Source organism: Garra rufa, chromosome 22 (genome assembly GCF_049309525.1).
Source record: "Garra rufa chromosome 22, GarRuf1.0, whole genome shotgun sequence".
Taxonomy (NCBI): Eukaryota; Metazoa; Chordata; class Actinopteri; order Cypriniformes; family Cyprinidae; genus Garra; species Garra rufa.
This window is the reverse complement of record NC_133382.1, coordinates 17,527,404-17,733,069: the sequence shown is the minus strand read 5'-3', so window position 1 is coordinate 17,733,069 and position 205,666 is coordinate 17,527,404. Positions and strand designations below refer to the sequence as shown.

The window sequence follows — 205,666 nt, the reverse complement described above, 5'->3', positions numbered from 1 at the left end:
GGTCGGTATCTATTTCTGGGAGAGGAAGGCTTTGGCTTATGGCATTGCCATGTCTGGGAGTGGCATTGGGACCTTCATTTTGGCCCCGGTAGTGCAGTTGCTAATCGAACACTATTCATGGAGGGGGGCCCTCCTTATTTTAGGGGGCTTTGTGTCTAACCTGTGTGTATGTGGAGCTCTGTTACGGCCCATCGTTCTAAAGGAAGAGGAGGCCTGTCCTCTTCCAGTGGACTTAGAGTGCGAGTATAGTCTTAAGCCGCAGGCGGTGAACGACGTTCCTACGGAGAAGGCTGTGGTCGAGAAATTAGAAGTGGGTGCTAAACAACGCTGTCTTCAGTCCATGCAGGAATACCACTTTTTGCTCATGCCTGACTTCGTGGTGCTGGCAGGCTCCTTCCTGCTGCTGGCCACTGGGTGCAGTCTGCCGTTTGTATACCTAGTGCCGTACGCGCTGGATGTAGGTATCGGTCATCAGCATGCTGCCTTCTTGATGTCCATACTAGGAGTCATTGACATTGTTGGCAACATCACATTTGGCTGGCTAACTGACAGAAGGTATGTTGTTTTGTGCTGTTAGTTCTGCATTATAGTCAAAAACAAGTATAGGTAATTTATTGACTGTGTTTGTTTCTTCTTTTCCTAAGATCTAATGATCAATTTTTTTTCCAAGTAAAGATTTTGGTTTTCAATAAAAAGCTGTGTCAATGACATGGCACTTTTTTGTTCAGATCTTAATACACATGCAATGACTTTTGCATGAATTTACCTATTCTCTGGTAAGCATATTTTTTATTTGTTTATTAAAATTCATTTAGATATTTTTGGAAGGCATCAAGTCAAAAAAAATGACAGGGTGAACTGTCCTGATATCATGAATTCATTAAAAGTATGAATTTGAAAATTGAAGAAAATAATATTAATGACAAATAAAGTAAATATTGAAATGTGAATACTAACTTGTATTAAAGGTGTAAGGAAAACATGGGGACATTGTGACACATTTAAATGGAAGCATTTTTTAATGATGTTAAAACATTTTCTAAAACAAGATTATACCTTAGAACATGTTTTTAGATTTAAAAAAAAATGTGGTTACACTTTTCAACAAGGTTCATTAATTAACAGTAGTTAACATTAGTTAAAATGAACATTAGTTAAGAATGAATAATACTTATCTTAGTTAATGTTAATTTTAACATTTACTAATGCATTATTAAAATCACAAGTTGTGTTTGTTAATGTTAGTTAACCCACTGTAAACTAAGTTCACTTCCAGAACAAAGATTTACAGATAATTTACTCAACCCCTTGTCATCCAAGATGTCAATGTCTTTCTTTCTTCACTCATAAAGATATTATGTATTTTGAGGAAAACATTTTAGGATTTCTCTCCATATAGTGGATTTAAATGGTGCCCGCGAGTTTGAACTTCCAAAATGCAGTTTAAAAGCAGCTTCAAAGGGCTCTAATGTATTCGGGTTCAAGACAGTTATGGTAGGCTGAAAAACTCCCATCTCATTTTCTTTTCCAACTTCAAAATTGTCCTACATCGCTTTTTTACCTTTTTTTGTAAAAGGCATTTGATCTTCTTTGCACCTTCACTTTGTAAACACTGGGTCGGTACTTCTGCAACGATGTAGGATGATTATAAAGTTGGAGGAGAAAATTAAATGGGAGTTTTTCAACCTTCCCTAACTCTCTTGAACCGGAATACACAATATCATTATATATATATATATATATATATATATATATATATATATATATATATATATATATATAGGGCTGGGCGATTTGGCCTAAAATCAAAATCTCGATTAATTGAATATTTTAACCCGATTACGATTAATGAACGGTTATTTTATTTATTAATAAAATTATATTTAATTTTATATATATACAATATTTATTATTTTTTGCCCTCACAGTTCACTGAAAAGTTTTGTACAGTAAATATGCGCACATATTACAAGTGAGAGATTTTCGAATGAAGGGTGCACACACTATCTACTATCTACGATTATTTATTGAACATCAGTGTTGAACAACTGAAATAAAAGCACACATTGCTTAAAACGAAAAGTCACATTTTTCTTAAATTAGTGAAAATAAATAACTTGCACTTTTGGAAACAAAATGTCTTATTTTCAATGTTTTTCAAATTAAAAGTAGAAAATAAGCAGTATCTCTTCTAAATAAAATTACTCTTGTATATCCTGTAAATACTTCTTTCTGTATACATACTGCTTAAGCTCTCCATCGACATGTCGGCGGAATAACGTAACGTAACGGAGCGGGGTCACGTGACTCCAGACATGGTAGTGTTTTTAAAGGGAAAGTAATTGAAATAATTGACCTGGAAAAATTTGATCGATTATAGGTTCTGAATGTCGATTCCGATTACTTTTCGATTAATCGCCCAGCGATTATATATAATCATTATATAAATTGATATATAAAAAGATATATAAATTGTCAATTATTTTAGAAAATAACTGATCGTTTCACTAGATAAGACCGTTCTTCCTCGACTGGAATCATTTAGAGCCCTTTGAAGCTGCATTTAAACTGCATTTGGGATGTTCAAACTCACAGGAACCTTTAAAGTCCACTATATGGAGCATCTTGGATGACAAGGGAGTGAGTAAATTATCTGAAAATTTTTGTTCTGGAAGTGAACTTCTATTACAATAATTAATAAATAGTATAATAAATGTATTGTCCATTGTTTATTCATGTTAGTTTATATATTAACTAATGTTAACGAATGACATTTCCCAAATGTTGACATTTTCTTAATTTATCATTGACCCAACTCAGTTTAGAGTTAACATTTACAAGAGTATGGATCATGGTTTCTTATCTGACGAATGATTCATAGAGGTTACAAAACTAAAAAATGCTCAGGTTTTAGAAAAACAGACAAAGATTGTTGATTGTTTGCTTCTGATCATGCTGACTAACACGTTCTGTATCTCTCCCAGGTGTCTGAAGAAGTACAGGAATATATGCTACATGTTTGCTGTGGGAATGGAGGGACTATGTTGTTTTTTTATTCCCCTTTTACGCACATTTGCCTTGCTGGTACCTTTCTCTGTACTCTATGGGTACTTTGATGGCGCCTATGTTGCCCTCATTCCTGTAGTAACATCAGATGTTGTAGGGACAACATACCTCTCTTCAGCTCTTGGGGTTGTGTATTTCCTCCACGCTGTTCCCTATTTGGTCAGCCCACCCATTGGAGGTAAGAGCCTCAAATTATTTTATTTTGATTATGTTTCCCATTCATTTGTCACTGTGATGGGTGAGGAGTTGTTATTTATTATTTTGTCTGGTAATCAACACCATGACCTAGATCCAGTACATAAAAAACTGTTAAAAAATGACTGGAATGTTATTTAAAGAAAAGAAGAAAAAAACATTAACCTCAGCTGTCACTATGATTTTTTTATTTTTATTTTTTTAGGTTGGTTGGTGGACACCACTGGGACTTACACGGCGACATTCTTTCTGAGCGGGTTTGCCCTGATCTCCAGTTCTCTATTGCTGTTCTCAGTCGCCTTCATTCGTCGTTGTCAAAGAAACCAAAAGAACAGACTGAGTAAAGACTCAAAATTGGTGTCATGTGAAGGCAAACAAGTAGACTATTATACTTCTAAAAAAGACTTGATGGTTATTATACCCGCCACTTCATAGCATTTTTTTTTTATTATTTGTCTAGTTATTTGTTTAATTAAATTTTGTTAGCATAGGTAGAGTCAGTAATAATGTTTAATTGACAGAGGAGTTGTATGTTTATAAAAATTCTCATGTGCCTTTTATTGACTTTGTTTGAAAAAAAGTTATTGTCTACACTAGCAGCCTTTAAAAAAACACACATCATGCTGTTCATTGTATATATTTTTAAATATATTTTCTCTATCTCTTAAATTTCATAGTTATGTGTAAGCAGTCTGTGAGTTTTTCAACGATTCTTCTAGTTTCTAGAATATACAAAATCCTAGATATAGGCTTACACTCACCTGTTTCATCTGTTACACTCTTAAAAATAAAGGTGCTTCATGATGCCATACAAGAACCTTTTTTGTCTAAATGGTTCCATAAAGAACTTTTGACAACTGAAGAACCTTTTTGTTTCACAAAAGGTTCTTTGTAGTGAAAGAAGTTTCTTCAGATTATAAAAAGGTAAGAGATGATTCTTTAAAGAATCTTTGACTGAATGGTTCTTTGTGGAACCAAAAATGGTTCTTCTATGGCATCGCTGTGAAAAACCTTTTAAAGCACCTTTATTTTTAAGAGTGAATGTTTGCATGCATGCTACTAATCATATCAACCAGCAGATACTCATAAATAACTACCACCAGAAGAATTTGTAAACTTGTCAAAAGGTAAGAAAACTGTGAAAAAAACAACTACAAAAAAAAAAAAATAAGTAACTTAAAAAAAAGTTAAAAATACAACTGCAATATCATCTATAAATGAACCACTGGTAAAAGCCATATCCCTGTTTTAAGCCACTGTAATCAGCAACTTTTAAATAATACCCTAGTGGTATAATAAATATCTATAAACAATATATATAACAATATCAGATTTGATGGACACATATATTTCTCTGTACCTCCTTTAAATCTCATGCTTTCATAAAAATGTTTGGAATAGAAAGGTTTAAATATTTGACGTCTATTATACAATAAAGATACAACAATAACAAACTACTCAATATAGCTAAATATATAATGAAATGCTTACAAATATTCTCACATACAAATAATTGCATATTTACTTCTGAAATATTAAGCAACATAGTTGGTAAAAAACACATGAGGTCTATAGTGTTTTCCTGCAACCACGGTTTATTTATTACAAGTTTCATTTTATTAAGTATTACAAGTTTTATGTTATAAAAAGTAAGGTTCACATGCAAACAGCCAAACATGTTCCCTATACAATGACACATTATGAAACTGGTCATTACTTAACACCATATGCATTAAAATGACATTGAAATAAAACAGAATAATGACCGTAGTAAGGAGCAGCTTGTTAAGATGTAAGGAAACTGAAATCCCAGTACACAGAAAAGATGATTAAAATATACATCAGAAGACTTAACACTTGACATACAAATTAAGTACATCTGCACAATCAATATAAATCAAATGAACCACAACTGGAAAAAATCAATTTGAATTAAATGAAGTAGAACTGCTAAATCAATTTGAATCAGTTTTCATTTTTAGTTTTGCTTTTGTCAAAGCAATACAAGTTTACAAGTAATGCAACTGTAATTGCACTTAAAGCAACAGTTCACCCAAAAAAGAAATTCTGTTATCCCAATATATATTAATTTTTTTCTTCTGTGGAACATATTGTGAAACACAAACACAACCAGCAGAGACTCAATAATAATTATAACATCATGAGAATTTGTCAAAAGGTAAATAAACAGAAAAATACCAAAATACAACTATAACAGAGGACAAACATACAAGTAAAATATACATCCAAAGACATAATACTGGACATTCAGTTCACACTGCCTTCATTTCATTAAACTATAAAAAAGATGCTCCGTTTTGTACAAAGATCTGGTAACCGATATTTTTGAAAGATTTTAATTCTGTTATTTGTGTTATTTCTGTTATCTGTCATTGGTGTTCACACAAACAAAAGCAGGAAATGTAAAGTTGTATGAGAAATCTCTTAATTAAATAGACAAAGCTTAGGGTGTTAATGCAAATTACCAACTGAAGGAACTCACTCCGTCATTTAGAATAGTCCAGATTCACAAACATTTATGATGTTAAGGACAAGTTTATGTGCGTACACACCTGTTATTTATATATCCTCTTAGAGAGCATATATTTTACTGAGACAAAAGCTCACCAAGATTATTGAGGAATTCACCATTTTCATCATTGGCTAAAGTGTCTGCATAACCCTCTGAGTCATTGAATATGTTACCCTTTATATTGTAAAGTAATCCCAATATCTCATGTCCCTTCCAATCATTTGGGTCACACTTGATACGTCCTTTGGCAATTTTCACCAGTTTCCAAGCACTTCTAGTTCCCTCCTTGGTATTTGGACCCATTGTCAAACAGGTTTTGTAGTGCTCAATAGCTGAATCCTCACATCTATTACAGTACTGCTGGAACTGAGCATAGTTTAAATGCACTACCTGCAGATGTTCATTCTTCTCTGTAGCTGTCTTAAATGTTAAATCAAACAGCTCCTCAGCCTTTTGCAGATATCTTTTCTCTCCATACTGAAGTGCAAGCTCACTCATAGCAATAATAAAAGACGCTTTCTGGGAAGTTGCCATTTCTAGATGATAAATGCTTTTATCGCGGGCCTTATCTATCTCAATTTTGTTCCGATTTTCTCGTGTTAAATTTATTTTCTTGGTCTTATAGCACATTGCTAATTGATGATGGATGAAGCATGAATTTGGTGATATTTCAGATGCTTTATTAAGCATTTCAATGGCACTGTCTACAGATCCTTGATCCCTGAAGAAAATTCCAACATATCTCATGACGTGTGGATGTTCTGGAGACCCATTCAAGGCTGTCTCAACCAACTTCTCAGACTCATTCTTCAGCATCTTGGAACATAACATTAGTTTGAGCCCAAGAAGAACTCTCAGAACATCATCATCTGGGTTTATCTCAATTGCCCGTCTAAGCTGCTTGATTGCAGGTGAATCCACAGTGCCATCTTCAGTCCGATACAGAGTTATGGCATAACCAGCGTTCCACTCGCTATTTTCTGGATCCAGTTCTACAGCCTTCTGAAAAACTTCTGCGGCCTTTGCATAATATTTGCGAGAGAATTTAAGATAGGCCCATCCCTTCTCCCCAAGCACCTCTGGAATAGATGAAGACTCAGTTGGATATGTTTCAGTTATCTTCTGAAGCTTCATCAGGTAACTTTCACACTTTGTGTAGTTCTTCATGTGGTAGTTTATCCAGGCTAAATTTCCATAGGTGACAATAAGAGTCTTCTCACAATTCTCGCTGAGGTTTTCTTTAATGAGTGTCTCAGATCTTAGTAGGTGTTCAAGTGCTTCATCTTCAAGGCCAAGAAGGAATTTGACATATCCCAAAGAGCATTGTGCTCGTGCAGCCCCTTCCTCCCTCCCTAGATCCAGCTCATCTTGTTCCTTTAGTCTGCTGAGCAGGTTAGGTAAGTCTACGTCATCTTTTTTAATGTCCCAAGTGAAGTGACACTCCAGCTGATCCAGTTTCATTTGTAAACTGTCCTGAATTGAACTGACAAGATTAAATTAATTAGCTAAATGTAAAAAAAAAAAAAAAAAAAAAAAACATAATATGACATTATATTGCTAGTTATAAGAATGCCTTCATGGTTTGCTTCAGATATATTATTAGATAAATTATTATTATTATCAATGTTATTATTGTTGTTTACTATATAGATTAATCATATTTATAAATTTACCACAATCTTTCATGGTAAAGTTGTTAAATATGAAATAGCCGTAGGCAATTCAAATTGGAAAAAATGAACAAAGCAAATCTATATACTTTTTCCTACGAAGCCTCTGGTATAATTGAGTTTGAAATCTGTAGTTCAGAATAAGTTTAGATTTTTGTACAGCTTTTAACAAAACACATTGTTCCAAAGCAGCATTACAGAATTAGTTTCATAAATATAATATGAGCATAATATAATCAATTAAACACTGCCACTTTACAAACTTGACGACCGAGAATATAGCTTATGTGTTTGAACTGCAAGTCGCCATTAGTTGGTTTCAAACTCCTTTGCTATAGCTTGTCATTGAATTCTAAAAAAGGACACATTTTTAGATCTAAATTTAGAAAAAACAACACTCACCTCATCTCGGACATCTCTTTTCTTTTACCTTGGGGGGGGGGAAATGATATGCAAAGTGATTTTCACAAGCGCAGTACTTTCAGTTTTTATTCTCCGTCTCCAGTTCTCACTCACTGTTGTTATTGTTCGCCGTTGTCAGTGAAACCAAAAGAACAACCTGAGCAATGACCCAGAATGTGAAGGCAATCAAGCAGAATATTATAGGCTACTCCAAAAAACCCTGAATAATTATAATAATTTCTTGTTTAATCAAGTTGTGTTATATAGTTAGTAATAATGTTAGTAATGTGTATATAATTGTATAGAAATTCTTGTTCCTTTTATTGACATGCTCAAAAGAACATTCTCATCTACACTTAAAAAAAAAGAAGTAAAAAACACATATTAAGATTTTTGTATGTATTTTTTATATCTCTCAAATTTCATAGTAATGTGTATGCGTTCACTGTCCTCTATATAATTACAAATGCAAGTCATAACTGAAGCTCCAGTTGTTATTTCAGTCAGTACAGTGCTGATCCCTGGTTATTACACGGCTCTTTGGAATGCTTGATTCTGTTTGGTCAGTTGAGACATTTGCAGGTTCGTTCTTTTCAAATAATCACCGCTCCAAAGTAATAACGCATAGCCGGTACTACTTGTATGTTTAAAATCCCTCCGTGCCAACAAAGATTACCGTTTGGCGCCATCTTGTGACAAACACTGGACAACCACAATTAACAATGGAAAATTTCGACATTAATCTATTTAAATTGTCTTACTAACGTACATAGTTTGAATGTTAGTCACGTGGTACTATATCGTTTCGGGGAAGGATAAAAATGTAAATTTAAAACAAATATGCCAATAAAAGGTTTCAAATTCATATTCATGTCCAGTTTTTTTCCTTATGTGGCAAGTAGCCGTGTAATAAGCGGGATAATGTACAGGCAGCCTGTAGTTATCGCGAAATAAGCCCCTTCAATGTGATACAAGACCCTCCTGATCACACTGTCGGGGCTTATTTCTGCGATAACTACCGGCTGCCTGTACATTATCCCTCACATAATCTGGACAGTTGGAAATCAGATATACAGTATATGTGTACATGTCATGGTCTAACAACAAGGTATGTATTTTGTTATGATCATGAGTTTGCAACAACTAAGCAGTTCTTCAACGATTCTTCAGATAACAACTAGTTTCTCGAGTTTACAAAACCCTCAAGATACAGGCTTATATTAATTTGTAAGCATGCTACTAATCAAATCAACCAGCAGATACTCATAAATAATTAGGCTACACTCTTAAAAATAAAGGTGCTTTAAAAGGTTCTTCACAGCGATGCCATAGAAGAACCATTTTGGTTCCACAAAGAACCCCTCAGTCAAAGGTTCTTTAAAGAACCATTTCTTTCCTTTTATAATCTGAAGAACCTTCTTTCGCCACAAAGTAACTTTTGTGAGACAGAAAGGTTCTTCAGATGTTAAAGTTTCTTATTAAAGCTTCTAAAAAGTACAAATTACTGCAATATCATCTACAGTATATGAACCACTGGTAAAAAGCCATAGCGCTGCTTTAAGCCACTGTAATCAGCAACTTTTAAATAATATCGCAGTAGTAGGACAAAATATCTAACAATATAACAATATCAGATATGATAGACACATACATTTCTCCGTATCTTCAGCTCCTTTAAATCTCATGCTTTCAAAAACATTTTTTGAATATAAAAGTTTAAATATTCAGCATATATTATACAATAAAGATACAACAATAACAAACTACTCAATATATCTCAATATATAATGATATACCTACAAACAATCTCACATACAAATACTTGTACACAACATCTACTTCTGCAATTTTAAGCAACATTAGTTGCTTAGTAAAAAAAAAAAAACACAACACAAGATTTACTTTCATGAGGTCTAGTGTTAACTGCAACCAAAGTTTATTTGTTAAAGTGTTACAAGTTTAAAGTTATAAAAAGTAAATCTCACATGCTAACACAAATTATATTTGTACTTAAACATTCAAAAGTGTTCCCTATACAATGACACATTACGAAACTGATCACCACTCAACACCATATGCATTAAAATTACATTCAAATGAAACAGAATAATGTCATTAAGAAGCAACTTGTTAAAAGGTAAGGAAACTGATATCCCAGTACAGAAAAATTATGAGTAAAATATACATCAGAAGATGTAACACTTGACATACAAATGAAGTACATCTGCAAAATCAATATACTGTAAATCAAACAAACCACATCTGGAAAATTAATTGAATTAAATGAAATACAACTGCAAAATCAATTTGAATCAACAAGGCTGCATTAGTTTTTTTTATATATATATATATATATATAGTTTTTTTTTTTTTATAGTTTTGTTTTTTATGAAAATAAATATTTTCTAGACCCCCAATCACCTTAATTTCATTTTAGTTAAAAGGAGAAGCTACTTTTTTTATTCGGCACAGTAGTATTAATAGATTTTAATACATTCTACTATTTTGAAAGACTGTATCACACCAGGTATTTATTTTATATTTACAGTATTTGTTTATTTATTTTGCCTTGCAGCACAATACATTGTAATTAAGACAACTGACATCAAACACATCTTTAAGGTCAAAATGAACATTTCTTTCACATTAAGCCTTGTTTACTATCCACACAAAAATTGTTTTTGAACATCATCCCACAGAATTTGTGAATCAAAATATAGGCCTAATTCTAGAGCTACATCAAAACTGATTTTGAGAATGCCACACTAAAAGATCTTGAGCATGCACTCTGGAAGTGAGTGTGAGAAGGAGAGCAAACTAGCAAGAAAAGGAAGGATGTGGGACTGTACAGAAAGGCCCTATATTTACATAGTTTGGGCATGTTTTATGCAAATTACTAACTTGGCATAACCCAGATTCATCAGCATTAGAACAAGGGTAACAAACTTATGTGCATGTTTTCTGTACACATAAATACACAAGTAAGGCCCATTGTGTTTTTTGTTTGTTTTTTACTGCTAATTATACATCCTTGTAACGTTTATATTTTGCAATTAATCTCACAAAGATTACTGAGGGATTCATCATCCTCTTCATTGCCTGAAGTGGCTGCATAGCTCTTGGTGTCCCCAAACATTTCCCCTTTCATTTGGTAAATTAATCCCAGTATTTCATTGGCCTTCCAATCATCTGGGTCATCGTTCAAATATCTCTGGGCAATGTTCTTCAGTTTCGTTGCGCTTCTCTCACCCTCACTAGTATGTGGACTCACTTTCAAACACTCTGTGTAGTGGATGATTGCTAAGTCCTCACGCCTGTTACAATACTGCTGGAACTCAGCATAGTAATAATGTACTACATGCACACTATCATTTTTCTCTCTAGCTGTTTTAAATGTTCTGTCAAACAGTTTCTCTGCCTTGGGCAGATCACGTTTCTCTCCATATTGAAGTGCAAGCTCACTCATGGCAAAGACAAAGGAATCTTTTATAGAAGTTGCCTTTTCTAAATAGTAAATGCACTGATTTCGTGCATTATTTACCTCAGGCCAATTTCCTTTCCGTTTTTCTTTCAGTAAATTTATTTTCTTGGTCTTGTAGCACATTGCCAACTGATGATGTATGAAACCTGACTTTGGCGACTTTTCAACTGCTTTCTTCAGCAGTTCAATTGACCTGTCTACAAATCCTTGATTCCTGAAGTATTTCCCAACATATCTTATAACATGTGGATGTTCTGGAGAGCCATTCAGAGCTGTCTCTATCATTTTCTCAGACTCATTCATCAACTTTTTGGAACAGAACAAAAGTTTAACTCCTAGAAGAACTCTAGTGGCATCATCATCTGGATCAATCTCAATGGCCCGTTCCAGCTGTTTGATTGCAGGTGAATCTACAGTGCACAATGTACCAGTTTCAGTGCGAAACAGAGCTTTTGCACAACCAGCGTTCCACTCGCTATTTTCTGGATCCAGTTCCACAGCCTTCTGAAAAACCTCTACAGCTTTGTCATAATATTTGCGAGAGAATTTAAGATAGGCCCATCCCTTTTCACCAAGCACCTCTGAGTCTAAAACAGTCGAAGGCTCAATTGAAAATCTTTCATGTATCTTCTGAAGCTTCATCAGGTAACTTTCACACTCTGTGTAGTTCTTCATATGGTAGTTTATCCAGGCAAAATTTCCATAGGTGACAATGAGATTCTTGTCACAGTTGACACCAAGCTTTTCTTTAATGAGAGTCTCAGATTTCAACAGGTCAGTAAGGGCCTCTTCTTTGCGCCCAAGCAGAAATTTCACATATCCTAAAGAGCAGTGAGTTCGTGCAACTCCCTGCTCCCCCCCTAGACCCATCTTGGCCTGCTCCTCAAGCCTATTGAGGATATCGTTCAGGCCTAGATCCTCTTTTTTAATGTCCCAAGTGAAGTGACACTCCAGCTGATCCAGTTTCGATTGTAAACTGTCCTGGATTGAACTAACAAGAAAACAAAAAGATTTAGTTAAAATAATAAAAAATAACTGATTTTTACTCACTTAACTATTTAGTTTTAAATAATAAATGTGACCATGGACAACAAAAACAGTCCTAAGTAGAATGGGTATATTTGTAGCAATAGCCAAAAATACATTGTATGGGTGAAAATTATTTTATTAAGTAAGGATCGTGTTTCATGAAGATATTTTGTAATTTTTTTACCGTAAATAAATCAAAACTTAATTATTGATTTAGTAATATGCATTGCCAAGAACTTAATTTAAATAGTTAGAGCAAATATTGTTGTATCCTAACAAATCATGCATTATTGGAAATCTTATTTATTCAGCATTCAGATGATTCAGGTTAAATGATTCATTTTTTTAAAAATTACCCTTATGACTGGTTTTGTGGTCCAAGATCACAAATAACAAAAATACTGTATATTAAATATTGTTTATTAAAGAATAATGACAACACCAGCACATACAAAAACATCTTAAAACAGCTTTCCACAGTAATTAATTACATACACACACATATATAAAATTATACATTATATGACTCAAAGTGCTTTAGAGTCTCTCAAGTATAGGTCTCTGCAGGAAAACAATGGGAGTAAGTGTGTGCATGTGAAATCATCCAGTATTTATCACATTTCATGAACTGGATGTGACTGATAAGAGATTGCATTTATTGCTGATGAAACTTGTGCAGCAGCTCAGTCATACTGACCAGTGTGTTTGAAACAACTGCATTCATGCATTTAACAAGTACACTCATGTTTCCTAATCTGGCCAAGGCCAGTTGCTACATCTGAAGTAAAACACGCACCCTTCATTACCATATGAACAAAGGAATGAGGAAATAAATAAGTGTGAAAATACTGTTGATATAAATATATGTGGAAAATATTTGTGTAGCCTACTTGTTTATTATTTTGGCAGCTTTGTCATTTCTCATTTTTTCAAGTCTCTAAATTAATAAACTATAAACTACTACACATTTTATATATTAAATTATAGAAATGTTAGTTGTCAAATTTATTCTGAACCACAATCATTACAATTAATTTCTCAATGAAAACATTAATATATATCCGTGCAAAATGCAATTATTATTATTATTATTATTATTAGCTCTTCGCTACAACAGGAAATGTGCTTCTTATTTCTTACCAAATTACTCTTTTTATGGCAACTGAGACTGAAGTAGCCTGTAATCTGAACAGTTACTTTGGTGACAAATTTAACTTTAAACTCGACAGCGAGCCGATTAGCTGCTTTTCTATTCAGACATTACCATTCGTCAGGTCTTTCCGGACAGATTTTAAAACTTCCTTTGTTATCATTGCCGTTTCATTTAGTTTCAAATAACCAAGACAGACATAACTTTAGCTCAGATTTAGAAACGGCACTCACCTCATCTCTGACATCCTTTCACTTGTAGCTTGTGGAGAAGTATACGGGACAGCGATGTTTTACTAGCTTAGCAGTGTAGTACTTTCAGTTCCCGAAAGATGCGTCATGCCCGTTCAGCTTCATGCCAGTTTCTGTTTCCGAGATGATGCACAAAAGGCGATAGCCTATAGCGTCCGGAAACATTCGGCTTTCTAGGAGCTTAATTCTCATGACATCCTAAAAAATTGCAGACATAATAAATTGTACGTTGCTTGTGCAACTTAGTTTATTTACTCCACTTGAGTGAATTTCTAAAAAAAAAAAAAAAAAAAAAACTGTATTCTACTCACCCAAAAAAGTCTCATGACAACATTACAACAACCCAGGCCATCTCACCAAGCACTTAGTAATGAAGAACATGTGGCTACAAAAAGTGCACATCTATTTGTCCTGCCTTTGGGCCTAATCACAGTTGTGCTCAAGTCTGGCCAAATTACCATTTTATTTTTGTCTTACTTTTTTATATTCCATTGAGATGTTTGTTTTCAGCTGCATTAAATAAGATATTTAAAGAGACAGTTCACCCAAAAATGAAAATGCTGTCACCATGTACTCACTATCAAGCTGTTCCAAACCTCTGACTCTCCATTTACACTATCAACTATTTTGATAACATGGTAGGACCCTTATATCAGGGTTCAGACAGCTCTTGGATTTCATCAAAAATATCTTAATTTGTGTTCCAAAAACGAACGAAGGTTTGGAATGACATGAGAGTGAGTAATTAGAGCTGAAGAAGAGCTGTAAATCTTGCCATCACGATGCTAATATACATAAAGATTGTTAGAACGAACAATGGTAAATGAAATAGAATTATAGGACCATAGCTGCAGAAATTTTACCACAAGGAAAATGAACATGTTGCTTGTCTCTATAGGAAAAAAAAACCTTTAATGCAGTGCAGACTTGTGCCAGAATGAAAGATGATCCATTCATTCCACACCTCAAAATGTAATCAAATACACACTTGTGTTACGCTCTAAAGCTGGCAAATTAAATATTAAGGATATTAAGGACAAACGTCGTTGGATTGTATTGATGTCTAATAATTGATGTGGCTGGATGAATAATATAAAGGTAAATGTTTTATTTTTCCTGTGTTTTATATTTCTTATATATTTGTCTTTCATGGAGGAAATTTCATTTGTTTGCTCCAAGGAGTTCTCATGTAGGCCTATGGAAGAAAACATTACCACATTACCTGTACAAACAACTGCTTGAGAAAAAAAAAAACAGACAATCAAGCATCATATACATTATGAGTTTTATTTAAACTTTTAAGCTCTTAGTGTAAAGTGCCTGTTGGATAATTACATGTAGTAATACTGGAGTATATTTTTAGCCAACTAGATGTTAGGCCTATATTAGTTTAATCTTAGAACATAAACATAAAGATACAATATATTATATATTTTCTGATAATTTATTCTGACTTAATCTCCATTATACAGAATAAATAGCCATAAAATGTCAGTACATTAAGCACAATCAAATTCATATTACATAATGTAGATGTACATAGCATAGGCGCATTATAGGTAATGACTTCACTTCAAGGACAGTCTGAGTGCACTAAGGTTACTGAGGAACTCATCATTGTCTTCGTAACTCAGAGCTTTCTCATAGCATTCAATGGCTTGAAGTGTCTCCCCTTTTACCTTATGAAGGAACCCTAGTATCCCATAAGCCTCTCCTTCAAGCAAGTTTCTCTGAATCCGTTTGTCGGCGATCTTCTTTAAATTGTAGGCACTTCTCCTCCCTTCGACTGAATCCGGGCTCATCTTCAGACATTCCATGAAGTGTTTGATAGCTAACGGCTCACATCTGTGGCAGTGCAGCTGGAATTCAGCATAATAAAAATTGACCACATGTAGATTGTCGTTTTTCTCTTCGGCTGTTTTGAAAGTGACCTGAAACAGCTCCTCAGCCCGCGATATGTCCTGGTTCTCTCCGTACAGCAACGCTAGATCACTCATTGCAGAAATAAAGAAGGACGACAGGCTGGTGGCCTTCTCTAAATGATAAATGCATTGATCGCGAATCTGTTGAACTCTTGACTCTTTGGCATGGTGATTTCGCTCCTGCAGCAGTTGGATTTTCTTCAGTTTATAGCAAAGAGCTAACTGATGATGTATGAAACTTGAATTGGGTGAGTGTTCAAGAGCTCGCTTCAAAAGAGCAACTGACCTGTCCACACTTCCTTGATTCCTGAAGAATTTTCCAACATATCGTATAACATGTGGGTGATCTGGAGATCTTTCTAAAGCCTTCTCTACCAAGCTTTCAGCCTCTCTGTACCTCTTGTAAACAATCAGTCGCATGCTTAAGAGGACTTTGAGAACATCATCATCTGGATTTGTGTCAATGGCCCGTCTTAGTTGTTTTATTGTAAGTGAATCCTCCAAACTACAACTCTCAAATTCGGTGCGGTACAGTGCAATGGCATAACCAGCATTCCATTCCCCTTCCTCTGGTTCCTTTTCTAAAGCCTTCCTGAAACATTCTTTGGCTCCTTCATAATATTTGCGTGAGAATTTAAGAAAAGTCCATCCTTTCTCACCAAGCACCTCTGGAACAGATGAAAACTCAGTTGGAAAGGTTTCATTTATCTTCTGAAGCTTTTTTAGGTAACTTTCACATTCTGTGTAGTTCTTTATGTGGTAGTTTAACCAGGCAAGGTTTCCATAAGTGACAATGAGAGTCTTGTGAAATTCATCCCCGTGGCAATCCATGTGTAGCTTCACGGATGTCATGAGGTTGTTATGTGCCTCCTCGTGAAACTCCAGAAGGAACTGGATATATGCCAAAGCACTGTAAGTTCGGGCCAGTCCGTCTTTCTTTATGGGGTCCAGTTTAATCTGCTCTTGCAGCCTATTGACAACATCATTTAGATCTATATCATCTTTCAGCAGAGCCCAGGTGAAATGGCATTCCTGCTGGTGAAGTTTTGTTCTCAGAGTTCTGTCAGGATCCATACCTAGAAAAAAATGAAAGAATAAGTCATTCTCATATATATCTATGCGAAATATGCAAAAACTGTCTAATACATTATTAATATAGATTTTAAGTGATATTTACATACATATATTTAGTTACTCTAATTATTTTTGGCCATTTTTATTAATATAATCTATGTTTTATTTAAATGTATTTATTCTGGCTAAAATATATTTTAAAAAGTACATTTATTCAAAATTTAATTATAAAATGGAAATGTATTTTCTTGCCTCTTGTACTACATTTTATATTAAATATGATATCTATCAGATTATTGTAACATATGTAGCTTTACTAAAACCACTGTAGACCAACTGAAAAAACCTGTGTAACTGTAAGCATGCGCTCACCTTATCTGGACGTCTGTACAATAAAGGTTTCAGAAGCAAAATGTTTCAGATGAGGAAGGTTGTGCAGGCTTTATTGACGTCTCCTAGAGATGGGAGTGTCAAAATCAGAATAGAAACTAAAACCTTGGCTGAAGAGAGAGGGAAAGAGAGATAGCAAAAGACAGAGAGTTAATGGCTGCCTCAAATGAAGTGTAATATTTGGTAGTTAAATGAAGGCTGTCTAAACCATTGCCAGCTATCTGAAGTCTGGTTGTCATGCTTCTTTTGCATATTTATTGATTAATTGATTGATTGTCTTTTACTGTCACTTTCAGCTAAGAGACAATGACAAAATAAAAAAGTAAAATGTCCATACAAATCTTTTTTTTATATTGTATATATGTATAACAGTAACATGTATATATATATATATATATATATACACACACACACACACACACACACACACACACACACACACACATTCAAGAACACTAAAGTCAAAATCACCATCACTTACACCCACAATGTTTCTCAATTTCAAATATTATTATTAAAAACTATTATTATTTATATAAACATTATTTATTGAACAGTAATATTTAATAAACAATAATAGCCCTCATAAATGTATAAGACGTTTGTACAACAGGAAATAAACACAAGCAAGCAATTCAATCAAAAGTAAAACATCAGAGCTCTGATACAGCCACTGAGAATATATAAATGTACTTTTATGCATTTTATTTATGCTTTTTTGTACTATTCTACAGTAGCTTATACACTACTTTGAGTACTCCAAATATTATTAGCTCTTATTATGAAATGTCTTCTTAATTTGTTCCTTTGGATAAAAATGTCTGATAAATGAATTAATGCAAACAAATAAGGATTTTGATAAATGCATGTACAAGAAATTAGTTACAATTTTAGTCCTTTAGCAAAGCTTTCTGACAGCTCATCAGTATGTGAGCAGTGCTGATGGGCTCTCTGCAGATACTCATTTGCTTGTGTCTCCTGATTGTCTTCAGAAGATATAAAAGCCAGAATCTCGAATGCCTCTCTGACTTTCTGCTTGGTGTTAAGATTCCTCTCTGCGATTAGTTTGAGCTTCTTGCCAGCTTGTTTCCTTTTGTAGCTGTTGATAGGAATCATGTATGCTGACTTGAACTGACCAGCTGCTTCATCTTCATCCTTTTTCTTGTAGAGCAGGAATAAACCATAGGATGTGTAGCAGTGCTGCTTCTCAGACTCACTGAGACCCCTGTCATCTATTAGGCTGGTGAAGATCTTCTCTGCCTGTTCAAGTTGCCTGTTCTCCCCATAGGCCTCTGCTAAATTCACTAAGGCATAAGTATTGTTAGGCTTTATCTCTACAGCCTTTGAGAAGTGCTGGATACATTCAGCCACCTTAGCATATTTCTGAGCAGCAGGAACACGTCTTCCGGGCCTCCTCTCCTCCAACATCTGAATAAGGAGCTGTTTATGGCAAAGGCCGATTTGATGGTGCAGGAAGGAGGAGTTTGGGGCCTGATCCACTGCCCTGGTGAGGACAGACAGCGATTCTTCAATGGAGCCCTCTGCCCTGAAATATTTAGCCACATATCTGGTTACTTGTGGGATGTCAGGAGTCAATCTGAGGGCCTCTTTTATAAGGTTCTGGGCTTCTTTTCTACTTGACCTCTGGAGTTTCAGAGCCAAAAGTACCATGATCTCAGTGTTTGTAGGCTCCAGGCTAAGAGCCTTTCTAAGCTGTTCAGTGACTGTTTCATGTTTGTCTGCTTTGTTAATGTTATTTATTCTGTAAAGCACTATTGCATAGCCTACATTAAACAACATGTTGTCTGGTTCTGCCTCAAGAGCCTTAGAGAAACTCTCTTTTGCTTGCTCATAGAATGTTCCTCCAAGTTTCAGAAAGCTCCAGGCTTTCTCACCATGTACTACTGGCAAGCTGCAGGAATAATCTGATGAACCTGGTATGTCCTTGCATATGCTTTTCACCTTGTTCAAGTAATCTTCCACATCATTTAGCCTGTGCAATAGATAGTGTATCCATGCAAAGCTGGAGAATGTCACAAGGAACTCAGCTTTCTTTCGCTGGTCTTCTTTTAATGCCAATTCAGCCTTTTGAAGGTAGTTCAGGGAATTCTCAGTTTTACCCTCCAAGTGGCTGATAAAAGCCAGCAGGTTGAAATATGTGGCACAATTCTTTTGTGGATAAAATCTGATCCTATCATGGAGTCTGTCAGGTAAACTGTTAAAATCCCTTATGTCTGATTTTTCCACTCCCCATGTAAATAGACATTCCAGCTGACTGAGCTTAGCTTCCATGTCTTTGTTGCTGGAGACATGAGGAAAAGAAATTATATGTTTTGTGTAACACACCCCTGAGAATTTGCAAGTTATGATCAACACTTTATTTTTATAAATAACCACAGCACTGCACATTATTTTGTGAAACAAATTTAGATTAAAAGATTAGTTAGCCTACCAATGTTCTGAAAAAATATGACTGCTACGAGATATAGGCCTACATCAACTGAAGAACATGCAAATGACTTTCTGCTACGCATTGGGCTATTAAATTACACGTTTGGTTGATAAATGTGTTAGTTACAGTAGGTTTTATTCACTCCTACCTCATTTTATGTTTCTCAGGAACCGTTCTTCTCTTCGGTTTACGTGTTGAAAGATTCGATGTCACGAAAACGAAACTAAAAAGGCAAAGGGAAAGGTTTCGCTTTCGTGATAAGCTGTGAAAGGAGACGTGTTGATCTAAATTCAAATTACTTTTTATTTTTATTCGTCATAAACCTTTGATAACTCTTGTAACATTATACTTATAAAAAGAAACGTGAAATGCAATCTTAAAGGAAGGTTTTTAAAAAAAAAAACAAAGTTATAGTTCCCTTTATTCAGTGCGGTTGTAAACCACTCGGAGAATGAGCTCGATTGTAAATGAATAACCTAACGTTATTAGCTGTTTGTTCGCTAGCAGTAATAAAGTAAATAAAAATTAACAGAAAGACTAGTGAAACTGTTTTAGAGATGTATTACAATAACCTAACGTTAATAATGTGTGGCGAAGTTTAGCTACTGAAATCACCATCTACCACTACTAAAGGTTTAAATTGTTGGCGTTATTATTTAGGCTACATCTAAAAGAGGGTTCCACACCTATTCTGTCTACAGCTTGTTTGGTCGCACAAGTGATTGTCACATTTACATATAAAACTACATTTTTAATGTTGTTTTAATTGTGTTTATACTTATGTTTAGACATTGGATCTTCAGTGAAGGAAAAAATACAACAGTGGAATTCCTGCCAATTAATTGAAACATTTCAATGTAAGTAAACTATTTAAATTAGTGATCCATATACACTACCAGTCAAAAGTTTTGGACAGTAAGATTTTTAATGTTTTATAAAGAATTATTTTTTGCTCACCAAGCCTGCATTTATTTGATCCAAAATACAGCAAAAGCAGTAATATTGTGAAATATTATTACTATTTAAAATAACTGCTTTCTATTTAAATACAATTTAGCATGTAATTTCCTGTGATTTCAAAGCTGAATTTTCAGCATTACTCTAGATTTCAGTGTCACATGATCCTTCAGAAATCATTCTAATATTCTGATTTGCTGCTCAAAAACTCTCCTAGGTTACTAATGTAACTCTAGTTCCCCTAGGGAACGAGAGCTGCGTCCGAAAATGCTATGGGAACGTCTTCAGCAAGACACGCTCTGAAACACGTGTGTAATCCAACCAACAGGAAAGAGGAACGTCACCAGCGGTGACATCAGACCAGGAAGCTTATAAAAGCACATGGGCACAAGCGATCGGCAGCTTCTGATTGGCTAAAGCAGTACGACGCAGGGCGCAGGAAGTATGGCTTCAAGAGCTCTCATTCCCTAGGGGAACTAGGGTTACATTAGTAACCTAGGAGAGTTCCCCAGCGGGAACTCAAGCTGCGTCCGAAAACACTATGGGAACGGAATACCCATGCCACCAGACTTGCAAGCCCCTGCTTAGTGTGTCTGCAGCACAGCTAGAGCGAGAGGACGGCGGAGCCTGGGGTGGCCCGGATGTCGAGGCCATAGTATCTTACGAAAGTAAGAGACGTGGACCAGCCCGCAGCATTGCAAATGTCAGACAGGGAAACGCCTGACAGAAAAGCCTAGGAGGCAGCCATACTTCTAGTGGAGTGAGCCTTGATCCCCAAAGGAGTGGGGAGGTCAGAGAACTCATAGGGCAAGGAAATGGCCTCCACTATCCAACGACTAAGGGTTTGCTTAGAGGTCGCACTGGACACATACGATTAAGCTTCTTTTGGTCTGACTCCCTAAAAAGGGGAAGACCAGTGTTGGGCACGTACCTTTAAAAAAGTAATTAGTTATAGTTACTAGTTACTTCTCACAAATAGTAACTGAGTTAGTAACTGAGTTACATCATTATAAAAGTAACTAATTACCAGGCAAAGTAACTATTGCGTTACTTAAAAAATCTAATTTAATATAACTGTAAAATAAATATAAAACATTGTACACTAATCTACACTATTTTAATGTTGTTGTAGGACAACGTGAGAGACAACAATCAAATTCAACATATTATAAATATTATCATTACTATAGTGGAACAATAAAGCACAATAGATGGTTTAGAACTTTAAATTTCGTTATCACCTGCGTTCTAAGCCACTATTTTTGTGTGTGAAAACAGCTTCAGTGTTCTCAGTTATAGTAACACAAATTTTTTAGTAACGGTAACGGCGTTGTAAGGGGGGAAACAGTAATTCATTTGATTACTCGTTACTGAAAAAAGTATTGCCGTTAGTAACGCCGTTTATTTATAGCGCCATTATTCCCATCACTGGGGAAGACAGAAGGCTTCTAGCACGACCGGCCGTGGTGTTTACATATCTGAATAAGGATAAACATCTATTTTCAATATGTAATAATATATATCAAATATGCCTCGAAGAAACTTTCCAACAGTTGAATCATTGCTTATTTAACTTTTCCAGAATTCACCTCCATGGTAAATAACATTGACCAGAACTAAACAACATTTATAATATTACTGTTATTAAGAAAAACTTACAGACAATGCCTTTTCAAGTGTAAATGAAGATTAGCTGGAGATGGATGTCATCCGTGTGCTTTCTCAAGTGCTATGTGACCAAAATGGCTGAACAGCACATACTTTTTGGGAACAATGAAGTACCGGCTGTAGAACCCGGACTCCCTGTCGAGAGGAGGGACCACCTCGATGGAATCCTTCCTCAAGAGAGCTTTTACTTCTTGTTCTAATACCGATGCCTGCTCGGACCCCACCACGGTGGGAAGGACCCCGCAAAATCGGGGTGGTACAGCACCAAACTGGATGCTGTAGCCTTTTTCTACAGTACGCAGGACCCACTTTGAGACCCCTGGCAGAAGCTTCCAGCTAGATAGTCTACTAAGGGAATCAGTCTTTTGAGACTGACCTCCATTGTTCCTGGAGTGGCTGGAACGGCGCCCTAAAGCAGATGACCGGTAGGGGTGGACCGTACCAGGGCTCTGCAGCCCCCCAATGGAAGAGGAGGGTACTGCATGGTGAACCCACTAGAAACTGCCGTGCTCTGAAGCACCAATGGTGGCAGAGGTGACAGCTGAGGAGAGATGGGCACCGTGTAATGAGGTGACCACCGCTCTACCCCAGAGGGGTGTGCCCCAAGAAGTCCTGACTTGTCAGGACTTCTTAGCCACGACCTTCTTAGCCTGAAGGACGGCCCGCAGGTCCATCTTCGGCTTCGAAGCCTGAGACTTAGAGCGGTGGCCACCGTGTCTCCCTCTTTGCAGGGGGAGCGTGAGCAGCCACGCTCTGTTTTTGTGTGTCCCTGTATGAAGAGCTGGGATGCAGCTGGGGCTGCTCCCATCCAGCAGCCCCATAAGATCGGCGAGGGAGATGCTGGAATGCCTTGACCTGCTTACGAGCCTCCTGAAACCTTTCGATGACCAAATTAACAGCGTCGCCAAATAGGCCAGAAGGCTCTAGCGGGGCGTCCAGCAGGAAGACCCTGTCACATTCACGTATCTCTGACAGGGTCAACCATAAGTGCCTGTCTGCGGCCACCATCGCTGACATGGACCGCCCGGTTGCTCCGGTCCCCTTGGTAGCTCGCAGAGCCAGGTCAGAGACACGACGAAGCTTGTTGATCTTCTGCTTTGATCTGGTCCCCCTTATCCAAATCTTTTAGCAGGTCAGCCTGGTAGGCCTGGAACACCGCCATGATGTGCAGGCAAGAGCCAGCCTGACCTGCCGCCGCATAACCAACTAAAAGCTGATGTAGTTCGAAGTAGCTTGGAAGGCAATGCCGGGGCCTTTAAGGACGATGCCGCTGCGGGGGACAGATAGCTCGCGAGTGACTGTTCTACCCGGGGCAATGTTCTATAACCGTGCTCCCCCATCCCCACTACATTACTATAAATGCCAGTGGAGGGTGAAAGAACACGGACCGAATATGGTCTCTTCCACGATCTCGACACCTCAGTGTGGAGATGGGGGAAGAAAGGCAGACCCCGGCGTGGAGGTGGTGGGTTGGGCTTAAGGAAGCGCTCGTCCAGCTTACTTTTAGCTGGCTCATGAACCTTCTCAACGGGCCAGTCCAGAGGAAGAGAGATGAAGCGCTGAGCCTTCTCCCCGGGGGGAAGAAACCGCAGAGCGGGCTTCCGACCCAGATCATAGGCTGGATCTAGAGGCTGAGGAAGGAGAAAGGGACAAGCCCATCTCCATTCCCCCCTCTAGATCCATCTGCGAACCCCATGATCGCAGCCGCCGCCCTGCCTCAGCAGAAGCGGGAACAGAACCATGGGGCACGGTGGCGAGGGCTCCCTCTGCAAAAAGGGAGCCCTCCGGGAGTGAAACGAGCAGATAGACATCCGCTCACAATGCGGGCAATCAGCCCCCTCGAGGGCTGACTCCGCATGCTTCGCCCCTAAGCATGCAACACACATCTTGTGTGTGTGTCCCCACCCGTAATAAAACGCGGGCAGGATGGCACACACAATCTGTATTGTTGCTTATCAACTTTATCCCCCTTTACAGACATGTCTCTCTCAAAATAAAGCTGTGTGAACTAGCACCAAAAAACAGAGAGACAAAGACACACATAGAGCGCTGCTGAAAGACAGAAGCTGCCGATCGCTTGTGCCCATGTGCTTTTATATGCTTCCTGATCTGACGTCACCGCCGCTGATGTTCCGCTTTCTCGTTGGTTGGTTCACACGTGTTTCAGAGCATGTCACGCTGAAGATGTTCCTATAGCGTTATCAGATGCAGCTTGAGTTCTCGCTGGGGAACATTTAATTAAAATCTTTTGATTGGTAGTATAGGTTTTCAACTTCAATTATGACTTCCAACAGTTATGAAAAAAGTTTACCAGTTTATCTGTAAAATGTTCTGCTTCATCCTATCATAGAGAAAGGAGTGAATGAAGGAAGTACACTACTGGATGACACCAGCATTGCTGCACTAATTCTGAGAGCTCCTCCCAAGTTTTTAGCATTTTCAACGGGGAGGCAATGGAACAGAAGACCTTAATACAAGCAGTGGACCTGTGTTTCAAACATTTCTACAGGTATGACATCAACTACCCAAAGCCAAACCCATCTGCACCCATTTGCAGCACACAGTCTTTTAACACACTACCTCTTTCTTAAAAACTTTGTATTTAGTGATCAGTAAAACCTTTTTATGTTACTGATCAACAGTAAGTCCAGCAGCCAGCATTATTATTACTTGTGTTTATGATGTTTGTTTTTGTTTTATTGATAAAGATCTATATGTTATGTTTGTCTTATTTGTGTACTGTATGTGCACATTTGTGTTTTGATGTTTTGATATGAATGAATATGAATTGATACACATTTGTGATCCTGGACCACAAAACCAAAAGTAGCATGGGCATATTTGTAGCAATAGCCAAAAATCATTAGGATATTAAGTAAAGATCAATCAATCAATCAATCAACTTTTATTCAAGACACATCGAGGTCCATAGAGACAGAACAATACAAAAAAATAGAGCTAAAATTAAAATAACAATACAAAACATTTAAAAAGATGTAAGAGTCATCATTTTTAAAACACATACAAGCTTCGGGTCCAATGTTTCCAGTAGCAAGATGAATACCTTGTGTCACTCTTCGAAACATCAGTTAGAGACACAACAATCATGTTCTTAGACTCAGTCAATCTGCACATAAAACTATACATAAGATTTCTCAGAACAGCCTTAAAAGTAGGCACATTGTTAGTCACAAACATTTCACTGGCACTACTCCACCTGGGAATTTTAAGCACAATTCTTAAAGCATCATTATAAGCCACTTGAAGTTTTTTCATTTTTGCAATGCTAAAATTACACCACAGTTGAGCAGTATACAGTGGAGTGCAATACGTTTTGAAGAGTGATATTTTAACGTCTTTAGTACACATGTAAAATTTGCGTGCCAGCATGTTTGCCTGCCCATACAGTTTACCACACTGACGCTGCACATCATCATCATCATCAAGGAGGTCATCTCTTATCACATGTCCCAGGTATTTAACTTTCTTCACAACCAATAGTGTTCCACCTGCCAATGAGAAAGAAGGATAGACAAGCTTCATATCCTCCTTAGTCCTAGCAATTAGTACCACATTCTTCATTGGGTTGAATCTAATATCATGCATTACTCCATACTGAGAGCAAATTCTAAGAAGCTGCTGCAGTCCAGCACTGGAGGGAGACAGAACCACCAAATCATCAGCATAAAGCATGTGGTTAATAAGGTTATCGCCCACCAAGCATCCAGTTCTACATTGATTTAGTTCTTTAGATAGATCATCCATGTATAGATTGAATAGAAGTGGAGAAAGAATTCCACCCTGCCGCACTCCATTGGAGACATAGAAGGGTGTGGACATACTCATCCCCCACCTAACTTGCATAGTTTGGTGAGAGTACCAGAACTGCAGTATCCTAATTAGAAAAAAGGGGACACCACGCTCCTGTAGTTTACGAAATAGTTTCCCATGATTTATGCGGTCAAAGGCCTTTGACGCATCCAGGAAACACATAAACACTGTGCTATTACGTGATCTGTACCTGTGAATAATTTCTTTAAGTGCATAAATACATAGATCAGTACCAAGCTTGTTCTTAAAACCAAACTGATTATCAGTTGATGCTGTGTATTCTGCAAGCCTGTCCATAAGGATCCTTTCTAGAACCTTGGAAAGTATACTTGCAAGTGCAATAGGTCTATAGTTATCTATAGTTAACTTACCAGTCTTATTTTTAACTACAGGAACCAACAAGACAGATAACATGGATTCAGGAAGTATGCCATGCTTCAATAACCCAGAAAAACATAAAGCAAGTAACACTGAAATACATTGGCTAGCGTATTTCAGATGTTCTGCTGTTATTCTATCCTGCCCACAGGTTTTATTCATTTTAAGTTTCTCAATAGCACAACATACTTCATTTGGCCATATGACCACCCCATCACTGTGGGGTATTTCACCCATGTTAAACACCTCACTCTTCACACAGTTTAAAATGTTTTCATAGTGTCTCCTCCATAGCTCTACAATGTTATCAGGTTCAGAAATGCCATCAATACTAGAAGGCAGTGCCATCTTACTGTTGTTGACTACCTTCACTTCCTTCCAGAACTCATAAATATTATTAGTTTGTAACTTTTTTTGCCATGGAGTTTGCCCTCATGGCCTGCTCATTTCTTTTTATAAAACGCACAGCATATTTGTATCTAGCATTAGTCCGTATCTTATCCTCACAGACTAGGCCATGCCTTGGTTTGCCTGCTAAAACCCATCTTTTAAACGCATCTTTAGCCTCCATATGAACATCATGGACATAGTCATTCCACCCTGGTTTCACAATATGTTGTTTCACCACCTTTCTCCTCAAAGGTTCACTTCCATCAACTAAACAGTTCACAATTTTATCATACATTGCATATAGGTCATTATTGTGACTTGCATTTTTACAGTTGATATTCACACACATAATTGCATCAAAGGGTAACTCAATATTTCTCAAATGCACATCAGTCAGTAACTTGTAATATTGCAGGTCATCTTCTGTGAGCCTTGACCAGTCCAGCATCTCATTTAGTTTATGGCTGTCATTACTTACAAGCTCAGGTAGACCCTTGATATTTATGAACATAGAGACAGGGATGTGATCAGCTGTGGTCAGATCATATAAGATCTCAGCCTCCTCTATACATTCATGTGCATCAGTTGTAGATATACAGTGGTCCAACCACGATGTAGTATGCCAGGCTTCACTCACATGTGTATAGCTATCGGCTGGCAATAGGTCCTTAGTGGACAGAATGACCTTATTATCTTCAAAGAATCGTGTTAGATGTTGACCAAAAAGTGAGTTAGTATCTGAAATATCAGCATTCAAATCCCCCAAGACAAATATGGATGTATATTCACTCTCCCCTATATAAGACCCTAAAAAAGCAAGCTTATTCAAGTACTCATCTTCATTGTTGTGACATTCATATGGAGTATATACATTTAAGATTATAAAAACATTCTTATCATGCACCACCTTGATTCCAATGCACCAGTCCACATCTAACCTGATCACAGTGACAAATGGATCAAATTTCTTGTGCCAGAATATGGCCACACCTCCTGGGATCCTGCCACGCAGAATTCTGGTGTTTAGGTCAGTCGTAGATTCACCTGCCCCATGGAAATTATCATGCACATTGTTCAGTTTGTCCAGATCTTGCATAGCTAAAAAAGTCTCTTGCAAACACACCACATCTGCATTCTCAAACAGTTTGTCAATAACAATGCGTTGGGCTCTCGCTCCAGCACCCTGTCCAAGCTGCAGACCACGGGAGTTATAAGACACAACTCTCATCATAGTTTATCATTGTTTATCGTGCATGGGAGACCCTTGGCTCAGGTGCATTCATCCCTGTGCCAGGCTGTGCTTTAACACCTGCCCCTACCACAGCCCTAGGCATGCGATTCTCATAGAAGCGCCTCACATAGGCACCTTCTGGCCATAACTGCGGCATATACATCTCGCCCACTTCCTTGCACACATATCTTATGTTCCATGAAGATATTTTGTACATTTCCTATCATAGATATATCAAAACCTAATTTCTGATTAGTAATATGCATTGCTAATAACCTAATTTGGACAACTTTAAAGGCAGTTTTCTCAATATTTAGATTTTTTTGCACCCTCAGGTTACAGATTTTCAAATAGTTGTTCTATCCTAACAAACCACACATTAATGGAAAGCTTATTTATTCAGACTCACAATTATTATGTTGAGTCACATTTGTTGGTTTTGAATTCAGTGTACATCTTGAAAATGCACATTTGTGTGTTTTGAAAGTAATATTTTTACACATTCTTTTTTTAACACATTCTTACTTATTTTGTAAACAGTATGAATTTGCTGTACTTACTAAAACTTTTACATTTAAAAAAATATTTGTTAAAAATGTATTATTTGCATATTTAAATAAAATATGTATTCGAAAACAAGTAGTAGTTTTAATAATGTAGTTTTATTAAGCAATTTTATAAGAAAATACTGATATAAATTAATATAAATAGTTAACACAACTCTTGGGTAACTTTTAATCCAACATTTTTTAGTGTGTAATAACAAACCAAAAAAAAAAAAATATATATATATATATATATATATATATAGTTTGTTTGGTATTGTAATTATTCATCACATTTATCAAATAAACCTCTTCTGCTCACCAAGCCTGCATTTATTTGGTAAATACAATACAATTTGGATATTTTTACTATTTAAAATAACTGTTTTCTATTTAAATATATTTTTAATGTATTCCTTTGATTTCAAAGCTGATTTTTAGCCTCTTTACTCCAGTCACATAATCTTCTAATATTCTGGTTTGCTGCTCAAAAAACATGTATTATTATTGTGTTTTTCTTTCTTTGGTAAATAGAAAGTTCAGATATCAACATTTTTTTGACAGTTACTTTTTTTTCTATAATTTGAAATTGTGTGTGTTACCAAATTCCAAATGTTTTTATTTAAGTGTTGGTAGTGAAAATGAAGGCTATCTAAACCATTACCAGCTATCTGAAGTCTGGTTGTCATGCTTCTTTTGCATATTTATTTATTTATTTATTTATTTATTTGTCTTTTACTGTCACTTTCAGCTAAGAGACAATGACAAAATAAAATATGGACATATAAATCTTTTTTTATATTATATATTGTATTTATATACAGTAACATGTGGTCTATATATACACAAACACATACATACAAGATGGTGTTTAAAATAAATTGCTACTGAATCATAAAGACAGTCTTGTCGCCATCTAATGGTGTAACAATGTAACCTACACTATAGTCAAAATCACCATCACTAACACCCAGAATGTTTCTCAATTTCAAGTATTATTAAGTACTACTATTATTTATATAAACATTATTTATAGAACAGTAATAAACAATAATAGCCCTCATAAAAGTATAAGACGTTTTTACAACAGGAAATAAACACAAGCAAGCAATTCAATCAAAAGTAAAACAGCAGAGCTCTGATACAGCCACTGCTATAAATGTACCTTTCTGCATTTTATCTCTGTTTTTTTTTGTACTATTCTAGCTTATACACTACATTGTGTTCTCCAAATATTGTTAGCTCTTATTATGAAATGTCTTATTAATTTGTTGCTTTTGATAAAACCGTCTGATAAATGAATTAACGTAAACGAATAAGTGAACAAGACATTTGATAAATGTATGTATAAAAAAATAGTTAAAATTTCAGTCCCTCAGCAAAGCTTTCTGACAGCTCATCAGTATGTGAGCAGTGCTGATGGGCTCTCTGCAGATACTCATTTGCTTGTGTCTCCTGCTTGTCTTCAGAAGATATAAAAGCCAAAATCTCGAATGCCTCTCTGACTTTCTGCTTGCTGTTGAGATTCCTCTCTGCGATTAGTTTGAGCTTCTGGCCAGCTTGTTTCCTTTCGTAGCTGTCGATAGGAATCATGTATGCTGACTTGAACTGACTAACTGCTTCGTCTACATCCTTTTTCTTGTACAGCAGGAATAAACCATAGGATGTGCAGCACTGCTGCTTGTCAGACTCACTGAGACCCCTGTCATCTATTAGGCTGGTGAAGATCTTCTCTGCCTGTTCAAGTTGCCGGTTCTCCCCATAGGCCTCTGCTAAATTCACTTTGGCATAAATATTGTTAGGCTTCAGCTCTACAGCCTTTGAGAAGTGCTTGATACATTCAGCAACCTTAGCGAATTTCTGAGCAGCAGGAACATGTCTTCCGGTCCTCCCCTCCTCCAACATCTGAATAAGGAGCTGTTTATGGCAAAGGCCGATTTGTTGGTGCAGGAAGGAGGAGTTTGGAGCCTGATCCACTGCTATAGTGAGGACAGACAGCGATTCTTCAATGGAGCCCTCTGCCCTAAAATATTTAGCCACATATCTGGTTACTTGTGGGATGTCAGGAGACAACCTGAGAGCCTCTTTTATAAGGTTCTGGGCTTCTTGTCTCCTTGACCTCTGGAGTTTCAGAGCCAAAAGTACCATGATCTCAGTGTTTGTAGGCTCCAGGCTAAGAGCCTTTCTAAGCTGTTCAGTGACTGTTTCAGCGTTGTCTGCGTTGTTAATGCGATCTATTCTGTGAAGCACTATTGCGTAGCCTACATTAAACAACATGTTGTCTGGTTCTGCCTCAAGAGCCTTAGAGAAACTCTCTTTTGCTTGCTTATAGAACGTTCTTCCAAGTTTCAGAAAGCTCCAGGCTTTCTCACCATGTACTACTGGCAAGCTGCAGGAGTAATCTGATGAACCTGGTATGTCCTTGCATATGCTTTTTACCTTGTTCAAGTAATCTTCCACATCATTTAGCCTCTGCAAGTGATAGTGTATCCATGCAAAGCTTGAAAATGTCACAAGGAACTCAGTATTCTTTCGCTGGTCTTCTTTTAATGCAGATTCAGCCTTTTGAAGGAAGTCCAGCGCACTCTCAGTTTTACCCTCCAAGTGGCTGATAAAAGCCAACAGGTTGAAATATGTGGCATGATACCTTTGTGGACAAAATGTAATCCTATCGTGGAGTCTGTCAGGTAAGCTGTTAAAATCCCTTATGTCTGATTTTTCCACTCCCCATGTAAACAGACATTCCAGCTGCCTGAGCTTAGCTTCCATGTCTTTGTTGCTGGAGACATGAGGAAAAGAAAATATATGTTTGGTGTAACACACCCCTGAGAATTTTCAAGTTACGATTAACAGTTTATTCTTATAAATAACCACAGTACTGCACAGTATTCTGCAAAACTAATTTAGATAAAAAGATCAGTTACCAATGTTACCAATTTGACTGATAGCCTATACATCAACTGAAGAACATGCAAATGACTTTCTGCTACGCGGTAATTTAGGCTTGGACATGTTTGTTTAAGATTAGCACATGCGGAGTCAGTAGGCTACATTTAAGTTACATGTTTGGTTGATAAATGTGTGTTAGTTGTAGGTTCTATTCAGTCCTACCTCATTTTATGTTCCTCGGGAGTCGGGAAGCGTTCTTCCCTGGTTTACGTATTCGATGTCAGGAAAACGAAACTTAAAAAGGCAAATGGATAGGTTTCGCTTTCGTGAGGTGTTTCGAGACGTGTTGATCTATAGTCAAATAACATTTTATTTGAATATTTTTAAATTATTGACAGGCCGGGTTTCATATTTGATAAATAATTATAACAACAAACAAATAAATAATGTTTTTAAAGAAATCTCTTCTGCTCACCAAGCCTGCATTTATTTGGCCAAAGTACAGCAAATTTTTACTAAATTAAATTTTTAAAGATATTATTACGCCTACTATTTAATTTGTTTTTTATTCCTGTGATTTCAAAGGTCATTTTTAGCATCTTTACTCCAGTCACATGATCCTTCAGAAATCATTCTAATATTCTGATTTGCTGCTTTTTTCAAGGTTTCTTTGATGAATAGAAAGTTCAGTTATCATCACTTTTGATCAATTAAAATCATCCTTGCTAAATAAAAAGTATTATTATTATTTTTTTTTTTTATCATTTAAAATTGTGTTACAGATTCCATATGTTTTTATTTTTCATTTATTTCGCTACCAAACATCCGTGTAAGGCAATTATTCATTTTAATATAAATAAGTTTCGAGCCATATGTAGGCCTATTTATTCTCGCTTTTCGTATAGTGTTTCTATGAAATGTATTTTTAATGCAGTGTTGTGTAGTTTTAGTTAAAATGTTGTTTGCTAGCTTGTTTGTTTATCCTTCCTTCACACATTACTCTAGCAGAGAAACTGTCTTAGAAGTTTGACAACTCAATCAAAAACAGTAATGTGAAAAACAAACAAATATTGATAACTCCTTGGAGTGTCGCAGCAGTAGGCTACTTGCCTGTTATAAACAGCAGACGGCGGTGTTTACTTGATAATACTGGCAGAACTGTTGCTATAACTCAGGCATACAATATCCGATCTGTCCTAAACTTCACATGTGTGATAACACTCCTGACCTGAAGACAACTACATGTCCATATTCAGTTATAGTAAAAGTCAAAGTCGAAGTCAACTTTATTGTCAATTCTGCTATATGTACCGGACATACAGAGAGTTGAAATTGCGTTACTCTCAGACCCTATAGGTGCATACAAGTAACATTAAAAGGTAGGAATTTAAAAATACAAAAAAATACAATTATACATATAATATATATTTAAAAAAAAACAATATACAAGTAAGGGCACATGGCACAGTGCAAACAGTGCAAACCGGACAGAGTAGTGCAAATGCAAAAAGAATAAGGTGCAAAAGCAGCTTATAAGTGTAATAAAGTGACAGTTATAGCAGTTAAAGTTAAAGTCTTTAGAGGTAGTCTGAGTGTAGTAAGGTAGTTAGCAGAGCACCAAACTACACAAGTGACTGGCGCAGGTCGTGGGTGACTGTGTTTGAGTATGTGTGTTTGAGTATGTGTGTGTGTGTGTGTGTGTGTGTGTGTGTGTGTGTGTGTGTGTGTGTGTGTGTGTGTGTGTGTGTGTGTGTGTGTGTGTGTGTGTGTGTGTGTGTGTGTGTGTGTGTCGCAGTTCAGGAAGTTTGTGGGGCAGAAGGGAGTGGGGGGAGAGCCGGCAAAGAGTTAAGCTTCCTGACAGCCTGATGGATGAAGCTGTCCTTCAGTCTGCTGGTCCTGGCCTGGAGACTCCGCAGTCTCCTCCCTGATGGCAGCAGGCTGAAGAAGCTTTGCATAGGGTGGGATGGATCTGCTGCTATGCAGAGGGCTTTTTTGGTGAGACGGGTGCTATAGATGTCCTGGAGAGAGGGGAGAGGGACACCAATGATCCTCTCGGCTGCTCTGACTATGCGTTGGAGGGTTTTTTGGCAGGATGCATTGCAGGCTCCAAACCACACAGTGATGCAGCTCGACAGGATGCTCTCGATGGTTCCTCGGTAGAATGTGTACATGATGGGGGCCGGTGCTTTTGCTCTTCTCAGTTTGCGGAGGAAGTAGAGACGCTGCTGTGATTTCTTAGCCAGTGCAGTGGTGTTGTTTGTCCAGGAGAGATCCTGAGTGATGTGCACACCCAGGAACTTGGTGCTGCTCACGCTCTCCACAGACGCACCGTTGATGGTCAGAGGAGAATGCTGAGTGTTCGCTCTCCTGAAGTCAACAACAATCTCCTTTGTTTTCTCCACATTCAGAGAGAGGTTGTTGTCTCTGCACCATGCAGCCAGGCGGCTCACCTCACTTCTGTAGATAGTCTCATCCCTGTTACTAATGAGACCCACCACAGTTGTGTCGTCCGCAAACTTAATGAAGAGGTTGGAGCTGTGTGACGGAGTGCAGTCGTGGTTCAGCAGAGTGAAGAGGAGGGGGCTCAGCACACATCCCTGAGGGGCCCCCGTGTTAAGAATGATGGTGCTGGATATGTTACTGCCGACCCGTACTGCTTGTGGTCTTCCTGTGAGGAAATCCAACAGCCAGTTACACAGTGAGGTGTTGAGCCCCAGCTGGACCAGATTTTGTGTGAGCTGTTGTGGTATAATAGTGTTAAATGCTGAACTGAAGTCAATGAACAGCATTCGGTCATATGAATTTTTTTTTGTCAAGATGTGTGAGTGCAGAGTGGAGTGCAGTGGAGATGGCGTCATCGGTCGAGCGGTTTGGCCGATACGCAAACTGGAAGGGGTCTAGGGAGGAGGGTAGGACAGTTTTAATGTGCTGCATGACTAGCCGTTCAAAGCACTTCATGAGGATGGGAGTAAGTGCGACTAAAGCAGGAGTAAGCAGGAGGGAGGTGACTTTTTTGGCACCGGCATGATCGTGGTTGCTTTGAAACAGGTGGGGACGACAGCCTGGGAGAGTGAGATGTTAAAGATGTCTGTGAAGACATCAGTGAGTTCCACTGCACAGTCTCGAAGTACACGAACAGGAATGTTGTCAGGGCCCGGAGCTTTGTGTACGTTGATCCTGCTGAGGGATCTCCTCACACTGTCCGGGGACAAAGTCATCACCTGGTCACCAGGAGGGGGTGGGGTCTTTAGTGCAGTGGTGCTGTTTTGCACTTCAAAGCGAGCGAAGAAGGTGTTCAGCTCGTTCAGCAGGGAGATGGTGCTGTCACAGGTCTGTCGAGGGGGCTTGTAATCTGTGATGGTCTGTATGCCCCGCCACAGGCTCTGTGTGTCTCTGCTGTCATTGAAGCGACGAGATATTCCTCTGGAGTACTGTCTCTTAGCCTCTCGGATGCCACGGGACAGGTTGGCCCTAGCTGTCTTCAGGCTCGCCTCGTCTCCAGCTCTGAAGGCAGCGTTCCGAGCTTTCAGCAGCCTGTAGACCTCCCCTGTCATCCATGGCTTTTGGTTGGCACGGACCATGATGGTTTTTGTGACTGTTACATCCTCAGTGCATTTGTTGATGTAGGCTGTAACAGTCTCTGTGTTCTCCTTGGGGTCAGTGGTGTTATTGTAAGTGGCAGCCTGCTTAAACATATTCCAGTCTGTGGTGTCAAAGCAGTCCTGTAAAGCCTCTGAAGACCCCTCTGGCCACACTTGTATCTGCTTACAAACAGGTTTGGTGACTTTAACGAGCGGTCTGTAAGATGGCATTAGTATAACAGTGATATGGTCAGAGGCGCCGAGGTGGGGGAGGGGGAAGCTTTGTAAGCTCTTACCTGAACACATCTGAAGGCCAATATTCTATTATAATCACAGCGACACCTGTTGGCAACAGGAAATGACTTGTAGCAAACTCCTCCTAGAGATTTAATGATATCAACATTATATTTGGTCAGTCTAATCTAAAGGCCTTAGAGATGTTAAATTGTGAAGATCTTGAGTTTTCGTTAAAGGGCGTGTCTGTGGGGGCCTGAAAAAGTTTGACGTTTCGCCATGGACATAGAAGTTGTTATAACTCAGCCATAAAATGTCCGATCTGCCTCAAACTTCACAGGTTTGGTAAGAGTCCTGGCCTGAAGACACCTAAAGGCCAATATTCAGATATTATCATAGCGCCACCTGTTGGCAGTAGGATATATCATATCTTTCACTAACTCAAACATGCCAAGGTCAATCTGCACCAAACTTCATATGTTTGACAAAAGTGCTGGCCTGAACACATCTACATGCCAATAATCAGTTATAGACATAGCACCACCAGCTGGCAGCAGGAAGTTTGGCAAATATAAATGACTTTGACATATTTCTCCATATTTACTGTATTAAAAGCATACTGCCCACCGTTCGCTGTTTTCCTAAAGCCACCGGTCGGCGGTGAGCCGGGTTGCGAGGGCCCTATAATCGCTGCTTGCAGCTTTAATATTACAATATATTTGTAGGCTAATAAACCATTTTCAGTCTCTCCAGTATTGAAAGATTTAAATTTTATATAGATTTATATAGTTATCTATCTGATTGCCATGACACCTGAGATCTCACTCTATGGAAAAATTTACTCGAAATTCCAACAGGAAGAGCCATTTAGGGGAGTTGCAGCGTGAGTAAAAAAAAAGGGGAGGCGGGGTTCTATACTTTATAAGCGCTACAATGGCCATGTGCTGCCATTCAGAAACAGAACTGAAAAGAAATTAAAATGTTTCCATTTCCAGTACTTTGTGTGGAATCTTCTGCATCACAAAGTACCTTGGCTCTACCGCACTTTCCATAAGGTGCATGACAAATACACATTACCTTCGCTCAGGGGCTTGGGAGATTCTGACGTTGGGTTTCTTTGCTGCGGTGAATCCCATGTTACTGGGGGTTCATCCTATGATAGAGATGCTTTTCCATATGCTGAACATGTGGCTGTCAGTTGAGGACCACTGTGGCTATGACCTGCCATGGGCGACACACAGACTGGTGGCTTTTGGTCTGTATGGAGGAGCTCCGCACCATGATGTCATCAATACATTACTAATATAGCACCATGATGTCACCAATACATTACTGATATAGATTTAAAATTATATTTACATAAATATATTTTCAATCATTTTAGTTATTTTTGGCCATTTGGTATTAATATACTCAATGTTTTATTTAAATGTATTTATTCTGGCTAAAATATATTATAAAAAGTAAATTTATTTAAAATTTAATTATAAAATGGAACTGTATTTTCTTGCCTCTTGAAGTACATTTTATATTAAATATTATATCTGTCAGATTATTGTAACATGTAAATATATAGCTTTACTGAAACCACTGTAGACCAACTGCAAAAACCTGTGTAACTGTAAGCATGCACTTACCTTATCTGGACGTCTGTACAATAAATGTTTCAGAAGCAAAATGTTTCAGATAAGGAAGGCTGTGCAGGCTTTATTGACGTCTCCCAGAGATAAGAGTGTCAAAATCAGAATGGAAACTAAAACCTTGGCTGAAGAGAGAGAGAAAGAGAGATAGCAAAAGACAGAGAGTTAATGCCTGCCTCAAATGAAGTGTTATATTTGGTAGTTAAATGAAGGCTGTCTAAACCATTGCCAGTTATCTGAAGTCTGGTTGTCATGCTTCTTTTGCATATTTTTTATTTTTACTGTCACTTTCAGCTAAGAGACAATGACAAAATAAAAAAATGGACATATAAATCTTTTTTTGTTTGTTTATTTATATTATATATTGTATTCATATACAGTAACATGTGGTCTATATATACACAAACACATACATACAAGATGGTGTTTAAAATAAATTGCTACTGACTCATAAAGACAGTCTTGTCGCCATCTAATGGTGTAACAATGTAACCTACACTATAGTCTAAATCTCCATCACTAGCACCCAGAACCTGGGTTGAATGTTTCTCAATTTCAAATGTTATTAAGTACTGCTATTATTTATACAAACATTATTTATTGAACAGTAATATTCAATAAACAATAATAGCCCTCATAAAAGTATAAGACGTTTGTACAACAGGAAATAAACACAAGCAAGCAATTCAATCCAAAGTAAAACAGCAGCGCTCTGATACAGCCACTGACAATACATAAATCTACTTTTCTGTATTTTATTTCTGCTTTTTTTGTACTATTCTAGCTTATACACTACACTGTGTACTCCACAAATTGTTAGCTCTTATTATTAAATGTCTTCTTAATTTGTTGCTTTGGATAAAACCATCTGATAAATGAATTATTGTAAACGAATAAGTGAACAAGACATTTGATAAATGTATGTATAAAGAAATTAGTTACAATTTGAGTCCTTTAGCAAAGCTTTCTGACAGCTCATCAGTATGTGAGCAGTGCTGATGGGCTCTCTGCAGATACTCATTTGCTTGTGTCTCCTGCTTGTCTTCAGAAGATATAAAAGCCAGAATCTCGAATGCCTCTCTGACTTTCTGCTTGCTGTTGAGATTCCTCTCTGCGATTAGTTTGAGCTTCTTGCCAGCTTGTTTCCTTTCGTAGGTGTCGTTAGGAATCATGTATGCTGACTTGAACTGACAAACTGCTTTGTCTACATCCTTTTTCTTGTAGTGCAGGAATAAACCATAGGATGTGTAGCAGTGCTGCTTGTCAGACTCACTGAGACCCCTGTCATCTATTAGGCTGGTGAAGATCTTCTCTGCCTGTTCAAGTTGCCGGTTCTCCCCATAGGCCTCTGCTAAATTCACTTTGGCATAAATATTGTTAGGCTTCAGCTCTACAGCCTTTGAAAAGTGCTGGATACATTCAGCCACCTTAGCAAATTTCTGAGCAGCAGGAACATGTCTTCCGGTCCTCCCCTCCTCCAACATCTGAATAAGGAGCTGTTTATGGCAAAGGCCGATTTGATGGTGCAGGAAGGAGGAGTTTGGGGCCTGATCCACTGCCCTGGTGAGGACAAACAGCGATTCTTCAATGGAGCCCTCTGCCCTGAAATATTTAGCCACATATCTGTTTACTTGTGGGATGTCAGGAGACAACATGAGGGCCTCTTTTATAAGGTTCTGGGCTTTTTGTCTCCTTGACTTCTGGAGTTTCAGAGCCAAAAGTACCATGATCTCAGTGTTTGTAGGCTCCAGGCTAAGAGCCTTTCTAAGTTGTTCAGTGACTGTTTCATGTTTGTCTGCTTTGTTCATACCATATATTCTGTAAAGCAATATTGCGTATCCTACATTAAATAACATGTTGTCTGGTTCTGCCTCAAGAGCCTTAGAGAAACTCTCTTTTGCTTGCTCATAGAACATTCCTCCAAGTTTCAGAAAGCTCCAGGCTTTCTCACCATGTACTACTGGCAAGCTGCAGGAATAATCTGATGAACCTGGTATGTCCTTGCATATGCTTTTCACCTTGTTCAAGTAATCTTCCACATCATTTAGCCTCTGCAAGTGATAGTGTATCCATGCAAAGCTGGAGAATGTCACAAGGAACTCAGCTTTCTTTCGCTGCTCTTCTTTTAATGCAGATTCAGCCTTTTGAAGGTAGTCCAGCGAATTCTCAGTTTTACCCTTCAAGTGGCTGATAAAAGCCAGCAGGTTGAAATATGTGGCATGATACTTTTGTGGACTGAATCTGATCCTATCATGGAGTCTGTCAGTTAAGCTGTTCAATTCCCTTATGTCTGATTTTTCCACTCCCCATGTAAAAAGACATTCCAGCTGCCTGAGCTTAGCTTCCATGTCTTTGTTGCTGGAGACATGAGGAAAAGAAATTTTGTGTAACACATCCTTGAGAATTTTCAAGTTACGATTAACAGTTTATTCTTATAAATAACCAAAGTACTGCACAGTATTCTGCGAAACTAATTTAGATGAAAAGAATAGTTACCAATGTTATGAAAAAATCTGACTGATATACATCAACTGAAGAACATGCAAATGACTTTCTGCTAGGTAATTTAGGCTTGGACATGTTTGCTTAAGATTAGCACATGCGGAGTCAGTATACATTTAAATTACACGTTTGGTTGATAAATGTGTTAGTTACAGTAGGTTCTATTCACTCCTACCTCATTTTGTTTCTCAGGAAGCGTTCTTCCCTTCGGTTTACGTATTGAAAGATTCGATGTCAGGAAAACGAAAATAAAAAGGCAAATGGATAGGTTTCGCTTTCGTGACGTGTTTCGAGACGTGTTCTGCCTGCATTTATTTGGTCAGAAGTACAGCAAATTTTTACTAAATTAAAATTTTTACAGATATTTTTTTATTATTTAAAAAAACTGTTTTCTATTTAAATATATTTTAATTTATTCCTGTGATTTCAAAGCTAATTTTAATTACAGATTTTACTACAGTCACATATTATATCTTCTGATTTACTGCTTTTTTCAAGGTTTCTTTGATGAATAGAAAGTTCAGTTATCACTTTTGATCAATTTAAAGCATCCTTGCTAAATAAAAGTATTATTATTATTAATTTCTATAATTTAAAATTGTGTTACAGGTTCCATATGTTTTCATTTTTCATTTATTTCGCTACCAAACGTCCGTGTAAGGCAATTATTCATTTTAATATAAATAAGTTTCGAGCCATATGTAGGCCTAATTATTCTCGCATTTCGTATAGTGTTTCTATTAAATGTAGCCTATTTTTTTTTTGCAGTGCTGTGTCGTTTTAGTTAAAATGTTTTTGTTAGCTTATCCTTCCTTCACAAATTACATTAGTCTAGCAGAGAAACTGTCTTAGAAGTTTGACAACTCAAAAACAGTGAAAAACAAATAACAAATCTTGATAACTCCTTGGAGTGTCGCAGCAGTAGGCTACTTGCCTGTTATAAACAGCAGACGGCGGTGTTTACTTGATAATACTGGCAGAACTGTTGCAGTGTCAGTCTCATTGCTGTTTCTCGAGATACTCTCACAGAAGTTACATAGATGCACGGAAATGTAATATTAACTGTCATATTTTATAGGATTAATAGATAAGGTCAAGTTTAAAAACTCGTAATGTTGAATATCAATATCAAGTGGGACTGGGCGAGATTAACTACTTGAGCTGCTCTCTAAAAAGGATGGTAGGCTACAATGCCATTTCCTGAAGGTAAGTTCGTTTACAGGTTCTGAATGTTACCTTACTCTTTTGTGTTATTTGTTTAGTTAATCTTTCCGCGCTGTTTTTTAATACACTGTCTTTCCATCATCGTTTAAATTACAATATATGTGTAGGCTAATAAACAATTTTAGTTTCTACAATATTGCAAGATTTAAATTTTTATAGATTTATACAGTTATCTATCTGATTACCATGACACCTGAGATCTCACTCTACCGAAAAATTTACTGGAAATTCCAACAGGAAGAGCCATTTAGGGGAGTTGCAGCGTGAGTAAAAAAAGGGAGGCGGGGTTCTGATGCTTTATAAGCGCTACAATGGCCATGTGTTACCATTCAGAAACAGAACTGAAAAGAAATTAAAATGTTTGGACTACAGTACATCTGGGACGGTGTTCTGCAGTACGAGGCCCTGCTAAGGTCTCCATATTTCCCAGTTCTCTTCTCTATTACAGTCTACCTGAGCTTCTGCCTGCCTTTTGTGGCTCTGGATGCCCTGTCTCCTAGGGTAGCACTGATAAGGAGATACAAGATTCAACAGAAAACCAGCGTGTCTTGGACGATGATGTGGAACTGCCTCGCACTCTCCCTCTACAACCATGCCATGTACATCTTCCCGCTGAGTGTCCTGCACTGGTACTGGAGACCTGTCAGCTACCCAGCGATGGCACCTGGAGTCCTGCGAGTTATCTGGGACCTTGTCGCCTGCCTGCTTCTCTTTGACTTCCAGTACTTTGTGTGGCATCTTCTGCATCACAAAGTACCTTGGCTCTACCGCACTTTCCATAAGGTGCATCATAAATACACATCTACCTTCGCTCTGGCCACTGAGTACTCGGGGGCTTGGGAGACTTTGTCGTTGGGTTTCTTCGCTGCAGTGAATCCCATGTTACTGGGGGTTCATCCTATGACAGAGATGCTTTTCCACATGCTGAACATGTGGCTGTCAGTTGAGGACCACTGTGGCTATGACCTGCCATGGGCGACACACAGACTGGTGCCTTTTGGTCTGTATGGAGGAGCTCCGCACCATGATGTCCACCATCAGAAGTTCAAGTCCAACTATGCGCCATACTTCACTCACTGGGACAAGCTCTTTGGGACACTGCACTCTGATTGAACTGGAAAAAATTAACTGGAACAAATGGAAAAAACTACATGAACTAACTTTTTTGTAAAAAGTGCATTACCATTCTATGAATGAATACCTTTGACTCTAAACCTTTTTTTTTTTTAAAAGTTGCATTGTAATTCATGTGTGTTAAATTAATGTGTTTGATTATTTATTTAATGTCTGTATTTAAGTGTGACTGTAAGAAAAAATGATCAGAGATATGATCATGCTATGTCTAAGGACTATGTGAAGTACATTTGTTAACCTTAACCTAATATATTTGTATTTATTTATTAAGCCTGTTTTGATACTGAATGTTTTCAAAATGAAGGAACAAATCTAACAAAACTACTGGCAATAAAGCTATGAAGTAAATAATAATTTTGTGTTTGTGTTTTTACATATTAACTGAAGAATACTTCAGTGAAAAAAATGGTACAATTGTGCCATGGCATTATTTATGGTACAATATATTCTCAGAATAAAGTTGGAATAAAGTGATTTGGGGACGTTTGCTAAAATAGCTCAAAATAACCAAATATTAATGACACATAATTCAAGTTTGGGGATAATTCATTCTCATTATGTATTGTATTAATTCAAGTATTTAACCAACAAATAATGACTAATGTAAGATGATGAAATTACATATGCGTATATTATTTACCTTATTCATGTAAATAGTTAATGAACCACATACAGTATGTGCAGATACATTATGAAAGCATGCCAAATAACGGGCAAAAATAATGAAATATGATTAATGTTGTGGGCTCAGGTCTACCAATTGTGGCCCTGGAACTGTTTCTTGTAACAGAAATAAGAAAATGATCAGATTCAGATTTTAATTTTGCTACAAAAATTTCCCATTGAGGAAAAGGTCTTAAAACAAAACCGAAACAATCTAAAATAATAAACATCACTGATTGAGTGGTCATTTGGTATTATTAACCCCAGTTCCAGTAGCTCACGCCTCTAGAGAGAAAGTGTGCATGTGTTATTTGAACAGACATCCTGAAAAAGACAATGGAGAATTTCCCCAAGTCATGTGAGAATTCCCAGAATTGCCAACATTCCCGTCATACACTAATTGAAATCCAAGTATTATTTGCCTCTGATCATGAGGGAGATTGAGTTCAGTATCTCAGTATTTAATATCTGACCCAATATTCTGTGGATGACCTGAAACAGTATTTGAAAACCTTTACACACTTAACCCTGATATTTAGACTTTATGTCTAAAGTTTTCAAATACCTTTTGGGGTCACTGTATATAGGCATATTATTATTGTGAAGTCTTTTGTAGTCCATATTTACTTCAGACTACTATAATGTTCACTATTTATTTATTTATTTACATTCTTTTTTGCTTTTGTGTGAGACAGCTTATACAGCTTACGTGTAGCTGTCAAATTTATGATAATGAAAATCTGCAGAATTTTCAATCATCCTTGTGGAATCTGTTCATCTGCATACATGCTTTTCTGCCATTACCACTTCTAGCAGTCTGTGAAGTAATCTTAATAGTTGGCTACCTTAATGTACTCCTTAGTTTGAGTTTCGTGTGTGGGAAGAAGACTTTGTATGCTTTAATGATTGTCACTCCCCAGGAATTTTAGAGGAAATAACAGATTCAAATACACAGCTGTCAATTATCATTACTATAAAAACATTTGAGTTCAGCATTCTTAAACAGATCTCAAACACACATGTACATATTTTTATTTATCATACAAAAATCACAACAGCAGCTGCCAGAACTTTGCTATAACAATACATGCACTAAGGGATTTTAGGTGGGCCTGTATATGTCATTTAATGATTTAATGTTAATATGCTAACATTTATTAGTTGTTTTGCTGTAAAATGTGTTGTTAATAACATAATGGAAGGACTAAAGTTAATCAGATTAAGGCCTTCATCATTGGTGGCCAATAATAACAAAAAAAGTACAGGGTTACTCACAAAAATACATGTATCACACAAAATTAAAGTCTGCATGAACCGGAAGTTGCTGCCAACTTTATTTCAACGTAATGACGTATTTCCAGATGAAACGGTATAATGAATAGAGGGCGGGGTTTTATTTTAACGCTCCTCCTCTCCCGTCTCTCTCTAACGGCTGGAGGGGCGTGGTTTCCCCCAAGCCGTCAAGCTAAGATATGATTCCTGTGATTATATAGATATGATTAGATATTATTAAGATATAAATACGTAGATGCCTCATTAGCGCATGTTTCTATGGACCATCCGCCATATTGCAGCGGTCAACTTGACGTCATTCACTCATAGATCTACAGGTGCATCTCAATAAATGTCGTGGAAAAGTTCATTTATTTTAGTAATTCAACTCAAATTGTGAAACTCGTGTATTAAATAAATTCAAAGCACACAGACTGAAGCCTTTGGTTCTTTTAATTGGCTCACATTCAACAAAAACCCACCAATTCACAACCAATTAGAATACTTCATAAGACCAATAAAAAACATTTTTAATGAATTGTTGGCCTTTTGGAAAGCATGTTAATTTACTCTATATGTACTCAATACTTGGTAGGGGCTCCTTTTGCTTTAATTACTGCCTCAATTCGGCATGGCATGGAGGTGATCAGTCTGTTGGACTGCTGAGGTGGTATTGAAGCCCAGGTTTCTTTGACAGTGGCCGTCAGCTCATCTGCATTTTTTGGTCTCTTGTTTCTCATTTTCCTCTTGACAATACCCCATAGATTCTCTATGGGGTTCAGGTCTGGTGAGTTTGCTGGCCAACGTTTTTTAACGTTTAATTTAACCAACGTTTGGTGCTTTTGGCAGTGTGGGCAGGTGCCAAATCCTGCTGGAAAATGAAATCAGCATCTTTAAAAAGCTGGTCAGCAGAAGGAAGCATGAAGTGCTCTAAAATTTCTTGGTAAACGGGTGCAGTGACTTTGGTTTTCAAAAAAAAACACAGTGGACCAACCCCAGCAGATGACATTGCACTCCAAATCATCACAGACTGTGGAAACTTAACACTGGACTTCAAACAACTTGGGCTATGAGCTTCTCCACCCTTCCTCCAGACTCTAGGACCTTGGTTTCCAAATGAAATATAAAACTTGCTCTCATCTGAAAAGAGGACTTTGGACCACTGGGCAACAGTCCATTTCTTTTTCTCCTTGGCCCAGGTAAGATGCCTCTGACGTTGTCTGTACTTCAGGAGTGGCTTAACAAGAGGAATACGACAACAGCAATATAACTTTTGAAATTCTTTATCAGTTTAAATTACTAACAAATACAGTGTAGTTTGTGGCCACATTTACTATATACAACATTTAAAAATACGTAAAATAGCATGCATTGTTCAGAATTGTATTTTTTAAATGAGTTTGCTGCAGTAAATTATGAATTATGTAACAGCAAAGAGATAAGTGGTTGTACACCTTGTCTGTTATCTGTATATACCAGGTGTGGTTTCCAGACGTATGGGGGACTCCGAGGTCACACATCCTTTTTAGCCGACAAAACCCAAAGCTTGAAAAAAGATAAAATCAGTTCTGACGAAAATAGTCACTTATCAGAAACTAAAACTGATTTGACTTGAAGAGTGTGTGAAAAGTTTTTAAGCACCAACAATCTGAATCTCAACTGTTTGTCTACAGCAGACATTTTAAAAGTCAGACAAACAAGGACAACTATTCTTAACCACATAAGATGATAAAAAGTGAAAGAGGAAAAAGAACAAGAAGAACAGCAAAAGTGAGAGTATGCTAAAAATGCTTTTCCTCTAAGCAAAAAAAAAAAAAAACTAGCTACACACATCCTCCTTAATCATGAAGCTTGTGTAATACTCAGAGAACAAGAAGTTGGACTTTGATCTTGCCTTTGGGGATACTGACAAAACGACATATTGTGCAACTTCCTGTGCAAGTTCAGACAGACAGAATTTTGTAAAAGGAGAACTGGCTCGTACACGATTCTGATGGTTCCAATCTGAGGACACAAAGAGATGCATTATAAAGACTTTTTTAATTTTTTTTAGACTTTTGACATTTTAAAACTGCGTTGTATTTCCAAGTGCATGTACAAGCAATGTTGATGCTAACCAAGATCAGTCAGACAGATGGTCTGCAACATTAGGTTTCAATATTAGGTTTAAGGTAATGCTAAGAAGTAATGATACAGTACCTATAGAAAATCATCATATTCATTTGAAATAGTTACTTTATTAGTCATATAGCCTGAAATCAAACCCCATTCCAAATAACAGTTCTGCAAATTAATAAAAATACATAAATAAAAAAAAAAAACCCAGAATAACAGGGTTGGAAAAGCCATCAGTCTCAGAGCCACCGCTTGCTTTACTTTACAGCTTTCAGTCTTTTTTAATATGTCTGTACTAGCTTTGCACACCTTGTTTGGGGAATATTTGCCCATTGTTCCTTGCAGAATTGCTCAAGTTCAATCAAATTCTGTGGTGAGTGGCAATGGACTGCTCTCTTCAAATCCATCCACACTTTTTCGATTGGATTTAAGTCAGGCCTCTGACTTGGCCACTCAAGGACATTCACCTTTTTATCCTTAAGCCATTTAATTGTTTTGGCAGTATGTTTAGGGTCATTGTTGTGTTGAAAGGTGAATGACCTTCCCATCTTAATCTGTCTAGCAGAGGATGTATTTGACAGCATCCATTTACTCTATCCTAGCATCCATACTCTAAGGGGCTGATCACTTTACCAAACCACACTGTAAAAAGTTTTCACCAGATTCAACTTAAAAACGTTCAGCAGCTGCCTTAAGTTTTTAAGTTAAATCAGCTTAAAACTACAAGTCATTTTTAACTTATTACAATAAAAATTTGTTGATTTAACTTGTGATTTTAAATGACTTAAGTTGATTTAACTTAACATTTTAAGGCAGCTGCTAAACTTAAGTTTTTAAGTTGAAACTGGTGAAAACTTTTTACAGTGCAGGCATTTCACTGATTCATTTTTAGGTTGTCACAGGCTATAATGATTTTCTATATAGGCACTGTAAATACATGAATATAAAACTAAATATGTTAATATAGGCCAGGCTTAAAATGTAGCACAGTATGTTTTGAGGGGGGGTACTGCTCTATCACTACCAGGAGGTCTTATACTGTACTTGATACAAATTTGGTGACCACTGATCTAATGTGTACAGTGATGCTGAAAGAGCAAACATCTCTCACACTTTCCACTGCATGATAGTGATCAATGGGTAATGGGTAAATAGTCCCCTATAACCAACTATGTGACTTTCAACAAATGTCATTGCAGAATTCTTGAGTATATTGGGGTTTTGTTGTGGGCAGGAAACATAACTTAAAGACCTCAGGGGAAAAACACTGGTGCTCAACCAAACTCCAACTAAACGGTTGTATGTTCTGACAAGAATATGGTAAATAGTAAGCACTTGAGAATAATAAAGACAGAATTATAACAGCAGTTTTCAGTTTTAATTTCATAACAAAAATAGGGTATTTGTTCTCAGACAAGTAATAATCCACAGAGAATGTGTAATGTGTGTGTGTAATATCCATGCGCAAGGGGGTTTCTAGAGTCAGGACCAACTCGCCTCAGGCATTTAATGGGTTCTAAAGTCTAGAAATTTTCTATAAAAACACAAGCATTATGGCATTTTGGTCGACCTGCCTAAATGTCATTTAATGATTTAATGTTAATGACAACATATTTGTGCTGTTGCAATCTGCTTTGCTGTAAAAATGAGCTATTAATAACATAATGGAAGGACTAAAGTTCATCAGATCAAGGTCTCCATCATTGGTGGCCAATAATAACAAAAAAGTGCAGGGTTTCTCACACAAATACAAACGCCATTATGGTAACACGTATCACACTAAATTAGTGCAATGAACAGTAACTGAATAACATATTACAAACTTCATAATAAAAAAACCAAAATTTGTTTATTAAATACTGGTATATAGTAAATATTTGAGGAAAATTAAAACAGAATTACAGAAGCAGTTTTCAGTTTTAATATTATAACAAAAATGGGGCATTTGTCCTCAGACAAGTAATAATCAACAGAAAATGTTTAATGTGTGTGTAATATCCATGCGCAAGGGGCTTTCCAGAGTCAGGACCAATTCGCCTCAGGCATTTAATCGGTTATAAAGTAGGCCCCAATGTCCTATTCACCATATATTTCAACACTGATGTAGCTATTTCCTATGAATTTGTGAGAGATCCTGATTCATTATCCAGTTACTCATACAAGTTTGCAATATCATTCAGCATCAAAGGCTGTTTTTTTTTACAAATAACGTAACTGGAAGTGGCTGACTTTGAAGTGGAAGCCTTGCACATTGTTACAATGCTTATAAAAGTTACAATGCTTATAAAAAAATCCGGGTTAATCCGGGTTTAGTCCTCCAAAGGAAGTACAAGTGAGGAAACAATTATCACCTCCCTGTGCTGACATCAGTTTCTTATTATGAAATGAGGAACTTGTGACGTGAGCAAAGACAATGATCATGCTTCTACTAAAAATATGAACCTGCCAAAAGACATATCGTAATCAAAAGTGCTCTAGCACACAAAAATGTTCTACTCATTTCCAGGCCCAAGAACATTTCACTTGCTTTATTGGCAGCATATCAGCAACAGCGAAACAAGTTTCTACAGGCATTCTACAGTTTAATTACTGACAAAAAAGTGATTTGTGGCTTGCCTACAGATCACATCACCTGTAAAATGTTTAAACTTGTCAAATTGTGTATTATGAAAAATTCACAGGAAACTTTCTTGAGAAATATTTGACCCATTAAATAACTTTGAGTATTGTAGAAAGGATGCTTTGAGCCGTATCAAAACAACATGCCTTGAACATGCACATACAGATTCACCGGATAAAGAAGTATTCAGATTACACCTCTGATGAAATTGGATGATGGCAGACTAATCCTAAGATATTTAATATATAACTGAGCCACCTGTGTGCATTTTTCATGCTTAGTGAACACTTACAGACCATGATTCCATGATTCTTTGGTAAGCATGGGCCTACTACAAAGATATATCATTACTAGACAGGTCCTTAATGAAATCCATGCAGCAGATGAATGCTGTTTGGAGTTTCTCTATGCCAACATTTATGCGTCACAGATCTTAACACTATAAAGCAAGGGGATGTGGGGAATCAGGGTATTTCAATGACTGTGTCTGAAATTGCCCCATCCACTTTTTTTCTAGGACAACTGAATTTTAAATGGTGGGAGGCATTTTTTTGGGGGAAAAAAAACACCTTTCCGTGAAAGCAACTTAGTTTCTACTGCCCAGGCACAATATAAAATATAACACCACTGTCCAGTCAAATCAAATATGTTAATTGGTAAAGGGACCTGTGGGGTGCTGGCCCATAAAAGGTCTGAGAACAAAGCAGGCTTCAAAACTTTGCTGTACACAATCTACTAAGTGCCTTCTTACCTCTCTCTGATATTCTTACTTTATTTAGCAAGTAAACGACTGTTTAGTTTAATTCTAAACATTCAGGTCATGGTATACTTTGCCGCAGTCATGCCTGTTTAGTTTTGTAGTTTCATTGTCATGTTCTGTTTAGTTTCTTGGTCATGGTTGTCTTTGTGTCTGTCTTTGTCTGAGTTCTTGTTCATTTGTTACCAAGGTTTACAATTAGTTGCTTACCTATTGTCACAGGACCAACAGAGAGAGTGAGAGGAGGTTAGGAAGCAAAACGAGGTTTTAATAAAAACCAACAGAGTTACAACAAAACACAGTTCAGCGAACTTCTCAATAGATCATTACAAAAAGAACAGAAGATAAATAAACAAATAAACAAAACTTATCTTGACGGGTAGGCGTTGAACAGAAATAAACCAAACAAACGGAATGTTTGCTAAATAAGGAAAAGAAACAGGTTCAGATTGTCAAACTGGCAGACTGATAACAGGCTTGTAACAGAGGAACGGGGATGAGTCTGGTAGCTAGCGTGTAGAACAGACAATGAGGGAATGAAAGTCCAGAGCTTTTATGCAGGGAGTATGATGATGAACGGCAGGTGCAGGTGGTTAGAAGGCTGGTGATTGGGATCGTGCAGGTGCAGATGATGAATCTGACGGTCCTAGTGGTTGTGTGAAACCTATTCCCTGTTCCTTACCAATAGCCACTCGCATAGTTGTATAATACATCTACGATGCTAATATACACCCATTTCTAATGGATGAAGCTTTGGCCTGGAAGAGAGGTCGTCAGGTGGTCTCCAGCCTTCACTGGGTGTTTCGACCCTTAACCACAACACCCTCCAGTTGGCGGGTCAGCAGTGACTGGCCAGGTCACTGCCCCTCTCCTCCAGGCTTCCAGCTTGTACCCTCTCTCTTGTGCCAGAGCCAACAGGAGGCTCTCTCTGCCATTTCTCCCAGCCTACGAAAGGCTGCTTTCCTCAAGTGGCCTCTCAGTCCAACCTTTGTCATCAGATTCCACGCAGATTGAGCTGGGAATCCTCGACAACCAACTTCCACCGTCATCAGCCATGTTGTCCACCCCTTGTCCCTGCAGTCTTGGAAAAGTTGCTGGTATTTGCAATTTTTTTCTCTCTGCAGCTTCCTCACAGCCCTCCTCCCATGGTACCGTCAGCTCCACCAAGATGATCTTCTTTCCCTCTAAAGACCACATAATAATGTCGGGCCTTAGAGTTGTGGATAGTACCGCCTCAGAGAAGTGGAGTCTCCTCCCGAGGTCAACCTCCATTTCCCATCCCTGGGCTGACTGCAGGAGATTCTGCCTGGCTTGGCTGTGGACGACAGGTCTTTGGCCCTCTTTCACAAAGGAGATGGTGCTCAGCAGTGGTCTTGCTTTGGCTGGTTGTCTCTTCCCCCTTCCCTTCTCCAGGATGTCTGCGAGCACTGCCAACACCTTGTCATGGCGCCACCTGTACCTCCCCTGTGTCAATGCGATCTTACACCCGGACAGAATGTGCACCATTGTTCCTTTCCCGCCACATAACTTGCACATTGGGTCCTCCCTCCTCCCCCACCTGTGCAAATTAAGTGGGGTTGGTAAGGTATCATACACTGCTCTGAGTAGAAAGGATATACAGAAGGGCTCCAGCCGCCACAGTTCGCTCCATGCGATTGTTCTCTTGGGGAGGTTCCACCTTGTCCAGGCGCCTTGAGTTATGAGCTCAATGGATTTTGCTCTTCTCTCTTCTTCTTCAAGGTTTCGGACTTCATCCAGAATCATATTTCTCTTCTCCCTAGGGCTGGACTTTGACCACTGTTGGAAATGGGCTGTTCCTAGACCCTGTCTTCCAGTACAAGGGTTTCCAATGATTTTGTTGGTCCTAAGAGAACATTCTGCCAGGTTAATATATAAAATTCATAGCATTGATGTATTCCTACAAAACAACCACTGGCTCTGGATCCCTTTACCTAAATTCACTACTTCTGTGCCATTGAACCATCTTCAAGAGACAGCTAAAGAAACATCTCTTTCATCTACTTGACCCTTTAACACAAGCACTCTCTATTTCTATTTCTGCTTATTTTTTCTTTTTATTTATCATTCCAAAAAAAACCTTGCTACTTGTACTGTGTTATTATTACTCCTTTTGTTGTCCTCATTTCTAAGTCTCTGTATCAATCATCTTGTATCTAAACTCTTGGATCTAAACTATACATACCTGTGACATGCACACCCGTATTTTTGTTGTGTAATCTTTCATGATTTTTATCAAATAAAAGTAAGAATACATTTTTATAGTGTTAATATATCAAAATATATCAAGACATTTACTGAACTGAAAAAACGTCTCAAGGTTACGTATGTAACCTCAGTTCCCTGAGAATAGGGAACGAGACACTGCGTCCTCTAGAGGGCGCTTTGGGGAACGCTGCAGTGTGACTCGTGTCTGAAGAATGCATAGAAAAACTACATGAAATGGCCGGCGCCAGCGTATGACGTCACCGCGGCGCGCAAGTCGCTGCCGCTGCGTCACTACCGGGCGACCATAACATAAAAGAGGCTCCCGTGCAACACAATACATCTTCATTGTCTGAAGTTTTATCGTCCGAAGCATGGCGAAGAAGTCTAGAGGACGCAGTGTCTCGTTCCCTATTCTCAGGGAACTGAGGTTACATACGTAACCTTGAGACGTTCCCTTCCGAAGGGAACTCTCACTGCGTCCTCTAGAGGGCGCTTTGGGGAACGGGTATACCAACTCTGCCATGCTGAGGGGAGTGCATGCTATGCCAGCGAGCACTAAGCAACAATTCTGAGAGGAATTGCCCCTACTAGGATGTGGGGACGGCTGTCAAAACGTTATCCCTCACGGCCAGAGGCCTGAACTGTTACCCACTTACCAGGACTGGGTAGAACCCAGGGCACAGCTCAGGCTTGGAATTAGAGTAATTCCTTCTGAGGGAAACGGCTAAGTTTCGATGGAAACTTAGACTTGTCAGAACCAGGGACTACCGCAACATAGGGCCTAGTTCCCTCAGGAACTGGCTCCCATATGAGGGCAGAAACCTGTCCTGGGCCCGTTCAAAGGGCCACTAGTAGTGGCACGCCTTGATAGTGGATGGTCGGCAGACATCAGCAGTGATATCTAAAGAGTTGAACCCAGGGAACCGGGGTTGTAAGCCAACTCCAATAAATGGGAACGAGGCAAGACGTGTAACCCATACCATAAAGGGTTAAAGGAAGAACCCAAGACTTGGTGGGAACTTACCACATACGTGGATTTTATAGAAGTGCCCCAGGTGAATGTGCACTTACCACTCTTGTGGATTTTAGGAAAGATGTCCAGGCATAGCGTGGAACACTTACCGAAATGATCGGATTTAAGGAGAGTGTTTTCCCAGGGGGTTTCACTACCAGCTCCATGCCGTCTAAAGAGACGGAAGAAGGGGATAACCTTCACGATGAAGGGATTACCATGCTGCACCCTACTCTGGACAGAAGCTCGCAAGCTATCTGTCAACAGAAATAACATCGAGCTGAGACCATCTTTTTTTTTTTTTTTTTTAAAGGGCCACTAGTAGTGGTACGCCCTGATAGTGGATGGCCGGTAGACATCAACAGTGATATCTAAAGAGTTGAATCCAGGGGACCGGGGTTGTGAGCCAACTCCAATAAATGGGAACGAAGCGAGACGCATGACCCATACCATAAAGGGTTTAAAAGAGGAACCCAAAACTTGGTGGGAACCTACCAACACGTGGATTTATTAGAAGTGCCCCAGGTCTATGTGCACTTACCACTCTTGTGGATTTTAAGAAAGACGCCCAGGCATAGCGTGGGACGCTTACCGAAATGATCGGGTTTAAGGAGAGTGTTTTCCCAGGGGGTTTCACTATCAGATCCATGCCGTCTGAAGAGACAGAAAAGGGAATAACCCTGACGGTGAGGGGATTGCCATGCTGACCCTACTCTGGACAGAGGCTCGCAAGCTATCTGTCAACAGGGATAAACATGGAGCTGAGACCATCCTGTAATAGTGGACGATAGTAGAGGACAAATTCCTAACCCTGATCCACAGGGAGGATCGCTCTCCAGAAGGGGGCACTGCTCTCAGGGAACCCTTAATGAGAAGGGGGAGCGTGCACAGCCCGGTCCACACGACCTGTATAAAGGTCCGGCAATCTCACGAAGGTGGGTTGGCGCTCATAGAGGACCCTTCCAAAGAAGGGGAGCTGCGTAACCCAACAGGAGCGAATACTCTCACTGTTACCCTTCATAGAGGGGAGCATACATCCAGAATACAAGGCTGGAGAGTAAAAACCTGAAGCATGAAGGTCAAGCTCCTAACCCTGAAGCACAGGGAGGAAAACTTGGTCATCAAGGAGTGGTGCTCTTATTTAGTGAACCCTTGAGAAAGGGGGCACGCCAACATCCTTGTAGAAGGTCAGTAACTCTCAATAGTCTACTCGGGGTAGACTCCCACCCTAAGAAGGGAGGAAGACTTTCCGTCCTGGGATGGTGCTCTGAAGGAAACCCTAAACTTAGGGGAGCTATAAGGTCAGTTCCAACAACCCTGCGCACAGGGAGGAACGTGAGTTCTTAAGCTCTAAAAGACCCTTTCCTCAGAAAGGGGAGCACTGTTTGGTTTGCCTTAAAGAATTCTGGGTAGCTCCGGAATTAAATATAAGGACAGCTTCCTAACCCTGAGGTCAGGGGGAAAAAACATCCTATGGTTTAACACTTCGTAAAACCTTTCCTCGGAAAGGGAAGTGAAATGAGGCCTGAGGAGCGAGAATCGATCCTAAAGTGACGGCTTTCTAAGGTGTTTAAACACCGAAGGATGCTCAAACCCTCTCACATAGAGGGAGGCATTCGTCAGCCCGGGTGTAGATTCTACATCAAGAACTGCCTCAGCCCTCAGGCTAGAATGAGGTGGCTTGAAGAGAGTCACAGAGTGACGCTCAGACACATAAAAACCCTTTCCGCAGAAAGGGGAGCGTTCACCAAAGTAAACCGGAATCATGACCCAAAGCTGGAAAGCGTATCATCAGGTGGTGCTCAAATAAAATCTTTTCCGCAGAAAAGGGAGCATCCAAAGCTGCTCCGAGTCCGCAGCGAGCACTTCGGCCTGCTGGCACTCCTATTTAAGCGAACTCCTGTCTCAACGGGTGGAGATACTCAGTTTCCATGGAAACCGTTCACTTAGGAGAGGACACGAAGCGGATCCTCGCACGCAGGCCATCTGCAACAGAATTAAACATGCTAGTGCAATCCTAAAAATGCATATCTTTAAGATGCTTACCTAGGAGAAAGGAAAAATTTTCCTTTGCTCGTTTAACCACTGAAGAGGGGAAACCTGATCTGTAGGCTGCCCTGCTGGAACAAGTGTTGTGCAGACGGACACCACCATGCAACCGGAAGGGAGGGGTGCTCCGTCAAGATATTTCCATATTCCTTTTCCTAAGGAAAAACACAACACGCAACCTAACTCCGCAGGCCAAACGCCTATACAGCCGTAGGGGGGCGTCATTAGGGAGTTATGCTCCTGTCTCAACAGGACATAAAGTCTAAACTAGGCCTGCAAAGGACAGCATTAAACATACCAAGGGCAAACCTAAGAGAAAGACTTAGGGAGCTTACTTTGAAGAGGACAGAAGTCCTATGTCTAATATATGCTGTAAGGGTTGGTTTACCGCACAGCCTGTGGCGTGGAGAGGGCAAACACTGCCGTAACCTTAATCCATAGGATCAGAGGGGGAGCATCCGCCGTAGACTCATCGTATTTCTTCTGTGAAGAAAGAAAACGTACACAGGCCTGAGACAGTATGAAGTTCCTTCAAAAAATAAAAAATGGATCGTACTCACCCATTTAAGAGCATCCTGCTTCATTGAAAAGGCGGGTTTTCCCTCAGAAACCGCATAAATAATTCCAGACCATCAGTAAATTAGGGTTCCATACAGGTAGAACCACCAAAGAACATCATGGGTCCGGGGAGTGCAGGAAGCTTTAATGGAGACAGGGGGATTAATATGGCGACCCGACTGGACCGAGGGAAGGTGAGGTTTTATTTCTTACTGCTCTGATCCTTGCGAGAATTTTGTCTCGCTTGGATCACTTCCCTCAAATCCTGTCTGCCACCCTTTGATCCGCGTCACCTCCTAGACCTGCCCGCCGGCGGAGGAGGAGCACGGGATGCAACACTAGCCTTCTGCACTCGCCTCTGTCCCTCAGGAGACGGAGCAGGACCCCTGTGGTGTTCGGGCTGAAACCTGGACCTTCGAGGGATAGGCCCCATAGCCCTACCCATATGGGTAGCGGCCTGCTTGGTGGCACGAAGAGCAAGATCTGTGGTGCGATGGAGCTCAGCCACCTGGTCAGGGGAGAGACCCTGACCATTGTCCAGGTCTTTCAGCAGATCGGCTTGGTAGGCTTGGAGCACTGCCATGGTGTGCAATGCACCCACCGCCTGACCTGCTGCTGCATACGCTCTGCCGTTCAACCGAGATGTTACTTGCAGGGCCGGAGAAGGCAGAGAGGGAGTCTTGAGAGAGGATGCCCGCCCCGTGGAGAGATAGCAGGCTAGCATCTCTTCAACAGGGGGCATCCTCTCATAGCCGTGGTCGCGCAATCCCTCAACGTTAGCATAGCTCGCCACGGAAGAACTATGAATGCGGGCCGAGTACGGCTTCTTCCAGACCTTCTCGATCTCTGCATGAAGATCGGGAAGGAATGGAAGGCTCACCGGAGCTGGGTGGTTATGGCCTGAAAGATAGCGCTCGTCGAGGCGACCTCGCGATGCTACCTTTCTAGCCCACTTCCACGGTAGGTCAAGCCTGGCCGTGGCGCGGTCCATAACCTCCAGCAGCTCTTCGTATGCAGGGCAGGAAGGTTGAGAGGATTCAGCCTCAGCCTCTTCATCCATCTCTAGCACTTCCTGTTCTTCTTGGGTGGAACCCAAAAGAGCACTCGCTCCCGGATCTGATGATGGCAGAGATAACGCATCATCATCAGCTAGGAGCCTGTCATCGTCTCTGGCTGGCGAGTAAGAGAGAGAAAGACCCCTCTCAAGCTCGTCAGCCAGTTCCACTTGCGAGCCCCACGAGCTCAGTTTCCTCCGTGCCTCGGCAGTCGCGAGGAGCAAGTGGGCGCTCATCTTTCCTCAGTAAAAAAGAGACAGACGAGACCGGAGCTTTCTCATAGAGAAGCGCTCGCAATGAACACACGATGCCCCCTCAAGGACATCGCGTGCGTGCTCTTCGCCCAAACAGAATACGCAAAGATCATGTGTGTCATCAGGTGTCAAATAACGAGGACACGGATCAACACACCGCTTAAACGATTTGCTAGTGCTCGTCATGATAGTAGTTAAAGAAATGATTCTTACCGTTTCTTCCAATGCACTTCCAAACAGAGAAAGCTGAAGACAGCGAAGATGTATTGTGTTGCACGGGCGCCTCTTTTATGTTATGGTCGCCCGGTAGTGACGCAGCGGCAGCGACTTGCGCGCCGCGGTGACGTCATACGCTGGCGCCGGTCATTTCATGTAGTTTTTCTATGCATTCTTCAGACACGAGTCACGCTGCAGCGTTCCCCAAAGTGCCCTCTAGAGGACGCAGTGAGAGTTCCCTTCGGAAGGGAACTTTTTATTTTGTATTATAATACTTTAAACATCAATGCACAAAAAACATACAGTAACATACAGACACACAAACCACATGATGCCAGTTTTGCAATTTACATAATAATACAGAAGTTACATAGATTAACTCCCTGGGGTCGACGGTTGCGCCAGCCTGACCAGCTCTTTTTTTTAAGATCAGTGTGAAAGACACCAACAATAGTCTCTCTTGGTTTTGGTCACACAAGTAAGTGTTATACATCATTCGAAACTATTAAAGGGGGTAAAACACACACAGTTTCACCCAATCTTATGTTAATCTTGAGTACCTATAGAGTACTGCATCCTTTATATCTCCAAAAAGTCTTTAGTTTGATCATATTTACAAAAGAAATGTACAGCTTTATGATTCTTGAAAACAGTCAACTCCTGGAGGCGCGTATTCGTAGAAGTGTGTATTCTGCACAGAAATACTCTGTTATACATACAAATCGTTTTTTGAAACTTTGGTCATATTTAGCATGAGAATCCAACTCTTTAACAGTGTAAATAACTATAAGTGTATACTTTTATTTGTGTACACTCACAATAACAATAGAACATTGTGCATTTGTAAAATGAAGAAAACAAACAGGGTGCTGTCTCTGTATTCTCTTTCTCCGCAAACTGCTTTTAGAAATGCGTTACTAAAATGAACTGAAACTGCGCGAATACTTGACACACAGCCATGAGAGATATATCTATAGAAAGCTTGACGTGTCTACGTTTAAATGAAGTAAGTCTTATCGACAACAAATATTCTGTGTTAAAGTAATCCATATGAAACCAACGCGATGTGCAGTTGAAATGAGTGCAAATGTCAGGGCATGTCAAAACATCTCAAGGGCCCCAAAATCACTTCAGATCCCTGAGGGTTAAAAAGAGTTCATAATCGCTGTTTTACCTTTTATTTGACCTTCTTTGCATGTTCACTTTGTAAACACTTCAAGTTTTTCGACATACCCTAACTTTCATGAACCAGAATACATATGCAGAGCTAGATGTGATGTAATTTATTTTTTGAAAATAATTGATCAGTTTGCTGAAATTTGGAAGTTCAAAAACATAATTTCTTTACGACTGAAGAAAGAAAGACATGAACATCTTGGAAGACAAGTGGGTGAGTACATTATCTGTATATTTTTGTTCTGGAAGAGATCTACTCTCTTAAGCAACATAAAATCCTGCCTTCAACAGATTTGTCTAAATACCTAATATAATTTTGACACATGAGGGGAAAAAATCGTATACATAACCATTTTATATTTTCAGGCGGAGAAAAATTGTAATCTCTGTAATGACACAACTTTATCTGCGATAAAGAAAGTAAATGCTTTTCTTACCGCATTTAAAGTAATAAATCATAAACTTGTTTGCTAATTAGATTAGAAGCTCCTATTAAATAAAGAAATGGCAGGGTGAGTATAGTAGGAAATTCAAATTGAGGAACCTAATGACTAAAGAAACCACAAATGAAAATGGAAAACAATGAGTGTTTGAGGTGGAACAGCCTTAAGGTTCAAACCACAATGGAATCTATAAATATGTTGTGGGTGACACCGAGAGATTACTCCCAGTTTTATTATAGGAGCGTTATTTTGATCGGTGAGAAATCAAATCAGATTAATACAAACACATGATGCAACAACAAAAGACTAACCCAAAATTTCTGAAACACACCCTAACTGACATGTATTAGGTTCTGCCTTTGTCAGATTATTAGGTAATTTTTAAACTTTCAAAGAAAATGTAAAAAACCATAAGAAAAAAATTAAAAATAATTTCAGGGTTGGATCATGACATGTTCCAAATTATATATCAGGGTCCCATCGTGTTCATACTCCAAGGGCTGTAATCAAACATTTCTGTCATTGGTGATGGGCCCTCTATACCACTCTTTTGTTGCTAAATAATGTTTTCACTGGTAGTCTGTGACTGACATATGTATGAGTTTGACATGTGTAATGACATAAACCATGATAATTCCCTATAACCGGTTATGTGACCTGTCACGAATGTGGTGCATACCAAGTCTTGATTATCTAGGTTTTTTTGTAGACACATAAACTTAAGACCTCAGGGGAAACATGTAATGCTTAGAATGAGTTTTACTTCTGCTTTTTTCAGTCAGCCTCTAGGACAACTTGAATTGTGGAAAACCAGAACCAGCTGAATCATATATTGTACGGTTGTGAAAGATATTAGTCATTTATACAAACAACTTATTTGTCATGTTTCTAATTATCAGTTTAAAAAATTCCACTACTTATAGGGGATTAATTATAACCAAATTAACACTCTAGATTTTACAATACAGTAATTTTAATTATAAAGACTTCAACATATTGAGTCTTGTAAGTAATAGTTTTTTTTTTTTTTACCAAATCAGAAAAAGAATGGCTCGAAATGAAGCAGACTTTCCAATACTATGTTAGTTAGCTGATTTCCATGGAAGATATGGAATAAATGTCTGCTAACCAGTAACCCACTGCTATTCCAACCATACTCTCTCCGCCAACTCAGTCTGACTTTCTGTCTGGTAGCAATAAATTATTTGTAATTCATTGATTCTCCCTACTTTCTCTTTTTCATCTTTTAAATTCTTCTTTCTAAAATAGCCTGCTGATTATATACATTCAGAAAGTCCAGTTTTGTGGACATTCACACCTAGTCTAGCCATTAATCCATTGGCCATTATACAAAAATCATTTCAGGTTTAAGAAGGGTTTCAACATTGCATCAACTACTAATGAACACATTCATTTTTATTTTAATTGTCACTCTTTTTTAACCATGTATTATGTCTTTGAAAGGCTTTTGTCTTTTAAACTGCAAATGCATATATTCACATTATTTCTTATTTACATGTAATGCAGGCATTCCAAAACTTTTTATCATCTAAACCTTATTCACCGAAATATACTTTAAGTAAAATACTTTACTTTAAGTACCCCTGAGATTTTAAAATAAATATTTCAGTAATTAAGTATCACATTTGCGTGTTCACAGTTTCTTTGATGTTGATTAATAGTCACATGGCATGTAGGTAAATAAAAATATTTAATCTTTTTTAGTAAGTGTTTTATTTTAATTGTTATTTTAAAATAAAAACTATAGAAATACCCTGAAAAAAGGGACTTTGTTTTAAATTATTTATTTAAATTTAAATTTTTAATGATTTAGTTCATTGTTAGCTTTTAATTTAACTCACAAACCCCCTGCAGTTCCTTTACGAATCCTAGTTTGGGAAACCTTGATGTAATATAATGTTTAATGCACTTCATGCTGTATACTACAATGAATGGAACATATTTTCTTACTCATTGTGAATGATCAATGTGATAAACGAGTTAAAGGCATAGTTCACCCAAAAATGAAAATTTGATGTTTATCTGCTTACCCCCAGGGCATCCAAGATGTAGGTGACTTTGTTTCTTCAGTAGAACACAAACAAAGATTTTTAACTCAAACCGGTGCAGTCTGTCTGCCATATAATGGCAGTGGATGGGCAACAAACCTGTTGGATGTGGCTGTGTATCAAAGGTAAAAAAAAAAAAATTATATAACTACTATTCAGTTTCTCGCAAAAAAAAAAAAAGATTGTTTCGTGTCTTAGGACATCAGTGTATTGTCACGAGCCACAGGGTGTAATTTGGATTTGTCTGTGTATGTTTTTTTTTTTACTTTTAAAGGTTTGATGCCCATCCACTGCCATTATATGGCTAACAGACTGCACCAGTTTGAGTTAAAAATCTTCATTTGTGTTTTGCTGAAGAAACAAAGTCATCTACATCTTGGATGGCCTGGGGGTAAGCAGATAAACATCAAATTTTTATTTTTGGGTAAACTATCCCTTTAAGTCAAAAGCAATCTAAAAGTAATCCAAAAGTAATCTGATTATATTACCTAAAATGTGTAATGTAACGGATTACTTTACTGACTACAATTTTTGTCATGTAATCTGGAATCAGTAACGGATTACAATTTGTAAGTAATCTACCCAGCTCTGTTTACTAATACATTTATTTATAATTATTATTATTTCCCTGTTTGATTTATGTTATCGCACACTTTATATTACTCATGTACAAATGACAAGTGACAAGTTCACATTTCATTTCAGCTAAATGAAGGTAAAATGTGGTCACATGAACAAACTGTGAGAAACGTTTTGACCAACTCTCACCTTATCCTATATATATATGGATAATTCCTGGGATTTCTGGGACTAGTTTGAACAATGCATCATTTAGTATTTGAGAATAAGGTTTCATGAACTGGAAACTTGTTTTACAGTGAGTACTGAATGTTATCAGTGTGTTTGCTATACATTGTCAATTTGAGTTGTAGAAATGTGCTATGTTAATAATATATTTATGATAAAACAAGAGACCAAAAAAGACATGCAGAAAGCTGTATGATTCATAGAGTGTGATATCGATATAAATTGAAGCAGCCTAGTACAAACTTGTTCTTAAGACTTGCATTCTGATGGCAAAAGGAGATATCAAGTTTATCACACATATTGTGATTCACACTGCTTACTTGCGTCAGGTCAAGGCAATTCACTGGAATTTAACAATAAGAAATGTTATAGGTGAGTTATATGGTATTGAGCAATCTAATATTTGGCCATGGAGATTACAGTACACAGGAAAGAGAGTTATAGCAAGACAAACAGATCTGATGTGTTAAACACCATTTATTTCTAAGAAACAAGTTATATTGTTAACAATAAGTTACCATATTATTTTTGATAGGGGTGCACAATCTTTACAACATTTTTTGTTTTTATAGAATTTTAAATGTATTGGTTTTAATTACAATGAATATCCATTAAATTAAGTAAAATAAATATAAGATCCATAAAATTACATTATAATGTACAACATGTAATGGTGTGATGCATTGTAGCATTTAAAACGGGTGAATTTAGCATTGTTGTTGTTTATTGACAAAATAGTATAACTTTTTAATATTTGCCATTCATCATTTGGCAAAAATTATAACATCTGTTCAGGATTACTTTATCCTTTCACAGGAATGTTGTTCTTTTAATTTATTTATTTGTTTTAATCTATAGAGCAGTAGGCCAACGTGGATTAATACATCTATTAGGGACTTCACAGTTGAAACTGTGGCATGTGGTCTGCTTAAAATGTGCCACTGGACACAGTTTCGTAATGGCCTAAATTTAAATACAACTGAAATACCCTTCAAGACTTTTTCCAGATGTAGGAAGCCACAGTGTAAGGCAGAAACAGAGAGGAAATCAAGTAGATGTACATGATGACCACAGAATATGTAGATGAATACACAAATATCTTCCGCCCTGCCTCTAATTTTTTCCTTCCGATGTGTGACGTAAGAGCTCTGTTTTTTTTATACAAAGTTTAAAGAGAAAAAAAACTGTTAAAATAACATCATGTGCCCCCAAGCATAATAAATTTCATTTTATGGACCGGTGTAAAATTATGTAGGCCTCTGTATTCCGTGAGTGCGTTTCTACTTGTTCTGGCATAACCTATTTTTCACGGGTAGTTTGTGGTGTCTTTAAACATGTCACAACCACATTTATGCATTTCCTGCTGGTTTAAACCACACCGATCATCTAGGTCAAAGGATTATTAGCTACAAATGGCAGATTTGTAATATTTATAAATGTTTAAGAATTATTAATAATTAAGGTTTGGAATTAAAAATTCCAGATCTACCTGAGTACATAAAAACCAAAAGGAAGGTGGTGAATAAACCACATTTCATTATGATTATTAGATTAAATGCTCTCAAAAACACGCATTAAAGTTGTAGACTTTGACAAATTTATTTTCAACATTTTTTAACAGGCCTGTATTTAAAATAGTGTACATACTATGAGAAAGTTAAGTATTTTAAAACAAAATTGTATAGAAAAAATCTGTCCGATTTACGAAAATCTGGAAATCCCAAACCATGTTATAGATTAGTGGTCTTCCCTCTGAGTGTCACGTTAAAGGTAAATGGTACGGTGGCCGAGAGAGGCCAACGCGCTGCAAACAAGAAAACACATGCAAACAGAAAAAACGACAACAAATTAAGAAAACATCTTCATCAGTTTGACAACACAGGAGCTGCAAATCCTCGCAACGCAAACACAAATACGGAAACGCGCTGCAAATTCTCACAACACAACCAAACTCAGAAACGCGCTGCGAACACACGGAGGCGCTGCATATAGAACGGTCCACAACGGAAATGTTTCAGGGGGACCTCAAAAAGTGACGAACTCATCTGGGACCTGATTATTTATATCACTATTTTACCTGATTATTTATATCACTATCACCTTTAAGTGATACTATACTATCACTAAAAGGCGATAGTTCACCGATAACACCTCTGCTCTGACCAACAGCCACTGAAAAAATAATCAGGTCCCAGATGGGTTCGTCACTTTTTGAGGTCCCCCTGAAACATTTCCGTTGTGGACCGTTCTATATGCAGCGCGTTCGTTAGTTTGCAGCGCCTCCGTGTGTTCGCAGCGCGTTTCTGAGTTTGGTTGTGTTGTGAGAATTTGCAGCGCGTTTCCGTATTTGTGTTTGCGTTGCGAGGATTTGCAGCGCCTGTGTTGTCAAACTGATGAAGATGTTTTCTTAATTTGTTGTCGTTTTTTCTGTTTGCATGTGTTTTCTTGTTTGCAGCGCGTTGGCCTCTCTCGGCCACCGTAAAATGGGGCGCCCCGTGAGGATCTTTGTTTAGATGCAGCGTGAAGATTCACGTTATAAAGTGAAACTGCTTTTTCAAGTCAGGGTAGTAATCGCCTTTCATCATCGTTTAACCTTGAGGGAAAGTCCGTGACGCGTACGCTTTCTATTGACGGTTTCCTTTTCACATCGTGATGAAATACTTGGAAAGGAAACAACATGACATGAGTAAGTCAGACAAGCATCGGCACAAAAAAAAGTGCGGTTTTGTTCATTAATAAATGGTGGGAATCATTTTTTAATTAAATCGGAGAGACAAAAGTTATACAGTAGAAGTTATAGAAGGCTATATAACTAAGTAAATGTGCAACACAAAATACAATAAAATAAAAGTTATTTATGATTTTATTTTTCAAACTAAAACTTCAGCATCGTTATATTTAGTTTTTTTTATAGTTTATATAGTAAACAAGTGATTACTTGTTAACATTTATAAACCTTAAAGGAGAAGGCTTTTTTTTTCATGTCTGGTCAGAGCAAGTTGTCACATTTTAAATGTTTTAAATGAATAGCCAACACTTTATTAATTATAGAACTCACTGACTAAAGTATATGGTTTGATATATATTATATTTCTTTATAGATACAAGCAAAAAGTATCAATAAAGAAACAGCTTGAGTGCCTTTACAGTGATTTCTGTCTTAAAATAACTGCCACAAGGGGGCAAAATGAATGCAGTTAGTGGACATGAGTAGCCTATTTGGTAGTTTATAAGTAATTGAAATGTGGTTAAAGACTAGGAGAGGCAATAGACAGGCAAGTAGTTTGTAATGTCATATGCTTGTTTAATTTATTGAATGTTTCCAAGAAGAAAAAAACTTTTTTTTGCCTCCTTCCCTTTAGGCTCTTATCTCTCACACATTTTTAAAGTTTTGAAGGGTTAAATCATCAGTGGGGAGATTTTAAATAAGAAATAGCATAACGAGGATTGTGAGATTGAGGAACAGTGATAGTGCACAGCATTGCACACAGCTGTCATAAGACATTCCAGAGCTGCTTGTGAGGAGATGCATGTTGATGCTAGGTGTCCAATAAGACACAGGCTGGACTCCATTAAGAGCACAGCTGCTTTGCCATTTTCGGTCAAAGCACATTCCAAACAAGCAGAGGTTTTGTCCACCGCCCAGTAGCAAACTCTTCTACATGTTGCTACTGATAATAGTTTAGCTTAGTATATTAAATGTGTAAAAAGTATAGCCCAAAAATTAAAAAGAATTTAACACTCATGTTGTTGCAAATCTCTATGACTTTCTTTTTTCTTAGTAAACATTTTAAGCACCGTTTCAAGTGTTCTTGTCTATGTTTAATTTTATTAACATAAAAAAGAGATCTTTTTTTTTTTTTTTAAATATGTACTTTGATGTTCCACATAAGACAGAAAGTCATACAACTTTGGAAAAACATGAGGGTGGATTTAATTTTTGGGTAAATTACAGTCTTGGCTTGAAATGCCGGTTAATTTTGTACTGACAAGGTGTGGTTGACTTAGGGGAAAAACATAATTCAAAGCATTTAAGAAACATACTTGGCCCAGCCTATGTTGTAAGTATGTGATATCAAACATAAAAAATAATAATAATAAATTATTATAATTAGCCAGACAATGTGGATAAAGTTGTGTGATGTAAATGTCTTCCTGGCAAATAAGTGTCAAATAAGATTGTGTTCAGGCCTCCAAATAGTATATTCACATACTATTCCTTATACTTTGAGTCTGAATCATACTGAACTGTAATAAGGCAGTGAGATGGGAGTCGGAAATACACCTAAACATGGCAATGAAGCGCAAAGTCTCATTAAGGATATCTACAAATAATTTTTTTTCAGGGTGTGCAAACAATTCTCTTCCTCTGGCCTTTCCCCCATCCAAGGGGTCTTCCTCCATACACACAAGGACAGAGGCATTTGTGTACAACATACACTGTATTTCTCTGCAGCAGACTGTGTTTTGTGTGATTTCCCAGACCACACCTTCAGAGGGGTCGTTTCTTGCCTTACATGCCTCTGAGAGCAGTGGACTGCCAAGACTTTTCTTATTTACAGAACAGTTCCTTTTTTGGTGCGACAAGGCTGCACGTACTTCTAAAGGGGAAGGGAAAAGCGAGCTCTTGCCTTGAATGAGGACAGCTGAGCAGAAAATGGCCTAAAATGAGACAGACGCATTCTGCCAGTTTGTTTACTCGAGAATAATCCCAAACTCTTCCCAGGAATGTGTCCAAAAAGAAAAAAATAAAGGCCAAACCTACCTACAGTGAACTGGTGCGACTTGTTGGGTGTGTGTTACATCACACACTGCTTTCCTTTCACAAAGCTATTATTTAATTATGTATTCTATGCATTTGTGTGAACTTTCCATTTAAATGGAATTTGCTGTTGGTTAATCAGAAGCATTCCATGGAGTTTTTCCATTGTAGGCTTGAGCTAGAATGTCACGTGATCCAAAGACAGATAATAGAAACGTGGAAAGAAAGTAGGTAACTGAAACTGTGGTAATAATTAGCGTCTTTGAAATGAAACTCCCTTAAATCCCTAATGATTTGTTACTTCCTGGGTGTATTTTTAACATTTCAGGAGTCAATAGGCAAGGTAACCGGTTGGTTGATTATGCAAGATGTTATACCTCATCTTAGATTTATAATATTTGTCGGTCTACTTCCTTCATTCTTTATTTTCTTTTTCTTTTTCTCCACCTTAAAATATGGTTCAGCACACACAATAACTTTTTAAAGTTGTAAATAAAAAAAAAGATTTTTGGAAGATTATCAGAATTTCATGTTGAATTCAATGTATTACTTGCCATTTATTTTGGAATTAATTGTGTGTGTTTTTAGTGTAGTGGTGAAATAAATACTGTAGGTCCAAACAGGACTTCTCAGGTTAAAGATTTTGTCAGCATTCATTTTTTTCCAAATAAAAACAGACCATAAAAGAGCAGCTATCATTCTTCACATTAAACTGCAGTAATGCATTTCCTGTGAATTCTTAGTCTGTCATTAGACACTACATCTTTAAGGAAAAAATCAGATTTCCTCTAGATAGCACTTTTTAGCACTGATTGTCATGCTTTAGTTTACTATAATATGCTCTCTTTGTTGTTTTCCCTCAAAATGGGTTTTGCACAACCCCACAGAAAATCTTTCCGAAGACCTGTTTTCACAGCTGAAGCTTGTCAGCTGGTGCCACACAGGAAATTCATGTTACCCTTTGTAAATCTAGCTATTCTAGCCTTATGTAGTGTTTCAAAATGTGCTCCAGTGGACCAAAACGTTTACACAAATGCTGTTCAATAGTATGGCATTACTTTAAAAAAAGAAAGAAAGAAATGATTACTTTTATTCAGTAAGGATGCATTAAATTGATCAAAAGTGACAGCAGAGACATTAGATGTTATAATATAATATAATGTTACAAAAGATTTCTTAAAAAAAAGCTTTATTTTGAACTTTCTATTTATCAAAGAATCCTATAAAAAAGCGTATCATGGTTTCTACAAAATTATTAATCAGCAGCTGTTTTCAACATTAATAATATTGGAAATGTCAGCTTTGCCATCAAATTAACTAATTATATTTTAAAATATATTAAAATAGTTCTCAACTGAAAAGTAACCCACAATCTGCCACAATATGTCAAACATATTATTTTATCATCACTGAAACAACACAAGTACATAAAAAACAAAACAACGAACTAAATAAATTAGTATTAAGTTTTTATTAATTAATTACTAGATGTTTTAGCGCATATAATAATTATTACTAATTAATTAATTAGTAATAATTATTAGATGCATAAAACAGCTATTCATTAAGGTAATCATCGCAGGTTACCACTTTTCATAGTGTTTTTACTACATGATAATCTGAACTTTCCCACTGCCAAGTGCTTTGAGTGTGTGACCTAACCCTCTAGTAACGTGACCTCACTGTTCTTTCTCTGTTTCAGGTGCGGGCCATGATATGTGTCCGTGTAGTAGAGCCGGGCCCAGCTCTGTGTTTATGTTCCTGCATGGTGAGGTCCCCAAAATTTCCGAGGAGAAAAAAAGGCATTGGAATGCCCTGAGTGATGAGGCAGGAGGCCGCCCTGCTGCCGCCCGGATTGGAGTGTTTTCTCCCAGTCATCCCTATAAGGCTTTAGTGGAGTGAGGCTACCGATCTGAGTGCAGCCCAGGCTCCTTGTTTGGGATGTGGGAGGGTGTGGTGAGCAGGGATGGGAACTACATAAGTACACCACAAGCCAGTGAGTGGTACACCATCACCAAGTGGCTAAATCCCCCCCCCCGGCCCAGCACTGTCAGGGTAAGTGTCATTCATCTCGCCTCACACCACTCACATCCTATCTCTTTTTGTCTTCTCTCGATCTCCATCTCTTTCTGTCCATCCAGCTTTGTGCTTTGCAAGCGTTACCTGATGCTGATAAACTCAAATGAGGTTTTGTCAAACTTTAAGCACTTTAACTTGAAACATGCTGTTGTTTAGAGAAATGGATTCTGCACAGGTGTAAGCTGCTTTTACAATGTTCTGGTTGGTTAGAGATTAAAGATTAAAGTAAATATTATTGTGTGATGTTTAGAAGAGTTTAATAGTGTTTCTAAGAATTTGTCTTCTAAAAGTACAGTAGATTTTCTTCTTGCAGATTTACCAAAGGATATTACTGAAAGCATTTATGTTACATGTCTGAGGCATCTTTTTTAACATCTGCAGTGTGATTGTATGATGATGCTGATTGTTAAAGGCTCTGAGTTTGTAAATGAATGTGAAGGCTTAGAAATTAGGGTGGCTGTGGAAGCCAATTTGATTTGTGAGGTTTATGACTAAATATGGTTCTTCTGGACCACTGACCCATCCCCTCTTTTCTTCACCCACTCTCTTTTTTCATAAAGTAACGTAGACAGGCAGAGAAAGAGGGGGGGGGGAGTCCAAAGACAGACATGCTTCCCCATCATTTCCAAATTAGGAAGTTTTCCCATGGTGCACTTAGTAAGGGCTGCAGAACGGACTTAAAGAAGATGTGTGTGTGTGTGTGTGTGTGTGTGTGTGTGTGTGTGTGTGTGTGTGTGTGTGTGTGTGTGTGTGTGTGTGTGTGTGTGTGTGTGTGTGTGTCTATGTATATATACATACATACATATATACATACATACATTAATGTATGTACGTATGTATATATTACACACGCATGAGTTTCCACATTTTATGGAGACATTCCATAGACTGCTATTTTACATTTTCATAAAACTTCATTCTGTATGATTTATTAGCTTGTTCTCTTATGGGGACCAAAAATGTCCCCACAAGGACATGGATATTTGGATATTGTGGTCTATATGTCCCCATTAAGTAGGGTATACCTGAACCACACACACAAGAGCATGAATTAGTTTATGAATGGACTTACCCGGTACACCTTACATTGTTTGTAGTATTATTTTCATTGTTCAGTGGGTGTGCACACAAACTTCCACGTGCACACGTACGTGGTTATTTCCCATGACATGCATACCTTTTTTAACTTTTTTATAATAAGCTAATAATATTGACTATTGACGAAAACTTTAACTCTAAGCATTTTTAGAATAACTTTTATTTAGGTCTAAATGTGTTCAAAAAGGAATTTAACTTACTCCTAGGATCCATTTTTTATTCAAACTGTAGCTGAACATCACACATGCTTGACATGAGTTATTACAGCTCCAAAAAACTGCTTTAAAGTAAATATACACCATTAATAATGAACTTTCTTGCAGTGATTGTCTCCTCTAGGAGTAAGGAAGGAAATCCGAGCTGAAAATGTGTGACGACGAGGAAAGCACTGCCCTTGTGTGTGACAATGGATCAGGACTGTGTAAGGCAGGCTTCGCCGGGGATGATGCTCCCAGAGCAGTGTTCCCCTCCATAGTGGGCCGTCCCAGACACCAGGTGAGTGTCCCTCCACTCACCACTAGGGGACAATAAGCACTGCAGTCACTCGCAGCCAACATTAATGAGTACATTTAAATAAACAACAATATAAAATGCTGTATTTCAGTTTGTATTTGAGGTTGTAGTTGCAGTTGAAGTGGATGACAACATTCATGTTATAACTGGCACATTTTACTTATTTGCCTTGATCTGATTCCAAATGCTTTGTGGAAAGTTGGACTACAGCCCAGAGTGTCTGCATTGTACAAGATTGTAAAGATAGAATGAACTAGAGCTCTTTCTTACTTATCTAGGGGCGGCCTATTGTGTTTGACTGTGTATGACATAATAGATGACCAGTTTTACTTTTTCCTTAGGGAGTGATGGTGGGAATGGGCCAGAAAGATAGTTACGTTGGTGATGAGGCACAAAGCAAAAGGGGAATCCTGACTCTGAAGTACCCTATCGAGCATGGCATCATCACAAACTGGGACGACATGGAAAAAGTAAGTAGATGCTATCAAACAAGCCACAGAGAACAAACCAAAACAATATGATTGCAAAGGAGGAGGAACTCTAAACAGTCTACCAAAAATATCTCTTATCCTTCCATGCTTCTTTCAGGCTTAAATTTATCCTCTGTGTTCTTTCCATAATACTGTACTACATTTCCATATTACATAAAATCGACAGCCTTTGTTGTAATGGCCCTCAAGGAGATTTCGTCAGATCACACCTACATCACCTCTAGTCTCGTCACAGATTCTCTACACCTACGTCCATCAAAAGCATTTTTCCAATTAACTCCAGCCATTCCAACTGATGACTCACTGACAATATCTCTCACGTCCCGCATTTCACACCACACGGTGTCAGCACATGTGCACAACAGATGGTATTATTCACTAATCTGTCTCTGCCCACACGATACCTCCTGATTGTGATCTGTTTGTTAAACTGTAATTATGCGAATCAGCTTTCACTTTTTACACAAAAACACAAAGTGATTAATTTGGCCATCTATTATACTAATAGTGCATTTCATGTGACAGTTGTTTGTGCATTAATGTCTATTGTTTATATTCACCAGATTTGGCATCACTCTTTCTACAATGAGCTTCGTGTGGCTCCAGAGGAGCACCCCACTCTGCTGACAGAAGCCCCTCTCAATCCTAAAGCCAACAGGGAAAAGATGACCCAGGTTAGAACAGAATTCAAGGGTGATAATGCTGGTAATATAACAATCTGTAGTATATAAAACAAACAAGCATTTGCTTCAATTCAAGCGTACCTCCTTTAAGCCCTCAGGGCCTTGAGAAGTTATCAGATACGCCTACAGTAGTATCAACAGACAAAGGGTGAATTCACTTGAGTGCGGTACTTTTGAACAAAAGCTTTTGACAGTGCTAAGTTATGCAGATAGCACATAAAAATAAACTGTAGAGTTGTGATTAACATTATTTTGCTTGACATAAATTACACACTGTCAACCCACAAACGTTGAACGCAAGTGATTATTTTAACTGCTACGATTCTCAGTAGTGAACATAAAAACCCACAGCAGCTTTGGTAGTCGAAGAAAATTCCCCCGGTTGCTTCATGCGTGTTTGAGGTATATCTACGTGTAATTTATGTTGTAGAACAAAATATGAAAGTCAAGTCCACAGACTTTATCTGATTTTAAATCAAAAATGACTATTCTAAAAAAAAACCTAGACAATTTCAAAGGGCAGAAAAATGTAAATGTTACATGATTCTTTAAAAATCATAATAATACACTGATAGATGCTCAAGAAATTTTGTAACACTTTAAATGTCTCTACTTTCATTTTTTAATAATTTAATGCATCATGGTGAATAGTATTAATCTCTTTAAACAATAATTACCAGAGGGCATTAGTTATGTGTTTACACTGCTTCAAACTGGCAACTTGTCTATTCAAAGTGATCATCAACATTCATAAGAGTCATTTGTTTATAGAAACAGCTAAACCGGTTGTGTATGTTTTAGATGAACTAAAAATAACAGCTAATTTGTTTGTAAGTCACGTTGTATGTTTGTTTTTGTGTGCAGCCAGTGATGACAATTCTATAAAAAGACAGGTTGATCTACAGATTTTAAGAGTCAATTGCCATTGTAAAAGAGAATATTATTCAGAAAATCAATATTGTTAACCTGCTGTTCAGTAAAACCAAAAGCACTTGGTTGTTTGTTGTTTCTTTTTATAAACACAGTGCTGGTCTCACTTTGCAGATAATGTTTGAGACCTTCAATGTTCCAGCCATGTATGTAGCTATCCAAGCGGTGCTATCCCTCTATGCTTCTGGTCGTACAACAGGTCAGTTCACCTGTCAAACAGGTCATAGCTCACAACTTACGTTGCTGATCATTACCAAGAACTTTATTTTTGTTGAACAGGCATTGTCCTCGACTCTGGTGATGGTGTCACCCACAATGTGCCCATTTATGAGGGCTACGCTCTTCCGCATGCCATTATGCGTTTGGACTTGGCCGGTCGTGATCTCACTGACTACCTCATGAAGATCCTAACTGAACGAGGCTACTCATTCGTCACCACTGGTAAGTCTGGACACGTACAGTACCAGCGTAATGATATAAAAAAATATATATTTTTTGTTTTAACCTAAAATATTGTTTTTAGATGTATGGCTAAAACAAGAAACAATTGCAATTTGTCTTGTATAGCTGAAAGAGAAATTGTTCGAGACATCAAGGAGAAGTTGTGCTATGTGGCGCTGGATTTTGAGAATGAGATGGCCACTGCAGCCTCTTCCTCCTCTCTGGAGAAGAGCTATGAGCTTCCCGATGGGCAGGTCATCACCATTGGCAATGAGAGGTTCCGCTGCCCTGAGACACTCTTCCAGCCATCCTTCATTGGTAATCTCTCGTTTCCCTTTCTTCCTTTCTTGTTACAAATCAGTGGAATCAGAGAATGTATGATATATTTAAATGCATTGATTTGCACTTTGTTAGGAATGGAATCTGCTGGCATCCATGAAACCACTTACAACAGCATCATGAAATGCGACATTGACATCCGTAAGGACCTGTACGCCAACAATGTGCTGTCTGGTGGAACCACCATGTACCCTGGTATTGCAGACAGAATGCAGAAGGAGATCACTGCTTTGGCCCCCAGCACCATGAAGATCAAGGTCAGTAGGCAGATTATGAATGTCTGATTGGATCAGTAATAAAGTACTATCACAGTTTCTCGTCTAACCAAGGTTATTGTTAACTAAACTAAAAGTCAAGTCACCCTTATTTATATAGTGCTTTATACAATAAGTATTTTTAGCGTTACAGTAAACGGGAAAATAACAGAAACAATACAAACTGTTTTAAAAATGAGACAAAATCAAATTCTGCTGCAAAGCAGCTCTAAAAAGGCATTATTCAGTTCAAATCGGTAACTGTAAAGTATGTTGTTTATGAAACAAGTTCATTTCAGCTATAAGCAGCTTTGCAGAAGGCCACAATGTTGTTATTCAACTCAAGTCACTTGAGTTTTGAATTAATTCAGTTTATGCGACTATTAAAACTGTTTTTTAAAACATTAAAAAAATTAACTGAAATAAAATATATAAAAAAACAAACTTATTTCAGCTAGTTGCCAGAGAAATGTTACTAAAGTACTAAAATGACTAAAAAATTGAAAATAATATATAGAAATAAAAAATAAAAAACAACAAAATCACTAAAATATTACCTAAAATGAAAAAAAGAAAATACAAAGTAAAAACTCTTGTAACTTTTAAAATATTTACTATATCAAAATACTAAAATGCTTCTACCTTGTATGTACTCAGATCATCGCCCCACCTGAGCGCAAGTACTCAGTATGGATTGGCGGCTCCATACTGGCCTCCCTCTCCACCTTCCAGCAGATGTGGATAAGCAAGCAGGAGTATGATGAGGCCGGGCCATCCATTGTGCATCGCAAGTGCTTCTAAACAACACCTCCAACTCCCTCCTGTTCCCCTAATTCTGCTATTGCTTCATAGCCTGTAAACTGTGAACGTACCCTTTACTTCCCTCTATTGTTTTGTCTTTGCACTGCCCACATCTGTTTGAATGTTTTGATTTAATTATGTCATGACAATATAGTGTTGTTTCCAATGGGTTAAAAGCTTGATTCTGCTGCCAATATGAAAGATGAGGGAGATTCCTTGGGGTAGTGAGACTCCAGAGATGAGGAGAGGGCATGAGGAACAGGGCTCGTTCTCCCTTTTGTGTTAAAATGCTACGAGGTAACACAACTGCATGTCGGCTTTCAGGCAGTCTGTATGGATATCATATGATAACCCCATGAAGGAATAAAAGCTCTGCAATAATAATCTGTATTTGGCCTCTTTTGTTTCTGCAACAAATTACACAACTCAGGATTAATATTTGCACAAATACAAATTAAAACTGCTCTAAATTCTATTCTTAAAATTAATCATTTTGATAAGTAGAAATAAGTCTGTTATACTCATATTATGTAATTTTGTTAAGATTTCTGTTTCTAGGATTATGGAAAATTTCAGGCCTCAAAAACTGCTGGAAATGAATAAAATCTTAAAAGGTTTTATAGTCTTTTCAGTTCTGGAAGTTCACAAAAATTTACAGATAATTTATATTCAGCCCTTTGTCATCCAAGACAAAGTGTGTCTTTTTTGTGTCTTTTTTACTTCAGTCGTAAATAAATTATGTTTTTGAGGAAAACATTTCAGGATTTCTCTCCATGGACTTCTATGGACTTCCAAAATGCAGTTTAAATGCAGCTTTAAAGGGCTTTAAAAACGTATCTAGCGAATGATTGGTTATTTTCTAAATAACAAAAATACAATTTATATACTTTTTAACCTCAAATGCTCATCCTGTCTAGTAGATCCCTTTGAAGCTGCATTTAAACTGCATTTTGGAAGTTCAAACTAGGGGGCACCGTAGAAGTCCACTATAGAGAGAAATCCTGAAATGTTTTCTCTCAAAAACAATTTGGTAACACTTTCTATGAAGCCTGTATTTATAATACATTATAATGGTATTCTTAAGGCATTATAATGAATGCATAATGCATTATAAAAAAAAACTTATAATATGTTATAGCATCTCATCAGTAAGAACAGTTTTAATGTACTATAATTTTTATTTATTTGTGGTTCTAGCTTTTAAGAGTATGATTACCTCCTCCATAGGTATAACGTATTATAAGTCTCATATCTTGCCATGTTACTCATGTCATTTTACTTAAAACATACAAAGACCATTAATAAGTAATTATAATAATATTTCCCAAAGAACCCTAAGATCATGCATCAGATCAGATGAATGTGTAATATGACACATTTGTATTATCAGTTTGATTATTTTGATGGTACCCTTTAGACAGCTTTTAATAAGTAACTCTGCAACTCCATGTCAACAAGCAGTAATTTTTATTAGTAGTATGCTGAATATATGCTAACATTAAATTTTGATGTTTCCCCAAAAGACAAACTATTATATTATAAGTAACTTTGCAAGTACATGTACTTCCTACCTAGCCTAACCCTAACCTAAGTCTAAGCAGTGTTAGTTGACGTAGGTGGAAAGTATAAAGTTTATAGTAAATAGACTAAGTAGACCATCAAAATAAAATGTAATATGATGTAGTCCATTATAAATTAAGTAGATTTAATATGGCATCCATTGTGTTATAAATAATCTGAAAAGTTATAACCTCAAATATTCAAGTATTATAATGTAGAATAATTGTTATGATTATTCATGAGATGATATAACATATTATAAAAAATTTTTATAATGCATTATGCATTCATTATAATGCCTTAGAAATACCCTTATAATGTATTATAAATAGGGGCTTCATAGAAAGTGTTACCAACAAGTTCTTTATGACTGAATATACTATATTATTTTTGTTCAAGAAGTGGACTTCTCTAAAAGATACTACAATAATGTTTTTTTTTTTTAATAATTATTGATTTATAGTAATCATAAAAGGATAAGTTATGAAAAATCACAGGTCAAAAAATTAGGAAGATTTAACTAAATGTTAGATTAAATCCCATTTTTGACCAAAAAAATGAAAGGAAAATTAATCAAATGCCCAGCATGATATTTTAAAGCATGTTTGAGCAATCAATAACCTTTAAAGAATCAAGCTAAATGTTTGCTTCATCATACTATATGCAACAGTTTGCTTGAGAAAATGACAAAGATAAGTTTCTTCACTCTAAATCAGTTACAGATTACAAACACAGTGTCACACCATTTCAAAGTACAGTTTGTTTGCTTTTATTAGGAAATGTGCTAAGGAAACATTTTACAGATAATTTACTCAGCCCCTTGTCATCCAAGATGTTCATGTCTTTTTCTCTTCAGTCGTAAAGAAATTATGTCTTTTAGGACAACATTTCAGGATTTCTCTCCATATACTGGACTTCTATGGTGCCCGCGAGTATGAACTTCCAAAATGCAGTTTAAATGCAGCTTCAAATGGCTCTAAATTATCCCCAGCCTTCTTATTTAGTGAAACGATGGTTTATTTTCTAAACAAATTTACAATTTATATATTTTTATATACTTTTTAACCTCAAATACTCATCTTGTCTAGCTCTGTTTGAACTGTGTATTCCGGTTCAAGACAATTTGGGTATGTCAAAAAATCTCATTTTCTCCTCCAACTTAAAAATCATCCTACATCACTGTTTTACCTTTTTTTTTTTTGTAAAGGGCATTTATTCTTCTTTACACATTCACTTAAACACTGGGATGATACTTCTGCAGTGATATATGAAGATTTTGAAGTTGGAAGAGAAAATGAGATGGCAGTTTTTTTTACCTACCTTAACTGTCTTGAACCAGAATCCTACAGAGTTCACGCAGAGCTAGACAAGACAAATATTTGGGGTTAAAAAGTATATAGATTGTCAATTTTTTTTTTAAAATAACCGATCGTTTCACTAGATAAGACCCTTCTTACTTGGCTGAGATCATTTAGAGCCCTTTAAACTGATAGTTCAAACTCACAGGCATCATAGTAGTCCCCAATGTGGAAAAAATACTGATACGTTTTCCTCAAAAAAAACAATTTCTTTACGACTAAAAAAAGAAAGACATGAACATCTTGGATGACAAGGGGGTGAAATTATCTGTAAATGTTTGTTCTAGATGTGGACTTCTTTAAAAGATACTACAATAATGATATTTTTATAAATAATTATTGATTTCTAGTAATCACAAAAGGAGAAGTCATGAAAAATCACAGGTCAAAAAATAGGAAGATGTTGTCAATTTGACTAAATGTTAGATTAAATGGTTCCCATTTTAACAAAAAAATGAAAGGAAAATTAATCAAATGCACAGCATGATATGTTGAAGCATGTATGAGCAATCAATGACGTGATGAATCAGGCTAAATGCTTCTGATTTCATCATACTATACGCATCAGTTTGCTTGGGAAGATGACAAAGATAAGTTTCCCCACTCTAAATCAGTTACAGATTAAAAACACAGTGTTACGCCGTTTCAAAGCAGAGGTTTTTTGCTTTTATTAGGAAATGCGCTGAGGAAAGAATGGTGCTTGTACAGACACATAAGCCTCCTTGTACTCTCTTAAGCACAAAGCACAAAACATCTCAGTGGAGCCACTGGCACACAGCCACACTGAAGAAACGATCCAATGCCACATTGTACAAGAAATACATGATATAGTGAACACTCTCATAACTGCTCAGATGAGTTCACAACTTATACATTGAATTTCATGTTCCACTGGTGACAAAAATTATTTTCAAACCATAAAAATAGCGGAGACAAAGATCAAGTTGTCAAAATGAGGGAATGTAACCCTGAGATCAGTGCATTCAAGGCCCTCTGGTAATGTCTCTTAGGTTTCTTTGCTTATTCTGTTACGGGAACTTTGGTGTGGTCTAAGAGATCCCAATCTTGTTTATACTTTAAGAGTCACTTCCCTTGTAATCAGATCCACATTGGAAAAACGCTGAACTTGGACATCTAAACAGTCAGCTAACTGGCCAACTTTATATTGCGTCATTAGGCGGAAGTTGGAAAAGAGAGAAATCCTTTTCAAACTTTCAAGAGTCACTTCCCTTGTAATCAGATCCACAGAGAGAAAAATCTGAACTTGGAAATCAAAACAGCCAGCTCACTGGCCAACTTCATATTGCATCATTAGGCTGAAGCTGGAAAAGAAATCCTTTAGCTTGAAATTAAGTGAATGGACTGTATATACAAAGTATAATTATCAACCATTTAATCACAAAAATGATAGTAATATGTAGTAAGGCCTAGAAAGGACTCTCATAGCAATTCATTTTATTTTTGTACTGGCAGCATAAACAAAACTAGAAAATCCAGTCAGGTTTAAAAATTAAATTTCACTTCTTCAGTGTATTATTGTGTTAGAGTGAGAACTGCAAGTGATATCACTGGATACACACATACAACTTCCTTTTAAAAAGTCCTGAACTCAATTCACATTGTAGCAGCCTCAAAGTATTCCTTGATAAAGGACGCCACCTTGAGGACAAAGACCCAAAACAGCAGTCAGATCATAAGAGAGATGGTACAATCTTGACCACAACTTTTTTGAAAAACACCTGGCCACGAACAAAAAGCGCATGATGACTTAAAAAACATAAAACACCATTTGAACAATAACTCAATAACTTCACTAAACCTGCTCACAGCAAACTGTGTAGCTGAGGGATTCTGTTTCACAGTACCTTTTTGTAAAATAAATAAATACAAAAAAGCCTTCAAGTAAAGAAAGATATAAATATTCTCAATGGTTTGCTGATACTGAAATATTTTTTCCCTTCATCTGTCACCTGAGGTCCAGAACTGTCGTTTTCGAGTCCTTCACCACAATGTGCTTGCAAATCTGTAAACAGAAAAAATGGTGTTTCACTTCTCTAAAGGCATTTTAATTTTGAGGTCAACATTTGTAACAGAAGGCACATATAGCTGCTAATTTTCATATTCACAGCAGGATTCTTACAGTGAACAGAGGAGGGTCTTTAGAGTGGGGGTGAAAACCTTTCAATCTGCATCCGGCCACTTCTCCCATTCCAGCACTGGTCAGTCGAAACACTCCCGTGCTGAAGAAGCAAAAATAACACACATCTTAATAATCTCAATGTTTGTTTACGTATCTATTTTTTTAAGTACGCATAGGTATAGCATATTTATACGTGTATCTACATACTTTTAATTTCTTTACTTTTTTATTTTCAGAAATCTATCCATTACAAAAAAAAAGAACAATCAAGAATTTGGACAAATTATAAAATATAGTATATATTTACACTACCAGTCAAAAGTTTTTGATTGTTTTTGAAGTTTTTGAAATGAAAAGTTCAAGCAAAAACAGTAACATTACGAAATATTTTTACTATTTTAAAATAACAGTTTTCTATTGTAAATTTATTTTACATTTAATTTATTCCTGTGATCAAAGCTACATTTTCTGCATCATTACTCCAGTGTTCACAGAAATCATTCTAATATGCTGATTTGCTGTTCAAGAAACATTTTTATTACAATCATTATCAATATTTAGTAATACACATTTTTCTCGGGAATCTTTAATAAATAGAAATATCCAAAAATTAGCATTTATCTGAAATAAAATGCTTTTGTAACATTATACACTATAATATTCAAAAGAGAGCTTGGAAGCAGTATATTTTATTTATTTAATTATTTTTGGGAAAGAAATTATAAAAGTTAATACTTGTTTTTAGCAAGGACACTTTAAAATCATTATAATGACATTTTTTAATGTTACAAATGATTTCTATTTCAGATAAATGCAGTTCCCTTCCGGGAACTCGAGCTGCGTCATCAAACGCTATGGGGAACGCCATTGGCGAGCCGCACTCTGAACATAGTCTGTAAACCAATCAGAAGACGGGAGTGATGTCACAGGCGTGGTGACGTAAGCGACCAGGAAGTATAAAGCATGTGCGTTTCAAACTGGCGTCAGCTTTTGTCATTCAGCGAGAGCGCTCTGTGTATGTGTCTGTCTTGCATAGTTTGCTGTTTTTCTGTGCCAGTTTGCACAACTTTTATTTGAGCAAACTATGTCTACCAAGAAAGAGAACAGTCACACTGTCTGCCCACAGTGCGATCATGACCACTGCGGGTGCTCCGTTCCCGGAAGGCTCTCTTGGAGGAGTGAGCCTTTCTCCAGCAATCCTCGCGGGTCTGGCCCCGCTTCCGCCGAGGCAGCTGCACTCGTGGGGTTCGCAGCTTGATTTACTAGAGGGAATGGAAACGGGTGATCCCCTATCTCACCTAGTGAATCATTTGACCTCCTACTGGATGAGGAAGCCCGCACTGCGGTTCCTTCCCTCCAGGAAGAGGAGTCTGTGCTTCTCCTGTCTTCCTCCGAGGAGGTTGATGTGGAGGGCGCGGACGAAAGTATTCAACCGCCCCCCTTGACAGAAAAACCTTGGTTTCTGTCTCAGGGTCTCACGGTCTGTGGAGCAACCAACATCTCTCCTGGCATATAAACTGCCTAGAGACGCTTGCTGTGTTTCAGGCTCTGAAGCACTTCCTCCCAGACCTGAGACACCGTCACGTGCTGGTAGTAGCCCCGTACTGGCTGGCCCGAGTATAGTTCTCGGACATAATTGCCCTCCTCGATGGCTCTCCATGGGAGATTCCCGTCAGGAGGGACCTCCTCTCCCAGGCCGGGGGCTCAATTCTTCACCCCCGCCCGGAGATGTGAAAACTATGGGTGTGGCCCCTGAGGGGGCACATCTCATAGAGGCTGGTCTCTCAACCGAGGTTGCTGAGACCATCCTTCATTCCAGAGCTCCCTCTACGAGGAAACTCTATGGCCTTAAGTGGAAACTGTTTACTGCATGGTGTAACCAGCACCAAGTAGACCCAGTTCACTGCCCAATAGGTACAGTACTGGAGTTTCTGCAGTCTTGCTTTGCCGCAGGGCTAACCCACTCCACCCTGAAGGTGTACGTGGCGGCGTTATCGGCCTACCACGCCCCTCTCGGTGGCCTGTCAGTGGGTAGAAACCCCTTGGTCATACGTTTCCTCCGCGGTGCACTCAGGTTGAGGCCTCGAGTGAGACTGAAGGTCCCCACGTGGGATCTCGCTGTGGTGCTCGAGACTCTCTGTAGGCCTCCATTCGAGCCTATAGAGGAGATTTCGGACCGCAATCTTACCATTAAGACTGCGTTGCTGCTCGCACTTACTTCTCTGAGGAGAGTAGGTGACCTTCAGGCCTTTTCAGTGGCCCCCCTCTTATACTGACTTTGTGCCCGGTCTGGCCAAAGCCTTTCTCTACCCTAGAGCCGGGTATGTCCCGAAGGTCCCGACAGCAGTACCACAGCTGGTCACACTCCAGGCCTTTTACCCTCCTCCATTCGTGGAGCGCAACCATCGGAAGTATAACTGTATGTGTCCAGTGCTACGTCCACAGAGCTGCCCTGTGGCGAAAGTCAGACCAACTGTTGGTTTGTCACGGTCCTCCTAAGAGGGGGCACCCTGCGTCAAAACCAGCCATTAGTAGATGGATCGTTGATGCCATTACTACTGCTTATGAGTCCTCTGGCCTGCCATCACCCTTGGGGTCAAGGCTCACTCTACTAGAGGCGTTGCTGCCTCTAAAGCTCTGGCAGCAGGTGTCCCCATACAGGACATCTGCAGTGCGGCGGGTTGGTCCTCACCCTTAACATTTGTCAGGTTCTATGAGCTAGACCTGAGAGCCACTCCAGTCCTCCTCTGTCCTTGAGTGACAGATATTTTGTCCCTCGTGTGCCTGCGGGCCGAGATATATTCTCTCCCTCTTGTTCTGGCAGTTCCCCAGGCAGAGGTGTAATACTACTCGCGTCCTGGCAATTTCCCCAGGCGGAGACATTCCAGTGTCCTGGCAGGTTCACCAGGCACTACTTGTGTCCCTCTTGCTCTGGCTGTTTCCCAGACAGAGATGTACTACCTTCTCCTCGTGTGCCTGAGGGCCGAGGTGGATTCTCTCCCTCTTGTTCTGGCGGTTCCCCAGACAGAGGTGTATTACTCTCCCTCCGGGTCCTGGCAGTTTCCCAGGCGGAGGTGTATTATCTCCCTCGTGTGTCCTGGCGGTTCCCCAGGCCGAGGTGTATTTGTTCCCTCTTGTTCTGGCGGTTCCCCAGACAGAGGTGTATTACTCCCCCTCCGGGTCCTGGCAGTTTCCCAGGCGGAGGTGTATTATCACTCGTGTCCTGGCAATTTCCCCAGGCCGAGACTTCCTGTGTTCTGGCATGATTCACCAGACACAACGCTTTCCACTCTTGTCCTAGCACATACACTAGGCAGGGACTTGGAATTATGGGGGCGTGGATATCTTGTTCCCCATAGCGTTTGATGACGCAGCTCGAATTCCCGGAAGGGAACGTCTCAGGTTACGTATGTAACCCTGGTTCCCTGAGGGAATGAGACGCTGCGTCATGGACCATAATTCCCGCATCCCTGCCGCGCATCGCTTCATTCCTGGAAGCTGACGCCGGTTTGAAACGCACGTGCTTTATACTTCCTGGTCGCTTACATCACCACGCCTGTGACGCCACTCCCGTCTTCTGATTGGTTTACAGACTATGATGATATCACTGAATTCATTGATGAACTGCCTTTAACTGAAAATTGATTATTTACAATAATGCGTTACTTACACACTACTGTTCTGTTTAAATACTGTGCAGTTGCTTTGACACAATCTGTATTGTTAAATGCGCTATATAAATAAAGGTGACTTGACTTGACTTGACTATGTTCAGAGTGCGGCTCGCCAATGGCGTTCCCCACAGCGTTTGATGACGCAGCGTCTCGTTCTCTCAGGGAACCAGGGTTACATAAGTAACCTGACACGTTTTTTCTGAACTTTTTATTCATCAAAAAAACTGAAAAAAAATCCACTCAGACGTTTTTAACATAATAATAATAAAAAAATATATATGTTTTTTGAGCAGCAAATCAGAATATTAGAATGATTTCTGAAGGATCGTGTGACTGGAGTAATAATGCTAAAAATTTAGCTTTGAAATCACAGGAATAAATTACATTTTAAAATATATTCAAATAGAAAACAGTTATAAAAAAAAAGAAATCTTTTGACTGCTAGAGTATATATATATATAATTAGTAATTTATTTGCATTAATTCAATGTTTTTTAACAACCAAGACACTGCAATGATTCATGGATGTTTAAATGATAAACAATTGTTAAACAATCAAACATCTATTGTTAAAAAAAAAATTAATTAATCTGCATTCATTCATTTGATGTAGCACTTTAGAGGCTGCAGATGAAAAAAGCAGAGGGTGTGGGAGTTCTGTAAGCGTTATACTCACTCATTGTGTTTAGGTGCGCAAACAATAGCGATGGCCTCAGGTAGCATGAGCTGATAAGAGCTGTGTGTGTGCAGATCCACGCTAGAGAGGAAGGCCGTCTGTGTTGGGTGCGTCTATGAGCCAAAAAAGCAAATATTCAAATTAACACCATTTAGTAGACCCTTTTTCTTATGCAGCCATGAAATAATTCACCATGCAAAATGAGCAGGTGACCTGAAGAAGTAAGAATGAAAGTTCAGTAAGTACAGTAGTTTCCATGGTGATCCTTAAACTGATGCCCCATTATATTTCATTATTCAATTAATAAATTAATACAGTTGGGTACAGAATCAGTTTTTAAGTACATGGTCTGCCACTTATATAAGTAGCTTATTTCTATACACTACTGTTAAAAAGTCTGAAGAGCTCACCAATTGATTTGAAAATAAATAAAGTTAATACAATAAAATTGTGAAATATTATCCAAAATATAAAAATAACAAATAAAATTTAACATAAATTTAAAATTTAATAAATAATGTTTTCTGTTTGTATGTGTTTATTATTCAGAAATGCTGATTTGGTGCTAAAGAAACATTTCTTATTAATATTAGTTCAAAATAACATTTTTTGGTGCAAAAATCTTACTAACCTCAAAACCTACTTGATTTCATTTAAAAATGACTATGCATTATTTTTTCTATCGCATTTTTCTACTGATATTTGAGTATGGGTTCAATGGATCATAAATTTATGGTTTGGATTATATTGTGGTTTTTGAGTTTTCGGAAAAAATTACAATACCACAACAAAAACTAGTAGCATAACTAAAAAGTTCAAACATTATTTATTACAAGTGAACAGTAAGAAATAAATTAAGTGTAAAATAACACTGCATAGTGTTCACTGTATAAATTAAATAGAGATTAATCCTTGTTAATGCTGTGCTTTGTTGTTTGATTAATATTAATGAGACAGGGAGCAGCAGGTATAATAGTGTGCTGTCACATTAAGACTGAATGCAAGGATCCAATATAATGATACACATCCAATTTCTGTTTACATTCACTACACTTCAGATATAACTGACTACATTTACTTGAATTTACTTGCTGAGATGGATATTTTGAGATTTGAGTGTAAACACAAGTACCGAATGATTTTTTTTTTGCCACTTTTTGTACTTTATGGTTTAAAATTGCATGAATGTTTAAACGGGCAAGAATTAGAAACACTTGTATCACTCTATGATGGTTAATCTTTGCAACTAATCAGCAAATCACAGGCATGCTGAACTATGGGACCTTGTGTACATGAATCACAAATCATCTATGATCCCCTATTTTCAAGGATACAGAAGGTACACTATTATTGCTAGTTAAAAGGATATAAATATTATTACTAAATAAACACAAGTGGAATGGAATGTGAATGATGGCTGCTTAAAATCTGTAAAAAAAATATGTGGTGCTTTCAGCAGACTCAGATTCTGTTAGGGTTTAAAAATTTGTCACCAGCTTTTCACCTGCCAAAGGTGTGAAAAAAAAGAGGTGCATAGCTCTAATTTTAGTATTCAGAGAATACGTCATAGTCTGAAAAAGAGAAACACCCACGTGGATCCAGCCCAGGGTCAGAAGGTTATGATGATCCTGATAGCTGAACAGCTCTTCCACATTCTCCATGTCACAGTAATCAGGGCCAGCGGACTGCTTGGGGACGATCACATGGGTCAGCACAAACTCATTGTGTGTCTGTGGGACAACAAAACAGATTTTAGTTAATCTATTAACCAGGGCTGCTCCCTGGTTAGTCGACGAAAAAAAAAAATCCAAAGGAAAAAAAATCCAAAGGAAGTGGCGAAGTCACGCAGTCTGTGACGGAGAGATCGTTAATGGCTGGTCTATGTGGTAATATAGTACATCGGGCAGGACTTTCCATTGCTCACATATCATTCATCAAACTCAATTATGGCTTTTCATCTAAACAATGTATGTAGTAGCAACTTTACATGGCAGCACATTCTAATGTTAACCTAGAAAAATGTGCACTATTGAAGTGTCTGTGCAGAGTGTGGAAGCTGAATAGTAGCGCACTTACTGCATGAGTAAGCCGGTGCGATCACTTAAAATACTCTGTCATTTTGGTCATACAGATAAAAGTAATACATCTTTTGAATCTTTTAAATCTTTTAAAGACTGTGTTTATTTGTGTGCACTCACAATAACAATGAAACGTTGTGCTTTTGTAAAATAATTAAAGCAAACAGGATGCGCTTTCTGCCGTCTCAGTCTCTTTGAACTTGAGTGTGAAACTTCGAAACTCCATGTATACTTGCCTTACAGACATGACAACTATATCTATAGAGAGTGAAATTTCTATTTTAAATGAACCAATACAAATGGAAAACAAATATTATGTAATCCATATAAAACATGCATACAGGTGCATCACTACTGCAGAGATGACGAGTCTGTGTTGCCAACTTCATCTCTTAAGCCGAAAACAAAGAAAGCACTAGTTTATCAATATATTATTAAAACATTTATGCAGTTTCCTTGCTGTTTTTCCCTGGCACATTTGGAATTATTATATCTACCAGTATGCTGTGACTTTGTTGCATGCACTTGAGCACTTATTAGGTTATGTAGGCAATTAACGGCTCATTATTACGATTTATATGGTTTATTAATAAACATGCGACTAATAGTTGACTAATGCTAAAAATGAACGACTACTAGTCGACCAGAAAAATCTTTAGTCGAGGGCAGCCCTACTATTAACAGCTTCCCACCATTGCATTGTGCATCACTGGACACAAGTTAACCAATTCATTCTTTATAGGAGCTGAGGATTTTGGGACTAACAGGTAAAGCAAGTGATAAAAGTGTACAAAGGGGAATGAGAAATAAAAAGTGCTGGGAGGAACTTATTTGCTGCAAGACTAAGATGGAAGCAGGTGGCTGGTGAATAAGAAACTGAAATTCTGTGTAATGCTCATAAATAGTGTCATGATTCTATTTGTGGTGAAAGTATGAGGAAGTCCAGATCCACACCTAGTATTTACACTGATTGTGCAACACCAAAGCTGTTAGTTTTACAGTGAATGAGAAGGACTGCATATAGCCAAAAAAAGATGACTGGCATTTAACACTTCCCAAACCATATTCACACTCACTTCAAAAAATCAGCTATTTCAAGAATAAAAGTTTCTAATGTGCACAAAAGAGGAGGTACAGTATGCTTCAGCTGAGTACTTACCAGTTTTCCACAGAGAACTCCACATGTCTCAATTCCTCTCGCCGTGTTACTGTCAGCCAGCAGAAGGAACCTGTAAGTCAGGTCTCGTGGGATCAAAACCCGCCTCAGGCCTTCCACACGCTGATCTAGAAACACACATGAACATAATGTAGTACTGCTAATAACACAAGTAATGGATAAAGTACAGCAAGACAGGTGTTAATGCAAAATAAACCCCTTCAGGGTCATTAGATGCTTTCTAGCATTCTGAAGAGGTTTATTTTGCAATAACAACTGCCTGACTGTACATTATCCCACTTATTATGGATGTATGACTGTTCAAAATGAAACTTTTTATTCAGCCAAGGAACATTAAATTGATCACATTTACAACATAGCAAAATACTTATATAGATATTTACATTTAAATAAGTTGTTCTTTTGAACCTTTTACTCAAAGGATCCGGGAAAAAAGTATCATAGTTTCCAAAAAATATTAAGCAGCACTGTTTTTTTTAACATAGACAATAATGAAAAAAGTTTTTGTGTACCTATTATAATGAAACTACATTTTAAAACATATTCAATTAAAAAAAGTAATTGAAATTGCAAAAATATTTCATAATATTATTGTTTTTACTGTATTTTGAACAAATAAATGCAGTCTTGATAAGTGTTAAACAAATTCTACTCTAAAATCTTACCCTAAACATTTAAAGAGGAGTGTAAAAATGAATAAACATGAATTGTTTGATTACATAAGAACATACACCTAGCAATATGCAGTTTAACAGTTAATTTATTAAAAAACTAAATTAGTAAACTAGATTAGGGCACTCACTTTGCACAGCTGCTAAGGTGGCTGCCGGTTTAGGGACGGGGGCCGCTGGTTTATTACGATTGGGGTCAAGGCGCACGTGGTTTCTCGGGGTCTGGGATAAGCAGGACCCGTCGGTTTGTTCAGGCACTTTGGGAACAGCCTCATCCCTGCGACTGGCCAGCTCTTGTCTACGCAACTGGTCCTCGAAGTAGCGGAACTGCTCAGACTCAATTTGCATCTTCCTGAGCTGTGCTACACGTTGCCGTTCCTCCTCCAACAGAGACATCTTCTGCAGTCGTTCACTACACATGTCAACAGCCACGGCTTGAGTCTGCAAATATAAATAATATTCACAATAATGAAATGAATCTGAAATTTGATTAACAGGTTTTTCCATCAGCAGTGAATGAGAAGTACTCCATCGAATGTACCTGACTCTTTAGATATTCACTGTGTTCCTTGCTGTATTTCTCATGGAGAAGTCTCTTCAATTGGTCCTTTCGTGGAAAGGCCACTTCCTGCAATTTCTGAACATAATGAACAGATAATTGGACAAACATTAGGGGTTGTGTTACAGACAGCGAGTACCAGATCAATATGCGCTAAAGCTTTCAGGGACATAATGATTTTTTTAAAAGCTGGGAATAGAGACACTTAAACCAATTACTCATGTTTTTCTGCATTCAGGGACCATCAGCAGACATTAAGATCATTAGGTTAAAGACCCCATGATGAAATAAAAATGTGAGTTTTGCGGCTTTTCTGTATTTACAGTATAAGCTAGTGGATGAAACTTTTAGCAGATATTCAGCAAAATTTAGACTATTTAACCTCCAAATTCTAACCAAAAATATTGTCGCACTAATGTCTGTTCAATAAAAGGACAAAATCTTTAATATGTCACATCCTAACTTTTTTAATTTTTTTAAATATGCCAACAAAAAAACACAATTTTAAAAAATACTGTTTTAATCAGTCATAGGTCTCTTAAACAATGACTGATACATCAGGTGACTGGGAAAACCCTTTTGACTGCAGTCAGTTTCATGTTACTATGTTAAACTAAAAGCAGAACATGTGCCCACACAAGGCAAACCCACCATGTGAGCAGCTGGGAGCCTGACAAGTCCTCTAGCCAAGGTAATTGAGCATGATGCTAATCAGATTTACAGTGGGCTGAGCGCCACAGGGCTCCATCAGTTCCTGTGAGTAACATGCCAGGGGCTTACCTTCATTATCACTTGCTTCTCAGGGACGTTGCACTGCTGATAGTCCCTGTGACTGGGAAGTTTCTCAACAAATAAACTGCACAAGAGTGAAATTGCCATGAATTAGAGAATACATTTTAGGACAGCTGTGAAGACAAAAGAAAAATGGCCTAAGGTGCTGGAAAAGACTCCCGCATCCCTGTGACCTTAAAGGATTAGTTCACTTCCAGAACAAAAATTAGCTTTTCGACATAACCGAACTATATTGACCCGGATCACACAGACTACACATGCGCATTGCAGAGACGAGACAAGACTAGCATTTGAGGTTAAAAAGTAAATAAATTGTCAATTTGTTTTGAAAATAACTAATCGTTTCACTAGATAAAACCCTTCTTTTGGCTAGGATCGTTTAGAGCTCTTTGAAGCTTTGAAGGGGCACCATTCATATCATTACAGAGAGAAATCCTAAAATGTTCTCCTCAATAAACATTATTTCTTTATGACTGAAGAAAGAAAGACATGAACATCTTGGATGACAAGGGGGTGAATACATTATCTGTAAATTTTTGTTCTGAAAGTAAACTAATCCTTTAAATACTGTAGGACAAGCGTTAATAAAAAACTAAACATACGTGATGAACTTGTTGTAGAGGACAAAGGCATTCTCCAGACTGCCCTCCTCTAGATAAACAGCTGCCATACGCTCCATCTCCACACCAGAGCGGAAGTAGCGTCTCGGGGCGATGTCTTCATTTATTTCGATGTTATACCCCATTTTGCTGAGGGCCCGCACACGTTCCACCGCTGGCAGAGTAACGTCAGTGTGATCTGGCTCAGCTGCTAACTTTTTCTGCAAACGGAGAGGACAACAAAAGCCATGTGAATACAAAGCAGTGGCATACAAGGAACCCTTTGTAGACCGAGGCAATGGTGACATAATGTGCAAGAGTTTTATCAGCTACAAAGCACTATTGCTGATAAAGACATACAGTGATGTTATTTCAGAGAATTTAGCCCTCTATTCTAAATGTTCAAATCTTCTTTTCTTATTTTGTGTGCTGAAACTGAACTAGGATTGGTCCCCATACGCCAGCACAGAACATTTAGTTCTAAAGACATCACAGGCCTCTGATAAACACAACATAAGCTCTGTTCATCACCCAGCTTGAGCGAACCGGAACACCCAGCAGCACCCACGCTGAGTTTGCTTCCAGCTCTTATAATAATGACTAAACAGAGCCTCTGTTTTAGGGTCACTGAAAAGAGTGGGCGTCTTATCAACATGCAGAAGGACACTGATGGAATCCAACGAAGGCCTGCCGAGCAGTTACACTTGTTGGACATGACAGCTTGCTTGACTTTTAAACAGTACATGCATACAAATCTGCAAATGTTGTGAAAGAGCCAAATTAGAAGTCGCTGTACTATTGTTGGAGAACGGGATTCTGGGTGACCAGAATAAGACGACTATGCTTGATCAGGCATTCACGAAGAGGGAAGTAAAGTGTGAAGGGGGCTACATCCGTTACTTCCCTCTCGCCCACTCCAGGATGGAGGGATCTGAATGACGGAGCAGCTGCAATTGGAATACTAATGGGAGTGAGTCAGAAGAAGCCATTCTGTCCCTGCGACCCACCTCCGAGTAATATCAGCTGTTACCCACCACCCTCCTCCTCCCACAATGCCACTCACCAGTGTGCTGAAACTGAAGCCCTGGTCCATGGTGAGTTTACAACGTTGGCTGGCAGGCTTCGATCCTCCCTATGCATCCATCTGTCATCTCCCAAGATGATTCCGAGCTGAGAAGCAAGAAACACCATATCTGGCATCACAGCTGTGCTATTAAGAGGCCGCTGGGTCGATACAGTCTTTGTTTTCAGTTACTCAACACTAGCTTTGGCTACAACTCTATGCTCTAGAATTCCTAGCGTTTTCTTCCTAATCTATTAACACGGTTACCATGCCCTTTGCATTTCCACAGGGATTATTGAATATAATTCACCATCGTGGTCCAAATAACACGGTTATTCGTTCCAGAATCTGAGCTACAGTTGCTATGACAGCTTGTTACCATGCAGCAAAATATGGTGACTCATGGATATCTTCAGCTGTGAAAAAAAAATCCTTGGTGAGCTTTTTCATTTCGCACAAAGCTAGGTACATATTGGACTGTATCTTTCTCGTTTACTCTTTGAAAGCCGAGTACAGCAAATTGCAAATTAACAAATGGAAAAGCACCACCACAGAAGAAAATATTCTGATTAACGATGCCTTAAAGTAGATGCACTGTTAACATAAGAGAGCAGTGTAAAAGAGATGTGGCAGATTTAACACTGAGCAATCTCTGATAATTAGGGACTTGCATAATGTAAATTTGCATTTGATTAATTAAGATAATAAGCAGTCTAGATTATATGCATATAATATATCCGGTATATCAACTTTAAAAAAAAAAAGAGCATTATTTCACATTTGTGACCCTGGACCACAAAACCAGTCTTAAGTCGCTGGGGTATGTTTGTAGCAATAGCCAAAAACACATTGTATGGGTCAAAATTATTGATTTTCCTTTTATGCCAAAAATCATTAGGAAATTAAGTAAAGATCATGTTCCATGAAGATTTTTTGTAAAATTCCAACTGTAAATATATCAAAATGTAATTTTTGATTAGTAATATGCATTGTTAAGAACTTAATTTGGACAACTTTAAAGGTGATTTTCTCAGTATTTTGATTTTTTTGCACCCTCAGATTCCTGATTTTAAAATAGATGCATCTTAACAAACCATACATCAATGGAAAACTTATTTATTGAGCTTTCATATGATGTATACATCTCAGTTTTGTAAAATTTATCCTTATGACTGGTTTTGTGGTCCAGGGTCACATTTACTAATAATTAAAGAAAGCATGTAATTATTTAGTAAATAATGAGTCAAGAAACTGTCTCTACTACTAATACTAGCAAAAAGATTTTAAATGTCATAAATGGTAAAACAAACTAAAAATAAACATTTTTTTTTACAAAAAAAAAAAAAAAAATGATAATAATAAATAAATACTTGTATGGGTTAAAGACTGAAATAAGGTGTTCTTCTAAAATCTAAAGAGGGTTTACACAGTAAAAAAACACAAGCATTTTCAAGAAGGGATGAGTGGTTCTTCAACATATTTTAAAAGCCAAATCAAACCACAGTCCTCATCTGTTTGTGCTACATAAAAATCTAGTCTCTATGACTCTCACATGATGTCTAACAATTAAATAATAATAACATGATGACTATTATTTCTACTACGTATGTATGTACTAGGTTTGTCTAGCTAGCAATTGCTAAAGTATGCATGAAATGTATGATGTCAAAGTTTATGAAGAACTTATTCCTGCCCAGCACATGAACAACTCAGACTCTAATATAATATATTGTATATTAACTTGTAATAAAACACATTTCAAAACAATGAGTACTATAGGTAGAAGTAATATTAAACTAAAGTAACTTTCTTTATACTTTCCAATCTCCTCTGATTTATGACTTATCTATAAGTGCATTTTTTATGATGAACATCTAAAGTGCTCAAACTTGGAGCTCCTCCGATAAACAATCAATATAGTTAAGATGTCAAGCCAAAATCCTACAGCACAGATATGAGAAACACTGATCAGATTATCACTTTATCAGTAAACCATGATGAGTTAAGTGATACATCCCATCTGACAAGAATAAGATTGTAACAATTTCAATGTAAACACAAAATATTCCCACGATAAAAAAAACAAAAAAAAAAACACCAGCAATGATGATAGGCCTTATTAAATACCACAAAAATTAAATGTATAAATGCAATAAAATCCTCACCTGTAGGTGATGGGCTGCTGTGATCCCATGCTCCACATTCCTACAATCGTCACATGTGGCACATGCTAGAATTCAGTTTGAAAGCAGGCAACTCGCGTAAATGAAAGAGCAGGTTTTTGATTATTGTCTAAAACTCTCGGTCTTTTGCCTTTGTGCCTCATGGAAGCTTTGTTCTTTTGGCATGGATATGCGCGCAAGGCTAAAATGGCTGATTGCTGTCTTTGAGAGCGAATAACCTGCGATGTCAGATGGTTCGCCCGGAGCTCTGCGAGTCAGATGAATGCTGCTGTAGCAGCGGCGCTTTTACTGGCTGTGTTTCAAAACCCCACGAGCCGCCTATCTACTCAGCGTCCGGATTCTCGGGATTCTTCTATGATGCCTAAATGCTGTCTAGTTCACTAGATTTGAGCCGCAACCAGTGTGACAGCTAAAGGGGGTGGGAAATGGAAATGACCGTACGTCTGTAAAGGTAGATGTATATCGTGAAATTTACAAGCTTTTATTTTGGATATACAGATATACACTATAAAACATGACATTATTTTCAAGCATTGACCATTTACAGAGTCTATGATTCACATTTTAAAGACGGTGTTGCCTAACAATTGTTTGCATTTATTTTGTGAAAGGTTACGACACAAAAATATATAGATTGTTTGTACTTTTTTTATCCACCAGATGGGGCACAACTCATCCGAATTGCCAAATCACATCTGCCTAGCATTCTATTCTATCTACAGAGAATATTAGAGAAATTACTTGTAAATACTTGATTTTTGTGTGTGTGTGTGTGTGTGTGTGTGTGTGTGTGTGTGTGTGTGTGTGTGTGTGTGTGTGTGTGTGTGTGTGTGTGTGTGTGTGTGTGTGTGTGTGTGTGTGTGTGTGTGTGTGTGTGAAATATTGTTAATCGTCATGACTTAATATTTGGAGGAATATTAGCTGTGGGTATACCACTGTTCTACTGACATGTTTTACAAAATAACCATAGAATCACAGTGATCAAAATTAGAGAACATAACTACTGAAGCACGAAAGAAGATTACACTGCTGCAGAAATTAGTAGGAGGTGAAAAGGGCCCTTGCTTTAAATGACTGTTAGCACATCTGTGGCCACAATACATCACTAGTTTCTTACACTGCACTTGTGTGATCTTGGTCCACCTCTTCTTTATAGTTTGGTAACTGTGGTGAGGTTCTTAGAATTAGAATCAGAATCAGAAAGAGCTTTATTGCCAAGTATGCTTGCGCATACACGGAATTTGTTTCAGTGTTATTAGCTTCCAGTACACAGAGACAACAATGCACAGAGAAGAGAATAAGAAAAATACACATATGTAAACATAAATAGACAAAAAGAAAAAAATAATAATAATCATTTGTAAATAATAAATTGACAAATCAATAGGTGGTATGTACAGTTGTGCTATAGATGATAGAATGGAATGCAGGGATGTGTTAGGGTGGAGGTGGTAGCAATAGATGTCAGATTATTCCACACATTTTTATTGCACAATGGGAGGAACATTTTAACTGTTCATAAGGTGGATTGCCTGGGGGAAAGAACTGTTCATGTTGCCTGGTAGTCCTGATATTTGGGGCTCTGTAGCGCTGGCCGGATGGTAGGAGTTCAAAGAGGGGATGGCTTGGATGTGAGGGGTCCAGAGTGATTTTCTGAGCTTTTTTCCTCACTCTGGACTGGACTCATCATTCTTAGCCATAACTGTGTCGCCAAGGATTTTCCAGAGGTTTTTAATTGGGTTTAGATCAGGGCCTGTATTCACAAAACATTTTAAGGCTAAAATTAGCTAATAACTGCAATTTAGGAGAAAATCTTAAAAATAATGGGCTTGTCAGTCCTAAATTTAGGACTCCTAATTTTTTGCTCTAAGAGTATTTCACAAAGCGGTTTAGTGCTAAAACTAGCTCCTAAATCTGTAAAATGTTAGGAGTAGCGAGGAGGGCTCTTAAGTCACTAAGACCAAATCACAAACTGTCCCTACTTTCTGAAAAAAAAAAAATATATATATATAATCACAGAAATTCTAATGGTTTCCACTACAAATACCATTACAAACCACTTTTAACCATTAGAACATGTTTTCCTGTAGTGTGTTTTGGGACATGTTCCATTAGGATTTAGTAGTTTTAACAAGCTGCCAAAAAATGTGACCAATTACCAGCAGAGACCAACAGGCACAATTACAGTTTCCATTAAAACCAGTACAATTCCCATTATAACCAGTAAAATCATTAAAAAAAAATCTAAAATGTTTGTTGCTGGCAATCCGCCTTCAGAATGTAAACATTTTAGAAACTGCATTTATTTGCATCTCTTTTTTATCTTTGGTTGTGGAGGTTATCCCAAATCCATATTTTCCTTTGATTTTATTCTTGTTTTCATTAACAAGTTGGGCAAGAACTAACAGCTGTTCTTGCATCCAGTTTGGTTTTCTTTTAAGTATGCTTTTAATGTCTTAATATCAGCCATGATTATTCTACTGTTAATTAAAAGGCTGTTTATATGTATATCCACTAATTGTTTATGAGAAGCACATATGTAAGAGGCTGACTATTAGCTTAACATACAGTGCCCTCTACTAATATTGGTACCCTTGGTAAACATGGCATCATGAATTCTGTCAAATACCAATGGATAAAAAAAAAAAAAAAAATCTAAACCTGTGATTCTCATTGTGCATGATTTATAAGCCTGTTTCCTCATGGGGACCTGAGAAATGTCCCCACAAGGTCAAAATCTACTGGTATTCCTATCCTTGTGGGGACATTTGGTCCCCACAACGTGATGAATACCAGGTGCACACACACACACACACACACACACACACACAGATCATGACAGTACCCCTCCCCTACGGAACGGCTTCCAGACGTTCCCTAAGGCCGAAAAGTCTGGAGGGAGGTGGAACGGGGGATTGGTGATACAGGGGGAGGGATGGTGGGCCAGGCCCGTGCCACGGAGGAACGTGAGCTGGCCTCGCCGCCAGAGAAACGTGCGCGGTCACCGCCGCGTCCGGAACAGAGCTAGCAGTCAGTGCCGCATCAGGAACAAAGACAGCGGTCACTTGTGCGTCAGGAACAGAGATAGCGATCGCCGCCGCGTCAGGAACAGAGATAGCAGTCAGTGCCACATCAGGAACAAAGACAGTGGTCACTTGTGCGTCAGGAATGGAGATAGCGGACACCGCCGCTTCGAGAACAGAGATAGCGGTTGCCGCCGCGTCAGGAACGGAGATAGCGGCCGCCGCCGCGTCAGGAACAGAGACAGCGGACGCCGCCGCGTCAGGAACAGAAACAGCGGACGCCGCCGCGTCAGGAACAGAGATAGCAGTCAGTGCCGCCTCAGGAATAGGGATAGCAGTCAGTGCCGCGTCCGGAACAGAGATAGCAGTCCGTGTCGCGTCAGGAACAGAGACAGCGTTTACTGCCGCGTGAGGAACAGAGATAGCGGTCACCGCCGCGTCAGAAACAGAGATAGCGGTCACCGCCGCTTCCGGAACAGAGAGCGCGGTCACGGCCGCGTCAGGAACAGAGATAGCGGTCACCGCCGCATCCGGAACAGAGAGTGCGGTCACGGCCGCGTCAGGAACAGGGAGCGCGATCACCGCCGCGTCAGGAACAGAGAGCGCGGTCACCGCTGCGTCAGGAACCGAGATAGTGGACGCTGCCGCCTCCGCCGCCCAACGAGCGCAAATGGCCGCCATCCACTCGGGCACAGTCACCGCCTCCGCGAAAAAAAAACTCCCCGCTGGACCCATAGTAGGAGTCTGCATTCTGTCACGTTAGGGATGAACGAGGTCTGGGTCCAAAATGCAGGTGAGTATTTTAATAACAATAAACACAAATAAACAAAAGGCCAACACGGCACAAACACGACTAGATCAAGGCAGGGATACAAACACCGAAGAAGACAGGAAACATGAAAACAATGCAGACTCACCAGGGTAGTGAAAGTGTGGAGATTATAAAGACAAATGATAATAGTGATCAGCTGGGGAAGACGAGTGACATAATCTTGACAGGTGAACAATTAGGGAAGTGCAGTGCAGGGAAGGGAAAACAGCGACCCCAGGTGGCTGAGGGAAACCCCACAGCCCAGATCATGACACACTTGGCCTGCAATTTAAAAATATTTATTTGAATGTGGCAGCATTTGTATTTTTAAACCTTTATTTGAATATAACATAATATTGCACAATATTTCAATGAATAAATCTACGACAGAAACCCCTCCCCTATGAGCCAATCACAGTGTGCATATTTAGTAAGCATGCTGACATCATCCATAGCTACTGCAGAGTGTGCTTTCAGTCCAGCTTCTCTTAAACATCCTGAGACAGATTCTTACCTTGTTCAGCGCTGAACTGGGAAGCAATTCCGGCTGCAGTGTTGAACCGATTCTCCACTGAGAGTCTCCGCATTATCCTTTTATCTCATGCATATGTCTTATGTGGATGACCTGCCTTTTTGAGGGACTTGAATGAATTAGTGTCATTGTCATTGTAGTGGCTGAAAGGGCTGTCGCCGGGTTTCAGTCACCTTAGAGCAGCCTGCCATCTTGCAATCTCAGTGTAAATTAGAGGAATGCTGCCAGTTAAACCGGGTTTGTCATATAATCAAAGAAATTAGCATCTTTAAGTGTTCTCTAATTTTGATCAGAGTTCTTTTTCAAATATCTCATTAAAGTTTTTGTACTGTGTTTGAGAATACAATTAATTTAGAAAATATGCTTAACCCTTGTGCGACCTTATGGACATTTTGTCCATTTCAGTTTTGTTTTTTGTTATAAGTGTGCCTGTGTTAAGCCTAAATTTTGGCTCAGGTGTGTATTTTTATTGACATTTTAATATTTCACCCTCATTTCTTTCAAAAAATCAATTTTACCCTCCGTACAAAAAATACTCACACTCAGGACCTTAAGGACAAAAATGTCCACATTGAAAACCATTAAAACTGCAATTTTTTAACCCAAGGCCATTTGACTATAAAATGATGCAATATTTGCTAAAAGGCATTCATTCTATCGGCAAGGCTTCAGATTTTAAAATTTTACAATTTTTTACTAGATTGTGCCATTTTTTTTTTAAATTTGGCATATAAAAGAAATACTCGCTTTATTTGTGTTTTCTGCTTATGCATATTATAGTCTATTATAGAGTCAATTGGAAAAATAATGCAGCTATAATTGTGTGGGTATGTTGGTACGGATGTCAGAGTGTGGTTTGCATGTGTTTACTGAAAATTGAATGTGTGCAATTAGTTTGAAAGAATAATATTGTATTGTACTGGCAATCAAAAATCCCACTACATGTATATGAGTTACACCCTTGGCAGGGTCATAGTGCCATGTGAAAACTATGAATAAGGTCAAAGAAGGTTAATGAGCTTTGAGGATTTTTCTTTTTCACCCAAACATACATTTTAATCCTTGATTGCACTTTTTTTATTTGTTATTGTTTTTGTATAGAGATAAAAGGTGAGCTTGAATTTGATGTAGAAGTTCAGAAGCCCCTAAACACATTGTTTTTGTTTTCACCACAAGAAAATGCTGATTGTTTAGTCTGGTAGATTTTATACAAAGTTTGAGTGTTCGCACCAGGGGCGTCGCTGCGTCGTTCTGGGCCCTGTGCACTGACTCAGCTAAGGGGCCCCCGCTGTACTACGTTCCGGGGGGGGGGTTGATCCTCGGGGGCCCTCCCCACACTTGGGGCCCTGGTAATTTAGTCCCCCTTTTCCCCCAACTACGACGCCCCTGGTTCGCACAGCCAAACATATTTGGTGCTTGAGGGCTTGGTCATTTCATTGCTTGCAAGATGAAGAGATGTTACTCAGCAGAGGAAGCTTTGGAGCTAGTGTTGCCCACTGACATTGAGCATTATGTAAAGAAACCGGCTCTTAAGGCATTACAATTCTGAAAATTAATGAATGTTTGGTAATTATGAATAGAAGAGATGCTGATAAAAAAAAAAAACAGTCAGTGAAAGTGTAAAAAAATATTAATATAACATTTTTATGACAGTTTTTTGACATGGACATTTTTGTCCATTATGGACCTAAGTGTTAGTTGTTGTTCTCTAATTTTGATTAGAATTGACTGAATTTCCTGAGTGAAATAACAAAACCAATTGTGATTTGTATGATTCCGTGTATTTGTTTGTTCGTTTTCTTGGCTCTACTTACTTGGGAAACTGTTTTCATTATACCTGTTTAAACTATCCAGACAGTCTGTCTATTCTAGCTTCTGTTGAAAGGAAATGAGTGTATCTTAACGGACGGGAATCCACCGCTACACCTGAACGGCACTGATTGCGTCATGACGTATGCGTCAATGTAACATGGCCACACCCTTATCTGAAGCGCTGTTTTCATTATACCTGTTTAAACTATCCAGACAGTCTGTCTATTCTAGCTTCTGTTGAAAGGAAATGAGTGTATCTTAACGGACGGGAATCCACCGCTACACCTGAACGGCACTGATTGCGTCATGACGTATGCGTCAATGTAACATGACCACACCCTTATCTGAAGCGCTGTTTCACACAATTCGCAAGGTTGAAAGCAAACAAGTTAGCAAAGGGCTGTTAGTTTTATAACGTCAAAGTCTGCATTAAGGATTTCATTTTGTTTCCCTTTAGGGACAGAGGAAGCCAAATGGGGATCTTGTACTCAGAGGTGAGGAACTCCTTTAAAACGTGTCTTGGTTTTTTTTTTTTTTTTTTTTTTTTTTTTGCTTTAGAAAACAACTGACTTGGCTCATCTAACTGATGATTATGGTAATCGACTGATCGTGTTATGCTAAATTGAAGCTGTAACAACTTAATGAGCTTTGTTCTTCATACCTCAATTCTGTGTCAACATAATGGTTTTCTACTGAGTAAAAATTTAATTAGGCTTATTTTAACTTTTGGGACGTGCCAGTGCCAAATAACTGTCCTCTTAGACAGTTTAACACAGGTTCACAGATAATACAGAGACCTGTCTTTTCTTTTTTTCTTTTTTATTTTACATTTATTACAGTGTTAACTTCTAGATCTTCAGTTTGAAAGACATAGAATGGCTTTCATATGCTTAAAGACCTCAATGTACAGTGTTTATGTAAATAAAAACGTTGCATTTGTTATTTTAGCTGTAATTTTTTATTTGGAAAGGGTGTGTTTATGTGTTAAGCTATCTGTCATGTTTGGGATGTTACCAGACCTGTTTTACTCTTCAGTCCATCTGATATCAAGCCGTGTTTCTAAAATCATATACTTTAATTGTCTTACATTTCTTAAATGTATTAGTTGTTTCATGTGCTCTAATCATATTTTATGCTGCTTTCTTTCCATAGCCTATGTGTCAGGCAGCTTATGATAATGACGTCCACAAGTTGCAGGAACTGATCTCAGCTGATCCCAAAAATGTAAATGTTCAAGATGAAGGAACAGGAGACACGCCGATCATAGCTGCTTGTAGACAGGGAAACCTCAGGACTGTCAAATACCTTCTAGATTGCAATGCAAATGTGTCTATCAGAAATAAGGTATTTCATAAATTGTCATTGTTACGAGTCTAATGTGCAGTGATTCCCTTTAATGCATGTTTTTCTGACTCACCATCTGGTGCATTTTATTGATGATTGTTTACTTTGTGTGGTCAGCTTGCTTGTTTAAACATATCAATATGTACGTTTCTCCATTAGAAAGAAAGGACATGTTTGCACTATGCTACGAGAAGAACATTTTCCTTCCTGGACTACCTGATGATCGCCATATTAATGCCTATCTTGTTAATTGGTTATCTTATAATGGTAGGTTATTCCTCAGTAACTGGATTTCTGGAAGAGACTAGTTACTGTTGAGGGAAAAAGAGAAAATTGAAAATTAATCTTAACCTATTGTGTGAATAAGGAATTTTCCTGATATTAGTGTACAGGAATAGAAAGTGTTTTGTGGTGTTTAAAATGTGTTCTTGTCCATCACATATGTAATCTGATTTTATTGTATGACTGACCTAAATGTGTTTAATTATACAGTGTTAAAGCATTGTACCTTTTATCTCTAAAAAGGAAGAGAAGCAAAGAAAAAATGTACAATTGATGGAGCTTCTGTTGGCCACTAAGGTGGATATAAATGCTGTGGACTATGTAAGTAGAGCACTCATGTTTAGTTTTTTTTTTTTTTTCAGTGAGAAATTAAATAATTAACACATAATGATCCTACTAAAAAGGATGTTCATGGTATAATTTGTGCATTTTTGCTTTTTTTTTATTATTAGAAGGGGAACACTGGACTTCACTATGCGTGCCAAAGAAAAAGTCACAAGATCATTCCATTGTTAATGGAGAAAAATGCAGATGTTTCAGTACAGAACAAAGTAAGTTCATTATTTATAGCAATTATTTGAACATGAATTTTTATATAGGAATTCGTAATCTTACTGTCTTCTTTTTATTACAGTGCCTTGCAAAAGTATTCATACCCCCTAATTTTTTTTTCACGTTTTGTTGCAGCATTATGTTTAACTGCTTTAAATTATTTTTTTTCTACATCTCATACACCATAATGACAAAGCACAAAACTGGTTTGTAATAACTTAGCAAATTTATTAGAAATAAAAACCTGAAAAGATCCCGTTGCATAAGTATTCATACCCTTTTCTGGGACACTCGAAATTTTGCTCAGGAGCATTCATATTGCTTCTAGATGTTACTACACTTCGAGTGGAGTTAAACTGTGGCAAATTCATTTGAATGAGTATGATTTAGAAAGACACGCACCTCAGAAAAGGTCTAACAGCTGAAAATACATATCAGCAAAAACCAAGTCCTGAGGTCAAGATAACTGCCTGTAGAGTTCAGTGACAGACTTGCGTTAAGGCAATGATCTAGGGAAGAGTTCAGAAAAAAATCTGCTGCATTGAAGGTTCACAGAAGCATGTAGCCTCCATTATCCATAATGGAAGATGATTGGAACAACTAGGACTCTAGAAAATGTCTGCCAGCCCCCATCCAAGCTGACAGAGTTTGAGAGGTGAAAAGGTGAGGCAAAGAATGGCAGATAATTGCCAAATGCAGATGTGCAAAGCTTGTCACATCATACCCAAAAAGACTTAAGGCTGTAAAGGTGCTTCAACTAGTTAAGGGTTATGGGTATGAATACTAATGCAATGTATTTATTTCAGTGTTTTATTTTTAATACATTTGTAAAATTAGCAAATCTGGTTTTTGCTTTGTCATTATTATGGTGTATGGAGTGTAAATTGATATGGGGGGAAAACTAATTTAAAGCAGTTTAACATAATGCTGCAACAAAACAAAATGTGAAAAAATGAATACTTTTGCAGGGCACTGTATAGTAAGTTTTCAAAAATGTCAACTGTCTACATGCTAGATAAGGTGAAAATTACTAAAGTGGTGACAAGTTACATATTCTCTTAATGTCAACTGAGAACTTGGTAAGCGTAATCGAAAGTGTTTTGAAAAAATTACATTTGCTGAGACAGGATTTGAAACTGATGTGAAACAAGCATTGGACATTTTGTTTTCTCTTTTCTCTCTGTTAAAGTGGTGTGCTGAATATATATTAGTATATACACATTGTGTAACACTATTAATAGTTTGACATTTTGTTTCTGTCTTTACAGGATCATGAAACTCCACTAGATATTGCAAGGAGACTACAATTCCACAAAATTGTTACAATGTTAACAAAATCAATGTGAGTATTAATGGAGAATATAAGAGACTTGTTTCATGTACAGCAGCAGTGGGATCCTTTACAATTCACCAGCTGAGTTTTAGATTGGGTTTACACCAATTACCACAATTTTTATTTTTATTTTTTTTACACACTTTGCACTACACTTACTGTTATAAAATAAATTTCTCAGATGAAAGATGTATTTAAGCATATTTGATTAAGTGTTGTACTGTGTGTTGTTGATTCTTATTTGTATATTGATAATTTAATGTACTGTTTATGTATATTCAGTTTGTTTTAAAGTGTTACATTTTGTTTTTATCACTTTCAAATGGATTTAGTTTGTGTTAAAGTGTTAGTTCAAAAGTAAAACCTTTCACTGAACAAAGTTACTTTTGTATACACATATTGTCTTCTGAACCAATGTCTGTTTATTTCCAGTCATGTTTTACAAAAACAATCCATTACATGATGATACTATTAGACAGGTTATGAAATGCTGAAGAGGTACTGGTTAGTAAAAGCTCAAGTTAAAAAAACACAAGTGCATGTCCTTTAAAAGACATTAAAAGGCAACTCAAACATTAAAACTCAAGTCTCTGGGTAATGGCCCAAAGGCTTAAATCAGTTTGTAATATTAGATTTGCATTTGCAAATTGCAGATTCAGTTACCAGCACCTCAAACAAATGGGTTCATCTGCTTACAGACAGATCAAACACAAACGTATTAGCTCAAGCTCAAGGAATGTTTAAAAAACTGCTGATAAAACCTACTGCCCACTCACAATGTCTCTTCACACATTCTCTCTCATCATTTTGATCATTTTGTTGTACATCTCTTGTGGGGCATCCAAGCCCCAGATGAAGTCCAGGTGCTCCCAGTGCTTGATGTTGCGGTGGTACACCAATTTAGGTATCTGTGTAAGCAGTAGTGCCACGTCCTGAGGATCCGCCAGAGTGTCCTGCCCACCAGACCACAAAGCTGTGGGTACCGTCATGTTTTCCACATTGTACAGGGGAGGTAGTGACTGGTGGGGGAGAAGGAGAAAGAGACTTTTACACTTCAAGCACTGGTCAGTTTATCACTACTCCCTCACAGTCTCAAAAATGCCCTGGATAGGCAAATCAATTGTATAGTTATTGGCAAAAAATAGCTTAAAGGGAAATTCTGTCATTATTTACTCATCTTCATGTTGTTCTAAACCTGTACATCGTTGTCTTTTTTGTGGAACACAAAAGAGGATATAGTATTTTGAAGAACGTTGGTGACTAAACAGTTTCGGTTTTAGAAGTCAATGGGAACCGAAGATGTTTGGTTGTCAGCATTCCTCAAAATGTCTTTTTTTTTTTTTTGTGATCAGCAGAAGAAAGAAATATATGCAGACTTGAGGGTGAGTAAATAATGACAGAATTTTCATGTTTTGTTTCCTGTAAGGGGAGAAATAGTCGAGTCCTTAATCTTACCTGATTATAATGTGCCATATTTCCAGCTTTTCCATAATCGTATGCCATAAGCTTAGTGGATTTCACAGCCTGTACAAAGAATACAAGAAATGTATTTAAAATCAGTAAAGTAGAATGTTAAGATGTTTGATAGTGCTTTCATTATCAAAGAGCAGTCTTTGTATGGGTTTTATTGGACCATGTTCCTGTTTATTGGGTCATTGTGAGCATGACAGATGTTGCTTAACATAAATCCAACTGACATCTTTCAGTTGAGTTGTTGCTGTTTGGTGGGGCAGTGTGAACAAGCCCTAAGATATACAGAGTAAGGTGGGGTCTGCATTTTATTATCTTTACAAGTAATTGCTGCTATGTATAGCTACTATCTCACTTAAATCACTCAGTATTTTGCAGTATCTACAGTGCCTTGCAAAAGTATTCATTTATTAATATATACATATTAATTTTTTCCACATTTTGTTGCTGCCTTGTGGTTTTTAATTACTTTTTTCCACATCAGTCTACACTCCACACACCATAATGACAAAGCAAAAACAGAATTGTCACAACTTCATATATTTATATAAAAAAAAAAAAAAACTGAAATAAGCATTGCATAAGTATTCATACCCTTAACTTAGTACTTAGCTGAAGCACATTTATAGCCTCAAGTCTTTTTGGGTATGATGCAACAAGATTTGCACATTTTTGCGAATTAACTGCCATTCGTCGCCTCACCTTATCGCCTCTCAAGCTCTGTCAGCTTGAATTAGGTCTGACAGATATTTTCAGGTTTTTCCAGAAATGTTTGATTGGGTTCAAGCCCAGGCTATGGCTCTGGCACTCAAGGACATTCACAGAGTTGTCTATAAGCCACTCTTTTTGTGTGCTTAGAGTCACTGCCCTGTTGGAATGTGAACCTTCTGCCCATTCTGAGGTTCTGAATGCTCTGGACTGGGTTCATTAAGACTATCTCAATATTTTGGTGCATTGAGCTTTTCTTCAACTCTGACGAGTCCCTCAATCCCTGCCACTGAAAAACAGCCCCACGGCGTGAAGTTGCTACCAGCATACTTTACTTTTGGGATGGTACTCTGCAGGTGATGAGCAGTGCCTGGTTTCCTTCAAACATGATGCTTGGAATTGAGGTTCATCAGACCACAGAATCTTGTTTCTCACAGTCTGAGGGTCCTTTAGATGCCTTTTTTGCAAATTTGTGTGTTTTCATGTGTCTTCACTGAGGAGAGGATTAAGTATTGGAGTGTTGTAGTGATGTTTGTCCTTCTGTAAAATTCCCCCATCTGCATATATGATCATGGAGCTCAACTAGAGTGACCATCAGGTTTTTTTTTCACCACTCTAGCCAAGGCCCTTTTCCATCAATTGCTCAGTTTGGCCAGTAGGCCAGTTCTAGTAAGAGTCATGGTTGTTTCAAACTTCTTCCATTAAGGGTAACAGAGACTACATGCTTCTGTGAACCTTCAATGCAGCAGATTTTTTTTCTGAGCTCTGCCCCAGATGTGTGGTTTGATGCAATCCTGTCTCTGAGCTCTACAAGCAGTGTGTGCCTTTCCAAATCATACCCATTTAATTGAATTTGCCACAGGTTAACTTCACTCGAAGTGTAGTAACATCTGCAAGCAATATGAATGCTCCTGAGCTAAATTTCAACTGTCTCAGATAAGAGTATGAATACTTATGCAATGGAATCATTTAAGTTATTTATTTTAATAAATTTGCAGACATGTTAAAAACCTGTTCCTGCTTTGCCATTATGGTGTAAGGAGTGTAGCTTGATGTGGAAAAAAGTAATTTAAAGCAGTTTAGCATAAGGCAGCAAAATAAAATGTGAAAAAAATGAAGGGGTATGAATACTTTTGCAAGGCACTGTACAGTAGATATGCATAGTTGTGTTCACAGTCCTGTCCATCCACTTTAAGTTTCCAAAACAGGAGTTATGAAAATATTAATTAAAATGGGACATTATTATTTGCTTATTATTCTGAAAAAATATATTATTGGATGTTTTTATTGTTTATCTACAAATAAAAATGAATTTCTAACTCTAGAGTTCTAGAGGTAAAAAAGAATAAACAGTACAAATAGTATTCTAATTAGAGGAAATAAAAAAACTATATATATATATATATATATATATATATATATATATATATATACACACACGTGCACCTGATAGCACATACAGGCCAATGTGATCGAACAGGTCTAGAAAATGTCAAACACACCAGAGTGCAGCTGCGGGCCTTACCAAAAAGCCCCTATTGTTACACCTCAATGCTTCTCTGCTGTCACTTCACAGTGATATTGTACTCTGAGACAGATAAAGGAACTGTCACAACTTCTGGTGTTTGTGCCTTGACTCATTTTGAGGAAATAATGTGGGGATGTTTTAAAATGTATTGCAGATGGAGAGGGACATTTAGTAAGGCACATAAACATGTCACACAGAAACAGTTTTTTTTTTTTTTTTTTACCTGAGCCCAGTGAACCATGTTTTGGACTGAGGTTCCTGCTGGGCAGTGTGTCGTGTACACAGGTGTTCTGCTCTGAAAGAGAGATGAAGGAACATTCACAAATTCATTGACATAAAAAAGCATGATTTAAAGGAGAAGTCCGGTGTGATATTGACAGACAGTACCTGCAAGACAAAATCCGGTCGCCGCCATCTTGAATTTAGTCACGATAAGTCGAGTGTCGAGCACGAAGGAAACTACAACCTGATAAGTTCCTTCCTGCTCGTCACTCGACTTATCGTGACTAAATTCAAGATGGCGGCGACCGGATTTTTTCTTGCAGTTACTGTCTGTATAAATCGTCTTGTAAATAAACTACCGGTGCTTTTTCTGAGTTCTCAATGTCTCGTTTTAAATGTCAGGGCCCTTGGAAGTCTACCAATGAAGTGTGGAGCTACTTTGTGCCTCGTAAATGGCATAAAACAGTGATTTATTTACATGGCTACTTCGATGCCCTATTGACTCTCATTGACAACCTGTTGTGAGCATCGGCTAACTGACCCCAGATTTCGGACTGCAGTGGACAAGACGAGATGAGATATGCAAGGTACGTTCACACTCGGTATCATGATTCAATACACTTTAGGTCAATATCACACCGGAGTTCTCCTTTAAAAAAGCTTGAGAGTGCTATACCATGTTCAGGTTCTTCTCATCAAAACCGCAAAGAAGAAAGAAGACGTTCCCGCACAGCACACTCAAAGGCCTTCTGCTGCAGAACTCAGTGGCAAAAAACTTAATCAAGTCATTCTGAGGAAAGAAGTCTTTTCGTCCGAAGAGATCCTATACATGTGAAAAAAAAAATATTATTTTGATAAATTATCATCATGGCTGTATGTGCATTAATTAACTGATTTCAGCATTTCTTTTGTATATGTTACCTAAAAGTCAAGTAAATATGTAGGTAAACATATACAAGTCAAGTAAATAGGCTTTAAATTACTTTTGTGTCTGTAATTAACCTTAAAAAAAACAACTCATTTCCATGACATTCAAATGTAAGTAAAACACTTTTTTTATTAACTATAATTATTTTTTTAACACTACCAAATACTTAATATTTTATGTAACAATACATTTTTTTATCTGTTAAAACACTATAAATATGAGTTATATGCTCTGTACCAAAACCTAGTGAACTCCCAACAGAGGCTAGATTTTAAAAGAAAATAATTTGGTGGACTTTAGTAGATGTTTTTTAAAGGGACATTAAGTATTATATAGTTCTCGCATAATAAGATAAACTGCCCACTGTTCTTCAGAAAAGTCCTTCAGGTCCCACAGATTCTGTTTTTTCAGCATTTTTGTGTATTTGAACCCTTTCCAACAATGACTGTATGGTTTTGAGATCCATCTTTTCACACTGAGGACAACTGAGGGACTCATATGCAACTAGTACAGAAGGTTCAAATGCTCACTGATGCTCCAAAAGGAAACACGATGCATTAAGAGCCAGGGGTGTAAACTTTTGAATGGAATGAGGATGTGTACATTTTTCTTATTTTGCCTAAATATTATATATTTATATATATGTACATATCCTCAAAAAGGGTTCAAATACACAAGAATGCTAAAAAAACAAAGAATTTGTTGGATCTGAAAAGTTTTTCTGAAGAACAGCGGGCAGTTTAACTGTTCAGGACAAACCAGGGACACATGAACAACTATCACTAAACAAACAAACAAAAAAAACAGCTGTGGATCATTTAGGTAACAAAACAGTACTAAGTATCAAGGGTATGTAAACTTTTGAACAGGGTCATTTTTATAAATTCAACTATTATTTTCTCTTGTGGGCTATATGTAAACATCACTTAGGTGAAATATTTTATACAGGTCAGTACCAATATATAATAACATGCATTTTGTATGATCCCTCTTACTTTGGTCAAATAATTAACATTTTGCAGATTCCGCAAGCTGTATGTAAACTTTTGACTTCAACTGTATGTGCTGCAAAGATAACCAAATCTTATGCGAGAACCTTCTCTTATGTTCCTATAAAATACCTGCTACAATCCACCAAATTATTTTCAATTAAAGATGTGATGAGATGTTGACTGTAAACAAAGTTATATTTAATGAAAACTATCAATAATTAAAATTTTAAATTTAGAATACAATATTTAATCTAATATTTGTATTTTTAGTTGAATTCTTCATTGTATCATGCTGTTAGCTTAGCCAAATTGTAGTGCCAAACTATTAAAAATCAATTGAGAGTATAGCTACTTATATAGAGAACCTCCGAATCCTTTCTTTTAAATGAGAGATCCTTAAATGGCAGCTGCCTAAGTAGCCAATAGGGAACTTTTCTAGCTTTCTGGAACAGAGCTACAGTATAGTGTTTAAACAAAATGCTCACCCAAATGAGAAACTCTGGAATAACAGACAATTTAGTCATGGGGCTTTTGGTCATGCCCACTGTGGCGACAGGGGCCAGAGCAAAGAACATCTTGATTTTGCTGGCCAGCTCCGGCATTGTGGAAAAAGCGATGAATGCTGAGAAGCAATAGTGAATAATAGCAAGTTATACATATATAATATGAAATAATATATAAATATAAAAATATATAATAGAAAACAAAACATATAGAGCTTGGAATCAAATCATGCATAGCAAAAAGTGTGAAGTACTGAGGCTGCTTTGAGCTGTGAGATGTTCCCACACAGTAACACATATGAAAATGCATTTGTCTACTGTCAGTGCGAGGGGATGCATAATGCACAACACAGCTCTTGAGCATATTTTGTAGACCAGTGATTTGATGAATAGCAACCCTGAGTCACATTTCCACAGATCAAAATAATGAATCACTCTAAAATGCTTTATAGAGAATTGGTGATACCTATAGTGGTTCCCTGGGAATGGCCCACATAAAAGATTTGCTCCTGGCCAGTGGTCTTTGTAATGAAGTTTATCACTGCAGGAAGATCCTTCTTAGCTAGTTGATCATGACTGGTTCACACACACAAAAACAAACAACACAGAGAGAATTTTTTTTTTTTTTTTAGCTCTGGCTGATACATTATTAACCCAGCAAAGAATTCTAAAAACAAGAACTAGATCTGCATTTCCTAAGGGAAATACCAAAGATTGCAAGGCAAAAAAAAGAGGGATGTCAAAATATGATGAGTTTCAAGCTCTGCACACAAGTGTTAGCTGAAAAGAGGAAATATTTGACCCTGGACCACAAAACGCTAAAGTAAAAAAAAGTAGCATGGGTATATTTGTAGCAATAGCTAAAAATACATTGTATGGGTCAAAATGATCAATTTTTCTTTTATGCCAAAGTTATTAAGTAAATATCATGTTCCATGCATGAAGATATTTTATAAATTTCCTACCATAAATATATCAAAATTTTTGATTAGTACTATGCATTGCTAAAAACTTCATATGGACAACTTTAAAGGCAATTTTCTCAGTATTTTGATTTGTTTGCAGATTCCAGATTTTCAAATAGCTGTATCTCAGCCAATTATTGTCCTATCATTTCAATTGAAAGATTATTTATTCAGGTTTCAGAATATGTAGAAATCTCAATTTAAAAAAATTGACCCTTATGACTGGTTTTGTGGTCCAGGGTCACATATATGCTTAAATATATACAAGAAAGGTTTACAAGAAAAACATTTCTATTTCAGATAAAATGCTGTTCTTATGAACTTTAAAGAAAATAATTATCACAGTTTAACTATTAAGCAGGATAAACGTTTTCAAAATTGATAATAAGAGATTATTTTAGAGTACTAAATCAGCATATTAGAATGATTTCTGAAGAATCATGTGACATTAAAGACTAGAGTAATGGCTGCTGTAAATTCACAGGAATAAATTACATTTAAAAACATATTTAAATAGAAATAATTTGTTTTTCAAATTATTTTTAAATTGTAATTTAACAATGTTACTGTGTTTTTGATCAAATAAATTGCTTTGGTGAGCATAAGAGACTTTGTAAATATAAATTGTATGTACAAAAATTATTTTCAAAGTTAAAAAGTTGGTGTACGACGAGAAAGTATAAACCACAGAGTAACATGCTGAACACACCGCTTTCATAAAAATGTTGTTTTTGTACCTGAACTGCCAGTATTCTTTCTGTTTAGGGTCAAGGCTGACGTGTTTTTTGGACCAGGTGTTCCCACGACTGTTGCCTATCCACACGTCAAATCCAGCGTCGGCTAGGAGGAAACCCAGGCTGTTGTTGGGCAGGTTTGTCACCCAATTACTTCCAGCAGCAAGAAGACCATGCTGGAGGAAGACTACAGGCTTGGCTTCTGTCATACATAAGAATCAAAAGATGAAAAAAAGGTCACAAAACCTTTGAATAGATTTAAATGTAATCAACTATACGCATATATGCTTTTTAGAGATTACATGTTTGGCCAGCAGAGGGAGTATGTGCATTAGTTTTATACTGATAATGCCATCCTTTCTTTTTTAGGACCTTTATCGTGAATATCTGTCAGAAACAGGATGTGAGCTGGTCCTCTTAGTAGCACAAACAAACCTTGAGCTGATAGCATTGTTTGACTTCATACCAGCCATTCCTTATACCCCCCCCCTTAAACCCTGCAACTCGCTCAGCAAGACTTTGGAAGTGATGCGGAGCTGGAGACTAAACGTTTTACATAACTGCAGAATAATCCCAGGAGAGCAGTTGCACAACGAGTTACGATAGGGTTTATGGGAAATGAAGTTCAAACGAAATCACTGCTTCAGACTTCACATACTTATCTGTTCATGTGGTTCCATATGATTTTGTGAGAATACAATTTTATGAAATTAAAACGCAGTTTGTTCTGTTTTTTCATGTCATTCCAGACCGTCTGGATGATGATGGGATCAGATGTCTGTGTGGAGCACTGGCTGTTGTCAGAGTCCTTGTGCAAACAATAATCTCACTGGATTATTACAATTAATGGCAAAATAAATATTTGGAAATGTAAACTGATATTTCTTACTGACACACTACAGCAAAAGATAGAAATAACTGACTTAAAACCAATTTTAGTTGGTGAAAATACTAGTGTTCTAATAATTTTGGCCAACACTGAAGTGAAGCAATTTTGTAAAAAAAAAAAAATCAATATTTTATCTAATAATTAATTAAATTATTATTTTTTTAAATAATGTCATTTTTAAACGAGGACAGTTGTATCAGCCTGGAATTTTTTATTTAAAAATATCTAAATTATTTTAACTAATTTTATACTTTTTTTATACTCACAGAAGAGTTATACTGAAGTCATTGTGTGTACAAAATGCATTTAAGTTTTTTTAAAGGAATTACTAGATCTGGAGAAAAGAATGAGTGTGTATTTTCTCAGGTGAGACTGTCTTTGAGAACCTCATTCGGCACTAAAAAGTACTGTCATTTCTTGGTGTTCCTTCGAGCTATGCAGCACATTGTCTCGTGTGACTTGGAGAACTGGGACAGCAGGAAATGAGTTGCATCTCCTGTGTGCCACCTCAGAGCTTCAGTGCTTATCACACCCAACGTCACACCACTCAGCACAAGCCATCCACTGAAACAAACAGCTTGATGGCTCTTTACTTATTTATCACATATCAGAATTTATTATTAACATTTACCAGCTCCCAGCACACGCAGACACACACAGCTTTAAGATCACTGTAAAACGAAAATGCCTCACAGGATTTGTCTTGTTAACGTGGTCTTGGAAATTCCCAGTCTTCCTGATTAGGTACGGTTATAAATGTACCGAATACATTTCCACACGGTCATTTGCATAAGCCAATTTTATTCTGAAGGTCAAACACAAGAACACAGCCAACAACGCTCTTAATCTAATACAATGAGTGAAAAGCAAAGATGCACAAGGCCAAAGTTTCTCAAAGGCCCTCAAATCCTCCAGCAGAGGGATTTGTGTCGGGGAAATGTATTCTCATTTAGAAAAACATGAGACATTGTGTTAGCACAGCGAGGGAGAGTGGAAGCTGATGTATGGCTGTTGAATTGGTTTTCCGCTTCAGTGGCGTCCCTGGCGAGATTAGTGTGAGAGCATGAGCTTTAGAGATCTCTCTGCTCATTAATGAAATATGGGGAGCGCTAAATATCAAACTGAATACTGATTTCAGAAGCACTGTTGTACAGGGCCGAGAACATTAACACCACAATAACACTCATCTGAACTGAATCAATTTCAGCCTGCTTTATCATCACAGAGATTGCTTTGTTTTCCAGCTGATGACATCATAGCTGTCACTGATTTATTCTAGAGATGCACCTACTACAATACTTGCTGATGCAGATAAGCTTATTTATTATTTTCATGTTATGTTCATACATTTATAAATAGCTGATATTAAGTGTTATACTATTTTTCTACTATAATCAAAATTATAATCAAATGTATTACAAATTGTATGTGCAAATTAATTTAGCATCGCAACACTGTAAACAGATTTTTATTCATATTTAATTATTAGTGTTTTTAACATTTTAACTGTCACCCTCTATTTTTAAACATAGACATGAAAGTGCACTTTACAAATTTAAATTGTTATAATTCATGAACGAATAGATTTTGTAATATGATTTTGAAGTACCGTTTCCATGGTAATGATGCAATTTTAATAATGTCCGATTTTAAAATGGTTTTCACAGGTTGAATTTTTAAGGTTTTAAGATTTCAGTTAATATATACACTGCCACTCAGTGTTTTTTTTTAAGTCTCTCATGCTTATCAAGTTCCATTTATTTGATCAAAAATACAGAAAAAAATTATATTATGAATTATGAAATATTATTGCAATCCATTTTTTTTCCAATACATACTTTAAAATATAATTTATTTCTGTGATGTAAAGCTAAATTTTCATTAGCCATTAGTCTTTAGCGTCACATGATCTTTCAGAATCATTCTAATATACTGATTTATTACTTTTTTATCACTGTTGGAAACAGTTGCGCTACTTAATATTTTTTGGAAACCTGTGACACTTTGATCAGGATTCTTTGATGAATAAAAAGTTAAAAAGAGCAGCATTTATTCAAAATATAAATCTTTTCAAACAATATAAGTCTTCACTATCACTTTTTATCAATTTAACAGATCCTTGCTAAATAAAAGTATTCATTTCTTTCAAAGAAAGAAAGAAAATTACTGACCTCAAACTTTAAAAGGTAGTGTATATTTTTACAAACGATTTCTATTTTAAATAAATGCTGTTCTTTTTAACATGTTATTCATCAAAGAATCCTGACAAAAGTATCACAGCACAACTGTATATGCAGCACAACTGTTTCCAACATTGACAATAAATCAGCATATTAAAATGATTTCTGAAGGATCATGTGACACTGAAGACTGCAGTAATGATGCTGAAAATTCAGCTTTGCATTATGAGAATAAATTCTATTTTAAATTATAATAAAATAGAAAACCACTATTTTAAATTGCAATAATATTTTACAATACAGTTCTGTCTGTATTTTTAATTTTTAACGCAGCCTTGATGAGCAGAAAAGTATCCCCAACTTTTGACTTTTAACAAACTCACAGCATTACGAGAGGTCATGAGATCTTGATATTAATGAGAAGAAAACCCTAATGTGTGGGTTGGTTTATGTGAGCGTGTACAGGAGGTCCTCCACCATACGAGACTGACTCATCTAAAACTGCTTCTCTCCCTTCTTTAAATTGCTACGTGACTATTAAAAACCATGGGATGTTAAGATGTTAAGGTTCTGATGTGAACATCTCACCCAGTGCGTTCATGTGACACTGTATGTTTCGTAATGTCTTCACAGTGAATGGTGAGAATTCAGAGTTCATCTAACAGACATTCCTTTTTCAGATGGCCACTTTGAGGACAGAAAGCTCCCATCTTTAATAATTCACGCTAACGCAAGCCACACAAAAGCATGAATGGGCTCATTCAAATCTTTTGGCACACCAACTCAAATCTTTACCTTGTCCATCCTTGATTTTGACCCCATGTGGGATTCGGTTGACGCTTAGGATGTACCCGTCCTCGGTGACCACTTCAAATTCTTCAGCAGGGTAGCCCCAGTGTCTGATGATCTCACTCTACAAGAGACAAGCACAACAGATAACATGGGCAAAGTCCATGAGAAGCATGACAGCATGGAGAAATCAATGGAAACACAGCTCTATGTAAGAATGAATTTAAACAGAACAGCAAAGACGTTTATCATTGTCTCTTTAGACAATAAAATCCGTTTGAAGAAGAAATATAAGGCCTAAGTATTTTTTAAGAATAGCTACATTTCTTCTTTGCTAAGGTCTACAATAAATGTCATCAACGTGGCAGTATTTTTAAATGTAATGAAAATAGAAAACACCAGTTCAGCTTAAATTCGTAGTTTAGTCATTTGTCTTTTCAAGAGCACAATTATTTCAACTGTATGGTGTCACACTGCTCCTCCTCCTGCTTCAGATATGAGATAAATTATAATCAGAGACTTCAAAGAAACTGTGTGAGCTTGTTGGTTCCAGGCCTGCCATGCAATCTCCCCATGCATAATTAAAGGCTCTGCAATTTCCCACTCCCCCTGGGTCTTCTGTCTGCTCATTCTACTTTAGGCCTCTTAAGGATAAACCCACTGCTGGCTCAACACACATTATGGGGAGGGTAAGCACTGGGGGAAGTGCTTGTCTCTCTCTCTCTCTCTCTCTCTCTCGTATTTGTCCTCTTTTCATCCAGAAATAGTGTGTGTTGGAAACAAGAAATATTTTGTGCACTTCTGCAGAATGAAGATGCAAGAGGAAATACGTCTGATGAAATGCAAAGTGTGACCAGCAACTGAAAATATGGAGAACTTTGTGGCATTATAAAGAATATAATTTTCCCTGGAATCAAATATACAGATTCAAATATATCAGAGCTCCAAATCATTTGAAGTATATTTTTATTATATTAGTGTTTTTTTAGTTTTAATAATACTAAAGCCTATTGCAAATTAATGTGCAGAAAAAACTAAACAATTTGGTATGACTTTTTGCTGCTTTCAACATTTTTTTAGCAGTGCAACAAAGCAAAACTAAATTTTTAAACTAACTCAACTAATGGATGTTTACATGCTTTAAAATTTACACACTTCACTTAAAGTAAACATGGGATTATTTATTTATTTATCCATTCAGTAAAACTTCTCTCTAATGGCATATGTCGGATTTCTTAAATAATTCAGGCGTGCATCACCCAAAAGCATTGTTAGCAAACTATAGTCACACGTTCCACTAAACTCTATTGGTAAGATCGTAGAGTCAAACCAAAAAATGTTTTACTAGTGAGAGCAGCACATTATTTTTCAATTATGTAAGTGAGGATAGCAAAATAAAGTAAACTGTGAGATATTATACCCAAAAAAAAAAATCATACAGATGATTACCAGTAAAATTTCTAACAATTTGATCTCTTTGACCTCACCATGTTTTGTTACATACCTTTCTATCAAAGTTACCTGATAAAGATATGATGAATGTGTTCTGACACAATTTCTTGAGTTCTTGTCAAATTTTATTACCATTTTCTAAACTATAACAAATAATTTGTGATAATGTGAGAAATGTTGAAGGTGTCTGAATACATTTTGGTTTGACTGAAAACCCAGCCAGTTTCTTCCAATTGACTGCAAGATTGCATTCAGATCTTTCTCCATCCAATCAACAACCAATGAATAGAACCCGCACCACATTTTTTCTGTTCTAATATTCTTCTTTTTCACTAACATATACATCACAATCTAAATCTGTTGCTACTTCTGTTACGTTGTGACTTCAAAGGGAAAATACACACCGAATGTTAAAAAACCCCTCTAATTTTTCACTTTTATGTACATTTTTGTTTATTTTGGAACACAAAATGATTATTGTATGGTATGATTTCAGAAAACATGGAATGGTGTACAAGTCATGTGGATAGTTCTTTTTTCCTTATCGATCTTGACAGACATTGCCACTACAAACTGGTTTTGTATTTTTGTATAGAAAAGAACTGTGTGCAGAGTAATTAAATTTTCCTATTATGTTCCAAATTCCAGTGAAAAAAAATAAAAACAGTATTTTAATTTTTGGTGAACTATTCTTTTAATTAGCTCAAGTGACACATTTTTAAGGCTCAATAGTCTTATAAAAGCAAATATGTAAACCGCAGTTATTGTAAAGCCAGCAAATCACTGTCTTATCAGCGTTTCTACAAATGGTTATTTGACCTGTGCAAATCATCAAACAATGATTATGAGATATCATTATTTAAACCAAGAAATCTTGTTTCATTTCTAACCACACATGAAAGTGCACAAATGTCACTTAGACAATTTCCTTTCATAGTCTGTGGGAAAATATGTTACATAAAGCTATCTAATGTCAATTACAAATAAAAAAAAATTGCCTAACTGGTGATTTATGTTTCTCTTCCCTGTTTCACATAATCTTTGAAACACTTATGAACTAAGAGCTAATATACACTATTACAAGTGATAACATGATGATGCGTGCTGAATTCAGTTCCCAAGAGCCACAGCGAATCATGGGAAGAATATGCAAAGTATATATTTTTATAGAGATGGTCAACTAAGAGATGCACTTCTTTCTAGAGCACGTGCCAAAACAGAGAACTGGAAATAGTATTACAAATGTAGTGCAAAGTTCACTGCAGGCATAATATGACATGTCATTCATGAGGTCAGCTACAGCAGTTTAATCTTGCAAAATAGATAGATAGTATAGATAGTGCATTTTATAAGTTTGTTATACTGTTATAAAAAATCCTACTGATTAACATTACAAGCTATTAGAATTTGGCCACTTAAATAGCAACACTGCATCAAATAGCATATCTGTTTTTAGTGTCTGAATAAAACGTGTTTTTCCACTTTAAGTGTGAGGTCCGTATTCACACTATATTACACTTTAGTAACTCAGCCACATTTTCACAAAGTGAACAGTATTGTTCACAGCTAATATGAATGTTGTTGTTTGACTTTTGGATGTCATTGCGATGAATGGCAATAGTGACCCAATTTACCAGAATTTATTCTATATTTCTGGTGTTTTAGCACTATTGACAATTTCCTGGACAATAATGAAGAACACTCATTGCAGCTTATTACATGTAAGTTGTATTTAGCGTACTGGTTACTCACAATGTTCATATTTACTTCAGGGTCCAGTCCTGTCATGTCCTGAACTGGCGGCCTGCACTGAACAAGCCCAGACATAAGCAGCACCAGAGAAAACACCAGCCTTGTCATCCTTCTGTTAAACATTCACAAACATTGAATTAACATACAGGGTCTTCCAAGACACACTCATCTAAACCAGTGTTAAAAAGCTTAGACTATGCTAATCTTCAGCAGCCAATAAATTCAACAAATTATTTAGTGTTGCTCAATATGTATCACGTGACTCTAAAGTAAGCAATACTTAAAATGAAAATACAAGGTCAATGTAGCTAAAAGTATGTATGTTCAGACAAAACAAACATTGCTGAACATCACTGACTGTACTTTATTATATGGGAGTAGTTTGATTGGGAAACAAATACAAAATGTGCTTGGAAACACATATTGTATAAGGTAGGCTAGGCTATTACATAGACAATATAATTTGTCTTTACTTTATTAACGCACAATATAGTTGAAGAGGTTTAGATGTTTAATTTTACAATCCTGCGTTTACACAAAACGAAAGCAGTTCGCGTAACACATCTGAATGGTTTTAAATGACCAAGCTCAGCTTGCCAAGCCAGTGCTTTTAAAACGCACGAAAGGCAGTCGGTGCAAACAAAAGCCAAAATCACTGTACATAGAACGTTAGATTCACACAATTCATCGTACAGTAAAATCGTTCATTGCTAATTCATTGAGTCGCCACTACGTAATTCCTTGCAGCATATATGTTAAATAAATATAATTGTTTTAAGCTGATCGAGACCAATGATCTGATAAAGTGTGTTTATTAAATGGTCCTAAGCACTGAATAACGAACGAAACAAGCTCATTCAGGGAAACTTACCCAACTTCGGTTGAGCCTTCCATAGTAGCGTACTGAAATCAAAAGTGTGGAGCATCAGTAATGAAAATGCTTTAACATCAGCTGACAGTGACATCGTGACCTGATCATTGTTCTTAAAGGTCTTAAATCAATCAGTCCCTCTTCCTAAAAAAACAGTGATTCATTCACTGATGTATTAGCTGCTTTCTAAGTTTTAAGTTACTCCTTAATAATTATTTAAATGTTTGTCAAACTGAATTCGTCATTAGGTTACTTTACTTTATTTTATTTTTTTTAAATAATGAGACTATATAATTATAAACTGTGATTTGCAGAGTCACTTGAGCTCATTGTCGGCTACAAAATAATAAAAATTATAATTAATCTAAATGCAACTAAGAAATCAAAAATACACTTGAGTTCGTTCTCTGTCTTTAATGTACCTGTAAACTTACATATAACTTTATATTATTATTATTATTATTATTATTATTATTATTATGAAGTTTGGATATGTTGTGTATACACATCAGTCAAATAACCAAGGGAATGTTTTGGTTGGCCAACAAAAACATTTCAGCCTTTCATAATTCTTAAAGGCACAGAGTGTTAATAGCGTTAGATCTTCAAACAACCAAGATCGCGTTGCTATTTTACACAAGCAGTTGCTTATTTAACGTTACCTTTTCTAAAATATGTCTCGAGTTCTAATAGTTGGTGCTGGACTTACAGGCAGTTTATGTGCCTGTCTGCTGCGGAGAGAGCTGCCAAAGAAAGTTAATATAGTCGTGTGGGACAAATCTCGGGGTGCAGGTTAGCATCTTATTTGTTTTGACTCACAGAATGTTTATTTTATATACTGATGTGAAACACTATCGAGTGGCAGGTGTCTGCGTTTAAATCATTAAACTAGTGGTACCAGTTACGTGCAGCAAACTGTCATTCATTAAGGTTAAACACAAGTCAAAACGCTGTTCTAAACTGGTGACCTGCTGATCTATAAAGGAGGAAGGTAAGCAGAATATAAGCATAATACGAGGTAACTTAAGCTTTATTATACAATGTTCGACGTCAAATTCCTTATTGACTCTTCACCTAAAAGGACACACTGATCAAGTCCTCTTTACATTTCAATGAATAGACGATAACCAGCCTGGAAGTAACTTTTGAACTTTGTCCTTTGATTGACAGGGCACACCCACTTCAAATTTAATCAGATAACACATTGATTAGAATTTGGATAATACCAGTTTTTATTTAATATGGGTAAAAACTACACAGAGTAAATATGGTTGGATTACAAAATCACACAACAACCTGACAACTGACAATAACCTTAAAAGGTCTGTATACACACGCTCACACACCCAATCTGGTTTTATTTATTCACCCTCATGTCATTCGAAACACAAGTTAAGATACTTTTTTGAAACCTGAGAGATTTTTGTTCATCTATTCAAAGTAAATTTCAGCAAAACTTTGCTTTATATGAGAAACAGGTTTAAAGGGTTAGTCATTAATTATTCACCCTCATGTCGTTCCAAACCGACAGACATTTGTTCATCTCAGAACACAAATTAAGATATTTTTGATGAAATCCGAGAGCTTTCTGACCCTCCACAGACAACAAGACAACTACCACGTTCCTTCAAGGCCTAGAAAGGTAGTAAGGACATTGTTTAAATAGCCCATGTGACATCATCGTGATACTCTTCTGAATGCATGGCGAAGACTGACACGGAAGAGAAGAAATTGTTGAATAAAGCAGTCTTGCATATTATTCAGACAATATAGGCTATAATTTATAAATTAAGTTTACCACAGAAAGTGAGTGAGTTAATTAGTTAGTAAGCTGCTCTGAGAAGAACATACTGAAGTTTTTTTTAGAAACTTCTCTTTATAAACTTTTATAAATGTCAGAGCAACTGCACTGTAGGCCTTTATGTACTGTTTTACAATGACTAATGGGATGCAGAAATATCACAAGACATCACATGAGTTTATGTTCTGACATAAATGTTTCTCACTTATAGCCTTTCGGCTTTTTTTTTCAAAGACTTGCCAATTAAGACAAATTATTTACTTGTATACTTATTTATATTGGTAACATTTCTTACAATGATGAAAACATTATAAAACTCAATTATAAATATGTAAAAAAAATGTTTTTTGATTTTTGTCATCAGGCAGCTGTTTTGATGTTATGAATATTTCATATCTGATATGACCACTTATTTATATGTATATTGTGTTTTACAATATTTACAATAATTTTTGAGTTGGTTTTATGTGTTTACATTGATGCTAAATCATTGTATGTTTTCATTCAGATGTTTCTTTTATCTCAGTAATCCAAAAGCATATTTTTTTATGTTGCATTGATTTGACCTGATGATATTATGAATAGATGTTGAATTTTATAGGGGGGAGAATGTCCACAAGCAGAAGTCCAAATGATCCTTCATGTACAGTTGATCTTGGTGCTCAGTATATAAGTGCCACACCATACTACGCTCGTATTCACAGCAGGTAGTCTACTTCTCTCTTAATGAGGTTAAAAGTATAAGGCTTTTTTCACTTTAGTTACAAATAAACATTTACGTCTTGTAGTGACTAATGCTTGTTTTTTTGTTGTTGGTATTTTTAGTTTTTATGAAGAACTCTTAGCACAAGACATTTTAAAACCTCTTGCTGCTCCTGTTGAAGGCATGATGTTAAAGGAAGAAGAAATTGTGAACTATGTAACGCCCCATGGGGTCTCCACCATCGTCAAACACTATCTCAAAGAGTCAGGTAGGTTATTTAAGTTTAGGTTCAACTTCTTTCCTAAAAATTGCTGCATTTTCCTTCTGGTTTTGCTGTAAGTCATACTGATATACAGTACTAGTCAAAAGTTAGGGCAAGTAGCTTTTTTTTTACTGAAATTAATACTCATTCAGTATAGATGCATTAAATGACAGTATATTTAAATAGAAAACAGTTATTTTAATTTGTAATAATATTTCAAAATATTACTGGTTTTACAGTATTTTAATCAAATATATGCAGCCTTGAGTATAAGAGACTTTTAAATGAGTAGTTCACTTTCAGAACAAAAATTTACAGATAATGTACTCACCCTCCTTGTCATCCAAGATGTCCATGTGTTTCTTTCTTCAGTCGTAAAGAAATTGTGTTTTTTGAGGAAAACATTTCAGGATTTCTCTCCATATAATGGACTTCTATTCCAAAATGCCGTTTAAATGCAGCTTCAAAGAGCTCTAAATGACCCCAGCCGAGGAAGAAGGGTCTTATCTAGCGAAACGATCGGTTATTTTCTAAAAACATTTATACTTTTTAATCTCAAATGCTCGTCTTGCTGAGCTAGACAAGACGAGCATTTGAGGTTAAAAGTGTATTTTATATATATATATATATATTTAGAAAATAACCCATCGTTTTGCTAGATAAGACCCTTCTTTCCCCGGCTGGGATCATTTAGAGCCCTTTGAAGCTGCATTTTAGAAGTTCAAACTCGGGGGCACCATAGAAGTCCATTATATGGAGAGAAATCTTGAAATGTTTTACTCAAAAAACATAATTTCCTTATGACTGAAGAAAGAAAGACATTAACATCTTGGATGACAAAGGGGTGAGTACATTATCTGTAAATTTTTGTTTTGAAAGTGAATTACTCCCTTAAGTCATGCAAACAGTTTTCCATTAAACATGCCAGGCAGTTTATTATATTAAAATGTCTACATTTAATTTAAAACATGTATTAAAATAGCAAAAATAGCATTCGCTGTAGCCTTTTCCATCAGGGCAATTTCACACAGAAATGCTTTTTATATATTTACACAATCAGAGAATCAAGACAGATTTAATAACCGATTTTATCACTGTTCATAAAGCAGCTGTTTTTCATCAGCTGTTTAATGACAGAAATGTGCTGCCAGAAAATTATTTTTGGGTCAGCAAGACCTGAGTCATCCAGCTGTTGTTCCTTCTAACTGGTACCTTTCTAGAAATGTGTCTGATTTCCTAGAGAGAGGGCAGAAGAATTTGGCCAGGCCATGCAGGCTGATTTATGAGCTCAGAGATCATGGCTCTTAGTCAATAATCTGACTAAGTCTTTAAAAACAGTTCTGGATGTTTTGATATTGTGCATGTGGAACAAAGAACAAAAAGCAGCAGTCAGATGGAACTGCTTTAATGTGTGCAGCAACATTAAAAAACAACACAGTTATTTTAAGCTCAGCAAAACAGTGAGGGATTTACTTGAGAAGTGAATTATGTGTATTTGCACACTATTTATCACCATTGCCCAGATATTGATATCATATACAGCTGTCAGCATTGTTCTGTCACCTTAAGCCTCTCGTGAAAAACGATGTGCTAATTCACGAAGGATGTATTTTCCATGTAACTGTGGGATTGGGTTTCTTTCCACTCTTGTATCTAAAATGAGAGATCATGTAGAACTATATGCATGTGCTATAAACCAAATCTTGATTTTTCTCAATGATACATAATCTGAGCTTTCCTTCTGTGTGACTTTCTTTGGAATTCTTTCTTTCCCTGTTTTTCCTTTGTGTCTCCTTTGACTTGATTTGCTATGTGCAACATTGTCAACTATGCCCCTCCGCACTCAAGCAGGAGCAGAGGTGCTCTACGACCGACACGTCACTCACATTCACCGAAAAGACGCTGGCTGGGAAGTGTGTCGCAAAGGGGGAGCGCCAGAGCGGTTTGACATAGTGGTTTTAACCATGCCAGTCCCCCAAATACTTCAACTGCAAGGAGACGTGGGATCTTGTGAGTACATTACCACACCGCCGCAAACTCACATACACACACATGTTGGTCTTAAAATTGAAATATGACTTTTGGTTTGGCCATTGTTTCTGTTCAAAATATCCCTGTGAAGTCGCATTGTATTATTTTATATAAGTATTTTATATAAGTTTTGAATTAGTCTTAGTAGATTTGAATGGACATTCCTAAGAAAATCTAAAGAAATATTTTCCTTCAATGCATGCCATGGCGTTAACTGCAGTGGACAGATTTTTTTTTACCTGCTTTGATTCTCCTAGAATGAAAGATAAAGGTAAAAAATACAGTATGTCACAAAAGTGAGTACACAACTCACATTTCAGCAACCATTTTAGTATATCTTCTAAAGGGACAATACTATAGACATGAAACTTGAATATATGCCTTAATCATCCTAGGCATCCATGGGCCTTGACCAGAGCTGCACAGGTTGTTGCTGGGATCCTCTTTCACTCCTCACGAAGCTTCTAGATGTTAGACACGTGGTGCTTTTTTACCTTACGCTTGAGGATGCCCCACAGGTGCTTAATAGGGTTCAGGTCTGGAGACATACCTGGCCACCCCATCAACTTCACCTTCAGCTTCCTCAGCAAGGCAGTTGTCATCTTGGTGGTGTGTTTGGGATCGTTATCATGTGCAAAACTGCCGTTCGGCCTAGTTTCTAGAAGGAAGGCATCATGTTCTGCTTCAGAAAGTACAGTACATAATGGAATCCATGTTTCCCTCAATGAACTGCAGCTCCCCAGTACCAGCAGCACTCATGCAGCCCCAGACCATGATGCTACCACCACCATCCTTGACTGTAGGCAAGACACAATTTTCTTGGTACTCCTCATGCTGGACATTATTTGAGCCAAACAAGTTTATCTTATAGTCTCATCAGACCACAGGACATAGTTCTAGTAATTCATGCTCTTGGACAGGTTGTCTTCAGCAAACTGTTTGCAGGCTTTCTTGTGAGCCAGCTTCAGATAAGGCTTCCTTCTGGGATGACACCTATGCAAACCGACTTGGTGCAGTGTATGGCATATGGTCTGAGCACTCATGCATCTGTTTTTTGAAGCCAGGTTCTGCACCTAAAGCACAGAACGAGTGCTCAACTCAATTAATCGACCCTTGCAAGGCCTGTTCCGTTGGCTGTATGTTGAGTTATTTTCAGAGGACAGTAAATCTATACTGCTATACAAGCTGCACATTGACTACTCTAAAATATATCCAAGTTTCATTTCTATAGTGTTGTCCCTTGAGAAGATATACTAAAATAGTTGCTGAAATGTGAGGGGTGTACTCACTTTTGTGAGATACCTCTGATTCTGCTTTACCATTTTTGTCAGCCATTTCAATTGGCTTTCTTTGTTAAATAAAGAACACTGCATATGCTAGGGTCAAAAGTTAATCTCCTATGGTGGTTTGAATGTGTCTAGCATATCCTAAATGGATAAAAATGTTTTAAAAATCTGTCTTGTTGACTCCACTGTTCATTTTCATGCAATTTGCCAAAAATCAACACTTTGAAAAAGTGTCAGGTAAGAAAATAGAAAACTTTATTGTAGTTTGTAAAGCACTAAAATGTGAGATGCATGGAAATGTTTTTATTAGTTTGGTTTTCAGTTACTAGGCTGTTGCTGCACTGAAAATCTTACCATCAGAAGGGTTTGTGAACGAGACCTATCAAAAAGGCAAAGAAAGTACAGAGCAACAAATAGGCAACTACTTACAAATAAGTTTTTACCTACTTATACCTAAGCGTGCAAATAGTCACTACAATAGTACTGACAAAAAAATAGCATTTTTTTATCTTGTGTCTGTGAAGCTGATTTTGAACAAATAAATGTATGTCAAATTGTCCACTAACACAACAGAAATAATACAATAGAAGTATATGGGAGTTAATTATTTATTCTGTTTTTACACAAATCTTTAGTGTTTTTCATAATGTTGATTTTTAGCAAATTGCATGGAAACCAATGGGGTCAAATCCAACACCAAAGTTGTACACAGTTTAACACAACAGGAGGGTTGAACAATAGCCAGATTGTATGTTCAATAGTCTCACATCTGCTTTCAAATGCACATGTCCACCTCTCCTTTACATGCATTCAGACTTGCCCTGGGCCGGTGGGCTTCAGAGACCCCATATCTCCATCTTAAACTGTTTTCCAGCTGCCTCACGGCTGCAGGTTAGCATCAGGGTCCAAATTGGTATTCTCAGTATGACGTGTTTGAAATGGTAAAACATAAGTCCTTAAGTAGAAATATGGAAATGGAAGAGTCAGGTCTGGGCCTTCTGGGTGTTGGAGCTTCTGAGAAACTGTGAATAATGCAGGGTGTGAGGAGAAAGTCACAGGCTCAGAAAAAGAGCTGCATCGCAAATTAAGGGATGAATGAAAAATGGAATGAGACAGCTGAAAATGGTGGAGGAGTCGCTAGCGAAAAAAGTGCGCTCTAAATGGTTGTGGTGTCACGCACAGAGCAGCAGAAGTAGGGCAGAGGCGGATGGGTCTCTACGCCGTTGATGCGCTATGAAACGGCTGTGCTGGAGCAGCTGAAAAATTAATCTGAAGTGGTCTGGATGGAGATGGAGGCCATGTGATCAATGTCACAGTTGCACAGGACTGCACATAACTGAACACAATGTAGAACAGGGTCGAAACTGAGGTGCAAAAAAAAAATCATGCACAAATTATTGGCCAGTTTTCTTTTTAAATACACATTCAGAGTTGGAGGTGAGCATTTTTTTTTTCCACAGAGATTAAGTTGATTTATTGTCTGGCAGGCTCAAGTCAATGTAGGCTCTCATTTAACTGCTTCTCTGTCAAATCATAGTTATTTTAAAGCCACTTCAACAAGAAATGGCTTTTTGGACTCTTTTAAGTGTTATTCTGTTTTGTGTCACGACTGGTTTTACTGTGAGAAAACCCATGTGTTCAGAAAAACACTGCTCCTGGGAGACATATTTCAGCCATTTCTTAAAATTCCTTAAACTCTTCTGATCTTTCATTTTTAGTGGGCTATGTTTTTCATTTGTGACTTTTTTTTCTCTTCTGCATACATCTTTGTTTCCCTACAACATATTATAATATTCAGTTGGAGGTTTTGTAACCTTTTGTGATCTAGCTGAATCTATATTCTTTGTGTTTGTATTCATAATTTTAAGTAGATGAGTCATCTAGCAGAGGTGTAGTTTATATATAGCTGCTTAATTTTAGATGTGGTTATAGTGCCTTTGGGACTGGTTTGTCCAGGGCAATTTGTTTAAATGTGCTTCATTTTTAAATAACAACATATGCCAGATCACATATACTATTATTTACTATTTATTTTTATTGAGCAAGGATGCATTAAAGACATTTATAATGTTACACAAATATTCTATTTTCATCAACCATTTGTTTTGTTTTTTTACTTCTGTTCATCAGATAATCCTGAAAGAAACTGATCATGGTTTTTACAAAAATATCACGTAGCACAACTTTTTTCAACATTGTTAGTGAAAATTAATGATAATGAAATATTTTTTGAGCCCCAAATCAGCATATTAGAGTGATTTCTGAAAGCTTATGTGAAATTGAAGACTGGAATAATGGCTGCTGAAAATGTAGAATAAATTACAATTTAAAGTGCATTAACCTAGAAAACAGTTTTTTAATTGTAATAATTTTTCACAGTATTCTGTTTTACAGTATTTTGATCAAATAAATGCAGCATTGGTAAGCATAAGAAAATTAGAAAGCTAGAAAGGTTGAAAAAAAAAGCTTTATATTAAAAAAAACGATGGTACCAAATAACACGTAGATAAACGTGTTCACTTTGTCTTCATTGTCCTGTTTGCCATGATGTCACCGTGTTAGTGGTCCTATTTGTAGTGGCGGCTGATGGACAGTTGGGGGCAGCAGGCAGGTATGAGCCACTGGCACTTGCAGAGATGCAATCTGGAAATAATTTTCACAGATTGGAGCTGCATGCTGAAAAAAATGAATGCCTCACACTTCCTGCTTCATCACAGCATGATTTCACAGAAGTGTCTATTGACCTCAATTTTTAGGTCTTTAGGTCTAATGTGTGTGAAAATAATTATGAATGCAGAAGCAAATTGATTGGGATTGTTTTAATGTCGTTTTAGAGGTTGAAAGAATGCTATAAGCAACTACAACTCTGAGTTAAGAGAATATTTTTTAATTTAGATTTTTTGTACTTTCATTGTTCACTCCAAAATTGGACATTTTGGTCCTCTTTATCAGAACAAGAACAGCCAAAATGCCTCAGAAAAATAATCTGTAGATGTTAAAATAGGGGTGCATCTAAAATTGTTGTCCTTTTTATTTTAAATCATAGACTAACAAAGATATTTATTGCAGGTTGTTATTGTAAGACATGTTTTTGATAAAGTAAGTAGATTCTTTGATGTGATTCACATGACAATGATTCATATTCCACATGAATTCTGTGTATTCCTGGCTTTCAGCAAGGTTTGTTTATATGTTTTGTGGTGTAATGCACTTTTCTGACACTTTTTTTTTTACATTTATTTTAACAGGATTTTCAACTTTGCGAAATTCAAAATGAGGCATATCTAAAATGACCTACATCTTGAGCAGTTCTTACATTGGCTGTTACATCCGCTCATAGTTTGTATGTTATATTAGTTGAATAGCCATAGAAACCAATGAAATATTTCTTTTAACCTGAATGCAGTGACAGTCACGTCCTTACAGCCCTGCCCTTCCATTCAATGGACTTTGGTTTCCCAGTGGCTTTCCATGTGCAGGGGAAATGAGGAGGAAATATGAGCGTGTATCATTTGCAAAAGATGAATGAACTCTATGCGTGCTGCTGGGCTGTGGCGTGCCTGATGTGGATCGGAGCCCTCCCTGGACTTGACTCTGATTTGTTTCCTCTAATATATTACTGAACATTTCGGGTTAGCGGTTTGACTGGGGTTATGGAACATACGTTTGGGCCAGAGGTGCTTTGCCAACTCTGGTGCGTTCAGTTGCAGCCGACTTCCTGACACATTCTGCTCGTTTCTTGGCCAGAAATTCCCCTCCTTAATGTTTGGATGTTTTTCATCACGTTCTGCAACACTTTCTTCCTTAATTCTTTCATTATAGCTGTCTGCTGTCACTGACATGCTCCACCAGCTGCCAGAAATTAACATGAGAGAGTGGAATGCAGCTTTTGCAAGCGCTGGCCCAGTCCCTTTGAATTGGAGTGACATAACATGTTTGAGTGCTCTCAGACCCCTGATTTCCTCCATAGTAACTCCACAGTCACTTCAGGGACGTTTTCTAGCTTAGGCCACATGCCACACACATACACACATCCTATCCCTGCACATGTGCAACACAAACTGAGGAGAGTGCATTTTTGAACATGAAACACTGGGTCTGGCTCTTCCTGCGCATCAGAGGATGTAATCTATAACAGGTGGTCGGGCCTGTTCTCCAGCGACGCAGTAAGAGGCTGAATAAGTACATTTCAAAATTAGAATCTGATCAAAATTCACTTCCACTTTGGCAGGCTTGCTTAAGCCTATGCAGAACCATTTCTGCTTTTGTGGTTAAAGACAGAGAAGACTCTAAAGAGGAAGTTGACCCAATGCCTACAAAAACGGTTTAGATTTTCTGCTTTTTCTCCAGTGTTAAACATTGAGTAAGTGCTTTCCAAACCGTATTATTGTTCACTACTCTTCAAAAGTTTGGGGTCAGTAGGGTTTGTTTTTGAAAGAAATAATACTTTTATTCAGCAAGCATGCATTAAATTTATAAAATGTATGAGTGGAAACTTTTATACGCTTACAAATGACTTGTGTTAGTGTTTCCACAAAAACATTAAGTGCTGTTTGCACTTCTTTTCTGTTTTTAGAATTGATAATAATAAGAAATGTGTCCTGAGCAGCAAATAGGCATATTAGAAAGATTTCTAAACACTAAAAACTGGAGTAATGGATGTTGAAAATTTTGCTTTACCATCACAGGAAATATTACAGTTTAAAACACTTTAAAGTAGAAAACAGTAATTTTAAATTGTAATAATATTTCACAATATTACTATTGTAATAGAATTATTTTAAAACATCAAATCTTACCAAACCTAAACGTTTGAACTGCAGTAGTACTTCCATGTGTACATTCGCTGCTGTGAAAGTGGGGCGTATTTCTGTTTTTATTTATTTATTTATTTATTGTTTGTTTGTTTTTATGATTCCTAGCAGCTCTTTAGTTTTACACTCACACTTCCTCCAGTCTATAAGTGCAAAGTTTATGTTCCCCTTCCAAGTGCTGAATGATCATTTGTAACCTCTTTGTATGAGATCAGAGCTGTGAATCATATCTCCTGATTCACTCAACGGCAGTTTATGGGCCACTTATGAATGCGTTTATGCAAATTGCATCTTGATATTTAAGGATGAAAAAGGCAATACTGATGTCTGAATATAGGAGTCACTGACTCAGTTGCCCATTCTGTTACTCTCAATGAGTGATGGTGTGCCCACACCCTTTCCTATTGTGTGCTTTTACTTCCTGTCCGGCCCGTGTGCAGGTCTGTCAGGGCGCACCGAACTTAGCAAGCCTTTGTGCCTATAAGTGATTACGTCATTGTGCTGAAATAGGGCATTTTTGCAGCTAACCTCCGTGTGGCCGGCAGTTACACTCGTGCGGATCTTTTCCACGGCCCAGATCCCCTGACGGCCTTGAAACTCTGCTGATGTTGAGAAACATGATTCTTCATTTCTAATGAAATTAAAGCTCTATTTTTGGCAGTCTCTCTCTCATTCTCTCTCTCTCTCTCATGTGGTAATCAGTCTCCCTGGCTGCATTATTTGATTTGGGGTCTGGCTGTGAGAGATAGGTAGCATGCTGATTATTTCCCTTTTTTCCAGTTGCCTTTAAAGAGCGGTTGTTAATCAGCAGATATGATAAAAGGCATGACAGGATGCGTCGTTAAACTTAAAACGGCGCTTCTTTTGTTCCCCGCCACCAAACATAAATATCCAAGCTTTTCGTTTGGCTAGCAATTACCTTGAGCTCCTCCCGTGCTCAGAATACAATAAATGTGTCAAGTTACATCATCCTCCTCTTGGTTAGAGATTCTCTTTTTGTCTCTCATCGAGTGGCTGTCTGGGTCTGCTGCTTTCAAGTCTGGCGTGATGTAATCCCTTGTTCTGACTCCTGACAGAAAGGCACGCTTATTTCCCCTGCACTATCTGGGTGTTGTGCGCTAAATGGATACTTAGTCCTCCTCTCTCCACAGCTCTCTCAAAGGCGCTCAGGAGACCAAACAATGGAGGGATAGGGTTTTTTTCCTCGTCACTCTCTCTCTTTATAATTGGGTCGCTTAACCCTGTCAAAGTAGCGCTCGGTTTGATGTTGACTCTTGGTGCGGTACCTTTGTTCTTTGAGTCACCTTTTGACACATCAGACTGATTTGACAGATCATGTCCATTTTGAATGAAAATAATGGTGGGTAGTGCTAAGAAAAATATATTTACCGTTGGTGAATAAGATGTTAATTTAGATTAATATGTCAGAATAGGAGTGCCACTTAAAAATAAAACAAAGAAATCATTTATCAATGTATTAATTAGGCTTTTTTTTAAATAAAGGACATAAATTGGCATTTAAAACTATTTATTTTTATACACATTTAAAAGTGATTGTTACATAGTTAAATAGTGCAGTAAATGCAATAAATAATGCATCTTAATGTTAAATATATATATATATATATATATATATATATATATATATATATATATAAAAATAGATTTTCTTTACCTGTTTACCTTTGTTAATCTGGTGGACATCATGCATTAAAGGTTCATTGTTTGCTTTTTTTAGAGGATTTTTTGTTAAAAGAAAAGCAGATGACTAATTTAGAAAATTTCTAAATATTTTAGTTATTATTTATTGAACAGTTCAAAAGTTTACATATGCCTTGCAGAATCAGCAAAATGTTAATTATTTGACCACAAAACAGGGATGATACAAAATTCATGTGTACATATAGTCCACAAGAGAAAATAATAGTTGAATTTATAAAAAATGATCCTGTTCAAAAGTTTACATACACTTGATTCTTAATACTGTGTTCCTTCCTGAATGATCCACAGCTGTGTTTTTTTTTTTTTTGTTTAGTAATAGTTTTTCATGAGTTCCTTGTTTGTCCAGAACAGTTACACTGCAAAAAAATTCTTCAAGTACCACAAATGGTTTTTCAGCATTTTTGTGTATTTGAACCCTTTCCAACAATGACTGTATGACTTCTGAGATCCATCTTTTCACGCTGAGGACAACTGTGTGTGGAGGACAACTCATATGCAACTGTTACAGAAGGTTCAAACGCTCACTGATGCTTCAGAAGGAAAAAACAATGCAATAGGAGCCAGGGGTGAAAACTTTTGAATAAAATGGAGATTTATTACTGTCTATCAGAAGCTACAAAAGATACTTTCATCTTTCCCAGAATGCAAAATAAGTTACATTTACCCTGGTATTCGCTTCATGAGCATTTTACCCTTCTGTAATAGTTAAACATGAGTCCCTTAGTTGTCCTCAGTTTGAAAAGATGAATCTCAAAATCATACAGTCATTGTTGGAAAGAGTTCAAATACACAGAAATGCTAAAGGATTTTGCAGCAGGCAGTTTAACTGTTTAGGAAAAACAAAATCACTAATAAAAAAACACATCTGTGGAACAACACAGTATTAAGAATGAGCTGGGTCATTTTTTTTTTTTTTTAGAAATTCAACTATTATTTTCTCTTGTGGACCATATCTAAATTTCTTTTATGTGAAATGTCTTTTTCAGGTCAATACTAAATAAAAAATAATGGCATTTGCATTGAAAGTAAAGAGTTTTGAGGATTGTTGGATCATTTTCGTTGGCTATCGCTATGATCTCAAGTAAGTGACAGGTTGTCCGAGACACACATAATCAGAAAAGAGATCTCGTTGCAAGAGGGAAGGGAAGTTATTTTGATTAAAGATTACAAGTGTTTTTTTATTTTGTCAAAGCTTAATTATTGATTTATTAATTAATTAATAAACTGATTTTTTTTTAAGTGAAACTCCAACTGTAGAGAGCAGAACTTTTTATGGATGTCAACACAAGGCATGTATAACATGCCTCATATACATTTGTTGCAGAAACATGCTTTTTTGCATGCATTTCAGTGCGTCTTTATACAAACCTCATTCAGGAAACTGTGCATAAAAAGAGGAAGATGTAAGGGGCACAAAGCTAAAATTAGAGTCACACCCAGAAAAAAAGATACCATAATGAAGCATGTGAGAAATTGAGCCCAAACCTCAGAGTTGTGAGTGTAAAATCCTCCACTGCATGAAGAGGCTCACTGTGACTTCAGAGGCTCGAGATAATCTCACCCCTGGTGTGCCAAGAGCGAATGCCATTTTTGGGTAGTGCCATGATCTGTATTTGGATTAGAACAGAAGATGAATGAGCATTGAATTGCTCTCTAAATTAAGAGGAATTTGTGATGCAGAGAAAGAGCTTCTTTTGACAAGGCCGGGAAAGGCTCTGGCTAAGTCGTGCTCCTAATAGCAGTTCCCTTGCCAAACCATCTTAAAACTGAAATGATCTTTTATGAGTAATGGCGGCTCTTGCACATTTGCATGTCAGTTCTCTGCTTCGTCTGTTTCATCATGCACTCCTGATTTAACTATAGCTATACTGCACAAAAAAAGAACCGTCTGCCCTTATAAAATAGAGCCTGTTTTTGTTTTTTTTTCAGTTTAAATACAGGAAGAATGTGTGTTTTACACTGATTAGTCATACATTTGAGGAAGCACATAGTACCACATTCTAATAATGTTTTGTTAAAACTGTTTGTACACTCTATAAGACTCGCTTTTAAATGGTACTTGCTGACCAGTCCTACCTTAGCAACTGTTGTCAACTTCCATTTTTTATGCAAGTCTAAGAAGGCTCTGTATGTTAGTTTAAAACACTAGTTTTCAAAAATTATCCAAAATTCTCATTTTGTTGTGTGATCTGTTATAGACATTTCCTTTATTTCAGCAACCTAGACTCATTGGAAAAACATACCACTACCTACAATTTTTGCAAAACTCCAAAAATCTTTACATTTAATTCACGGGAGTAAGACAGCATCAACATTTTTTTTTTTTTTTTTTTTACACAAATTTTGATTACAAGGCAACTAATTGGTTCAATATGACATCAAAACACTACCATAGTGCATGATTTGTAAAAAAAAAAAAAAACATAACCAGCTCCCATATGTAATGCCGCTTTTGATGTAGTAAACTTGCTCTGTAGCTCACCTGGTACAGCATTGCACTTGCATTGTGGAGAGCTCTGATTTGAATCTCATGAAATATAGAATAGCTCAAAGCTAAAAATGAATTGAATTGCATTCAAACATGTTATTTACAAATGCAATAGAGCATAGAGCACTTTCCACATTTCCGATTCACATTCTTTCATTCATTCACAGATTCACATTCATTTCTGATAAAAAATGAACACACATTTACTGCCACATTTCGCGAAACATGCAAGAAGCAACGTAATATAATTTTGCAGCAATGTCAACACAGGCATGTTTTTCCAATGATCCTGAAAAGGATTTTAGATCATTTTAAGAATGTTGCATTCCATCCAGAAAGCTGAGTTGTAGCACTCCTGAAGTAATTTACTATAATTTAGATAACCAAATTGATTGCGTTGCCACACTAGAGCAGCTTTTATTTGCTCTCTGAATGAGTCTGGAGTTAGAAATGGGGCGTATTGATTTCCTATACCACATCACTGAAAGTCCACTGCAGCGCCAGACACACTATACACATTTATGATGAAGGCTTTTAGCATTGTCCATTAGTTAAAAACAGACTTTTGCGCTGTAACATGGATTTCAGCTCGCTGTGTTGGGGCAAAATATTCTGTAAAAATAAATAGGTCACCTTTGACCTACTGCTTAAAATAACCTGTGGCTTGACGTCAACGCCGAAGCCCTCAGGTAGCTGCCCTAAATGTCTCTGTTTGGTCCCAAATTACACTTGAGCTATCTATGAAACAAACCGCTCAGGCATGCTGGCAATCTCCTTGTTTATCCAGCAGATATTTCAGCTGACATCAGAGCGGTTTCGTCTTCGTTTACCTGGCTGCACAAAAGTGTCCATTATTGCCCTGTTTGCAGGGAAACCGAAAAAGCAAAAAAATCCCTCCAGCAAAAAACATTAATAAACATCCCTGAAAACCTGTGCTGCTTTAAAGTGGCCTGCAGCTGCGGAGGCACATCCGTCTCTCTAGCGGCCAAGGCTCAAACTCCGGATATAAAGAGCTGAGAAGTTTTCATTTATAGCATCGGCCAAAGCCTGCGGTTTATGGATGATCTGTAGTTGGCCCACAGAATCCTCAGTGTTCTGGGCCAGTGCTGTAGGAGAAAACCTGGATATGTGTTATAGTGAGGGCCATTATCTCTAATATGTATCTAAGCTTCTTTAATACATGGAGAACATTCTGAAGAACATCTTGTTGCAGATGAATTACAGCACACATTTTGCTTCTTTGCACATTTAATCGCATTTGGCAGACATATGAAAAGATTGAGTATGTGTTAAAGACTTTGGCACTTTTTTAAAACCAAAAGTACCATCATTTGAAGTTGGTTTTCTTTTCAGGATAGGACTTGAAGGGCAAAACCTCATCCACAGGATCAGCATTTAAGTGAAACCAGCCTATGTGGAGGCCTTTTTATGAGTCACCTTTAATGAAATCACATGGCAAATAAGAGTGGTGATTTATCAGTGTTTGAATACTAAATGTTTTCAGACAACTTGGAGGCATCTATAATGCTTCTGGCCTTCACCTCTTTAATTGCATACATGAGATAAAGTGCTTTAGCATCCAGGTGGTTTGGCAGCACTAGCTTCAGCTTGCCTTGGCACCGAGCGCACACATCTCATCGGCTTTATTTTTTCAAGCGACTCGAATATAACCTGGCTGTGTAACCTGGCTCTCGTGAGCAGTTGGAAAAGAAATTCAGGCCTCTTCCCTCCCAACTTGCTGTACATCATCCCAATCACATGTCATTTGGGCAAATGTGTGTTGAAACGTGGTTCATTAGGAGCTACGGCTAATGATGGACCTCTCGCTCCTGTGCAAAGCCCCTTTGAATCTGAATGGTGTCAGTCCCCCTCCACTTCACCCAGACTAATAAATACTTCTTATTGTTGGACACAGTTCACCAACAAGTGCATTAAAGGTTAGCTAAACAACATTCGACTCCCTTTTTTTGTTTGGTTTAGATTTTTTTTCTCTCTTCCTTTTTATTTTTGGGAAGCTTTCCAGAACCTCTCAGGCAAATATTAAATCAACCTTTAAAGGGCTGAGAGATCATAAATTGGGAAATGGTTCAGCTCTCTTGTGCACTCTGTGTAGCCTTCCAGTATGCTGCGCTGCTGTGTGGCGTCCCAGAGGGTAGCAGCAAAGGCCAGCCCTTCCAGGGAACAATGATGAATGCTTGGGAGTTGGTGCGCTTGCAACAATGTTGCCTTAAACAATCAAACAATGCCAATGTGAAAAAAATGACCACCCAAATTCAAAAATAAACTTGTTTTGAATTTCCCTGCATGCTGGATGTAACGTTTCAATCAGTATTTAAACCTGAATTAACCCAATATGTTATTTATCATGTGGTCAGATCTATATGCAATCCATGTTGCATATAGATTCACATTTTGTGAATTAGGTTTCTACTGAATGGTACTAAATAAGGGTAATTTTAATCATACAAAAAAGCCAAAATGACAATTCTCTCATCATTTACTGACCATTATGCTGTCCCAGATATGTATGAGTTTCTTCTCTTCAGATGAACATAACTGAAGATTTTTATAAAAATAATCCATCTTAAAAAGAGTCCATATAATGCCAGTGTATGGGACCTCCAAAGTTAATCCTTCAAAAACCACACAAAGTAAACATGGTAATCCATAAAACCCTATTGGATGAATCAGTGTATTCTGAAGCAAACTGATTTTGAGCAATGGTTTATATATATATCAGTCATTATAAAACGGTTAGTTCCATTCCTCAATTCTGATTGGTCAGCAGCTGTGTCGTATTCATGATACGGCACGGCTATGACCGCTTCACTCAACGGTTTTGTGTATCATTGAACCTCCTTAGCAACCACCCTTAGCAACGTAAACACAGCTGCAGCAGTTAGGGACTACTTTTTACAGCGGAAGGCAGTTAATGATTTTACTTTATGAAAACGTACAACCTAATTTACATATAAATTAATATATATTTTTGATATTAATATTTTTATTGTGTGGTAACCATTTTATAAAAGCAATAAGGTACTTGAGGCCGTGCTGTATCGTGAATAAATCAATTTATTCACGATACAGCACGGCCTCTCGTACCTTATTGCTTAATTCTATAAGTCATTTTCACACACACCTATTGTTTCGCCTCAGAAGACATTGATTCATCAACTGGGTTGTATGGGTTACCGTCTTGTTTGGCTTTTGAAGCCTTTGTTTTGAGAGACCCATCCACTTGCATTATATAAACTCACAGAAATGGATTATTTTTAAGTATCAGTTGTGTTCCACAGAAGAAACAAAGTCATACCTCTGTAATCGCATGAGGGTGAGTAAATCATGAGAGGATTTTCATTTGGATGCAGTACTCCTTTAATGATGATAGTATTTTCATTTTGGGATGAACTGCATCTTTAAAACCACTGCAGAATAGACGGTTTTCACGGTGGTCCCTTATGTAATCACTTCTCCAGTGATGAACAACAAAGAGTCCTACACGCTTAAAAATAAAGCTGCTTCAGAAGAATATTTTTTGTCTAAATGCTTCCATAAAGAACCTTTAACATCTGAAGAACCTTTCTGTTTCACAAAAGGTGAAAAGGGGTCTTTGCGGCGAAAGAAGGTTCCTCGGATTATAAAAAGGTAAGAAAGAGATGGTTCTGTAAAGAACCTTTGACCTGAATGGTTCTTTGTGGATCTAAATATGGTTCTTCTATGCTTTAAAGCACCTTTATTTTTAAGAGTGTAACTCTACTTGACCATGAGACAGCCATACCCCCTAAAATGGGTTTAAATCACATCCCCTGACACCCTACACTGATGTCTCCAATTAGGCCAATCATTGACAAGAAAAAAACCTTGATTCCCAAGACCCATTTCTTTTCGGAATATTCACACATATTCCACAACCACTGCTGTAATAGTCCCAGCTGACTTTGTGTGCTTAGAAATGACACATTAGTAGCCAAAATATGCACTTTGTTTTGTGAGAAAATGCCCTTGTATTGTAATTCATCACCTTCTCCCTTTTACCCCTCATTGATTGCCTGTGAACCAGAGAGGTTGTTGCAAAATAACTCTGGATTTATATTTTCAAGCCAAGCAGCATTTATGATGTGCAACCAGTCCAGCAAATGACATGCAGCTCTGCATGAACTCACAACCCAATATGTTTACATGCAAATAGCACTTTTCATCAGCCTCATTGTTATGCTAACTACTACTAATTATATCCACACAAACTCATTTACAAATAGCACATTTACTTATTCTAAAATATAGGCTTCCTGATATAAGTAGGAATAAAAAGGCTATGTTCAAAAGCACAGTGAGCTATCTTGTAGGGATGTAAGGTTATCACAATCTCACAATACGATAATATCACGATATGAAGTCCACGATACAATATTTATTGCGATATATTTTAACAAAGAAAAATGAAGACTTGGAAAAAATAAACCATTTTGTATATATATTCATTGCTACTTTGGAATTTGGCAAAAACAAGGTATCTTAGAAGGCAGAATTATCATTCTGCCTACCTTTTGGAACGGTCCTCAAATTGACTTAAATGCTTTAAAATGCTTCCTCTATAGAAAGCTCACTAGGTTTTGGTCTGGAGCCTATATATGTGACATTAGAAATGTATTCATGTATATATTTATAATATGTTTGTAAATATTCTCATCGCTGTAAACATTAGGCATTTATCCTAAAAGACAAGAAGACTGTCATGTATACACTGAACATAACCATTTGGATGTGGATAAGGTTGAATACCTATTCAGATACTCCTCTCAGAAAACCACAGCATTACTGTGCATGAGTAATTTGAGATCCATTTTGTCTGTGTGTATTTGTGTTTGTGTATGTTTGTGTGTAGATGTAATGCAGATGTGCATAACCACCTGGGCTTGAGCCAGACTCACTCCTACAGGTTCCCTTGGGTCCTTACTTTTCTAATCACCCCGTAGCTCAGTAATTCTCCACCCCCTTATCTGAACACAGACACACACACTTCTACACACACATGCACGTGCTTATGAGAGGAAGCTTTAGAAGGAAGCCTCATATCTCATGCTTTAGCATGAGACCACCAGACCTTTGGTACTGTGCACACAACTTCTGCATTTAAGTTCTAGATTTTATTTGCCAGTTTTTTTCTGTTGGATAAGTGATCAAAATGACCACCTTTTGTGTGTGTGTGTGTGTGTGTGTGTGTGTGTGTGTGTGTGTGTGTGTGTGTGTGTGTGTGTGTGTGTGTGTGTGTGTGTGTGTGTGTGTGTGTGTGTGTGTGTGTGTGTGTGTGTGTGTGTGTGTGTGTGTGTCTGTGTCTGTGTCTGTGTCTGTGTCTGTGTCTGTGTCTGTGTCTGTGTCTGTGTCTGTGTCTGTGTGTGTGTGTGTGTGTGTGTGTGTCTGTGTGATTGAATGAAATTTTAGATTTCTTTACATGCTCCCGACATGATATATTGACTAAATTTTTTTAGTTAAAAGATGATCAGTTGATCAGTATGTAAATTTAGTCACTTTGCAGACACATATTGTAAGACTCATTGTATTGATTAAGAATCGCTCTGTCAACAAGCTGAGTTTCATGAACGTTTCACCCACTCCCACATCAAAGATCCAGGGGCCACAAGTGCAGGGTTCAACACATGCCCCCGAGCGGCCAACTGGAAAATGTTAACCTTCTCGTCCCAGAGCTGCACACACACACGCTCACAGATACTAATGTAGTCACTCTCACAGCCAAACACGTGTCAATGACTAGCCTCGGGTTCCTGCCGTAGAGCTGCAGACAGTTTGCTTTTTCAGGTTAGACGAACAAAACGCTCACAGTCAGGTGATGGCTCATTTGCAGGCAGCTTATGATACTTTGGTATTTACTGGGAGTAACTGGAAATCCAGGCTTTTGTCTCTTAGTGTGCTTTCAAATGTGCTGCATATGTGTGACGGAAATTTAAAAGCAGGTGGTGGTTAGCATTGGCCTATTTTCCTTTTTTTGGGTTAATCTAAACTACTCTTGAAAAGTTTGGGGTTTTAGTAAGATTTTTTTTTACTTTATATTAATACTTTTATTCAGCAAAGACTGAATAAATAATTTATTCAGTAAAGCCTTTTGCATTGTTAATTGTTTTTAAACAAATGCTGCTCTTTTGAACTTTTTATTCATCAAAGAATCCTGAACAATATCACAAAATATTAAGTACTACTCTTTTCAACATTTAATTTCTGAAGAATTGTGTAACACTGAAGACTGGAATAATGTCTGCTCAAAATTCAGCTTTGCCATCACAGGAATACATTTCATTTTCAAATATATTAAAATACATAATTCATTTTAACTTGTTATAATATTTCTCAAGATTACTGTTTTTTACTGAAATTTCTAAACTTAAATACAGCATTGGTGGGTATAAGAGATTTATTTTAAAAACATATAAAAAAAATCTTACCAACCCCAAACTTTTGAACATTAGTGTGTGTTCACATAGCAGGAAAAAATGTTGTATGTTCACTTTCTTAAAGTGACAGTTGACCTAAAAGTACAGACTAACCAAACTCACTCCCAAAATATGCTTGTGAGTTCTGAAAATTGATCATCCTCAAATTTATTATAATCATTTTCTCACCCATATGGCTCGCTTGGCTTTGAGTCACATTTTTGGTGAAGTATCTCTTTAAATTGTAATTAGATTACTGTTCGAAGATGTTTTTAGTCGATTCTGATATTCTAATTTATTTAATATGTTGTGATAAAACTTTCTAGTATTATGGAAGTTACCATATTTTCTGTTCACTTCAATATACACAATATATCGCTACCATATTGGTTATCAGCACTTTTCATCCTTTTTACTTGTAAGGGCTGATATTGGATATACAGTTAAACCAAAAATTGTTTGGACACCAGATATACAGTATCTTCTTATATTTTTTTACTAGTGGGTGCAGGACACTATAGTTGATTTATGTAAGTGAGGATGGCTGTGACATTCCCAAAAATTCTTCATACAGTCGACTACCAGTAAAATTGATACAAATTTGGGACGAAATATTTGATTTGACTATTTGACCTGACCATGTTTTGTTACATACATTTCTATTAAAGTTATCTGACATTATCAAGATGAACTCATTATCAAGTTTTACATCTTGAGTTCTTATCATATTTTATTTCCATTTTCTAAACTATAGCGAATAAACTGTGATAATGTGAGAAATGTTGAAGGTGTCTGAATAAATCTTGGTTTGACTGTATGATTGTTCAAGCTAAATTAATGCATTTTTACATTTAGATTGCATTTACCATCATTTTAATGACCCCTAAATGCTAATCTTCAAAAACAAAAAAATGTAAAATAAAAATTTGTTAAACATAAAAACAAATCATTTTTTATTCTATACATTATAACATTGTAGTACCTAAGTTCACCTTTTAAAATAGATAATTATTATTTGTTTTATTTTTTTATTTTATTTAGACTATTATAAAATATTATCAGGCATTTATTAACCCATAACAAGAAAATAATTATTACATCAACCAGAATTTGAAATGTACTATGAAAGCAGGCTAACTTTGGTTAATTTATTCATATTGATAGTATATGACTTGCTCCTAAAAGCTGTTGTATGAACAGAACAGTTTCAGAATCACATCTGTCAGTAAATACAGTTGCCAAACACTGACTTTGTGAATGTAGCCTGTGTGAGGTTGATCCTGCACATAACAGCATAGCTGTCAGAAGCCTCTCCGCTCTGCCCTGCTTAAACAGATTGGAGATTTATAACCTCCAGATAGATGTAAAGCAGACTCTAAAGTGGTGACAAGTGTCTAAAGAGGAAGAGGACATCAGGTGCGTGTGTATATGGTCCTGCATGTGAATGTGCTTTCGTGTAAGGTATATCTCACGTTGAGGCTATGCAGGGCTCACTTACAGAGCACTGTAAAGAGTTTTTTTTTCTTCAGGATATTGAAAGAGCTTGACTGTTTGGGTAGATTTCTGCTCATGTGGATTTGTTAGTCTTTCGACCGGAGGATGTGTCAGGGAAGGAGGCTAAAGATCACAGATGTGTGTAATGAAATCAAATCCCTCTGGTCTAAACTAAGAGGAAATTTTTACTGAAGTACTCACTAGTGCTCTCATTGCACATTAGTGCGATTACTTATCATTAAGCAAGCAAGCCATCAGAGTGAGCGGACAAAGGATATCCATCTTTTATAAAGAAGTGGAAAACGTAAAAAAAAGCACATTTCAGTGAATCATTTATTACTTAAGTAAAAAACAATACATTGTCTACATAGGCTGGGGACAACTGGGAGAAGAAAAGCGGGTAAATATTCCACCAGGTGAACATCATTTGTGCAGGTGGATGTATAATTCAGCATGTCATTTCAAGTCCAGCTAAAGCCAACTATTGCCTACTTTGCAGAAACAATTTCAAAGAATGAGGCTTAATTTAAGGAAAGCCACACACTAGTAGACCTCTAGGAATTATGTTGCACTAATGACTTTGCTTGTGCAAAGAAGCATTTCAAATACTGTTCTTTGCCCTTTTTTTCTCAAAATGAAAGTAAAAATATATTATTGGCCCAATGATTTAAAACTAAACTTTTTTTCTCATGCTTTGAACACTAAAGAACACAGAGTTTTAGAATATTGAAAACTTTGAAATATACAAGTTTCAGGGATGCACTAAACTTGGATATATTAGTAGTCAGTGTGCAGCTTGTGTAGTAGTATAGTTTTAGTCTTCCCTGAAAATTACTCAACATACAGCCATTATTGTCAAAATAGCTGGTAACAAAGAGTACACCCTAAGTGAACTTGTCCAAAGTGTCAATATTTTGTGTTACCACTAGGGATGCACCGATCCGACTTTTTCAGTCCCGATACCGATACCGATGCCTGGGCTTTGTATATCTGTCGATACCGATCCGATACCATTGTTGAATTAAAAATAAACTGCATACCTTTCACCTTATACCTTCCTTCCACCATGTAGAAGAAACTACAGGCACCAAACTTTCCTAACTAAGACAAAACAGATGCAATGTATTGAATACTCATTTATTTGTTATTTAAAGAAAAATTCTGAATTCAAATCGAAAATAGAATGTAATCAAACTTCTTAAAATTAGGGCTGGTCCGAATACCATTTTTTGAGCTTCGAAGCTTCGGAGGGAGGGGCTGAACATATTCTTCTCTCTAATAAAGGCAGGAATGTCTTTCTGTTTGCATTTTTATTATGTCGAGAACAGTTCATCGAATCGATTTTTGCTGTGGACCCAAGGGAGTGCAGTGTTGCATTTTGGTGCAATATGGAGTATGGACACATAACATGTTCAGAATTAATAGATTGTAATAAAACATTGCAAGTTGGAAGCGGTGCGCCTCATGCAGGCAGAGCTTGCTTCAAGAACAGACACTGCGCTAGTGATACAAAACACACAGGTCTGTTAAGAGCAATACTTTTTATAAGATAGCCTAACATATTTTAACAAACAAATCACTCCCAAATCAGAAAATAGCAGCACAGTAATTATTGTCACAAAGGGTAGGCTATTTAAATAAAAGAAGAACGAAAAAAAAATGGTGCGGTGTTTATATATAAATAAATTTAAAATAAATAAATTTATATCTAAATTAGGCCTATTTGTAAATAAATATATATACATTATATATAAAACGTTTGTGTATATAGGCCTATATAGAAAATACATATGTCTATTATTTTGAAACCCAAAATAAATTAGGCTCAAGCATTATTAACAAACGTGTGTTTATTTGAACACTTCCGTATGTGAACAAGCAGCTTACAAAATGCTAAAATAAATCAAGGAAATACTACATTTAAATATGAAACTAGCCTAAATAATAATGTTAAATAGGCTGTTAAACAAACATTCGTTGCAAAAAAATCCTAACAACCTCGACAGCTCATCAGAATTACTGGTCCGAGTCCGACTGAAACCGGTCTTATTTCTCTTTCTCTTCCCCATTACACAGCTGCTGTTTTTAATAGCAAAGTGATTACATTTATTTTCGTTTATTTAGGTTATAAAGTAAATTTAGAAATATATTTGGAACACTTTTTATTTGTTAAATTCAAGTTTTTGGTTTTTTTAAAGTAACGAAGCGGCCAGCGGCAGACCAATTTAGGCTTCTCAAGTCTTCACGATTTAAATTAAAATCCATAGATATTAAAAACTTAAAGCATATCACAATATTAGTTTAATCTTTTAACCTAGATAAATGTGTGCTATTAGGCGCATATCCAATCGTTTGTGGGGAGAGTAAAGCTGAAGCACGCTTTGCAGGACATGAAAGCGCTGGTGCGAAGTGGAACTTAATTTTTACTCATAAAGGTAAGACTAATATATCATCCGGAACTGTAAAGAAATAATTTAAATAATTCAAATCGAAAACAAAACTCTTTCATTAGCTATAAACCATAAAGATGCATTTAGGCATTAAAGGCGCGTCCAGTGAGCAGATGGCGTCATGTAGCTACTATCATGTACCAGCGTCAACTTCATCTTTGTGTCAAATACTTGTTTATTAATAAATAATTCGAATATCTCCTTACTTTTTCCCACGACACATTCATGGTAATTATTTTTGCTGGGGCTTTGTGGTCAGCTTTAGCCTACTGCGTGCATTTGAACGCGGAGGCGCGGTTGTCATTGTGACAGCACAGCCCTAGTTTTGCTTCCACGATTCAAGTGAGCCCGACTGTACTTTAGTAATCTCAAAATTTAAAATCGAATGCCAACCCACCGAACGAATATTCGAATAATCTGGTCCAGCCCTACTTAAAATAAATTTAAATAAATAAAATGTAGTAGTAGAAATGAAAAAAAAAAAAAAAACACTAAACACTATATAACAGCTATTTTTTCAATATCGGGGCCGATATCCGATCCTAATATCGGATCGGTGCACCCCTAGTTACCACCATTGTTATCTTGCACTGCCTTAATCATCCTGGGCATGGAATTGACCAGAGCTGCACAGGTTGTTGCTGAGATCCTCTTCCACTCTCCTATAATGACATCACGAAGCTGCTGAATGTTAGACACATGGTGCTTCTCCACTTTCGACTTGAGGATGCCCCACAGGTGCTTATAGGGTTCAGGTCTGGAGACATACTTGGCCACCCCATCACCTTCACCTTCAGCTTCCTCAGCAAGGCAGTTGTCATCTTGGTGGTGTGTTTGGGGTCATTATCATGTTGGAAAACTGCCCTTCTGCCTAGTTTCTGGAAGGAAGGCATCATGTTCTGCTTCAGAAAGTACAGTACATAATGGAATCCATGTTTCCCTCAATGAACTGCAGCTCCTCAGTACCAGCAGCAGTCATGCAGCCCCAAAACATGATGCTACCACCACTATGCTTGACTGTAGGCAAGACACAATTTTTTTGGTACTACTCACCACATGCTGGACACCATCTGAGCCAAACATGTTTATCTTAGTCTTATCAGACCACAAGACATGCTTCCAGTAATTCATGCTCTTGGACAGGTTGTCTTCAGCAAACTGTTTGCCAGCTTTCTTGTAAGCCAGCTTCAGAAGAGGCTTCCTTCTGGGACAATGCCCATGCAAACCAACTTGTTGCAGTGTGCAGTGTGCAGTGTATGGTCTAAACACTGACAAGCTGACCTTCTACTTCTGCAACCTTTAAAGCAATGCTAGCAGCACTCTGCATCTGTTTTTTGAAGCCAGGTTCTGCACCTGACGTACAGAACGAGTACTCAACCTCGTTGATCGACTCTTGCAAGCCCTGTTCCGAATGGAACCCATCTTGGAAAACCGCTGTATGACCCTGACCACTGTAGTGTAACTCAGTTTCAGGGTGTTACTGAACCTCTAATAGCCTTGGCCATCGTTGTGGAAGCAACAATTCTAATTCTCAAATCCTCAGAGAGTTTTTTTGCCATGAGGTGCCACGTTGAACATCCAGTGGTCAGTATGAGAGAATTGTACTTAAAGCACCAAAGTTTAACTGCTCTAATACAAGATACACAACTTTGTATGATCCTGTCAAGCAGACAAAAACATAAACATGATGAATAGGACATGTGGTTTTGCATGGTTAAACAGCATACTGCTGTTATCACTTAGGGTGTACTCACTTTTGTTGCCAGCTATTTTGACAAAAATTGATGTATGTTGAGTTATTTTCAGAGGACAGTAAATCTATACTAGATTTACTAGCTGCACATTAACTACTCTAAGATATATCCAAGTTTCATTTCTGTAGTATTGTCCATTAAGAAGATATACTAAATTGGTTGCTGAAATGTGAGGGGTGTACTCACTTTTGTGAGATACTGTATATTATGCAAACAAAAACTTTTATTTTTGGATGTGATTAATTGCAATTAATCGCTTGACAACACTAAAAGAAATTAAATACTGTGTCTATAAAATATTAGGATTTTAACCAGAGAAGAAAGCAGTTTGTTGATTCTTTGCTTTGATCTTTCTCTCAGTTCAGCTGGTTTGTGAGCTCTGAGCATGTGATTGAGCTGAAATCTAGAAGACCCACAATACAAACCTGTCAGAGGTAATTGCGCTGCCAACCTGAGCGGGCAGGAAGAGTGTGGGGGTAATGTAGGGCAGTATCCACTTTACACCATGACTCAGAGCTTTACTTACCATAAGAGCCAGAAAATACATAGCCTGTACTTTTCTTTTTTGAAAGCACAGCTCTAAAAACGTCTCAATAGTTGTGGCTAAGCTGAAGTCATTGAGACCACCAAATAGGTGGTCTCGTTTTACTTGAAATGGAAGTCTTAGCTTTTTGAAAAAGGATGATTCATTAATGTGCATCTGCACTCATTGTCCAGCTCTAGTGAAAGTGATTTCTGACAACTTAAATGGGTTAATGTGGTATAAAGCATTCTCATATCTGTATTAGATAACCCTTCCCGCGTCAAGATCTTTTATGCCGATTAACAATGGTGTGTTCTGTAACCAGATTCCATTACCATGAGGAAAAAAAGAAAGACTCTTTATGGATTCAGCTGACAGGGTTTGCATTATCCCTGGGCTTTCCACGCTCAGATGCCGCAGCAGATTGTCTCTGTACCAAGGGGCACATTTACATGCTCCTAATCTCCCCCAGATGTTCTGCAATGACACAGACAGTGATAAAAGGGACATGTCCGGGGACAGTCATGTGACCATTTCACCTCTATTGTCATATTCTATCAGCATCAGTTGGTTGCTTCCTAATCGAACTAACAGTTGGTGAAGCGTTTCTTGTGACAACAAAATTACAGCAGCGGTTGACGACGTTATGGGGGTTTGCGTGGCATCACTGTCATTCAGCGAACCACACAACCAGAAAGCAGGCAAGTATTTTCATATGATTGTTTTTCTATGTAAATATGTCCTAGACAGACGTGTTAGACCGCTGCGCTTGTGCCTCACGTTATTTGCAGTGTCTCACATGAAATGCCATTCTAAAAAAGTGGCGCTACAGTAAAAATGCCCCTACTATGCTAATAGAAAGGATTATAATTTGTTTTTTTTTATGAGTCCCCACCAACAGGTTTACATTCATACATTCAAGGTCAAAAAACACATTTTCTTAGATTATACATTTAGTTTTACGTTATTTCTCAGCGACTCTCACACGATTTGTTAGTAGATTCATGTTTCCAAACCCCTCCTTTGCGTGAGACTACTCTGCTCTGAATGCTCCGATGATCTGGTCTGTTGTGATTGGTCTACTGCATATAGTCAGAAACGGAATGCTTATTACTGGATTACAGCTTATCAATAATACTTCCTATTATAATAATGATAGTGTTTCACTTATTTTACACATATGTTAGCAAACTGGGCCCTCAGCTTGGTAGTAAAGATCCAAACAATAATGGAATGCACATTAGTCGAACACAGACATGGAGTACTGATAACTCACTGCAGTTTGAAAAACTGATGTATTGCTTCATCCTTTATCATGACTCCAAGTAATAAGAACGACAGACTTTCTTTATTAATCGACACATTTCTAGACAATAGCAGGCCCACAGCTGATTAGCAGAATTATAACGTGAGTTAGTCGGAGACCTACAGCTGCACTGAGTGTATACAGTAGTCAGCATTTGAAGTGGATCAAAACGTTTCATCAAAGTTGTCTTAAAATCAAAACAATACCCGTTCTTGTCTTAGGACAACTTTGATCAACTTCTGTGATCCATTTTAAATGTTGACTACTATATACATCACAACACACAAAACTACATATTTTGCATGCTCGACAGAACATTAAAGCAACAACTATTAATCATATTTACATGTTGTGATTTGGAGGACCAAGCTGATCCAGACAAACTGGGCACTGACCCTTAAAAAAAAATGTTTACGAATCCCATGTTGAACTCGAGAATGCTAAATCAGACATCAATGAAATGACGGGAACACAGCAAAAGGTTGTGATTATTGCTGTGGTATCGCAGTAAAGATAAATTTTAACCACTGATTCTTCACAGCCTCATCCTTTGGAAGTGAAAATAAACCAAATTTACTTTCACAGTGCAGAGCACAGCGTCTTCTTGACATTATTATACACACAAACAAGCTACAGGGGGTTGATGTTTTTTTAATAATATGATGTTTACTTTACAGTTGTGGTCAAAAGTTTACATCCCAATTTGCAAAATGTAATTTAAGATTTTTAATACTGTGTTCTTACATGAATGTTCGACAGCTGTGTTTTTTTGTATAGTGATAGTTGTTCATGAGTCCTTTATTTGTCCTGACATGCATTAAAAGAATTTGAAGATCTGGGTAAATATAACTTATTTTGTCTTCTGGGAAACATATAACTATCTTCTCTAGCCTCTGAAGGGCAGTACTAAATGGAAAAAAATATGATATTTGGGCAAAATAAGAAAAATGTACACATCTCCATTCTGTTCAATGCAGTGTGCATCGATGCTCTTAATGCATCGTTTTTCTTTCTGGAGCGTCAGTGAACATTTGAACCTTCTGTAATAGTTGCCCTCAGTTGTCCTCAGTGTGAATAGATGGATCTCAAAATCATACAGTCATAGTTGAAAAGGGTACACAAAAATGCTGGAAAACCAAATAATTTTTCTGAAGAACAGTGGACTATTCAAGACAAACAAGGGATCATGACTCTTATTTTCTCTTGTGGACTATACTGTATGTAAACATCTTTTATGTGAAATGTCATGCATTTCCCTCTTATTTTAGTCAAATAATTTACATTTTGCAGATTCTGAAAGGGGGGTGTACAGTTTTGACTTCAACTGTAATATTAATTTGAATATGAATATCTATTAATTAAATTATTATTATTATTATTATTATTATATACATAGTTATGACAAATTATAGGAGTACATTTATGCCAGAAGCAAGCTATGTTATTTAAAAAAGCCCATAAAGTAATAAAAGTTTTTTCCTCCAAGTATTTTTTTCTTTAAATCACTAAATTGTTAATGGAACCACTAGGGAACTGGAATTGATAAGATGAATCAAAACCAGAATCATTAAATTATTTACTGCATGATTCCAATCTCTGCTGAAGGTTTTTTTAACAAAGGACAAGCCATTCAATATGTCCCACCTAAACTTCCCGTTTCATTAGGAATTGCATTAAAAGAAGAAAGGAAACTGCCCTCGCCAACTGATTTCATAGGGTCTTTAAACAGTATACAGATTTACTGGGGCCACGGAGGGGGCCGAGCTTGTTGACACTGCCCTTTGGAACTGAATCACACATGTGCGAAGGGAAAATGATGAGTTAGCATTCTCTTCATCACTTTTCACCAAACATCTGTTTGTTGCTTTAGGGGAGGAAGATACTGCTCAGATAGACTAATGTTGATCAGGTCTCTCTGTCGGTTGTCCGTGAAAACGCTTTCTTCCTTACTGGAAACAGGGGTGTCTTTGAGTAGAAATATGCATTTGATTCCACAAGGGCTGACCTTTGACCTTCACTACACTCAGTACCTGTGGGCCCTAAATAACTAAAGCAGGCTTTAGTGTGACTGCTTGTTTCCAATAAATAACAGATGTTCCAGACAGGAAACAAGGACAGCATTTTTCTAAAAAAGAGCCCCACATGCTGAAGTGAGTCCATCCACAGTGTTCTCATTAAAGTGTCACTCACCGTCCATTTTAACCTCCACACGGCTCATCTCATCTGCAGAAGGGACTTGTTGGTTGTGTTTTATAGCCCTACGCATCAAGCACACACCTATCTCCGTGCTCTTGTCACACTAACCCAGGTGTGTTATCAGACCTGGTGCTGTAGAAGCTCTGCGAGTTGACGGCACAGTGTTTCTCTCATTTGATCTGTGCGATGTGAATGCTACAGGCCTGTTCTTCACAGGCAGCAGTGCTGGCGGCTGTCTGAAGTGAATAGAGAGATGAACTAACCAAGGCCCAGAGGCTTCATCCTGTGCTTCTGTGTTTGTGTGTCTCTGTGCAGTGATGGGGGAGAATCAGAGGAGGATGCTGGAGGCTGTCAGCTACTCTTCCCGCTACGCACTTGGACTCTTCTACAAAGCCGACACACGAATCGACGTCCCTTGGGCGGCCAAGTACATCTCCAATAATCCCTGCATTCGCTTCATCGCCATAGATGATAAAAAGCGCAATTTAGGTCAGTGCCTTCATATTTTCCTCCTCTCATCTCCAACTCCCGCTTTGACATGTTTCGTTCTGTTTCTCTGCATTTTCTCTTTCTTTCACTGTGTTTCATGTATGAGGATTTTTCTTCACACTGCACACAAATCTGATTTGGTTTTAAATGCAGTGTTTTTCAAATCCAAACTTGACTTTTACACATGGTCATGGTCATAACCGGTTTCAGACAGTGACAGAAAAGACACAGTTTAGACAATGTCACTTTGTGTTTTTATTTAATTTCTTTTTGGTTGACAGCCCTAAAGACATTTCTAATACTTCTCTTCCTTTCCACCCTGTTCCTGTCATTGTATGTCCTATTCTGTCCTTTCTTTAAATTACATTACTGTCTAATTTAGTTTGTCTGCCTTGAGGTGTCTAGAAAAGGGTTGTGTCTTGAAATTATGCTAAATGCTCATATTTATACTCATACAAATGTCTGCACGTATTATAATGTGTGCATATTTCATCTGTGGACATGCATGTTATGTAAGAAATAATAGATAACAGACTGTTGAATAATTGAACCACATGTGTTCTTAAAGGAGTAGTTCTCTCCTTCTCAAGTTTGCTTTGTAAACACTGGGTCTGTAGTTTCGCATACGTCACGCGTGACCTTTCGAATTGATTATGTAGAACGTATAGACGCGAACGCGCATTAGCCCTAGTGCTAGACGAGTTTCAGTGCTTAAAAGGTATATAAAAATATATTTTTCTAAGAAAATGACCGAACGTTTCGGTAGACAAGACTCTTCTACGTCGGCTGGGATCGTTTACAGCCCTTTGAAGCCGCATTTAAACTGCATTTTGAAGGTTTCAAAAATCGGGGCAGCATTTAAGTCCATTATATGGAGAAATTTCCAGAAATGTTTATCTCAAAAAACATAATTTCTTGACGACTGAAGAAAAAAAGACATAAACATCTTGGATCACAAGGGGGTGAGTAAATTATCTGTAAATTGTTGTTCTGAAAGTGAACTACTCCTTTAAGGTATTTAAAGGGTTTTCTCTGAAACACTTCTTTGTGAATTTACTTATACTTTGATTACTTGTTAGCCAGGTTAAATCCACCTTACTCATTCAAAAGCATCAATTATTCTGTTCCAGAGGCTGTTCCAAACGTTCAGTTCAGTCTAAGTATTTGTTGGTGCTACAGGTACAGGAAAGAGTAAGTGATTTATTTGAATTTCTGCATAAAATTATCTAGTTAGTACAGCCAAGGCCTCACATACAGTATGGTTTCCTACCCTGAACTGTGAATACACAGTGTGTTTAGTAATGACTTAAAAATGTATCACTGTTAGTGCCTTATTAGGGCCCAAGCCTATAAAAGGCAAAGGGCCCTACTGTTTTAAAAAAAAACATTTCAACTATCTATACTACTATCTATAACCTCTATACAGTACGCACACACCGTTTCACCTACAGTCACCAAGATTCTTATACATATAGATGTATTTTTGTGCTGACAGTCAGTGGTCCAGGAAGTTGTGGATTGTTTGATGCATGCTTTGGAATTTAATATACTTTTCCTAGGGTTTTCATCCGATCACCACCAAATTAGGTCAAAATGATCTCAAGACATTGAGGATGCAAAATTGTCTATGGCAAGAGAATTAATTTTTGGCGAAAAACGGGAAACAGAAAGTGTAATAACTTCAGCATACATTGACTGTTTTAATGAAACTTTAGGAATTTGTTTGTTGAAGGACTCTGATGTGTAAATTTCAAATTCCTTTGAAATCAGCCTCTTATTTTTACCTTATTTGCCTCAAATTTCAGCAGAATAATGTCAAAACACAGCCGATGTAAAACTGTGAAGGTATTCTTGACATCTTAAAAACAGATGCCATGGCAAAACACTTCAAACTTTAAAAACCGTCTTCTATATAATCGTCCAATTGCTGTCATACGATTTCTAACAAACTTTGTCAACATAATGCCAAAACACTGATGAAACTAAATTCAGAACAGTTTTTGGATATCTCAAATGGTGTTGCCATGGCGTAAACAGGAGTTGTCTTATAGCCTATCTTTAAAGTGCATTTTTCAAACTTTTTTTTTAGACATTTCAGCTGACAGATGAAGGCTAATACTAAGGTTGTCCACCAGATGGACAAGGTTGTCCATCTTTTTGTCCTCAGTTTCTATCAGTTAGAATGACAAATAAACACATACTGTCAATATAGTTTTATATAATATTTCTAGGATCAAGAACATTAAAATCATTTTAAACATTATTGTAGATAATTAAACCTTTTTATCTTTTTACCTTGCCTTTATTTGTGTGTGTATATCTGTTTCACACTCCTGATGTTCTAGAGTAACCCTTTCATTGCTGTAATCCTAAGAACTAGACTGCCAGAGAGTTAAGTGCATGTGCCCACTGTGCACTGTTTTCCTGATGCCACAGGGGTGGCGATACGCCCGGGGCTTGAGCCCGTCATTACTGCTTGCAGCTGTATTTTGTTTCCTTTTGTTTTGTTGTTTTCCAATACACTGTTTTCTATAAATGTATACACACTGGCAGCACCACTCAGCATCTGTCCATGGTGCTCAGCTATGACTAAAGCCTAGTTCAGACTGCATGATTTTAGCCCCGATTTTGACTCGCCGACAGGTTTTGAGAAATCGCCGACAAATGCCCGAAATCACAGGCAAATCGGTGCTCGTTCACATGAGTGACAATCACACAGTGTGAACTATCAAAGACGCGATCTGAGAGAATCGCCGACGTGTCGCCGACACCCGTGAGATATTTGGCATGCTAAATATCTGGACCTGTCGGTGTTTCAAAATCATGCCGTGTGAAAGGTGATCTGACTGAAAATCACATCGGCGATTACCTACAGCCAATGAGACAGCAACATCCAGGCCAGCGGGAAGTTGGGGGAGGAGAAACGAGACCACAGTATCAACAAGAATAGCTTCGGCTTCTTTTCTTTTCGCTGCAAATGAGTGCACATGCTATTTGTATGACAAGCTTCTTGCGGGCTACCATTTTTTTTTTAATAATAATACCAGTCTCATGTGAGAACTTGCACGCCTGACCTCGCGTTGTTTCCATGTCACTTCTCGCGTGTGTTTGGTTGTGAGACAATAGGCTTGTTTGAGATGCGCCTAGCCTCGCCTGAAATGTAGGCGAGAGTAGGCGGCTGCAGTGAGGGGAGGAGTGAAATAAGCGCAGTCAAGACGGACAGTTCTGAGCTTTGGAAGCGGAACAGATACCTACGAGATCAAAGGCGGATATCGCGTTATTCACAATCACCTGCTGTGTTGCTGATAAACATGATATAATTTAAGTTCTATTGCTTTTATATGAAAATAAATACGATGAACAAAACACTCAAAGTGCCTGCTTTTTAATTCCATACGAAAGGCGTATTTATCATCCATTTTTACATTAGCACAAACGTTTATTTTATATTTTTATAGTAATATGACAACAATCACAAATCACACACAGAGATCGCACTGTCATAGTGTTTGGGAATATTCATGCAGAATTTAAACACATAACAAAATGATATTAGATTAAAAAAATAAAACATTTGAGAAAAGAACGCAACATCACAGTTGTTTGAACCAATGAGCATTAAGATGTGTCGTCAGCCAGTCGTTTCCCATCGTGCTTTTGGTCAGCGCAGTCGGTGAAAAGCTACTGCGCCCGACTGCTCAATCCGACACAGCCGCCTCGCCATCGCGAGAGTTTTTTGGCACACGTCAGCACGATGTCAGAGCAAGTCGGACGTAACTCGGACACTTTTCTAACCGGCATTGTAATTTCTGTTTGTTATTGCAATAAAAAAAAAATTAAAAAAACTTTTCTAACCGGCATGCATCTTGCGTTGATCACCGGTGATCGATTCTGCGCAGATTTTGCTCATCTCAAACGAGCCTATTAGGTGCGTTCGACTTCATGCAGCGCTGCGCAGACCGATCGGCGGATGATTTGAAGTAGTGCATGCCAGTTAGAAATTTTGTCCGACTTGAACCGGCACCAACGCCACGTGACGTTCACGTGTGGCATCAAAGTAACGCGAGAGCGTTTCGAGAACAGCCGGCTTGCTCAGCCAGCGCAACATTTCAGAAGGGACTGCGCCAGGCTGTGATGACGTCACAGCTTCTCATGATTGGCCACATTCACCACATGACGATGATCACGCGTGTTTCGTGCATAACAAATCAATTTGCATGCCATTTCGTAAATAGTTTACGATCTTTTGACTGCAGTACATTTTTTCCCTTAAATTCTTTATATTGGATTTGTGCATAAGTTTATTATTGTACTTTTTTCATACAGACCACTTATAGTATTCAGCTGCATATTTAAGTAATATTTTTTATGGAATAACTAAAATGTCACAGACATTTAATCTAATGTGGTCAACATTGATTGATGCTGAAATCTGTAGTTGCTGCTTTACTTGCATGTGCTGCATTTCTTCCAACAAAAAAAGGTATTTCTATAGCTTCCAGTTAATCTGCAATAAAGTAGGCAAACGCCACATGATCTGCCATGTTTGGCAGAACACACCGAACACACCTATAGTTTGCGGACCGGGACAAAGTTGTCGGCGATTCTTCCTATTGTAAAGTCATGCAGTGTGAAACCCCCTGTCGCCGATCCATCGTGCAGTGTGAACACAGCAGCGACAGAATGCTACCCCAGATAGTCATGCAGTGTGAAAACATCTGTGACGCGATTGCTTTGAAAATCGTGCAGTCTGAACTCGGCTTAAGAAAGCTTTAAAAAATCCTGCCACGCCACAGAAAGCCACTTACATAGATTTTTTTGTCCCCTTACACTATTAATGTGCATAATGACCAAAGGTTTGTCTTGCCATTTCTTTCTGTTTGCTCTTTTTTTTTTTTTAAATATCAAACTTTAAACACCGTTTTTTCAAACACCAAATTCTTCAGTGCCACTTTGTTCATTCTTAAAGTATACTTTTGCCTTTTTGGTGATTAGATTGACTGTTTAGACTGCCGCCTTGAACCACGTCTGGTGTGCAATACCTGTGAGTTGTCCTAGCCGCGACGTGGCACTGTCCTTCTCGTCTGGTGCGCAAACCCTTTTAGAAGGTAGTCCATGTGGACAGCAGACTGTGAGGCAGCTCACTAGATTTTGAATCATGTGTATTCTAGACATGTGTGTCTTGTGTGTGTATATGATTTTTGTGTCCGCGTGACTGAAAAAGCTTTTGCTCTTGAAGATTTTTGCATGTGATTGTGTTTGTGAGTTTTTCCTCACCGAGCCTGTGTCAGTTTATGACCGTGTATCTGCAGAAGCCCAGTGGAAATAGTCTTGTGAAAACAGCCTCTGCACCTGTCACCTTTCATCCACTCTAGTGTTTCCGAGGGCAACATCGTAATTAGGAGAGCTGTTAAATTTTGCATTCTGCTGCGCTGTTCTTTTAGGCCGACACGCTCCTTCCAGCCTCCTCAGCCTTCACGCGGCCATGCTTTAATCTTCATTTTCATTTCTGTAATGTGTTTTGCTTGTAGTTCCAGTAAAGTAGGTCTGAGTCTGATCTCACAGAGCACCCCAAGCTCTCTTTGAAAACTTTTTGGCAGGCCGCTAATGATAAGCTATTACTGTGTTCCTGAACGTCTGACGAGAAACCCATTTGTGCCGTTCAGTAAATGTAGAATGAGTTAGATCAGGGTTGGATGATGGTTTCCCAAAAACAGAACTATTTCATAATTGATATGATTTTGATTACATATGAAGTCTGAAACTCTCTTACCAAAATGACAAAGAAAAAAGACTTTTAGAGAGGATTCATTTTATGAACATAGAACGTAGGGCTGCTCGATTTTGGCAAAAATCATCACGATTATTTTGGTCAATATTGTAATCGCAATTATTTAATATGATTATGACTGGGTCCAAAACTTTATATTAGTGATTAATTTAAAGATAGCAATACCACAGAAAAAAAGATGAACAAAACAAAACAAAAAAAAAACAGTTTAAAAAAATACTGAATACTTTTATGCAAGTCTAAAGTAGTCTAACAATTCTACAGAAATTAAATGTAATTATTTGAATGTAAAATAAAACTGTAATAGTTAAACATGCTTTGTTTCTTATTAAAACTACAAACGTCCTTCATTCTAGATCAGTGAATGATTTTCCTCTTTGTATTTTTACGTTTTTTAATATTAAGCATAGAGACGGCAGAAGAAATATTATTTGTTGCCGCTTTAAGTGCCACATGGATCCAATATACTATTACACACATATTTTAATTTTTTTAACGTTTATGATCATTTAAGTCATAACTGACAAGGGTTTAAATGAATAATCACCAAGCGCCTCGTTTTGAAATTTTTTTTTTTTTTTCAAATAAGTTTTCTTACACGCTATTGAAAACACAACAACAAAACATTAATAAATCAAGCACGTCCGTTTTATGAAAGTCACGTTACATGATATTGCTGATTTGCATGTGAAATTAGGCTTTTATGGAGAAGCGAAATCGCACCACTGGTAAGGGGGTGGAATGGGTCACAATAATCGTTTCATCTCGATTACTGCACTCATGATCGCTTGAAGCAGAAATCGAAATCGTCATTTTTTTATGTACTCATTTCATGCAGTGGACCATATTGGGATCACTGTAGTTAATACTAATATGTCTGGATGTGGGCGTTACGGATGTTAATGTTCTCCAGATGTGATTAATTGTCTAATTAAAACATTATGTATGTAATTAAAGGAGGAAATTGGAGGAATAGTTCACTCAGTAATGAAAATTCTGTTATTTTTACTCACCCTCATGTCGCTCCTTGTGCCGGTTTCTCTTTTCATTGCGGTTAGTCCCCATGTTGAGTCTTTCAAGCTTCAAAAAGGATGCAAAATACTATAAAGGTATTGTAAAAGTGGTCCATATGACTTGTGTGCTATATTCTTATATTCTGTATAGTTTTTTGAAAAAGAACAGACCAACTAATAATAATCCTTCCCTTTAGTGAGCTGCTGCGAATCAAGAACCAGGTCAGTCAAATTTTTGAAAGAATCATTCAAGTTGGATTTGTGAGCTGTATTCAGTAAAAAAAAGATTGGGCTTATCAAGGACAACTAGGCCTAAATGAATGGTCTGCTTTTATTATACTTTTATAGTGCTTTTGACATTTTGAAGCAAAATTTGAAGCATATTCAATGCAATTGAAGCATCCTAAAGCATGTCTTCATTAGTGTTCAGTGTTAGACATAAAATGTCATACAGATTTGGAATTACAGTATGCAAGTGTGAGATTGTGGGGCTGTGTCTATGAGGACTTCAGTAATTTGTAGATGTGATTTGTTCAGTCAGACATGATAAATTCATTCCTTGAGTGAAGGGGATTACCAAGTTAGTATGTTCTTGACATGTCAGTCCTCATAAGACGACCCACTCCATGTAAAATAAAAAAAAAAACAGCTTTTATAAGTCTACTGTGTTCATCTCATGAGCTGTTTTCATGAACATATTTATCAAAAGTGCCATTCATTTCTGTACAGATATAAAGTTTTTAATGAGAATAAATTACTGACTCCACTTTGAATTCAAATGCAATGCATTTCTTAAATTATTTTCTGTCAGGCAAAAAAAACAGTTTCCTATTTACCCTGTGAACTTTGTGACAAGCTCTTCCCCCACCAAGAAATAAGTGACTCAACCAGCGGGCACAATGTCAGCCCTCTACCCACGCTCCATGACCTCTCTCTCTCTCTCTCTCTCTCTTTCTCTCTCGTGCACAGTCACATTCTGGCACATGCACACTTACAAATAAACACTCCAACTTTTTTTTTTGTAAAGGAAGGTCTCTCTCTCTCTCTCACCCTCTGCTTCTCCTTTTCCCCTCCTCTTTGCCTGGCGCTGTGCCAAACACGTATATAGTCTGACTGCTCTGCAAACGGAAAATGACCATGCCTCTGTGTTTCAGCCCAGTACTGATATTCATACTGGTCAGCCAAAGTCAACCTTGACAGGTTAGAACAATAATTTCATCTCTTATCACTTCGGATGCAAAGCTCTTTTTACAGAAACAACACTCCATAATTGTGAAGTTAATCCTTCCATTGATACATTTGGCTGATTTAAGTGAACTGTGAAAGTTACGTGGAGCTCTCTTTTAGGTTTCGCTGAAATGCTTGTAAACTCTTACATAAGCAAGTGAATACACTGGAAAAAAATGACTTCCTCTTTCCCTTACTTGAACCATGCCAGCTTTTCAGCTAATATCTGAAACCTTTTCCTGCATCCTCAAACAGCATGTTTTTTTTGCATATGATTTCATATTTGTACTTAATTGGTTTTAAGAAATAATAACATCAACAAAATTGTCTATTAAGCCATTTAGATGGAATCAAAAACCTAATTAAGTAAACAAAAAAATATTTTTAAGAAGAAGAAATTCATTTTCATTGAAGAAGAATGCACTAAATTAATCTGCGAAAAAAAGGTGAAAGACTTTTACATTGTTAACAAGAATTTCTATTTCAAACAAAAGCTGTTCCTTAGAACTTATCTTTTGTTCTCCACAAAAATATTATGCAGCACAACTGTTTTAAACAGAAACAGAAATGCAAATCAGCATATTAGAAGGATTAATGAAGGATCATTATGACACAAAAAACTGAAAATGAAAATTTAGCTATGTTATCTAAAAATATATTAAAATAGAATATTGCATTACTGTTTTACTGTAATTCTGATCAAATAAATGCAGGCTTGGTACGCATTAATTTCTTTCAAAGACAAAAATGAATAAATCTCACCGTTCCCAGACATTTGACTGATAGTGTACATGCAGGTATATCATTTGAGGGAATAATTTCATCACCTGGTATTTTGGACAAAGATTTATATCTATCCATTTTCTTCTATCATTCAAGGCAAGGCAAGTCAAGGCAAGTTTATTTATATAGCACATTTCATACACAATGGCAATTCAAAGTGCTGTACATAAAAGGAATTAAAATCATAATAGCATAAAAATCATAAAAATTTAAAATAATAATCACAACAATAAAAACAGAGAATTTAAGAACATTTAAGATGATTTAAAAAATTGATTTTAAAATTAATTAGCACAGTAAAATGATTATACATAAAATAATGCAGTCTGTTCGGACGCAGCACAGTGCTCATTCAATAAATGCACAACTGAACAGATGAGTTTTGAGTCTGGATTTAAATGTGGCTAATGTATTAGCACATCTGATCTCTTCTGGAAGCTGGTTCCAACTGCGGGCGGCATAATAGCTAAAAGCGGATTCCCCCTGTTTTGTGTGAACCCTTGATATTACTAACTGACTCGATCCTAGTGATCTGAGTTGTCTGTTAGGTTTATATTCAGTGAGCATATCTGCAATGTATGTAGGTCCTAGGCCATTGAGTGCTTTATAAACAAGTAAAAGTACTTTAAAATCTATCCTAAACATAACTGGAAGCCAGTGTAAGGACCTGAGGACTGGTGTAATATGCTCTGATTTTTGGTTCTAGTCAGAATCCTGGCAGCAGCGTTCTGTACAGTATGAGCTGCAGCTGTCTAATGGTCTTCTTGGGAAGGCCGGTGAGGAGACCATTACAATAGTCCATCCTGCTGCTGATAAAGGCATGAACAAGTTTCTCCAAGTCTTGACGGGAAACAAAACATCTAATTCTTGCAATGTTTTTGAGATGATAGTATGCTGATTTAGTTACTGCTTTGACATGGCTACTGAAACTGAGGTCTGACTCCAGAATCACACCAAGGTTCTTGACTTGATTTTTTGTTTTTTGACCCCTAGCATCAAGGTACGCATTTACCTTATGAACTTCATCTTTGTTTCCAAATGCAATGACTTCTGTTTTCTCCTTGTTTAATTGAAGAAAGCTTTGGTACATCCAACTGTTAATTTCATCAATGCATTGGCAGAGGGAGTCAATGGGGCTGTAGTCATTTGGCGATAAGGCTAGGTAAATCTGGGTATCATCTGCATAGCTGTGATATGTAATTCATCCAACAGAGACACTTGATTTCTCACATTTACCTCCTCTATTGACACAGTCTGTTTCCTGTGGTGGTATTGACTTAACCAGCTTTTTGTACAGGCTTTTCACATTTGAAATTGTGAACTCAGGGTCATTCTTAACTTTATCTCAAACTTTATTCTCTTGTACTGTACATTAGGTAGTCAGGTTTCGAGATTTCTCACTGTGCATTTGTAAACTGTTTTTTTTATTGCATATTATAGTTATTCATTTTGCAAATGCAACATTTAACCACTTTGTTTTAATTTAACTGCTTGCCCATCTGTTTTAATAACTACTTGTCCCAAAACAAAAACTGTAAACCCACTGTTAAGTGTAGTGTGAATGCCTTAAACTTTGTTTAGATGCTGTTAGTGATCAAATAATCTTCATTTATTGTACCTTGAGGCATTTTATCCACAAGTGTGTTTTCAGGAATACTGAATTTATTTACTGCTCCAGTATTATTTAAGGACCAGGCATGAGAATAACATGTGAATTTGATTTGCCTGACTGTTTCCACATTTATTCCAATATTTTTGCCATTTATGCCAGTGGTCATGATTTTAAATGGCTCATCGCTCTCTGTTGGTCCATAAAACATTACTAAACAGAATAGATCTTCCTGAAGTATAAACCCCTCCTCACAGGTGATCCATAAAGTCAATGTGTTACCATGTGAATTTGCCAGAGGCTTTAATGTTAAGTTTTAGCCAGTCTCTGCGGTCTTATTCAGACCTAGCCCTCGTTCCTTGAGTGCTGATCAATGATGGCTTTCAGCATCTTCATCCTACTTGGAGTCATTGGGCCAAATCACTCCAGCTGCTTAAACACAACCCCTATGTTTATGGAGCCCAATAAAGCATGATTTCCTCCCAATCATATTAAATATGTGTTTTAAAACAGTGTCATTAGAGAAATGACTACACTATGTGCGAGGCTAATATATCAGGTCTGGTGTCAGTCACGGGTCACGTCTCTGGCAATGGGCTTGGCCCGTAAAGCATTAGATCATGAGGTTTGGTGTGCCCATAGATGATTTCACTGAGAAACCACGTCTGGAGAAGAGAAAGCTGGATACTAATACTTAACACTACTCACGCTAACGTGTTATGACTAACAAATATAGCTGGTCATGTCACGTTCACAGTGAATATGAAACGGCTAGCTTGACTAGTTAAAAGCATAATTCACACAAAAAAAATTAGATTTACTCTCTGTGTCTAAACATTCTTCCAAATGTCTTTTTTATTTGCTACAGAAGAAAGAAAGGTTTGAAATTACATGAGGGTAAGCAAGTCAAAACCAGCCACATGTGAGCTTAATAAACTGTGTGTATCATTGGCAGCATTGAAGAACTGCGGACCTTCTGTGGTGGTGCACACTAGTGTGCCCTTTGGCATCCAGCACCTGGAAAAGGAGAAGGACACGGTACAGCCCATCATCCTGGAAGAGCTAGAAAAGGTGTTGCCAGAGCTGCCACAACCTGACAGCATCAAATGTCAGAAGTGGAGATACTCACAGGTGAGACGACATTATGTACGCTACCATTCAAAAGTTTGGAGTCAGTCAGATGTTCTCTTTCTGTGGAAGAAATTAATATACACTCTAATATGCTCTTTTTGAAACTTTACAATTACTTGGCCTGAAACTGAGTTCACTTTGAACTTTGACATCAGATAGCTTGATAGAGAGGTTTATAGATTTTTAAACTGGGGCACTGAAAGCAGTACCATCATAAAAAACATTATTTAGTCATTTTTATCATCCCCCATTCCATCCCATCCTGGGTCAGTCCTTTATAATTCATATATGGTTCATTATTTTTAGATTTGATTTATATTTCATGTAATTTCTTTTAGTTATTTTATGATCTGCTACATTTTGAATTATCTTTGTGAGGGTCCACTGTAATCTGTGTGATGATATATAATGAGTGAAAAAGAGATGTTTTGGCTTATTCAGGCAGCTGCTAGTAATAGAAGCCTCCCTGCTATATAGCAGAAGACATTCATTTTTAATTAAGCCAGGCTGATGGTGTCTAAAAAAACGCTCTATTGAAAGCAGAGAATCTTCTACGCTGCAAAAAATCTTTATAAGTAGTTGTATCTTTTTTCCAGAAAAAAATCTAAATATTCTTACAAAAGGATGAGAAGTTATGGAAACCAATTTCCGCCACTGAATAAAAAAAAAAAAAAAAGGTTATTGGGACTTTTTGTCCTCAGAATTGCATGATACAAACTCACAATTCTGACTTTTTTTCTCAGAACTGTGAAATAGAAACTTGCAATTCTGTGAACATATCAGTCTTTTTTTCTCCTTAGAACTGGACTTTATAACTTGCAATTGCAAGTTGTGAGATAAAAAAAAAAGTTATAAAGTCAGAATTGTGAGATATAAACTCGCAATTCTGTGAGTATATCAGTCTTTTTTTTCTCCTCAGAACTGGACTTTATAACTCACAATTGTGAGTTTATATATGAGTTTATTCAGTGGCAGGAACAGGCTTCCATAAAAAGCAAAACTGCATAAGATTTAGGCCTGTTTTACAAATATTTTAGTTCTTGTTTTAAGCATAAGCCTCACTAAATTCTCTAATAAATAAGGAATGAAAAATATATATTTTACTTTAAAAAAAAAACACAAAATACAGATTAAGAAAAAAAAAAACAGTTCCAACTTTTTCAAAAGAGGCTTGGTAGATTCACACACATAGAAATCCATACTTCCCCCCACTCACTTGGCTCTCTCACACACACAATCTTACAGTAGTACTTTATGCATTCACACACTGTGTGGGACTGCGCCCTTTCTCGCACAGTTGCATTCTCTCTCACACACACACAGAGACGTTCTCTTTCGAAGCCCCCACACTCTCAGCTCCTCTGTGACACACAGCACTGGGCCTCAGTTTGAGGTCAGAGGACATAGAACATCTGTGTGGGAGCGCTGAGCTCGCTGAGTGCCAGAGAGTGGGCCAAGGCCCGTTTAGACTGCACAGGCGGGAACACAACATTTACTCACACATGCACGCACACACACACAAACACATACCTGTGCACGTGCCAGTTCTCGGTCAAACACACAGAGGGCATGGAGCAGGAGTCGGTCTTACAGTCATTTGCCACATCACAGTCTGCTGAGCATAAACCTGCAACACACACTCGCACTCACCACATGTCAAAGTCATTGACTCCTCTGGACTCTAATGGCTGGAAAGACTTTTCATGAGTCATGACTTTCAATCTACTGTAAATGTAGACTGCTTTTTTTTTAAACAGACACTACATTGTTGGAGCGCAGAACATGTGCATTCCTTTTTTATCACTCACGCTTAATAATACATAACTGTAATGCATAATTAAAAGGCATGGTGGATAATGCACACACCACCTCAGTCATTAACATCTGGTGTGGTCTAGGTGTATCATTAATATAATTAACAGAATGTGTAGGATTAAGGGCTGTCATTTAAATGTGTTGATTTAGTCTGAATAATAAAAAAAACTAAATAATGTACTATAAAAACTCATTTTATCCAGGTTTTATTTTAAAATACAGTGTTAAAAATATTTTTTAAAAATTAAAAGTAACATGAATTCACCAAGACAAAAGTGTCATCAAAAGAAATAAACATAAGACATTTCAGCAACCCTACATATCACATGTAACATTTATTCAGTGTAGTCTGGATTATATTTTCTTATATATCTCATAGTGTTGTTCATGAAGGTGAAAATATTAGTTTATTGGACATGCAATCTTAGACATCACTATAACAAGATATCAAAAACCAAACCCTTTCTTCTCCCTTTTAAAATTGATAAGCTTATTTATTTTCCAATTGTATTAATGGATTATTATGCATTTAGCATATGTTGGCATTCAGCATTTGAACAGATGTGCGACTCATTTTTGGGTCACTGCTTTAAAAGTTTGCATGACTATTTCACAACTTAATGGCTATATATGTGTTGGGTCTTTTAGAATAGAATGCTTAAATAGGTAGTTCACAAAAAAATGAGAATTCATTGTTTACTCTCCAAGCCTTTATGACAGGCCTTTTATTTGGTTGTGAACTATCCCTTTAAAGAGTTTCTTGCAAGCAGGCCCTGCAGTTTGATGCACCAAAGTTCTGACACAATGGATCTTTAATGTCTGAAAATACACCAGAGGAACGTGGAGTAAAGCAGATTTAAGGAGGTTAGGGAGTTCAGCCTTACTTACTTCAGCGTACCTCTGAAATAAACCAAACAATTTGTTCTTGGCCATGTTTCAGGCCAAACGTTTATCAATTGATTTACACACAGATTACCATTTAAAGATTCAAGAGGGGAGGGGGAGTTTGGACAGAATGATGATAGCGCTCGGCTTGTAAGATGCCTAGTGAAAGCCCCAGGAAATGGACACTATTTCCTTGGCTCTAGTGCGTTGCACCTCGATGTTTATCTGGCAGAGGGTTGGGGCCAGCTGAAGCCTTTGTAATGGGCCGTGCAGAGAATGTGTTTACTCTCAGTAGTCATTTACATGCTGCATTTCTACATTTAAACATTGTACAGAGACACTGTTCTAGCTGTGCTCTAGCTGTGGCTCTTTTTGAGTTATCTGCAAACGTGGGTCAGATTTACAATGAGGACCTGTATCATTGACTGCTGACTGTAGAATACATACATCATTTTAATGGGCTATAGAGGCAGTTTATAAAAAAGATCAACCCAGATATTTAGTTTACAGTGCAACATGTCTGTCCTCTGTAAATATTAATATATAAAAAGCCACAGAGTTACAGGACATTCAACATATATGGAGCAGCCACAAACTTTTAAAACTAACTTTCAAATGCTTAATTTTGAAAATCTAACCTTTAAGTGCTTAACTTTCGAGTGCTCAACTTAAAAAAAAACTAACTTTCAAAAGCATCTCGTTTACGTATACCCTTGTTCCCTGATGGAGGGAACGGAGACGTTATGTCATAACGACATTAGTGGTCTTACTTGGAAGCCCCAAGCACCTCTGAGTTTTAGAGTAAAGGCCACTTGCAACTTGTGGCGCTGCAAATGTTGACAAGGCGTGGCATGTCAAGGCAAATGCCAACAACAGACCTGCCAATCTATTTTGCATAGCGGGTAAGCATTTTTTCCCAGATTGATTTCCAAGAACGCCATCAGTTCTATTACTTCTGTGATGCATTATGTGGATTTTCTGCATGAAGGCGGGTGCCAATCTGCATCAATCTCAAAAAACGTGTTTGCGTTTACACAGAAGGCACTCTAGCAATTTTCTGGAATCAACGTCCAGTGTGAATGGGGCATTTATAGCATTAAATAATGCATGGCAAATCCATAAAAATAATACTTCTCTTTAATGAAATTTGAAGTAGTCATATGACAATGCATGTTTTTCTACAGTGTACAGAAGTGTACTGGAGTTTTAATGAAAGTGTATAGGGATGTATGACTGCCATTCACCCCACCCCTCCTCCCAAGTCCCATCACACTGATGATATTCAAAAAAAAAAATTGGCAGGTTGGCAGGATGCCCCCGCCCAAATTCACTACCCTGAATACCGAGAGGGGCCAATACATCGCTTCCGGAGAAGGCCAAGCTGCTGTTATATTCACAATTGTTTTTAACAGAAGGAATTTTCAACTTCCAGAAAAAGATTGCTTCAGATCTTCTTTTTTTCTCAGCCAGGCTAAATGGAATGTTGAGGAAGCATTTCTAGGTCCAATGGATGGCTCTCAGAGGCAGGACCTACCTCGGACAAGGGTTCGCTGTCCGGGGAACTCTACTGGGTCTTCTTCCTGTCACTTATCTACTACTCAACACACATGAATAAACTGGCTCTACGCAAAGGTGTTATCACCCAGCCCGCAGCTTTGCAGATGTTTGCTGGGGAGGCGCCGTGCAACCAAACCCAGGAGGGGGCTACACTCTGGGTGGAGTGAGTCCTCACCCCCAGGGGGCACACAGCTCACCTTGGGATTGGTACGCCAAGATGATGGCATCTACTATCTAGTCGACCAACCTTCCACTTCTGCTGGTCTCCGTAGCAGAAGAGTTTCAGAGTTTCTGAAACTCCAGGTGCGGTTCATGTATATGCATTGGGTGCATACGATACACAGCAATGCCAAGGCTGGATCTTTCCAGGGGCAGTGCTTGTAGGTTCGCCACTTGGTCCCAGAAGGGAGTAGTGGGAACCTTGGGCACGTATCCAGGCCAGGGTCTAAGGATAATATGAGAGTAGGCCGACCCAAATACCAGGCACTCTTCGCTCACCGAAAATGCTTGCAGGTCCCCGACCCTCTTGATGCACTGTCTTGAGAGACAGGATCAAATGAATCCCTCTGAAGTCCCACCAGGACAGCAGAGAGATCCCAGGAGGGCACAAGGGGTAGTCTAGGAAGGTTTAACCTTCTGGCACCCCTCAGGAACCTGATGATCAGTTCATGGTTCCCCAGGGGCCAGTCATCTACTGCATGTACTTAAAACTTAAAAACTAACTTTCAAATGCTTCATTTTTAAAAACTAGCTTTCAAGAGCTTAACTTCCAAAAACTAGATTTCAAATGCCTTTCAAAAAGTAACTTTTAAATGCCTAACTTTCAAAAAGTAACTTTCAATTGCCTAACTTGAGAAAAAAAATATATAACGTATATAAGTATATAAAGTACATAACTTAAAAAAACAACTTTTTTTTACTTTTATTTATTTAATTATTTTTTAACTTTAAACCAGGGTTTTGACAAACTTTGCTTTTCTAGTTATAACCTTGGTTACGCATAGGTCACACATACCATGGGCTCTTTAAAACCCACAACCCACAGAGACAGCGAATATCATCCAAATTCTGCTCATTTTACCATCAAGTCTATTCTTGACTCTGGTTGACCCAGTGAAGACGCCTCCACTGCTATTAAAAGCTTTATATTTAACCAAATATATTAACAGCCCTTTCCCTCCCCCATCTCTTGTAAGAATCTCCCTTATGAGGAAACAAAACTACAGAACATCCATGGGCGTCATGCACCTAGAACTGTGAATCCTGATAGTCCGGTGGTGTCATTTTGCGTATGCAAAGAGGGCAGTAGTTCAAATCCTGATATAATATACTTAATAATAATAATCTCAATAATGAAACAAATGAAATTCCCAATGAACTCAACTGCCAGTGATCTCCTTGCATTTTAATGTATGGAAAACAGCAGAACTGACTTTTGATAACACTGTGTTTCATAAAAAAAACACAAATGAAAATAACTATTGTTGTTTATGATAAAACTTTACTTGAGCTTTCACTTTAATAATTAAAGCAATGTCTTTAGACCAAATACTTTTGAACTGTGAACACCTTTTCTGTCTCCATTCCAGAATATTGAGAATATTAGGCCTGTAAGTCACATCGTCTTCCACGTATTCTGTAGCTTATAAAAATGAATGATTTAAACCATCAGCCTGGGACAAGTAAGTTTGATGATTGGCAAAAGAGATTTTCACAAAAAAGCTGTCATTGAAATGGTCTTTGGTGGTGTTGTGCTGACAAATTAATTACATATGGATGGACAATCTGTCAGCCGTTCTTTTCTTTTGTATCTTATAGTTGAGTAAAAATCTATTTGCACTTTAGGCAAAATAGTATCGCCACAATATGTTCCACTTTCATTGAAAAAGAGCCTGGAGTCCTTAATAAACCACCATTAAAGGAAGTCTTTGTCCATCTAAAGAATTCTTGCTGTAATCAGTTTTACATTTTCCATGGGCCACAAACAGTTGTCAAACAGGTCTGTTAGGTAGCATTCAGAAGTGTGCTATATGTACGTACTGTCATGCATTCAGACCAACTCCACACCAGTGTGCAACCCAACCGTTGCTATCTATGATCTTTTGAGATAATTCAAAACATCACAAATGACTCCACCCTCACAGTCACAGCCTAGATGTATAGTAATATTTCTGTTGTAAATGAGGAAAGAGTTAAAAGAGAGAGAAGCCTTCTTGTAAACATTGTGCTGATTGAATAATCTCTAAAGAAATGACTGTACACACTATACACTTTCAATAATCATTTGTTTCAATGATCAGTCCAATAAACATATCCAGTTTTTATGCTATGCATCACCCACAGAAATATTCCACATAGTGATATGAACATAATACTTTCAGTATGCATTCATTTGCACACCCACAAACATCCCCACTCAAAGAGAGAAGAGGCACTTTTTTCGCATTTTTAAGGAAACTAAGGGTTAACAGCTCTGCTCAATATCAGAATAAAAATGAGGTTGCATCAGTTATTGGATGCCCAATCACTCAATTTTGTTGTTCTCTAATTAGGTGACAAGATCGGTGGCTGATTGCCCAGGGCAGATGACACTGCACTCCCAGCCTCTGCTGGTGTGTGGGGGGGACGGCTTCACACACTCCAATTTCGATGGCTGCATCGAGTCTGCCCTGAAGGTCTTTGAGGTTCTGAAGTCTTCTCTCTGAAAGGGGGTTGGGAAAGTATGCCTTTATTTTGGGTTTTTGTTATGGAGGATGGCACATTGATTTAGATTTAAGCCCCTCCCCGCAGGAAGATGGATGAACTGCACAAAGCGCAGTAGAACTGTCTCGCCTGTGTCTGCAGACATACATTTTGTTACAAAAACCAATTATACCGTCTGTGCCGGATGCTGAGGATTAGAGGACAACAGAGCACTATGCAAGTTCAGTTGTGACAGAGGCAGATGCCTTATACTGGCTTTGACAGAATGTGTTGAACTACGGTTTTCTGATGTGTAGCAAATATTATGTATGTGTTCAGCTTTCTCCTGTGTCTCAGATTAATAAAATTAATTTAAACATGCTTAAATGCGTCTCTGTATGTGGATAGTTGACATTCTGCAATGTGACATGCTATACGCCATTTGAAATGAAACTATTATGGTGCGTTTATCATTAAAATTATAAATGAATAATTACAGTAATTAATATATTCATTCATTATTATTTTTAATATTTACATTTGTATTTGAATTATTTTTAATAATTACATAATTAAAAGTATAACAATTCTTTTATACTAACAATACCTCATATTATTTGAAAGACTAGATTTTAAAGTAGATTAGATAGATTTAGGGATTAGTTCACTTCCAGAACAAAACTTTACAGATAATTTACTCACCCCTTGTCATTCAAGATGTTCATGCCTTTCTTTCTTCAGTCGTAAAGAAATTATGTTTTTTAAATTAAAACATTTCAGGAATTTTCTCCATATAGAGGACTTTTATGGTGCCAGCGAATCTGAACTTCCAAAATGCAGTTTAAATGCATCTTCAAAGGGCTCTAAAGTGAAACGATTGGTTATTTTCTAAAAAAAAAACATTTATACAGTTTTTAACCACAAATGCTCTGCGATGCACAATACGTACTCTGTGAACTCCGGTTCAAGACAGTTAGGGTATGTTGAAAAATACCCTAAAATGGAAGATGGTAGTTTTTACCCCTTAAATGGAAGATGGTAGTTTTTTGATATACCCTAACTGTCTTGAACCGGAGTGCACAGAGTATGTATGCGCATCGCAGAGCTAGACAAGATGAGCATTTGTGGTTTAAAAGTGTATAAATTGTATCTTTCTTTTATCGTTTCACTAGATAAGACCCTTCTTCCTCGACTGTGATCGTCTAGAGCCCTTTGAAGCTGCATTGAAACTGCATTTTGGAAGTTCAAACTCACAGGCACTATATGGAGAAAATTCCCAAAACGTTTTCCTCCAAAAACATAATTTCTTTACGACTGAAGAAAGAAAGACATGTGAAAATGGTGAGTAAATTGTCTGTACATTTTTGTGCTGGAAGTGAACTAATCCTCTAATATTGTAGTTAAATTAAAAGTTTATTTGTCAAAGATCATGCAAATTTAACTATTAAAGGCAAAAATGATTAAAATGTGAGCTTTTAGTACCTAAAATAAACAATTTCACTGTAAAAGGGTTAAAGTTTTAAATGATTGTGAGTAAATACTTGAGAGAAATAGTAATGTGAGCTATAAAAAGTAATTTTGCAAATATAAAGTTGAAATTTGTAGACATGAATTCACAATTATGGGACAAATTTGCACTTGTTAAAATTGTAAAGTCGTAATATTTAAAACATTTTTTACTTGGAGGCAGAAATGGGTTTAGATACATTCATAAAAACTTTTAACCAACAATTTTGATGTTTATTAAAACAACCATGCATCAACCACCCTTGTGTAAGTGTGTGTTTGCTCTGGGTTTTTGATTGCATAGCCCTGGAAGAGCGCAGAGATAATTTGTGTAAATCAGACCCATCTTGCATTAGGTTTTTGAGCGCAGGAGTGGGGGGAAAGTTGGCCCAGCTCGGCTGCCACCCCCTACTGCTCTGTGTGCAGTAATTCTGCTTAGATGAGCAAGAGCAGCCATTGACCGTGTAGTGATAATGTACATTTAATTTAGCTCAAAGGGAATCGATTATGATTCAAAAGGGAATTTGAACAGAGTCGCTGTTTTACGGCTGTTCAGAGTCGACTCGCGATTCATTGAACGAGCCGTGTAACAGAAACTCTGCAATGGATATTACTATCCAGAATATAGTGAAAACACTATATATTAGCACAGTAGCAAAATCGTCAGTTTAAGACATTAACTTGTAAGCACGAAACACAAGATACTTATCTTTTCTAATAAAAATATGATTTTATTGATAAACCTAAGACATACAAACTAATCTAACACATAAACACACGCATTCACACAGGTTGCAGAAAGAGAAAGTGAGGAAATTATGAGTTTAAAGGAATGAAAATATGAAGTCCCAAGTTTATAGCAATATGTGCAATTGCTTAGACCTGAACAACCATCAATCACTTAATTAACCCTCGTATTGAGTCTCTCAAAGAGGTTATAAAATTTTATATCAAATGCACCAGTTCAGCTAGAATCTGGAGGTTGTACTTGCATTGCCTTTGTGTTAAGGGAATTCCTTTTGTCGCGTCGTTCCAAAAAGGGGTTTCCCGAGGTTGCTGATTGGTTGGTGGTCGTTCGATGTGATGTCTTCTTGGGCGTTGGCTGGATATGCGGAGTTGTGCGCAGGTTAAAGTTCAGGTCAGCACAGACGTTTGGGTCACGGCTTGATGCAAAATTTAACTAGAACACGAAACTCTCAACGGAAAGAAATAAAAGAATTAAAAGTAAAAGACAGAAGTGTAACGATCTCCTCATGTTTCCTTTAGAGGAGCAGCTGGCATGCAGGCCAGGGAGCGCTCAAAAAGAACGCTAACAGCAGCGTCGAAACGCGGCGGCACGAAGACGTAAGAGAGTAAGAGAGAGATTTGATGGTGTCCTGAGTATTTAAACTCAGCTTTTGGACACATCCCAAATGGTGTCCTGACCAATTAAATCATTGTCCTAAGTCGGGGTACTGCTGGTTTCTCCACCCGAACCATAAATCACAATGTTATCTGATCAGTCCCGTGGTCCCAATTTCCCGCTCTTTGCAGAGTCAAATTTGGACGTGATATCTATAACAAGACTATAATGCATTTTACAAAGAATTGAATTACAGAAACATTTCGAGAATGCAATTTCGAGCTCAGGCATACCAAACACCAACATAAACCATTAAGCTATTCAATAGTTATTAAAAAGGACATACACAACAAGTGATTAAAACATAATAGGAAAATGTATGGGTTACGTAAATGATAGGAAGTTATGCAGAGAAATGATTAGTTGCTCATAAGTTCTTGCATAAGTAGATACATAAAAAGGCAGTTTCCTGGGCCATATTGGGAACGTGATGGTACGTTCTTTAAGCAGGAGGGTCAAAAGGTTAGGGAAGGAATCTCAGTGTCCTGGATGGGGGAGCCCACCAAGCACAATCTCTACTAGTACTAGAAAGAGATGTTCAGATGAGCATCTCTTTGACCATTAATCTTGGTTACTTGCCCCAAATTTGACAATCTCCTTCCTTGGGATTATGAACAAGTGTCCTTTTGTGTTAATGTTGCAAGTTCCTTGTTGGTTAGGTTTGCTTCAAGCTGGCTGGCGCCAGGGTGTCAAATGACAAATTTTACAACAGGAGTCTTGTCATGCTGGGCCTCTTGTGGAATTTGGGTCTGTAGAAGTGTTTCAAAACTTCCAATCGAATCGCCTGAATTGTCTGATTTGCGCTAAAATCCTACAACTGACTTGTGCAGTTTAGTGCTGCTGCATCTGGGCCATAATCTGGGACAAAATGTTTGGCAGGCAGTCTCTCGTAATCCAGCCGTAATTACAGCCGGGTGGGCCCGGGGCCCACTGCACAGCTGGGCCTGCCTCATTCTCTTTCTTGACCTCTCCCTTTCTCTCTTTCTTTATCAGTTACTCCCCCACTTCAAACTCCTCTTCTCACTACTAATATTAGCCTCTGTGACCTTACCAGGATTATATTACTCCCCTCCTGACATAGAGCGCACTATATCATCAATACAGAGTCAACAAACCATCTCAAGATGGATGGGTTAGACCGGTCTACACTTTGCATTTATCAATCACTTAGCATGCTTTATCTGTTTTCTAAAGGGACCATAGTTTTTTAAATCTTCATTGGCTAAATCATTTTAATTGGAATCTATGCAATCTGGAATTTTGTGTAAGGGTAAACGTTTTCCCATTCAGAGTTTTCAATGGGTTCAAGGTTGTGTTTTTCCACTGTGTTGATGAATAGAAAGCTGCTTGGTTTAAAAGTGACTTCTGTGCACCACTATACCATTTTCACTTTTCACATGATCTCATACTTTTAGACGTACTGTATATACTATTATATTCCCTGAATGTCTTATTTGTCTGAAGCTTTGAAGAGATTGACCATGTGCTGCTGCGATTTTTCAATAAAAAGCAACCATACATGTCTGCCACGTTAAACAAATATCAAGGCCAGGCTACTTTCAGGAACTAAGTTATCAAGAGCAACATGTTGGAAAAGCAAGTCTCCAGCTTGCTCTGATTTTAAGGAATTAAAAGGCAAAGGTTACACAGATAAAGCTCATCCTTTCCGCTTTATTATATATGAATAAAAGCCTTGTGTATGTCTTCCTCTTTCTGTAGCTGTGCTGGTCTGATCTGCTAGAAAGAAACATAGAGCGGGAGAGAGAAAGAGCGAGGCTTTACTCTAATGGATACATTATTCATACAAGTCATCCTGCAAGGAATAGAGCTCAGCTGCCTGGGTTGCAAAAGCCTTGCCACAATGTTGCATCAGCCACCTCGCTTTCATTAATACGCACATTACCGTCTAGGGGTCTCTGATCTTTTTTTAGCAGTCGATAAAAAAGAATGGGCTATGGTTGAACACTTCATTGCAGGGTTGAAATTGTTAGGGATTTGATTTGGGTAGAGGATAGCTGTCCTAACAGACTGACGGACAGGCGTCGAGGTAATTGTGAGCTGACGAATGTCGTGCCACTCTCCTGCGCCTGGTAGATGACACAGTCAGGCAAAGCCTTTGTTTTGCTGCCAAGGCTCATTTCAAATGTTCCCCTGACTCCTTTCGCTTCTTACTTTCATCCCTGTCTGAAATCATCTTGCTCTCTTTTTCTTTTATCCTCGTTGTTTCATCCCTGGTGACATTTCACATGCTCACGAAGGTCCCTCCAGACTCTTTCTCTTCCCCCCTGACTGTTCACCAGTCCCCCCTTTTCTAAACGCGCACGCCGTAAAGCCACAGAACGCGTTTCCGCAGACATGAGGATCATAGCTCCACTGACCTATTTTTATAGGCTATTCCGACGGAGCGTGGCTGCTGTGCATTCTGGGTATCTGATTTGCATTTTTGCTAAGTCACTGGCAGATGGCACCAGAGCTTGACGAGATAGCGGTAGGCTAATCCCTACCCAATTGACACAGACACACACATACAATCCTCCTCGGCATCATACACAATCCCATCCCCCACTCTGAGGCAGATGAATAGCGGTCATGTGTGTCCTCTTTAGGTAGACCCCCCTAGAGCCGGATGAAAAGCGCTGGCATCATATCAGAAGCGCTTAAGCCCTCACTCACATTGAGAATGGGAAGACATTTGTAGCTGGATTCAAGGGCATCACTAATAAGATTTTTCCCCCTTCATATTTGGTTAGAGGGAGAGATGTTTTCTGGGAGGAAATGAAAGGAGATAGTGCTTGGGTTTAGGGATATGAGGATCCTGTTTGTGTGTGTTTGTGTGTGTGTGTGTGTGTGTGTGTGTGTGTGTGTGTGTGTGTAAGAGAGAGAGGCAGACAGGAGATTGGGATGTTTAGACTCCTCTCCCTCTCTCGCATCTCTAGGGAGCTCAGGCTTGTTTAATTAGAGGGGTGGTGCTACGGGTAATGGGCGCTGACGTCATCGGCTCCTCTTCTCGCTCTCCTGCTTCTCCTCACAGGACCAACAGCATGGCTTTCTCAGCAGTCAATATACCCAAAAGCTCTCTATTGATCTGGGAGGGACGGCTTCACTCACATGGCAGCAAACTACCCTTGGCAAAAGGCTGGAATACACTACATGACTTTTGTACAGATTTTTGCCTCGATTTACAGTCTGGAGGAGTCATCTCCAGTCGCCAAGAGTCAGAGGGAGTCTGTAGAGTCTGTTCAGTCAGAATTGACAGATTTTGCAGGAAACTGCATAGTGTGTGATGGGCACAGGCTATGATTCCATCCAACTGTAGCATGTCTGATACATTGAGCCAATTTTAGAATGCATTGTGTGTCACAAATCTACTAGCAATGAGGCTTTGGTAGTGTATGATCCTCAATCGTTTAGTGTTTGATGTTGGATTTTTCTTTGTACGCTCAACTTGGGTTATTTGGCAACCCAGCGCTGGGTAAATATTGGACAGAGCACATGTTGGGTTATTTTGACTCAGCTGGTTGGGGTAAATGTTTTTACCCAATATGCAGGGTTTATATTGAAGTCAACTATTGTTTAAAAATGATTGTATTTCTGGCCTTAAAATGGGCTGGAAATGAAAAATCACACACAGAATTACGGAGGCAATGGCAATAAACAATAAAGATTTTTGTTTTAAAAAAACGAACAAGAAAGAACACCCATAGACCAAAATATAAGACAGCATATACAGTGCTTTGTGAAATTATTCATACCCCTTCATTTTTTCACATTTTGTTATGTTGCTGCCTTATGTTAAACTACTTTAAATTACTTTTTTCCCACATCAATCTACACTCCCTACTCCATAATGGCAAAGCAAAAAATAGGTTTTTAACATTTGTGCAAATTTATTAAAAATAAAAAACTGAAAAGATCCCGTTGCATAAGTATTCATACCCTTTTCTGGGACATTCGAAATTTAGCTTAGGAGCATTCATATTGCTTCTAGGTGCTACTGCACTTCGAGTGAGTTAAGGGTATGAATACTTATGCAATGTACTTATTTCAGTGTTTTATTTTTAATAAATTTGTAAAATTTACTCTCCATACACCATAATAATGACAAAGCAAAAACCAGATTTGCAAATTTTACAAATTTATTAAAAATAAAACACTGAAATAAGTACATTGCATAAGTATTCATACCCTTAACTCAGTACATAGTTGAAGCACCTTTACAGCCTCAAGTCTTTTTAGGTATGATGTGACAAGCTTTGCACATCTGCATTTGGCAATTATCTGCCATTCTTTGCCTCACCTTTTCACCTCTCAAGCTCTGTCAGCTTGGATGGAGGCTGGCAGACATTTTCTAGAGTCCTAGTTGTTCCAATCGTCTTCCATTATGGATAATGGAGGCTACATGCTTCTGTGAGCCTTCAATGCAGCAGATTTTTTTCTGAACTCTTCCCTAGATCATTGCCTTAACGCAAGTCTGTCACTGAGCTCTACAGGCAGTTATCTTGACCTCAGGACTTGGTTTTTGCTCTGATATGCATTTTCAGCTGTTAGACCTTTTCAGAGAGGTGTGTGCCTTTCTAAATCATACTCATTCAAATTAATTTGCCACAGTTTAACTCGAAGTGTAGTAACATCTAGAAGCAATATGAATGCTCCTGAGCTAAATTTCGAGTGTTCCAAGGGGGTATGAATACTTATGCAACGGGATCTTTTCAGTTTTTTATTTTTAATAAATTTGCACAAATGTTAAAAAACTATTTTTTGCTTTGCCATTATGGAGTAGGGGGTGTAGATTGATGTGGGGAAAAAAGTAATTTAAAGTAGTTTAACATAAGGCAGCAACATAAAATGTGAAAAAAATGAAGGGGTATGAATAATTTCGCAAGGCACTGTATATGTAATACAGCATTGTTTAAAATATTACATTTAAACTCATTTAACAAGCTATTTTGAAATAAATTAAAATGCTACTTTTAAATGTTACAATTTTTTAAGTGTATTCAACCGTTCTCTGTAATCACTTTTCATTGAAATAGCGCTAATTCTTCTGAGCCGGTGATGGGCTGCTGTTTGCTGGGGAAACTATGAACCTCAGACCACCACTTCGCGTTTCACTCATAGCTGAAAGATGCCATGACTGACTCCCTAACCTGCCCATAAACAAACAGTACTGAGATTTGAGAACATATTTTAACACCAAATTTAATTAAATTCAGTCTTATAAAATCAGTTTGTTATGTAAGGTGAACGGCATTTCCATCACAAAACGACCAAATCTCGTCTTTTTTGTGTTGCCTAAAATAATATAATTTACAGCGCAGTAAAGACTTTAGAAATTAAATAAAATGTACAAACCTTTATTTTGCAGAAGAAGTGCACCAAATTGGAGCCGTTGTGAACCGATCTCTCCTGAAGAGGACTCAAAAAGCCCACGCTCTGACTGTAACTTAACAGCTGGGTTGTTTCGTCAGAGACAGGCTTAAACCACTGGTTGGGTAAAAAAAAAAAAAAACAATTTAACAACCCATTAAAACTAACCCAACAAGCTGAACCCAGCATTTGGGTTAAAAAAAATAACCCAGCATTTTTTAGAGTGTAACCATTTAAGTCGGCAAGTGTATGATGCCTAATGTTTTTGAATCAGTCAAGAAAAGTTGTGTATTCCAGCCTTAAAGCAACCAACCCAGGTGTGGCAACATTTTTGCTAAATAATTTTTCCTTGCTTATTGCACTTTTTGCAGCACTATCAAAGTGCATGTTCAGCTTCCTAAAACATGAATCTGAACCTAACCCTAACATTTTATTACAATGGTTGTTGTAAAGTACCACCCACACTGGCTAAACCCTACCCTAAACCTAACCGATAGCATTAACAAAAGCAAACATGAGATAAAAACACAGTTGCTGAAGCAACCATGCCATTTTAGCTTGCTAGTACAAGTCTTTGAGCTCTTTTACCATATTTCACAGGTCTTGTACCTGAGTGCTTCACATTGCAAATGCAAAACTGTACCGCGCAAGCTACTGAGTATGTTTACTATGTCAGTAAAGCCATACATAGGAATCAAGTTAAATAATTCAAACATCAAAATGTATTTGTTTATAAATCGTGTTGTAAAAGATTTTTGAGGACATAGTATTGTACAAGTAACCATGCAGAAATAAGTCTTTATTAATACATAATCAGTCTCTGTAATCATAATTTGCATGAAAAAAAAGTTGATATTTCACAGCCTCTAGTGTTAATTTCAGATGGAAAATGTAGTGAATTAGTTCCGCAAAATTTAGGTAGAGGCATTTATTTCCAACTCCAACAACAATGCTACAGTAGATTTTCAGCAAGCTAAAACGTAGCTTAATACACTGAAGCTATTTTGGCAATACTGTAGCTATTGTGTACTATTTATTTATCTTGCAAACAGACCCTGCGTCCAAACATGCCTGTGTACCTTACTATATAGTAAGCAAAAAAAAAAAAATGTTACAATAAAAAAGTGATACATCGAAATTAATATTAGTAATAAAACATTAGGTGAAAAGATCTCAGAAAGACCTTACTTTTGCTGTGATTCTCAAGAACACATCTGATGGATGCTTTAATATCCCATGAGGCCACAGGAGAAGAGTTATGAGTGGCATTGAAGCTACGCAACATGACGAATGTAGTATATCAGGATTTCATTCATACTACACACATTTGTTCTATTTAAAGCATATTTTAACAGTCACAATCTTCTTAGTGAAGTACAAAGCAGTATTGCATTTTAGAAACAGGTAGAGCACTGTTTAACTGGCTTAAAACAAGTTTCGCATGGTGACGATATAGTGAACAGCAGCATTTAAATAAACATTAATCTAAATTAAATTTTGTAACATTGTCATAATAGCATTTTATTCTCCTATACACTGCTTTTTGTCAAAAAAATAATTGCATAAGCATGCTGCTATCACTCTTGTAAAAAATGCAGTTAAGTTAGTAGCTTTGCAACTTCTCTGTACTGATAGCAGCATGCCAGCTGTCAATCTGGTATCAGCAGTTGCACATTAAACTGTCATTTCTGTCCACTGTCCTGCCCACAGACTGGCTCAGAAAGCTAGACATCAAGGTGACTTGAGCACAACCCGTCCAACTAGTGCAAGCCTCCTGCCTGGGCTCTTCTCAGGAATTGTTTTGAGAGTGCAGAGAGTCATTAACAACCCTTATGCTTTGCGCAACGCTAGCAGGATCCGCGCCATCTGTAGCTTATGAAATGGTGCCACACCACAAAGTAGGCCTTGTCAGGGAAATGTGCGTCCCCATAGGATGGAAAAATCACAAATGAGATCTCTTTAATATCTCAATTGTTTTAGCAGCAAGAAGAGCAATGCAACTGCTTAATACTCTTATGAAAATTATTTTGTTTACATTTTTATTTTTAATCAGGATCCAAAATTAACTTGTTTGGTTGCAGATTTGTGCCTCATAATTTAGTGCCTTAATGTAAGGAACATTCCACATACAGTTGAGGTCAAAAGTTTACATACACCTTGCAGAATCAGCAAAATGTTATTTTACGTTATTTTGTTATGATATTTTACATAAAAGATGTTTACATATAGCCCATCAGAAAAAATAATAGTTGAATTTATAAAAATGACCCCGTTCAAAAGTTAAGAGCCGGGGGTGAAAACTTTTGCAATTTGAAGATAAGGGTACACTACATTTATCTTATTTTGTCTTCTGGGAAACATGTAAGTGTCTTCTGTGGCTTCTGAAGGGCAGTACTAAATGAAAAAAATATGATATTTAGCCAAATATGAAAAATGTACACATCTTCATTCTGTTTAAAAGTTTACACCCCTAACTCTTAAAGGGATAGTTCACCCAAAAATGAAAATTTGATGTTTATCTGCTTACCCCCAATGCATCCAAGATGTAGGTGACTTTGTTTCCTCATAAAAACACAAACGAAGATTTTTAACGAAAACCGGTGCAGTCTGCCAGCCTTATCATTGACGTGGATGGGCACCAGACCTTTAAAAGTAAACAAAAACATGCACAGACAAATCCAAATTACACCCCGCGGCTCGTGATGATACATTGATGTCCTAAGACACGAAACGATCGGTTTTTGTGAGAAACTGAACAGTATTTATATCATTTTTTACCTTTGATACACAGCCACGTCCATCTGTAATGTGCACGAGTTTGGCATCAGTCACGTCAAATGAGCACGCGCTCTAGCGTAGAATACGCAAACGCCGGAAGCGATCTGTCGCATGTATACGACACTCATTGTTTACACAGTGCACAGAGATTGTCTGTATAGCGGCTATTCAAAATCGTAATTACTTGCGCGTATCCTGATTGTTTAAACCGATTTAAAGCTAAAAGATTACGTTAGTTTCCGCAAACTCATCCGGGACTTTTCACTGATTTCCCCTTACGACGTTTGCGTATTCTACGCCAGAGCGCGTGCTAATGTGACGTGACTGATGCACATGACAGATGGACGTGGCTGTGTATCAAAGGTAAAAAATGATATAAATACTGTTCAGTTTCTCACAAAAACCGATCGTTTCGTGTCTTAGGACATCAATGTATCATCACGAGCCATAGGGTGTAATTTGGATTTGTCTGTGCATGTTTTTGTTTACTTTTAAAGGTCTGGTGCCCATCCACTACCATGATAAGGCTGGCAGACTGCACCGGTTTTCGTTAAAAATCTTCGTTTGTGTTTTTCTGAGGAAACAAAGTAACCTACATCTTGGATGCATTGGGGGTAAGCAGATAAACATCAAATTTTCATTTTTGGGTGAACTATCCCTTTAATGCATGTTTTTTCTTTCTGGAGCATCAGTGAGTGTTTGAACCTTCTGTAATAGTTGCATATGGGTCCCTCAGTTGTCCTCAGTGTGAAAAGATGGATCTCAAATGCATACAGTCATTGTTGGAAAGGGTTATCCAAAGAATTGGTGGGACCTAAAGGATTTTTCCAAAGAACAGCAGGCAGTTTATTTGTTCAGGACAAACAAGGTCCTCATGAACAACTATCACTAAACAAAAATTAAGGTAACTCAGTTAAATTTATAAAAATTACCCCATTTAAAAGTTTACATACGCTTGATTTTTAGTACTATTATTTTCTCTTGTAGACTATATGTAAATGTATTTTATGTGAAATATATTTTTTATGTCAGTACTAAATAAAAAATAACATGTATTTTGTATGATCCCTCTTATTTTGGTAAAATAGCTAACATTTTGCAGATTCTGCAAGGTGTATGTAGCCTTTTGACCTTAACTGTATGTATTTCCACATGGATATCTGGAGAAAAAAAAATGTTATGTAATACATTTTAAAATAGTAAGTATTATGTGGCAATTAAGTTATTGGTCAACCTACATTTTATTATTCTAAAGCCAGTTTTTACTTTCATTTAGCACCTGGTGAGTGTTAATTTTTGACCCTAGAAATTTTAGAAGAAACATCTGAGACAAAGTTAATCATTTAATCATATTTGAGAACTCATGACTATAAATAAGCAACCTTAGAGCATAAGATTTTCCTCTGGCTCCATGTTTTTCCCTTGTGAGTGCTGCTTTGTATCACCCCCAAATCCTGTCCGTCTTGGCCTCAGATCCAAAAATGCATATTTGAGTACATGAAATAGTGAACATTTTAGTGTAGCATCAGATGTCTGGTTGTGTTGTCATAAGAAAAACATTCTCAGATCAGAGAGCACGGACAACAGATGGGCTCGGAGCTCCAGCATGTCAGGGATGGACAGACACTGACCACTGCCCCACAGGAAGTGATGGCTCAAAGCCCTCTGTTCAGTGCTGACGTACAGCCCAAGCTGTACAGGAACCTTTGTGAAAATCTCCTCTAAGTGAGCAGATCAAGAGGGTACAGTGCTACCTTTGGGCAGATGCTGAATCAGTGGTTTGTATGAAACCTTGAAAAGGGTTTTGCAGTTAAAATAGGTTGTGCTGGAGGCTGTGTTGGAGGGTACATACACGGTATGCACTTAATGAGTATTCGTGCATATGAATTGGTCTCAGACGTTATGTAAGACCATATGTGTCTGGTATGAACTCAGTGACAGGTTAAGTGTATGTTAAATTGCCTAACCTCTCGTGAGAGGAGAAGAGTACTGAGAGGACTGGTTGTACATGTACTGCGGCAGTGGCACACCCTAACCCTTAACTTCTAGGGGAAGTGTGCACACTCACACTCTCAGGGGAGTGGAGCCAAGTCACACACACACACACACACACACACACAAATTAATGTCTGTGAGCCTGAAATGCCACATGCCTGTCTTACTGACTTTAGCCAGACAGTTTTACTCATTAAAGTTGTTCGGTTTAGCTTTTTTCCAGGGTAATCTAAAATTATAGGTTCGTTTTCCATTTATTAACTTAAGTTTGTATTGTTATTAACCTCTAAAATAAAGTAAAAATGTCATAAATGTTATAAATAATAAATTTATAAAACATTTTGTATTATATATACATATATAACCAATATTTAGGGGGCATTTCAATTTTATTAGACATTCAATAGAATAATATGAAATATATATTGAAATAATGCTAGATATTGTGAGTTCACTACTGGGGCTTTTTTGTTGTTGTTCTTTTATCACCCATATCAATTTTTGACCCTGGTCAGGACCTACTTTAACTTCCTGAAAGTAAAAAGAAGTTGGACTACCAGTGCGGTCTCACAGCTAGACATTTTACAGTCTTGCTCTCATTAACCAGCTTTTAAAAGGGCCTGTGTATAGAAGGAAGAGTGCGTTATTTGGCCAGAGCCATGAGCAGGACAATCTAACGCTTGGCTAAAGCCTTTTCAGCTCAGATTAGACCAACGCTCTGTATTATACACAATAGCCCTCCCCTAGTTGTAAATCTGTTACAGCTTTGGACTTTAGACTGCAGAAAAGAGGGCAGAAATCTGGGAGAGCTGGCGCGAGCACTTCTGCTCATTTTGGGGCTGAGTGGGGGAAGGGAGAGTGAGCGAGAGCCTGGAGGGCACAGCCAATCAGATGTGAGGACACGTCTATTGCTTTGTTTTGACTGGTCACATACATTTCCCATCATTTTCCTCTCCTCAATGCCACAGAAACATTCAATATTCTCTGCCTGGTCTCATATGCAGTGTATTATTTATTTAGATGTTCAAAGGTATATTGCTTTCAATAGAATGGAGCATGTATATTGCATTTGAGACAGCCTTGAGTATATTAGACAGTCAGACGGAGTCTATGGTGAAGAATTCAATCGCTTCTGTTCAGTCTTCTAAAGTTTTCTGACACTGTCTGAACTTCTCTGAACCCCACTAGAATCCTGATGTACTTGTTTTGGTTGAGTCTTTGATGAGAATATTAGACCTTAGTCTGAAAATTAAACACATTCTTCAAGTATTCTTTGTGTACCGAACATTCAGAATGTTTTTTAGTTTTGGTAATTACTTTGCGGACAATGTATACTCTCTTTACTTTAAACTGATATATTAATTTAACTTGGTAATAATACAGCAGAAAGTAGTGATATAAATGCAAAGTATTATTGAAGTGTGATATAATAATCTCAGAACTTTCTCTCTGCAGATGATATTAAATGGGTCAATTACATGATGTGACATGACATGCCATAACATTATGTTTTGTTTATTTTGTTTGTTTGTTTTTGGTCAGGAACTATTGAACTATTGATGAAGTTTTTAATACAAAATATAATTCCTAAACACATACAATGACTTAAATGTATAGTTCACCCAAAAAATTTAATTCCGTCATCATTTACTTAGCCTTAAATTATTGCTCTACTTTCAGAATAAACATTTCCTGATAATTTAATCACCCCCATTTTGAGGAAAACATTCCAGGATTTTTCTCCATATATTGGACTTCAACAGATTGAAGGTTAAAAATCAGTTTCAATGCTGCTTGTCTAGCAAAACGATCAGTCATTTTCTGAAACAAACAAAAATATATATATATACTGTATATATTGAAAATATGTTGTCTAGCTCTGTGATGCGCATGCATACTCTGTGTACTCCGGTTCAAGACAGTTGGGGTAGTGCGAAAAACTTGCATCTCATTTTTTCCTACAACTTCAAAATCGTCCGACATTGCTGTTTTAACTTTTTTTAGGAGGATTTTGAAGTTGTAGGAGAAAATGAGATGGGAGTTTTTCGCACTACCCTAACTGTCTTGTGCACAGAGTATGCATGCGCATCACAGAGCTAGACAACATATTTTCAATATATATATATATTTTTTTTTGTTTCAGAAAATGACTGATCGTTTCGCTAGACAAGCAGCATTGAAACTGATTTTTAACCTTCAATCTGTTGAAGTCCAATATATGGAGAAAAATCCTGGAATGTTTTCCACAAGAAAACTTATTTCTTTGTCAGTGAAGAAAGAAAGACATGAACATCAGGTGCACAGAGTATGCATGCGCATCACAGAGCTAGACAACATATTTTCAATATATATATATTTTTTTTTTGTTTCAGAAAATGACTGATCGTTTCGCTAGACAAGACCCGTATTCCTTGGCTGGGATCGTTTAGAGTCCTTTGAAGCAGCATTGAAACTGCATATTTTACCTTCAATCTGTTGAAGTCCAATATATGGAGAAAAATCCTGGAATGTTTTCCACAAAAAAAAATTTTATTTCTTTGCCAGTGAAGAAAGAAAGACATGAACATCTTGGATAAGGATCAGGAAATTTTAATTTTGCAAGTGGAGTAATCCTTTAAGTTGTTCCAAACTTGTATAAGTTTCTTTAAAAGAAAATATTTGGAAATATGTTGGTAACCAAACAGTTTCTGGTAGGCAGTGATATCAATATGGGAAAAAAAAATCAATAACTACCAGCAGCTGTTTGGTTACCAACATTCTTTAAAATTTCTTCTTTTGTGTTTAACAGAAGAACGAAATTCATACATGTTTAGAACAACAGGAGGGTGAGTAAATGATGACAAAATTTTCATTTTTGGGTGAACTGTTTCTTTAATACAATGCTTATATAAAGTATAAAAGCATGATACATGATCAAGGTCCTGAAGCTATAATGAATAAAAAACGATCAAGTCAATAATTCATGATTTTCTTACCACACCCCATATTTTTCTTAAGTCTGTAAATGTAAAAGTTTTTTTGAAAATGGTATAAAAGATTTTCAGCATCACATAAAAACCAATATAAATGCAAAGATTACAAGAACTTGGCACATGTGTTTTAAACTAGATTTCATTCACCAAATCAAAGCAGGCACATTTAGGCCACTGTTGGATAAACAGCCTTTTGCTCTAACTCAGTTTGTTTTCTTTCCTTTTCCAACAGTAATGTTGTCATAGATACGGATGTTTTGGATTAGTCAACTAATAGACATCTCATCATGGATTTTTGGTCACGGACTTTCTCTCAGTTTTCCTTGACTGTTTGGACATTGAACCAAGGGGATTTCACAGTACACCTCTACTGTAGCTACTGCTATTTGGGTTATAGGTCGGCCAAGAGGGAGTCTTTTTTTTTTTTGTCTGAACAAATTACAGAGTGGAAATCTATAGAATGGACCTGATTAAATTTGTTAAACACAGCTGAAAACAGTAAAATTACGTAAACTGGTTGGCAATATTAAAACCAAGAATATCCCAGTTGCCATAATTATTTGTCATTCTGTTACAGAACTTACATATTTACTTACACATAGAACAAAGCGGCACAGTTTAGATACTCCTCATTTTTGGTTAGAGATTTGTTCTGTTAAGAAAGACACATTATCGTCATGGAAGTAAAGTAATTAGGACATGTAAGGAGAGTGGGGGTTAGAAAAGGAAAGAATGCAACAGCATGGGAGGGAGAGAGACAGAGCGAGGGACTGTATCATGGTTTACCCGCTGCAGTGGCAGGCTGTGGCCTGCAGACTCTGGGGCTTTTATGGCTGTGGGAAAGGCCAGGAGGTCACCCAAATTTCGTCAGACATCATTTTTTTAGAGAAAGCGATTTCAGCATATTTTTTCCCTCCACATGCCGTGTTTACTTTCATCCACTTCCCACTGTGTGGCTCCACTGCAGTCTGGGGAATATGCGCTCTACGTTTGTACACCCCTTCTCTGCTTTCGCCTTTGGCTTGAGTGGGACAGAATCCATGAACATGGTACTTCAGGGGCTACATTCACACAGAAATATGCTTGTGGGTTCATTTTTAGAATGACAGATGCATTTATGTTCACATATAGCATGGTTCTGAATCATGTTGAATGATGATCTTCATCAAAACGGTTGTGAAATCGCTACTTGTTATCCCAAAAGCAATCTTTTACTTTACTTTGAGTCAATACGGACTCTTAGCCAGTTATTTTTAGTGAATCAAAAACATAACAGTGTGGTAAGTGTAGTCTGATTCATGACCAAACGTCTCTCATGAGTCAACCCTTTATAGTGAATTAAAAACATGCAACATGACCAATGTTGTCAGGTTCACAATTAAATCAATCTTATGAACCCGTTCTTTTTGTTGAACCAAAAACATGCAGCGTGACCAGTGTAGTCTGATTCAACAACAAATGAGTGTTATGATTCGGTTCTTTTTACACTGTTATGGATGTAATTATATAAATTGGCTTGTAATTGCAATAAAGAGCTGCTTTAGTGTTGACAAATAAAGAAATTAGTTTGTTTTGTTTCATACAATAGATTGTAGATAAATACCCAGTTCATCCAGCGCTTTCATTTCTGACCTTTATGCAAACCCATTTGACTGATTAGACCAAAATAGTGATCTTAAAGATTTTACTGGTGCACCGCTGTATTTCAGTGGGACTAGTTTACAGCAGAATTCATAGCTGAGCTTCTATAATTGCTTCTGCTATTTCCTGTTTATCTCTGTGAAGATGCTTTGACACAATCTGTATTGTATAAAGCGCTTTAGAGATAAAGGTGACCTGACTAGCGCCATTAGCAGAAGCGTCCCACTCTTGTGGATGGTCTTGGTAGAATCCTTCCTCTCTGGTGTAATGATGGGACTGTGAGATAGACTACTGGCGTCCTGCTGCCTTTTTTGGGAAAAGGCAAGTAGAAGTGGTCTTAAGTTTCATAAGATGGGACATGGCTTCAACTTGACTGGAAATCTCATTAGCAAACAACTCAGGAATAACAATGTGGTCGCTGGACTGTAAAACTCAGGAGAGAATCAAAGAGACTCTTCTCACTCTATACACCAGACCCTCTGATCACAGTGCCAAAGCCCAGCTACATTTCTGATTCCATCCCCCACGGACATTAATATTAAAACAATCTCCCTCTCCGAGAAGCGGCATTAATGACCGGCAAAGTAATTATCCTTTCGACAAACTGCAATCTCGACTTTCTCAGCTCATGTGAAGAGGGGCGGTGCGGAGGACCCTGCGACCCAGGCATTGGTCGTACTTAGAAGAAGCGTGTAGTGCTTTGATCAGTCCCGACTTCCTGCGATGATGAATCTCTCATTTGCTCTTGTCCCGCGTCGAGGCCTGGATGGAAGTCTTCGGGGGCGTTAGACAAACAGCGGTTCAAGCAGCGGTGGGGGTGGTGGAGTTGCTGAGTTTGGAGAGTGAGACTGAGAGCGAGAAGCTCAGCGTCTGGTTTGATGGCTTACACAGATGTTTGTCATCCCTAAAGAGTGGAGGCTTTCCCACCTCTGCCCCTGCACCTCTCACACGCTCTTGCACCTGAGAGCGAGTGTGTTCATGTGTGAGAATAAAAGACAGAGGATAGGACTGGCCATTGAGCTGTGACTGATGGCAACATGGGGGAGAACAGCCACAGGGCGTCTGGAAAAGTGGGTTAACCCATATCTGGCCCCACTGTCTCTGCTGGGATAAACCGCACAGACCATCGCAATCAGATACACACAAAACTCATAAACATATGCTTACATACATGTTCTAAAAAGGCGACATTGGAATTAGTGTGTCCTGGTTCATATTGAAAATGATAGTTTACGTGGGAACATTAATTTAAAAAAAATAAAAATAAATACAAACATGGTAATGTGCCACTATGTGCCACTATTCAAGTTAAAGTTAACAATGTTATACATTTATTTTTTTTTCTTTAAAAAAATCTAAATAGAGAAATTCAGCAGCACAATAAAATATTCTGTTAATTTATTTAATGCATTCTCATGATAATTCATATGTATTTTACATAAAATGTGCTTCTACAAAACGTACATTTACTTACATTTTTAAGACGTACAATACTGACGTATTTACAGCATCTAAACATACAATACTGATGTATTTTCAGCATATTGACAACAAATAAAACATATGTACATATGATTTACGACTGTTTTTTAGAAAAATACTCTAGGTCCTGCAGATTCTTCAGTTTTCCAGCATCTTTTGCATATTATAACCCTTTCCAGCAGTGACTGTATGGTTTTGAGATCCATCTTTTCACATTGAGGACAATTAAAGAACTCAAACACAACTATTAAAAAAGGTTTAAACATTCACTGATGCTCCAGAAGGAAACATGATGCATTAAGAGCCAAATTCCAAAATTCGGTAAATTGTACTTAATTTTTCTTCCGGAAAACATGCTAGTATCTTCTTTTGCTTCCGAAGAGCAGTACTAAATTAAAATATTTGTATATTTCAACAAAATAAAAAAAATATTTGGACATCTTCATCCTGTTCAAAAGTTTTCACCCCCGACTCTTAATGCATCGTGTTTCCTTCTTGAGCATCAGTGAATGAAAAAATTAAAACATTAGTATATTTCAACAAAATAAGAAAAATTTGGACATCTTCATCCTGTTCAAAAGTTTTCGCCCCGATTCTAAATGCACCGTGTTTCCTTCTGGAGCATCAGTGAATGAAAAAATGTAAATATTTGTATATTTCAACAAAATAAGAAAAATTTGGACATCTTCATCCTGTTCAAAAGTTTTCGCCCCGATTCTAAATGCACCGTGTTCTCCTTCTGGAGCATCAGTGAATGAAAAAAGTGAATAAAAAATAACATGCATTTTGTCTGATGTCTCTTATTTTGTTGAAATGATTCACATTTTCACAGATTCTGCAAGGGGTTCCCAAACCTTCTGTCTGTCTGTCATGTTTTTCTTTATACTGTGCAGAAATTATGGTTATAGAAGTTAGATTTAGAGGTAGGAGTGCTTTTTAATGCTATATTGTTACTAAAATGGTCATTTCCATGCATATTTTTTTGGTCAATTATGTTAATATTTATCTTTTTATATTCGTTATAAAATGGGTAGGTTTAGGTTTGGGGGTAGGTTAAGCAGTCTAAAAATCTAAATCGCTTATCAATAATAAAAATGCATATTACATGCATTTATACAAATATCTTAATGATATAAAAGATTCATAAATATTTAGTTTTTAGCTAAACTTTAAAATACATCCAAATTAAAAGATTCAGCATCAGTTTTAAAAAAAATGTACATTTTGTGCTTCTAAACAGGCTGATTTATTGATTTATTTATTTGGGCCAATACTACTATTGGATGATAATGGATATTGTGTTAATGTATTTGGCATAATCGCTATTGTGAAAAAAACAAACTTTCATCTTTACTTGATTTATTAAGTGAACGATCAGTTGCTCCAGGAACCTAAATGCTGCTCTTAAAGATTTGCACGATTAATAATCATTGTCATTTTAATGTGGTGATTATATGAGCATCTGTCGATTTTATGTGCACCCACTGTGTGTGTAATGCTAAAATAAATACATGTCCTAAGAACTTTCTTTCAAGAAAAATAATCTCTTAGGAGAACTGCCAGCCTCATGGATTGAATAAAAAAAGTTCTTATTTATTTTGCCATTTATTGTATCACTCAAATGTGGTGGGGGTCAGATGGGGACTTTTGCATTGATCTGACAGATGTGATGCTGCCAAACCAGAAATCAATAAAGACCTCTAAGCACCATGTGTTGTGTCATTTTAAATGCATAATACAATATTTTTACTTGAACTGATAATGTGAATCAAATTTGAACTACATCAAAATGATTTATTCGTTGCTATCCATGTTATATTTCATCTGAAACACATTGCGAACACATTTAATAAAGATGCGGATTGTAAAAATCCAAAAGAGAAATGTTTAGCTTGCATTATCTACACATTATTACATTCATCATTATTCAAAAGCATCAGCAGAGCTTGCTGCATGAAAATCCGCCATTGGTAGATCTTCAGTGTACTTCCTAAAAACAACATGTTTTTTTGTGCATAGTGTAAGGTGAATGCAACACTATGAAACAAATAGTTTTGACTCTAAATTCTGATTGGATAACCTATATTTGAAGCCGTTTGAAAATACAGATGGTTGTGTTTATGTGCCAAGTTGCTATGTTGCTTGGCAATTGCAAGCAGCCTACATGTACAGAATCACGTAACGTGTCTGTCCACAATCCAAAATGAAGTTCCCATCAGAATGACCAGAACATATTTGATGTTTAAGTTGCATGTTGCTTTACACAACAATATTAGGCTAAGAAGATAAATTTCTGTGAAAATATTTGATTATTAATAAGAATAATTGTAACTATTTATTAAACACTTTTTTTCAAAGTGCCATTGCCATCTGTTTTGTGGCTCCATTATTGATATGCTTTACTGTTTAAAAAAAAAAGGCATTATAAATAAATCACTTTTGTGAAACAGATTGACTCTTTCTTTTAATCTTTTTCTTTCCTCCCCCTCCAGCCACCTCTCGCTCCCACACTAAACGACACTCTCTCTGCAGCCAGAGGGTCTGGTCAGCGGCCCAACAGATGGTAGTTAATAGGCTGGTTGTAAAGATACTTATTATTTTGTTTCGGGGCTAAAAGGTTCCATCTCGCTGGTTGTTAATGTGGGTTATCTGAACTAAATCCATGGTATTGTTCTACTGGCCATTTAATCTGGGCTTGCTCTCCCTGACTAAAACCTCTTTAACCCTTTCACACACCCATGTATGTGCGTAAGACCTCATTAACCCCTGCCTCCACCCTCCACCCCCTGCACACTTGACCTTCAAAGCCACTCTCATATTTCTCACAAAAACAGAAAGACAAAGAAAACAGCTTTGGAAGTCTTTGGAAATATAACTCTGTAATGTTTAGCAGTCCTCTAAATGTATTGAAGAAATAGTTGCTGTCAATATTTAATCACGCCATGTTGTTTCAAACTCATATGCTGTTATTATTTTGCTTAGTTCTATTCTAAACATGTGGTCACCAGAGATGCAAAGTGAGGCATCGAAACATGTATATGTACTAGCATGTTAGCATCCTTTAAATTATGAACAGCTTTTGTATGAAAAACACCTTCCAAAAAATCCAGTTTGACTTGTTTTCATATGGTTGATGCTCTTTCCAAACACACACATGAGACCTACACGCTGTTTCTTTCTATTTTTGGTGTACTTGCAGTGAACTTTGAAACACACATGGATCAGGGAGGTTGTATGAATTGTCAGGGGAGTGCTGGAGTTCAGCCGGGACCCGAGTTCTTTCGGTTCGTCCTGGTTTTAAGGGCACAGAGTCATGCACAGATCCAGCTCTGTTAATCTGAAACTACTGCTGGGTGGATGTACTGCTCATCTAGACAAAAGACAGTTTATTCTAATGTTAACAAGTGGAAAGAACATGTATTAAAGTTAATCATTTGATATACAAGTTCAAAAATTTTTTGCCAGTTATTCATCGCCCATGTCTAAGTCTATGTGTGCTCAAATACTGCATCAGTGATGTTTTTTTTTTTTTTTTTTTTTTACCAATGTTAACTCAATTAAAAGAACTGAATTATATGTTATTAAATTATTTTTTGAAATAACATTGTATTACACCGCCTGTTGTATTTATTTATTTTACAAAATATCCAACCAAGTGGCATATACAGCTGAGGTCAAAAGTTTATATACACCTTGCAGAATCTGCAAAATGTTAATGATACTAGATATTTCACATAAAAGAAGTTTACATATAGTCCACAGGAGAAAATAATAGTTGAATTTATAAAAATGACCCTGTTCAAAAGTTTACATATGCCTGATTCCTAATACTGTGTTGTTACCTGAATGATCCACGGTTTGTTTGGTTGGTTTTTTTGTTTAGTGATAGTTGTTCATGAGTCCCTTGTTTGTCCTGAACAGTTAAACTGCCTGCTTTCCTCAGAAAAATCCTTTAGGTCCCCAAAATTCTTTTTGTTTTTTTACCATTTTTGTGTATTTGAACCCTTTCCAACAACGACTGTATGATTTTGAAATCCATCTTTTCACACTGGGGATAACTGAGGGACTCATATGCAACTATTACAGAAGATTCAAACACTCACTGATGCGTCAGAAGAGCCAGGGGTGAAAACTTTTGAACAGAATGAAGATGTGTACATTTTTTATTATTTCTAAATATCATCTTTTTTCATTTAGCCATTCAGAAGCTACAGAAGTTACTTAGATGTTTCCCCAAAGACAAAATAAGTTACATTTACCCTGATCTTCAAATTCAAAAAGTTTTCACCCCCCGGCTCTTAATGCATTGTGTTTCTTCCTGAAGCATCAGTGAGCGTTTGAACCTTCTGTAATAGTTGCATATGAGTCCCTCAGTTCTCCTCAGTGTGAAAAGATGAATCTCAAAATCATACAGTCGTCGGAAAGTTCAAATACACAAAAATTATGAAAAAACAAAGAATTTGTGGGAAGAACAGAAAGCAGTTTAACTGTTCAGGACAAACAATGGACTATCTATAAACAACTATCCATAAGCAAAAAAACAAAACAAAAAAACACAGCTGTGGATCATTCAGGTAACAACACAGTATTAAGAATCAATTGCATGTGAACTTTTAAACAGGGTCATTTTTATAAATTCAACTATTATTATCTCTTGTGGACCATATGTAAATGTCTTTTATGTGAAATATCTTATTCATGCCAGTACTAAATAAAAAATAACACACATTTTGCATGATCCCTCTTATTTTGGTAAAATAACATTTTGCAGATACTCCAAAGTGTATGAAAAATTTTGACCTCAGCTGTAAAGAAGGATTGCACAAACAAATGTTAGCTGAAATGATAATGACAGCCTGTATAAAATAACGACAAATATATTTTTACACATCAGTTGTTAGTTGATTATGCCTGTATTTGATCCACTAAAAACAACTTGTTAACAAAAGGTTAAAAGTAATTGCTAACGAATATGTTTGAAAGCTCATCTGCCCGTCTAAAGAGCATTGTAGCAAAAGGTTATTTACAATATCATCACTATTTAGGAGTTGGAAGATAAACAGCACAAGTTCTTGCTCATTACCGTCTGTAACAGTTGAACCCTCCTGTTTCTGATGGTGCTCTATGGTCTGAAGCAGACTACAACACAAACACACACATCTTTCCGTCATGATTTTGTGTGGTATTTATCCACCTGCAGAGGCTGTAAAGGTCTGCCGCGTTGCTTCTACGCATTGCCTTCATGTGTGACTCATCCCATGACCTCTGGTAACACAGAGACAGGCAGAACAAGAGAGGCAGTGTTGGCCAACATCTCACTGGCCTAAGCAGAAAGCACACGAGTATACAGGCCTCCTTCGGCCTTGTGGGGGGAGAAAGATCCTTTTCCTTCAGCGATAGCTGGGCCAAAGCAAACAAAGCAAATGAACAGAGTAAGAGGAACACACTGAATGCACATTATTAGGTCAAACTAGTGGATGTAGAATTATCTTAATATCTTATATAATGTTTCCGATTATGCCTCTTTTTTGCATCTGACGAAATCTAAATCTAACCATCCAACAGCTGAGCTCAGCAAAAGATCCATGTTTGGATGTAAACATGCTTCGGTTTTGATTTATGAAGTCTTTTAACGTTAAGTTCGTCGTTTCCAGAGGTCTGTGCGTCAGACATGACCTCTTTCATTACTTCTGGGGGCAGGATGAAAGCGAGGAGATTCTGTCTGCATTATTGGAATCTACATACAATCATGGCTTTACTTAAATGGTACAAAATGTTTCCCCATCTGTATGTCAAGCAGCAGTGTGGGGAAATGAGAAAGCAGGCTAACATTTAATGTAGTTCTTTTTGTTAAATGAATATCACATTGAAAACAATGTCAATGCATAATTTAAAAAATTATGGTTTAGTCCTAGACCCACACTAAAATATACTAAATGCATCATAAATCATGCGTGTAAATCAAGGTAAATTTTACTTTTAAACAGAATATTTGTATTATGCATTATGTTGTGCATTTATCTTATGAAGCTGTACAGTGCCTTGCGAAATTATTCATACCCCTTCATTTTTTTCACATTTTGTTATGTTGCTGCCTTATGTTAAACTACTTTAAATTACTCTTTTTCCCACATCAATCTACACTCCCTACTCCATAATGGCAAAGCAAAAAAATTTTTACATTTGTGCAAATTTATTAAAAATAAAAAACTGAAATGATCCCGTTGCATAAGTATTCATACCCTTTTCTGGGACACTCGAAATTTAGCTCAGGAGCATTCATATTGCTTCTAGATGTTACTACACTTCGAGTGGAGTTAAACTTCAAATTCATTTGAATGAGTATGATTTAGAAAGGCACACACCTCTCACAAAAGGTAACAGCTGAAAATGCATATCAGAGCAAAAACCAAGTCCTGAGGTCAAGATAACTGCCTGTAGAGCTCAGTGACAGACTTGCGTTAAGGCAATGATCTAGGGAAGAGTTCAGAAAAAAATCTGCTGCATTGAAGGTTCACAGAAGCATTATCCATAATGGAAGACGATTGGAACAACTAGGACTCTAGAAAATGCCTGTCAGCCCCCATCCAAGCTGACAGAGCTTGAGAGGTGAAAAGTGAGGCACAGAATGGCAGATAATTGCCAAATGCAGATGTGCAAAGCTTGTCACATCATACCCAAAAAGACTTGAGGCTGTAAAGGTGCTTCAACTATGTACTGAGTTAAGGGTATGAATACTTATGCAATGTACTTATTTCAGTGTTTTATTTTTAATAAATTTGTAAAATTTGCAAATCTGGTTTTTGCTTTGTCATTATTATGGTGTATGGAGTGTAAATTTTACAAATTTATTAAAAATAAAACACTATTAAAAGTCAGATTTTTTTAGCAAATGTAAAAGCCCTTTCACACCAAAAAGTGAAATGAATAAGCCTAAGGCTGAAGGAAAAGAAAATTCACATTTGTACAGTAGAACTGTATTAAAAGGAAGTTCAACACTCCTCAGCAATGAGAAAAATGTGGTTTTGCTGGTTGAATTGGATCAACAAAGATCAAGACATTGGTTAATAAAATGAGATCAAATATGTAAAGGAAACAAAAAGGTTTTTAAAAAAGTAACTCTGTTATTTTCTTGTAAATGAAAAAGTAACTTTACTAGTTACTTGAAAAAGTAATCTGATTACGTAACGTGCCTAACTTGTAATGCATTACCTTCAACACTGTTTAGGATACATAAAATCCTTCTCAAGTTCAAACTTGAGATGTGGTGGAAATGACATTTGTTGGTTCAGACAAATGATGGTTCACATAAAATATATAAAATACAATTCTCTTGATGTAAATTAACAATGTAAATTCGGACATTGTTAGCATTAAAAAACAGTGAAACTGTACAAAGCATGCATTCTCTAAAAGCCTACAAGGCCAGCTGAAGAAACGCCCCCCTGACTGGATACCAAACTAAAGCCTCACAGTGACTGAAAGCAGCAGCGTAATGAAAGAAAAAAAACCATCACTTCTCTGTTTTCTATTATAATTTTCATAGATAAAAACTTTGATGTCCCACCCACTCCATGGGTTGTTGGATACAGGTTTCTCCATCCTTGATAACTTACATGATCAGTGTTGTTTTTCCCCCTCTGCCCTTGTTTAATTTCCACTTCCTGCTTTATTCTTGACTTAATCCAAACGAAAGACAGCTGTGTGGCGGAGCAAGGGGGCGGGTTATATGAGAGAAAGTGACCTCTTCAACTGTTTTAACTGATTGTGGGAACCAGAGTGTGCGGTGGTGTGTGTTGCACTATCGCAGCAGCGGCGGCCGTGTTTCCAACCTTCTGTGTATGATATCTGGCCAGGTTTAAGCTCTCTGGCCCAAAATGTGAAGTATATACACTAACAGTCAAAAGTTTTTGAACAGTAAGATTTTTCATGTTTTTTTAAAGAAGTCTCTTCTGCTCACCAAGCCTGCATTTATTTGATCCAAAGTACAGCATATTAGCATATCAGTCAAATTTAGATTTTTACTATTTAAAATAACAGTTTTCCATTTGAATATATTTTAAAATGTTTTTTTTTCCTGTGATCAAAGCTACATTTTTCTTCAGTGTCACATGATCCTTCAGAAATCATTCTAATACGCTGATTTGCGATTCAAGAAACATTTTATTTTAAATATTTGAAACAGCTGAGTACATTTTTTCAGGATTCTTTTCAGAATTTTGTAACATTATACATTACAGGTCCTTTTCAAAAAATTAGCATATTGTGATAAAGTTCATTATTTTCTGTAATGTACTGATAAACATTAGACTTTCATATATTTTAGATTCATTACACACATTTGAAAGTAGTTCTAGCCTTTTATTGTTTTAATATTGATGATTTTGGCATACAGCTCATGAAAACGTCTAGGTTACGAAGGTAACCCTCGTTCCCCGAAGGAGGGAACGGAGACGTTACATTGGGATCTCGCTTGAGAGACCGATCACCTCTGAGCCTTATTAAAAAGGCCAATTGAAAATTGGCGAGTGGACGTGCGCGCCGGCCACGCCCCCGTACATACGGGTATATAAGATGGCTGCGCGCACCACTCAGTCAGGCTTTTGCTGAAGAGCCGGGAGAGCCCAGCGTCAGCGCGACGCCAGGGGCGTGGCAGGGGAATGTAACGTCTCCGTTCCCTCCTTCGGGGAACGAGGGTTACCTTCGTAACCTAGACGTTACCCCTTCAGTCGAATCACTTCGACGTTACATTGGGAACTAGACCCATGGAAAAGGCCACGACCCTGACGCCGCGTTACGCACAACGCCACGTGCCGGCAGGTCTTCCCAGACGTGTCCGCAGGCGGTCATTGAACGTAACCTTCCCAACGCCCCGAGGCCCCCTTTTTATAAGGGGGCCAGCAGGGATGCCAGATGTACTGAAGCATGGGTTGGGGGGGCGGAGCACATGCAATTTGTGCATGTGGAAATGAGAATAATTCAATATATCCATAAGATTTCTAGGGATACACGAGGGAAACAGCGGTCTCCTCCGCTGGAAATATTGAAAAGTATAGCCACAACCTGCGGGGCGAAGGAGACCCAGGCAGGATCACAGCCAAGGACTACTCCGCATCTAGCCCTGACTGCGGGGCATGGAGGACCCAGGTTCGCCGGAGGGAACATTCTGGGAGATAGCGCACGGATCCACGTGGGAATGGCGCAGCAAGCCGACACCAGCCGTCCCCCCGCTCGCCTGAAGTCTTATGTTAAGACACGGGAGGAACGGCCTCTGCGCGGAGGTTGAAGAACCTAGCGAAGGTATTAGGTGTCGCCCAGCCCGCAGCTCTATAGATATCTGCTAGTGAGGCGCCATGGCCAACGCATAGGATGAAGCAGCACTCTTAATGGAGTGGGCATGAACACCTAAGGGGCATGGCTCTCCCGGATATAGATAAGAGAGGGAGAGGCATCTACCACCCAATGAGCCACCTCAGTTTGGGGACAGCATTCCCTTTCTGCTGAACCCCAAGCAGATAAGCTGCTAGGTGCGTCTGAAGTGCCGAGCGAATTCATTTTCACATAGACACAACATCGCAAGGCTGGGTCTGCCTCCTCCAGGGCAGAGCTTGCAGGTTCACCACCTGACCGCAGAAAAGCGTGGTGGGGAACCTTGGGCACAATAGCCGGGCCGGGGTCTCAGGTAGTAACGTGAGAGTCGCCGGGCCCGAACTTCTTGACACACTTTGCTGGCAAGGAAAGCTTGTAGGTCTCCAACCCTCTTAATAGGAGCCGGGGCAGTCAGGAGCGCTGTCTTAATGACAGGACTCGACTGAGGCCCACTGAGCACCTCTGGGGAACCTTTGCTCGTTCAATGGGAGCCAGGGCAGTCAGGAGCGTTTTTCTCGCTCGACTGAGGCCCGAGGCTCCAAGGGAGCGCCCCGCGGCCTGAGAAGGCGACGGGGAAGCTTCCCTACAGAGAAAGTTTGTAGGTCTCCTACCCTCTTGATGGAGGCCAGGGCAATCAGGAGCGCTGTCTAAATGACAGGAATTCTAGCTCGACTGAGGCCAGGGGCTCAAATGGAGCGCCCCGCGGCCCCGAAGGGCGACGGGGGGGTCCCAAGAGGGTATGAGGCGCAGTCTGGCACCTCTGAGGGACCTCACGACCAGTGGGTGCTTACCTATTTTGCTTCATCTACTGCATGTGATATGCGGCTAAGCGGCGGCATATATTCCGAGAGTCGAGGGGACAGCCTGCGCTCAAACTCTCCTGCAGGAAAGGAAGCACTACTGCAATCGTGTATCTCTGTGCCTCTCAGCGAGAGGAATGCCAGCGATAGACCTCATCTCAGTGCGTGAGCCAGCCTTTGCCAAGGGAGCCCAGTACCGAGTGATAGTTTGTATCACGGCCTGTGAAAGGCCGGAGAGATCTACGGTGTCAAGCCGTGCCCTTACAGGGAGGGACTGCCGCGAGGGGATGGTTACTAAGACCTAAGTCCGGGTGGGCCGTCCTTGCAGCGCAACCTCAGACTTACTCCTCGTCCTCCCTGGACTCGCACAGAGTCTGCGCAAGGAGGCTCACTGGGGAAGGGCGTACTTGGGCCCCGGAGGTCAGCTATGTGCCAGAGTTACTCTGACAATGGGAGGAATCGGGAGGGCGAGCGGATGTGGCTGGGCCTGCCGATATAACTCCTACTAGCTGCGTCACGGGGTGGAGTCGCCATTCTGCAGGTGGGTGGACTGCCGTGGGAACCGGGCGGCTGCACGGTTGAGTTTCCCTGCTTCAAATGAATGGCAAGTAGCAAAATCTGCCACGTTGGACTCCATGGGAGCAGATGGGAGGGGCTGTAAGCCTCTGTTGTACATGGCAACCCAACCCGTGGTAAGCCACGGGCTGACTTGTCGGCAATACTGCGGGAAAACGCCAGTCCGGAGAGAGCCGAGATGCCATGCCCATCATAGGACTCGATCGTGCTGCAGCGGTCTCACATGAAACAGCTTAACGGCAAGCGGCTAGAGCTGACATGTGCCCCAGGAGCCTCTGATTTTGAGAGGACCGCTGTTTAGTACCTGATTAGCTCAGGGACTACAGCACTGACTGCGCGCTCTTGGTAGCAAGGCGGGCCGTCTTGTGGACCGAGTCGGGCTCCCGACCGAGGAAAGGGATTCCCTCGGTTGGCCTGAAGGACCAGATGGCGGGGGTGCCGAGGCACCAGGTCCCTGTATTCGCACAACGGAACTCACGAGTGGGCTGGTAAGCACCAGTCGAAGAGACGGTTGAGGACGCGAGTACCTGTCTGCCGAAGAGGGGACAGGGGAGCTCCCATGGCCTAAAGAAGGCAGGAAGGAGAGGGACTAGCCAAGTGGAAGCACCTCGCGCTGAGCGCTCGACCCCCGGGGCAGACCGTCGGAGGGGTGTGCGCCGGGGAAAGATCGAGACGCGACAGCGGGTGCCCTTCAGGCAGATGGCTGCAACCCAGCCCTGGAGACGGAAACATACTTGTATGTGCGTCGTCGTGAGCATGTGTGCCGACAGCCTAAGAAGGGATCGGAACAGAGCTCCATCCAGGGCGGATGTTAACCCACCACTCTAACTGGACACGTGAAGTCAGGACTCTTATCAAACCCCGACCTCGTCCCGGCCGGAGAGACAGGCTGGATCGCGTCCTTCGCCAGTAGGAACGCGACCTCCGCAGGCAGAACAGAGGCACGCCTGTTTCCGAATAAAGAATGTAAGGGGTACCTGTGAGTCTGGGCGGACGCCTGGAGCCGGGCCGTACCGTCCGTATCAACCAGTGTAGTGGTATCAAGGGAACGTTGACCGGCGTGACCGTGGTGGGGCAGCCTGGGGAAAGACAGGGAAGGAGACAAAACCCAGAAGGATAAACGTCCTGGAGAAGTGTCTAACTGCGCTAAGCAGTGCTTACCTACTTCCCTGGTTCCCGCGCTGGCGACATCCGGTCCCGAGTCTGGTTCCGAGGAGTGGAAGTGCTGCTCAGGAAGGAAACTCGGGGCCGGGGCCCCAGAGGTGAGAAAGCTGGGTCTTTCTGTGATTTCAAATGACCGGCTAAGTCCCGCTTCCAGCGGGAGTGCCGACAGAGTAGCTCTCTCCACCTCCGGGGGTGCTCGCATCAGGGACGCTTCGAAGCTCGCCTGCGAGGGTCTTCCGTCGCAGGACCCTGAGAGGCGAGCGGCGTCCCTCTCCCACGGGCGGCTCGACGTCGGCTGCGAGCCTGGATCGTGTGGCTCAGCAGGGGACGGAGCTGCGGGGGGACGCCCTCGGCGACGGGCAGGCGGAGGCGGGGGCCCAGGCGGCGGAATGGTAACTTCGCGGCGGGGCAGGATATGTTGGACGGCCTCCGTCTGCCTCTGGACCGTTGGAGCGCCAGAGGAGACGCCCAGCCCGAACGACGGGGAGGCATACTGCTCTGGCAACTCGACGGGGTATGCTGATGGGCGGAGGATCGCAGGCTTTTGGGGGCCGGCGATACGTTCGACGCCGCTGAGCAAAAACCCTTCACGGTGTCGCCGAATAGGCCGCTCTGGGGAATGGGAGAGTCGAGAAAGCAAACTTTGTCGGCCTCTGCCATCCGGGCCAGAGTCAGCCATAGGTGGCGTTCCTGGACCACGCAGGTGGACATCACCTGACCAAGGGGACACGCCGCGACCTAGTGGCCCGAAGGGCGAAGTCAGTGGCGGCGCGGAGTTCTTCAAGTACCCCCTGGTCAGGACCACTCTCGTGCAGGCCTTAAGATGCCTGCACCTGGCACTTTTGCAGTGTTGCAATGGCCTGCAGGGCGGGGCAGCGTGTCGGGGGGAGCAGAAAAGGCCCAGCCGATGAGGGCGGAAGAAATTTCACATGCCCTAAAAGGGAGACGCGGAGGGCCCCACCAGGCGGCCGCGCCCGCGGGCAAAGGTGCACCGCGATGGCGCGCCCGACCTGGGGGACCGCCACGTACCCCTTGGCTGCCCCGCCATGGAGAGTGGCGAGGGGAGAGGAGCTGGAGTGCGCTTCAAATGAATAGGGCGCCATCGATTTTGTCAGCTCCTCATGCACATCCGGTCAGAACGGGACCGGGGGGGAGCGCGGCGCTGCCGCCGGTGCCCCCCCCAGGAACCAGTCGTCCAGCCTAGAAGGATCGGCCGGAGGCCCCTGAGGAACCCTCAAACCGATCCCCCCCGGCTGCCCGGAAAAGCATAGCCGACAGTTCGACATCAACCTCCGGGGGGGCAGCGACCACGGGTGGGCGCCGCGCCGCGGGAAGAGATGTGTCACCGTCTGACTCTCCCTCTGATGCTGTGACAGACATCTCATCCTCTGCAGGAGCACCGAAGGAGACGCTCAGCCCGCCAGGCGGGGAAGCGTCTGCTGCGGAAACTCAACGGGACCGCGCTGAGATAGAGAGGTCCGCAGGGCTTTTTGAGCCGGCGGAACGCTGTCTATCGTAAATTGAATGTCCCCCCCCGCGCCCCACCGCGGTGGCCGAAGAGCATAGGCGGCTCAACGGCTGACCACGGGAGGGAGGCGGGGGGAGCCAGCTCGCGAACGAGCGGCAGGACTTCAGCGTGGTCATGGTCATGCTTTCACCGCATGGACCATTCATGAGCACCACCCCAGCGTGCTCAAAGCCTAAACACGTGAGGCAGCGCTCATGTCCGTTCGCTGAGGAGAGGAAACTACCACATCCAGAAACGCACGGCCGAAAAGACATCCTGAAAAGGACGTCTAAAACGGCCGCTAGAAATTGCTCTTTTGTGATCCCGGTTTGCCCAGGGAGGGGCCGCGGGGCAATGCACTCGCCGGGGCTGCTCGCTGGAATGCAAAAAGGCTTTATATGGCCGTGAAAACGGCCGCCCGCGGGACCGCGCTGACGGCTGCCAAACAATGCTCTTTCTGTGAAACACTCTTTTAGTTATGGCAGCGCAGCAGCAGGAGGGAGCATGAACTCTGAAGAACTCTTCTCGGCTGTTTAGAGGCTCGACACATCGGCTCTGAAAGCAAAAGTCTGACTGAGTGGTGCGCGCAGCCATCTTATATACCCGTATGTACGGGGGCGTGGCCGGCGCGCACGTCCACTCGCCAATTTTCAATTGGCCTTTTTAATAAGGCTCAGAGGTGATCGGTCTCTCAAGCGAGATCCCAATGTAACGTCGAAGTGATTCGACTGAAGGGGTAACCCAAAATTCCTATCTCAAAAAATTAGCATATTTCATTCGACCAATAAAAGAAAAGTGTTTTTAATACAAAAAAAGTCAACCTTCAAATAATTATGTTCAGTTATGCACTCAATACTTCGGGACTGTGTTTTATCAAGGGCAGGGGCAATGCAGCTAGCTATCAGGAGATTTTGGAGCACTTCATGCTTCCATCTGCTGAAAAGCTTTATGGAGATGAAGATTTCATTTTTCAGCACGACCTGGCACCTGCTCACAGTGCCAAAACCACTGGTAAACGGTTTACTGACCATGGTATTACTGTGCTCAATTGGCCTGCCAACTCTCCTGACCTGAACCCCATAGAGAATCTGTGGGATATTGTGAAGAGAAAGTTGAGAGACGCAAGACCCAACACTCTGGATGAGCTTAAGGCCGCTATCGAAGCATCCTGGGCCTCCATAACACCTCAGCAGTGCCACAGGCTGATTGCCTCCATGCCACGCCGCATTGAAGCAGTCATTTCTGCAAAAGGATTCCAGACCAAGTATTGAGTGCATAACTGAACGTAATTATTTGAAGGTTGACCTTTTTTGTATTAAAAACACTTTTCTTTTATTGGTCGGATGAAATATGCTAATTTTTTGAGATAGGAATTTTGGGTTTTCATGAGCTGTATGCCAAAATCATCAATATTAAAACAATAAAAGGCTAGAACTACTTTCAAATGTGTTTAATGAATCTAAAATATATGAAAGTCTAATGTTTATCAGTACATTACAGAAAATAATGAACTTTATCACAATATGCTAATTTTTTGAAAAGGACCTGTATACCACTCAAAAGCTTGGAGTTAGTTTAATTTTTTTTGCTTTAAATTGATCAAAAGTGATGATAAAGACATTTATAATGTTACAAAATATTTCTATTTCAGATAAATGTTGTTCTTCTGAACTTTCTATTCATTAAAGAAACCTGAAAAATGCAACTTAGCTGTTTTCAACATAATAATAATAAATGTTTTTGGAGCAGAAAATCAATATTAGAATGATTTCTGAAGGATCATGCGACTGGAGTAAATTGAAATCACAGGAATAACTTACATTTTAAAATATATTCAAACATAAAACAGTTTAAATAGTAAAAATATTTAAAAATTTCACAGTTTTTGTTGTACTTTGGATTAAATAAATGTAGGCTTGGTGAGCAGAAGAGACGTTTTTAAATAACATTAAAAATCTTACTGTTCAAAAACTTTTTACTGGTAGTGTAATAGCATAGCTCTGCATAAAATACTATATATACTTTATCTGCATAAATACAGTACTGTATACTCATATATATGAGTATATATAGAGAAAATATCAACAGCTTAAATGCGACTATAAGACATGAAGAAATTAAGGTATCGTAAACATTATGGTTTTCTGCAGTGCTGCTTTGAGCGCTATACAAAATAAATTGGAATTGTAACCAAAGTGTTACTAAATTGACCATGAGCAGTATTTATGCCACTGCAAGTACTGTACATCATAAAAGAAAGTTTGTTTTTATGCCTTTAAGGGTAATGATTTCTAATCAATAAGTTATTCTGTAAGCCCATATGGCAGAATTGTTGCTATTTGTTTACCACTCTTTTGAAATCAAAGGAAGTGACTAAACTTTTATAACTCAACAGGACCTAAAAAAATAAAAGTAGCTTAAGTAAATATAGATTAAGCACGCAAGCAGTGGGAAGAAGCGAATTTCTAAAGACTTTGGGGCGAGGAAGAGAAAACAACTGACTCATTGAGGGTTCAGTGAACTTCATATTTAAATATGGATCCTTTGTCTCTTTTTCATCTTCCCTTTCTTTGTTTTTTCCATCCACATACAGAGTTTTTGATCAAATGCTCCTGCAAGGTCATTCCTTCATAAAAAAAAAAAGAGACAGAAGAAGAATGATTTTTATACATCCTCAGTTCATGTTGTCCATAGTGCAGTCTTGTGGAGAACTTGAAAGGCTTTGGTAGGGCTCCCCAGGGGAAGCTTCGACTCTGTGTCTGCTCTTTTCTGGCCTTGTTCTGGCTTCTTAACAGAGGGAAAAAGTGACTGTAGTGTGTCCCCTCACCTCCACAGGGTCACTGAGTTCAGGGCACAGGGTGAGCCCTAAACAGGCTGGCCCAGACAGGACATCTATCTCTCCCAGCAAGGCTCTGGAGACCGCGAGGACCTTCTCCCAGATGGGCTTTAGAAGAATCCACTCCCATAGCAGATGTTACAATACTGTAGCTGCGTGTGGACGTTTTGGTCTTTATGTCCAACAAATGGCTGGTCCAAGTATACTATCTCAACAGCTGTTTTTGAGAGTAGTTACTTTATAGCACAACTTTAAGCTAAGCTTTTAAAAACTAATGTACAATGCAGTTTCCAGAATAACAGCATCCCAGACAATATTTTCATGTAGAAAGATGTATTCAGATTTAACAGTTCAGAGAGGTCATGAGAGAGGACTAATGCTAGTAGACCACATTAAAAGGTTAGTTTACCCCAAAAATGAAAATTAGCCCATGATTTACTCACCCTCAAGGCATCCTAGGTCTATATGACTTTCTTCTTTCAGACAAATCCAATCTGAGTTATATAAAAAATTGTCCTGGTGCTTCCAAGCTTTATAATGGCAGTAGGTGGGTGTTTTTGTTCAACAGTCCAAAAGAAGTCCAATAAAGTGCATCAGTCCATAATAAAAAGTGCCTCAAACAGTCTCGCAAAAACCAACGTTTGTTTACAGGAGCAAAGAAATCTAAGTTTCCTTACATTAGCAAAGGAAAACCAGTCTCCTCTTGGCTTATATCGAAATCTTCTGACATTTTTCTTTACAAATCCTCATTTGGTGCTTCTGATTCATGACCAGTGTTTTGTTTTGTTCTCTTTCGTGGTCATAATTTTTCTCTAAAGCTAGAGAAAAGTGTTTATAATGTTTAAAATAAATCACACCGGCACAAGATTTAGCACTATTTCGGTGAAAAGCGATTACAGAGAATGGTTTGATACATTTCAATTAAAATGCTACTTTTAAATGTTACATTTTTTGTTTCTTAACAGCTTGTTAAATGACTTTAAATGTATGTAAAATTGTAAACAATGCTGTATGTCTTATATTTTTGTCCCTGGGTGTTTTTTCTTAATAATAAATGTTCATCGTTTGATTATTGGTGTTGCCTCTATAATTCTGTGTGATTTTTAATTTCAATATAATAATTTTTAAACAATAGTTGACTTAAATAAACCAACCCAGCATGTTGGGTAAAAACATTTAACCCAGCCAGCGGGGTCAAAATATCCCAACATGTGTTTTGTCCATTATTTACCCAGCGCTGGGTTTACATATAACCCAAGTTGGGTTGTTTTTAACCCAGCATTATTTAGAGTGTAGGATGCCTTGAGGGTGAGTAAATCATGGGCTGTTTTTTTATTTTTGGTTAAACAAACCCTTTACGACACACGTTCATACTATATATACCTTTTTAGGGTCTTATTCAATTACTTATTCAAAAGAAGTAACTATTTGGAAAGTGTGCGATTTTGGATGAACCCCCTTGTACGAATGATTTGTTTGTGAATCTGTCTGATCCAGTTCTCAAGTAACTACTGACTCGGTGATACATTGCCGTTAGAGGGGAAAATTAAAATGAATTACGACAACTCTCAGCCTGTTTCTATTATAGCTATTTTATGACTTCAGATGACTTGAACAAGTCATATGAACCACTTTAATGATATTAGGAGCTTTTGTGTCCGTTTCTGAATTTTAAAAAACTTTCATTGTAATTGCTACATTTTCATGGAAAAGAGCAAACAGGACATTATTTGAAAAAAAAAATCACTTTTATTCAGAATGGCAAAAGTGTGAATTTTCACTTTTGGATAAAGTGTCACTTTTCTTAAGAAAACTCTTTTTTTTTTACCTCAGACTGAGACCTTGAGAGGTTTTGATTGCTATTAGTAAGGACATTCATATCATGATTCTCTATTTAAAAATGACTAAAATGTATCATATTAGATACACCACAAAGATGGCAAAGTGATCGAATTAACTTCTAAAATATTTCAAGGACAGCCTCAAACCTCTCAGCCAGAGATCGCTTTTAAGAGTGCAGATGAGGAAATTTGATATACGGCTTTATTTTGCTGCATGAATTGAGAAGTGCAAAGCAAAGCACTGCTATTATAAATGTAATTATATAACAGATGTAACAATCAAGCAATTCAACGAAATAGAAGAGAAAATGCTTTTCGTCAACTTTGAGACCACACACAACCTTAGCCTTCAGCAAACAATGACTATAATTTTTGTCAATAACCCCAGACTAGCTGTTTATTTGATAGATTAAGCCAAAACAATAGAGTCTGAACATTATGTTCAGTTTGTACTCAGCACTTTTA

At 37.9% G+C, this 205,666-nt stretch overlaps 13 protein-coding genes across 16 annotated transcripts in view; 5 read left to right on the top strand and 8 right to left on the bottom strand.

Moving 5' to 3' along the window:
* slc16a12b (solute carrier family 16 member 12b) overlaps positions 1-3,930 on the top strand; it is an 8,229-nt gene extending 4,299 nt beyond the window's left edge. The window contains exons 4-6 of the mRNA XM_073827867.1: positions 6-555; positions 2,985-3,244; positions 3,467-3,930. Of these exons, the coding sequence (XP_073683968.1) occupies positions 6-555; positions 2,985-3,244; positions 3,467-3,696 (1,040 nt within the window). The 3' untranslated portion in view covers positions 3,697-3,930. The remainder of the gene's footprint in view (positions 1-5; positions 556-2,984; positions 3,245-3,466) is intronic.
* Positions 3,931-5,869: 1,939 nt separating this feature from the next.
* Positions 5,870-7,880, bottom strand: LOC141297429 (interferon-induced protein with tetratricopeptide repeats 5-like). Its single transcript, XM_073827866.1, has 2 exons — positions 7,867-7,880; positions 5,870-7,277 (listed from the first exon to the last, which is right to left on the bottom strand). Exons 1-2 carry the CDS (start codon positions 7,878-7,880, stop codon positions 5,870-5,872), a joined length of 1,422 nt encoding a protein of 473 aa, XP_073683967.1.
* Positions 7,881-9,785: 1,905 nt separating this feature from the next.
* Positions 9,786-13,871, bottom strand: ifit11 (interferon-induced protein with tetratricopeptide repeats 11). Its single transcript, XM_073828696.1, has 2 exons — positions 13,760-13,871; positions 9,786-12,338 (listed from the first exon to the last, which is right to left on the bottom strand). The coding sequence occupies exons 1-2, from the start codon at positions 13,771-13,773 to the stop codon at positions 10,907-10,909; spliced, it is 1,446 nt and encodes a 481-aa protein (XP_073684797.1). The 5' UTR covers positions 13,774-13,871; the 3' UTR covers positions 9,786-10,906.
* A 1,221-nt stretch (positions 13,872-15,092) lies between these two features.
* Positions 15,093-17,275, bottom strand: ifit10 (interferon-induced protein with tetratricopeptide repeats 10). The gene is made up of 2 exons (XM_073828456.1): positions 17,146-17,275; positions 15,093-16,775 (listed from the first exon to the last, which is right to left on the bottom strand). The coding sequence occupies exon 2, from the start codon at positions 16,771-16,773 to the stop codon at positions 15,346-15,348; it is 1,428 nt and encodes a 475-aa protein (XP_073684557.1). The 5' UTR covers positions 16,774-16,775; positions 17,146-17,275; the 3' UTR covers positions 15,093-15,345.
* Positions 17,276-18,038: 763 nt separating this feature from the next.
* On the bottom strand, positions 18,039-19,456 carry LOC141297971 (interferon-induced protein with tetratricopeptide repeats 5-like). Its single transcript, XM_073828457.1, has one exon. It carries the CDS (start codon positions 19,453-19,455, stop codon positions 18,046-18,048), a length of 1,410 nt encoding a protein of 469 aa, XP_073684558.1. The 5' UTR covers position 19,456; the 3' UTR covers positions 18,039-18,045.
* A 9,998-nt stretch (positions 19,457-29,454) lies between these two features.
* Positions 29,455-31,768, bottom strand: LOC141298304 (interferon-induced protein with tetratricopeptide repeats 5-like). Its single transcript, XM_073828809.1, has 2 exons — positions 31,727-31,768; positions 29,455-31,394 (listed from the first exon to the last, which is right to left on the bottom strand). The coding sequence occupies exons 1-2, from the start codon at positions 31,729-31,731 to the stop codon at positions 29,975-29,977; spliced, it is 1,425 nt and encodes a 474-aa protein (XP_073684910.1). The 5' UTR covers positions 31,732-31,768; the 3' UTR covers positions 29,455-29,974.
* A 5,558-nt stretch (positions 31,769-37,326) lies between these two features.
* LOC141297872 (interferon-induced protein with tetratricopeptide repeats 1-like) lies at positions 37,327-39,686 on the bottom strand. Its single transcript, XM_073828335.1, has 2 exons — positions 39,637-39,686; positions 37,327-39,317 (listed from the first exon to the last, which is right to left on the bottom strand). Exons 1-2 carry the CDS (start codon positions 39,639-39,641, stop codon positions 37,898-37,900), a joined length of 1,425 nt encoding a protein of 474 aa, XP_073684436.1. The 5' UTR covers positions 39,642-39,686; the 3' UTR covers positions 37,327-37,897.
* An 837-nt stretch (positions 39,687-40,523) lies between these two features.
* Positions 40,524-42,173, top strand: ch25h (cholesterol 25-hydroxylase). Of its 2 annotated transcripts, XM_073828337.1 has the most exons (2): positions 40,524-40,667; positions 41,134-42,173. In XM_073828337.1, the coding sequence occupies exons 1-2, from the start codon at positions 40,652-40,654 to the stop codon at positions 41,796-41,798; spliced, it is 681 nt and encodes a 226-aa protein (XP_073684438.1). In that variant the 5' UTR covers positions 40,524-40,651; the 3' UTR covers positions 41,799-42,173. The 2 variants fall into 2 exon arrangements, with proteins under 2 accessions (XP_073684438.1, XP_073684437.1); XM_073828336.1 differs by lacking the exon at positions 40,524-40,667 and having other exon boundaries at positions 40,814-42,173.
* Positions 42,174-67,814: 25,641 nt separating this feature from the next.
* acta2 (actin alpha 2, smooth muscle) lies at positions 67,815-73,886 on the top strand. Its single transcript, XM_073827830.1, has 9 exons — positions 67,815-67,928; positions 69,374-69,545; positions 69,905-70,033; positions 70,618-70,728; positions 71,782-71,866; positions 71,947-72,108; positions 72,235-72,426; positions 72,523-72,704; positions 73,359-73,886. The coding sequence occupies exons 2-9, from the start codon at positions 69,417-69,419 to the stop codon at positions 73,500-73,502; spliced, it is 1,134 nt and encodes a 377-aa protein (XP_073683931.1). The 5' UTR covers positions 67,815-67,928; positions 69,374-69,416; the 3' UTR covers positions 73,503-73,886.
* A 3,177-nt stretch (positions 73,887-77,063) lies between these two features.
* stambpl1 (STAM binding protein-like 1) lies at positions 77,064-92,153 on the bottom strand. Its single transcript, XM_073828025.1, has 11 exons — positions 92,015-92,153; positions 89,850-89,956; positions 88,790-89,007; positions 88,176-88,251; positions 87,378-87,473; positions 86,968-87,277; positions 86,148-86,272; positions 84,503-84,640; positions 82,911-83,023; positions 78,561-78,660; positions 77,064-78,443 (listed from the first exon to the last, which is right to left on the bottom strand). The coding sequence occupies exons 2-11, from the start codon at positions 89,877-89,879 to the stop codon at positions 78,387-78,389; spliced, it is 1,263 nt and encodes a 420-aa protein (XP_073684126.1). The 5' UTR covers positions 89,880-89,956; positions 92,015-92,153; the 3' UTR covers positions 77,064-78,386.
* A 209-nt stretch (positions 92,154-92,362) lies between these two features.
* Positions 92,363-102,096, top strand: ankrd22 (ankyrin repeat domain 22). Of its 2 annotated transcripts, XM_073828028.1 has the most exons (7): positions 92,363-92,483; positions 98,668-98,704; positions 99,363-99,554; positions 99,714-99,821; positions 100,080-100,157; positions 100,289-100,387; positions 101,657-102,096. In XM_073828028.1, the coding sequence occupies exons 2-7, from the start codon at positions 98,684-98,686 to the stop codon at positions 101,732-101,734; spliced, it is 576 nt and encodes a 191-aa protein (XP_073684129.1). In that variant the 5' UTR covers positions 92,363-92,483; positions 98,668-98,683; the 3' UTR covers positions 101,735-102,096. The 2 variants fall into 2 exon arrangements, with proteins under 2 accessions (XP_073684129.1, XP_073684128.1); XM_073828027.1 differs by lacking the exon at positions 92,363-92,483 and having other exon boundaries at positions 98,440-98,704; positions 101,657-102,087.
* Positions 102,097-102,120: 24 nt separating this feature from the next.
* Positions 102,121-117,828, bottom strand: lipf (lipase, gastric). Its single transcript, XM_073828026.1, has 10 exons — positions 117,705-117,828; positions 116,834-116,945; positions 113,636-113,753; positions 109,775-109,973; positions 108,539-108,648; positions 108,055-108,191; positions 106,326-106,472; positions 105,651-105,722; positions 103,177-103,245; positions 102,121-102,740 (listed from the first exon to the last, which is right to left on the bottom strand). The coding sequence occupies exons 1-10, from the start codon at positions 117,725-117,727 to the stop codon at positions 102,507-102,509; spliced, it is 1,221 nt and encodes a 406-aa protein (XP_073684127.1). The 5' UTR covers positions 117,728-117,828; the 3' UTR covers positions 102,121-102,506.
* A 495-nt stretch (positions 117,829-118,323) lies between these two features.
* On the top strand, positions 118,324-168,346 carry rnls (renalase, FAD-dependent amine oxidase). Of its 2 annotated transcripts, none has more exons than XM_073828728.1 (7): positions 118,324-118,496; positions 120,107-120,212; positions 120,331-120,476; positions 122,322-122,480; positions 149,299-149,472; positions 160,851-161,026; positions 167,836-168,346. In XM_073828728.1, the coding sequence occupies exons 1-7, from the start codon at positions 118,379-118,381 to the stop codon at positions 167,986-167,988; spliced, it is 1,032 nt and encodes a 343-aa protein (XP_073684829.1). In that variant the 5' UTR covers positions 118,324-118,378; the 3' UTR covers positions 167,989-168,346. The 2 variants fall into 2 exon arrangements, with proteins under 2 accessions (XP_073684829.1, XP_073684828.1); XM_073828727.1 differs by having other exon boundaries at positions 122,319-122,480.
* Positions 168,347-205,666: the final 37,320 nt, after the last annotated feature.

Excerpts from the sequence above, each read along its gene's own strand:
- rnls (XM_073828727.1), top strand. The coding sequence starts at position 118,379 with ATGTCTCGAGTTCTAATAGTTGGTGCTGGACTTACAGGCAGTTTATGT. Across the intron at positions 120,213-120,330 it reads TACGCTCGTATTCACAGCAG|TTTTTATGAAGAACTCTTAG; the intron begins GTAGTCTACTTC and ends TGGTATTTTTAG. Across the intron at positions 149,473-160,850 it reads TGATAAAAAGCGCAATTTAG|CATTGAAGAACTGCGGACCT; the intron begins GTCAGTGCCTTC and ends TATCATTGGCAG.
- ankrd22 (XM_073828028.1), top strand. The coding sequence starts at position 98,684 with ATGGGGATCTTGTACTCAGAG. Across the intron at positions 100,158-100,288 it reads ATATAAATGCTGTGGACTAT|AAGGGGAACACTGGACTTCA; the intron begins GTAAGTAGAGCA and ends TTTTATTATTAG. Across the intron at positions 100,388-101,656 it reads ATGTTTCAGTACAGAACAAA|GATCATGAAACTCCACTAGA; the intron begins GTAAGTTCATTA and ends CTGTCTTTACAG.
- stambpl1 (XM_073828025.1), bottom strand. The coding sequence starts at position 89,879 with ATGGACCAGGGCTTCAGTTTCAGCACACTG. Across the intron at positions 89,008-89,849 it reads GCTTCAGTTTCAGCACACTG|AAAAAGTTAGCAGCTGAGCC; the intron begins GTGAGTGGCATT and ends CTCCGTTTGCAG. Across the intron at positions 87,474-88,175 it reads AGAAGCAAGTGATAATGAAG|AAATTGCAGGAAGTGGCCTT; the intron begins GTAAGCCCCTGG and ends CATTATGTTCAG.
- ifit10 (XM_073828456.1), bottom strand. The coding sequence starts at position 16,773 with ATGGATCCTGACAGAACTCTGAGAACAAAACTTCACCAGCAGGAATGC.
- LOC141297971 (XM_073828457.1), bottom strand. The coding sequence starts at position 19,455 with ATGGAAGCTAAGCTCAGTCAGCTGGAATGTCTATTTACATGGGGAGTG.
- acta2 (XM_073827830.1), top strand. The coding sequence starts at position 69,417 with ATGTGTGACGACGAGGAAAGCACTGCCCTTGTGTGTGACAATGGATCA. Across the intron at positions 70,034-70,617 it reads ACTGGGACGACATGGAAAAA|ATTTGGCATCACTCTTTCTA; the intron begins GTAAGTAGATGC and ends TATATTCACCAG. Across the intron at positions 70,729-71,781 it reads ACAGGGAAAAGATGACCCAG|ATAATGTTTGAGACCTTCAA; the intron begins GTTAGAACAGAA and ends CTCACTTTGCAG.
- lipf (XM_073828026.1), bottom strand. The coding sequence starts at position 117,727 with ATGGAAGGCTCAACCGAAGTTGG. Across the intron at positions 109,974-113,635 it reads CAAAATCAAGGATGGACAAG|AAGCCAAGCCTGTAGTCTTC; the intron begins GTAAAGATTTGA and ends TATGTATGACAG. Across the intron at positions 103,246-105,650 it reads ACATGGTTCACTGGGCTCAG|GCTGTGAAATCCACTAAGCT; the intron begins GTAAAAAAAAAA and ends TTCTTTGTACAG.
- ch25h (XM_073828336.1), top strand. The coding sequence starts at position 41,043 with ATGTTTGGACTACAGTACATCTGGGACGGTGTTCTGCAGTACGAGGCC.